Below are 284188 nucleotides of genomic sequence, written 5' to 3'. Positions count from 1 at the left end.
TAACATGACTTTTTGTGTTTGCTCTGCCCCCACACCGAAGAATCCCCTCAAGGAACCATGCAAAATGACAGCCACGAGTTAGCTATGCACACGGTGGTTGGCTAATGGAAGGAAAAAAGGAGCAGGCGAGTGTGTGGGGGGTGGAATTTCTCCTTTTGCATCGGGACCGTGAATACGCATTTTAAAGGTCGCATTTTTAAAAAGAGTGAGCATCAAAACTGACCCTGCATAAATGGCCGAAGGGACTAGAACCGTACTTTTTTAAAAATGAAAATTATCCTGATGCACAGATTGTAACAACTACATTCAATGTATGATTAAAGACACCAGAAACCCTCACAATGATGTGTGTGTGGCTGCTGTTTGGGCAGGACTGGGAAAACCCAAACTTCCCCAACCGCACAACAGTCCCCTAGACTTTGCGGTGAGCTTTTCCCAACCTTCCCAGCAAAGCATGTTTGGAAAACCCGCTCTGAGCCCGGTTTGCTGGGAATGAAGGCAGGCTATAAATGCAATAAATAAATGCAATAAATAAATGCAATAAATAAATAAATAAATGATTTCTAGGAAGACAGGCAAAACCGGGGAGGTGCAGCGAACACTATAATGCTGTGGGAAAGTTGGGGGGGGAGGGGGGAACACTGCTTCCCAAAAGCTTTGCAACTGGTGCCAGTAACCAAAGCTGAAAAGGTCAGTGTCATAAAAATGTGCATTCAATTTGTTTGTTTTTCTCCAGCAAAGGGAATATTCTGGGACACTGGCCAATACAAGTTTGCACATGTTTACTTGGAAACAAGTAAATCTGATCTCAAAGGGTCAGTTCAGACGTAATGCAAAACTAATTGCCGTAAACTGAACTGGCACCACTATGCTAATTATAGTTATTTATTCATTTTTTGCCATCAAGTCACAACAAGAGACATTCAGAGGTGGTATTGCCCTTGCCTGCCTCCACTTCATGCCTCCGGTATTCCTCGGAGGCCTCCCATCCAAATACTTGCCAGGGGTCAGGGCTGAGAGTGTGTGATTGGCTCAAGGTCACCCAGCAAGCTTCCATGGCAGGGAGGGGTTCGAACCCGGGTTTCCCAGATCCTAGTCTTACACCTTAACCACTCCACCACACTGCCTCTTGCAATTATGGTTATTAGGGTGCACCAAACCAGAAACTGGTGATCGGGTCTGAAGTCTTTAGAAATCAGGCCTCGCCAACTGCTTGCACCCGTGTCCTCAGAGCTGGGGAAAGAAGACATCCTGTCCTGTCCCATGGCAGGGAGTTCCACAGCGGGTGGGGGAAGCAGCAGCAACAATCCTGCATCCACCAAAGGCCTCACCAGATGCCCCGAATTATTTCTGCATGTGGGTTGGGGAAGGGGTTTGGGTCTATTCTTGGCCGACCTGGAGAGGAGGGGGGGGTCCTTGGCTCTGCAGTGCGCTTTGCAGGGATGGGGTCGGAGGGGTGGGGGGGGAGGGCTCCCACTTTTATGCACCTAGTTTTGACCAACCCTCTTGTCTGTGGGGAATAACCTCCTGGGGAGGGTGACCCCGGGGGCCTGATGCTCTGCCAGGGTTGTCAGAACGGCTGGACAGAAACCTCACCAGCGACTCGACTTTGTTTTTGTTTCTTGAAGTCTTCTCAGTAACCTCTTCCCAGGATCAATAGTCCTCAGCGGTTTTGATCCTTCTTTGTGATCTCCTGTTTAAAAAATGCCTTTTCATTCGCAGGTATTGCTAGGGAAACACAGCGGCTGTCATATTAAAATGAGTCCATTCGAGTTTTGCCCTTCACCTCCCGAGGGAGGAGATTTAAAAAAAACCTTAGGTTGGGTTTAGATGAGGGGTATCAAACATACGGCCTGCGGGCCGCATCCGGCCCCTTGAGAGCTCTTATCTGGGCCGCAAACCAACGGAGGCAGCTCCCTCCCTCAATCTGGGCTGGTGAGGCACGGCACGGCCTGACCAAGTAGCATTGATGTCATACCCGGTCCTTTGTAACACATGAGTTCGACACCCCTGGTCTAGCCTTTTCCCCACCCACAACGCAAAGGCCATGGCACTGGAAACACCCCCACCCGCGCGCGCTTCTTTCTCCCTCTGGATTCACCATAAAGACTGAATGAGCGAGCAAACAACATGTTTTCTGGACTGGAAGTAACCTGAGAGTAAAGATCATGTAACGTTGTGAGTAGCTCCTCTGGCCAGCTGTGCAAATGAAGCATGGAAGGATTGTCCATACTCCCCCCCCCACACACACACATCATTAAGCACAGAAAATGATTCATAAAGCACACAGAAGCACTTAACAGCCACACTGCAAAACAAGCGTTCAGCGGTGCTCTCTAGGTGAGATGCAATCCCAGTTCCAGAGGAAACAAAAACCGTAAAATCTTAACCTACAAAATAATTTTGAGAGGAGTAAAAAAGCTGTCCTTGCCTAGAGTTAATAATGAGGAATTACATCAGTTTACCGCGCACATATGAAGGAGAAGAAGAGTCGGTTTTTTTACCCCGCTTTTCTCTACCGAGAGGAGTCTCAAAACGGCTTACAATCGCCTTCCCCTCTCCACAACAGACCCCTTGTGAGGTAGGTGGGGCTGAGTGTTCGGAGAGAACTGTGACTGGCCCAAGGTCACCCAGCTGGCTTCATGTGGAAGAGTGGGGAATCAAACCCAGTCTACCACTCCTAACCACTATACCATGCTGGCTCTTGGGTCTAGCAATCAGGTCTAGCATACAAGGCCCTTCTCTCAAAGAGAGGGTCTATTCTGTATACACATTCAATAGCAGGTTCATGGAATGGGAAATCTGGCAATGAGGTTTTCAGGGTCCACCCCGCCTAGTTTTTCAAGGTATCCCCAACATCTCACATTATGGCGCTCCACATTTTCTGCGCCTTCCATTATTAATCCAAAAAGTTCTTTAGAAAGTTGTAGGGTCACCTGTGCTCCATAGCTACATCTGCTGCTCTGGCTGCTTCAGATACATTGACCCATAGATCATTTATTTCATTTGCAGGCTCAGCCTGATCATTTAATTTACACTATAATTTATGTTGTCATTATCTCTGTGTGTAAAATTTAATCAAGTCACAGTTGACTTATGGCGGCCCCCCAGGGTTTTCCAGGCAAGAGACTTTCAGAGGTGGTTTGTCATTGCCTACCTCGGCATAGCAACGCTGTACACTGCATTGGTCAGGCCGCACCTGGAGTCCTGTGTGCAGTTCTGGAGGCCTCCCTTCAAAAAGGATGTGGACAGAATGGAGTGGGTGCAAAGAAAAGGGACGAGGATGATCAGGGGCCTGGAGACCCAGCCCCACGGGGAAAGGCTGAGGGAGATGGGAATGTTCAGTCTGGAGAAGGGGAGGTAGAGGGGGGACAGGATTGCTCTCTTGAAGTATTTGAAGGGCTGTCGCTTAGAGGAGGGCAGGGAGCTGTTCCTCTTGGCAGCAGAGGAGAGGACTCGCAAGAATGGGTTTAAACTGCGGGCTGGATATTAGGAATTTTTTTCTTTTTTTACAGTAAGAGTTATTCAACAGTGGAATGGGCTGCCTAGGGAGGTGGTAAGCCTCCCCCTCTCTGGCAGTCTTCAAGCAGAGGCTGGACAAGCACTTGTCAGGGATGCTCTAGGCTGATCCTGCATTAAACAGGGGGTTGGACTAGATGGCCTTTATGGCCCCTTCCAGCTCTATGATTCTATGGTTCTGTGACTTGCTTGGAGATCTCCCATCCAAGTATTAACCAGGGCCAACCCTGCTTAGCTTCAGAGATCTGACCAGCTCAGACTAGCCTGGACCATCCAGGTCAGGGATGTTGTTTTGTAAATTCCCCTGAAAGGAATCTAAAATCTCTCTTGTAAGGTCTTTTTCCCTTTGCCCTCTGCTGCATTCATCCTAGGGTTGCCAGGTCATCCTTGGCCACCGGCAAGGGGTGGGGGGTGGGTAGGGTTGCCAGCTCCAGATTGGGAAACTCCTGGAGATTTGGGGATGGAACCTGGGGAGGACAGGGACCTCAGTGGGGTACAATGCCACAGCGTCCACCCCCTCCAAAGCAGCCATTTTCTCCAGGGGAGCTGATCTCTGTCAACTGGAGATCAGTTATAATTCTGGGAGATCTCCAGGCCCAAAATAGAAGATGGCAACCTGACTTATCAGGGCCACCAAGGCAGCTAACAGATTAAAAATGTGTGTAATAAAAATGTCTTAAAAACCATTAAAACCAAGCTAAAATACACACATAAAAACAAAATAGCAACATGAAAGAGGGATCTCTCAGGATACGCCAGGTGCAACGAAAGAGTATTCACTGGTTGGCAGAAGATGGTAATAGGAGACAGGCAAGTCTCTCTGGGCAGAGAGTTCCAAAGTTTCTGTGCTGTGACCGAGAAGGCCCTCTCCTGGGTTGCCTCTGGTCTAATTTCCTAAATTTCCTGATCCATTTTTGGGGATCCTGACCTATGCAATATTTATTTGGGTTGCTACTGCTAGAGCTGAAAATATGAAGAAGCCAAACAATATTCTACACCAAGTACAGGCAGAGGTCAGTACTGAAGAACTTGGAGAGTGTAAACCCTTTGGAAGGGGCTTCAAAAGGCGCATGGACCTCATGCGCTTTTCGCCCAAACCCCTGACACATTCCTTTGTGAACAATCCAACTGTGTTGTGCAAATGGGACACAGCTGAAGACCCAGGCAAACTTCAAAATGTGTAAAACAAATACTTTCCTGTGTCTTGCTTTGGGGCTGGGTTCCTCCTGGCTTGGATGGACTGGAGGAAACCTGGCAGGAACCCGAAAGCGAAGGACTCCCGGTGTTGCGAAATGCGGCAACCCTGCCATCAGGCAACTGTGGTATCCATTTGAGCCACCAGAGGTATATGACTTTGGCCGTTTGACTGGCTTGACCATAAGGTTGCCAGCTCAAGGTTGGGAAATGCCTGGAGATTTTGGGAGTGGAACCTGAGGAGGGTGGGGTTTGGGGAGGGGAGGGACCTCAGCAGGGTATAATGCCATAGAGTCCACCTTCCAAAGCGGCCACTTTCTCTAGGTGAACTGATATCTGTCGCCTGGAGATCAGTTGTAATAGCGGGGGATCTCTAGCCTCCACCTGGAGGTTGGCAACCCTACTTGAGCAAGAGAGGAAAGAGAACAAGGATAAGCAAGCAACCTACTCAGAAAGTTATTTCAAGCCCCAATGTGCAAATGGTAAATGCTCCAGTGAGAACTCAGCACAGGCAGCTGGCTTTGCTTTTTCCCTCGGCCATACTGCTGGCTCGTCTGAATCCCAACAGGCGCATAAGGGCGCCAAAAGTCATGAGATACGAAAGCAAGCGAGAGCTGTGAGTTCTTTAACTTGCCTGAAATGTCACCATTGCCACAGGAGCTTGGAGCCAACGTAGGGATGCCAATTCCAGGTTGGGAAATGCCGGAAATTTGGGGCTGCAGCCTGGGGAAAGGCGGGGTTTCGGGAGAAGAGTACAATGGGGTACCATTCCATAGACCCCACCCTGTTTTTCTCCAGAGGAACCGATCTCTGCATTCCGGAGATCAGCTGTAATTCCAGATCTCCAGGCCCCACCTGGTGGTTGGCTACTCTAGACAGGTGTGATCTCCTCCCTCACCTCCCCTGCTGCTGCCACCTGGTCTCCAGCTCAGCTGGCCCCTGGAGTGCTGCCTCAGTGGCCCCATCCACCCCAGTCCAAGAAGAATCCAAACCCATCTTAAGCTCACCTGTCGTCTTCGGTTCAGGGCTTTATCTGCTGCTTCTCTGCCCAAACCCCAAATTGATGTTGTCCCGATCTGGCTGACAGCTCAGGTCGACTGTCCCTGGCTCCCCAATGGGTTGCCGTGGTGAAGCAGACTCCTCGCGAGGAAGCAGAGAGGGAGCAGAAGCCTTGGATGCAGAAGCCTTGGATGCGGCAGGGAAGCTGTAGAGCTCAGGCAGGCGCAGCCAGGGGGAAGCAGGCTTCTCGAGGCAAGGCAGGAACTGGGAACGGGACAGGTTTGCCAGGTCCCTCTTCGCCACCTGTGGGAGGTTTTTGGGGTGCAGCCTGAGAAGGGTGGGGTTTGGGGAGGGATTTTAATGCCATAGAGTCCAATGGCCAAAGTGGCCTTTTTCTCCAGGTGACTGATCTCTATCGGCTGGAGATCTGTTGTAATAGCGGGAGATCTCCAGCTGCTACCTGGAGGTTGGCCACCCTAGAACAGGAATCCCCGCATGAAGCCAGAGGGGAAGGGCCTGGACTTCCCTGGATTAGCACGAGTGGCTAATGGAACCAGGAATGCATCTGCAGGCTTGTTAGGTTGCTTTCGAGGGTGGCCTCTATGGCATTATACCCTGCGGATGTGCCCTCCCCAAGCTCCAACCCCCAAGTCTCCAGGAGGCCGGGATCCCTAACGTTTTTGGTAGCCTGCTTAAGGCCCGGGCTCCCTTTGGACAGGCTGGAAGGAGGTGGGGCTGCCGGCTGCCTCCGTGGGGACCCGTGCCCACCCTTCATCCCTTTGCGGGGTTCGCCACGCCTCTGCCCTGGCCCTCCTCTGCCTCCACGCCCAGAGTACCTGCAGGCTTTATGGGTGGAGGGTAGGGTTGCCACCTCTGGGCTAGGAAATACCTGGAGGTTTTGGGGGTGGAACCTGGGGAGGGTGGGGTTTGGGGAAGGACCTCAGCAGGGTCCAGGGTCATCGAGTCTGCCCTCCAAAGCAGCCATTGTCTCCAGGGGAACTGATCTCTGCTGTCTGGAGATCAGTGGCAACACCGGCAGATCTCCAAGCCCCGCTTGGTGGTTGGGCAACCCTAGAGGGATAAAAAACCCCACCAATTTGTATAATAACCCATTAAAAAAAGACTGATGAATTCCCCTGAGTGGCGATGCAGTTCACGTCAAAACCAATGCAGAAATTTGTCTTCATAATTTTTGCTTAAATTCTGCAATGCTCAGTTTTTCCCCTGAGATGGAGAATTTGGAAATGTTTGCCTGACAGCTTTTTATTACTTTTGCTGAAGCAGCCATAGGAGTGTTTAATCTGAAAGGAAAATACTGTGTGACATCATTCTAATGAAATCCCAGCAGGAAAGAAGGAAGTTGGTAGAGGTAAATATTATGGTTAATATTATGGGAAGGAATATTCTTCATTCTGGTTATGTTGTTGGAAATGTTTAACAACATATCAGAACTTAAAAATTCAAACAACATAAATACATGCAATCCTCTCTTCACATTTTTACAAAGATCCATAATCCCAACAAAAATAATTCCAGCTTGGTTTGACTATCCACGCTGGATTTATTTTGCCCCTCATCAGATATTTCCATTCAAATACTTGTCCCTTTTGGGACATTAAAATTAACATAGGGTCCTTTTAAACATTTGATTTACTACATACAAGTCAAAATAAACATGTTAACCAGACTACAAATCTATTTAGGGCTCTGGAGATTTTTATTATTTTTCAAAACCTGCATCCCAAACGTCCGGAAGGGGTTTGTCTGCCGACTCAAAGACCTGCTTTTGTGTAATCATTGGAATTCAGGACTCACCGAAGGAGAGTTTGCAGCACCCCAAGATGAGCATTGCTAGAGACTTGTGGTTTATGTTCTACGTATGTGTCTAGCTGTTCATTCGTGCACCCTTGTGGACACTGAAGAAAAGGGTGCATTTCTTTATGACACAAAGAAAGGGTTTTGCTATGAAATAACAGGAAGGAGTTTGCAGGTGCTGTTTCTAAGGGGTACCTGTGTGCTTTTGGGTACAAAAAAAAGGTACTGTAAATATGTTAAGTCCCTTGACCACGTTGGCTGTTCTTTTCTTTCTTATTGCTGTCCTTAAGGGTGAGCCCAGTGCAATTCACCCAATTCACCTACCGTGTTTCCCCGAAAATAAGACACTGTCTTATATTTATTTTTCCTAAAGAAGACACACTATGGCTTATTTTCAGGGGATGTCTTATTTTCGGGGAAACACTGTATATGCGTTGATTTTGTTGCTGGGTTTTATTGTTTTGCCACCATGGACTAGAGTTCTACAGTCACAGCAAAGCCCGCCCACCCATTCTTTCTGCAGATATTGGAACATGCACTTTTTCAGTCTTTTTGGTTTGCAGGATTGTGTCCGGGGTCAAAACCTGTCACTCCGGCGGCCTGTCGACACTACATATCTCTGGCTGTTTCAACTGCAGTAACCCCCCACCCCTTCCTAGGAGTCTGTGGTTTGTGGAGTCCTGGCAAGAGACCCATAGCTTTGTCCTCTCCCCTACTGCCAATTGGAGTTCCCAGGGTTTTCTGGACAAAGGGCCGTTGTTTAAAAGCGGCCGGCCTGGATTCTTTCGCACAGATAGAATCGGCTGAATCAATCTGGTCCAAGCTCTCCCCCACCCCAAAGACTGCAGAGCATTTGCTTCAGTTGTCCTGAGGAGGAAGGGACACCCCAAAGTGACCCACGTTGACCAGAGGCTTTTCACATTAATTCTCGGAATGAAAGGTGGTTTATGAAATACTCAGAGAAGTCTTTTTTTTTTCTTTTTTGCCATCTTCTGGGTGTGGAGTCGGGGTAGAAATAGGGAATATCCGGCACCCTGTCCTATAATCTGAAGATTGCCATTTGGCTACATATTGGAAATTGCCACCTGTGAGACCTAATACCTAAAAGACTGTGGCGAGAAGAATAGACTACCTTATTGCCAGAAACCCTTGCCACTGGGACTACCTTCACATCTCCAAGACGCAAGTCAAAGCGAGATATTTGCAATTTGTGTTTGTTAATTGATATATTGTGATTGTACAAATTCATATATGAACTTCAATATAATGTGAATATTTGTAAACATATCTAACTAAAAAGATTGCAGTATATAACTTTGCATATTTTCTGCTATTTCATGGTTTACTAACTACTTATATAGCAGGCTAACTTCATATTTGTTCCTCAACCTGCAGGAACTAGCTGGAGATCTCCTGCTATTACAACTGATCTCCAGTCGAGAGAGGTCTGGACTCTATGGCATTGGAGTCCCGCCCCTCCCCAAATCTCGCCCTCCTCAGGCTCCGCCCCCAAAACCTCCCACCACTGGCAGAGAGGGACCTGGCAACCCTAAATAGGGGTCACTGGGGGTGTGTGATGGGGGGAGGTAGTGGTGATTTTCCTGCATTGTGCCGGGCGTTGGACTAGATGACCCTGGTGGTCCTGGGTGATCCAGTGATCCTATCGGTGGAGAGCTTGCTTGTTTGCAGACGGAAGGCTCCCAGAGGCTTTTCAGGACAAATATCCCCTCCGAACCGGGAGGTTCATGGGACATCCCCCCCTCCACCGCAATAAGGTTGCAACCCATTTCTCCCGCCTGTGGCAATCTGGTGGGGTGCAGCACACCCCGGGAAAGGCCCCGGCAAGATGTGCCGAACACGGTGCGCGTTGGCCGGTGGAATCTGTTATGGGTGTTGCCGGACCTCTGTTGGCGTCACCGCGACGTCCCTTCCTTCTTCTTGCTAAATTTACAAGTTGACTAAGAGCTGGCCCTCCTGTTGCTTAGAACTGCCTTTATCTTAGACAGTGCGTTGGAACAGTTACAGAAAAAAGGGCTAGATTAATTGCTTTTTAAAAGTTGCAATTGGCCTCCTTATCTTGCTGTATCAGATGAACTCGTATGCACTTGCTGGTTGGCTATTTGGACTTATGCGGCTTACCTCTTATTTAGTGGTAACCAGTCAGTCATCTATAACTAACCACATGATTGTGATAAATCATAGTAAGATAAGATTGATATTTGTCTAATAAGCATTCTTGTGACCAGCAAATCAGATTTTCCTGGCTGGAAGACTCAGAGGACTAGGAAGTGAGATTGCTTGGTAAGATTTTGGGTATCTTGGGCTTTTTAAAAATAACCCCTGAAAGCAATGAGACAAAAGCTGAAACCTGATTTGATTTAAAACTATCATCAGTTATGAGGAGGCAATGCTAGGAACCCTGATTATTTTAGCATGCATTTTCACAATTGCAGTGGGGTTAATTCTTTTTTGCCTTTAATTTTTTCCCGTCTTGCTCAATAAAAAGAGTTGTTTTCTTTGTTCAATAAAACATAAAAGTTTGTGCGGGTGCCTTGTCTGGTTTGCTAATAGTTCAAGAGAAAAGAACAGACTCATTCCCCAAAACGTTTGTACTATCAGAATTAGAGGTAGAAAATTCCTCTGGCTGGGATCAGCCCAGCAGAGCCTCTGCGGCTTATCCGTTTCCACACTGGCAAAGCCTTGAAACTGTTTAGCGCAGAGTCTGCATTAGGGTGTGGGGGATAATTAGGGTGTCCAGGTCCCTCTTCGACACCGGCGGGAGATTTTTGGGGCGGAGCCTGAGGAGGGTGGGGTTTGGGACGGGGAGGGACCTCAATGCCATAGAGTCCAATTGCCAAAGCGACCATTTTCTCCAGGTGAACTGATCTCTATTGCCTGGAGATCAGTTGTAATAGCAGGAGATCTCCAGCTAGTACCTGGAGGTTGGCAACCCTAGGAATAATCTCTTGCTCCACCTCAGTTTTAAAAAACAAAAGTGGGAATTTCCCCCCTCTCCTCCAAAGGGGGGGGGGGAATTCTGTAGCTCTTTCCCAAATAACTTGGTCATGAATGTAAGCTCCTCGAAAGGTCGGGAGAAGTTATGAAGTTGGGAAAGGGGCGCAGTCCTGACAACCTGCCCCCCACTGTGACACCTCTGCTAAATGCACCTTTGCACAGTGCAAAGAGCTGATTTCCAGCCTCGCTTACGAGCCCCAAATCCATCAATTTCATGCATGCAGACAAGGATTCAAAGTATTTTTAGAGCCCATTAATACGTAATGACCTGCAGAGCCTAGACAATCGGCTTCAGCAATGCACAGATTTTAATTTCGCTACGATCGGGAAAGAGAGGAAGAGGAGGCTTATTCTCTCGGCCAATTCTGAAAGGCATTTTATTTATATGACTTCTCCCACTACAGTATATGTATATACACTACAGTATATGACTCCCACACTACAGTATTCACCAGACTGGGCTGCCAGAGGACATGAAGAGACCATTTGATTTCCCCCATGGCTCCTGGGGACCTTTTGTGTTCATGTAGACCCACTGAGGCAAGCATCCCATCTCCCCTGCCTCAGGTAAAGTCCACTTTGGGCCAGTCACACACTCCCAGCCCCCACCCTGGCTAGCCTTTGGATGGGAGGCCGAGTCCAAGGCATCTTGACCAAGGAATACCAGGACCCCCGACGCAGAAGCAGGCCATGGCAGACCACCTCCGAAGGTCTCTTGCCTGGAAACCTCTACGGTAAGGGTGTCGAACTCCATTGTTACGAGGGCCGGATATGGCATAAACGTCACTTGGTCGGGCCGTGCCGGGCCTCGCCAGCCCAGATCGAGAGTGGGGGGTGGCTGGCTCTTGGGCCAAATAAGAGCTCTCAAGGGGCCGGATCCGGCCCGCGGGCCTTATGTTTGACACCCCTGCTCTATGGGGTTGCCGTAAGCTAGCTGTGACTTGCATGCGTAAGTCCCAGGTTCAATCCCCGGCAGGCAGCATCTCCAGCGAAAAGGATCAGACATCAGGACATGTCCTGATGGAGACCCCAGACAACCACTGCCAATCAGAGCAGGCAGTACTGACCTGGATGGGCTGATGGGCTGATTCAGTACCAGGCAGCAGCATCTGCTCCTGTGTCCGGTTTTAAATCTCCTGGTGCTCAAACGGGGGCTCCTCCTTGCTTACGGTGAGGATCTTGACAGTTCAGCCTGTTCGTTCTGTTTCTCCTCGTTAGGCGTTTGAGTCACTGGGCTAATTTGAGCAGAAATTAAATGCAAAAGCCCCAAGGGCCCTCCTCATTAATTGCTGGTGGATTTGCAGGAGATAATTGCCCAGTAATGCGCTCCTGTGGATCTGGGGGCCGAGGAGGCCGTCAGTGGCGGAGTGTTGCGGCTGAACGAGTGCTTTGGCCTCCCTCTTGGTCAGCAGCCGCTGCTGGTGAAGACCGAAGATCCTGGTGCAGGCGGCACGGTGTCTATTTGCTGGGGTTTTGCCGGACAACTCTGCGTCCTCCCGTTTATTGAGGCGTTGTACCGAGGACATTTATAACCTATCCTTCCATCTTAAGCACACTTAAGAACAGCAACCATATAAAGGTAAACATCTGAACTCGCAACCAGCCTCCAGTCTCCGCAGTACAATTGCCGGCAATAATAAACCCTCATTATCAACACCAATAAAACGTCTTTATTGAAATAGCTGCATCCTGCTGTTCTTCCCAGCAACACCGTCTTGGTGGGTACAGTTTCTAGGGATCCATCAGGTAGATCCCTTTTGCACTGAGGTCTTAAAGTTGCTTCACGTGGTGTGGTGGTTGAGAGCGGCAGACTCTAATCTGGAGAAACGGGATTGATTCCCCACTCCTCCACATGAGCGGCGGACTCTAATCTGGAGAATTTATTAAATCTCAAAGAATTTTGCTCAAAGAGCACACAACCTACATATTACAAAGAAAGTACAAAAAAAATCTAATCTGGAGAACTGGGTTCGATTCCCCACTCCTCCATGTGAAGCCTGCCGGGTGACCTTGGGCCAGACACAGTTCTCTCTGAACTCTCTCAGCCCTTCCTACCTCACAAGGTGTCTGTTGTGGGAAGAGGAAGGGAAGGCGATTGTATGCTGGTTTGATTCTTCTTTTTAAAAAGGTAGAGAAAATCGGCATATAAAAAACAACTCTTCTTCTGCTATATATTGCAACAAATTTGTCTCCTTCACCTGTTGGGTTTTTCTCTTCCCCTCTTTTCTGGATACTCAGGAATGGCTACGTGTCTAGTTGCCAGACCTGGGAGAGCATCTGCCCCAAGTCAACAAGTGTAGGAAATACAATCAAAGGCCAATGTGGCGGTCCCCCCGCCATGGAGTATCTTGTCCTCTTCTGTAATTTTCCCAGTAAGAATTCCCTGAATGATTTTCTCTTCATAGCATGTGAAGAAGTGAGCTCTGATTCACAAAAGCTCGTACTAAAATACACGTCGTCGGTCTTTCAGCTGCCTCTGGACTTGAGCTTTCTTTTGCTACAACAGATGAACATGGCTACCCCTCTGCAACCCCATCATCCCTCCTCTTGGGGATAAATCTGGTAGCCATGTTTCCAAACCTCTTTCTCTTCTTTGATGCTCTGTTGCAATGGCTTGTGGCTGATGATCCCTGAACAAATTTTTAACACCTAGTTCTGGTTCACAATGCAGAAGAGAAGCTGTGGAGGGAACGCTGGCCAGTTGATGCCCGTAACAGGCCTGTCCTAAGCATGCGTGAGTTTGCATTTGTTGATTTATACCCTGCAATTCTCCTCACAGCTGCAACTTAAAGGGGCTTAAGAGCATGGTTTCCCCTCCTCCATTTTCTCACAACAACCCTGTGAGGTAGGCCAGGTTGAGAGTTTGTGACCGGCTCAGTCACCCAGCGAGCGTCTATGCTAGAAGTGGTGATTCAAACCCGGGTTGCCCAGTCTGCCCCTCTAGCCACTATACCGCACTGTCTCACTCTCAGCCTTCGACCATTGAGGAAAAGAACGTCCCACAGAGCTTTTCACTTTGGAAAATAAAACTGGCCGCTCCAAAGAAGGAAGCTGTTACTCTCCAGCCGAACCTCTCTCCAAAGGGGCTCATGAATGGCACTGCACCTGGCTGGCAGACGTCCAGATGGATGCTGCTGGAGCGCTGGAAAGAGATCGATTTTGCAAGGTTAGAAGCCTGCAGGGACCAGAGGGTGACGCTGAGTTGCTGCACGGCAGGAAGCAACGGGTAGCAGTTGTGGAAGGACGCGGCAGAACGGATGGCGCCATCTGGCCACGGTGCGGGGAGACGTATAAAGTCAAACGTCACGGACAGCAGAAGGCAAAGGTGGTTGAATAGAACTGGCAGCACCCGAGGAAGGAAGCTCTGACTCACGAATGCTGATGCTGGAATCCCTGGGCTTGGTCTTTAAGGGGCCACCAGACGTCTGTTTCATTTTAATAGAACTACTGTCTTGGTAAATAAAATATAAAAATAAAAGGACTCACAATAATGGCTTTAAATTGTGGGTGGAAAGGTATCGGCTGGATATTAGGAACAATTTTTTTTGCAGTAAGAGTTGTTTGACAGTGGAATCAGCTACCTGGGGAGGTGGGTGAGCTCCCCCTCCGTGGCCGTCTTCAAGCAGCAGCTGGACAAACACTTGTCAGGGATGCTCTATATGCTGACCCTGCATTGAGCAGGGGGTTCAACTAGATGCCCTCTATGGCCCCCTCCAATTCTGTGATTCTAGGATTTGGCTGCCCTTATTTACCTATGGATGGCATCCAGGATGGAGTATTGCAATGTGTCCTCTGGAGAGTCGGCCGAAATCCTGCTGAATTGGTGCAAAATGCCAGGTTATGATGGAGGGAGGGGGCAGCTGAATATACCAATCCTGGAAAAACTTCACCAGCTGCCTTGGTGCTTCTGGGGCCCCAATGGCCAGGTGCTGCTCATTATGCTGAAAGCCCTAAATAGTCTGGGATCAGGATACTGTCCCACCCTCTTCTATAGGCTCCAATCCATTAAGAAAGACCACTGTTTGGCTCTTGTGGCCCCTTTCTACATGTCCAGGTAAATGCCGATCGCCACTTTGAAAAAGAAGAAGAGTTGGTTTTTATATACCGACTTTCTCTACCACAGCCCTGTGGCGCAGTGTGGTAAGCTGCAGTACTGCAGTCCCAAGCTCTGCTCATGACCTGAGTTCGATCCCGACAGAAGTCGGTTTCAGGTAGCCGGCTCAAGGTCGACTCAGCCTTCCATCCTTCCGAGGTCGGTCAAATGAGTACCCAGCTTGCTGGGGGTCAAGGGAAGAGGACTGGGGAAGGCACTGGCAAACCACCCCGTAAACAAAGTCTGCCTAGGAAACGTCGGGCTGTGACGTCACCCCATGGGTCAGGAATGACCCGGTGCTTGCACAGGGGACTCCCTTTACCTTACTTCTCTACCACTTAAGGGAGAATCAAACTGGCTTACAATCACCTCCCCCTCCCCAAAACAGACACCCTGTGAGGTAGGTGAGGCTGAGAGAGCTCTAACAAAGCTGTGACTAGCCCAAGGTCACCCAGCTGGCTTAATGTGTAGCAGTGGGGAATCGAACCCAGTTCACCGGATTAGCATCCACCACTCATGCGGAGGAGTGGGGAATCCAACCCAGTTCTCCAGAGCACTGCTCCAAACCACCACTCCAAACCTAACCACTACACCACTCAGGAAGCAACTGTCCTCCAAGCCAGATTGGCCATGGATCCTGGAGGGGTTTCCCCCTATCTTCTGGGCATGGAGCAGGGGTCACTGGGGGTGTATTGTGAGAGTCCCAATCCCCTGTGCTACTTCGCCAAATCACTTGCTCAGACTTGATGCAGAAACAAAGGATTTATTGAAGACTTCAGAAGATATGAGCAGACACGGATTCAAAGTTACAAGTGAACTAGCTTATCGGGGTTACAGTATATATCTACTACAGGGCAAAAGGTTCACACTCCTGTTGTGAGAAACTGCAAGACAGATTGGTGCAATACAAAACATCAAACAGTCCCAAGGAGACAGTGAGGGCTATCAGCACTTCAAGGCCGGGCTCGGCCTGAGGGAGTGGAGGCAGGAAGCGCAGCAGGGGAGGGAGAGCTGGCACCTGGGCAAGATAGATGGGACGTGAGACCCAGGAAGGCACGGGGAGGTGTGAACTGTTCTTTACGAGTTCAAAGGGGTGGGAATGAGGAACCTGGAGAAGTCAGAAACACATGGCCCTCACATTCTGCCCCCCTTAAGGCCCCCCTCCCGCGAGGTCGGGAGGCCGAGGCTTATCAGGATAAGCGCAATGAAACTCCTGAACGAGGCGAGGGGCCGCCATGTGGGGGGCTGCAACCCATTCATCGTGCGCGGGACCCAGATGTTTCCATCGGACAAAGTAGAACAGTTTTCCCTTTTTCCACTTGCTGTCCAAGACCTTGGACACTTCCAAGTGTGTATCCCCTCCCACAACTGTCGGCAGCTCAGGTTTGGGTGGGGGATGGAATTGAGGAGCGGCTACGTAGGGTTTGAGTAGACTAATATGGAAGACGGGGTGGACGCCCCGCAAAGTCTTCGGAAGGTCCAATTCCACCGTGACCTCGTTGATCACCCGGGATATGGGGAAGGGACCCACGTAACGATCATTGAGTTTTTTGCAAGGTCGGAGAGAGCGCAGGTTTTTGGTGGAGAGATAAACCTGTTCTCCCACCTTGAGTTCCCACCCCGGGGAGCGATGCTTGTCTGCTTGCTCTTTGTATTTACGCTTGGCCAGTTCAAGGTTCTTTTGTAACCAGGGCCAAGAGGATCGGACTACTTGCACCCACTCCTGAACTTCGGGTACCGCCTCGAGTTCAGGGGTGACGGGAGTGGAGCCGAAGGGGCCAAAGTCTGTCCCGTACACCACCTGGAAAGGGCTAAACCCCGTTGAGGAATGGGGAGCATTGTTATACGCATACTCAGCAAAAGGTAGCAGGTCAACCCAATTGTCTTGGTGATAATTGACATAACACCTGAGGTAACATTCGACCACTGCATTCACTCGTTCGGTCTGCCCATCGGTCTGCGGGTGGTAGGCCGAAGAGAGTCCTTGCTCTTCCACCCCCATCAATTTTAGGAAAGCCCGCCAGAATTTGGCAACGAATTGAACCCCCCTGTCGGAGAGAACCTTCTTGGGGACCGAGTGAAGTCTGAGGACATGGGTGATAAACAACCTGGCCAGTCCCTGGGCCGAGGGGAGCCCGGCACAGGGCACAAAGTGGACCTGTTTGGAGAACAGGTCCGTGATTACCCAGAGTACCGTCTTGCCCCGGCTGGGAGGCAGATCGGTGATAAAGTCCATGGCTATCACCTCCCAGGGCCGGGAGGGGACTTCCAAGGGTTTCAAAAGCCCGGGAGGCTTTCCCATTCTTTTCTTGGCCGTGGCGCAGGTGGGGCAGCTGCGCACGTACAGTTCCACGTCGGCTCTCATACTAGGCCACCAAAATTGCCGTCTTACAAGGTGTAGGGTTTTTACGAAGCCAAAGTGACCCGCAAGTTTGGCGCCGTGGACTAATTCCAACACCTCCTTGCGGAGAGGTGCCGGGACATAAAGTTTTCCCCCTAGTGTCCACCAGGAACCCTGCTGCTCCATGCCGGAAGGAAGAGCCTGCTGCTCCGCCTCCTGTAAGGAGGCGTCCCGGAGGCGCTGCTGAAACGCCTCCGGGATTCCCTTGAGCAAGGGATCGCCGGGTGAGCGAGCTTGCGATCTGGTGGTGACGGCCCGTCCCTGGACTTCCCCTCGTTGTTCGGGGGTAAACAGGGAGTCCACGGGACGGTCAAAATCATTGCGGTACTGGGGCAGTCGGGACAGAGCATCGGCCAGGGCATTCTCCTTACCGGGAACATGTTTGAGTGTGAACCGGAATTTGGCGAAAAACTGAGCCCAACGAATTTGTTTCGCGTTGAACTTTCGGGCTCCTTTGAGAGCCTCCAAATTCTTGTGATCGGTCCACACCTCAAATGGACTCTCTGCCCCCTCCAGGAAGTGTCTCCAAATGGTGAGAGCATGCTTGACTGCTGCCGCCTCCTTCTCCCAAATGGCCCAGTTAATCTCAGACTGGGAAAACTTCTTGGAGAAGTAGGCGCACGGCCGTAAGGCGCCGCCGCCTTCCCGTTGCAGCAGCGCCCCTCCCATAGCTACATCCGAGGCATCCACCTGGACTACAAAAGGTTTATTGCAGTCCGGGTGGGCCAGGACCGGCTCGGACGAAAAGAGCAGTTTTAAATTATCAAAGGCCTGCTGACAAGGAGGAGACCACTGCAAACGGGCGGAAGGCAGAGCGGCGTTTGCCCTTTTCCCTTGGTGCGCAAAAGGGAAGTGAGGGGAAGGGCCACCTGGGCGAAGTTGGGGATAAAGTTGCGGTAGAAATTGGCAAACCCCAGAAATTGTTGCAACTGTCGGCGTGTGGAGGGGGGTTCCCAATCCTTAACCGCCCGAACCTTGTCGGGGTCCATCTCTAAACCGTGGTGAGAGATGACATATCCCAAGAACGTTATGGAAGGTTGGTGAAATTCACACTTGGACACTTTAGCATACAATTTATGGTCCCTAAGCCGCTGGAGAACCTCACGCACCAAACGGACATGTTCTTCCATAGTTTCCGAATAAATGAGAATGTCGTCTAAAAACACTACCACCCCACGAAATAGCAAATCATGTAATACATCATTAATCAATTGCATGAATACGCTGGGAGCCCCAGAAAGTCCGAACGGCATGACTAAGTATTCAAACATGCCAAAACAGCTGGAGAAGGCTGTCTTGGGTTCATCCCCCTCCTTGATACGGATGCGGTGGTAGGCTTCCACCAAATCCAATTTGGTGAAAATTCGGCCCTCCTTCAATTGTGCTAGCAGGTCTGGAATGAGAGGGAGGGGGTAAGCGTTAGACTGGGTGACAGCGTTCAGCCTGCGAAAGTCAATGCACAGTCTCAAATCCCCTGTCTTCTTCTTGACAAAGAAAGCAGGGGCGGAATACGGGGCTTTAGACGGACGGATAAAACCCCGGGCTAAGTTAGTGTCCAGGTAGTCCCGTAAGACCGCTTTCTCATTAGGGCTCATGGGATAAACCTTTCCCTTGGACAGCTTGCCTTCCCCCACAATCTCAATGGCGCAGTCGGTTTCTCGGTGTGGGGGCAGTTCATCACATTCCCTCACATCGAATACATCCGCGAACTGTGCATATTCGGAGGGTAGCTGGGGTGGAGCGGTAACAGGCGCCGGGGAGCCCACCAACGCGGTGGCTGGGGTGCAGAATACTTGGTCCTTATCATGTAGAAGGCAGGGGTCTTCGGGGAAAGTAAGCGTCCGTTTAACCCAGTCTATGGAGGGATTATGTCCCCGCAACCAATTCATCCCTAACACCACGGGGGCTACAATGGGGGCGATGGTAAAATAAAGTCTTTCCCAATGTTCCCCAACAGCCATGACCACTGCCGTGGTGCGGTGGGTAACCGGCCCTTTTTTAAAGTCACTACCGTCCATTTGTGAAAAACGGAGGGGGGCCGGGAGCCGTTTGCGCCTAATGTGTAACTTCTTGGCTACTTCCTCACTCATTAAAGTCCGGGCGCACCCGGAGTCAACCAAGGCAGGAAACTCTAATCTCGGGCCTCCTTTGGCTAGGGAAAGGTGGACTCTGATATACACATTTTCCTCTTGGGCGCTTACCATTGGGGGAGCTCCTTGCACAACAATCGGAACGGTCTGCTGAGGAGCCCCTCTTACAGCAGACCGACGGCGTTTTTTGCCGGCATCTCCCACTCTTCCTCCTCGCTGGACGAAGGAGATGGGGTAATTGTATTCTGTGACTCGGCGGAGTCAAAGGTGGCATTTGTAATCCGGGATCCCGATGGACCGGAGGAAGTGGAAGCTTCTTCTTGGGTGCGCGCGTGCAGCACCGAGGGTGCGCTCCGGCGTCCGGGAGCACTACTCCGGCGTCGAGGTTGACCCTCCGCCGGGGCTTTCTCCGGTTCGGTCAGACGGGGTGGGGGAGGACGCCCGGTACGGGACGGGCATTGCGAGGCGAAGTGACCCTTGCCTCCGCATACCAAGCACACTCCCGCTTCGAAGCGCTTGCGGCGTTCAGCGGCCAAGGGGCCGCTGCCGCCCGGTGTTTGGGGATCTCTGGGCCCGCCTGGTTTGTCCCCTCGCCGCTGAAGATCGCGACCGGTACGCTGCTTGGACAGATTCAGTAGTTGCTTACGATTTTCAATGTCTGCCGCATGGCGTACCCAACCCTCGACATCAGGGGGATTACCCTGCATGAAAGCCCAGTGTTGCAGGTCCGGATTCAGTCCCTCCCTGAAGCACTGTACCCGGGTGGCTTCACTCCAATCCAAGATTCTACTCGATAGGGACTGGAATTCGCTTGCATACTGCGCCACCGACTTAGTCCCTTGGCGCAGCTGCATCAAGTTGGCCTTAGCCCGCTCCCCCAGGTTCGGGTCCTCGAACCGGTTCCGGAGAGCAACCATAAATTCGTCTAGACTCCTTAGTACAGGGGAGCGGAGTTCGTACTGCAGCACCATCCAGGCTGCCGCCTCGCCTTGCAAGAGGGAGGCCACGTACTGGACCCGGGACTCCTCAGAGGTGAAGGTCCGGCCCTGCTCACGCATAAAAATGTCCACTTGGACCAAAAACAAAGTCAACTGATCCCCCGACCCATCGTACGTGATCTTCAGGTCACGGCGGGTCGGGGCGCTAGGAGGGACGGGAGGGGTTACCGGTGCCCCGTCTGGGGGGTTACCGGGGGGCGGCTGTACCTTCAGCGCGTCCAGAGCGGCTGCCATCTGGCCCATCACAGCCTGCATGGTATCCATGCGTGCCAGCATGGTCTGGCGCTCCTCTTGCCATTGCCTCCGTTCCTCATCCATCAGGGCCTCCCTTCGTGCGAGGTCGCCTTCGAGTCCCGTGCCGGATAAAGCCAAGCGGCGGTGTTTCGCCTCGGTCCGTGAGAGCGACCAGTCCTTGGGGGAGTCCAGCCAGGAGTTGAAAGGGTTCTTGGGCTTCGTGCCCAAGTCCGGTCCCGGTTTAGGGACCACGGGTATCTTCCGTTTGGATTCCTCCTCCTTAGGGTCTGGAAGCACCGGTGCCTCTCGCTTGTCCGGCGAACCGGGGGGGGGTAGTGGGATCCTCCTCGCCTTGCATCGCTGTCCCGTGCGGTACAGGTGCAGAGCGAAAAGGCAGGGACTTGTAACTTAATGTGAGAGTCCCAATCCCCTGTGCTACTTCGCCAAATCACTTGCTCAGACTTGATGCAGAAACAAAGGATTTATTGAAGGCTTCAGAAGATATGAGCAGACACGGATTCAAAGTTACAAGTGAACTAGCTTATCGGGGTTACAGTATATATCTACTACAGGGCAAAAGGTTCACACTCCTGTTGTGAGAAACTGCAAGACAGATTGGTGCAATACAAAACATCAAACAGTCCCAAGGAGACAGTGAGGGCTATCAGCACTTCAAGGCCGGGCTCGGCCTGAGGGAGTGGAGGCAGGAAGCGCAGCAGGGGAGGGAGAGCTGGCACCTGGGCAAGATAGATGGGACGTGAGACCCAGGAAGGCACGGGGAGGTGTGAACTGTTCTTTACGAGTTCAAAGGGGTGGGAATGAGGAACCTGGAGAAGTCAGAAACACATGGCCCTCACATGTATGTGTGGGGGGAGGTAGTTGTGAATTTCCTGCATTGGGCAGGGGGTTGGACTAGATGACCCTGGTGGTCCCTTCTAACTCTAGGATTCTATGAAAGACCTCCTGGACGGGGCCTTTTTCCGATGCCAAGGAAGAAATTCCGCAGTTGCATCCCCTTGATGGAATTCCCTTCAAGTGGAAGATCATGGGGGTCTTGCTAGTTTTAGTCACCAGGCCCAAAGATTCCTTTTTTGCTCTGGCTGTTAACTGAAGAGTTTCATACATGGTGACTGGCTGGGGTTTGTAGGGCTGATTCATTGTTGTTGTATTGCGTTTTTGTTTCGATGCCTTTGAACCCGTCCGGGTTATGACTGTGGGATTTAAAAATGTCCTCAATGGTTGTCCATTTAGCCCCGTGGCACAGAGTGATAAGCTGCTGTACTGCAGTCCAAGCTCTGCTCACGACCTGAGTTCGATCCCGACAGAAGTCGGTTTCAGGTAGCTGGCTCAATGTCGACTCGGCCTTCCATCCTTCTGAGGTTGGTAAAATTACCCAGCTTTCTGGGGTATAAAGTGTAGATGACTGGGGAAGGTGATGGCAAACCACCCCATAAACTGAGTCTGCCTAGTAAACATCGGGAGGTTACGTCACCCCATGGGTCAGGAATGACCTGGTGCTTGCACAAGGAACCGGCATTACCTTTTACAATGGTTCTCCATCTTCTGAAAGGGCTGACAGATGATGCTTTTGGCGGATCTAGCAAAGGGCCAGGCTTGACTGTCCGAGCCAAGCCGCCTCTTGCCGGCTCCATCTGGCGCAAAAACTTGGTAGGAGACGGCCAAGTGTCCCACCGAAGGCTGGGTGCGCTCAAACCCCATTAGAGATTCAGAGGCCGTCCGCCTGCGGTTCTTTTTCTGCTCACTCACCCAGCAACAAACCTGAAGTGACCTCTCTGGATACAAAAAAAACTGCAAAGGAGAAACTGGATTCTCTTCCTTTCAGAAATTATTCTGTGCCACATTTCTCTTCCTTCTTCTCAGCACATTAAACTGAATTTGCGGCTTATAAATAATCACAGTGAAGTGCCGTAGTTTCTAAAGGAGACTTGGGCTTTTTAAAGGGCCCTGGGCATTCTCTCCAGAAAATGTCTTATTGCCCCCGTTTCCTCCAGTAGCATTAGAAGCTGCTGGGCCGACCCTAGTTCTGGATCGACTGTCCACCTACTTCATGGGTCAACTCCCCAACTCTAGCATTGTGGAAGGGAGGGAAGTTCTCTCTCTCCCCTTCCCCAACCCCGTCCCAACGCCGCAGGTCCCCTTCTTTCTTGAAGCAAGGTGTTGTGTGGGTGAAACCCTGTTTGGACAATCTTCTTCCTGGGTAGCAAGGATTATGTTCATTCACAGTGTGAAGAACAGCTCAGGGGATACCGAATCTCACCTGGGCTTTGGAGCAGTGTAGTGGTTAAGAGCGGTGGTTTGGTGTGGTGGACTCTGGTCTGGAGAACCGGGTTCGATTCCCCACTCCTCCACATGAGCGGCGGAGGCTAATCTGGTGACCCGGGCTGGTTTCCCCACTCCTCCACGTGAAGCTAGCTGGGTGACCTTGGGCTAGTCACAGCTCTTTCAACCCCACCTACCTCACATGGTGTCTGTTGTGGGGAGGGGAAAGGAAGGTGATTGTCAGCCGGTTTGATTCTTCCTTAAGCGGTAGAGAAAGTCGGCATATAAAAACCAACTCCTCTTCTTCTAGAAGATGAGAGCTCACATTCATAAGGATTCCCGATGCTGTGTGCACATGCAGGCGGACTGCACCCGTGTGTGTGTGTGTACGTCCAGGCGCCTTTGAAGCAGTGAATCTGCCAAGGCTCTCCGCTTCATCTCCTGGGAGAAGTGAGTAAAGAGCTCAGGTGCTCGCTGGCTCTGGGCATAGATGTCGATGAGTTCCTTGTTTGCTTTCCTCTCCTGACAAGGCCCCTGCTAGGAAACCGTCCCCCTTCTCGGGGAGGCGGGCAGCCGTGGCTGCCGCAGAATTGAGGTGGCAGGGACCACTCTGGTTCCCAGCAGCACTCGGTTCCGCACCCCTGCCCAGGAACGGCCTTGCTGGGACAGACTCAAGGTCGGTCTTGTCCAGTACAACAGCTGGGGGGTGGGAGATGCCAGGCAGCCAGAATCAGAGCTCTGCAGGGAGATGCCGCGAAGGGAGAAAGTGGGTCAGCATGCGGGAGAGAAGTTAGCGCGAAAGAAACACGCGTTAATCAGAGGGGTGGTTTTTTGGGGGAAACGGACTCTCCAAAATGTGCATTTGGCAAGTACAGGCTGTGGGAAATGAACGGGGGAGACAGAAGGAGAACCGAGCAGAACTATCGATGGAATTATTGCAGGCAGAGTCGGGAAACAGTCTGCTGCAAACCCAGCAACTTGGGGCAAGAACCCCCAACCCCAGACTAGACTGAAGCCTCTCCCGCTTGAGAGAAGGCTCACATGTGTGTGGGTATCCCGTCTGGCTGGGCTTTTTGACCCCCCCCCCAAGACAAATGCAAACCCACAAGAATCTCAGCCTGATTTTGGGTGCCCAGAGAGGGGCGTGGGCCCAACATAGGCAGCAAACCATCGTGGCTGGCTGCTGGGCTGCCCCCACCTGGAGAGGTCACAACTGGAGCAGGTGTTGCGTAAGATGACTGGGGTTGCATCCGCATGTGCGAAACACCCCAGGGTCACTTGTGCGGGGATATGCAGGTTTCGAGGGGCAGATTTGCCAAGGACACCCCAAACCTGATTTTCTTCCTTGCCTTTTCCCAGCCAGCCCATGCTGTGAATTGTGCCCGCTGGAAGGAAGAGGAAGAAGAGTTGGTTTTTATATGCCTACTTTCTCTACCACTTAAGGGAGAATCAAACCAGCTTACAATCACCTTCCCGTTCCCTCCCCACAACAGACACCCTGGGAGGTAGGTGGGGCTGAGTGTCAAGATCAGGTGTCCACCTCTAGACCTTTGCAAAGGACTCAGACAGGTGTGGTCTGAAGTAAAAACGCTTTATTCAAAGATTAGCAGGCATAGACTGACGACTGAAGACACTTATAGGCATAGCAAAGCAGGCAATACTTTTCAAGGAAAGTTACTTGACTTAAAACACTTCTTCTGGGATGGCTAGGCAACCTGGCATTGCTAGGCAACCCGAAGATAAGGATTCTCACGGCTGAAGCCTCAACACACCCCAGGTGCTTGGCCCGGCTAAACCGAAAGCACCAACACTGTAGAATCCCCTGGGAAGCGAGAACAGGCCAAGACCCTGACATTCTCTCCCCCTAAGGCCCCTTTCCCCCAAGGTCGAGGCTTGCTGGGGTCGGCCTCATGGAAGGACCGCACGAAACGTGGGGCGGCCACATGACGTTCTGCGACCCACTCATCTTGCCCAGGACCTAAATGTTTCCATCGCACTAGGTAATAAAGGATTCCCTTGCAAACCCGAGAGTCTAAAACCTTGGACATTTCAAAATGTTCTTCCCCCTGGACCAAAACAGGAGACCCTGGAGCGGGTTCTGGGTGCCAATTCAGGAGCAGCAACGTATTTCTTCAGCAGGCTGACCTGGAAAACTGGGTGGATTCCCTTTAAGGACTTTGGGAGATCCAATTCCACAGTGACTTCATTGATCAGACGAGAAATCCTGAAAGGTCCCACATACTTGTCACTGATTTTTTTTACAAGGACGGGGTTAACGAAGGTTCTTGGTGGACAGATAAACCTTGTCCCCCACTTTTAATTCCCACCCCGGGGATCGATGTATGTCAGCATGCTTTTTGTAGTTTTGTTTAGCCTGCTCCAAATTCTTGAGTAACCAGGGCAAGATGTTTTGGACAACGGCCACCCAGTCTGCAACATCGGTACCGGCCTCCCCCCCACCCGAGAAATTAACAGTACCCAATGGCCCAAAGTCCCTGCCATACACCACGTGGAAAGGGCTGAATCCGATAGACTGGTGAGAGGCATTATTGTAGGCATACTCAGCAAAAGGAAGGAGGTCTACCCAATTTTCCTGGTGGTAATTTTTAAAAAAAAAAAATTTATTGGTTTTTTTATAATAAATCAAGAAAAAAACACATAACAGCGTAAATAACATTCTAGGACCGAGTTGACACGTTCTGTTTGTCCATCCGTTTTGGGGGTGATAAGCACTGGACAACCCTTGTTCCACCCCCACCAGTTTCAAGAATGCCTTCCAAAACTTGGCTATAAATTGGCTCCCGAGGTCCGTAACTCTCTTGCGCGGAAAAGAAGGCAGCCTAAAAATATGAGAAACAAACAGACGAGCCAATTTTTGAGCCGTGGGGAGGCCAGTGCATGGGATCAGGTGGACTTGCTTAGAGAAAAGGTCTGTCACCACCCAAAGTACAGTCTTGCCTTGGCTGAGGGGAAGGTCCGTAATAAAGCCCATAGCGATTACCTCCCAAGGAGCTGAAGGGGTTTCCAGCGGCTTCAGCAATCCAGGTGGTTTCCCCCCCACTCATTTGGCTAAGGCACACTTGGGACAACTACAAATGAAAATATCCAAATCTTGTCACATTCCAGGCCACCAAAATTGCCTGCTTAATGTCAAGGTGTCCACCTCTAGACCTTTGCAAAGGACTAACTCAGACAGGTGTGGTCTGAAGTAAAAACGCTTTATTCTGAGACTAGCAGGCATAGACTAAAGACATGACAGCTTATAGGCATAGCAAAGCAGGCAATACTTTTCAAGGAAAGTTACTTGACTTAAAACACTTCTGCCAAGCAACCTGAAGATAAGGATTCTCACGGATGAAGACTCAACACTCAAAAGGTATTGCCCCAGGTGCTTGGCCCGGCTAAACCAAAAGCACAAACACGGTAGAAATCCCTGGGAAGCGAAAAGCCGAGGCCCTGACACGGGGAGAGCGTGACTAGCCCAAGGTCACCCAGCTGGCTTCATGTGGAGGAGTGGGGAAACCAGCCCGGTTGTCCAGATTAGCCTCCACCACTCATGTGGAGTAGTGGGGAACTGAACCCGGTTCTCCAGATCAGAGTCCACCGCTCCAAACCACCGCTCATAACCATTGCACCACACTGGTTGCCAGAGCTCTACTCTTGGATTGGGCACCGACTTCACGAGCCCCCTGGAAAATACTGTAGCCCCTCCCAAGTGTTCCTTGGGGGACAGACTCAGCCTATCTCTTCCCATCCCTCAGGCTTTGAGCCTCTTGTGGGGGGGGGGGGCTGGCAGCTGGGCTCTAGGAGGAATGGTGGTTGCCACCTTCTTTGCCACAGGGTTCAGGCTGTGCTCAGCTCAATGCTTACAAATCGACCCGAGGGGCACACATTTGTCACTTGGGCAGGGGCTGTGGCTCAGTGGTAGAGCCTCTGCTTGGCATGCAGAAGGTCCCAGGTTCAATCCCTGGCATCTCCGGTTAAAGGGACTAGGCAAGTAGGTGGTGTGAAAGATCTCTGCCTGAGACCCTGGAGAGCCACTGCCAGTCTGAGTAGACAATACTGGCTTTGATGGACCAAGGGCGGTCTGATTCTGCATAAGGCAGCTTCACGTGTTAATTGGTGGGTGGAAATCAGCAAGGTGCCCATAGATGGACGCTTCTCCGCCAAGCACCTGAAAGTGGCCAATCGTACTTGCCCCGTGTGATTAAACACAAGTAGGTTCACAAATGTGGGCTTCTGCACCAACACCATTGCCCTTTGCCCAACACCATTAGCGGCCGGTATGTGTGTGTTTGGTTCAGGGTATTCCGACAAGTGGGGGAGTTGGGCAGCGGCAAGAGTCTCTCTCCGGTGGTTGTGTGGCGCCTGGACGTCTACTTGGCCCACATCCGGCTGGCGGCTACAGAGACAATCCTGATCCGCCTGAGCCGACGCTGGCGGAAGCAGAGGCAGAGGGGTCCAGGCGTCTGGCTGGGGCACTCTGGGCAGCTGCCGCTCCGCCCGCCACAGCCCAGGCCAGGAGGCGGGGATACTTCTGCCTGGCTTCCAAGGTGGGGCCTCTAAAATGCACCCCCCCCTTGGCTATTTGTCTCACCATCTGACACACGCACACCCTCCCACACGCCCAGACGCACAAGACAATGAACACAACATTTCCCAGTCACAAAGGGAACCCAATTTCTCCCCTGCTGTTATGCTCCAGTGGGAACATAGCCGCAAATGCAAGGAATGTTCCAGAACAATTGTTCGGAGGGGTGGGTTGGTGCCATACCCGTCTGTTGCCTGGGCACAGCAAAGACCCCCTCCCCCCAGTTGCCGCTGGTGAGCCCGAGATGAATTCTGTGTCCCTCTGGGCCAAATGAAATATTACATTGGAATAAATTAAAAGGAGAGCACACTCCGCTCCCCAAACGAAGGCGCATTCATGCACGCATTTGCACTTATTTATTTATATCCTGCTTTTCTTCCCAAAGCTGGGACTCAAAATGGCTTAGTACGTCATTCTCCTCCTCCGTTTTCTCACAACAGCCCTGTGAAATGGGCCAGGCGGAGAGTTTGTGATGGGCCCAAGGTCACCCAGCAAGCTATTGTGGCAGAAGTGCAGATTCAAACCCGAGTCGCCCTGGGTCCCAGCCTGCTGCTCTATCCCCTACACTATGCTGCCTCTCTCCAGTGGCTGGACCGTGAGTCTTCTCTGAGTGGCACTTGGAAAGAGAGTAAGGGGGCAGCGCCAGACCCCTCTGTCCAAGAGTGGCTGGCAGGCAGCTTTTCTTGCCAGTCAGTCCTTTTGCCTGCACCCCTTTTGGCTCCAGTGGGATAACTGGGGAGGAAACCAGCGTCATGCCCCAAAGGGCCGGCTTTGGCCCGGGGGCTTCCAGTTGCCCTCCCCCAGGACACGATGGTCATAATTTCCTCTCCCCCCAAGCAGAAGACTCCTCAGCCTTGGGGGTTCCTTTTTGGAGGCAGCCGCAGAGAAGCAGGAATTCCTTGGCCCGGTCTACAAAATCGGTTACCATTGAGACCTCCGTGTTCTCCAAGAGTCCATTACGGCCTCATTGTCTTCCACACGCTGAGCCCTTCCATTGACAGAGAGGACAGAGATGGTCTTTCCCTCCTGCCTCTTCATTGTGCCCATCAACAACAGTGGCAGTGTTTTGGCCCGTCCTTTTGCAACACTAGTGGGTGACGGACTGGGGGGGGGGGGGACTTCTTTGGGGCCAGGAATGCACTGACTAGCAGCCGCTCTCCAGGGTCTCAGGCTGAGGACTTTCACATCACCTACTGCCAGATCCTTTAACTAGAGATGCCAGGGATTGAACCTGGGACCTTCTGCATGCCAAGCATAGAATCCTAGAATCACAGAACTGGAAGGGACCACCAGGGTCATCTAGTCCAACCCCCTGCACCATGCAGGAAATTCACAACTGCCTTCCCCTCCACACTCCCAGTGACCCCTACTCCATGCCCAGAAGATGGCAAAAAAAAAAAAAATTGCTTCCTGACCCCCCAAGTGGCAATCGGCCATTTCCCTGGGCATGGAAGAAAGGGCCACGAGAGTCAAACACTGACGCAACCCTTTCTGCCCTCCGTCTCATGATCTGCCTAACGTCACAGGATCAATATTGCTGCTCACCTGATCCTGACAGGCGGTTCCCTTCTGGCGCAGAAGCCCAGCCGATTCTGGCAGGATCTGGCTCCACAGGCCGACACATTTCCTGCCTGCTTACTGGAAACCCCCGTCCTGCCCCCTCCTCTTTCCCCTGGAATTCTCTTGGCAGCCGGCTGCAGTTCTGCACGTCTCACTCACAAGGAGCCCCCCCCCCACTTCCATGCAACGGGCCGCCTCGGATTGCACAACAAGCCCCCTCCCCATTTTCCCACCAAAGGAAAGGGGGCATGGACACAGGAAAATGCCCCCCTCCTCTCTGCCTTCTCTTCTGAGGTAGTTTTAAGCTGAATCTCATAAGAACATAAGAAAAGCCCTGCTGGATCAGACCCAGGCCCATCAAGTCCAGCAGTCTGTTCACACTGTGGCCAACCGGGGCCTCTAGGAAGCCACTAACAAGACAACTGAAGAACCATCCTGCCTGTGTTCCACCGCACCCAAAATAATAGGCATGCTCCTCTGATGCTAGAGAGAATAGGTATGCAGCATGACAAGTATGCATTTTAACTAATAGCCATGAATACCCCTTTCCTCCATGAATATGTCCACTCCCCTCTTAAAAGCCCTCCAAGCTGGCAGCCATCACCACTTCCTGGGGCAGGGAGTTCCACAATTTAACTATGCGTTGTGTGAAAAAAATACTTCCTTTTATCTGTTTTGAATCTCTCACCCTCCAGCATTAGCAGATGACCCCGTCTCTCCTGGGAGTAAACTGCATTGCATTGGAGGGGGCTGACTTCTGCAGACACGGGGAAGGGATCGGGCAGCCAGGCTCCAAAGAAGTAACCTCCCCTTGCTGCTTTCAGAAACACAATGGAGCCCCCCACCCCACGAACCAGCCGGCTCTCACATGAACACAGGAAGCTGCCTTCTACTGAATCAGACCCCCCTTGTGTGAGGTTCTCCAGCCAACCTCGGCAATCCCAAAAAGTCACTCGCTCAGACAGGCAGGTCTAAAGCAGGTAAACGTTTATTCAGGAGCCGCAGGTACAGCATAAGCAATCCACAGGTTCAAAGCTGCTAATGACCATCCGTTCTACAAAGCATAACTTTAAGCACAAAGCAACCCCAGGTGCAAGATCAAGCAGGCCTGGGAATTGGAAGATAACAGTGCCTGGTGGGAAGCAGGGAGTGAGCAAGCCATAATACTGAAGTTGCCTGCTTGCGACTCAAGGTCAGAGCAGGGGGGAGAAGGCAAGGAGCGGGAATAGTTTGAACAGCTCAAAGGAAACAAAGCCAAAAGATGCTCTTGAACAGAAATGGGCCTAACTCATGTCAAGAGCCCACCTGGACCTCATGACTCCTGACATTCTGCCCCCCTTAAAAAAAAACCTCCCGGTTCCGAGACAGGTTGAGGTTTTTGAGGGTAAGCGTCATGAAACTGTCGTACCAGACGGGGCGCTGCTACATGCAGAGCTGCAACCCATTCATCATGTGCTGGCCCCAGATGCTTCCAATGTACCAGATAAAACAACTTCCCTTTTCTTGTTTTGGAATCCAAGATCTTAGAGACTTCTAGATGTACCTCTCCCCCCACTACAATTGGTACCTCGGGTTTAGGTGCTGGATGGAACTGGGGAGCTGCTACATAGGGTTTGAGGAGACTGACATGAAACACTGGGTGAATTCCCGAGGGCTTTGGGAAGCCCTAGCTCTACAGTCACTTCGTTGATCACCCTGGTGATGGGATAGGGACCCACATACTTGTCACTGAGTTTTTTACATGGTCGTAGGGTCCGGAGGTTCTTGGTGGACAAGTAGACTTGATCCCCCACCTTAAAATCCCACCCCGGGGAACGGTGTTTGTCCGCATGTTCCTTGTACTTGCGTTTAGCCCGCTCCAGATTCTTCTGAAGCCACGGCCACGTGTTCTGGACCACCTGTAACCAGTCCCCCACTTTGCCTTTTACCCCCTCCTCCCGGTGCAGGTCTACATTCCCAAAGGGACCAAAGTCTCTGCCGTATACCACCTGGAAGGGGCTGTACCCGGTAGACAAGTGGGGAGCATTGTTATAAGCATATTCAGCAAAAGGCAATAGATCTACCCAATCGTCCTGATGATAGTTCACATAACAGCGTAAATAGCATTCCAACACTGAATTAACTCGTTCCGTCTGTCCATCAGTCTGAGGATGGTGCGCCAAAGACAACCCTTGCTCCATCCCCATTCGTTTCAAAAAGGCTTTCCAGAATTTAGCCACGAATTGAGCCCCCCTGTCGGAGATTATCTTAAGTAGGAACGAGTGATGTTTCATCACGTGTGTGATGAACATACGTGCTAGCTTCTGGGCTGTTGGTAAACCTATACAAGATACAAAATGAACTTGCTTAGAAAACAAGTCTGTCACCACCCACAATATTGTCTTCCCCCTGCTGGGGGGAAGATCCGTAATGAAGTCCATGGCAATGACCTCCCAGGGAACGGATGGGACTTCCAGTGGTTTGAGTAGTCCCGGGGGTTTCCCCATGAGTCTTTTGGTGGTTGCGCAAGTGGAGCAACTGCGCACAAAAAGGTCCACATCTGCTCTCATGCCCGGCCACCAAAATTGACGTCTCAATAAATGTAAAGACTTGATAAATCCGAAATGTCCTGCAGTTTTTGCCCCATGCGCCAACTCCAACGCCTCCCTCCGAACAGTCTCCGGGACATACAGTTTTTCCCCATGAAACCACAACTCCCCCCGGCGAAAGAGAGCTTGCGGGAGCGTTTGGCCCTCCTCTTCCTGGCGCGCGGCTTCAACAACCCTCACACGGAAGGCTTCCGGGAGTCCGCTTGCTGGGTCCAAGTCTGGCGCTCGGCTCTGAGCGCGAGTAACTACAACTAACCCAGGCACCTCCCCCCCGTTGTTCCAGAGTGAATAAGGAATCCACTGGGCGGTCGATTTGACTGCGGTACTGGGGAAGACGGGACAATGCATCTGCCAAACAATTGTCCTTCCCTGGAACATGTTTCAGGATGAACCGGAATTTGGCAAAGAACTCTGCCCAACGAATCTGTTTGGCCGATAATTTTCTAGACCCTTTTAACGCCTCCAAATTTTTGTGATCGGTCCAAACCTCAAATGGGACATCAACCCCTTCTAGAAAATGCCTCCAGAGAGTGAGGGCATGTTTCACAGCCGCGGCCTCCTTTTCCCAAATGGGCCAGTTGAGCTCGGCTTGGGAGAATTTCTTAGAAAAATATGCACAAGGTTGCAATCGTCCATCCTCACCCATTTGCAAAAGCACCCCTCCCATAGCCACGTCTGAAGTGTCCACCTGAACAACAAAAGGTTTCTCACAATCAGGATGTTTCAACACGGGTTCAGATGTGAACAACTGTTTTAGCGTGTCAAACGCTTGTTGGCATTCGGGAGTCCAAAGCATCTGGGCGGAAGGCAACGTGGCTGCAGACCCCTTCCGTTTGGTCCACAGCAGAGAAGTGAGAGGTAAGGCAACCTGCGCAAAGTCCTTTATAAAATTGCGGTAAAAATTGGCGAAACCAAGAAATTGTTGAAGTTGCTTGTGAGTAGTGGGGACTTCCCACTCCACTACTGCCTGAACCTTTTCTGGGTCCATGGCGAGACCCTGCTGCGATACTATATACCCCAGAAATGTTATCGATGACTGGTGAAAGTCACACTTGGAAACCTTGGCATATAACCGGTGGGCTTGCAGCCGACTTAACACCTCCTTCACCAGAGCCACATGCTTGTCCATAGTCCGGGTGTATATTAAAATTCATCTAAATAAACAATCACTCCTTTAAACAACAAGTCATGTAACACCTCATTAATCATTTGCATGAAGACACTCGGGGCCCCAGTCAATCTGAAGGGCATCACTAAATATTCAAACATTCCGAAACAACTAGAGAAGGCAGTCTTGTGTTCATCTCCTTCTCTGATCCTAATGCGATGGTACGCTTCCACTAAATCTAGTTTAGTAAAAATCTGACCTTCCTTCAACTGAACAAGCAGATCTGGAATGAGAGGAAGGGGGTAGGCATTAGTCTGCGTGACCGCATTGAGTCTGCGGAAATCTATGCAGAGTCGCAAATCACCAGTCTGTTTTTTCACAAAGAAAGCTGGTGCCGAGTGAGGCGCCAAGGACGGACGTATGAACCCACTTGCCAAATTAGTGTCCAAATAGTCTCTTCATTAATCAAAGTCCCGTCACAGCCTGAATCAACTAGCCCTGATACTCGTAACACGGGTCCCCCCCGGGGTAACACGAGGGCGACCTTAATGAACACATTGTCTTCATGATTGCTTCCCATCACTGGCGCTCCCCGCTCAAGGTAATTAGCAGCTTAATGTGAGGTTTTCCAGCCAACCTTGGCAATCCCAAAAAGTCACTCGCTCAGACAGGCAGGTCTAAAGCAGGTAAACGTTTATTCAGGAGCCGCAGGTACAACATGAGCAATCCACAGGTTCAAAGCTGCTAATGACCGTCCGTTCTACAAAGCATAACTTTAAGCACAAAGCAACCCCAGGTGCAAGATCAAGCAGGCCTGGGAATTGGGAGATAACAGTGCCTGGTGGGAAGCAGGGAGTGAGCAAGCCATAATACTGACCTTGCCTGCTTGTGACTCAAGGTCAGAGCAGGGGGGGGAAAGGCAGGGAGCGGGGATAGTTTGAACAGCTCAGGGAAATAAAACTGAAGGATGCTCTGGAACAGAAATGGGCCTAACTCATGTCAAGAGCCTGCCTGGACTGCATGAGTCCTGACTCCTTGCTCCATCAAAGCCAGTCTTGCCTACTCAGACTGGCAGCGGCTCCCCAGGGTCTCAGGCAGAGGAAGGTCTTTCCCATCATGTACTTGCGTGGTCCCTTTCACTGGAGACACTGCCGGGGATGGAACTGGGGGCCTTCTGTAGATGCTCTATCACTGAGCCAGGGCCCTTCCCGTAGGCAGGAAGTCTAAGTGCCTAAGGCAGGGGTGGGGAACGTCAGGCCCGGGGGCCGTTTAAGGCCCGCGAAATCATTTAGTCTGGCCCTTTGTGGGTCCTGGCAGATCTCTAGCTCAGAAGGATCTGAGACTGGTGATCCGCCCCCTCCCGCGGACAGGAATAGCCTCTGTTCAAGGCGGATGTGAGTTTGTTTTGCCGAGAAAAGGAACCTTTCCCCCCCCTTGCAGAAGAATCGTTAGCTATGGAGCGTCTAGGACCGCCCATGAAACTGTGTTAACCCTTTCCCACCCGGGCCGTGGAGAAATGTATTCCCTCTCTACTACAAGAGGGCTGGGGGTGGAAGTGGTGACACCAGAGGGGTTAAAGGGGGCAGGGCTAGAATGCACAGGGGGGGGGGTGTTGCAAGTTCTCAGCCAGTGTGTCCTCATTTCATCCCTGCAGGCGGAGGTAGCAGGAGCCGGCTGTAGAATCCGGCCCCAACCATGAAGAGCAGGACCAACTCTGGCATGCAGCTGGACGGCTATGCCCGGCTGGTTCAACAGACCATCCTGTGCCTCCAGGTGGGCGAGTGCACCACTGGTTGGATGCCTGCCTGCTTGTCCACGCGGGGTGGTGGTGCCATCTGGGGCAGTTGCCTGCTGGGGGCTTGGTCGGCTAATTTTTAAGGTGATAATTTTGTGTGGCCTGCAAATGGTGTTAGAAATATCCAAATGGCCCTTGGGGAGGAAAAGGTTCCCCACCCCTGGCCTGAGGCCAACTGCTCCCCCGCCCCAGGACGGGTCCCGACCGGATGCCTCGCCGCCCGGCTGAGGCGCCCCGCGAAGGAAAGGTGCCCTCGCGGGCGGCGTTCACACGTGCCGCTGAGCGCGCGTGCACGGGTAAAGGAAAGCGGCCCGGCGGGGCGAGCCGGGCGCGCGCGTCTTGCGGGAAGGCGAGCCGAGAGCGGTGTGGGCGCACGTTGCCCAAGCGAGCCGCGCGGGGCCCCTTTCCTCCCGGTTCCTGGGGACTCCTGGCGAGTAAGCCCGGAGGAGGAGGAGGAGGAGGAGGAGGAGGAGGAGGAGGAGGAGGCGGCCCGTGCCAGGACCGGTCTCCACCCAGGAAGGGGCGGGCAGCGGCTGCGGGTGGCAGCCAGGCGCAGAGTCGCGCCCCACGCAGCAGCCGCCGCCGGAGCAGCGCCGCGCCCGCCCGACGCCCCGCGCACCCAGGTGGGCAGGTGGGCAGGTAGGTGGGCGGGGGCGGCCCCGGAGGTTGCACGTGCAAGCGGGGCGAGAAACTGGGCGGAGGGGGCGAGCTGGCCGCCCCCGCCCCGCTCCGCTGCGCGCTCCCGCCAGCCCGTTCCAGCCCAGAGGGGGGGGGTCACGCGCCTCCCCGGCCCCGCCTCTGCTCGTGCGCCGTGGGAAGAGCCCCTCGGGGGTCGGGGCGGGGGTCTCCAGGCGGCCCCGAAAGGTTTGCGGGGCTGGCGGAGGAGGCGCCCCCGCCCCAAGGCGCCCGAGCCCAAGGACGCGGCGGGCTGGGGGTCCGGGGAAGCCGGCCGGGGGAAGCGGCGGCAAAAACCTCCCCGTAAGACCAAAAGTGTCGGCCTTGCAAACGTCGGGATGGGCCGTCCCCCCCCCCCCACGCGGCACCGGCACCTTTTCATGCACAAAATCACTTGTACCCGTTTTAGCCCCGGGTTTCATGTTGATCCCTTCACTTTGGGGTACCTTATTCCAGTTCTATAGGGCTACGGTATCCCCCCCCCGACCCTTTTGACGTCACCCCGTGGGTCAGGAATGACCCGCTGCTTTTGCACTGGGGACCTGGACCTTTGCAAAAGGTGTCTTGATGATTCATTACCAGTAAATGTTTGATTTGCACCCCTGTTTTACATACCGAGGTACTCGGGGCCACGTGAAAATCTCCCAGGCGCAAAGGGGAAAGTCTCCAAAGCGCCTGGCCAGAGAAGGGGGGCCCCAAGGCCAAGCGTCCCGGGCCCCAAGGGCCCCTCCGCGGAAGATCCCCAGGGCTGCTGGGGCGGCACAAACCCCAGGAGCAGATGGGGCTCTGTCTCAGCCCCCCTTGCGTGCAGGCAGCTATTGACAACTGCGGTCTGCGTGTTGGTGGAAAGTGGAGGAAGTGGCCCCATGAGGCTGGAAGGGGGGGGCCGCCCTGGTTGTTCAGCATTTCCTGACCCGGCTGCTAAAGCAACCTCACCTAATTCTCCCCCGTATCCTTAGAACAACAACCCTGCGAGGTAGGTTAGAGCCAAGCGCATATGACTGGCCCCAGGTCTCCCAGCAAGCCTCCGTGGCAGAGCGGGGGGATCGAACCTGGGTCTCCCAGACCCTCTCCCATCACGCTAACTACTGCACCCCGCTCCTAGGTCTCCCCCTGCTTTTGAGGGCTCCGAGGGAAATGCTACACAATTGGCCCGCCCCCAAAGGGGAGCTTTCCTGCTTTCTGGGAATGTTGCCCAACACTTCCGGCTGGTACGCCCCACAGAAGAGGAGGTCGTGGGCAAGATGCAGATATGGATCTTGCCATGGGGGAGGGATTTCAAAACAACCATGGGGGCTTTGGAATCAGATCAGGGAGTGGTTCTGGGTATGTGTCCCTCTCCCCCCCCCATGGCATTTTCTTGATCTAAACCTCCCCCCCCCCCAATGTGCTTCTGTGCCTTGGGCAGGGCAGGGGAGCCACTTAGGGGTTTTTTTCTCCAGTGGACAAATAGCAGCTTTTGGGTATATGAGATCCACGTTGGAAAAGTAGCAGGGGTGGCGAGAAGCCTCGCTGGGCTTCTTTCCCGATCCCCCCAGCATTTCTTTTTGAGCTAAAAACAGCCCCACAGACATGCGAGCGGCCCCATCAGGACTGTCCCCTCCGGTGGCCTGGAGAAGGGGGAGGCGGGCTTCTGCTCGGTACCCTTTGTTCAAGGACACTGAACCGTATCTCTTAGGGGGAAGGCTGTGCCCAGAGCAAAGGCTGGGGCAAATAGTCCTGGCGCTTGGGTTGGCCTCCTTGTAAACATTTCTGAACGGGACACCTGGCAGAACCTGGGAGAGCCAGCATGGTGTAGTGGTTAAGAGTGGTGGTTTGGAGCAGTGGAGTCTGATCTGGAGAACCAGGTTTGATTCCCCACTCCTCCACATGAGCGGCGGAGGCTAATCTGGTGACCCGGGCTGGTTTCCCCACTCCTCCACGTGAAGCCAGCTGGGTGACCTTGGGCTAGTCACAGCTCTTTCAACCCCACCTACCTCCCAGGGTGTCTGTTGTGGGGAGGGGAAGGGAAGGTGATTGGAAGCCAGTTTGATTCTCCCTTAAGTGGCAGAGAAAGTCAGCATATAAAAACCAACTCTTGCTCCTCCTTCCTCTTCTACTACTACTACACGGGGAGCACAGAATCAGCATCCTCCTCGTGAGATCCGTCAGGGGTCCTGGTGAGCTGGGAGTGGCCCCCGCTGTTGAGCGAACCCCTCAGTCCCGGAGGAAGTCCGCGAGAGGAAAGGCGGCCCGGGGCTGACTGACCACCCTGCTTGGGGTGCCTCCAGCCGACTTTTCTGCTGGAGAAAAAGGAGGGGGGTTTTTTCCTGTGGACCCCCAAACGAGGCTGTGCTGAGAGTCCTGGGGCTGGCATGCATGGAAGTCATGCAGGCAGGATGAGGGCTGTGGCAGGAAGTGGGATTGGCCAAAGCTGTGTGAAAAGGAGACAGTGCTTGGTGATGCTTAGATTTTAAAAGATTGTTTAAACATAAGCACACTAATGCAATACACATGATCGGTGGCTATGACTCAGTTCTACCGCTGCATTACAACTGCAAATATCTGAATCGCATTCATGAAGAGAACAGGTTCCTATAAACTGGAAATGGAAATGTCTAAAAGTTGGGAAAATGTAAATTTCTCAACTTTTAGACAGTACACCAGATTTGATTGTTGCTGCACTATTAAAAATGTACATGCAGATAGAGCTTATGAATGTTTTCTTGAAAGTAAGTCCCATTGATTTCAGCTAGACTTTCTTCCAAGCCAGTGTACACAGAATTGTAGTATATGTATCATGGTCATATGGTATTCAATAAAAAGTCAATGGTTTTTGCCACATAAAAAACCAAAAAACTGCAAATATTATTAATTTAAAATATTGTGACCCCGCCTTTTCCCTTCAGTACAACAGTGTTTGTATTCAATTTGAATTTTGTTTGATCCCAGCGGTTTGTAAACAGTCATGCTATAATCTGGGAACAGTCTGCATTTTTGTCCCCCCCCCCTTAAAAAAAAAGATAATTGGAGGGCTCCTGCTGCAAGAGTTCAGGGCTGTGGGGAAAGGCACTTTGTACGTGCTCCAGTACCTCAGATCTCTTTCTTTAAAGAAGGAACCGAGAGAGTAGAGGATTCTACCAAGTGGGCCTGGTTGGAGGGATGGGCGGACCGGACAGCCCTGAGGGCACCTGATCTGCCCCGCCAGTGGCAACTCTTTTGGCACCCGGGCGGTCCTGTCCCCCCGCCCCCCGCAGATCCAGAACAAAGTAGTTGCTCAAAAATCCGCTCCCTTTGGCCCCAAATACACCCAGCGTCACCCGAGTTTACACTTCTGCATAGAAACCACAGACCAGCCCCACCTACGTAGATTCTCTGTGGTTCTCTTCTGGGTGTGAGCGCGGGCGGCAGGGGATTTCCAGCGCCAGGGCTTCCTCCTTGCAATTCGGTCAACTCCTCCTCTGTAGCAGAGGCCTGGGAATAAATTCAGTGTGCCTCTTTCTCCCCCTCCCCCAACGATATCCAGCTTTATTAAAGGTACTTTTCATAAAACAATCCATGGCATTCAGACAGGACATGGGCTACAACCTGCAATGTTTCACAACCAGTTCCAACTCCCCTCTTCCTTGGACTTCCAAAACGTACAGTTATTATATAAAACCCAATGAGGAATCTTCCATTTATACTTGTAACAGGGACAGTTTAGAGCAGTGGTTCCCAACCTTTTTTGACCAGGGACCACTAGGACTTTTTTGTTCGGTGCAGGGACCCCAAGGTTCAAAATAAAAATTCCAAGAATTTGAAAATAACCTTTAATCATAACTGTTAGTTAAACATTAAACTTAGAATAATATTTGAATATATATTTTTATAATAGAGAACTTTTAATTGAAAATATTTATTATGGGTTTATAACTTTGTTTCGCGGACCTTAATTTAGTTCTCGTGGACCCCTGGGGGTCGGGAACCAGTGGTTTAGAGTGTGGGCGACACTTTCACATTTAGTATGTTGTTTAACAACTTTTCACAAGCCTACCCTGACTTTCAGGGGAAAACACAACTGCAGAATTCTTAATCTGAAGATTCACGATATAATTGACAGTTCACATCCCAAGTTGGCTGAGATCTTGAGAGAGAGAGAAGGCAGCCTAAAGGGACCTCTTACACTCTTCAAGGGTAGCCCCAAGTAGAGCACACTGCAGTAGTCCAGTCTAGCTATAACTAAGGCATGCATCACCATGACTCAACCTGGAACGGATGTAGCTGAAGCACCAGTATTTGGACTAACTACATAGGAACTGGCGAACAATCTCAGAGGGTTGTGAAAGCTTTTACGAAGAAGAAGGTTGGTTTTTATATGCCGACTTTCTCTACCACTTAAGGCAGAATCAAACCGTCTTACAATCACCTTCTCTTCCCCTCCCCAGGTGGGGGCTGAGAGAGCTCTACGAGAGCTGTGACTAGTCCAAGATCACCCAGCTGGCTTCGTGTGTAGGAGTGGGGAAACAAATCCAGTTCACCAGATTAGCCTCCGCCGCTTATGTGAAGGAGCGGGGAATCAAACCTGGTTCTCCTGATCGGAGTCCACCGCTCCAAACCACTGGCTCTTGACCACCACACCATGCAAGGTTTCATGGAGAGGAATCCATGCTCAGAGCCATTTTGCCTTTGGAGGCACGGCCAAGACACTGTGGCCCGAATGCGTGTGGCACTGTGGCCACGAAAGAGGAGGCCAGCGGGGGCCCGAAGGGTGGCCCCTCCCCGCTTTCCTCTGCCTGCAGCCCCTTGGTGAGTGTTGCGGGTTTGGCCCCTTGGTTGCCAGGCTTGCAGACCAGTCTGAGGGGAAAGTGGGATTGGTGCAAGGGGCCGCTGACTTCACAAAGGTCACTCCCCTGGGAAGGGGCTTTCTCCCTGGCGACAAGGCTGCTCCCTCCCCTTCCTCGGGGGGCTTTCTTGGGGTCTCCCGACCTCTTCTGCCCGAGCTGCGAAGGCCATGAGGCTTTGAAAGGCGGTGAGCTGTGCGCCAAACGGGCCTTGTAGTGTAGTGGTTAAGAGGGGTGGACTCTGATCTGGAGAACTGGGTTTGATTCCCCACTCCTCCACATGAAGCCAGCTGGATGACCTTGAGCTAGTCGCATCTCTTTTGGCCCCTCCTACCTCCCAGGGTGTCTGTTGTGGGGAGGGGAAGGTGATTGTAAACTGGTTTGACTCTTCCTTAAGTGGTAGAGAAAGTTGGCATATAAAAACCAACTCTTCTTCTTCTTCGGCTCGGCTCATCCGGCCACCCACGGAGTGGCTTGTGCAACCAGAAGCCGGGTCACGCACACAAGGTTTGGAAATCACACACAACCTTTCCTTCCAGAGATTTCTGCATCAGGCTGCACAGGCTCCTGAAGGGAGGAAGGGCTGTGGCTTGGGGAGGGGGCTGTAGCTCAGTGGTAGAGTGTCTGCTTGGCATGCAGCAGGTCCCAGGTTCAATCCCTGGCATCTCTTGTAATACTAGATCACGGGGTCATCTCCTGAAACTGGAGGGTGAGAGACAGACAAAAGGAAGTATAGTTAAATTGCGGAACTCCCTGCCCCAGGATGTGGTGATGGCTGCCAACCTGGAAGGCTTTAAGAGGGGAGTGGACATGTTCATGGAGGAGAGGTCTATCTGTGGCTACTAGTCAAAATGGATACTAGTCATGAGGCATCCCTATTCTCTCCAGGATCAGAGGCACATGCCCATTATATTAGATGCTGAGGGACACAGGCAGGATAACGCTGCCGCAGCCGTCTTGTGGGCTTCCTGGAGGCACCTGGTTGGCCACTGTGTGAACGGACTGCTGGACTTGATGGGCCTGGGTCAGATCCAGCAGGGCCTTTCTTACGTTCTTATGGAGGATGGGGCTATCCATGGCTACTAGTCAAAATGGATACTAGTCATGATGCATCCCTATTCTCTCCAGGATCAGAGGAGCATGCCTATGATATCTCCTTTTCTGAGAAAGTTACTGCCTTGCTGGATCAGGGGAATGCTGTAGACATAGTTTATTTAGATTTCAGTAAAGCTTTTGATAAGGTTCCACATAGTATTTTAGTTGACAAATTGGGAAAATGTGGTTTAGATCCTATTATTGTTAGGTGGATCTGTAACTGGTTGACAGATCGTACCCAAAGAGTGCTAGTTAATGGTTCCTCATCCATTTGGAGAGAAGTGACCAGTGGAGTTCCTCAGGGATCTGTGCTGGGCCCTGTGCTGTTCAACATCTTTATAAATGATTTGGCTGAAAGAATAGAGGGGATGCTTATTAAATTTGCAGATGATACTAAATTGGGAGGGGTAGCAGATACAGTAGAAGACAGAGCCAAGATGCAGGATGATCTTGACAGGCTGAAGAAGTGGGTTAGAACTAATAAAAAGCACTTCAACGAAGACAAATGTAAAGTTCTGCATTTAGGTAGGAAAAATCAAATGCATAATTGTAGGATGGGGGAGGCTTGTCTGAGCAGTAGTGTGTGTGAAAAGGATCTTGGTGCCTTAGTAGACCAAACACAACATGAGTCAGCAGTGTGATGCGGTAGCTAAAAAGGCAAATGCAGTCTTGGGCTGCATCAACAGAAGTATAGTGTCCAGATCACGTATCGCTTTACTCCGCTCTGGTTAGACCTCAACTAGAGTATTGTGTTCAGTTTTGGGCACCACAATTTAAGAAAGATGTAGACAAGCTGGAACGTGTCCAGAGGAAGGCAACAAAGATGGTGAGGGGTCTGGAGACCAAGTCCTATGAGGAAAGGTTGAAGGAGCTGGGTATGTTTAGCCTGAAGAGGGGACAGGATAACCATGACTGAGAGGGGACAGGATAACCATGTTCAAGTACTTGAGGGGCTGTCATATTGAGGAGGGTGCCGAGTTGTTTTCTGTTGCCCAAGAAGGTCGGACCAGAACCAGTGGGTTGAAATTAAATCAAAAGAGTTGTTCTCCACTGAGGGAAGGGCATCTTCAATTCTGGGTGGTTCTCATTTGCTTGCCCGGGGAGGCAGGAAGAAAAGGGTTTAAAAGGGTTCCGCCCCCTGCTCCACGGGCGGGAAACCATCCCTTTCAGTTTCTCTTCCTGCCTTTGCTGGGGAGTGCACGCTTTGTAGCAGCTCTGCACTATTTTTCCTAGAGAGTTAGATTCTGTACCTTTTACCCTCTTTGTTCCTATTCCTCCGTGTGTGTGAGTGGCTTACCTCTTGTTTTCCCTTCCCTCCTCACTAATTCCTCCCAGTCCTTGTCTGATCGTCTTAATTTTTTTTTTAAATGGCGGATGCTGCTTTTTCAAGAGGAGACAATTTCCTCTCGGAAGGAGACCACAATGACGGGCAATTAACGGCAGATCAGGACGACGGCCCCAGTCCACCTGGCAGCGGTAAATGTGGTTTTTCCGATGAGGAACCCTCCGGCGAGGCCGGAGCGTCCAAAAAGAAGTGGCAAAGCGGGCCGAGAGAAAAAGCCGCGAAAATGGCGCCGGCCCCTGAAGACTCCGCTGCAGCGCTCCATCGAGCCAAGACCGACTTTAACGGAGCGCAGGACCATCAGGAAGCCGCATGGAGAGCCGCGGTCGGTAACCTGCCCTCTAATTCTTTTTGGGGGAATGAGGAAAATAGGATTCACCTGCATAGGGAAATTAATGCAGTTGTGGGGGACGCCTCCTTAGAGACCACTTGCAGGGCCTGCAGGTTTCTTCCTCCCTATCACGGGTTGCCTCTCAGTCTTCCCTTATCAGTGCCAGCCATCAAGGCTCTCCTGGGCACCCTAGCTTTAGAGGGGAAGGGGAGCAGAGCCAGGAAGATCACAGTGGCCCTTGGCCAACCAAGGCAGCCAGAAAGGTGGGGGGGGGGGACAAGTGAATGTGAATTATGGGCAGCATGATCTTTCTGAGGGATCTGATATGGAAGATAAAGAAGAAAGGGAGTTCTCTTCTGACGAAGAGGCACATCCCATAGATAAGACTAGACAGTTTTCTAGTGATGACTATCAGTCCCTTTTGGCAAAAGCCTTGTCTGCTCTGGATCTTAGTCAACAGACGCAGGCAGAGGACCCTAAAGAGCGACCAGGGCCTGTGGGCCATAAGGACTATTTCCCTGCGGTAGAGGAACAGAGCGTTACTGTCCCCTTCCCAGCTTACTTTAGAAAGCTGCTATCTGCGGAGTGGGAGAAGCCCACTTCAGATCGCCAGTTCCATGCCAACGTCAGGAAGTTCTACACCCCGGACCCAAAGGCCATGGATCTTCTCAAGGTTCCTCTGGTTGACAGTCCCATCACAGCCCTGCAATCAGCAGAACTCGTGTCTGATGATGGCATGGGGACCATTAAGGACCCCTGGGATAGAAAGGCTGATTTTACTTGTAAGAAAACGCATAAAGCAGCAGCTCTAGCTGTTCAGGCTTCAGCTACAGCCTCCGTATTCACCAGGGCATCCTTGATATGGCTGAAGAAGCTCATCCAGTTGATTCCCAGTGAAAATAGAAGGGTGGCAGAGGGCTTCAGCAGAGTTCTGAAGGCCACCAATTTCGTGGCGGATGCCACGCTGGACTCAATGACCTTTGCAGAAAGGGCCCTGGCTTCAGCTACTGCCACCAGAAGAGCTCTTTGGCTAAAAGTCTGGCAAGCAGGGTACAATTCTAAGAGTGCGGTCATGGCATACCCCTTCCAGGGAGGTCGCCTTGTAGGTGACGCCTTGGAAAAGATTTTGGTTGAAACAAGAGACAAAAAGAAGGCTATGCCTAAATTATTTCGGAGGGAGGGGAGGTCTTCTTCCTCATCCTATCCTTCCTTTTGATCGTTCCATACCCTTCCCAGAAACAAACAGGACCAGAGGAGAGGGGCTGGCTTAGTGGGAGGGGTTATTTTCGAGGAGGAAGTCGGTTCAACAGGTACTCCAGCTCTAGTGGACATGGCGGCAACAACAACAAGATTAATAAACAACAAAAGTAATTCAAGCAATGACGCCAAGACGCAAGACATCAGGGGAAGACTTCAGCAATACCAGACTCAATGGGAAGCACTACAGCCGGACCAGTGGGTGAAAAATCTGATACAGGACGGTTATCGTATAGAATTTCGCAGTCTTCCCCAGACAAGTTCATTCAGTCTCCAGCGTCCCACAAACCAGCAAAGCAACTAAGAACTATCAAGGCCATTCAACATCTGCTTCAAATAAAGGCCATAGAAATGGTGCCTCTGGAGGAACATCAGCAAGGAGTTTACTCTGTATTTTTCACAGTCCCCAAGAAGAACGGGGACTGGAGGGCCATTCTAAACTTAAAGTTCGTAAACAGATACATCATCAAAAAATTTTTCGCATGGAAATGTTAAAGTCCATCCTGGAGGCTCTTCGTCCAGGATCGTTTCTGACTTCAATCGACTTGACAGAGGCATTGTGCCGGTGTAGGCCAAAGGCTGGGCGGTGCCCGCAGTCCTCAGACGTGCGGGAGGTATTTAGCCCCTTTCGGAGCAGGCGACAAAGATTATGCTATCTATCAGGGTCAGAAGTCAGAGGCGTCGTCAAAGCAGGCAGGAGTCAACGGCCGGAAAGATTAATCAGAGGCAGTAGCAGGAACACAGAGAAACTGCACGGTTGCTTCCGTAAAGTGAAAGCATGCCTGCACTGCCTTTATCAGTCAGTGCACTTCCAAGCTAGGCTTCATCCTGAAAAGACTCAGCACCAGTTCTCTGTCTGTTTAGCCTCTCCAAGCGAGCACTCCTCCTTTTACCCTGCAAAACCACACGCTGCCGAGTCCTGATATGCCTATTAGGTTCAGGTGAGCTTGGAGGGCTGCCATTCTCAGCTTCTGCTGCAGGGGTTGGGGGAAGAGTAGCTTCTGTCTGCCCTTGTTCCATCTCTCTGCCTAGCTTTGGTTCCTGCTGAGTTGTTTCAGGCTCCTGTGCTACTGACTGCAATGGAGGTACTGAAGGCCCAGAGGCAACCTGTTCCTCCACTTCAGCTTCAGAGTCCTCCGAGTCCTCAGCTCCTAAGGCAGGGCCCATGACAGGCATATCTACACCTGCCAATACATATTTCCCACAGACGGTTCCTGCGCTTCTGTTATCAAGGGATGCGCTATCAGTTTGGGGCCCTACCCTTCGACCTCACATCAGCACCTTGGGCATTTTCCAAGGTCATGGTGACGCTGATTGCTCACCTGCGCAAGGAAGGTCTTCAGTTGTTCCCGTATCTCAACGACATCCTGATCAGTGCTCCTTCGAAAACTCTCGCCTCAGAACATACCTGAAGAGTAATTCAAGCCTTAACATCTCATGGCTATCTCATCAATTGGGAAAAGAGTTGCCTGTCACCTCAACAGAACATCTTACACCTTGGAGTAGTTATCAATATTCAAAACAACACGGTCTCCCTGCCAGCAGAGAAAGCCAGCAAGATTGCATGCGCATCCAAAGAAGTCATCAGGTCCTCGTCGGTGCAACTGATGTCCCTTGCTCGACTACAAGGGTTGATGATTGCCTGCATCGGATGTGTGCCTTGGGCCCGATTTCATGCCAGGCCTCTTCAATGGCCCCTGCGTCCCTACCAGCTACAGATCCTAGCCAAAGAGACAAGGGCAGTCATCGTCACACCGCAAGTCAGACAGAGTCTCAGATGGTGGACCAGACTTTCCAACCTGCAGAAGGGCCTAGAATTCTTTCACGAAGAACCGAAACAGCTGTTCTCCGACGCAAGCCTGGAGGGCTGGGGGGCTACCCTAGAGGGACACATGGCCCAAGGCGTCTGGTCAGTGCAGGAGAAGACCCTACATATAAATGTGCTGGAGGTCAGGGTGATCTGGAAAGCATTACTTTCCTTCCAGTCCATTCTGAAAGGTCACCACGTCCTAGTATGCACAGACAACATCTCTGCCAAAGCCCACTTAAACAAGCAGGGGGGCTCTCGGTCCTCCAGGCTACACTGGGAGACGGAACCCATCTTGTCCTGGGCAGAGAACCATCTGAAGTCCTTAAAGGCAGAGCACATCAGGGGAATCCTGAACAGTCGGGCCGACTGGTTGAGCCGGCAACAGCTCGACGAAGCGGAACGGACACTCAACAAGGAGATTTTCCAGGAACTAGCTCACAGATTCAGCCGTCCAGTAGTGGACTTATTCACATCCAGCTGCAACATCAGCTCCCGAGGTTCTACTCAAGATTCCACGACAGGAAGGCTGAGCAGACGGACGCACTGATGGTTCCATGGCCTCTCCCTCTGCTACCTCGGGTTATTCAAAAGATTCGACGGGAACAGGCGAGTGTGATCCTAGTGGCTCCGGATTGGCCTCGAAGGCCCTGGTATCCATACCTGAAGGAACTATCCGTCCGCGAGCCGTGGACATTACCTGTTAATCCTCAGCTCCTGACACAGGGTTCTCTATACCATCCAAGGCCAGGATGGTACAGGCTGACCGCTTGGTTCTTGGAAGGAAGTGGTTCTTAGATGCGGGATATAGCTCTGATGTAGTAGACACGTCATTCCTCCACTAGAAGGATATACAACTGCTCCTGGAAGGCCTTCGTTCGGTGGTGCAGGAGGAAATCAATAGATCCTATACACCCACAGACCTCTCAGGTCCTATCCTTTCTGCAAGAGGGACTGAAACAGAAACTTAAGGCCACCACCTTGAAACATCAAGTAGCTGCCATCGCAACGGTGATTCCCTCTTTGGATGGCTTTGACTTAGCTCACCATCCTCACATTAGGGCGTTTTTGAACCCAAGTTTCTCTAGCTACAGTACACAGATTTCCAACCTGGCGGTTACTTATTGTACTGTCTGCATTAACCAAGGCGTCCTTCGAGCCCCTCAAGGAGACCTCAATGATCCTACTCAGGATGAAAATGCTATTCCTAGTAGCCGTCACTTCGGTGCAAACAGTATCTGAACTGGGCGCTCTTTCCGATAACAAGGGACTATGTGTCTTCCATAAAGACAAAGTGGTTCTGTGCCCAGACCTAACCTTTATTCCAAAGGTAAATACCCCCTTTTCACAGAGACCAGGAGCTCCACCTTCCGTCCTTTTGCCCAAATCCGTCCTGCCAAACGGAGAAGGACTGGAATACCTTGGACGTGCGCAGGGCCTTAAAGATTTACATCGCCCGCACGGCATCCATTAGAAAGACCGAAGAGGTGTTTATCTCCTTGTCACCGGCCAGCAAGGGTAACAAGTTATCTAAGTCTTCAATCAGCCAGGTCATCAGACAATGCATCGTCCAAGCATACTCCTCCAGTTGGATTCCGGTTCCGGACGGGCATTACAGTACATTCAGTGCGTAGTGCAGCCACCTCTGCAGCCTTCGCAAGACAAGCCTCTGTGGAGGACATCTGTAAAGCGGCCACTTGGTCGTCTATTTCAACCTTTGTACGTCACTATAGAATAAATTCCTTTTCCTTAGCAGATGCAGCCTTCGGAAGGCAAGTCCTTCAACAGGTGACGAGCGAATGACATTCCCACCCATAACAAGGGACAGCTCTTGGAGGTCCCAGAATTGAAGATGCCCTTCCCTCAGTGGAGAATGACCCTTGTTTACTCACCGTGAAGGGTCCTTCTCTCTGAGGTAAGAAGGGCATCTTCCCCACCCGGATGAGAAGACTGAAGAAGAGACTGGAAATGAAATGTAATACAAATAAAATAAAATAGAAAAGGGGAAAAGAGGCAGTATATTTACAAGGGACTACTTAGGTCAACTAGGAAACCTAGTTACTAACTCATGATTGGTTCTTGTAGGTTATCCGGGCTGTGTAACCGTGGTCTTGGAATTTTCTTTCCTGACGTTTCGCCAGCAACTGTGGCAGGCATCTTCAGAGTAGTAACACTGAAGGACAGTGTCTCTCAGTGTCAAGGGTGTAGGAAGAGTAATATATAGTCAGAAAGGGGTTGGGTTTGAGCTGAGTATTGTCCTGCAAAAGTAATGTGCTAATCATTGTCCTGTAAGTATCAAGATAATGTGCTAATGAGGTTTAATGTGCTAACTCATGATGTTTATTCTTGTTGTTTAAATGTTGCAACCTATTGTCGAGTTTCCTAGTCAGTTGTTCCTGTTTCCTTGTTCCTGTTCTTTCAATTTTGACTTTCAGCTTGTTAAGAATAGAAAACTGAAAGGGATGGTTTCCTGCCCACGGAGCAGGGGGCGGAACCCTTTTTAACCCTTTTCTTCCTGCCTCCCCGGGCAAGCAAATGAGAACCACCCAGAATTGAAGATGCCCTTCTTACCTCAGAGAGAAGGACCCTTCACGGTGAGTAAACAAGGGTCATTTTCTGTTGCCCAAGAAGGTCGGACCAGAACCAACGGGTTGAAATTAAATCAAGAGAGTTTCCGTCTAGACATTAGGAAGAATTTTCTAACAGTTAGAGCGGTTCCTCAGTGGAACAGGCTTCCTCGGGAGGTGGTGGGCTCTCCTTCCCTGGAGGTTTTTAAGCAGAGGCTAGATGGTCATCTGTCAGCAATGCTGTGACCTTAGGCGGATGATGAGAGGGAGGGCATCTTGGCCATCTTCTGGTCACTAGGGGTGTGTGTGGGGGAGGAAGTTGTGAATTTCCTGTATTGTGCAGGGGGTTGGACTTGATGGCCCTGGTGGTCCCTGCCAACTCTATGATTCTATGATTCTATTCTATGATTCTATGAGGTGCGGTGGAACACAGGCAGGATAATGCTGCTTCCATCGTCTTGTTTGTGGGCTTCCTGGAGGCCCCTGGTTGGCCGCTGCGTGAACAGGCTGCTGGACTTGATGGGCCTGGGTCTGATCCAGCAGGGCTTTTCTTATGTTCTCCAGTTAAAGGGGCCAGGCAAGTAGGTGATGGGAAAGACCTCAGCCTGAGACCCTGGAGAGCTGCTGCCAGCCAGAGTGGACAATACTGACTTTGATGGACCAGGGGGGGTCTGATTTAGTAGAAGGCAGCTTCATGTGTTCACGTGTTCACTTGGTTCTGCGACAGCTTGGCTGTCTTCATCACTTCTGCTGGGGGTGGGGGACAGAGGGAGCTTTTATGTGGTGGTGCTCTTTGATTTTTCAAAGACCTCCAGGGACAAGGTGAGTTGTCTTCCCAACAGCGCCGTCAGAGGGGCTGGTTATGAGGCCGGCATTGTTGCTCCGCTCTGATGGAGTGGCTTGCCCAAGACCATGGTGTTGGGGCAGAGTCATCCTTGAGCATTGTCTTGCCGACAGCAAGCCAAGCTGATCCCGGGCCCTGAGCCGTCCTCTAGCAGTGACGGCCAAAGGGGCTTCAATGGGGTACGGGTGGCGGAAATCGGAGGCTTCTGCGGGGGGGGGGGCTCCAAGCCCCTGTTGCGGCTTCTGTGCTGGGTCTGATCCATCTCTGGAAAGTAAGGTTCGAAAGTGGGGGCTTCCTGGTTCACCCCTCGGTCTCTTAGCTGCAACTACTTTGTCCGGCAGCCAAGAGTGCAAACGGCTGCCAGGTCTTGAACACAGAGATGTTCTTCTTATTCAAAGCTGCGTTCTTCTGCGGGCAAAGTAGGCTGAGGTGCTTGGAGGGGCTTGGAAACCGCCCCCTCCCCGAGAAAGCACCCCTTCTCTCCCGGCTGGCCTTAAGCTCTCCTCCAGCTCAAAATCTTGCATGCCGCCGTATAAGATATAAGATAGTCTTCCTTTCTGCGCTTGTTTGGTCTCTTCATCTGTCTTGCAAAGGGTTGCCTCTGAAACTTCGTCTGCGGCAGGGCTGCAGATACCAGGGAAGCGGTGGAAAGAGGGGGTTGGCCTTGCTTTGAGAACTTGAAGAACTCGGACTGACCCTGAACAAAATGTCCTCGGGGAAGCCGGCCAGGCAAAATGCCAGTAGCTCTTTGGCCGGGTCTGTCCTGCCGCCTCCCAAGTCTGCACCGTCTTCAGGTTCTTTACAATGCCCAAACCGGAGTGAATTTTCCAAGCCGGCATTTCCCTGAATTTACGCTCTGCTACGTTTAGTGCGGCTGCAGGGAACCGAGTCAGGCACAACGTCTTCCTCTGAGCCATTACGGATGCTAATCAAAGAGGCTCATCTTCCCCTCCGGGAGCTGCATAGTCCATAGTGCATTGCACCTGCCTGGCAGGGGTGGCGTCACAGAGCACCCAATTGGTAGCTCTCCCGCTCAGTGAGATAGTGCCCATGGAGTGGAATTTCCCAATGCCATTTGTAAGCTTCTCCCCTCGCCCCGTTTCCTGCCCCCTCCCTGCTGGCTTAACCCCTGCTGGAGAAAAGTTAACAGGCATCAGTAAAGGCAGCAGGTCTAGAAAGGTATAGTGTAGGTCAGGATTTCCCAAACTTTTCAGGCCCCCACCGCCCCCTCAGTTCCACAGACTCAATCCCAGCGCCCCCTACCCTATCCTATAAAAAGCATTATTCAAAATATGGGCTTGCATGACTCACTAAAGAAGATGATAACAATAGAATTTCAAAACAGTAATCATTAATTGCTCATCGATTCAAAATCAAATTAAAACCTTTTAGTTGAAATTTATTCTACAAAACTGATGAACTTGATCCAGTGGTGCCAGCTCTTCAAAGTGTGGGGGGAAATTTGGATCGTTTCCACCACATTTGTCAGCAGGGTGCCATATTGTAAATAATATCTATTCTGAATTAGTGAACAACACAGCTGAAGGGGCCCACCTCTAGTGACCCCCTTGCCTCTTAGTGCCCCCCTAGGTAATTCCCCCGCCCCCGGGGGTGGTACTACCTACTTTGGGAACCACTGGTGTAGAACTTGGCCATTTTTTGTGGGTTGTGATAAAGAATAAAATACCCTTTTAAAATCCTATCCCTATGGCTGTGGTCCGTAAGGGGGGGGGAGACCACCCAAAAGGGGACCCCATGTTGAGACAGGACCCAAAGGGTCATGCCATAAAAGAGTTTAGCTGAGGGTATGGAATGCCCCAAGTTTGTGAGATCACTGCTGCTACTTATGAGCATTGCACATCTGGAATTTGCTGTGCGTAGCGGAAAGGCCGGGTAGATCCTATTTATATAATAACGATATCACCCAAGGCAGCTTACCTGTACACATGATATTATTCCAAATTCCAGTACTTCCTGCTTACCTCCCGCAGACTTCCAAGATAAGCATGTCTGAAGTATGACGGTATTTTTTTTTTTGGCCATCTTCTGGGCATGGAGCAGGGGTCACGGGGTGTGGGTGGGGGAGGCAGTTGTGAAGTTCCTGCATTGTGCTGGGGGTTGGGCTAGATGACCCTGGAGGTCCCTTTCAGCTCTATAATTCTACAATTCTGTGAATCAGGTGGTCAGGAAGGCTTCTGGGAACAAGAGATTCCACAGGTTGCCCACAATGGGCTGGTGTTTTTTTAATGAGCCCATCTCTTCTGGGATTGAGCCAGTGTGGTGTGGTGGTTAAGAGTGGTGGTTTGGAGCGGTGGACTCTGATCTGGAGAATCGGGTTCGATTCCTCACTCCTCCACATGAGCAGCGGAGGCTAATCTGGAGAACCAGGTTGATTTCCCCACTCCTCCCTATGAAGCCAGCTGGGTGACCTTGGGCTAGTCACTGCTCTGTTCAAGCTCTCTCAGCCCCACCTACCTCCCAGGGTGTCTGTTGGGAGGGGAAGGGAAGGTGATTGTAAGCCGGTTTGAGTCTCCCTTAAGTGGTAGAGAAAGTCGTCATATGAAAACCAACTCTTCCTCTTCTTGGTGCTGAAATAACATCCAAGTTCTGTGCCAGGAAATGGTAAATTCTGCGGCCTGCATACAGAGAGCTGCTGGTGGTGCGTGGTTTCTCTTACATTGCGTCATTTTGATTTTCTCAATCGTGGGAGGGACAAGTTGGCAGAAATGCCACTTCCAGAGAATGAGAGGACCGTGGCGGTTGCCCCCACCCCACGAACCCTTGGTGCTCGACATCTTCCGCCTACATTCTCATACCTATCTTTGCAACCCAAAGGCCTAAACCAGGGGGGTCCCCAACCTTTTTGAGCCGGTAGGCAACTCTTGAATTCTGACCCAGGGTGACGGGTGCGGCTACAAAATGGCCACGGGGGAGACGGGACTGACCAACCAAGTGCAGGGAGGGAGTCAGGTTCAAGGGTACACTGGGGAAGAGGAGCCAGGGAGAGAAGAAAGCTAACGTTGTAGTGCCAGCTGTTTATGACATCTGCACAGCCGATCAGATCTCCAATGGGGAATCCGAATCCCTGCTGGGCAGGACTTCCCCAGGCCCCGCCCACTTTCTAAAAACACTTGGCAGGTGCCAGGAAAACTGTTGGCGGGTGCCATGATCCCCCTGGGCACCATGCTGGGGAACCCTGCGCAAGATACTTGCTTTCTTTTAAAATGAAAACTGACTTAAGAGCCAGTGTGGTGTGGTGGTTAAGAGTGGTGGTTTGGAGCGGTGGACTCTGATCTGGAGAACTGGATTTGATTCCCCCACTCCTCCCCATTAAGCCAGCTGGGTGACCTTGGACTAGTCACAGTTCTCTTAGAGCTCTCTCAACCCCACCTACCTCCCAGGGTGTCTGTTGTGGGGAGGGGAAGGGAAGGTGATTGTGAGTTGGTTTGCTTCTTCCTTAAGTGGTAGAGAAAGTCGGCACATAAAACCCAACTCTTCGTCGTCTTCCTCCGGAAGCTGAATTTTGCACCCGCCACCACATTCTGCATTTCTGTCTGCGTTCCTACAGAATTTCCCTGCTGACTGTCTCGTCTCCTCTGCTTGTCTTATTGGGGGCCGTTGGCACAGGGGCAGTTGGAAGGAAGCGCCTCCTCCACAAAAATAGTTTGGGCTGGTTTTTTTTTTTAAGCAAACAGTGCTTGGAAAGGAGGCCTTTGTGTTGGGGACACGGAGGCTGAAGCACCTGGCTCTGGAACATGTGTGCGGCCATCCTAAGCACACTCTCCTGGGGGTGAGCGCCATCAGATAGTCCTTGAGTAGGATTCCAAGTAGATCTGCTTCAGATGGCACTGGTAATAGTAGCGGAAGCAGCACTTCAGCGCCGGGCTGTGCTGGCTGGGGTGCCAACCCAGAGAGGGCTTCTCTCGGTCAGCAAGGATGATTCTGGGAACTGAGGCAGATGGTGAGAGGGAGGGAGGGAGGGTTGCGCCAGTGTTTGGCTCTCGTGGCCCTTTCTTGCATGCCCAGGGGAATGCCGATCGCCACCTTGGGGTCAGGAAGCAATTTTCCTCCAGGCCAGATTGGCCAGGGGTCCTGGACGGGGCTTTGGCCATTTTCTGGGCATGGAGCAGGGGGTCACTGTGTGTGTGTGTGGCGGGGGGAGGTAGTTGTGAATTTCCTGCATTGTGAAGGGGGTTAGACTAGATGACTCTGGTGGTCCCTTCCAATTCTGTGATTGCAGGATTCTTCTGCCTTATGGGAGCCCGGACAGCTTCTCTTGCCCCGCGAGGGCTTGCTGGGCCCAGGCGTTGGCCCCCAGATCCCTCTGACTTGCAGCTGAATGTGCACATTGGCTTGATTGAGAGTTGGTGTTTTCTGGAAGTGCTTCCTGCCTCGGCTTGGTCTCTTGGGTGTGTGCCTCCTCTCGTGCAAGTTCCCATGCCGGGCCCCAGGTGGGGAAGGTGCATTTGTGAACAGACCCCTCCCCCATTTCTCAAGGGTTCATCCTGGCACTGCCAGCTGTCTTGGTCCTCGGGGCTCTAAACAGCCACTCACAATCAGTAAGGATCTGGAAGGGGCTGACAAATTGGTTAGGAAGTGCCGAAATACCACAGGTGGCAAATACCCACAGTGTAAAGTGTGTGCCTTTTCCCAGATTTTTTTTTTTGGGGGGGTGCTGCCTCCAGGGCCCAGAAGGGACTTGGTTTCATTCTTAGAATCACAGATTCATAGAGTTGGAAGGGGCCACCAGGGTCATCTAGTCCAACCCCCTGCACAATGGAGGACATTCACCACTACCCCCCCCACACCCCCAGTGACCCCTACTCCTTGCCCAGAAGGTGACCAAGATGCCCTCCTTCTCATCATCTGCCTAAGGTCATAGAATCAGCATTGCTGACAAATGGTCATCCAGCCTCTTCTTAAAAGCCTCCAGGGAAGGAGAGCTCACCACCTCCCGAGGAAGCCTGTTCCACTGAGGAACTGCTCTGACTGCCAGGAAGTTCTTCCTGATGTCTAGACAGAAGCTCTTTGGATTTAATTTCAACCCCGTTGGTTCTGGTCTGACCTTCTGGGGCAACAGAAAATTACTCGGCACCATCCTCCATATGACAGCCCTCCGAGTCCTTGAAGATGGTTATCCTGTCCCCTCCCAGTCTTCTCTCCAGGCTAAACATTCCCAGCTCCTTCAACCTTTCCGCATAGGGTCTCCAGACCCCTCACCATCTTTGTTGCCCTCCTCTGGACACGTTCTTGCCCCCATCTGCAGTTTTGTTTGTGTGGCTCACCCACTCCCCCTTCCTTCCCCCCTGGAAAACCGGGTACTGCCCGTGCAGCTCAGTGTCCACCGTCAAGAGAAGCAATATCTGCTCCCCCATTCCCCCCATAAACATATTTTAATTTCTTCTTTAAATTATAATTTATAGTCAAAACGGTAGTATTAGTCCCGTCGGCGAACAGTCTTGGAATACGGCTGTCCGGACGTGAACCCGTCTAGGTAGCGAAGGCCTCTTTTTCCAAAGAGCTGTCCACGTTGGCGCTGGAGTTGGTGCCTTGAACTGAGAGGAAAGGTGGGATATTGTCATGAGTCAGTCTGCAGAGACCTCCTCTGGTGAAGGGGAATTAGAAGCCAGAACGGAGGGACATCCTCAGGCAGAAGTCCCACAGGGACAACCACAGGGCCTACAGCCTGCCAGAATAGAGGATCAGCCAAAGTCAGGAGATGACTCGCCGTGCCTGCAGCCTGCCAGCTCAAGGACTCCAGTTGGACCTGACCCCTTGCAACATGCAGGGTCTCCAGAGGCCTCGCCAAGGCCACTGGAGCAGAGAAGAAAACGGGTCCGTCTGGCAATGCAGCAGAGACGGCAGAGTGCTAGACTGAAGGCTTTACCCAGGAACCTCCCCAGTAGCAGTGATGAGGAAGAGCAGGGCTGAAGCACCACCTGGGAACTCAGCCGCATCAGCATCAGCTGGCTCTGCTACAGCAGCAGGGGAAGGGATTTCAGCCATCAGTTAGGCTTGGCTGTTGTGCATGCAACTTGTCCCCAACCTCCTTGTGTACCGGCCTTGTTTCCCTGCTATCCTTTGGATTCCTGGTATCCTGACTTCTTGGACTGGCTTTGACTAACGCCTTGGACTTCCCTTGCTGGTATTGAGATCTCGGACTTTGCCTTCACTGTGAATGACCTTGGACTGTTCCCCAGACTACGCTTCCAGCCCTTGCTCCTTGCCTGCACCACGACAGTTATAAACATTTTAATAAACAGTTAAAATGTTTTTGCCCGGCCCAGTGCCCTTCCCATGGTTGAATGACTGAGGCGTGACTCATGGGGGTGTGCCTGAGAGTACACGGAAGCGTGCAGAGACACAGGCGGGGCCCTCGCTTCCCCTCCCCTTAATGGCCTTTGGACTTTCGAGTGGTTTTTCAGGCTGCCTGCTTGCCAGCGGAAGCTGCTGTCCAGATGGCCGCTCCTCCCGACAAATGGCGAGGCTACTCGAGAGCTGTACTTGCAAAGACCCCAGCAGTGATTTACCCACCTCTGGGATGAGCGTTTCCCCGGGTGTCGGGTCTTGGCTAAGAGAACCGGCCTTTCCCACTCTGCATCTTGCCACAGTTTGCCCGGCGGCCTTGTGAACAAGCTGCTGCTTCTGTGCTTTCGTGGAACGTGGGGATAATATTGGCCTACCTTACGGGAGTATTGGTAAGGGCTACCGAGATAAAATATGCGAAGTCCGTTGAATGGTATCGCTTTGCTCTGGTTTGACCTCACCTAGAGTACTGTGTTCAGTTTTGGGCACCGCAGTTGAAGAAGGATGTAGACAAGCCGGAACGGGTCCAGAGGAGGGCAACAAAGATGGTGAGGGGTCTGGAGACCAAGTCCTATGAGGAAGGGTTGAAGGAGCTGGGGATGTTTTGCATGGAGAGAAGAAGACTGAGAGGGGACAGGATAACCATCTTCCAGGACTTGAAGGGCTGTCATATAGAGGAGGGTGCCGAGTTGTTTTCTGTTGCCCCAGAGAACGTCGGACCAGAACCAACGGGTTGAAATTAAACCAAAAGAGTTTCCGTCTAGACATTAGGAAGAATTTCCTAACAGTCAGAGCGGTTCCTCGGTGAAACCGAGTGGGACCCCTGGTCTGTGTCTGGCCCCGTAGCGTCTTCTCTGGCCGGCAGCAGTTCAGGTAGAGAAAGGTCTTTCTTGGCACCTTCTGAGGAAACCTGGGAGTGTTTAAGGGAGAGGCTGGGGGTCGAGGCCTGGAGTCTCGTGCCTGCCAAGCAGAGGCTGGGCCACAAGTGGACTTTCGGGGCCAAACGTGGCCGGCTCTCTGCCTTCAAAGTTGATGGGGTGGAAAAACCTGTGAAATGGGAACGACGGAGGATGAAGTAGCAGCGACCGGCTGCGGGTTTGTGTTTGCTAGCCTTTCCGTGGAAATGAAGGCCACGGAAAAGGCCACAGCGAGAAGGTTTGAAAAATCCACGCAGGCAGAAACACTGCAAACGCCAAGCCTCACGCCTGCCGCAGACGTCGCTGTCTGTCAAAAGCCCTTTGGGCAAACAGGAGCCGCGTCAGGCGGGCGCCAAGCTGGAGCAACCCGCTTTTCAGCCTCGTAAAACCGGGGCGCAAGGTGGGGCGAGGGGAGCCGCTGCGTTTTCTTTCTCCGCTTCTTCTGCAAATTGAGAGAGTTGCCAGTCCTTCCCGACCTTTGGATGGAAACACAAGACACTTTCATGCACTGCTTTTACGTTTTGTAATCCTCCTGGGGTCTCGTCAAGAAAGGCGGACTTGTGTGATGGGATAGAAGGGATGCTTATTAAATTTGCAGATGATACTAAATTGGGAGGGGTAGCAAATACGGTAGAAGACAGAGCCAGGATACAGGATAATCTTGACAGGCTAGAGAAGTGGGCTAGAACTAATAAAATGCACTTCAGCAAACACAAATGTAAAGTTCTGCATTTAGGTAGGAAAAATCAAATGCATAATTATAGGATGGGGGAGACTTGTCTGAGCAGTAGTGTGTGTGAAAAGGATCTTGTCGTCTTAGTAGACCAAACACTGATCATGAGTCAGCAGTGTGATGCGGTTGCTAAAAAGGCAAATGCAGTCTTGGGCTGCATCAACAGACGTATAGTGCCCAGATCACGCGAAGTGATGGTATCGCTTTACTCCGCTCTGGGTAGACCTCAACTAGAGTACTGTGTTCAGTTTTGGGCACCACAATTTAAGAAAGATGTAGACAAGCTGGAACGTATTGTCGAAGGCTTTCACGGTCAGAGTTCATTGGTTCTTGTAGGTTATCCAGGCTGTGTGACCGTGGTCTTGGAATTTTCTTTCCAGACGTTTTGCCAGCAGCGGTGGCCGGCATCTTCAGAGGAGTAACACTGAAGGACAGTGTCTCTCAGTGTCAAGGGTGTAGGAAGAGTAATATATAGTCAGAAAGGGGTTGGGTTTGAGCTGAGTACTGTCCTGCAAAAGTAATGTGCTAACCATTGTCCTGTAAGTATCCAGATAATGTGCTAATGAGGGTGTGGTATGTTAATATGGAACCATTGTATCCTGAAGGGATCTGTTAATGTGTGGAATCCAAAGCTAATCTGCATGGCTATTGTTGAATGTTGTCTTTGTTAGTCTGTAGGTTTTTTAGAACAGGAAGCCAAGCCTTATTCATTCTTAAACTCTCCTCTTTTCTGTTAAAGCCGGTTGCTTCCCCGGGTTCCTGCCGGCTCCTGGCTGAGCCGACGCGGGGTCCCTCCTTCTCCCCCGACTGGTGAGGTAGGTGGGGCCTCGCTCTTCGGGCCCGAGCCCTCCCAAGCGGCCAGCGGGGTTCCGTTGGCTCTCGGTTCCTGGGGAGAAAACGCGCCTCTTTGGGAAGGGGCCGCCTGTTCCGCCCGGGATTCTGGCGTCCCTTCCCCCCTTTCCTTTCGAGGAGGCAGGAGCCTCCCATCTGGGAGGGGTGGTTACGTCTGAGCAGGGCCCGGCAGGGTCTGACAGGGTCCGTCTCGTGACATACACGCATGCATGCTGGACAGAAAGAAACGGGGAAGTCAGGGGAAAATAGAAAAGTTTGCTCATGCGCGCCTGTTCGCGTGGCGTTCTGAGCGCCAATGTTGGCGGGGTTGAAATCGGCTCCCTCTCGCTGCGTGACCTTCGCGCGTGCGCCGCAGCACACCGGGCTACCTCAGCCAGCTGGCGCGTGCGCGGGAGGAAGGGGGGGGAAAGGAAGCGCGCCAGGCGAGCGCTCTGGGACCCGCACGAGGTCATTTGTGGCAGAGCCACACTCAAGGGGCCAAAGAGCCGCATGTGGCTCGTGAGCCGCGGTTTGCCGACCACTGCCTTAGGCATTCATGAGAGGGAGGGGCATCTTGGCCATCTTCTGGGCACTGGGTATGTGTGGGGGAGGTGTGAGTTTCCTGCATTGTGCGTGGGGTTGGACTAGATGACCCTGGTGGTTTCTTCCAACTCTATGATTCTATGATTGTGGGGCTGCCTTAACGTGAACCCAGTATGTTAAAGCTCACCTGTGCTGCTTGGGCCAGTTGCAAGACGACAATCACCAAACTGTTTGCGGTGAAGGATTGGTATATATATTTATATATTTACTTCCTTTGTACACTGCCTCTCTCCCCAAAGTAGCTTGCCTCTTTCTCCTCTCCTCCATTTTATCTTCACAACACCCCTGTGAGGTAGGTTAAGGCGAGAGTGTGCGACTGGCCCAGGGTCACTCAGCAAACGTCTGCCTTAGAGCGGGGACTTGAGCCTGGGTCTCCCGGATCCCAGTCTGCCACTCCAATCTTATGCCATGCTGGCGCTCCAGTCTGCCATGAGGATGGGCCAGGGACTCTTCTTGGCTGCTAGCCGGAAGGGGGAGCTCCGTTTTCCAGATGTGGCCAACCACCAGGTGTGGAGACGGATGGCCGATCGCCCTTGGCCTGGACCGTGGCGGGGTGTCAAGGCAGGCCGCCTGCCGGGCTGAATGGGCCTCGTTGGCTCAGCCTCTCTTCCATTTCCTTCCCAGACATGGCTGCACCTCCACCCTCTGCTCCGGGCTTCCCATCGGCCCCACCGCCTTCCTACGAAGAGATCAACAACAGTGCCCCCTACCCGTACCCCTACCCTGCGCCGAGCGGACCACCACCAAAAGCGGGGCAAGCGGCACCCTATCCTTCACAGCCCTACCCAGCACAGCCCTACCCAGCGCAGCCCTACCCAGCCCAGCCTGTGACCACGGCCCCTCCTCCAGGTAAGTGACTTGGGGATCCTCGCGCGCTTTCGACAGAGCTTTGCCAACCAGCCTCTCTGCAGTGAGTGATGGGGCCGGGGCTAGGGGGGGGGGGAGATGCAGCTCCTCTTGGGGTTATAGTCACAAGGGGGCCTTTGGGGAAAGGGTTTGCTCAGTCTGTCAGTTCCACTCTCTCTTGAAATGGACGAAGTGCCTGATGACTCATAAGAACATAAGAACGGCCCTGCTGGATCAGACCCAGGCCCATCAAGTCCAGCAGTCTGTTCACACGGTGGCCAACCAGGAAGCCCCTAGACAAGACGACTGCAGCAGCATTGTCCTGCCTGTGTTCCACCGCACCCAAAATAATAGGCATGCTCCTCTGATACTAGAGAGAATAGGTATGCAGCATGACTAGTATCCCTTCTAACTAACAGCTATGAATACCCCTCTCCTCCATGAATATGTCCACTCCCCGCTTAAAGCCCTCCAAGCTGGCAGAAAAAACTTCCAGGGAAGGGGCCGAGGCCACTTAACCATACACAGTGGAACCACAGTGAAAGTGGTTCCTCAGTGGAACAGGCTTCCTCAGGAGGTGGTGAGCGCTCCTTCCCTGGAGGTTTTTCCGCAGAGGCTAGATGGCCATCTGTCAGCAATGCTGAGTCTATGAACTTCATGAGAAGTGCTTTCGGCAGTTCATGAGAGGGAGGGCATCTTGGCCATCTTCTGGGCATGGAGTAGAGGTCACTGGGTGTGTGTGTGTGTGAGGGGGGAGGTAGTTGTGAATTTCCTGCATTGTGCAGGGGGTTGGACTAGATGACCCTGGTGGACCCTTCCAACTCTATGATTCTATAACAGCCACAAAATGCCAGCAATTTTTTTTTTTAACTGGCTTGGAAATGTAAACATTTTGCAAGCTTGAAAATGTTAAGATGTCCAGGAAAGCTTCCTTGGACAGGCAGTGAACAGATACTTCTTAAGCTAGTAAGGGCTCCAGTGCCCCCATTGAGAAGGGTGGTGTCAGTATGGATGCCACCCGGGGGAGTGAGAGAGCCCAGCTGAACAGATGTCAGGGAAAGCGGGGAGGGGATGAGTCCACACAGATCCAGATCTCCCGGTAAGAACAGTTCCAGCACCCTAGCAACACGGTGCAATTTCTGCAGATGGAACAAAGCCGCGTGGGACCCCCCCAGAGGAGAAGCCGTGGGTTGTAGTGGGTATCCCAGAGGGGTTGTATTTCCCTTCCAGCCGGCCTTTGCCAGCCCTCCTTTTACCTTTAAGTGGCCTTGAGCGATCAGCTTAAAAGCCTTTGATGCATCTATATGCTTCTTGCTCCGCGTACTTCCTGCTGGCCGCAATGAGCGCTGAAGAAGCTCTTCCTGGTCGCCCCAAGCGAAGTGCTCCCGGGGGTCCCCGAAGTGCTTTCGGTAGCTTGAGAAATTTATTAATCTATCAAATTTCTATTATCTATTACATGTGCATGGTAATAAAGGTGAGAAATATGACTGGCAGATATGCCAGAAAGAAGATACCATTGTAGTTGTCATTGGTTTTCCCTGTAATAAATGCAACAACAGGATGGTAGAAGGGAAGACTGATATGAAATTATTAAATTTCTAATTATTAAATGTGATCTGATACTCCAGCTGGAGCCAGTGCAGTTGATGAAGCTCTGCCCGTGTACGTTCTCGGTGCGAGACCCCCCCCTCCCCAAGGAGCCTCGCCGCAGCATTCTGTACCAGCTGGAGCCTTCGGGTCCATCTTAAGGGCAGCCCTATGCGTCTGCTCAAAGCCCTGTGGAAATTAAAGGACGCTGGCTGCACCTTTCCAGGCAGGAAGCTGCCTTCGCTAAGAAGCAAGCCTCCTAGTCCAGAGGCAGCCTATGCACAAAGCTCGAGTTCAGTGGGGTCTCCCGCTACAATTTTGGCTCACCGAATGACACCGAGAGGCCCAAGAAGGGAGCGCGACTCTCATGCCCTTGTTTTCTTGCCAGTGTCCGTCCAGGCGGTTTACGTCCAGAACCCACTGGTCTTCCACGACCGCCCGGTGCAGATGTGCTGCCCGTCTTGCAGCAAAGTGATCGTCACGCGCCTCTCGCACTCGGCTGGCGCCTTGACCTGGCTGTCTTGCGGCAGTCTTTGCCTGCTGGGGTAAGTGACTGTAGCTGCCTCTCCGCCAGCGCCCGAGTGGGGCACGGATGTTCCTCTGGTGTCCGTGCCCTCCCATCAGTCTGCAGCGGGTCAGCTTGCCAAGGCCGAGATGTACCCCTCTCTCCTGAATCATCTGTCTTCTCTGGGAATTCTTAACAGCTTCCATTTAAACCAGTGGTTCCCAACCTTTTTTAACCAGGGACCACTAGGACTTTTTTGTTCGGTGCAGGGACCCCAAGGTTCAAAATAAAAATTCAGAGAATTTGAAAATAAACTTTAATCATAACTGTTAGTTAAACATTAAACTTAGAATAATATTTGAATATATTTTTTTATAATAGAGAACTATTAATTTATTATGGGTTTATAACTTTGTTTTGCGGACCTTAATTTAGTTCTCGTGGACCCCTGGGGGTCCGTGGACCCCCGGTTGGGAACCAGTGATTTAAACAGTGTGAGAGCCAGCATGGTGTCGTGGTTAAAGTGAACACATCAGCACATGAAGCTGCCTTATACTGGGTCCATCAAAGTCAGTATGGTCTACTCAGACAGGCAGCGGCTCTCCAGGATCTCAAGTAGAAGTCTTTCGCATCACCCGCCTGCCTAGTCCCTTTCACTTGAGACGCCGGGGATTGAACCTGGGACCTTCTGCATGCAAAGCAGATGCTCTGCAACTGAGCCACAGCCCCTCCCCCAGGCTAGGATCTGGGAGACCCAGGTTCGAATCCTCACTGCTCCTCAGAAGCTCGCTGGGTGACCTTGGGCCAGTCACACAATCTCAGCCTGACCCACCTCACAGGGTTGTTGTGAGATAAAAAGGAGAGGAGAATGACGCTAAGCTGCTTTGGATCCCCATTGGGATATAAAAAAGTTTTTTTTTAAATTGCAGCCCCTCCTCCAAGAATTCCTGGGTTCAGGGTAGATTTTTCAGGGTGAGTAAGTGATCCTCTGGAGCACAGATCTCCCTTTAGGTACTGTGAGCCAGGCATTGAGCTTAAAAGGGCATGGAAGTTATTTAAGGAAGATATTCCCTAGAAGTTTTTTTTTTTTTAACTCACCTTATAAATAACAAGCCACGGGTGGGGAGGCATTGGGGGCAAGGATGGGGGGTTTGCGATAGACTTGGAAGCCAACGCCTGTTTAGGAGTAGAGCTGTCACACGGCCAGAAGGAAGATTTAGTACGTGGAAGCCAGATTTTTTTTTAAAAAGGCAGGAGAGACTCTGAAAGACAGCCCAGATGTTCAGGGCATGAATCGGCGTTGGGATGGGGTGGAGAGGCAAAGGGACCTTGAGTCGGTCACATGATCTCCCCCCCCCCCAATTTTTAGGTAGATAAAAGAGAATGATGTGTGCCCTCCTAAACTCTGAACACATGAAGCTGCCTTATACTGACTCAGACCCTGGGTCCATCAAAGTCAGTATTGTCTACTCAGACCAGCAGCAGCTCTCCAGGGTCTCAGGCAGGGGTCTGGCACATCACCTACCTGCCTAGTCCCTTTAAGTGGAGATGCTGGGGACTGGACCTGGGACCTTCTGCATGCCAAGCAGAGGCTCTACCACTGAGCCACAGCCCCTTTCCAAAACATGAAGTTGCCTTCTGCAGACTCAAGCTCTTGGTCCATCAAGGTCAGCATTGTCTACTCAGACTGGCAGCGGCTCTCCGGGTTCTCAGGTTGAGGTCTTTCACATCACCTGCTACTTGGTCCTTTCAACGTGAGATGCCGGGGATTGAACCTGGGACCTTCTGCATGCCAAGCAGATGCTCCACTGCTGAGCTACAGCCCCTCCCCAGTAAGAGCTGGAGGGAAGAACAGGATGAAAAAGTATTTGATGGGTGTTTTTTGGGTAATTTTGCCATTCTGCGAAGGCAGACCTGCCCGGACTTTGGCAGCACAATGAATAGAGGAAGGCAGACTTGGTGGCCGGGGGGAGGGGATATCCAACAGGGCAGCAAAGATTTTGCCTCTCTGGATGGCAGAAGCTTTAGAGAAGCTGGGGGAGGGGGGGTTTCAAGGCCAGCGCCCATGGGAGCCAGATCCCAGAAGGGCCGGCACATCTTGGCAGGGGAGAAGTTGCTGAGCGCCTTTTGCTTTGCCTCGCAGGTGTGCCGCTGGCTGCTGCCTCATCCCCTTCTGCGTGGACGCCCTCCTCGACGTGGACCATTATTGCCCCAGCTGCAACGCGCTCGTGGGGACCTACAGGAGACTCTGAGCCCCTGGAGGATTCGTCCCATAGGGCTGGTCTTCCCTGTGAGCACTTCTTGGACGCTTTGATGCTGCGCATTTTTGCCTATTACAAATGTGTGTTCGGGAAGACACCTTTTCCTCTCCTGCTTGTGGACCCTTCTGTCTGCCTGCAAATTTCTGCCTCTGTTCTGTCTTGGAAAGGTAGGGGGGAGCCCTGTCCCTCTGCAGCGGCAGGAGTCAAATGCATCTTCCTGCTTCTCTCCAGTACGAGAGGAGCATGCCTATTATATTGGGTGCGGTGGAACTCAGGCAGGATGGTGCTGCTGCGGTCGTCTTGTTTGTGGGCTTCCTGGAGGCACCTGGTTGGCCACTGTGTGAACAGACAGCTGGACTTGATGGGCCTGGGTCTGATCCAGCAGGGCTTTCCTTATGTTCTTATGGAGGATGGGGCTATCCATGGCTACTAGTCCAAATGGACACTAGTCATGATGCATCCCTATTCTCTCCAGGATCAGAGGAGCAGGCTTATTCTATGGGGTACTGTGGAACACAGGCAGGATAAATGCTGCTGCAGCCGTCTTGCTTGGGGGCTTCCTGGAGGCCCCTGGTTGGCCACTGTGTGAACAGATTGCTGGGCTTGATGGGCCTGGGTCTGATCCAGCAGGGCTTTTCTGATGTTTTTATGCTTTAGTATTGCCTTAACAGAGGTTATTGTGGGGCTAAACCAACCGTGGGTGTCCCATTAGGGCCTTTTTCTCACTGGGAGGCATTTCTTACTCTGCCTTATCGTTTACTAACTTCTCTGAGCACTGAGATGAGTCTGAAAATGCTGATTTACAGACTTCTTTGGACAAGAAGTCCAAAGGCTGTTTTTCTGGCCTCCTTTATAGTCAATCAAAGCTGTAAGTGTGGTATGGAGAATATTCCAAGTTGTTATATTATGCTTCAGAGGAAATCTATGAGTATAATCTCTATCTGCCAAAGTGTGAGCAGGAATACTTCTCACTTCTTGAATACTTCGAGGGGGTTGGGTCCTTCCTGCTCTCTTAACTGATTTGATGGGCTGCCGTGTGGAAGCTGGCTTCCGTGGAGGTAGAAGATCTGGTTGTGGGATGAGAAAATGCTGTCTGTAGCTGGTGTGTGGAGGCCGGATTCGGTGTTTGGAGAGGGCCATGGCCATTCTCTGCAGCGGCCCAGTGTGGCATTGCCATGCCGGCCTCTCCTTTGGAACAGTCGGGAAGAACGTGGGGCGCATGTGTTGGGGTTAAACAGTGAAGTAGCCAAGCTTGCAGATGACACCAAATTATTTAGGGTGGTTAAAACAGAATCAGACTGTGAAGAGCTCCAGAAGGATCTCTGCATACTGGAAGAATGGGCATTAAAATGGCAAACGAGATTCAATGTGAGTAAGTGTAAAGTGATGCATATTGGGGCAAAAAATCCCAACTTCACATATACACTGATGGGATCTGTGCTGGCAGCGACAGACCAAGAAAGGGATCTTGGGGTGGTAGTGGATAGCTCAATGAAGATGTCGACCCAGTGTGCGGCTGCTGTAAAAAAGGCAAATTCCATGCTGGCTATAATTAGACAAGGAATAGAGAATAAAACTGCTGATATCATCCTGCCCTTGTACAAATCTATGGTGAGACCACACTTGGAATACTGTGTACAGTTCTGGTCACCACACCTAAAAAAGGACATTACAGAGCTTGAGAAGGTGCAGAAAAGAGCAACCAAAATGATTAGGGGACTAGAGCAACTGTCCTATGGGGAGCGGTTAAGACGCTTAGGGCTGTTTAGCTTGGAAAGAAGGCGGCTGAGGGGAGACATGATAGAGGTCTATAAAAATTATGCATGGTTTGGAGAGAGTGGACAGGGAGAACTTTTTCTCCCTCTCCCATAATACTAGAACGCGGGGTCATCTGCTAAAGCTGGAGGGTGAGATATTCAAAACAGATAAAAGGAAGTATTTTTTCACACAACGCTTAGTTAAATTGTGGAACTCCCTGCCCCAGGATGATGTGATGGCTGCCAGCTTGGAGGGCTTTAAGAGGGGAGTGGACATATTCATGGAGGAGAGGGATATTCATGGCTGTTAGTTAGAATGGATACTAGTCATGCTGCATACCTATTCTCTCTAGTATCAGAGGAGCATGCCTATTATTTTGGGTGCGGTGGAACACAGGCAGGATGGTTCTTCAGTCGTCTTGTTAGTGGCTTCCTAGAAGCACCTGGTTGGCCACTGTGTGAACAGACTGCGGGACTTGATGGGCCTTGGTCTGATCCAGCAGGGCCTTTCTTATGTGTAAATAAAGAGCTGAATGCCACATTGCCATGTGGAGGCCGGAGCCTGAAACATCTTGAGAAACCTCCTGTGCTCTGTGTGGGTTTGTGTCTTTGAGCAAGTTCTCTGAACCAAAGGCGATTCAGACCAGAACACCTTGCGGGAAGGACTGTTCCCTGCTGGCGCCAAAACTCCGTTATGTGAACTTGATGACTGTTTTGCTGAGCTGTGAATCTTTTAAATAAAATCTGAAGTTCCTCGTGGAGCTGGTTTGTGCTCCTCTCCTTTCTGCGAAGGCGAGGTTTTCTTCTGAGGACAGTGGCGGGAGGCTTAGCACGGTGGTCCCTGCTCCAATCCTCCACCTTGCTGGAACCTAATTTGGGGCCAGAACACAAGCCAGGTTTTTCGTCTAAAGCCCTTGATGTTAACTGGACAAAATCAAAACAGCAAGTATTTTCATAGTAGTCATAAAGTTGGAAAGGGCCATAGAGGCCATAGAGGCCATCTAGTCCAACCCCCTGCTTAATGCAGGATCAGCCTAGAGCATCCCTGACAAGTGCTTGTCCAGCCTCTGCTGGTCTCAAGGCATCCCGGCAGGTAAAAATCAGCACTTTGCTCCAGTGCCTTCCGGCAGGGGACATCTATTCAGATGCTGTGAAGTGCTCTTGTGCTACTCAAGGCCTAGGTGAAGGGGGCAGGCCTTTCTCTCCACATTCACTCCCAGCTCCAGGGTGCCCACTTGTCTAGCCCAGAAGGAAACCGTGCTTTTTTTCACACACACTGAGCAGATGCTCTTCCAAACCCTCTTTTGCAAGTGGCTTTTGCTTTTTCACTCTTGCATAATTCAGCATGCGCATGAAGCACCTGTCGTGTTCCCTGGCTTAGCAACCTGGTCTTGGCAAGAAGATCCAGCTGTGACAGCGGCATCCCAGTGGGGAAAAAAGCCCAATTTAATATAGGATACCTGGAAGCATGGCTTCTTTGAAACAGCTGTTGAAGATGTGACTTGGCCAGGACAGGGAGTATTGGAGAAACGTGCAGTTTAAAGAATTGGGGGGCAGGGTGGAGAGAACAGGATTTTGATTCAGGGAACCATTTTCTAGGGTGCTTTGTGTAGTGGTCCCTGTGTGCCAGAACCCACCTGCAGCCTGGTTGTGTCTTACCTCTGTCTCCTTCCAGGAACAAAAGCTACTACAGAGGACTGCACCTCACCCAGTCAGGTGAAGCAGGTGACAGAGAGAGCACTTTTTAACTGGTGGTGTGACTTATGGTTCTTGGGCTACTAGCCGCTGCTTTCCAGAGCGGTGTAGTGGTTAAGAGCGGTGGTTTGGAACGGTGACTCTGATCTGGAGAACCGGGTTTGAGTCCCCACTCCTCCACATGAGCGGCGAACTCTATATATAATCTTGTGAACTGGGTTGGCTTCCCCACTCCTCCACACAAAGCCAGTGGGGTGACCTTGGGCTAGTCACAGCTCTCTTAGAGCTCTCTGCCTCACCTACCTCACAGGGTGTTTGTTGTTGGGAAGGGGATTGTAAGCTGGTTTGATTCTTCCTTAAGTGGTAGAAGAAGTCGGCATATTAAAATCAACTCTTCTTTATGTGGGCTGGTGGAGGAACAGGTTTAGGATGTACAGTAAATGCCCCAATTAAGCCCCCGCAAAAGGGCCTTTTTGCACTCTCTGGCACACACTGGCAACAGCAGGGCTTCTGATCCTTGATCCGGGTTACTTCACTGGGATCACAAGATTGCCAATGAGGCTGGCGATAGGGGTTGCGTATGCAGTCCGTCTGTGACTTCTGTTTTGTTAAGTCACAGTTTCATGACTGTTGCTCAATTTGATAACATATTCACCAAATTAGGTTAAGGGACAAGGGCACACCGGAAAGGCCTTTTGTATTCTTTTCCAAAGCCTGAAGGTGTTTAAAGAAAACTTAAGTCATTTGTCTACCCCACAGACCACTGGTATTTTTTACAGAAACTTTGACAGCAGAATCAAGTGGATATTTCTAAACATCGATGCAATGGTTTTTATATGCGGACTTTCTCTACCACTTAAAGAAGAATCAAACCGGCTTACAATCACCTTCTCTTCCCCTCCCCACAACAGACACCCTGTGAGGGAGGTGGGGCTGAGAAAGTGTGACTAGCCCAAGGTCACCCAGCTGGCTTCATGTGGAGGAGTGGGGAATCAAACCCGGTTCTCCAGATCAGACTCTTATCACTTCAAACCACTACTTTTAACCACTAAACCACGCTTGGTCCATGAAGTTCCTCAGACTGGCATCTGCTTTCCAGCAGAGGTCTTTTCCATCACCTGGTCCTTTTCACTGGAGATGCCGGGGATTGAACCCAGCAAAAAGATTTACTCAAAAGCTCTTTCCAGGAATCATTACAAAAATACCAAAGTAAATTTGTTTATTCCACTTTAAAGAACTGTATGTACAAAACAGAATAAATAATCTTTCTTTCTGCCTAAGAAAAGATGTTGCTTATTTCTTTAATAATAATCAAAAAGTCAGCAGTTTAATTCAAGATTGACAGGTCTTCACTGTTGGTTGAACCTTTAGATCCACGGAGGTTTTCCTTTTGAAAGCGTTGATAAAATGAGACTCTGAAGAACAAGAGGCAGGCCGAACTTTGGAAGCAGATCCTTCTGAGGGAAGCACTAGAACACGAGAGGAAAAAGCCCAAAAGAAAGGGTGTTGTTTTTTTTTGGCCATTCAGGCACACGCATTAGTAAGCCGGAGTAGCCATGTTGCCCCTGACTGGCGTTAAGTTGTAACAGCTGGTGGGGGTCGGTTATTTCACCCATGTTTAAATCAATGAGAGAAAGAAAAAACACCTTGCTGTTGGGTGGAGTCCGAAATCAATTATCCTAATTGTCGTCTGCCAACACTGCAAACCACGTAACCTTTTCATTCACCAAACTACAGGAATGAACTTAACAAAGGAAAATCTGTCCTCAGAGCGTTCTCTTCCAGATCTATCAAAATTGCCTCGACTGTATCATTCTCCAGTTAAGGAGAAATACCAAAAGTCCAGCCCAAGTCAAATACGGGGGCGCACTCAAAAACCACAATTCCCTTCAAAGGCTGGCTTTCGGGGAGGGGGGAATACTAATTGCCCTTTTGAAAAAGCACAGAGCAAAAAAAAAAATCAAAAACATTCTAAATTTGAGAGGAACTGAAGCATTTTTGGCCCTTCAAAGGCTGCCACATTTTGGAGCCCCAAAGAAAATCTGGAGAGTTCAGAGGCTTGGCCAAAACCCCTGGCTCCACCTGACGCTTGCGTACACTTGCTGAATAGCAAAACGGGAGAAGGGAAAGGGAGGAAATGGGTGGACTGGCTGTGATACTTCTTCCTTCAGGTCCCGAAAATTAGTTCTTCAGAGGAATTATTTGGCCGTAGGATTCCCAGCTGTGGATTTCGGCAGATGCTGCATTTGGGCACTTGACGGCCGGAGAGAGGAACGGCGCTCTTGCATTACACCAGGCCGGACTCTTTGGCCATACTGTAAAAGATGCCTTTCTTCTGGATTAGGGCAGCGGGAGAACCACACTCCACAACTGCACCTTTGTCGAGGACTATTACTCTAAAGCAAAAGAGAGAGAGAGAGATTAGGATACAGATAATTCTGTCCTAGTTTGTGTCAAAGAGAGATCAATAAATGGGAAAGAAGGAAAGAAAGCATGTAGGTTAAGCCGGCATATGCCCCTTCTGAAGGCAGTTTGGAGAACAAAGAATCAGACCATGAATGAGTGAGCCAGGCTGCAATGCTACACCTCAGCAACAAAGCGAAGCAGCCAACTGCCTGTTGGTAGCTTACACAGGATGTCTGTAAGATCACTCTAGAAGCGCCTTAGGTAAACTAGGATACTGTTTTACATGATTTATAGGGCTATTTTAAATGCTGTTTTAATGCTTTTACTGATTTATTGGATATTTATATTCTTGTAAGCCGCTCTGAGCCCGGTTTTTGGCCGGGGAGAGCGGGGTAGTAAGTAGAAATAATAAATAAATAAGATGAATATATGAAGCTGCCTTGCACTCAATCAGACCATCGATCCATCAAGGCCAATATCACCTACCCAGACTGATGGGGGCTCTCCAGGGTCTTAGGCAGGGGTCTTTCACATCACCTACTTGCCTGGTCCCTTTAACTAGAGATGCTGCCGGGGATTGAACCTGAGACCTTCTGCATGCCAAGCAGATGCTCTACCGCTGAGCCACAGCCCCGCATCTATGCACATAAGTGTTCTGTCCATCTATTATGCTTGTTGCATCTACTGGGGGGATTCTGTTTGGGGGATCCCTAAACCTCTCCCAGTAGCCCTGGGCTGCTATTAACCCCAGTTAATATTAACCACAATTGACAACTGCAAAGTTGTTGGGCCCAGAGGGTAGCTTTGCAAACTATACAGAACCGAGTTATTGAAGAGGGCTGCCCAGTACAAAAGGCCTCAAAGGCTTACTTGGACAAATGATTAGGGCCTGTGCTCTATATTACTGTGCGTAGCTTACTGTAAGTAGGGTCCTACTGTGTAGCACTGCCTGATGTGTCTCGTTAATACATGAACACACATGGAGCTGCCTTCTACTGAATCAGACTCTTGGTCCATCAAAGTCAGTATTGTCTACTGAGACCAGCAGTGGCTCTCCAGGGTCTCAGGCAAGGGTCTTTCACGTCACCTACTTGCCTGGTCCCTTTAACTGGAGATGCCGGGGATTGAACCTGGGACCTTCTGCATGCCAATCAAATACTTTACCACTGAGGTCTTTCACATCACCTACTGTCTGGTCCTTTTAACTGGAGATGCCGGGGATTGAACCCAGGGCCTCCCGCATGCAAAGCAGATGCTCTATCGCTGAGCCACAGCCTCTCCCCATGAAGATCAGGGCTTGAGGATTCTGCCTTCCACCCTTCTATTTTTAAGTTTTTTTTGTAATATCCAGCCTGATGAAGGCTTTGGGGAGCTCAAAAGCTCGCAAAGTGTTTTTGTGCTCAGTCAGTCAGTCTCATTAAAAGGTGTTACACAGATGTTGGTCTTGTTTTTGGACTCTGCCTGCCTGCATACCCTGGTCTCGTCCCCTCTGACGTACAGCCCCATCACTTTACCGGGTGTAGTCCATAATGGTGTTCAGTCGATGCGCAATGGTGAGGACTGTGCAGCCTTCAAACTGAGTGCGTATGGTCGACTGGATGAGATCGTCCGTTTCCAGGTCTACGGCGGCGGTGGCTTCATCTAAAACCAGGATTTTGGACTTCCGCAGCAGAGCCCGAGCCAGGCACACCAGCTGACGCTGCCCGACACTTCAGGAAGAAATGGTGAATAGAGGAAACCACAGTTCTTAATTTGATCAATTTCTCCAAAATAACTCCAAAATACTATTAATGTTGCCAGAATCCCAAGGCAGAGCACCTAATAAGGATGCACAGCGTTGCTTTCCGCTGAGTCTATCGAAGCCAGTCTTGCTTTCAGCTCTCCAGGGGCTCAGGCAGAAGACTTTCACATCACCTCCTGCCTGGTCCTTTTCAACTGGAGATGCCGGGGATTGAACCTGGGACCTTCTGCATGCAAGCAGATGACCTGCACCCCCTTGCCCAGAACACATGAAGCTGCCTTCTACTGAATCAGACCCTTGGTCTACCAAAGTTAGTATTGTCTGCTCTGACTGGCTGTGGCTCTCCAGGGTCCAAATTGTCTACTCAGACTGGCAGCGGCTCTCCAGGGTCTCAGGAGGTCTTTCCCATCACCTCCTGTCTGCTCCTTTTAACTGGAGATGCCGGGGATAGAACTTGGGACCTTCTGCATGCCAAGCAGAAGCTCAATGAGCAACATCTCAAGGACTGCAGAGGTTTTGTTTTCCTTTGTGATACAAATTTCCTGCCTCAGGTTGCTGCAAAAACCCAGAAACGGGCTTACAAGGATTCTACACAACAGATGCTCAGTGACAGAGAGCGGTGAGGAATGGTCCCTCAGCAAAAGAATCGGCCCTTCAGTGGGACCCTTCTTGCCACTGCAGGCCTGACCACTCCTCCATCTGTCCTCACACGTTCCCAAAGGGAACACAAAACCACATTTTTCAAAAAGCCCACATACCCAAGCCAACTGCCACGTGGATTTTTGTGAAGTGCGATAGGTGCCTTTATTCATGCCGAAGGGCTCAGTTCAGTTAATTTACAGTCACTTGACCAGCAAATATCAGTACAAAATTACAATTTTAAAACCCCAACTGAGGACCTTACTGGCTACTTAACAGAACTTTGCCACTGAATAAGAGACAATAAGCATCTTTATCTTCTAATAAAAATTTAACAATAAAATCATCCGAATGGCTAACATTCCTAAAATTTCTGGTCGCACGTAAAATCAGCTTATTTCTAACCTCCCGATAAAATTCACAGTGTAATAAAATATGTATAATTGCCTGTCTCAACTGAATTAAAATTAGAGGGGCATGATCTGGCCTCCACCGGTATAGGCTGAAATCTCCCGCTGAGCCTAGCTGACGGAAAGGCATTACATCGAGTTCTTGAAAAGGCCCATCGAAAACTAGAAAATGTGATGGTTGTTAAATAAGGAGCACAAAGCAAACCTTCCCAGCTCTTTAATGATTTATAATGTCTTGGGAGAAGAGTCAACTCATTTTATAATTCGATATCTACGTCGTTACTTAACCAGATTTTTTGCTCTGTTTAAGCCCATTTCTAGTAGGTTATCAGGAGCTAAGCCTATAGAGAGAAGTTTATTAATTATCCCTTTTGCTCTAAGAGTTGTGGGTTGGATGACAGTAAGTAGGGTATCAGTCCAACGGGCTGAATTCACGCCGAAGGTCAAATCCAGGATTTTTGCCAAAATGCACTCCTAGCCAACGACTGGCTACCCCTGCGCATGCCTGCAATCCCCCATTTAAAACTGCTTAAATGGGATGGTTTTGGTGCTTTGGGAAGCGGCAGTGAAGACGAGCCCGCTTCACATGAGGCGGAAGCCAAGGTCAGCAAACCAATGTTCAAGCCTTTCAGAAGGGTCACGATTGTTTGAAACAGATTGAATTCTTTAGACTACTTGAGCTGAAGCAATGCGAAGATTTTGAAAAAGAACCTGGATTATACCTGAGGTTTTCTCCACCTTCTGAACACTCATGATTGAGTTTATCTGGCAGCGTGGACACAAAGTTCTTCAGGTGAGCCAGTTCCAAAGACATCCAAACGTCTTCATCAGAGTACTGGTTGAAAGGGTCCAGATTCATGCGTAGGGAGCCAGAAAACAGGATGGGATCCTATTGGGGCAACAGAAATGTGGATGCATCACAAATTTCCTAAATTCTGATTATGTAACAAAAAATTTTAGGTGTGGCCATGGCACACACACACCTGCTGCAGGTGAGTGTTCCTTCTCCACACAGAAGCACTTCCTGGGTAGGAAATCCAAACAACTTGTAGCAGAGCCCTTTGCCAGATGACAGCCCTTTGCTATGTTTTGGCACCACCATATGAAGCCCTGCAGGCCATGTGGACGAGGCCTTGAAACGGGCTGGACTGGAGTCTGGCAGCACCGTAGAGACCAAGGAGATTTGGGGGCGTCTGAACTTCAGAGAGTCAAAGCTCCCTTTGACAGATACCTCTCCAAAGCTCACACCCCGAAAGTCTTGTTGGTCTCTAAGGGGTGACTGGATTCAAATTGAGCTTTTCTACTGCAGATCAACGTGGGTCCCCTCGGAAACTATCTTGATACAGGCTGTGGATGTGCTTGGGATCAGGGGAGGAGAAGGAGGAGGAGTTTGTTTTTATATGCCAACTTTCTCCACCACTTAAGGAAGAATCAAACCGGCTTACAATCGCCTTCCCTTCTCCTCCCCACAACAGATACCCTGTGAGGGAGGTGAGGCTGAGAGAGCTGTGACTAGTCCAAGGTCACGAAGCTGGCTTCGTGTGGAGGAGTGGGGAAACCAACCCGGTTCTCCAGATCAGAGTCTACTACTCCAAACCACCACTCTTAACCACACCACCAGGCCAACAGCCGTGTACCCACACCAAGGGGGCCGGGGGGGGCACTGAGTGGGCTCCTGCCCCCTTTTAAAATGGATGAGCAGGCAGATGACTGGGGAGGGCACCTACATGTGCGACTCAAGCAGGAGAAACGCAGCAGAAGACTGGGGCAGTCCTGTCACCTGTTCGGTTGGCGGCCCGCCCACCGTAGTTCCTCGCAATCCCCCGAGATGGCTGCCAGCTCTTTTGGAAGTCCTCATATTGAGGTGAGCATCCCTGTGATGGTGCTCACTCAAGAGAGACCCCTTGAGGTCCACAGATGCTGGGCTGGTCCAAGGAGATGAGTGGCCATCGGAACCCGCCAGGGGGGTGGTGCCTGAAGAGAGCTGAGGAGAGGGAGATGCCCACCCACCTGGGGGATAATTGTGACTTTAAAGCGGAGGTCGTGGAGCCCGATTTTAGCAATGTTGATCCCGTCAATGAGAATGTCCCCTTCGGCAGCTTCAGTGATTCGGAAGAGGCCCAGAGCGAGGGAGGACTTCCCAGCGCCCGTCCTGCCAACTATGCCCACCTTTGAAAAAGGACACAGAAAAAGACAATGGGATGCCATTCTGGAAAGGGGGCAAACATGTTATTGTTTGGGTGGGGTGGTTCCTGCTTGCACCCATCAGATGGAAATAGTAGCAATTTCCCAATTTTGGGGAAACTGGGTACTTGCTAACATTGATTTGAGATTTATGTTTGAAGCCTTGGCCTCCAAGTGAAACCCAGACAATAAATACACACACATGCACAACAAGTTGCCTGCAAATGCAGGTGCCCACAGGAATGGGCCCCTCTTGTCTTCCAAAGGTCAGGTAGAATGAGTTATTCGGGTGCTGGTTCTGATCAGCCACTGCTAGAAGGTCCCCTCCCTCCCCTCACAAAGGTTCCCTTCCTGCCTAGACCTCCCACCCAGCTCCTCTTCCCAGCCTCCTCTGCTCCCCGAGCAGCTCTCGCTCGCCCCGCATCAGCTCCTGCAGGCCAAACGGGCCCACAGCCAACCTTTTCTCCCCCGTTGACGGTGACGTCGATGTTCTTCAGCACTAAGTCCATGTCGTCTCGGTAGCGCAGCCCGTAGCCCCGGAATTCCACTTTCCCTTCCTGGGGCCAACCACGCGGTGGAGAGGGCTTCACAGTCCACTCGGCCTGGAAGAGACAGCGCTGGGGGCTCAGGAGCACCCGAGGGTCTGCAACATGCAGCTTCTAGAAATCTTGGCAGCGAGGCCCACAACAATTCACAACAGTTTCGGAGTCGCAAACCACCGAAGGCAGCATTAATTGACAGCTCTGTGCTGCCAGCTTCTGTGGAGCTCACAGCTCAGAACCTCAAGGTCTCTCAGTTTTCCAAAGACCAGTAAATTATGTAGTGTCTTCAAGAGCAGCAGCCTCCAGATAACAGCTTTATACAACTTCAAACAGAGCTCACCAAAAAAACCACATTACTTGAAGAGGTGGAGGAAGAGGAAGGAGAAGAGTTGGTTTTTATATGCTGACTTTCACTTAAGGGAGAATCAAACCGGCTTACAATCGCCTTCCCTTCCCCTCCCCACAACAGACACCCTGTGAGGTGGGTGGGGCTGAGAGAGCTCTAAGAGAACTGTGACTGGCCCAAGGTCACCCAGCTGGCTTTGTGTGGAGGGGTGGGGAAACAAATCCTGTTCACCAGATTAGCCTCCGCCGCTCACGTGGAGGAGTGGGAAACCTAACTTGGTTCTCCAGATCAGAGTCCAGTGCTCCAATTATTGTAGTGCCGTGGGGGGGGGGGGGAGACAGCTGGAAACCCCCAGGGAAGAGCACAACACACACGGAAGAAGTGCACATTTGTAGAAGAGCAGGTGCTTGACTTGATCCACAAAAGAGCAGACTGGGAAAGGCACGGCCGGCGGCCACAGTGAACAACTCTTACACGAATGCTGATTGAGCCTCCATAACCTGCTAGACGAAACCTCCCCTCCTGCTATAAAGCCCCCCCCCCGCCCTGCCATGCACTGCAGCAGGAGTGGATTAAAAAGTGCTCAGATGATGGGTGGAGAAAGACAGGAGCTTTAAAGCAGAATCTGGCCCTCGGATCTTTTCTAGAGGCTCAAGAGAAACTCAGGGTGTGTTTGACAACTAGAAGGCTCAAATCCCACTCTTGCTTGCCTGGACCTTCCTGGGGGGGGGGGTGCAGGCAGCTCCCCCCCCCCTCCACACACTGGTTTTCCAGAATATCTCACTCATAATTCTTCCAGCTGAGTATAAAGAGGAGGCGCCGTGCTCAGTGGCAGAGCATCTGCTTGGCATGCAGAAGGGCCCAGGTTCAATCCCCAACAATTTTAAGGATCAGGCAACAGGGGATGTGAAAGACCTTTCTCTGCCTGAGAGCCTGGAGAGCCCCTGCCAGTCTGAGTAGGCGATACTAATTCTGATGGACCAGGGGTCTGATTCGGTATCAGGAAGCTTCAACTGTGGGAGTGCTTTTGTGAGCAAGTGAATGCTTTTATTCGATTTATTCAATTTTCTGATCCAAATTCACTCTATTTCTTTTTTCCCCTCTCTTTTTTTTCCTACCTGTACATCACACCCAATTTTATTTAAACAAAATGCCTTAAGTGGGGGGGGGGGGGAACAGAAGGAGTAAAAACTGCTGATCGGATTCCAAGCAAGTCAGTCCCTTTTGCCATCCAAAGGCAAGGCGCTTACTAGGTATGGTTTGCCCCATATTTTGTTCTTGTTGTGTTTCCTCACAAAGTGCCTGTTCCTCAGGAACTTGGGATCAGCCCCCTTCAGAGATTCATATCTATATGACCTGGGCTTCTTAATACCATTTCTGTGCCATTTGAGAAACTGATTGTGAGTTATGTGGTTCTTGGACTTGGCCAGCATGGTGTAGTGGTTAAGAGCGGTGGACTTGGAGCAGTGGCAGGATGGTGCTGCTGCAGTCGTCTTGTTTGTGGCTTCCTAAAGGCATCTGGTTGGCCATTGTGTGAACAGACTGCTGGACTTGATGGGCCTTGGTCTGATCCAGCAGGGCCTTTCTTATGGACTCTGATCTGGAGAACCGGGTTCGATTCCCCACACTTCCACATGAGCGGCGGAGGCTAATCTGGTGAACAGGATTGGTTCCCCCACTCCTCCACATGAAGCTAGCTGGGTGACCCTGGGCTAGTCGCAGCTCTCTTAGAGCTCTCAGCCCCACCTACCTCACAGGGTGTCTGTTGTGGGGAGAGGAAGGGAAGGCGATTGTAAGCTGGTTTGATTCTTCCTTAAGTGGCAGAGAAAGCATATAAAAACCAACTCTCCTTCTCCTTCTAAACCTCCACTTCCAACACCGATTGGGCAACAAAGAGAAGTAGAGTGAATGGTCTCTCTTCCAACAGTTCCCACGCCATGGAAAACCAGCATCAGAATGCCGCCCATTTGTGTTAAAGCTCTTGGAAAGGCCAACTCAAGTGTTTTATGGCAAATGGGCACAAAATATTTTACGGGGGATATGGAAAAGGGCGGCAGCGACTGTGTTTTGTCACTGGAGGGAGCTCCAAGGCCTTTAACAAAAGGCCGCTCAATGTTCCTTTGTGAGGACAGCCCCTGAAAGCCTTTGCAGAGTGTCCCAGCTCCATATCCTGGAATCGGTCGGTCCCCCAAATTTGAGCCCCAGAAGCCTTCTTAAGCATACCTCTTTTTCCTTTTCAGAGTATTCTTTCACCCTTTCCACAGCGACGATGTTCGTTTCCATCTCAGACGACATGCGAACCAGCCAGTTTAAGTACGTGGTGATCTATACGAAGAAAAAACCGGAAAATCCAAAGCCAGAACCTATGTTGCATGTGTGCACAGGCAGTGGCAATGTACTGGTCCCACAGAGCATGCTGAGTACATCTACGATTCTTCCTCTCTCTTCTCTATTCCTGGATGAGACCCTCTGACATCAGAGACTTAGAGACAATCATAGAATTGGAAGGGACCACCAGGGTCATCTAGTCCAACCCCCTGCACAATGCAGGAAATTCACAACTATCTCCCAACACTCCCCCAGTGACCCCTACTCCATGCCCAGAAGGTGGCCAAGATGCCCCTCACTCTCATGATCTGCCTGAGGTCACAGAATCAGCCTTGCTGACAGATGGCCGTTTCGCCTCTGCTTAAAAACCTCCAGGCACTTAAAGTATTCTAGATAAAGGCAAGGACCCCATGCAAGGACCGGGTCATTACTGACCCATGGGGTGACATTACTAGACTATGTTTACGGGGTGGTTTGCCATTGCCTTCCCCAGTTGTCTACCCTTTACCCCCAGCAAGATTGGGTACTCATTTTACCGACCTTGGAAGGATGGAAGGCTGAGTCAACCTTGAGCCGGCTACCTGAAACTGGCCTCTGTTGGGATCGAATGAAGGTCGTGAGCAGAGTTTGTCACTGGAGCTTACCTCTCTGCACCACGGGGCTCCACAGTATTCTACAGAACGCCAAAGATTTCTCTTTGTTTCAGCAGCCTGCTGAAGATCATCAGGGAAGGGGCCAGGTGCACCTCCCTGGGGAGGTTGTTCCATAATCGTGGGGCTGCCACCAAAAAGGCCCTCTCTCGTGTGCCTACTCGATAATCATCCCAGATACTTTCTGATTTGCAAAAGGTTTAGTGATTCCCCGAGGTTACCCATTATGTTAGGAAATTCTTCAGCAAGAACACTTAGAGCAAGACAGGCTGGTCTGAGCTACCTGCAGCGCGTACAGGATGGAGAGTCCCACCAGCCCCGGACTGAGGTTGTGGCGAGCCACCACCGCAAACAGAGCGGCAAAGAGGACGATGCCGTTCCCCACGTACTCAAGGCGCACCGCCAGCCACCTGCAGAGCGGGACAAGGAGGCATTTAGGGAGCTCTGGTTCAAAACATACCACAACTGCATGGGGCAGCAGCTCTCCGAAGTTCCTGCCAGAAGAAGTTCTGCTCCGACACCCTCAAGAGGAAGGCGCCAGGGAGTCAGGCAAAACTGTACAAAGCCCCAGCCAAGGGGGCCTTCTGCACTGGTGCCCAGTCTCCAATCCGACCGGCAAGGCAGATCTGCCCCATATGGACGGTCTGTGTGGATCCACATGGCAGAACAAAACCTCAAGATGGGGCGGTGGGGGAGGAAAGGGAACGGGCCCCCGCAGTTTGTTTTAAGATTCTTGCAGTAATGAAAAAACTGTTTCTATAGCTAGATTCGGGTCCAGGAGCACCTTCGAGATCTTTCATACTTGATAACTACTCCAGATTTTAAGACTATTTTATGACTGAGATGTTGACAATTTTATTTACGGCTGAAATATAACATCCCCTCATTTAAGATGGAAACACACATGGGGATTAGTTTCCCATCTGTATGGAAGCCCAAAACAGAGGAAGAAGTTTTGCAATTATATATTATTTGTTATCCAAAGCCACAACGCACACACAGTCATAAAGAATTTTAGAGATTTATGTATATATTTTGTAGTCTGGACTGGTGATTGTTTAGGCCACCGAGGGCTGTATAGCCGAAACGCATACGGTCAGCATCTAATTGTGTGATTTTATGTCTAATTGTGTTACATGAGCATGTTGATTTGGTAGGCTTTTGCAAGGCCTTATATGTTTTATATGTTATTAGATTTTAGCCTCTAATAAATACATAAATATTTTGTACAGACATAACTTTTAGATGGTATAACTCTTAGCCTTGAATGTTTACTTTTTCTTGACCTTTGGGTACTTAATTCTGTTGTTTTTTTAGGGTTCAGTTCCCCCCCCCTTTGTTGTTGGTGTAGCACCTTAAGAGACCAACCAGATTTTTGAGGTATGAGCTTTTGAGAGTCAACGCTCCCTTTGCTGATGAAGGGGACTTTGATTCTCCAACGCTTATACCCCCAAAATCTTGTCAGTCTCTAAGGTGCTGCTGGACCCAAATCTCGCTCTTCTACTGCAGACCAACAAGGCAACCCTTCGATACTCTCTTCGAAAACTAGGTTTCTACAGGCTCAGTGCCGGAGAACTGAGCCCTGGCAACAGCCACAAAGACTCCAACCTACGTGGAGATAGAATAATTCTGGTCAGGAATCATTCTGCTTTGCTCAGGCACCTCTGGCTGGAGACCAACGGGAGACCAAATATTTTCCTCCCAAACCCGCGGGAGGCACGGCTGGGGTGCAGGGGCTGTGCGCCACACCACCTGTCCAGGAGGCAGCCACTTGGGGCAAGGGCCCGGCCCACGCGCCCTCCCACCTGTTGGCCACGATGCTGGGGAAGTACGCCTTCTGGTTCTCGTCCACTTTCAGGTCGCTCTGCCTGATGAAGCGCTGCTGCTCCTCGAAGGCCCGGATGACGCTCACGCCCAGAAGCGTCTCATTGAAGTGGGAGTAGACCGGGGAGCGGCTGACCGACTCGAGGCGTTTCAGCTGGCGGGAGGTGGCCACGTAGAAGCGCTGAAAGGGCCAGAGGCCAGGGTCAGAGACCAGGGAGGCACATGCGCCAGGCTGGAGCCGGATTTAGGGGAAATCAGAGCCCGGCCTGCTCTGAGAATGCCACAGAATCCTGGTAGAAGCCCTACGAACCTTAAAAAACAAGACATCTATAGCCCTCAAGGTTGTGGCAGTAAAGCGGCCGGGGGGGGGGGGGGAGGGAATCACTGTATATCTGAACTAAAGGTGTATCCTCATTTATATTCTTCCCCAAACAGCAACTGTTTACTCCTTTCGGCAGTACAATATTTCACTGCTCTGCAGCTGAGCAGACACAGCCCCCACCTGTGAAGGTTCAGGAACTCCCGTCCCTCTTTGATTCCTCCCCCCCTCCCCCGGGGCAGGGGAGAATAAAAAGTCCTGGGAGGGGTGGCCAGGCGATGCTTGCTGGCATCGTATAAACACGTCAAGCGCCACCTTGGAAGAGGGCCCTCTGGCCAACTATTTCTGCCACCTTCCAGGCATCACAGAACCCCTCTCTGAGTATTTCAGAAGCGGCAGCAAATGAAAACCCAGCTCTGAGCGCCACCAGGGCAGAGAAGAACGTCATTATTAAACAATGTGTAATCTGGGAAGTTTTTGGTTACTCAGTTAATGAGCACAGGGGTGGGGGCAGAGAGAACAGGGAGACCACTCGGGGGGTGTATTCAGAGTAAAAACGTACCCAGGGCTAAAGGTCTTGCCGGGTTGGTTTCTGGCCTAAACACTTGTCCTGGTGCTGGTGTCATTCATTCAGAGTAAAAACGTCTGTCTTATTCCCTGTCTTGGGGGGGGGGGGAGGTTGTACAGAACGAAAGTCACCTCAAAGGAAACGGAATACACGGGCAAGGAGCAGCTTCCGCCGTATCCATAAATCCATAAATACTACACAGTCCCGTTCAAAACCATTTGGGGTGTTCTGACATCCCCGTTAGGAGGATCACATGAAAATTTCCACTCGGGGCAAGAAATTAATCCAGGGACTTGCTGAATGACGGCACCCCGACCCCTGCCAGGAGGCAAGTGAACACATGGCAGCAGGTGGAAACAAAAGACTGCAAGCGGGGGGGAGGGTTTACCCTTTTGCCCTCCCCCTCCACTCAAAAAATAAAAAAGCAGAGCAAAAGAAGGAAATCAACACAGTAGGAAGTGAACTGGGCTGGAACGGCCAGCCGTCTTAAGTGCCAGATTTTTAGCTGCAAGTTTTAATGGGGCAGAACATTAAAAGACACCTCCCGCCCCACCTGCAGTCCAAACCAGCACAGCTCACTTGCTGCCCCTTCAAGACTTTACTGTCTCATCATCTGGCATCCAAAGACGAGAGTTTTGCCCAGGGAGGTCGAAAGGAAGAAGAAAAAGAAGGAGTTGGTTTTTATATGCCGACTTTCTCTACCACTTAAGGAAGAATCAAACGGACTTACAATCTCTTTCCCTTCCCCTCCCCACAACAGACACCCTGTGAGGTAGAGGGGGCTGAGAGAGCTGTGACCTGCCCAAGGTCACCCAGCTGGCTTCGTGTGGAGGAGTTCTCCAGATCAGAGTCCACCGCTCCAAACCACCACTCTTAACCACTACTCCACGCTGGTTCTCAAGCACAAAGAAAGGGTGTCTGGGAGTCCCGAGCCTGGTGCCCCCTACCTGCACGAAGAAATAGACGAACCCCAGCGGAGGAATGACCACGGCGGCAATGGGGGTGGCCAAGAGGATGATGATGCAGGCCCCGATGACGTTGAACAGGGAGCCCATGAACATCTTGATGACCTGGGGGATGGTCGAATCGATGGTGTCGATCTCCTTGGAGAAGCGGTTCACCAGGTTCCCGCTGGGCGTCCGCTCGAAGAAGCTCATGGGGCACCGGAGCACGTTGTGGAGCAAGTTGATGTGGAGGCGGCGGGACGCAAAGATCCCTCCCACCGAGACAGCCATGGAGTAGCCGAACACAGCGATACCTTCGAGACAAACACAAACACCCCCCTAGATGGCCTGCACCCTCGGAAATTGGAAAAAGCGCCAGCAACTCAGGCGGCTGTGCATTGTGCCAGGCTGCGCCAAAGAACCCCTGGAGAACTTGCTCATACCCCAAATGATCCCAGCAGGGCATCCGTACCCACTCAGTGCCCGCTATTTGCTTCCTGCATGTCATCACCTGGAGGATGTGGTTTAATTGGCACAAACGACAGCCAGGTGGGTCATGGGAGATTTCAAGAGACCCCTGCCTCTGGGGCATGGTGGCGGCTGAGCTGAGAAGACTTCGGAGTCCCCCTCTTGCACCTTTCCAACTGGACTCTTCCGGCTCACCCTAGGACCCCCACTTCTAATGTAATTCCCCCCCCACACACACACATCCATTACTGTATTTGTTCATCGCTGACATTAAGAAAAAGGATCTGATATTCAGTACTGCACTTTACCAAAAAGCAATTCAAAACTGAGATGTTAAGACTGAACGGATTGTTCTGTTTCTAGGCGAGATGTCAACAGTACTGTTAAGGACTTGGGCCCCATGATCACCAAAATCGCTGTTCATCTCCCAGCGGGGCGTAGTGGTTAAGAACGGCGGACTCAAATCTGGAGAACCAAGTTCAATTCCCCACTCCTCCACATGAAGCCTGCTGGGTGACCTTGGGCCAGTCACGATTCTCTCAGAACTCTCTCAGCCCCACCTACCTCACAAGGTGCTTCTTGTGGGGAGGGGAAGGGGGGGCGATTGTGAGCCACTTTGAGACTCTTTAAGGTAGAGAAGAGCAGGTTATAAAAACCAACTCTTCACCTGGCGTTTCCTATGCACCCCAAACTCCTTTGCTGACATAGGGACTGGGTATTCACACCTCAAAAACACACAGGAAGCCAAGGTTTTCAGAAGGATGAATTCTAAGGTCTACACGGAACATCAGGTTTGGGGAAATGCTCCGAACCCCTCCCCTCCCTATTTCCAGTTTGCTTGATTCAAAAATGTTTCAGTCCAGAAAGAGATGCTTCGGTTTTTGCAGCTATGATGATGGCAGAGGAAGCAGAAGAAGAAAAAGAGTTGGTTTTTACATGCAGACTTTCTCTACCACTTAAGGAAGAATCAAACTAGCTTACAATCCCCTTCCCTTCCCCTCCCCACAACAGACACCCTGTGAGGTAGGTGGAGCTGAGAGAGCTCTAAGAGAGCTGTGACTAGCCCAAGGTCACCCAGCTGGCTTCGTGTGTAGGAGTGAGGAAACGAACCCGGTTCTCCAGATTAGCCTCTGCCACTCATGTGGAGGAGTGGGGAATCTAACCCGGTTCTCCAGATCAGAGTCCACTGCTCCAAACCACTGCTCTTAACCACTACACCATGCTGGCAGGAAAAAGACTGGCTGTGGAACTCAGCACTAGGTTGCCACCCATGCGAGTTCCAGCTCTTAACCCTAACCCTACCACACCCCACGGAGGCAGCAACCTGGATGAAGAAGAAGAGTTGGTTTTTATACCCACTTTTCTCTACCAAGGGGAGTCTCAAAGCAGCTTACAATCTCCTCCCCTTCCTCTCCCCACAACAGACGCCTTGTGAGGTAGGAGGGGCTGAGAGAGTTTGGAGAGAACTGTGACTGGCCCAAGGACACCCAGCTGGCTTCATGTGGAGGAGCGGGGAATCGAACCCGGCTCTCCAAATTAGAGTCTGCCGCTCTTAACCATGACACCGTGCTGGCTCTCAATATGAAATAACACAACGTGTGGTCAGCAAAGGCTGACAAGTACTGCGGCCTCACCAGCCTCAGGTTTCAATCAAGCCTCCCTCGGAGTTTCACGGGGCTGCCCCCCTCCCAAGAGCAAAAATCAACGCCCATAAGGTTTACTTTTACTCGCTTCGTTATATCCGCATTTTCCCCCAGCGGAGACCCAAAATGACTTGCGTCCCTATTTTATCCTCACAACCACCCTGTGGGGTCGGTTAGGATGCAAGCGTGTGACTGGCCCAAGGTCACTCAAAGAGCTTCCATGCCAGAGTGGAGGATTCGGACCTGGGTACTCTAACCGCTACACTGCGCTGACCCTGAGAGAAGATGCCAAGCAAACCTTGAGACATGCCCAGGGCCCCATAGACTCCCAGCCGGATGTCTGTTTGCTGCTGAGTCCTGTTGATAACGGGGTCGTCTGTCCACAGACTCAGCCAGTAGTTGGAGGCCAGGGAAGCCACGTGGTTGCACACGAAGAGGAAGATGCTCAGGAAGGAGATGAAGAGCCCGATGGCTTTCATGTACTCCCAGTAGATGGTCGCCTGCACCTAAGGAGGGGCACAACGCACATGAGAACAGGTGAAGCTGCCTTACACTGAGTCAGACACCCCTTGGTCCATCGAAGTCAGTATTGTCTACTCTGGCCGGCAGCGGCTCTCCAGGGTCTCAGGCAGAGGTCTTTCACATCACCCACCTGCCTAGTCCCTTTAACTGGAGATGCCGGGGATTGAACCTGGGACCTTCTGCATGCCAAGCAGAGGCTCTAGCACTAAGCCACGGCCCCTCCCTTGAGCACAGACCTTTGGAACAACACCCCACCAGGGTTGCCAACCTCCAGGTGGTGGCTGGAGATCCCCCACTATAACAACTGATCTCCAGAGCTCAGTTCCCCTGGAGGAAATGGCCGCTCTGGAAGGTGGACTCTATGGCATTATACTCCACTGAAGTCCCTCCCCTCACTGAACCCCTCCCTACACAGGCTCCACCCACAAAATGTCCAGGTCTTTCTCAATCCTAACCCCCAAATTTACATACTCTGCCCCCCTTTCTGTTCCACAACTGTGTGAATGCAAAATGCAACCCACAAGAAGCGATATTGACATTGGGTTAACAGCCACTGCGCCTTGGACGCTGGGAGACAAGATAGTTATTGACTTCATTCATATCCTGCCTATCTCCGCCCCAAAGTGGCATACATCATTCTTGTCTCCTCCATTCTGTCCTCACAACAACCCTGTAAGGTAGGCTAGGGCCGAGAAAGAGTGACTGGCCCAAGGCCACTTAGTGAGCTTCCATGCACTTTCAGCCTAGCCTACCTCACAGGCCTGTTGTGAGGACAACACGGAGGAAAGGAGAATGACATACACCCACTGGGGAAGAAAGATGGGGGCCCCAACAAAGCAGAACAAATAGAAAAACAAAAATGTGTCCAGCAGGCGTCAGGAACTCTGTCCAGCTCCCCCCGCTCCAAATTGGTCCAAAGCAGATATGCCCACCCACTCCATACGCTTTCATCAACACCAGGACACCGTCCCAAGTCAAACCCAACCCAAGTATTTTTTCGTTTCAATTCACACATGTAAACTTTAAGTCTATCAAAGTCCTTCAATCTTTTGCTTTCAAGGCCTTGGATTCCCCTGCCAAGCAAAGAGTTTTGGCGCTCAAAGTGGTGGGGACGGCTCTCACCTTCCCGGTCTGGGCCGTGTCTGCTTCCGTCAGCTTCCAAGCAGTCTTTTCCGCAGGGGCCTTCTGAAGCTCGGCTGTGCTGTTCTGCTGCGACATGGCCTTCCCGGTTTCTCCACTGTACGTGGAGGAGTTACTGAGCTGCCTGCTGGAAAAAGATATCGCTGTTCTAACTGCTTAACATGCTGCAGAAATCCCGCCCCGCCTCATCCTACTCTCTACAAAAGCCCACCCTTTCCTTCCACTACCCATTCTGGTCCTGGATTTTCTTCTCAGCAAATACCTGGGGTCATTTCAGGATGAGGTATTTCCCATCTACCTACCACCTGATCTCTCTAACCGGAGGTGCCGGGGATTGAACCTGCATGCCAAGCAGATGCTCTGCCACTGGGCCACGGCCCTTCCCCCTTGCCACGCTTTCCCCCCGTCCCTTGATAAAAGACTTGAAGAAAAAGGAGAGTTGGTTTTTTATACCCCCGCTTTCTCTACCTTTTAAGGAGACTCAAACCACCTTACAATCACTTTCCCTTCCTCTCCCCACAACAGGCACCTTGTGAGGTAGGTGGGGCTGAGAGAGTTCTGAGAGAACTGTGACTAGCCCAAGGTCACCCAGCAGGTTTCATGTGGAGGAGTGGGGAATCGAACTCGGTTCTTCAGATTAGAGTCCGCCGCTCTTAACCACTACGCCACGCTGGCTCTCAGTTCCACTGGTAAGGAACATGGCACAGGTGTCAAGTTGGAAGAAACCCTCCGCCTCTGCTGGTCTCTTCAGCACGCAGCCTCGGCACTTCCAGTCGCTGGCTTAAGTACTGAGTGGCCCCCCCTTAGGCACAGCCTTCCTTGCCTGGGATCACCGCAACCACGTTGCAGGAGCAAGGATTCAGCCCAGAGTTAGCCACTTTCCTCCGCCGCAGAGCCTCTTAAAGATGAAGCCGCCCAACAAAAGCAACCCCCAGCAAAGACCGTGCGCACCTCATCACTTGTGCCTGGGAGCCTTCGCTGACAAGAGCCCCATTTTCCAGAAGTTTCCCTTCCTTCACCGCTGCACTGTTTGGATCTGTAGAACAGAATGGAATATACATCAAACAGACCTGTTAGTGAAGGACTAAAGAAAAGCACATTTCAACGGCAACTACAGAAGCAGGATCCCTGCAGGTTGGAGGCAGCTATCAGAAGCATCATGTGACCCCAATGCTACAGCAATTACACTGGCTACGGATCCGCACCCACCTCAAAAGCCCTACATGGCTGGGGACTGGGTTATCCGAAGGGCCGTCTTCTCCCATATGTTCCTGCCCAGGAATTAAGGTCACAGGGAGAGGCTGTTGGGTGGGTACATGAGAGAGGGCCTTTTCGGTGGCAGCCCCACGATTATGGAACAGCCTCCCCAGGGAGGTGCACCTGGCCCCCTCTCTTTCAATCTCCAGGAGTCAACTGAAGATGGTTTCTTGTAGGACTGCATTTGATTCACACAGTCCTGCAGTGTGATTTTGAATTTTGGTTTTAAGTACGAACTTATGTATTATTTTATCGATTTTATTAAATTTCTACCCTGCCTTCCCCAGTCAAAGGCCAGCCTCATTGTATTTTATGTATTTTATTCCTATTCTAAGCTGCCTTGAGCTCTGTAAGGAAGAAAGGCAGCTAATAGATCCTTGAAATAAATAAATCAAGTAAATAATCTCCTGCTCCTAACTAGGGTTTGCACCCAAGGCAAGCATTTTGTTTTAGCCTTCTAAACACAACCCTTGCTTTTTACTCTACTCTAGTTAGACCTCACTTGGAGTATTTTGTTCAGTTTTGGCCACTTAAGGGGGTAATTGCTGGCCCCGCCCTCTGCTGTTGGCACTGAAGGGTGGGACTGAGAGTTGTTCATTTAGAAGCCTGCACTCGCCACAGGCAGTTGTGTTGTGATTCTGCAGGACTCAGAGCTGCTGAAGATGGGGCGGGGGAACCAGCTTCCTATCAGCTGGGAGTTTTGCCTGGCGGCCCTGCCGAGCTGGAACTGGGGCTGAAATACTTTTGGTATTCTTATGCTCTGCTGCCTCTTTTTGCATTTCCTGCAACCACAGGCACATGGTGCCGAGCGATGCTCAGCCGCAGTGTCTGTGTTCCGTTCGTTGGGGAGGCGGGACTGCCAGGAGGCACCCCCTTCCTTATGGATCCTGACCGTTTAATGGGGTGGGGGAGAGATGTCTCTCGGGCAGCCACCCACATGTCCAGCCCCTCAACCACATTTCAGAGACCAAAACAGCCTCCAAAAGAACACGTCCTGGATTCAGATGGTTAAAAGGCACACAGCGTTTCATAGAATCACAGAATCATACAGTTGGGACCACCAGGGTCATCTAGTCCAACCCCCTGCACAATGCAGGAAATTCACAACTACCTCCCCCCCCACCCCACCCCCCGAGTGATACCCTACTCCATGCCTGGAAGATGGCCAAGATGCCCTCCCTCTCATCATCTGCTTAAGGTCACAGAATCAGCATTGCTGATAGATGGCCATCTGGCCTCTGCTTAAAGGAGAGCTCACCACCTCCCGAGGAAGCCTGTTCCACTGAGGAACTGCTCTGTTAGAAAATTCTTCCTAATGTCTAGACAGAAACTCTTTGGATTTAATTTCAACCCGTTGGTTCTGGTCCGACCTTCTGGGGCAACAGAAAACAACTCGGCACCATCCTCCATATGACAGCCCTTCAAGTACTTGAAGATGGTTATCATATCCCCTCTGTCTTCTCCTCTCCAGGCTAAACATCCCCAGCTCCTTCAACCTTTCCTCATAGGACTTGGTCTCCAGACCCCTCAGCATCTTTATTGCCCTTCTCTGGACATGTTCCAACTTGTCCACATCCTTCTTAAATTGCGGCGCCCAAAACAGAACACAGTACTCTATTAAAACCAAAGGCAGGGATGAGGAGAAGGCCCTTCTCTTGGTTAATGGTTAAACCAGCCCCCTCCGCCCTGTCTGACTTCCACCCCAATGAAACTCAAGTCTCTGACCCACTTGGAATCTCTTTCAGAATGGAGAGGGAGTCCAGCCTAGAAGGCAGAGGCCGGAGGTCCCACACTGCCGCAGCATTTAAGAACAAATGCAGCTGAAGCAAAACCAAGCCGCCTGGCAGGGCTGTTGTGCAGCTCTCTTTGGGGCTTGTGTAGAATAACTCTCTATAGCTCTCCTGCCAGGCGTCGCTTCCAGAGTTTCGCCGTTACCTTGTCAGGCGCATGAACAATTTATCATGTACAAATGACTTTCTGTGCTTACAGGAGTCCAGCTTGCAAATGCAAAACCTTATCACGGGAAAGTAGCCCCGTGAAGGCCGTTGGCTAAGCAGCTGCCAAACCTGTGAGCGTCCCCACTTTTGTCACAGAGGTGGAATTCAAGATGCAGAATGTGTGTCTTGACAGTTCTGCCAAAAAGTCTGCTAGCAAAATCCTGCAAGGAGTTGTCTGAGTGGCCCTGCACATTCCCCCAGACGACAAAGGCCACGACAGAGACAGAAACAAAACCATAATCTGAGCTTCAGGACAAGGTGGAAACCACAATGAAAAATCCAACTCGCACGGGCTGGAAAATATTCCAGCCGCCCAGGCAAGAACAGGGGAAGTTCCTTCTCTACTGACGCTCTCTCTTTCATTTCACCTTTGTTTCTTTCCCCCTGTTCTTAAACCAAGGTCTTGAACAATAAAACCACAAAGCTTAAATAAGACCCATCTCTAAAAACACCTCCCTTCAACTCTCCTCTGTAGCCTCCAAAAAACGAGCAACAAAGTAAGTACGCTGAGGGTCAGAGTCCTCTAAGAGGAACTGAACCTTTTGCTCCAAAGTTGCTCGAGAAAATGCGGACCATTTGTTAAAACATGGTATAATCCATTTTAGCCTAAGGTGGGACACATAAGGACAATAGAGAAGGATCTGTATCAAGGAGTCCACTGACTGAAGAGGGCAGGGACACACAGCCGGTCTGAAAAGGGGGTCCTTAGCAGACAGCCCAGCAAAACCATTGAAAAAGGGCAATTAGATCTTGAATGCATAAAGATTCTACAAGTTTTGGACTAACCAGAGACTCCAGATAGGAAGGAAGATTGCCCTTAGATAACAGGCCCAGGGCACGCGGAGAACCTGACACTCTCTCTAATGCCGTAACACAGAACTAGAACCCCCAGGTAACCTCGGAGGCCCCCAGAACTGTGGAGGCTGCCTCCGTCAACACCTCTGTTCATCCTCCTCACTGGATGGATCTGACTTCTGTTAAGTGTTTAGAAGGCCAATTGATAGAGTCCGTTCCAGCTCAGAAGACCCAGCAGTAGAAGGGGCTCACTTGCCTACCTCTACGAAAGCACACAAGGCTGGCAGCACAGTTCTTCCAGGGGGGAGAAACTACCAAACACGCCGGAAGCCTTTCGGAGCAACACAGCCGAGCGATTGTGGCTGGGATCCAAAGAACCCTGCAACTACTTCCTCTGGCAGCCTGCGGGCTGGAATTTACACCATGCGAGAAAACCTTTTTTGGAACTCAAAGGGACTTTCAAAGCAGTTTGTGGAAAGACTGGGAAAGGAGAGGAGAATATTTCTCTCTTCAAAGGAGCCATAATCCCCACTGGATCTGCCCAAGTCCTTCTTTGGATCCCAGCCAGGGAATTGCCGGCACAGATCGGTAACACGAGGCCAGCAAAGAACAACAAGCACTTCTAAAAAAAGAATTGTAATTGGTTGCAGTCACGAGGGCTTGCCAAACCATGCTTGGTTTCGTTGCAGACTAAACTATTTTATTCCCCAACCACATGCAGAGGAGACACTTTCCAAGACCACAAACCTTCCTCCTCTTCTGAATTTGCATCTGTGGGTTTGTGACAGAAGGGAACATTAGAAAAAGGAAACAGAAGCAAAAAACTGGAATTTAAGGCTAAGGTGTTATCACACAGCACAGACAAACCTTCTCCTCTACCAGCCGCTGTAGGGGTTACATCAGGTGAGCAGAGACAGACAAAGAGAAAGAGACAGAGAGAGAGAGAGAGAGACTGATTTATTTATTGGGAACTCGAGCTGATCTTTGCTAGCCAATTACCTGTTAGGGAAAAAAATTATCAATTCCAGGAGGAATTTTCCTGCACAAACTCCCTTGAAAAAGAAAGCCAGCATGATATAATGGTTAGCATGTCAGTCTAGGATCTGGGAGAGCCAGGTTCGAATTCCTGCTCTACCATGGAAGTTTGCAGAGTGACTGGGCCAATCACATGCTTTCAACCTAACCTACCTGACAGGGTTGTTGTGAGGATAAAATGGAGGGGAGGGGAATGAGATATGCCACTTTGGGTTCCCAAACAAATAATAAAATAAAGAGAGTGGTGTCCTGCTGCAGAAGCCTAGCATAGGAGAGAGATCCTGGTTGTTTCAAGAAACAAAGCCCTGAACTCAATGCTCTGAGCAATGGATGGGGAAAGTCCCATGCCAGGCAGGGGCTGATACGCCTTGGCACAAGCACAGGCTTTGAGTGAGGAATGCCATGTGGGTGGCATCAACAGACAATCCAGCCATCGCTCCTGCCAGAGACAAAATGCCCAGCACAGCAATAAATAAGAAGCACAGCCAGCGTGGCTCAGTGGTTAGAGCCCTGGGCGACAACTTGGAGGATCTATGCCACAGGAGTTTGACGAGACAGACAAGAGAAATGGTTTCCCCAGCCCCTAAAGAGAGTGAGCCGTTCTTTCCTCTGGGGAAACAGGTCGTGCCTGGAGCTTCCTTCCCACATAATAATGCTTTTAACCCCTGCCAGCCCTCAGAAGCTGCCCGCCTTGAAGGAGTCACGGAGGATTCGGCATCATCCAACTTACTTCCGTCGTCCACGTTTTGCTCCGCACTGGCGTAGGTCCGCAGGAACTCCGCAAAGGCCATGTCCTGCTCCAGCAGTTCCTGGTACGACCCCATCTCCGAGATCTTGCCCTCCGTCATCACTATAATCATATCCATCAGGGGCAGATAACTCACCCCGTGGGTGACCAAAACCCGCGTCTGGATGCAGAAAGAAAAAGCTACTAAGCCCCTCCGTGTGTTGGGCGGGGCAGGGAGGGGTCTAGATATGTCAATCCTCAGCAGGCTGAACTATGGAGAACGCAGACTTCTCATGCCCACTCCAGGACAATCCGTGTGCAGAACGTGGGCCTTTTAAACATACGGTGAAAGAAATTAAAAACGGGTGTCTGGTCACCAGCATTGGGCAGACATTCTTTTTGGTGGTTGCAAATCGTTTTCCCTGCAGCTCAGTAAGAGTGTTTGAGTAGACCTGGAGGGTCTACTCCTCTCCCAGGCATGCCTGCACATGCCTACAGCCACCATTAGCAGAGTGGAAGAAAGACGACCAGCCAGGTGTGGGCAGAATTCACCCTCCTAGAAGAAGCCAAGGGAAGTAATACTACCACTGTATTCTGCATTGCTCAGACCTCACTTAGAATACTGTGTCCAGTTTTGGGCTCCACAATTTAAGAAGTATGTTGACAAGTTGGAGCGTGTCCAGAGGAGGGCGACCAGAATGGTCAGAGGTCTGGAATCCATGTCCTATGAGGAGAGACTTAGGGAGTTGGGTTTGTTTAGTTTGGAGAAGAGAAGGTTAAGGGGTGACATGATACCCATGTTTAAATATTTGAAGGGATGTCATGTTGATGAGGGAACTAGCTTGTTCTTTGTTGCTCCAGAGACTAGGACACGGAGTAATTGATTTAAACTAATAGAAAAACGATTCCACCTAAACATTAGGAAGAACTTCCTGACTGTGAGGGCTGTTCGATGGTGGAATGCGCTGCCTCGGAGGGTGGTGGAGTCCCCGTCTTTGGAGGTCTTTAAGCAGAGGCTGGATGGCCATCTGTCGGGAGTGCTTTGATTGTGGGATCCTGCATGGTGGGGGGAGGGTTGGGGGTCACTGGGGATGTGGGGGGGAGGTAATTGTTAATTTCCTGCATTGTGCAGGGGGTTGGACTAGATGCCCCTGGTGGTCCCTTCCAACTCTATGATTCTATGATTCAAAGGAGCAGCTCTCCTTCCCCCTACAGGAGCCTCCCCAATTTTTGAGGCCCACCCCCAAGTGGCTCCAGGAATTGGGCCGGTGGAAACCACAGAGCCTTCTTTGTGATGGCTCCCTCCAGTTGGAATTATTACCACTGCATCAGTTGGGCAGCCATCGAGGAGGTATCTGGGCACAGCAGCTCTGCCTGCCCAGGCTCACCCCAGACTGCTCGGCTTTGCCTGCCTTCCATTGTTTCTTTCATTGTGGTGGCTGTTATGTTTCAGGGTATTAACATGACATATATTGAATTTTATCTTGTAAAAGTGTAAGCGCTGCCCAAGGATGTAGTGATGGCCACAGGCACAGACAGCTTTAAGAGGGAATTAGACAGTTTCATGGAGGAGAAGGTCCTTCAAGGGATTCTAGCCATGGTGACTAAAGGGAACCTGCCAGCCATGCTGATTCTATGACCTTAGGCAGATCATGGAAGGGAGGGCATCTTGGCCATCTTCTGGACATGGAGTAGGGGGCCACTGGGTGTGTCTGGGGGAAGTAGCTGTGAATTTCCTGCATTGTGCAGGGGGCTGGACTAGATGACCCTGGTGGTCCCTTCCAACTCTATGATTCTATGAACCTCCACATTCAGAGGCAGCCAACCCCTGAATTTCAGTGCCAGGAGGCAACATCAGGGGAAGGCTTTGGCCTCCATGCCCTGTTGTTGGCCCTCCAGAGGAACTGGTTGGCTGCTCTGTGAGACAGGATGCTACACTAGATGGACCCTCACTGGTCTGATCCAGCAGGGCTCTTCTGAGATTTTTCTCAGGGGAAAGCCTCGGCCTCTACACCCTGTTTGTTGGCCCTCCAGAGAAACTGGTTGGCCACTGTATGAGACAGGATGCTACACTAGATCGACTTTCACTGGTCTGATCCAACAAAGCTCTTCTGATGTTCTTATGTTGTTAAGCAGCTTTGGATAATAGAAAGGCAGCAGAAAAATGATTTGAATAAGATCCACATGACCTCTTTCTTAACACAAGAGTTTGTGCAGTAGAGCTACAGAAAGGTCCAGCTCACACTCTTCCGTTTGTAGCCCGAGCGGTGTGGGAGGTGGAGGTTTAAGCTATGGCCAAGTCCAAGAACCACACCACTCACAACCAGTCTAGCAAACGGCACAGAAATGGCATTAAGAAGCCCAGGTCACATAGATATGAATCTCTGAAGGGGGCTGATCCCAAGTTCCTGAGGAACAGGTGCTTTGCGAGGAAACACAACAAAAAAGGGCTGGAAAAAATGCGGGCAAACAATGCCCAGCTCACTATAGAGAGGGGAAAAGAAGACCCCTTGTCCTTTAGAATGGATGTCATTAAAAAACTGCAATCTACCACCCGCAATCCACACGTACTTTGTTTTTCAGGATTCCCTTGGGCCCAATGACTTGCTCAAAAATGTGTTTCCCGACATGAGCATCGACAGCTGACAAGGGATCATCCAACAGGTAGACGTCGGCGTCGCAGTAGACGGCTCGGGCCAGGCTGACCCTTTGCTTCTGGCCCCCGGACAGATTCACACCCTGAGGAAGAGAAAATGAAAGCCGATGCAAGATGACAATTGACCCACACTGTTATAGCAGAGACCCAGACTTTGCTGGCCAGAGGATGGCTAGAAAAAGGAGCTGGTTTAGGAAGGAGGTAAAGAAAAGGAACATGGGTGCACCCCAAAAGGAATTGCCACTTTCACATGCCAAGTAGCATGGTTCACACACAGTGCCATGCGTGGAAGAGGCCGAGATTCGAGACAAGACAGGCCCAGCAGAGGCCAGAGGCGGGGGACCTCACTTCAGTCAGGCTTGCTTTCGTGTGTACGAGACCACGTGTGTTCGGAGCCTGGGCAGCGGATCTTGACCCCCCCCCCCACAGCAAGGAATGGGAAATTACACAGCCACAACGGCTGCGGTATTTAAATACCTTTTCCCCAATTTCTGTCTGGTCTCCGGAAGGGAGGATCTCCAGGTCGGGGAGAAGGGCGCAGCCCTCCACCGCTCTCTTGTACCAGCTCTCCTTCACTTCCCTTCCGAAGATGATGTTCTCCTTCAGAGTTGCATTCTGGATCCAAGCTTGCTGAGATACGTAGGCCACAGACCCCTGTGGAGGGAGGGGGTCAGAAAGCCCCCTGAGAACACAGCGCTGGCAGAAGAAGAACTTAAGAACTTGTGAACTTAGGTAAAACATGTGAGGGAGGGCAGGAAAGGTTGCGCTAGTGCTTGGCTCTCGTGGCCCATCCTGGCATGCCCAGGGTAGTGCCAATCGCCTCTTTGGGGTCAGGAAGGAATTTTCCTCCAGGCCAGATTGGCCCAGGAATTCTGGAGGTTTTTTTTGTTTTTTTGCCATCTCTGGGCATGGAGTGAGGGGGGAGGTAGTTGTGAATTTCCTGCATTGTGCAGGGGGTTGGACTAGATGACCCTGGTGGTCCCTTCCAACTCTTTGATTCTAAGAATGTGTCACCTGCCCCAATGGGATGAATATCTTCTCTGCCCCCCACGTCAACACTTCCTAACGCAATCTGCTTGCCCACAAGACTTAAGCCAAAACCACCCAATATTAGGCCACATGAGAGAGAGACAGAGAGATACAAAGAGAGAGAGAGAATGAGGCCTTCAGCCCGATGACAGCCAGCATAGAGTAGTGGTTAAAGTGTTGGCCTAGGATCTGGGAAACCCAGGTGCGAATCCCCCACTCTGCCTTGGGAGCTCGCTGGGTGACCCTGAGCCGCTTATGCACTCTCAGCCTCACCCACTTCACAGGGTGGTTGTGAGGATAAAATGGAGGAGAGGAGAATGACGTCAGCCGCTTTGGGTCCCCATTGGGGAGAAAGACGGGATATAAAGAAAGTAAAATAAAATAATGTGCCAGAACTGAGTATGGAACAGACTGGCAATATTACCCAGACAGCTCAAGCTAATGAGCCAAGCCTTGTACTGAAGAGGAATCTGCAGCCCTTCTGAGGCCAGGAGAAAACTCTGAGACCAACGGCAACCCTAGCAGCCAGGGACCTCACAAGGTGCACATTAGTGGACTTCAGTCCATTTTCTGGCCTGGAAGTGCCATTGAGTCACCAGGACAAACCCCTGACGAAGTTGGATTCGGGCTGGCCGACATCTCTTTTCACATCCCGTGCCTTTGAGCGCTCGGAAGCCGTTTCCTCAGCCGTACCTTAATGAACACAGAGCCGTCTCTCTTCTCCATTTCTCCCAGCAGTGCAGACAACAGTGAGGATTTGCCGCAGCCGACTTGGCCCACGACAGCCACCAGGCGGCATTCTGGGATGGCAAAACTGATGCTGGAACAAAAGAGCGCACAATTCAGCTCTTGGGGATGAGGGCAGAAGGGCCACAAGAGACCAACGAACATGCCGGCAGGGTCAAGGTAAAGATGGAGGGAAATCCCTCTCCCTCACCACCAGCCCCGTACGAGGCCTGTTCCCACACACATTTGTTCAAGAGCATCTCCACGTGAAATCCACAGGAGGGTATCCCTAGGGCCTCTTCGCCCAAAATGAATCTTCTACACAGATACCCCTTCTGTGAGAGGAATCCCGTGAACACCGCAGGGAGGGTGGCCCGGCCCGAACCGGACTAATGTTTGTATTTGCATCCTAACACACCAAATTCTTCTTCCTTTCTTCAGGTTTGACAGGAAAGTAAATATTCCATATGTTTCAATCCCACCCACCCCCACCCCCGAAATTTTAAATGTCTGTATCTAGGGGAAAAGGGTAGAACTCTTTCCTCCATGGCTTCAGAATTTCTGGACATTTTACATCTCTCCCCATCACAATCCGCAGGAAGGCTATCAAATAACTGTAGCAGGCGATGATAAAAATTTACTTTGGATCACCATCAAGAGAGAATGGAGAACACCGGGCTCTTACTTGTTCAAACAGGGAGGATCGCTTCTTGACCAGCTGAAGGTTGCGTTTTTCACAACAATGCTGTTCCCGTCAGCTAGCAGCATGTCATGAAAGGGAATTAAACACAACATTAAAGTCAGCGTCCGTATACTTTCGGGAGGGGGGGGCGCGTGTCGGTCTGCAGTAGAAGAACTAGACTGGAGTTCAGTAGCGCCTTTAGAGACCAACAAGATTTTGGGGGGTCCGAGCTTCCAAGAGACAAAAGCTCCCTTTATGTCTGACAAAGGGAGCTCTGATGCTCGAAAGCGTATATCAATGTGGTGTAGAGCCAGTGTGGTGTGGTGGTTAAGAGCAGTCGTTTGGAGTGGTGGACGCTTATCTGGAGAACCAGGTTTGATTCCCCACTCCTCCACATGAGCGGCGGAGGCTAATCTGGAGAACCGGGTTGGTTTCCCCACTCCTCCACATGAAACCAGCTGAGTGACCTTGGGCTAGTCACACTCTCTCAGCCCCACCTACCTCAGGGTGTCTGTTGTGGGGAGGAGAAGGGAAGGCGATTGTAAGCCGGTTCGATTCTTCCTTAAGTGGTGGAGAAAGTTGGCATATAAAAACCAACTGTTTTGATTCTTTTTAAAGAGTTTGACTAAGAGAATTGAGGATGCAGCTCCTGTAAAAGGTAAAGGTCCCCTATGCAAGCACCGGGTCATTCCGGACCCATGGGGTGACGTCACATCCCGACGTTTACAAGGCAGACTTTGTTTGCGGGGTGGTTTGCCAGTGCCTTCCCCAGTCATCTTCCCTTTACCCCCAGTAAGCTGGGTACTCATTTGACTGACCTCGGAAGGATGGAAGGCTGAGTCAACCTTGAGCCGGCTACCTGAAACCGACTTCCGTTGGGATCGAACTCAGGTTGTGAGCAGAGCTTTTGACTGCAGTACTGCAGCTTAACACTCTGCGCCACGGGGCTTCTTCTGCGCCACAAGGCTCCTTGCAGCTCCTGACCCCTCACCAAAATACGGGTTTCCAGCCTTGTTTTTTTTCCCTTGTAAGGCAAGTGAGGCCACAGAGAGGGGGGAATTACACAGAGGAAAAGGGGTGGGTGCTGGAGTGGTTGGTCCCCCGTAACTGCCTCCCTTCCCACATTTGCCTTGTGAGGAACACACAACAGGGAATCGCAGGTTTGGGACCCAGCCAGCCATAACCCTGCCAGGCTTACGGAAACACAAGTGCGCACAGAGACACATGGGGCTCCCCTCCCTGACTGTAAGTGGCCTAATCCAGGAAAGCCCTGCAGCCAGTGGACCTGTGGCCTATAACAAGCTCTTGTGTGAAAGGCACAAGGACTACAGGGAAAGAGTGAGGCATGGCGACCTCAGCCTCACCTGCATCTCTGCGCAAACTAGATGCTGTTGTCACTGACAGGTGGCTAAAATCTCTCTCTCATTAAGCAGCACACCACTGGCTGGTGACCATTCGGTTAGAGGGGGGCAACGAAGATGGGGAGTAGGGGCCTGGAGGCCAAGTCCTATGAGGAAAGGGTGAAGGAGCTGGGGGATGTTTAGCCTAGAGAGGAGACGACTGAGAGGGGATAGGATAACCATCTTCAAGTAATTGAAGATGGTTATCAAAGAGAGGATGGGGTGGAGTTGTTTTCTGTTGCCCCAAAAGGTCGAACCAGAACCAACAGACTGAAATTAAATCAAAAGAGTTTTTAGCTAAACATTAGGAAGAACTTCCTGACAGTTAGAGGGGTTCCTCAGTGGAACAGGCTTCCTCGGGAGGTGATGGGCTCTCTTTCTTTGGAGGTTTTTAAGCAGAGGCTGGATGGCCACCTGTCAGCAATGCTGATTCTGTAAACTTAGGCAGATCATGAAAGGGAGGGCAGGAAGGGTTGCATCAGTGCCTGGCTTTCATGGCCCTTTCTTACATGCCCAGGGTTATTTTGCTCACCACTTTGGGGTCAGGAAGCAATTTCCCCCCAGGCCAGATTGGCCAGGGATCCTGGAGAGGTTTTTTGCCATCTTCTGGGCATGGGGTAGGGGTCACGGGGGATGTGGGGAGGAGGTACTTGTGAGTTTCCTGCATTGTGCAGGGGGTTGGACTAGATAACCCTGGAGGTCCCTTCCAACTCTATGATTCTATGAGAAACATGCACCCACTGGAAGATGCTGAGAAGCCATCTTGAGGTCTGAACAACTCTGACATGGGAGTCTTGGCTGGGGAGCAGGGAGAGCTTTGAAACTTCCTCTCTGGAGAGATTTGTCTGTCTCCCTCTTATCAGCATTCTGCACCAGAGGGGGAAGACTTCTGTTTCCTTCTGCATTCCCCCACAACGGTTATTGGCCTTCCTCCCTAGTTCTGGTGGTGTTTATGTGTTTTTATTTAATTATTTTATCATTCAATGTTTTCAACTGTTCAAATATTGTCTGCGCCACCTTGGGGACCCTGCTTGGGCAGAAAGGTGGCATTAAAATGCTTGAAATACATAAAATAAAATAAATAAGCGTACCGTCTTTGAGTGAGCCTCTGATGATACTGTCTGGATCTAACTCTTCATGGGACAGGAACACCCGGAGACGTTTGAGAGACACACTGGCCTGGATGGGAAAAGAACAACACTGTAACATACCATTGACATTTTAAAAAAAGATGTCCAATAGTGTTCCCTCACAAAACCCTCAGCGGCCACCACCAAATGTTAGGCGAAGCTCTGGTGCCTTGTCAAATACTTCGAGGGGAAGCAGAGTGTCAATAAGGACTCCAAGCCAGAGATTGGAAATAAAAATTTGTAGGAATGCTGCCTGAACTCATGCTCCCCACGATAAATACAAGGTTGGACAGCCATTGAAACTCCCCTTATGGTACCAGAACAACATAAGAACATAAGAAAAGCCCTGATGGATCAGAGCCAGGCCCATCAAGTCCAGCAGTCTGTTCCCACAGTGGCCAACCAGGTGCCCCCAGGAAGCCCACAAACAAGACGACTGCAGCAGCATTATCCTGCCTGTGTTCCACAGCACCTCATATAATAGGCATGCTCCTCTGATCCTGGAGGGACCAGTATCCATTTACCTAATAGCCATGGATACCCTTCTCCTTCATGAACCCTGTCCACTTTCCTCTTAAAGCCTTCCAAGTTGGCAGCCATCCCCACATCCTGGGGCAGGGAGTTCCACCATTTAACTATGCATTGTGTGAAGAGGCATCAAGCAGGCAGGGAGGGGTGCACGTGTGGATTTTGCATGGCTGGTCACTGCCAACCATAGCTGCAGCCGCCACCATGGTAAGCGCAGGGCATGTGGGAAGGGTACAGACCGCCAATTAAGAGAGTGCCAACAGCAGTTCACCACTCTCAAGGGACGTGCACAAGACACACAAAGCGGTTCTTAGGAGGAGATTGTTTCAACCTGTGGCATGCTGGAGAGCACCTGGGGACCCAGGACAAGCGCCCAGGATTCCTAGCACCAGAATTCTTACTTGCACAATGCTGCTGATGACCATTGGTAGGATGTTCAGGGGGAACCGGAGGATGTTAAACAGGGCCAGAGACACAAACGCCTTCTGAGCATCCAAGACATTCTTCTCCGAGGTCGTCACAAAAACAGCAAATGTTGATAAAGCAACCTAGAAATGAAGGCCAGAGATGTGGTCAGGGATGTGTCCTTCCTCACATCTTGAAAAACAACAAGATGGATACAACTTTATTTTTTACTGTCAGCTGACACAAGAGCCGAAAATAAGACTAGCCCCAAAATGCACAGTGATAGTCCAGGTCCTCTGTATCAATCTAAATTTCTCTTCTTTAACAATCCAAATTTGTTTAGCAGGTCAATCTTCCAGTTCAATCAGAAGTAAAGTCATTTACCAGTGGTCCTATATTAACTGGATTCCTGTTCTTGATTGTTGCTTTGGCAAATTGTATATGTGCCTATTTTTGAGCTAGTTCAGCTGTATTTTTGTTGGTATTAATTTGATGTTATTTAACACATTTGTGTAAACAAGATTATTATATAGAAATCATGCTGTATTAGTTTGTTTGGATGAAAACAGGGAATGGCTCTCTGATGAAATCAGGACATCTTATCTTATGGCCACACAAAACCCAAAAGTAATGGAATCAGCTGTGAGGTTCTTACAGTTAGCAATCAGGTATCATAAAGGGGGGTGGCTTTCCTTAATGGCTGATTTGGGATGGTTTAATCCAATTTTATTTAGGTGTATTAGGATTTATCCTAATGTATGTTCTTCTTTATTATATGCCAGTAAAGGCCCGTGTTGTGTTGTGAGTAGAGATGCTTCCCTGTGGAAGTTGCCTTCAGTCCCCTCTTTGCCAAGAGACCTTCAGCAACAAAGCGCTCCAGACAAAAGGTTCATTTTCAAAAGCCTTTGATTATTTTCTTGTTCTTAAGAACAACGGGCGGGCGATCCCCTGCTGGCTTCCTGTGCACACGGATGGTCCCGTTCACTCACCGTCCTCGAGACTATACAAATATTTAATCTTCCACACCAAATGTGCAAAGGAATGTTCCCAACGGCAAACCTGGCCAGCAGAGGGGAACTGCAGCTACCCGGGCAGAGCTGCGCAACCGGTTTGTGAGGGCAAAGCCATGTAGCCAGAGAACACAACCATCAGGCTCGTGTAAAACAGACCGGACTGGACACCCACGGTCAGAACTGTGCACCTGTCTCAGCATCTGGCGGTCAGCAGGACTAGAGGCGCTCCGACATCCAGCGCCGTAACAGATTAACCCATGTTCTGTCCTGAAGAAACCCAAATCTGGTACTTGGATCACCCAAGCCAAGGAAATCAGAATACATTTTCCTAAGAGACAGGACACCGTAGTGGTTAGAGTGTCAGACTAGGATCTGGGAGGCACAGGTTCAAATCCCCACTCTCCTCCTCCTCCTCCTCATGGAGTAGGGGTCACTGGGGGTGTGGGGGGGAGGTAGTTGTGAATTTCCCCTGCATTTTGCAGGGGATTGAACTAGATCAGGACTTCTTAAAACTTCTTCCACTCGCAACCCCTTTTCACCCAAGAAATTTTTACATGACCCCGGGTATATCGGTATATAAAATAGGTATACAAATCTAACATTTACTGATAATAAATCATAAAGAAATTTATGAAGCTCACTGGGTGGCCTTGGGCCAGCCACACAATCTCAGCCTACCTCACAGGGCTGTTGTAAGGAGAAAGGGGCAGAGAAGAGAACGATGTCAGCCACTTTGGGTCCTCATTGGGGAGAAAGGTGGGGGGATAAATGAAGTAAAATAAATAAAAAAAAGTTTCTAACAAAGACCTGAACGTCGTCAGGAGCAGCAGAGGAGAAGAAAGTAATAGAATCATAGACTCATAGAATTGGAAGGGATCACCAAGGTCATCTAGTCCAAAGCTTCTTAAACTGTGGCTAGCAACCCATATGGGGTCACGTAACTGAATGTGGGGATCGTGAAAAATTTGGCAACAGTAAAAGATTGCTAAATTTCTTTATGATTTATTATCAGTAAATGTTCGATTTGTATACCTATTTTATATACCTATATACCCAGGGTCACATAAAAATTTCTTGGGCAAAAAGGGGTTGTGAGTGGGAAAAGTTTACAAAGCCCTGATCTAGTCCAATCCCCTGCACAATGCAAGAAATTCAGAAGAAGAAGAGGAGGAAAAGGAAGAGTTGGTTTTTAGATGCCAACTTTCTCTACCACTTAAGGAAGAATCAAACCGGCTTACAATCACCTTCCCTCCCCTCCCCACAACAGACACCCTGTGAGGGAGGTGGGGCTGAGAGAGTGTGACTAGGCCAAGGTCACCCAGCTGGCTTCATGTGCAGGAGTGGGGAAACAAATCCAGTTCCCCAGATTAGCCTCTGCCACTCATGTGGAGGAGTGGGGAATCAAACCCCGTTCTCCAGATCAGAGTCCACCGCTCCAAACCACCACTCTTAACCACGCTGGCTCTGGCCAAGGTGCCCTCCCTCTCATCATCTGCCGAAGTTCACTGAATCAGCATTGCTGACAGATGGCCATCTCGCCTCTGCTTCAAAACCTCCAGGGAAGGAGAGCTCACCACCTCCCGAGGAAGCCTGTCCCACTGGGGAACCGCTCTGTTAGAAAACTGGGGCAGTCAGCAGAAGAAGCCCTGCCAATCAGCCCACCTCCTCCGCCTTCCCTGGTCATCCCTCACCCACCCTCCACAAAACTGTTGCGAGGCCTGGAAAGCGTCTTATTTCCCAAACGAGACGAGGAGAGACGCTCGGGAAGTCAGCCTCTGCGCTCCGATACCACGTGGCCTCGAGAGCCACCAGGCCCCTTCCACGCGCTCCGACAGCCCCACTCCTGGGTGTCCATTATCTCCTCAGGGGAACCGAACTCAGTCGGCCCCAAACACATTCCAAGCGGTCTGCCTTCTTAGATCTGGATGCTCGAGGCCCAAATAAACCGAATATGGACATCACCACACCCAAAGACAGCAGCCACATGAACACGTGAAGCTGCCTTGTCCTGAATCCGACCCCTGGTGCATCAAAGTCAGTCTTGCCTACTCAGACCAGCAGCAGCTCTCCAGGGTCTCAGGCAGGGGTCTTGCACATCACCTACCTGCCTAGTACCTTTAAGTGGAGATGCTGGGGATTGAACCTGGAACCTTCTGAATGCCAAGCAGAGGCTCTACCACTGAGCCACAAACCCCTCTCCATGGCTCTCCAGGGTCTCAGGCAGGGGCCTTTCCCATCACCTACTTGCCTGGTCCTTTTAACTGGAGATGCTGCCAGGGGTTGAGCCTGGGACCTTCTGCATGGCAAGCAGGTGCTCTACCACTGAGCCACAGCCCTTCCCCATTTATGTTTATGTCAGGGGTGTCAAACTCATTTGTTACAAGGGCCAGATGTGACATAAATGTCACTTGATCGATCCGGGCAATGGTTCACTAGCCCAGATCGGGAGTGGGGGGTGGTGGCTCCCTCAGTTGGCTCATGGGCCGGATAAGATCTCTCAAGGGGCCCGATCTGGTTTGACACCCTTGGTTTAATGTCGTGTGTGAACGGGGAAGTGTTTTCATGCCACTTATTGATCGTGCCTTCCTCACAACAACCCTGTGGTACACATAACGAGTACCCCATTTTATATCGGTTTACTTTTCTCCCCAATGGGGGTGCAACGTGGCCGACATCGCTCTCCTCCCCCCTATTTTATCCTGACTACAACCCTGTGAAGTGGCTCAGGCCGAGAGAGGGTCCCTCAGCAAGCTTCCGTGGCACGGTGAGGATTTGAACACAGGCCTCCCACATTCTAGTCGGACGCTCCAAACCACTACAGCATGCTGACTGTGTGGATCGAGGCCCCCCCTCCAGGGCCATGGCACAAAAGCTGGAGCGGAGGCGGGACTTCTGCTGAGGTTCCCCCAGGTCCCTCTCACAAGATCCATCTGAGCCCGACTTTAATTGCTTCTTTTGTTTGTTTAAGCTGCTGCCTGCACACGCTAGAGAAGGCATGAAAGGCGGCCTTGGATCTCTCCTGCTTGGGCTGCCGCCTCCGCATTGCAGCAAAGCAAACAAGAGCAGCAGCCAAACCTGACTGGAAGGAGCACTGAACACTGACGGACGGAACGGCGCATTTTTTATCCTAATATGTCGCCAGGGATCGGCAGCCTCTGCCAGAGGAGGGAAGCAAACAGCGCCCTTTGCCTGCCTGAGCAGGGCCAGTGCCATTTCCATACAAGCCCTGCGCAGTGCTGATGACTAATTAGAAGACCCAGCCAGCTGGCAAACGAGGGCGGGAGGGAAGAGCGAGGTAGGGCGCTCCCTGGGCTTCCCCTCACATATCTGAAGAAGTGAGCGGTGACTCAGGAAAGCTGAAAACAAGTGGGGAAACCATCACCAACGGCCCAAACCTGGGGGACGGATGGGGGATGCTGGCCCTGAAGCCCCCCTGGGGCAGGCAGACTCGAAGGGGCTGTGAGAAATAAGATGCCCGAGGCCTAAGAAGCCCAAGGCCAAACAGGAGTCGGACACCGTGGCCTAGGAACAAGCGAATAGAGTCCCAAGTTAGCCCTCTCCACGGCCAGCTCTGGAAGAAGAGGCGTGGGCAGGGGAAGTGGGGGCTGCCCCTGCATGCCGGCTCGGGGCGGGAGATCATAATTTAAAACATGGAATAACATTCAATAGTGCATAAAATCATCAATAAAATCGAGCAGTAAAACTCTAAAAACCCCAAAATGATGGCACACTAATTCCCAAGTATACTGTAAGTGTTGGCTTACCTCGCAGCCGTGGCCCCCCTTCAAACTATATTATTCCCATATTCAGAGGGGAAGGAGTTGGGGGGGGAAGCCAGTAAAGATAATTTCAGCAGCTGTCCTCAGCTGTAGGCCTGGGGGAAAAGCTCTGTCTTACAGGCCCTGCAGAACTCTTTTCGGTCCCGCACGGCCCTGATGTCACCAGGCAGATCATTCCACCAGGCCTGATAAAGGGCCTTTTTTCCGAAAAGGCCCTGGCTCCAGCCTGGTGGAATACTCCACCACGTGGAAACGCACGCTGTAATGAGTTATTTAGAAACACGGGGGAAGGACAAGACAGCAATTTAGGGTTCTGGTTTCTGCCACAGCAGAACTTTTCGGACATCAGACCGTACTCACCAGAAACGGGGCACACACCCACGTGAAGGTGCCCACGGCTGAGAGGTAAGCCGACTTCTTCAGCACCTTCAGCTCCTCCTGCCTGATCCCCAAGACCTTCTCCTTGAAGGCCAGTTCCCAGGCGTAGAGTTTCAGCACTTTGATCCCGTTGAGAATTTCATTCATCAGCTTAATCCGGTTGTCTTTGCTCTTCATGTGAGCGACCTGAAATGACCCACAACGGGTGTTAGTCTGTCACCAGCAACAGAAAACAGCAAGAGTCCAGTAGCACCTTAAAGACTAACAGCTCACTTCTTCAGATACAGCTAGAATGTGAGTCCATCTACCCTTAAGGACATACGTCTGACGTCAGAAACCACAACATTCAAAAACCAGTGGGGGAACATTTTAACCTCCTGGGACATTCAGCTGCTGATTTAAGAGTAGCAGTTCTCTTACAAAGGGATTTTAAAGGAAGATTAGAAAGAGAGACTGCTGAATTACAACTAATAATGAAGCTCAAGACTATACATTCTCCTGGACTTAACAGAGATCTGGAATTCCTGTCTCATTACCAATGCTAATTTATCCACGCCTACAACCCGTCTGCATATCACACCTAATCCAGTCATGTCTATGAATGTCATTGCTTTTGACATTTACATTGCCACTGTGTGCCTATTCACTCGTCTCTACTTAAGGATAGATGGACTCACATTCTAGCTGTATCTGAAGATGGGAGCTATGGCTGAAATTTTGTTAGTCTTTAAGGTGCTACTGGATTCTTGCTCTTTTCTATTGCTGAAATGACCCAGTTTGCAAGGGAAAACAAGTCACTGCGACTCTCGAAGGTGGCCCGCCAGATCCTCCGGAACGAACTCCTAACCGGCATCCAAGTGTGTGTGTGTGTGGGGGGGGGGTTGTTGTTGTTATTTACCTGCAGGCTATAAAACTGGGAAACTCTAGCGGAGTGTCACAAAGCACGGATCACATTTATAACAGAGTATATAAACAGAGTCGGAACGCAAGAGAGATGGCTGCAGACCCTGGTCTGAAACACACTTTAACTGGCTTTCTACAGCTTAAATTCCCCTTTAGGAGCAGCCAGGAAAAGTCAATGCCACCCCTGCCGCCCCACTCCCCTGGAGACCAGCAAATCAACACAATGGGGTAGGCCCCAGCTAGGAACCCAGGAGAACACCCCTCTCAGCCTGTGGCCTTCGCTGGGCCAGCCCAGTGGAACGAGATCTGCTGGAAATGTTTGACCACGTGATATTTTCACGTTTCTCAGTAACAGACTTTTTGAATCCCCACCATGGGGAACAGAAGGGCAGAAACACCTAAGTTAATAAATGCACACCTGCGCACAGCATGAAAACAAGAAGCCATGCCAAATCTCTCTTAACTTGTTGACAAACGTACCTACCTGGTAAGTTTTGGTTTTCATGGCTATCACAGCATTCACTGGAACCAGCAGGAGCATGACGGCCACACCAGCCAACACGGAGGGGCCCAAATTCTAAAGAGGAGACGGAGAGAATGCGTCAGGGCCAAGGCGAAGCCAGCAAGCCGTCACTCATCGGGCTGTCCGGGAGGACAGCAGAAGCCCCCTGGACTGTAGGAATTAGCTGCTATTGCAGCCGTCGCCCCCGGCTCCACACCCCGGCAGATTCCAAAGCAGAAGGGAGAATTCTTGGAAGATGGCTGCCCCCTTGTCAGACTCAGGCTGAGTGTTTCTCTCTCCCACTGCAGGTCTTCAACGCCTGGGCAAGGGGAGAGTCAAAGGCCAATACCCTAAGGGCTTCTGGCCCTTTGCTCTTAGCCCGCGGCCCTGACAGACTTTGCACCAGCCCAGGATGTGCTGTATATTTTATTTATCTCAAACATAATTTATGCTGCCTTTCCACCCAGTCAGGGTCCCCAAGGAGGCCACACAGAAACATTAATGCATATGAGCAATTAAAAACAACATTCAAAATTGTATGTTTTTATTCCGCTTTAATTTAAATTGGTTTAAATCTTATTGTGGGGTTATTTTTTTGGGTAACCTTCTTTGGCTCCCCATTGGGGGAAGAAAAGTGGGATAAAAATAGACTAATTGGGTAAATAAATTATAGCGCAGGAGTAATCAACACGCCCACCCACCCCCGGATTTTAGGGCCAAAATCCTTGCATTATAGTAGTTGCCACAGTCTGGACTTCCAGAATAGGAAAATGATAGTCAAACAGTGAACAAATGGCACCCGCACTCCACGTTTACCTCCCACAGCAAACCCAAGGCCAAGATGACTTGAAGAGGCGCAGACCAGACCATGTTGATGTAGGTAGCCAAGTCCATGAACCTCTGAGCATCCACTGACATCAGATTGACAATTTCCCCAACGGTAGACGTCTTTCTTGCTGAATTGGTGATGACCAAGGCCTGGGCGGGAGGGCGAGGGACAAACACACAGCATGAGGGGAGCATTTGGGGGTCAGGCGAGGGCTTCAGGATGGCCTAAGAAGCCTCAATAGGCTTTTGCCTAACACATGAAGCAGACCGGATACAAATTTATACACACGTGCAGCCTCAAGTTACACCATGAAAAGTGGGAGACCGTGAACACCACAGCAAATGGGTCTTTCCCGGTTTTACTAGCGTATCAGGTTTGTGGCCCGGGGGCATTCTGGCGGTAGCAGTGGCTCAGAGTGCTTCCTTGGCCAGAAGACAATGACCACCGGTTCCCTTGTAACCTCTGAACTAGACTGCTAGCACACTCTAGGTGGGGCTGGCCTTGAAGAGGGTGTTGGGTGCACCCTGGCATACTATACTGGTACTGAAACAGCTGCACTGGCCGCCAGTCCACCCGAGGGACTAATTTCAAGGCACTGGTTTTTAACGCTCTGAACTGTTTGGGCATCGAAGAGAGAGCCTAGTCGAACTTTTTCAGTGGCTCCACCACTGCTCTGCAGAGAACTAAAATCCCTTCCTCTCCAGTTGCACTTGTGGTTCATTCCATCATTAGATCTTTTATTTCCTGACCTCTGATTGGCTGAAGGTTGGGAAAGATGCCAGACACAAACGGCAGAAGAATATATATCAAATGAATCAGGGTGCTAAACTCTTTCAGAAGCTTCTCTGCTGCAAAGTAGACAGTTGAAAGCATAGATCCAGCCCAACGCAAGCGGAAAGGAAGAGCTTCACTTCTCTGGGGAAACCCACCCAGGCAGTAACTGGAGGAGCACCGGTTGCATTCGTAAGCTTGCCTGTGCCTCTGCCAAAGGAGACGTTGGAGAGTTGCCAAGACACCCTTTGAAGCTGCAAGTCCCTTTGAAGCAGCTGTATCCAGGGAGAACTTCTAAACAAATACCGCAACGCCAGCCAAACCAACCTGGCTCGCTGCTTTCGCCTTGAGCTTACAAGGGCTTCATGCTGACGTAGCGACGAGCTCCCATTCAGCCAAGGTTTGTGCATGAGAGGTGGACCCCTCCCATTCTTGTGGGCAGCGCAATTAACGTCTCAGGGAGGGAAAACAAATCTTGGTTCTCCGCGGAATACAAATGCAAATGTTGGACCAAATAATCATTTGCTTATCTCCCACAAGCCAGGATTTCAAACCCTGGCTTAATCCAGGAGCAGAATCCCAGCTTGTGGGGGAGTACGCAAACCACAACTCAGCTCAGGCTGCTCGATTCAAATCAGGAATCCTTTTTCGATGAGGAAAACAGAAAGATGGGAGGTACACGTGCAAGCCCAGCAAAGAAGAAGAAGAGTTGGTTTTTAACAGGCTGACTTTCTCTACCAGTTAAGGAAGAATCAAACCGGCGTACAATCACCTTACCTTCCCCTCCCCAGACACCTTGTGAGATAGGTGGGGCTGAGAGAGCTGTGACTAGCCCAAGGTCACCCAGCTGGCTTCATGTGTAGGAGTGGGGAAAACAAATCGAGTTCACCAGATTAGCCTCCACTGCTCATGTGGAGGAGTGGGGCATCAAACCAGTTCTGCAGATCAGACTCTACAGTTCCAAACCACTGCTCTTAACCACCACACCATGCTGGTCGTGTTGACACGCAAATCTCTCCCCCCACACACACTTTTGGGCTTGTTGCAATATCTAGAGTGCTTTGAGCAAGTCACACTCTCAGTTCTCTACTTGCAATACAGGAATGACAATATTGGCCTACCTCACAGGGCTGTTTTTTTTAAAAAAAATATTAGAAACATTTATTCTTACAATAAAAAAAGGAAAAAAAACCCTAGATATATCATTACTTTGAAAAAATAAAATACTAGTGATACAAATTATTTAAAAAACAAAACTAAAACAGCGCTAATATAAGTAAAATACCCATAGTACTTAATCAAATAATACTATATTTGTCTATTTAGCTAAAATCCGCATTACTATTACATCCCTCCCTCTCTACAATTTACACATTAGAATGCTTTCTCCGTCCTTAAAATTGTTGAATTCCAGCGAGCATCAAGTTCTTTGGTATTTTTATCGTTATTATAGTACGTCAGCTTAATTAAAGCATAGGTTTCTTTAACCTTGTTGAGCCAATTATTTAAGTCAAGGTATGTATTGCTTTTCCAGTTTCTCGCAAAATTTGTTCTAGCAGCTGTTAACGTATGGAGAAACATAACTCAAATATCCTTTGGTTTGTCTGGAAAATAATTTAATAAAACTGTTTCTGGTCTTACTGGAATAACAATTTTAAGACCGTTGAATATGATTTCAATCACTTTCCTCCAATATGTTTGGGCTCTACTGCAGCTCCACCACATGCGTTGAAAATCTGCATCAGCTGAATCACAATACCAACATTTACTAGCATTTTTATCCAAGTTACACATTTTTTTAACTCTGCTTGGGGAGAGATGCTACATATGTGTCATCTTAAATAAATTTTCTCTAAATGCAAGGTTTATTGTAAAATTTAAACCATTTCTGAGTATAAAGTTCCATTTCGTTTCATCCAACTCATAACCTAATTTTTTATTCCATTTCTCTTGAAAAGGGGGGTTAATTAACCTATTTTTTGTACTAATATTTCATATAACTTACTTACAGAGATTTTAAATGATTTTAATAATTGTTCAAATTTGTTAAGGATTCTGGGTATCAGCTTGCCCTTCTTAAATCATTTCATATTTGAAGATACTTAAAGGGGGTCAATACTTTTTTTACTTCCTCTGGGATCTCTGTGTACGAGATTATTTGTAGATTTTTAAACCAATGTATATACTTATCCTGACAGGGCTGTTGTAAGGACTACAAGATAATGCACATGAAGGCATTTGAGCTCTGAGAGTTCTAAGTGAATGCTAAGAAGCAGAATTACCAAAGCTTCGCAAATGGAAAGCAGATCCTAAGAGCATTCCCCCCCAGGGGGGTCTCAGTCATCCATTCCTGCTTGTTACCTTTCTGTAGACGGCACCAATCACAGCTGTTTTCAGCCGCATTCCAGTCACTAAGCAGATGTGGAAGTACTGATGGAGAACCAGCGTCTGCAGGCAGGCACAGACAAAAAGGAGACCCGTGTAGAAATAGCCCTGCCAGCTGGGAGCTTCTTTGTCGGTCACAAAACGAATCAGCAACCTGGAAAGGAAAAGGTGCGGGATGTTCACGGGAGCTGAGGGACAGCAGATGAAGAACTGGAACTCAGAGCCTGGGGCTCACTCAGCCACTGATGCGTTGGGCCAGACACATGCTTTTGGCCTCAGAGTCCAGATGGGATCCGCAGCGACCTTCCTCACAGGGCTACTGTTAGCCAATTGGAAAGTAGAGCCCGCTGTAACGGGTCGTAAGCACAAGGGATTCACCTTGGACTGTTTCAAAGCACCATAGAAGGTCGAGCTTCCCTACAGCTATCGTTCATCAGGTGATCCTCTGCACAGTGACACACCGGGAACAGTTCAAACAGACCGGCTACAGAGAGAGGTCTGGAGCTTCTCCAAGTGTGCAAAAGTGGTCCACCCACCATGTGGCATAGTGGTTAAGAGTGTCGGACTAGTCTCTGGGAGACCCAGATTCAAATCCCCACTCGCACCCACTCGCTGGGTGACCTTGGGCAAATCATACTCTCTCAGCCTAACCTACCTCACAAGGAGGTAGGATGGAGGCGAATGGTGTAAGCTGCTTTGAGCCCCCATTAGGGAGAAAGGCAGGGTGCAAATGAATTAAAGAAATAAACTATGTGATTGTGAAAGGGAAGGCGCTCCTCTCCTCCACGGCTACGTTTCTGTGGGGACTCCAGCAGCGGCCAAGGGGCAGGGGGGCGTGACTGCAGAGATGGAAAAGCCCTTTCAGCCACACCAACAGAGCCAGGAAAAGGTGCCAGCAAGTGATCCCCGAGGTATGTCGTGACGCGGGGAGAAGAGCCAACTCACTTGAGGATTTCGGGCCCCGTAAACATCATGAGGTCGTGGAAGGCTTTGAAGAGGAAGCTCATGAGGAAGTAGGGCCCGAAGGTCTTGTACAGCACCTTGAAGAGGGAGGGGTCCCTCTCCTGCCGGCACGGCTTGAGGATCAGGGCTTCCACCTCCTCCGTCGCATCCCCATTCGACCCACTCGGCTTGGGGGGCTTCTTGGGTGAGTACATCATGGGTGCCGGTTGCCTGCCAGAGAGAAGCAGCCAGAGAAAGGTCCCCTGTAATTATTAGAACTTTTAATGCCAGCCTTTACCTGCACATCATCAAGAACCAAAAAATCCTATAGCCCAGGGTTCAATAAGGAATGAAAGAACATGAAAAAAATTACACAAATCACACATTGAAGATTTAGCAATTGCATAACACTCTCTCTCTTTGGGATCTTCTCTAATCCAAAGGGAAATATAAATCTAAGATCCGTAGGAAGAAATGTGAGGCAATTCATAATGGATGGAGAGCCAGTGTAGTGTAGTGGTTAAGAGCAGTGATTTGGAGCTGTGGAGTCTGATCTGGAGAACCGGGTTTGATTCCCCACTCCTCCACATGCGTGGCAGAGGCTAATCTAGAGAACCGGGTTGGATTCCCCACTCCTCCACATGAAGCCAGCTGGGTGACCTTGGTCTAGACACACTCTCTCAGCCTCACCTGCCTCACAGGGTGTCTGTTGTGGGGAGGGGGAGGGAAGGTGATTGTAAGCCAGTTTGATTCTCCCTTAAGTGGCAGAGAAAGTCGGCATATAAAAACTAACTCTTCTTCTTCTTTAATAAATGCCTCAAGGTATAGTAACTCTAAACAATTTTGGGCATTGATCTCTTCCTCCTATGGTACTGGCAAATTAATCACCTTCTATATTCCGCCAACAACGTGGGAACGATATTTCTCAACGTTATATGCCTCCAGCGGTCCAGCGGACCTTATGAACAACTTGAGTTTATACCAGCCGAAGGCTATTTAAAAATCCCAGCCACAAACAGCAGCGGTGAAGACAATTAAGACCCTGCACATTAGAAGCCAGTGCGGTGTAATGGTCAGAGTGCTGCACTAGGACCTGGGAGATCCAAATTCGAATCCCCCACTCCGTCACAGAAGCTTGGGTCCGTCATACTCTCCCAGCCTAACCTGCCTCACAGGGTTGTAGTGAGTATAAAATGCAGGAAAGGAGAATGATGGAAGCCATTTTGGGTCCCCTTTGGGCTGGGGAAAGGGCAAGGCATATATAAACAAACAGACATAAATAGCAGCGGGTCATAATTTGACATACAACCATAAATCTTTTTTACCTGCTAAGCAGTCGATTGTGCAAGTAGACAACTTTACCAAATATTTTTGAGGGCATCCAATTAACTTTCTCTCCCAGGGGAGTTTTACCCAACATATCGCTAATACAAGCGTTAAGGCTAAAGTCCCTGTATCCCCGAAGTTCCAAATAAAATTTTACTGATGAGAAGGTTCTTCAAAAATACTCCCATGATAGCTCAGTAGTTCATCCTCATGAGCCAAATACCACCACCAGGCTATGCTTGGCGCACACAACACACACAAAGTCACACAAAAAACACATTATATTGCAAAAATCTCTTTTTCTACTAAAGCAATCTTCACCAGCAAGTACAGGTATCCAAAGACAGGAACACTCAAAAGGTAGTTGGAAAGGGAAATAAAATGGGTAAAACAGGTGATGAAACTGGAGATTATAAAAGGAGAAAGAAACAAAGATGGTTTGTAAACCAGCAAACAAACAAAAAGGCGTAACAAATCCAGGGGCTCATGTTTGGGGCTTAGAACGGCAAAGCGCAGGCAGAACAAGTAAAAGAGCAGAAAGGAGATCGGCAGCTCTCCCTTTCCGCTGCCCTTAAGCAAAGAGCCAGAGAAGCTCGCCCACACGGGCACAATCTGGTAGCACCTCCGTAGGAACAGCGGAATGGATTGGCAACGCCACGAGGGCCTTTCCCCCTCCAAGCGCTCTGGAGACAAAGGCAGAGCAGAGAGGCAGCAGAGAGGAGGAGGAGAAGGAAAAGGAGGAGGAGGAGAGTTGGTTTTTATATGCTACCTTTCTCTACCACTTAAGGAAGAATCAAACCGGCTTACAATCTCCTTCCCTTCCCCACAACAGACACCCTGTGAGGTAGGTGGGGCTGAGAGAGTGTGACTAGCCCAAGGTCACCCAGCTGGCTTCATGTGGAGGAGTGGGGAATCATATCCAGTTCACCAGATTAGCCTCCGCCGCTCATGTGGAGATCCAAGACTAACAGAAGGCAGCAGAATCTTTTGTGAGCTACAGAACGTCTTGGCCAGATGCTGGATCTCTGCAGAAACGGGGAAGAAATGTGGATATTTTTATCCGAGGATGAGGGAGGCTTATGAGCGCGGCATGCGAACTTTGCTAAATTAGATGCTTTTTGGGGAGAAATTAATGGAAAGTTCACCTGAGCAGGTAGAACAGCTAATGGGGATATAAATAGGAGCGTCTTCCAAATGTCAAGGAAGACATTGCTGAGGGACGACGACGAATAGTTGGTTTTTATACCCCACTTTTTCTCTACCTTCAAGGAGTCTCAAAGCGGCTTACATTCGCCTTCTCTTCCTCTCCTCACTTGTGAGGTAGGTGGGGCTGAGAGAGTTGGGAGAGAACTGTGACTAGCCCAATGTCCCCCAGCAGGCTTCAAGTGAAGGAGTGGGGAAATCGAGCCTGGTTCATCATATTAGAGTCCACCGCCTTTTTATTTTACTTATTGATTTAGAATATGTATTATTCACCTTTCTTCCTTGCAGAACTCAAGGCAGCTTACAATCTAAATAAAACAGCTTCTCTTGTTAGCTAAAGAAAGAAAGAGCGGGTCTTAAGCTCCTTAGGCCCTGGCTAATGCATCCTGTCGAGCGCCAGGGTCAGAGGGCCACCAGCGTCATGGAGCCTCACCCTTTTGCCTTCGCACACTCCTTTGCCCAGTTCTTCACCAGGCCTGGCACCACTTCTTCCGACGTATCCTCCTTGTTTAACGACCACAGATCTTTCGCTTCCAGAGGACGACGATACCCTTGAACCATCAGCCTGAATTAAAAAGAGATTATTTCAGTTACGTCAGAGGGAGAGAAGGCAAAGCCAGCGCCTTCAAAAGTGAGATCCACCTGGAACTATTTATCCATCAGTCATGTAATGTGAATGCCCACCATTCCAATCCACCTGGCAACCCTATGGTGGCTGGAGATCGCCTGCTATTACAACTGATCTCTGGGCGACAGAGACCAGTTCACCTGGAGAAAATGGCTGTTTTGGTGGTGGTGGTGGAAGAGGAAGAAGAGTTGGTTTTTATATGCCGACTTTCTCTACCACTTAAGGGAGACTCAAACTGGCTTACAATCACCATCTCTCCCCCTCCCCACAATAGACACTCTCTGTGAGATGGGTGGGGCTGAGAGAGCTCTAAGAGAGCTGTGACTAGCCCAAGGTTACCTAGCTGGCTTCATGTGGAAGGATGGGGAATCAAACCCAGTTGACCAGATTAGCCTCCGCCGCTCATGTGGAGGAGCGGGGAATCAAACCTGGTTCTCCAGATCAGAATCCACCGCTCCAAACCACCGCTCTTAACCACTACACCACGCTGGCAAAACCAGCGCCTCAGACAAAAATGAGACCCACCTGGAACTATTTATCCATCAGTCATTTAATGTGAATAAAATATTTTGACTAGGGTTGCCAACCTCCAGGTGGGGCCTGGAGTTCTCCCAGGATTACAACTGATCCCCAGAAGACAGAGGTCAGTTCCCCTGGAGGACATGGCTGCTTCAGAGCGGGTGGGCTCTGTGGGATAATATCCCTGCTGAAGTATCTCCCCAGCCTCCCCCTAAATCTCCAAGGATTTCCCCACCCAGAGCTGGCAACCCTAATTTCGACACAGAAATTATTACAATTAACTGAAAGCTGTAAAAACATTGACCTATTCAACCCCTGTTTAACAAAAAGCTTTCTAGAATACCATTTCTTTGGTTCAATACGGCCACTTTCTCTGCATGAGCTTCCACGATTCTCTTGGGTCATCTTAGGAGCTTCTTCGCCAAGTCTCTATGCAAAGCAAGATCATCCGGGCCACAGAGCGGAGGCTTTTTAAGTTATGGCCTCTGCCATACGGAACCGGCTTCCTGGCTGCCAAACTCCTTTGGGGGTCTGCTTTTGACTGCATGGTTAAGGCCAGCAGTGGCTGCTATTTTACTTAACCGCACTTACTCTGGCCCGTTTCTATATATTCTTAAGTTTGATCTAAATGCTTTTTCAAAACACAGCCGTTGATGGTTCTTATTTTTGTGTCTAGTCTGGGGACATTTCTGCTGAAAAGGCCGTTTATAGATATTGTTAATTAAAACAGAGAATTTCAATCATCTTTATTACAGTCATTGACCGGCATTACAAACAATAATAAAAATCAGTCCAATTGCACAAAACTTAGCTTGCGGGAATAGATTTAAAACGTGACCTTTTAAAACCCATTCAAGACCATGTAAAATCTGCCGCAACTATAGTTTTCTGGGTCCTACTTATCAAAATACAAAATCTGGCAGCTTGGCGCGATGTCTGAGAGTTCGTATCTGATAGCAGATAGTCCCATTTAATTTTATCAGTTTCACCAGAAATCCTAACTAATGGTGGATCAATAATTTTTAGTCTAGCCGCCTTATAGTAAGGAGAGCTCAATAGCATATGTTCTGTTGTTTCTACCTCACATAACGGGCGTGAACACAACCTTTCTAAGTACGGAAACAGAGTATTTAAAACTGACATGCTGTGGACTTGATAACACTTCTAAATCTGGCCACCGTCAAAGCAGACGTCACGGTTGGTCATGGAAGCCAAAAAGGAGAGAGCAGCAGTTTCGTTTATGCAAGTCCCCGCGCCAAGGCCAAGAGAACCTCAAGTGAACTTTCCATAACAGCAGACATGTCAGAATCTCCTGGCCGGAGCGTTCTGCATTTAAGACACTTACCCTGTGATCCACCAGAAGGTGATTTTGGACAGGAAAGAAGCGCCGGACTCGGGGCACGGGTTCTAATGAGAGGGGAAAGAGTGAGCCTGTTAGAGGGGAACGCAAACAGAAAAGGACTTTTCATCCCACAAAACTCTGCAGACCCAGCAGCTTCCCAACCAGCCCCAATTGCTATTCTCCCTTTCCAACTTTCGCTATACAGATACCCTCCCACCCCTCGCTGTGAACCCTTTTGCAATGGTACTTCTTGTTTGTATCAAGTTGCCACAAAGCATCTTGGCAGCCAACTGTTGGCTGAAAAGCAAGGTTAAAAAAAAAAAGAATTGAATAAATATCTGCAAAAGACTTCATTTATTTCCCAAATCAACAATCAATGCCTTCCAGTTACATGTGAGCAATCCCTTTCCGGGCTGGCTCTCACAACTATAATGCAATGACACAGAGGGATGAGACAAATTGAGGCAAAAATCCTGGAGTTCCCCCTCCAAATTCTTAACAGAAAAGCATTCCAACTGCTAGGTGGGAAACACAGGAATGCACGTTTGAAATGGAATCTTCTTCCCACCATACGCTGACAGAATTGTCAAGTAAACCTAAAGAAGAGATGCTGGATGCCCCAAAACCTTTGGGCACCCTCAACTCAACAAAATTAGCAGAAGAGTTTATTACGGGGAGAAAGGGGCCCTTCCTGACTCTGAAAGGCCAGAGACCCGTGTTTCCCACACACCCCTTCTGGCCCAAATGGGGAGACTGAAAAGCCAAAGACAACTCCAACAAAGAGCTGTGTGTCAAGTGGAGGAGGAGGAGAGTTGGTTTTTATATGCCGACTTTCTCTACCACTTAAGGAAGAATCAAACCTGCTTACAATCGCCTTCCCTTCCTCACAACAGACACCCTGTGAGGTACGTGGGGCTGAGAGAGTGTGACTAGCCCAAGGTCACCCAGCTGGCTTCATGTGGAGGGGTGGGGAATCAAACATAGAAGAATCATAGAATCATGGAGTTGGAAGGGACCACCAGGGTCATCTAGTCCAACCCCCTGCACAATGCAGGAAACTCACAACTACCTCCCACCCCACACCCCTAGTGACCCATACTCCATGCCCAGAAGATGGCCAAGATGCCCTCCCTCCCATGAACTGCCCAAGGTCATAGACTCAGCCTTGCTGACAGATGGCCATCTAGCCTCTGCTTAAAAACCTCCAGGGAAGGAGAGCTCACCACCTCCCGAGGAAGCCTGTTCCACTGATGAACCGCTCTGTTTCTTCCTAATGTCAAGACGGAAACTCTTTTGGTTTAATTTCAACCCATCGGTTCTGGTCCGACTTTCTGGGGCAACAGAAAACAACTCAGCACCATCTCATCAACATGGTTCACCAGATTAGCCTCCGCCGCTCATGCAGGGGAGTGGGGAATCAAACCCGGTTCTCCAGATCAGACTCCATCACTCCAAACCACCGCTCTTAACCACTACACCACGCTGTCTCTCACAGTTTGTGCCTCCTCCTTCCTGGAGCAGCGGCAGTTCACAGCAGCATCTTATTGGCCTTGTTGGTCTGCAGCTCTTTCCCCGAAGACAGGAGAGCGCAGTCCCCAGGACACAGAGCTGGAGAGCAAAGGCCTTCTGCCCCACCAAGACCCAGCCCACAGAATGGCCGTGGTCGTCCCTTACACGGAGCACAGGGGCCAGGGAAAGGGCCGCAGCGAAGGGGAGTTGGGTTGGCCCCCCAAGGAGAACCGGCAATGGCCACAAATGCTTCCTGCGGCATTCCCTGCCTGAGGAACAGGCAACTCAACAGGAAAGGGGAAACACCCACCTCTTTCTGGGGGCTCCATGTTGCCCAAAGCCCCTTCCCATGCTTGCCTCATGGCTACCATGAGCGTGGTGTAGTGGCTAAGAGCGGTGGTTTGGAGCAGCGGATTCTGATCTGGTGAACCGTGTTCGATTCCCCACTCCTCCACACGAGCAGCGGAGGCTAATCGGGTGAACTGGATTTGTTTCCCCACTCCTCCACAGGAAGCCAGCATGGTGACCTTGGGCTAGTCACAGCTCTCTCAGCCCCACCTCCTTCACAGGGTGTTTGTTGTGGGGAGGGGAAGGGAAGGTGATTGTAAGCCGGTTTGATTCTTCCTTGAATGGTAGAGAAAGTTGGCATATAAAAACCAGCTCTTCTTCTACCATTCCTCTCTGGCTGATCCATGGAAAACTGACCTGCATGTGCCAAGCTCCGGGACCCGCCGGGGAGAGCAAAGACCTCCTCCAAAGGCAACTATTCATTTCACCCCTACCCTCGCTAACTGTGGGTTTCTTGAGTGAGACCCCCTGCCTCTCCCCCAATGCTCTCTCACCCTCCACCCTTCGTATAATCCTCTTGTTCGGCCAGCTGTTTATCACTTGGTATTTATCTAGCTTTTTCAAGCATGTCATATGCTATGTTTGATTGGGGGGGGGTAGTTCTTACAAAGAGGCATGTAAAGTCAACTTTTAAGGCTGACATTGAAGAAAGTGAAGTTGTTAAAAGGTTTTCTGTTCCTTGGCTCCATCATCAACCAAAAGGGAGACGGCAGCCAAGAAATCAGCAGAAGACTGAGATTGTGGAGGGCAGCCATGAAGGAGCAGGAAAAGATTCTGAAGTGTAAAAGACATGTCGCTAGAGGCCAAGATCAAGTTAATTCATGCCATCGTATTCCTCATTATTAGGTATGGCTATGAAAGTTGGACAAGCTGATTCCTTTGAAACGTGGTGTTGGAGGAGAGTGTTACGAATACCATGGACCACCAAAAAGACAAATCAGTGGGTTCTAGATCAAATCAAGCCTGATTTTTCCTTAGAAGCCAAAATTACTCAACTGAGGCTATCATACTTTGGTTGCATTATGAGAAGACAAAAGACAATAATGCTAGGAAAACTGGAAGGCAGCAGGAAAAGAGGACAACCCAACATGAGATAGATGGACTCTATAAAGCAGGGGTGTCTGTCAAGGAATTGGTGTGCCCACCATTCCTTGAGTAAATAATATTCTGGTTCAGGCCTGAACTTTGGCCTGTTGGATTCATATTTCAGATTCCCCGCTATGCTAAGGGTGTTTGAAGTTCCGGAGAAGCTTCACACTCCTTTGATAGCCCACAGCTGGGGAGGCATCTTTACAAATCCTCCTTTTGCTCCTTGAAGGCTGGGGCCTAATTCGAAAAACAACCCAGCTCACTGGAACAACTTTCACCTGGCACTTTGCAGATGAGGGGGTAACAAGTGGACGGCCGCTAGTTGTTACAACCACATTGCAAAGGAGAAATTAATTAAGAAAGCTTGCTCAGCACAATCTGACACACCTCGCGGTAATTCCTAGCAACCCCTGACTGGGCAAGAGATCCCCCACCCTGGGGATAAAGAACTAGTTCTAGCCAGCAAGTGTGGGGTACTCGGCGTGCTGGAGGGCGCAGAGACCATCCCCATTGCCTTTTGTTCTCTAGGAAGGGATGCTGAATTTTGCCACCTTAGATGATATCCTGAGTGCTGATTCGGTAAATTGTCTTGCATACCAAAAAGCCTTGCTAAACCCTACCTTACTGTGGAGTTAGATGTTTGATAAGTTTTGTTATTTTCCTTTTGCTCTGCTTATGTAGAACTTTTACTGAAACTAGGTGCAGATCCTAATAAACCTATAAACTTTAATCCTCTGTTTGGCTTCTTGACCTTCTGCTGGCTTCAAGCTAATCTAGTTGGTCTACGTTTGGCTACTCGCTTGTGTGTGTTAAGTGCCGTCAAGTCACTTCCGACTCATGGTGACCCCATGAATGAAAGTCCTCCAAAATGTCCTATCTTTGACAGCCTTGCTCAGATCTCGCTTACCAGGTTATATTATTGCAAGTGTCACCCTATGTTGCAGAGGTGCTACCCTGCAGGGTCGGTGTGTTGGTTGCTGCGGCAACAAAGGGGCAGACTGGGGTGCTCTTGGCCCCAGCCTGGTGTAGACCCTACTCAAGAGTGGTGGCAGTCTGTCAAAAGAGCTAGGCAGTCTATCAAAAGAACGCCTGCCTCCTACACCTACCAAGGAGTTCCAAGGGCTGCGGCTCGAGGAGTACCTTGACAGTGTCAAACATGCGGCCTCTGGGCCAGATCCAGCCCCTCAAGAGCTCTTATCCTGCCAGTCACCCACCCCGGTCCTGATCTGGGCAGGCAAGCCCACTGGGTGCCCACCAGCCACCGCCACCCCTCCAACTCTCGATCTGGGCAGGTGAGGCATGGCTCAGCCCGACCAAGTGACATTTATGTCGTATCCGTAACAAATTAGTTCGACACCTCAGTTTACGAGACATGAGCAAGGCTGTTAAAGAAAGGACATTCTGGGGGGCATTAATTCATAGGGTCACCACAAGTTAGAAGCAACTTGGTGGCACATAACACTCATGGTGGGGGTGAGGCTGAGAGAAAGCAGCTTCACTAAGACCACCTACTAAGGTCATGACAGAGGCAAGATTCGAACCGAGGACTTCCGGGCTCACAGCAGAGACTCTGGGCCCCTGGGCTACAGGAGCTCTTCGCCTGCAGGAGTCAACCCAGCCCTGGAATGGGGGCAGATTCTGCTGCTAGATGACAATGCTATTTGGAAAGTGGAGTCAGTGGAAACCCACCCGCCCCAGCTCCCAGAGGGCCAGCTGGCCTAACCCAAAATGATTTCCTGGACCTCTGAGCTTGCTTTCCGCCTGGCCAAAGCGTGCCCACGAGGTCAAGCAAAAAACAGCCAACAAGGCCAACAATAAAATTAAGGGCTAAACCATTAAAAAGTTGTCTAAGTACGTATAAATTGAATACAAGTTAAAGCAAGTTAAAACCAAATGATGCTAATGACTCCTATGTGGCCCTGCAAGGATCCTTCCAAACACAAATGGAAAAGCCTATTACAGTCATGGTTACCCCCACCAACCCTTGCTTGTATATTCAGAAAAAGTCCAACATACCATAAATTTTACACTTGATAATCACTCCCGACCTTCATATCACGTTGTGACTGTGGGATTTGGATGTTTTGTTAAAGATAGGCTGTAAGTTTCATTTGTAAGGATGCCTTTAACAGACAAGTTCTACAGTTCTGTATTTATTGAGACCTTGCTAGTTCCACCCCCAAAAGTCACAAAGATTTGTAGAAATTTGTTATATAATTCACAGTCTGGTGTGCTTGTTTCTTTTAGACCACTGAAGAAGGCAAATACGCCGAAACGCGTATGGTCTACATGTGATTGTAAGTTTATGGTTTGTGTATATTATGCCAATGGTGTTATTTTAAAACATGTGTTTGGAAGGTTCCTTGCAAGTCCATATAGGAGTCATTAGCATCATTTGGTTTTAACTTGTATTAAATGTATATGTACTTAGACAACTTTTTAATGGTTTAGCCCTTAATTGTATTGTTGGCCTTGTTAGCTGTTTTTTGCTTGACCTTCTTGGTACTTGTGTTTATAGGGTCATGTTTTGCCCCCCCTTTTTTTTTTGGACATAAAAGCGTGCCCATGATGGCCTCTGCCCCATGACTCAGAACCAAAGCAGCCGACAAGAAATTCCCCAAGTGAAAGAGGACGGTGCACCGAGCCAAGCCACCCACTTGAGGTTTGGAGCCACCACACCCAGTCCTGATTATTTTCCCCCAAGAAGTGCCCCCGCATCAACAATCCAGAGATTTCCTCCCTTCCTGCTCTCAAGTTTCTTCTGCCGCCGTTCCTGCGGCTCAGCTCAACCCCCATCAAGTCACAGAAGGGGCCAGGCCCCTTTTATCTGCTTGGCCACAGGCCGGTTGCAGAGGCAGCGAATCGGACAAGCTGCCAAGTGTTTCCAGCATTATCGCATTCCTTAAGTTATTCAGGTTTTCTGAGAACACTTCCCACTGTGATGCAACACAGAGCTGTGGAGCTCTTTGAAGAAAACACACAAAACCGATGGAAAGAGAACACCGCTGTTTGAAAGTCCCAGATTCACAAACCGGCTCTGTGGTGCAAACTATCCTCATGCTGCGAACTATCCAAACAAAGCTACTTGCAAACCTCTCCCCCTGCCTCCACGATCCCAGGAGGCAAAGCAAAGTCACACTGCTGCCAAAACATTTGTCCTGGCAGAAGCACATGGCCACATGGGGAGGCGCTGCACTGAAAAGGCATTTCCACCTCGAGAAGAGGGCCACCCACACCAAGAGGCCCACCAAGCGCCTACCGTGCATCAAAAGACAATTTCCCTGTCAACGTCTCACCTCTCTGCCCCTGGCTTCCCCCCCCCCCCGCTCCCCAAGCTCGTCATTGAATAGCCCACCTTAATCTTGAACATGCCACTCTCCCATCCATTTCCACAAACATTCCTGCGAGGTAGGTCACTACTCCCCAACGGAGAACTGGTAAGTCAGAATTCGAACTCAGGCCCCTCTAGACCAGTGGTCGGCAAACACATTAGTCAACAGAGCCAAATATCAACAGTACAACAAGTGAGATTTCTTTTGAGAGCCAAATTTCTTAAACTTAAACTATATAGGGGCTAGGGAGAGAAAAGTGCCATTTCCACAGCAAACGTCAGCAGGCAGCTGCCGGAGCGGTAGCCGGGGAGAGGAGACGCTGCCCAGGCGGAGGGGAAGAAGGGACATCCTCGGGGGGGGGGGTGCTGTTGCTGCCGCTGCTTCCTCTTCCTCCTCCTCCTCTTCATTCCAGTCGGGAAAGTCTTGGAGGCCGGTGGCGGCGCCCTGTCCTCCTCGCGCGCCCCAGAGCGAGGGCGGGTGAGAGGCACGGGCGAGGCGGCCGCGGACATTGGCTCGTGCCTCCCCCCGGGCGGCCGCAGGAGCCGCAGCTCCGCCGACTTTTTCCCCCCCTCTCCACAGCCCCAAAACCAAAACAAGCGGAGGTGCCTGTGTTTATGAGTCCAGCTGCCGCCACCGCCGCCACTCCGTCTCACTCCAAGGAGAAAAACACGTGACCGCGCCTCTGCGTGGACCATCCCCATCTCCAGCCCCTTCAGCAGCAGGAGCAGCAATAGGAGGCGCTGGCAGCCTAACTTGCTGGCATGGCCATCTAGCCCGCGGCGGCTTTCATTCAGCATCGCAACGAGCGGCTTACCTTTGGGCGCTCGGGCACTCGGAGCCCGACTGGAGCGCCTGCCTGCCTTTCAAACCGTCGCAGGCTCGGGAAAGCCAGACGGCGAGGCACCCAGGCTTGGTTGAGAAGCACGGCGTAGTATTTTTTTTCTCTTCTACTGAAGAGAGGGGAGAGAGCGGGGAGACGCCATTCACCCTTTCCCCACTAACTCTCATAGGCGGGAGAAGAAAGCTCTGCCCCTGAAGAGCTAAGAACCAATCCCCGATCACGGGGCAGGGCGGCTTCCATAGAGCTCGTGACCCGCTTGCCCGGGCTTTCGGTTTGAACTGGGACTTGCCTTTGGCTTAAAGCGTGCTTTTTTAAATTTTTATTTTCCCGTCACCCGACCGACGTGCCCGCACATGGTCATTTGTGGCAGAGCCGCACTCTAGAGGCCAAAGAACCGCATGCGGCTCACAAGCCGCGGTTTGCTCACCACTGCTCTAGACTGAAGACAAATATCCAGTCCAGCTATGAAGCCATACTCTTTTTAAAATCTTCTACGAATTCTGACACCCACACCAAGAGGAGGAGGAGGAGGAGGAAGAAGAAGAGTTGGTTTTTATACGCCAACTTTCTCTACCATTTAAGGGAGAATCAAACCAGCTTACAATCGCCTCCCCTTCCCTCCCCACAACAGACACCCTGTGAGGGAGGTGGAGCTGAGAGAGTGTGACTAGGCCAAGGTCCCCCAGCTGGCTTCGTGTGCAGGAGTGGGGAAACCAACCCAGTTCACCAAATTAGCGTCCACTGCTCATGTGGAGGAATGGGGAATTGAACCCGGTTCTCCAGATCAGAGTCTACCGCTCCAAACCACTGCTGTTAACCAGGAGCTCATGAGTGCCTTTGAATTTTTCCAAGGTGCTGAAAAGGGAACCAGTAGCCTGGTTTGGTTCCCGCCTCTGGGGCTGCCAGTCCCGTCTCCTTACAAAGGGACATCCCTTCTTCAAAAAGGGCTTAGCTTACTCTGTCTCGATCACCTCTTTCAAAGGTATATGTAATTAATTTCTATTTCCCCAGGTGTCTCAATTCATCTGGGCCCTTAACTGCAACATTAGCACAGGGAGGTAGGGATGGCTTCATACTTCTCGTACCTGCTGTTTTGACCTGAAAAGACCTATTTCAATCTCCTTTCACCCTGAAGCAAATCTAGCACATGATTAATATTTTTTGTTCTACTTTGTCATCTCCCCAAATAAAATGCATGCACTTTAAGGTAATTTTTATGCCAATATATCAGTGCTTGACATTACAAGTCTTTCCAGCCACCAATAGCCAGGAATTCTACCCCCACCCCCCATCCAATCTCCCACTCCCGGATTTGATCAGCTCCCGGCATCTGTGTAAACCAATTTCTGCTTTCCCCCTTTTAACTGACACTCCACTGCTCTCAACATTCCACACCTGTCCATGCTTGGCTCCCATCATGATGTTTGTATCCCCCCTTTCCTTTTGTTTAATTTATATTTTTCTGTGCAATAGGAGAATCTCCTAAATACAAGAGCCCCCTCCCTATCTTGTCTGCTCATGGCCCTATTGTGTGGTTTTGCTCATCTGCAGTACATTTACAAATGCTAAACATCCCTGTATTTAATACTGTAGTCTGTTCACTGTTCAGTATAACTTCTGCCTTATAACAGGCCTATAAAGGTAGGCTAGAATTAGCCTACCTGGGACACAGGTCCCAGCGGTAGCACCGGCTGGTAAACAAGGTTGCTATACAGATGCCATCAAGCCAGGTGTAACTGGGAGAAGGCTATCATAAAAGTGTTCATCTGCACTTATAATTTATTTTTACCACCTTTCCCCTATTTTCTGTACCAGCTAAAACCCTGCATTAAACACTGCGGTCAAACACAGCAAAGGGCCCCCGCCACCCCCAGCTGTGCACATGTATGCATGGAACTTCACCACCTAAAAATAAACTATGCACACCAAATGTGGACATAATTAGGAGCTGAACTGCAGCTGTCAAAACACAGCAATGGCGTTAATCCCATGCACAAACCCAGGCCTTCCCGTCCCTTTTATCCACGAGAGCCCGTTTGCAGTTTGCAACTGTGCCGTAAAACAAGAACATGAATAAGTCAACCAACAGACAAAAGAACATGAAGTCTCCAGAAGTGACTCCCCAATTTCCGGGTTGGATCCATTCAGCTTTTTGGGGGAGGGGGTCTGCATGAACAAAAATAACGTGGGATAGGATAATAAACCAATCCTTAGGTGCGGGTGAGTGCAAAAGATGGCTGGATCTGACCCTAAGAGGGTTCTTACAGTTCCTCTCAATGGTTGTTCATCACACGCCTTGATGCAAAAAGAAAAAAAAAGTCCACATTGCAAATATTTATAGAAACAGAAAAATTGCAACAAGACGGTCTTTCAGTAAAACCATTACCAAATCAACCCACAACACTGAGGGCTTTTGGGATACAAATCATCCCAGAATAATTAGTTTAAGCACTTGTTTACACTCAGTCAGGTAAAAATCACCTGATTTGGTTGGCCCAGGCTAGCCCAATTTCATAAGATCTCAGAAGCTAAGCAGGGTCAGGCCTGGTTAGTACTTGGATGGGAGATCACCAAGGAAGCCCGGGGTTGCTACGCAGAGGCAGGCAATGGCCGACCACCTCTGTTAGTCTCTTGCCTTGAAAGCCTTCTGGGGGTCTCCACGAGTCGGCTGCAACTTGACAGCACTTTCCACCACCAGCCAGGTAAAAATATGACATGTGATTAGGGACCAGCACTTCAGATTCTCAAGCGAAACTCGCAGAGCTCCCACCCCCCTCCTGAGGCAAAATCACAACTTGTTACTTACGGGGACGTGAACCACTTTAGAAAACAAAGGCGGGCGCTCAGCAAAACAGGACAGGATCAGCTGCAGGAGCACCAAGATGAAGTAGATGTAGAAGGTAGCGAAACGGAACGCATCAATATCAGCGCCCTGGAAGAATCAATCGGACGCGGCAGTTAACAACAACCTTGGGCATGGCAGTTGCCGCACGCCACACATTGCTCTTGATTGACCAAAGAGCCATAAAGCCCATCCCAGCACTAAGCAGAAGGCAGCTTCTTCCTCCATCGCCGCCCATTGCTGGCAATCACACAAGCCTGCCCCATCTTCCATCGGCACATCTAGACACCGGGTTTAAGCATTCCTATCAACAAGTAACTTTCTGATGAGCAGCTCCAGAAAGGGAAAACCAAACTGGGCCAGCCAAGAAAAACCATTTGGCTACATGGCAGATGGTTGCAGTTTTATTCTTGAACTGTGCCTGCTCAGTTGGCTCACCATGCCAAATAGGTTCGTAACCCTGTTGGGAGGGGCTGTGGCTCAGTGGTAGAGCATCTGCTTGGCATGCAGAAGGTCCCAGTTCAATCCCTAGCACCTCCAGTTAAAGGGACTAGGCAAGTGAGTGATGGGAAAGACCCCTGCCTGACACCCTGGAGAGTCACTGCTGGTCTGAGTAGACAATACTGACTTTGATGGACCAAGGGGGGGTCTGATTCAGTAGAAGGCAGCTTCATGTGTTCAACCCCTGCATTACCCCTCCATGAGAAACAGAACAAGAAAAAAAGGGGGAAAGAACCCAACCTTAAAAAACCAAAAGCTGGGTACCCATGGCTGGGTGAAAAAGATAAAAGGATAATAGAGAAATATATTTTATTTTAAGGCGCTATATAAGTATTAAAAACATTAAAAATGGTAAAACGTGACACAATGGCATCTTAAAAGGTTGATAAACCTATACCACATGCCAGACGTTTTCGGCCAGCAGGCCTTCATCAGTGGTCAAATTAAACCCATATAATGCATACCCAAGTATTGACAAATATCTCAATATATACAGACAACCATATACCAGCCCAGGCTTGCAAAATTGTAAAGCCCTCTAGTTGGAAGGCCTGCAAGTTGTTCTCATACTGGGCTGTATTGGTCTCCCATACAGAATGTGTATGCAAGTATCAACCTGGTAAAGCAGTGATCCATCGGCACGTAGATCTATGCACAACTAGTTCTTCTGATCTGCTATGCAAGGATAACAGAAACCATGCATACAGAGGAACATTGTCCAGTTAAAACTGTCAAAAGGGAACCACTTTATACAGCAGGCAGAAAAGACAAATATATGGAACGAAGGCGCATTTTTTAATTAATAGAGCATCCACATTGTGTGTGTGCATGCGCTCACTGCATGCCAACGAAGCATTACGTATTAAAAAGGGAATAGAAAAGTCTACATCAGGAATACGGACAAAACATTCCACAAGCTCTTTTATCTGCAGACACCCACATCTCCGGACCCGTTTCCAAGAGGGTGTTTTGAGAGTCCCCTGGCCAGATCAACAAGGGCTTTGACGAGAATTTTAAATGTGAAAGAGGAAGACAATAACCAAATCAAGCACAACCTAAACGGCTCTTAGGGAGCATTTAATGGGCCATTAACTCGCTCAGTGTCTTCCGCTCTGGCAGAATCACCCAATCAATCTTTAAACAAGCAAACTCCAGGAGTTCTCTGGGCCCAGCTGCAGGGGCTTACCGTGCCGGAGGCCTGCAATATTTTGGACCTGAAAGTGACGACCGCGCATAACAGCGCAATAAGCCAAAAAGTCAGCATCACACCTGAAGACTGGACTCCTTTCATCCTCTCGTACTGTATCAAAAACGTGGCGAGCAGCTGAGGACAGAAATGTAAAAAAGAGACCTGGTTATTTCTCATGGCTGCAGCAAGACCAGATAATCCAGCAAACCCCTGTGCCCAACAACCCTCGAGCCCAGATGCAGGCAAAATCCGTGTTCTGAGGGCACATTCAAGACATTTATTGGTGCAAGGCGCTTTAATTTATTTAAAATATTTATTAACCACCCTTGCAGAACTCAATAAAGCCTACAATATAAATCAAATGGTTATAATAACACAATAAAACAACAGGAGTAAAGCAACAATGATAAAAGGTCACTGTTCAAAATTTCAGTCCCTTCTGCTGTTCCGAATCCAGAACCAAAACAAGCTTCTTTGCCAACAAGTGATTAATTCACAGAATCATAAAATTGTAAGGGACCACCAGGGTCATCTAGTCCAACCCCCTGCACAATGCAGGAAATTCACAACTACCTCCCCCCACACCCCCAGTGACCCCTACTCCATGCCCAGAAGATGGCCAAGATGCCCTCCCTCTCATGAGCTGCCCAAGGTCATAGAATCAGCATTGCTGACAGATGGCCATCCAACCTCTGCTTAAAAACCTCCAGGGAAGGAGAGCTCACCACCTCCCGAGGAAGCCTGTTCCACTGAGGAACCGCTCTAACTGTTAGGAAGTTCATCCTAATGTCTAGACGGAAACTCTTTTGATTTAATTTCAATCCTTTGGTTCTGGTCCGACCTTCTGGGGCAACAGGAAACAACTCGGCACCCTCCTGTATATGACAGCCCTTCGAGTACTTGAAGATGGATATCATATCCCCTCTCAGTGTTCTTCTCTCCAGGCTAAACATCCCCAGCTCCTTCAACCTTTCCTCATAGGACTTGGTCTCCAGACCCCTCACCATCTTTGTTGCCCTCCTCTGGACCCGTCCCAGCTTGTCTACATCTTCCTGAAATTGCAGTGCCCAAAATGTTAGAGAAGAACGCAACGCTGTTGTTCACTTACCATGGTGATGCCCAAAACTGTAGGGCTAATTAAAAAAACCGGAGCTCTGAAAATATTGTGATTTCTTTCCCAGAAAGAGTAGAAAAGTTCTGCCCAGCAGACTATCCACAGTAAGAGGCCCAAGGCCTGAAACAGAAAAGAAACATTTTTTTACCAGTCTGTCCTCATGAAAACAAGAGAGATTAAAGAAGAATATGCCTGCTGGTTGGCCAAACCACTTGCCAGATGGACGATCCCTCTTTTCCAGGCAAGGCACCAATTGCGCTGCGCATGCTCCGCCCCAGGACACACCAGCAGCAGCATCAGAGCCCCCCTCTCACACTCGACCAAGCCAAAGCCCCGTGGTGCTTCCACTTCAAGCATGCACATTTCCTGCACAACAGCCGGCGCACCAGAGGTCCCGTAAACTCCAAGTGCTCTGCCTTTCAGAAAGACCCTCCTCCAAGAATGAAGGGTTACCTGTCCGCCTCTACCTCCCCAACTGCTAAAAGGAAGACAGCCTCGGCCTCGGCGGCAGCATCACTCACTGTTTTGGCTTTGTTGAGATGCGACATCTGGATGTAGCCCCTGTCATGACGGTGGAGGTACGGCAAGTAGATTGGGACGCAAGCCCAGAGGTACAGGCAAGGGATCCACACGAGGACGGTACTCTGAAAGCACTGGGTGAAATCGGGATTCTCTGTGCGCCATGTTACATTCAAGTCCTGCGGGGGGACAACACACGCCCCAAGGAGAAAAGCGTTAACACAAGAACACCCCTAGGTAGAAAGTAAGCCCTTCCACCTGGTTCATTCACACCGTTAAAATTGCTCAAGCCGAGGCTTGAACATTAAGAAGAATTGTTTTTTATACCCCGCATTCTCTACCTTTTAAGGAGTCTCAAACCAGCTTACAATTGTAATTACAATTACAATCGGGCATTGTCCAGAGCCAGGGCCTTTTCTGTCGTGGCTCCGGCTCTGTGGAAGGGGCTCCCAGAAGAAGGGAGAGAAGCCCCCCTCCTCAGAGACCTTCAGGAGGCCCTGCCTGTTTGCCAGGGTCTTTTGAGATTTGAACAACAGACAAGTATTGTGGGGTTTGTCATTTTAATCTGGTTTTAACTGGGAATGTTTCTAACTATTATTGTAAGCCACTTTGAAGCAGGAGGAAAGGTGGGCTATAAATGTTTTAATAAATAAATATTCTGAGTAGCCTACATCCCCAGACATTTGAGGTTGTTGTTTTTTAAAAGACAAGACACTGAATTCACCAACTTTTGATAACATTTCTTACAAGCAGACGAGTGGCTTTTATTTCCAGGCCTGGCTTAATCTCCATGACCCACATGGGTGCGGCAAAGGTTGTGTGGCACAACTAGATACCCCATGAACATCTGAAGCCATCATGCGCCAAATTAGACCACGGGTCCATCTAGCTCAGTATAGTCTACGTGGAGTGGCAAAGATTCCCCAAACCATTCCCCAAACGCTTCCCTATTACCCACCACATTTGAAACGCCCAGGACGGAACGTGGGACTTCCAGCATGTATAGCATATACTCAGCCACCCGGCCACGGCTGCACATCTGGAAGAAGGAGTGCCCGATCGCTAGGCCAGAACTGAGTCAGAATAGCCATCAGCTGGCTCCAGCCGATGCGATCAAGATTTCCGCTGACTCACCCGAGATAAACAGATTTTTCTAGGCGACAGGCAAATTACAGCTCACGGAGATGTACGTGCTTATGGACCACTGGAATTTTATTCTTTTCAGTGACCAAATTGGGCACCCTTTAATTTACTTCAACGGAGCATGCAAGAAATCGCACTCCAAATCTTAGGTCAGCAGAGCAAAGTGGGGCCTTCCAAATGGCGCCCGCTGGGTTTTGGCAAGTTGTATTGACACCGCATCAGGTTACTTGAGAGCAATACCAGAAATGCCTAACAAGATTAGCTCCGCTCTCCCTGCAGCCTCTGAAGCCCCACAGAAGAGGTTAATTGCTATTTTTAATTAAAAGCTGGCTGGAGCAAATAGGGTTACTTTAATGGCAAAACAAAGATTAAGCAGCTCCCATGGACTGAGGAGCAAGCCAACTTCAACAGATAGGGAAAACAAGGGAAAGAGAGCATGCCAAAATCTCCCCCCACACACACACACACCTCAAGTGCACAGGATAAAAATCAAATTTTAAAATTCAACTGAGGTCTCTTCCTCCCTGTTTATCTTATTACCCTGACCTGGACTGCCTGGGCTGGGTGGATCTCATCAGATCTCAGAAGCTAAGCAAGGTGAGCCCTGGTTAGTACTTGGATGCGAGACCACCAAGGAAGTCCAGGGTTGCTACGCAGAGGCAGGCAATGGCCAACCGCCTCTGTTTGTCTCTTGCCCTGACCTAGATGGTCCAGGCTAGCCTGAACTCATCAGATCTCAGAAGCTAAGCAGGATCAGCCCTGGTTAGTTCTTGGATGGGAGACCACCAAGGAAGCCCAGAGTTGCTACACAGAGGGAGGCAACTGCAAACCACCTCTGTTTGTCTCTTGCCTTTAAAACCCTGCAACTTGATGGCAAAAAAGAAAAATCCCGTTAAGCTGCCAAGACAAAAGGGTTCCGGATGCCTTCCCAAATCAGAACCAGGAACGCCACGGCGTTGTGCATCTCTGCACTGGCAGATGGTCTCATACCCAGCCAGACCAAAGTGGGCAGGGCATTGGGCAGAACTTCTAAAGCCCAGGTGTGGGACTTCACTGCCAACTGCGAGTCCCATCCCAGCCCCCTGGAACCCTTGGTCTCTCTTCTCCCACCCTATAGCAAGAATGCCACACTATTGGGGAGCCCCAGACAGAGGCAGAGAAATGGCACAAAAGCAGCACGTATTTGCATACACTTGCAAAAAAGAAAAATCTGGATCAATTGCATACCCTAATGCAGGGCTCCCCAATGTGGTGCCCATGGGCACAATGGCACCCATCAAGACCTTTTCTAGTGCCCACCAAGTGCTTTTTAAAAGTAGGAGGGGCTAGGTTAGAAATGCTCTGTTAGAAAGTTCTTCCTGATGTCTAGACAGAAACTCTTTTGCTTTAATTTCAACCCGTTGGTTCTGGTCCGATCTTCTGGGGCAACAGAAAACAACTCAGCACCCTCCTCTTTGTGACAGTCCTTCAAGTATTTGAAGAAGGTTATCATATCCCCTCTCAGTCTTCTCCTCTCCAGTACCATTTGACATCTTTCTGCAGAACTCAAAAGTATGCAAGGGACCAACACACAGTAAATAGAACTAGTGATAACTACAGATTAATACCTGCAGCTCCTTAGGAAGTATTAAAAACTGCAAAAAATATTCTAAAAGGTTCCACATGTCTGAAGTCTGCACCTAATTTAGCAACCGACGTAGGACAGCCAGCTTCGGTACTTTTGTTTCACAGAACACAACCAGTCCTGCTTATGTGATTATAGCCATTACAAGGAGTTTAAACAAAAAAATCTAACTTTTCAGTAAATGAGGGAAGGTTTTAAACACCAGGCTGCCAAACCACAAGCCCAAAACACAGGGTGTTTTTGCAAAAAGGTGAGACCAGGAAATGTAACCTCACTCTGCCCCGTCTCCTGGCAGATGGGGTCAGATATTTTCTGAGCCACAGATATTCTGCAGCTATGCACCTCAGCCACAGCAAAGTGAGCGAGGGGTCATACGGCTCAGTCCTCCGCGGGTGACTCTGTGTGACCCCAGCCTCAGTTAACCTTCGCAGGGACTGAATATAGCAAGGCATTCACTTCTAGCCCAGCCCAGCGGGGAGCAGCTGCCTTCTCAGCCTGGCAGGCAGGCACCGGCGTACCGGAAAAACCACACGACTACTTCAGCTCTTCCTTGACAGAAATGTAAAGCAGCCGGCTGCTTCCTGCCCACCTCTGCCCGCCAGGACTGCAGTCTGCACACCGTGCCACCTCCGGGGCCTTTTAGGGCATGCTTGAGACAAGCAACCTCCAAACGGATCAGGTGGGGAATCCGAGGCTCAGATCTGCTGAGGAAGTCAACACCTCTTTCGTTTCAGAGGGTGCACATGAACACATGAAGCTGCCTTCTATTGAACCAGACCCTTGGTCCATCAAAGTCAGTACTGTCTAAGACTGGCAGAGGCTCTGTGGGGGTCTTTCCCATCACCTGCCTAGTTCCTTTAACTGGAGATTCTGGGGATTGAACCTGGGACCTTCTGCATGCCAAGCAGATGCTCTACCACTGAGCCACATCCCCATCTCATTATGAACACACGAAGCTGCCTTCTACTGAATCAGACCCTTGGTCCATCAAAGTCAGTACTGTCTACTCAGACCAGCAGCTCAGGCATATAAAAACCAACTCTTCTTCTTCTTCATCACCTACTTGCCTGGACCCTTTAAGTGGAGATGCCAGGGTGTTGAACCAGAGCCAAGATGCAGGCTGGAGAAATGGGCTAGAACTAATAAAATGCACTTCAACAAAGACAAATGTAAAGTTCTGCATTTAGGTAGGAAAAATCAAAGGCATAATTATAGGATGGGGGAGACTTGTTTGAGCAGTAGTGTGTGTGAAAAGGATCTTGGGGTCTTAGTAGACCAAACACTGATCATGAGTCAGCAGTGTGATGCTGTAACTAAAAAGGCCAATGCAGTCTTGGGCTGCATCAACAGATCACGCGAAGTGATGGTATCGCTTTACTCTGCTGTGGTTAGACCTCAACTAGAGTACTGTGTTCAGTTTAGGGCACCTGTCAGGCTGCTATCTCGGTTTCGTTATTGCCGCTGTCTCTGTGCTGTATTGTCTGCCCCCCAAGGTCGCATGCCTAAGCCTAAGCCTGGGAACTCAGCTCCTGGGAAACTGTATTCCTGCGTGTAATCTCCCGCCTTTCCTGCCTTATAATATCTCCCAGCTAGTGAGCCTTTCATAGCTGTCATTTTATTCGTTTGCACTGTATGCCTATTTGATCAGTAAAATCCACCTGTTTGGACTCTATACGACTTTGTGGTGATTTCTGGTTCTGTGGGCCAAGGGCTGACATTATGACAGCTATCTCACATCTTCACCGTTCTCCTAGCCAGGCTGGAGCCCAGGGGGGTTCGCCTGCCACTTGGATGGGAGCTATGCAGCTCTCCAGGTGATCTACTACCCTGGAGCCCTTCTCAGAGGACCCTACTCTGTTACAAGACTTAATTGCTGAACTTTTCCGGACGAACCGAGAGGTTTGCCGCTTGAGGGGACTGGTACACGCGCAGTGGCAATCTCTTACAGGACGTCTCTGGATGTTAACATCGGAGGATACTGATGCTCGTTTAGATCTTCAGGACTTGGATCAATTACTGGACGATGCCCGATTGGCGACTGAGGATTTACAAATATTAACTGGACTTCTGGATAATCTTATTTCTCGACAAACTCTTTCTACCATGGCGGGAGCCCCACCGGAGGGTTTTTCCCTGATCCCGGATGCGGCCAGCTGCCAGGCTGAGGCCAAGCGAGTCGCTATTAGCACCGCTCTTCTCCTTGTGGAATGTACAAAGGACACCCCGGTAGCCACCTTGGCTCAAGTTTTGACCCCGACGTTTGGAGCCGAGGCATCCGCACTGGCGGTTCGAGTACAACCTCTGCTGGGCGGGGAACCTGACCCCATACTCTTGCTCCTCGAGACAGAACTTTTGCCGCGCATTACGGCAGAGGCTGCCCTAAGACTTGAGAACGCCAAAGTTCTTGCGGATCAGCAAGCCGCCGAAGCGGCTAGGGTCGCAAGAGAGAGAGAGGCGGCGGAAGCAGCCAGGGCGGCTGCAGCAAGGAATCAGGCGAACGTGGACACGCGCCCCAAGGACTATGTACTGGGACTATCAGGTCTCACCTTTTCCCCGGCGTTTGTCCCGTCGCGTACGACCCAACGCGCACGCCGTTTGGCTGACCGACGTCGAGACTCAGATGAGTCTGAAGACGAGGATTTATATGGGGATAGCTCTCAATGGGCCACGAGCTTCCGAACCAGTAAGCCTCATCTTACTGGGGGCCCAAGTGAGGAGGTTCATCTTTTACGAGCCCAGAATCGGGAGCTCTCCGACCGTGTGGATCAACTCCAAGAAGTAATGGAACTTATGCTTCACGAGAACAGGCAATTACAACAAACCCTGATAGCTCAGAGACAGCCCGTTCCGATACCGGGTCAGGCGGTACCCGTACAACCACCCGCTAATGTGCCTGCTCCACCCTTACCTCCTGGAGCACCTGTTGCTCCTCCGCTCCAACCACCCGTGCAACCACCTGCTAATGTGCCTGCTCCACCCTTGCCTCCTGGAGCTCCTGTTGCTCCTCTGCCCGGACCACCCGTGCAACCGGGTCAGCCCGCGCCCGGCCCTTGGAAGCAACTCAAATTGAGGACTACGTATGACGGATCTCTTGAGACTTTGCCTTGTTTCTTGCATCAAGTGGACAGTTATATGCGAGAACAAGGTCAACTTTTCCCCACGGAAGATAGCCGGGTGCGGTACGTAGCTTCCCTCCTGACAGGCAAAGCGGCTGACTGGATGGTCCTCCAGTTTGACACCCGCTCTCGTGCGATTCGTTCCCTCAACAACTTCATGACTGCCCTGAGAAGGAGGTTTGAGGACCCCTTCCTGGGAGAAAGAGCCAAAACGGAACTTTTACAATTAAAACAAGGCTCTGCTACAGTTCGGGAATTTGCCGATGAATTTCAGCGACTGGCAAGTAAAATTGTAGGTTGGCCCGAGACCACCCTAATCCATCATTTCAGGGAAGCCTTGCATCCTGACATTCTGAACTGGTCTTACATGCGGGGCGATCCCGATACCCTCGAAGGCTGGATCCTATTAGCCGAGGAAGTGGAAAGCCGCCGCCGCTTTATTTCTCTCGTCCGTCAAAAGCACAAGGAGAAGGGCACCCAAAAGCCTCAACCCAAGGCACCACTGCTCGTCCCACGAAATCCCCCACGTCCGCTCCAGGAACGTGAAGTCCGATTTCAGAGGGGTGCCTGTCTTACATGCGGAGAAATGGGCCACTTTGCAGCCGTTTGCCCACGCCGCCAGGAATTATTTCGTCCCAGCACGACAACCCGCGCCCGAGGTCGTCCACCACGCAGAGGCACCGCGGCCACCCGCAGCGCAGCTCCGGGAAGGCCCACACCCTCTGCACTCCATGCCGGGGACCCAGCCTCCCTGCCTGCTTCCAACGACCCCGCCGGGTCTCGGATTACAAGTGCCCCATTGGGGGACAGCTTTCCCTCTTCGGATGAGGAAAACCCTTGGATTTCTCCAGCCTTAAACCTGGAATCTCCCCTCGACTTGTCAAAAAACGGCTCCGGTCTGTGGTGAATGGAGCATCTCCACAGACCTCTCAGGATCTTCCTATCAAACCGAATGCTCCTACCAAAATCAAAGAAGTGGACTCCACCGTCTACGTAGATGCAGTTTTACAACAACTTAACGGAGGTCCACAAATCCCCGTCAAAGCACTAATTGACTCCGGTTGCTGTCGCACTCTCATAAGCGAAGCCACGTTTGCTGCCCTCAGAGCCGACTCAGAGGCTTTACCCGCCCCCGTCCAATTTGCTCAAATGGACGGGAGCCAATTCCAGGGGGGTCCGGTTGATCATCGCACCATAGGGGTGGCAATGGGAATTGGTTCCCACTGGGAACAAATAGACTTCACTATAGCCCCTATCCGATTTGAAGTGGTCTTGGGAATTAACTGGATTAAAGGACATAGTCCCAGTATTGATTGGGAAACAGACACTATTTCTTTCGCTAGTCCCACCTGCGACCAGCATCGGCAAAACTTTGCTCTGCCATTTCCGCCCGTTCCAGCGTTAACCTCTACTGCCCCAGTACCACCGGCTCTACCCGCTGTATACCGGGACTTTGAAGATGTCTTCGACCTTAAGGAATGTGATGCCTTACCCCCCCACCGGGCCTCAGACTGTGCGATTGAAGTAGTAAAGGACTGCACATTAACCAAAAGTAAGATTTACCCTATGAGCGCTTCCGAGCGCACTGTCCTCCGGGACTTTTTGGACAAAAACCTCGCCAGAGGGTTCATTCGCCCTTCGAATGCCCCAAACTCGGCCCCCGCGTTTTTCGTCCGGAAAAAAGAGGGCGACCTTCGCCTGTGCATTGACTTCAGAAAGCTCAATGCGGTTACCCAGACCAACGCCTATCCTATCCCATTAATATCGGATATTTTGGGACAATTACAGGAAGGCCGTGTGTTCTCTAAATTAGACTTGGTGGAAGCCTACTACCGAGTCCGTATCCGCGAAGGAGATGAACACCTCACTGCCTTCTCTAGCTGTTTCGGAATGTATGAATTCCTTGTAATGCCGTTCGGATTAAAAGGGGCCCCGGGGGTCTTCATGCAACTCATCAATGAAATCCTACATGACCTTCTATATCGTGGGGTGGTGGTCTACTTAGATGACATTCTCATTTATTCGAAAACTATGGACGAGCATGTGACTCTGGTCAGAGAAGTTCTACAACGCCTGCGTAACCATCAACTGTTCGCTAAACTAGCTAAGTGTGAATTTCACCAAAGCAAACTCACGTTTTTGGGATACATCATCTCCCACCAAGGTCTTCGCATGGACCCCGCCAAAGTCCAAGCCGTCCTCGATTGGACTCCCCCCACCAACCGTAAGCAAGTACAGCAATTTCTGGGATTTGCAAACTTCTATCGGGGATTCATCCCTAACTTCGCCCAAGTGGCTCTACCCATTACGGACCTGCTGAAAACTAAAGGAAAAGTAAGCTCGGCTGCCTTGCCCTCCGCAAAGATCCTATGGACTGAGCAATGCCAAGCCGCCTTTCTGGCCCTCAAACGCCTCTTCACTTCGGAGCCGGTGCTACGGCACCCAGACCCAAATCAAATGTTCATTGTGCAAGTCGATGCTTCCGATGTAGCCATGGGAGGGGCTCTCCTCCAGCAAGGACCGGACGGTCTTCTTCACCCTTGCGCTTACTTTTCAAAAAAATTTGCGCACGCTCAATTAAACTGGCCCATCTGGGAGAAAGAGGCCTCTGCAGTTCATCATGCACTGACTTTATGGCGGCAATTCTTGGAAGGGTCTAAAATACCCTTTGAAGTTTGGACCGATCACAAAAATCTAGCTGCCCTCACGGGGTCCCATAAGCTATCGGCGAAACAACAACGGTGGGCGGAGTTCTTTGCTCAGTTCCGTTTCACCCTGAAGCACGTCCCTGGGAAGCAGAACGTTCTCGCGGATGCCCTCTCCCGTTTACCACAATATCCGGTAAAACTCGAAAGACCCACCAACTCTCTGTTCACCCCTATGCAACGTGGGGCCCTACCTATGCTGGCTGTGCAGACCCGATCCCAGCATCAACACACCTCGCAAGCTCCGCCAGCCCAACCGGCTGCCCAGCCGCCACCGCAACAGACCGGAGTTCCCGCCCCTCCTACCCCTCCGACCGCTCAGCCGCCTGCAGTCTGCGCGCCGCCACACGTAAGCACTAGCCCTATAACTATTTCTCAGATCTCCAGAACCGACGGGGGGGCTCCCTCCAAACTCCCCATCTCCGAATCCTTTTTAACTGTCCTTCGGGACCAGTGCCTTTTAGAACGTTCCGCTCATACCCTACCTCCTGGTGTTTTGGAACAAGGGGGGTCCTGGTACAAAGACTCAAAATTGTATGTACCCAAAGCTCTCCGGAAGGACGTTTTACATTTAGCTCATGGAGCCAAAACAGCTGGGCACTTTGGGTTTCTGAAGACCCTTCACTTATTGCGCAGACAGTTCTGGTGGGGGGGCATGCGTTCCGACATTGACTCCTTCATCCGCAGCTGTCCCGTTTGTGCCGCTGCGAAACGATCGCAGGGCAAACCCCCGGGACTGCTACAACCTCTTGAAACGCCCAGCAAACCTTGGGAAGTGATCGCTATGGACTTCATGACTGATCTCCCTCTCAGTGGGGGTAAAACTGTGTTGTGGGTTGTTACTGATTTGTTTTCTAAGCAAATACATTTGATTCCATGTGCAGGGATCCCCTCTGCTCAGAAACTGGCCCGCCTCTTCGTGACGCATATATTTCGTTTACATTCGTTTCCGCGTAAAATAATTTGTGACCGCGGAAGTGGTTTCGTTTCTAAGTTTTGGAAAGCTTTCCTCAAGTTGGTGGGGGTGGAACAGGGATTGTCTAGTGCATACCATCCTCAAACCGATGGTCAAACTGAACGTGTCAATGCTGTACTCGAATGTTATTTGCGTTGTTATGTTAACTACCACCAGGATAACTGGGTGGAACTGCTACCTTTAGCAGAATATGCCTACAATAATGCCATGCATCAATCCACAGGTTTTAGCCCGTTTTTTGCTGTGTATGGACAAGATTTCAGTCCCATCGTTCCTACAGATGATGTAGAGGGGGAGGGGAACCCCGACATTGCCTCCTGGGCATACGCCCTCCGTACCACTTGGCCCTGGCTCGTTAGCAACCTCGACCGGGCCAAACGTAAATACAAAGCGCAAGCTGACAAACATCGCTCCCCCGGGGGTGATCTGCAAGTGGGTGCTCTGGTTTACCTTTCCACCAAAAACCTCCGTTCCACCCAACCGTGCCATAAGCTCAGCGCCAAATTCATTGGCCCTTTCCCCATTACTCGGGTCATAAACCCTGTCACAGTGGAACTGGCTCTCCCCAAATCTTTGAGGCGTGTGCATCCTGTTTTCCACATAAGCCTCCTCAAACCCCATGTTGCTTCTCCACGGTGGCATCCGGACCCACCGCCTGCGCAACCCATCATGGTGGGGGGGGAAGAACACTTCGAAGTCTCCAAGATCCTTGACTCCCGTATTCACCATGGTACTCTCCAGTATCTAGTTCGTTGGAAACATTTCCCCCCTGCCTATGACGAATGGGTGCGCGCACGGGATGTCTCCGCCCCCGACCTCATTGACGCCTTTCACATTGCTTACCCAAACAGGCCAGCCCCCTTGCGAACTGGGAGGGGGCCTTGAGGGGAGCAGAATGTCAGGCTGCTATCTCGGTTTCGTTATTGCCGCTGTCTCTGTGCTGTATTGTCTGCCCCCCAAGGTCGCATGCCTAAGCCTAAGCCTGGGAACTCAGCTCCTGGGAAACTGTATTCCTGCGTGTAATCTCCCGCCTTTCCTGCCTTATAATATCTCCCAGCTAGTGAGCCTTTCATAGCTGTCATTTTATTCGTTTGCACTGTATGCCTATTTGATCAGTAAAATCCACCTGTTTGGACTCTATACGACTTTGTGGTGATTTCTGGTTCTGTGGGCCAAGGGCTGACAGCACCACAATTTAAGAAAGATGTAGACAAGCCGGAAAGTGTCCAGAGGAGGGCAATAAAGATGGTGAGGGGTCTGGAGACCAAGTCCTATGAGGAAAGGTTGAAGGAGCTGGGGATGTTTAGCCTGAAGAGAAGACTGAGAGGGAATAAGATCTTCTACTACTTGAAGGGCTGTCATACAGAGGAGGGTGCCGAGTTGTTTTATGTTGCTCAAGAAGGTCGGACCAGAACCAATGGGTTGAAATTAAATCAAAAGAGTTTCTGTCTTGACATTAGGAAGAATTTTCTAACAGTTAGAGCGGTTCCTCAGTGGAACAACAGGCTTCCTCGGGAGGTGGTGAGCTCTCCTTCCCTGGAGGTTTTTAAGAAGAGGTTAGATGGCCATCTGTCAGCAATGCTGATTCTGTGACCTTAGGCAGACGATGAGAGGGAGGGCATCTTGGGCATCTTCTGGTCACTAGGGGTGTGGAGGGAGGAGGTAGTTGTGAATGTCCTGCATTGTGCAGGGGGCTGCACTTGATGGCCCTAGTGGTCACTTCCAACTCTATGATTCTATGAACCTGGGACCTTCTGCATGCCAAGCAGAGGCTCTACCACTGAGCCATGGCCTCTCCCCTATAAACCTTTGGTGGCCTCTGGGTATAAGCTTTAGAGAGTCAGATACTTTAGTTTCTGATAAGACATCAGGTGGCCTCTCTGTTGTTTCATCCCCACCACACAACTTCTTTGATGACAGTTCTGCCCAGATTGATAATGGCATGCACAGTCTTGGAGAACCGGGTTCTCTTGGAGAACTGGCTTATGATCACCTTCCCTTCCCCTCCCCACAACAGAAACCCTGGGAGGTAGGTGGGGCTGAGAGAGCTCTAAGAAAGCTGCGACTAGAGGATAAAGGGGGGAATGCTGCAAGCCACTTTTGGAACAGTGGGGAGAAAAGCAAGGTATAAATACAGTAAATAAAATAAATAAGACATAGCAAGGACACCCGGCTTCTTATCATCTACAAAAAAACAGATATATACTAGCGCTGCTCTCATATCATATGGAGCTAAGTGTAATCAAACTACACAGAATCGTTACACTAGCTAGATGCGATGTACTACCATCTGCTGTAATGGAAGGTAGATATAATAAGATTCTGCTAGAGAGGAGGATCTGTCCATGCAGAGAAGTCAAGACTAGGAAGCACATTTTCTTTAAATGCCCTATATATAATCAGCTTCGACTCGCCATATTATCCCCACTATTGGAAAACCTATCTGGTTATTCTAACAAATATAAACTTGGAAGACTACTGGCAGAAGAAAACCCTTCGACTACAAGACAGGTTGCCAAATTTTGCCTTGTGGAGATTAAAGTACGTAGTAAATTAAAAAGCAGAAGACGCAGATAAAGTTGAGCTTAAACTACTGGATTTCAAAAGGAGAGAAACCTGATGGCTGTTTTGTTTATAGGAAAGAGATAATTGTCAAATTACTATGCAGTAATCTGAGTACCCAGCTTGCTGGGGGTAAAGGGAAGATGACTGGGGAAGGCACTGGCAAACCACCCCCTAAAAAAGAGTCTGCCTAGTAAACATCGGGATGTGACGTCATCCCATGGGTCAGGAATGACCCGGTGCTCGCACCTTTACCTTTCAATCTGATTTTAATTTTGATAAAAGTTTTTATATCCTATTTTATTTGAAATGCTGTAAGATTGTTATATATAGTGTGAATTTATTGGTCTTTGATGCTACTTCCCAGACCCCAAGAATCATTCTAAAAAAACAGGTTATGTCTACACACATGAAGCTGCCTCATACTGAATCAGACCTTTGGTCCGTCAAGGTCAGGTTTGTCTACTCAGACCGGCAGCTGTTCTCCAAGGCCCCAGGCAGAGGTCTTTCACATCACCTACTTGCCTAGTTCCTTTAACTGGAGATGCCACTGGGGTTTGAACCCGGGACCTCCTGCATGCCAAGCAGGTGCTCTACCACTGAGCCACAGCCCCTCCCCAGAAGACCCCCTTTGGGTTCACCATCCACCGTATAGGATTCTGATCACTTTCAAAACAAATACTAGCTCAACAGGGGACATTTTCTGCCTGCCCGTCATCCGACATTGATAAGTTATCAGCACAGAGGATGTACTTGTGTACTTTGCTGCCCCAACAACTGCTTAAACAAATACTATTATCTGGGTTGACCAAGGCCGGATGGACTCCTGTTAGGTTCCAACTACTTACTCTCAGCAGTTCGCTTATCTCCGAAACAAACCATCTGCAGTTATCCACTTCCAAGATCATAATATTCCTGCAGTCATATTGACCTCATGGATCCCATCTTAAGAGGGGTGCAGCGTGGAACTTTCCAAGAACATTTCCGGAAAAGAATTTCACTCAAGAGCAATTCTTCTTATCAGGAGGGGCTGTAAATAAGCTGCCTAGTGCCAAATCCAGGAAATCAGCTTGTGAGAAGAGTTGGCTTTTATACCCTGCTTTTCTCTACCTTTAAGGAGTCTCAAAGCTGCTTACAATCGCCTTCCCTTCCCCCTCCCCAAAACAGACACCATGTGAGGTAGGTGGGGCTGAGAGAGTTCGGAGAGAATGGTGACGAGCCCAAGGTCACCCAGCAGGCTTCAAGTAGAGGAGCAGGGAAACCAACCTGGTTCACCAGATTAGAGTCCACTGCTCACGTGGAAGAGTGGGGAATCGAACCCAGTTCCCTAAATTACGAGTCTGCTGCACATGTGGAGGAGTGGGGAATCGAATCCGGTTCACCAGATTAGAGTTCACTGTTAGAGAGCCAGCGTGGTGTAGTGGTTAAGAACAGTGGTTTGGAGTGGTGGAGTCTGATCTGGAGAACCGGGTTTGATTCCCCACTCCTCCACATGAGCGACAGAGGCTAATCTGGTGAACTGGATTTGTTTCCCCACTCCTCCACGTGAAGCCAGCTGGTTGACCTTGGGCTAGTCACAGCTCTCTCAGCCCCACCCACAGTGAGGGGAAAAAGTATTAGATCCCCTGCTGAATTTGCCCGTTTGCCCTCTGACGAAGAAATGACCAGTCCATAATTTTAATGGTAGGTTTATGGTAGCTGTGAGAGACAGAATAACAACAGGAAAAACCCCAGAAACCCAGAAGACAAAAGTCAGAGATTGATGTGCATGAGTGAAATAAGTATTTGATTCCCTATCAACCAGCCAGATTAGGGTTAGGGTTAGGGTTCTGCTGTCGGCAGAAGCAGTCAATCCATCGGATTCCAAACTAGCCACCATGACCAAGACCAAAGAGCTGTCCAAGGATGTCAGGGACAAGATTGTAGACCTGCACAAGGCTGGACTGGGCTACAAGACTATTGCCAAGCAGCTTGGTGAGAAGGTGACAACCCTAACCCTAACCGTCAACCTCCCTCGGTCTGGGGCTCCATGCAAGATCTCATCTCGTGGAGTTGCAATGACCATGAGAACGGTGATGAAGCAGCCCAGAACTACTCGGGGGGAACTTGTCAATGATCTCAGGGCAGCTGGGACCATAGTCACCATGAAAACAGTTGGTAACACACTACGCCGTGAAGGACTGAGATCTTGCAGAGCCCGCAAGGTCCCCTTGCTCAAGACAGCACATGTACAGGCCTGTCTGCAGTTTGCCAATGCACATCTGAATGACCCAGAGGAGAACTGGATGAAAGTGTTGTGGTCAGATGAGACCAAAATCGAGCTCTTTGGCATCAACTCAACTCGCCGTGTTTGGAGGAGGAGGAATGCTGCCTACGACCCCAAGAACACCATTCCCACCGTCCAACATGGAGGGGGACATATTATGCTTTGGGGGTGTTTTTCTGCTAAGGGGACAGGACACCTTCACCGCATCGAAGGGACGATGGACGGGACCATGTATCGTCAAATCTTGGGTGAGCACCTCCTTCCCTCAGCCAGGGCATTGAAAATCGGTATTCCAGCATGATAATGACCCAAAACACACGGCCAAGGCAACAAAGGAGTGGCTCAAGAAGAAGCACATTAAGGTCCTGGAGTGGCCTAGCCAGTCTCCAGACCTTAATCCCGTTGAAAATCTGTGGAGGGAGCTGAAGGTTCGAGTAGCTACACATCAGCCTCGAAATCTTTCTGACTTGGAGAGGATCTGCAAAGAGGAGTGGGACAAAATACCTCCTGAGATGTTTGCAAACCTGGTGGCCACCTACAAGAAACGTCTGACCTTGCCACCAAGTACTAAGTCATCTTTTGCAAAGGGATCAAATACTTATTTCACTCATTATAATCCACATCAGTCTCTGACTTTTGTCTTCTGGGTATCTGGGGGTTTTCCTGTTGTTATTCTGTCTCTCACAGCTACAATAGACCTACCATTAAAATTATGGACTGGTCATTTCTTCGTCAGAGGGCAAACGGGCAAATTCAGCAGGGGATCAAATACTTTCCCCCCTCACTGTACCTCCCCGGGTGTCTGTTGTGGGGAGGGGAAGGGAAGGTGATTGTAAGCGGGTTTGATTCTGCCTTAAGTGGCAGAGAAAAACTGCATATAAAAACCAACTCTTCTTCTTCACCACGACACCACGCTTGCTCTCACCATCAATTATGAAAACTAATTTCTATATGGGCCTTTTCAAAATGCTAGTAATATTTCATATTTACAGAGCAAAAAATTAAGGCAGAAAGGCAGGATATCAATTAGAAACGCCAGTCGGCCAAAAGTCAGAGTCGGCAGAGTCAGCACGGGAACAAAAACCCCACCTGAAATAAACACACACACTGGACTTCTCCCTCCGGCGTCCAGTGCCATGTACTAAAACGGCTGGGCCTTTTCAGCAACGGAATGGCTCCCCAGAGCATTTTGTCCAATGTAAATGGCATACAGAGAGAGAGCGCGAGCACGCACGCGAGCATGCTTGGTCAGCAACCCAAAAAACATTCAGGAAATGTCTAGATCGGCTTTGACAACTACGCGATTGATCCGCCAGAGGCAGAAGCAGCGGTGCCGGCCGGCTAGCAAAAGCCGACTTCCTCAGCATTTCGCACCCGCAGCGGCCTGCAAAGGGGTTCCTCCGGTGTCCGTGGTGCGGCTGTGGAGTAAGCAGCGTGGGGACTACAGCTTCGCTTCGCCAGTGTGGCGGAGTGGTTAGAGCATCAGGCTAGGGCCTGGGAGACCCAGGTTTGAATCTCCACTCTGCCCGGGAAGCTCACTGGGTGACCTTGGGCCGATCACACAGACTACCTCACAGGGCTTATTTATTTCCTTAATTTATACCCTACCTTTCTCTCCAATGGGCACCCAAAGTGGCTTACGTCATTCTCTCCTTTCCTACATTTTATCCTCACAGCAACCCTGTAAGGTAAGTTTAGGCTGAGAGCGTGTGACTGGCCCAGGGTCACCCAGCAAGCTTCCATGACAGAGCAGGGGTTTGAACCTGGGTCTTTTAGATCCTAGTCTTCCCTCTAACCACCACATCACACTCTTGGTTGAACCTACCGTGCAGGGTTGTTGTGACAATAAAATGGAGGAGAAAACGATGCAAGCCACTTTTGGGTCCCCACTGGAGAGAAAAAGGCAGGGTATAAAATCATTTTTTAAATCCAGGGTATAACACTGCATTCTGAAATTGCAACCTTTTCTACGTTGCTTCTTAGATTGTGGTCTCTCTCTCAAGCTTTTTGAGGAACACCAGACGTGAAGCACGTCAGGGTTTCCTTTACCTTCAACGGCGGCTTAGAAATGAGCATTTTGGCATATGCAGCTTCCTGTTGCAGGAAACAACTGGAAAAAATTCTCATGTACATTCGAAGTAGAACAGCCCCAATGCATACCCAGTTAAGCCAAAGAGCTTTTCATTATTTCAAAGTCCAGTACATAAGAATATAGGAAAGGCCCTGCTGGATCAGATCCAGGCCCATCAAGTCCAGCGATCCATAGTGGCCAACCAGGTGCCTCCAGGAAGCCCCCAAACAAGGCAACTGCAGCAGTATTTATCCTGCCTGTGTTCCACAGCACCTAATATAATGGGCATGCTCCTCTGACCAGGGAGAGAATAGGTATGCAGCATGACTAGTAACCATTTTGACCAGTAGCCATGGATAGTCCTCCATGAACATGTCCACTCCCCTCTGAAAGCCTTCCAAGTTGGCAGCCATCCCCACATCCTGGGGCAGGGAGTTCCACAATACATAAATCCAGGAGTTCCAAGGTGGAATGCTACACTGCATCCATCACATAGCCCATGGAAGGGGAACAGATATTGGAGGGGAGGCATCACGCCCCTGGCTGGCCCCCTTATCTGAGGAGGAAACACTCTGCCAAGCTGAAAACAAAAAAAAAGGGGGGGATTCTGGTAGAAAAAGTCGCTCAACGTGTCAGCCGAGAACCGCACTCTCACGGCGGGTGGGGCACAAATTCGTCCAGCCGCTTCCAGGAAAAGGGGGTTCAGGACCGATCGCCAGCTTACAAGGGTCACAGCAATCGTTCAAAAGTGTAAATGATCCTTAGCGGAGACAAATGGGAAGTGGTCTTATTCACGAAGGCAACTGATTAGTTTCAGTTCGTCTGCTTACTGGTCATTTTAAATTGATTTTTAGTCGTGGTTTTTTAATGTATTTTATTGAGTTTGTATTGAAAGCCACCTCAAGCTCCTGTACAGCAGAAAGGCAGCTAACAAACATTTTCAATAAATTGTTTATTTTATTTTACTTCGTTTGTACCCCGCTTTTCTCCCCAAAGCAGCTTCTGTCATTCACCTTTCCTCCATTTTATCCTCACAACAACCCTGGAAGGTAGGCTAGGCTGAGAGTGTCTGCCTGGCCCAAAGTCACCCAGCAAAGCCTCCAGGGCAGAGGGGGAATTCAAACTTGGGTCTCCCAGATCATAGCTCGACACTCTAACTCAGGGGGTGTCAAACATATGGCCCGTGGGCCGGATCCGGCCCCTGGAGAGCTCTTGTCCGGCCCACGAGCCGGCCAAGGCAGCCACCTCCATTCTCGATCTGGGCCAGCGAGGCATGGCCAGGCCTTACCAAGTGGCATTTGTGTCAAATCCAGCCCTAGTAATGATTGAGTTCGACACCCCTGCTCTTACTACACCACACTGGCTCTGTACCGTTTGTAATATGTAATCTCTTGAAGCTGTACTGATGAGTGCTTTTTTCAATGCTTTTATATTATCAAGTGCAAGCCAGTTTCCTCCATTGCTGTCTTGGGTTCTCTATGCTCTGCTTACCTATGCTACCATTAAACCAACTTCTTTGGACAACTTCGTCTCCTGCTGTGGTTAGGGGTTCTCGATAGGGCAAGTGCTGACACTCTACATAAACAAACAAAAACTCCTACCCATCATTTGGAAATCTGAGCTACTTTCAACCAGACTTCTCAAAGATGACTAATACCACCCTCCAAGAGAGTCATTCATTCTTTGAAGATTCTTGTAGGCCAGGTATACAGACATAAGGGATACCAGTTTTAATTTTTCTTTTACAAAGATTTTTAGGAAGTTTATCCGCCCCCCCTACTCTAGGAGTTCTGCTAAGTATCCAGCCCACTCGTTTTCAGGGATAAATCTGAGAATGAAAGGCAATTAAAAAAACACCCAGGGTTCACGCGAGGCCTCTGTCTGCTCCCGTCCATCTCAGCAGGGCTCAGCCGAGCTCCGGACTGTGCCGGCTGCCCACACGTCACCAAAATTTCTCTCCGGCTCTGTTTCAGTGAGCGACGAGTCTCCGTTCCTAAAAGGACACCGAAGGAATTCTAATAATGGCTTACGGGCAAAGCCAGTGCCAAACCGAAAGTAACCTTTTAATGAGGGCCACCGACATGGGACTCAATTCGAGCCGCCGTTTCTGGCCTCGAACGCTGGAATAAGTCCAAGAGACTGTGGGTGGCATCCCATTAAATCAGGAGGAAGGAATAGGAAAGGTGGGACTACTCATCTGGAAAGCCAAGAACAGAGACGTCCCACTCCCAATAAACAATGGAAAAGGACATTTCAAAGGTAACCACACCTCCAGTCGTGGTGGAAAGCGCAGTCAAGTCACCGCCAACGTATAGAAGCCCTATAGGGTATTCAAGACAAAAGCCTGTTGGACATTGCAGCAAAGTTATACAGCAAAAATATGCTGCATAAACTGGAAGAATGGGTGACTGAGAATCAGATCCTGCACCCGCATGAAGCAGGATTTAGAAAGGGACTTTGTACAGCCGATCACTGCCAAACGCTCCATCAACTTGCATTTTCAGGCATTAACGGTCCAACTAAAGCGTTATTCGTAGCGTTTGTAGACTTGGCTGCTGCATTTGTCTCTAGAGAAAGAGAGCGTCATTGATCAAAGCTATCAAGGAAAAACATTGACAAGCAACTACTTATCCTATTGCGTGAGTTACACACGGACATCTATGCTCAAATTAGGGTAGGAAGATCTGGCTCCCTAACCAACAGAACTCCAATCTGTAAGGGGGGGAAGCAGGGGCATGTACTTTTCAATCTGTTCATAATTTGATTTTGTTGAGAGGCTTTCAGGCCCGCATTTTGTTCCACCCTCACTTGGACACCAAAAAATTTCGGTCCTATTGTATGCGGACGACATGGCTATAATCTCCTTTACCAAAGTTGGTTTGAGAAGGGTGCTGCAACAACTGGGATGATATTGCAAGGAAGAGGCTTTAAACATTAACTATGAGAAGACAAAAGTAATGGTCTTCAGGAAAAGGCCTAAAATAGCTCCCTGGAGTATCTTAGGTACTCCTCTTAAGCCGTGCTGCTCTTTTAAGTACCTTGGAGTTACATTCAAGGAGACCCTAAACTGGAATGTGCATACAGTTACAGTTAGGTCCTCTGAGCTAAGGATAGTGGGATCAATTTTGCGTTTTTTCTATACAAAGGGAAGCTTGCCTTTAGACCCTGTCTTAAAATTATACAAAAGTAAGGTCATTCCACACCTGGTGGAAGTGTGGGGATGGGAACAGGACAATTTATCTAGTTTAGAAACTATTCAAAACTATTTTCTAAGGCATATTCTGGTTCTTCCAAAGGGGACCCCAGCAGCCCCAATGAGAGCAGAAACTGATCTCCCCTCGCTCAGGGCATGCGTACATATAGCTGTATTAAAATTAAGGGGGGGGGAACAGAACAGCTAGAACAAATTCATTTAGCAGTTAATCATTTAATTTTATGCTAATGAAAGATCCATCACGCCTTGTCTTCCTCAGTAAGATCCTATCCCAATACTCAATCCCAGACGATCTATTAGGGTCATCAGAAGACATTTCCCAGCTCAAAGACCAGGTCTATAAATCGGATGCCCTGATGGATAGATCACTAATACTGAAATCGGTGACCCCCCACCCCCCCGGTTTAATTTTTTTAGAACTGACCACCCTTAGAGCTCCCTACTTAGTAAATATTTCAAATCCAAAACTTGGAGCAGCTTTTACGTCCCTTATGCTTTCAATCAATGCCAACGGCTGTATTTGCTGGGCGCTATTGTAGGATACCTAAAGATCAACGCTTTTGTATCTGTGGATCACCTGCTCTGGAGGATTTACATCATTATATACTCGACTGTCCTCTGTATGCGGAACCTAGGGCAAAATTTCTTGCCGGGTTGATTTCTGGTTTTAACACTTGCTCTAGTGTTGAGAAACTAATATTTTTGTTAACTGAATCTGATGGGTTTGTTTCCTATAAGACCTCCCAACATAGCTGCTAAAAGAGTCAATTCTGTGCACTGATTTTAAATGATTGATAGGTCTTATTGCTTTGCCGGGATTTTGCTGCAATTTTTAGCTAACAATGTTTGCATTTTATTAATTTATTTAATATGGTTTTGCGTTTTTACTAATTTTGAATATTTTCCTTTTATATTATGTATAAAGAGGTAATTGTACCTCTAAGAGGTCATTGTTGACATGTTTGTAATGGCCTATGGCTGCATGCCATGAATAAAACTCATTCATTCATTCTTGTCTCGCACACAAGGTGTGGAAGACCCTGAACGGAGCCTCATGCAGGGACACCACAGGCAGCCTCCTCTGTGAATGGCTTCTCTGGTCTCACAGCACTCTCACCATTTCTCACAACCACTAGAAGCTTTCTTGGGGGTACCTGAGTGGGCAGACTCCCCTTTAAGGGTGGAGGAAGGCGGGATAAAAATGTACAAAAAAGGGAAAGGGTACCTTGAGCTTTGGCACATGCCGTTCCTCAGTCAGGTTCTCCTTACTTCTGTATTGTTTACCATGACCATGATAGACATGGCCGGGGACTGAGGGTGGGATAAAAATCAAAATAAATAAATAAATAAATAAAAAGAGCACCGCAGTGGGATTTTGATCATGTACGCCCCCATATAATTACATCAGGTACCAGAATGCCACTGGTAAATCATAGAATCCTAGAGTTGGAAGGGACCACCAGGGCCATCAAGTCCAACCCCCTGCACAATGCAGGACATTCACAACTACCTCCCCCCTCCAGACCCCTGGTGACCAGAAGATGCCCAAGATGCCCTCACTGTCATTATCTGCCTAAGGTCACAGAATCAGCATTGCTAACAGATGGCCATCTAGCCTCTTCTTAAAAACCTCCAGGGAAGGAGAGCTTACCACCTCCCGAGGAAGCCTGTTCCACTGAGGAACCGCTCTAAGTGTTAGAAAATTCTTCCTAATGTCTAGACGGAAACTCTTTTCATTTAATTTCAACCCGTTGGTTCTGGTCTGACCTTCTGGGGCAACAGAAAACAACTCGGCACCCTCCTCTATATGACAGGCCTTCAAGTCCTTGAAGATGGTTATCCTGTCCCCTCTCAATCTTCTCCTCTCTGGGCTAAACATACCCAGCTCCTTCAACCTGTCCTCATAGGACTTTGTCTCCAGACCCCTCACCATTTTTGTTGCCCTCCTCTGGACATTTTCCAGCTTGTCGACAACTTTCTTAAATTGTGGTGCCCAAAACTGAACACAGTACTCTAGGTGAGGTCTAACCACAGCAGAGTAAAGCGATACCAGCACTTCGCATGGCCGACCGAATCTAGTCCCCAGTACTCTGGTCTGTCCTACCTCCTGACTGAGATGAGAGGCTCTTGGCAATGAAAAGACCCTGCTGTCCCAGCCGTGGAAGTACACAGAAAGAGCCGGATATTTCACACACCCCTCTTTTTGCCAATGACACAGATGCAGGATTAGGGCTGTTTAGCTTGGAAAGAAGGCGGTTAAGGGGAGACATGACAGAGGTCTATAAAATTATGCATCACATGCAGGGAGTGGACAGGGAGCAGCTTTTCTCCCTCTCTCATAATACCAGTACACGGGGTCATCTGCTGAAGCTGGAGGGTGAGAGATTCAAAACCGACAAAAGGAAACATTTCTTCACACAATGCCTGGTTAAATTGTGGAACTCCCTGCCCCAAGATGTGGTGATGGCTGCCAACTTGGAAGGCTTTAAGAGGGGAGTGGACATGTTCATGGAGGAGAGGGCTATCCATGGCTACTAGTCATGATGCATACCTATTCTCTCCAGTCCCAAGAGGAGAATGCCTATTATATGAGGTGCTGAGGAACCCAGGCAGGCCAACGCTGCTGCAGTTGTCTTGCTTGGGGGCTTCCTAGAGGCCCCTGGTTGGCCACAGTGTGAACAGACTGGACTTGATGGGCCTGGGTCTGATCCACCAGGGCCTTTCTTATGTTCTTATGAACTGGACTCAATACACATTTTTCACTGGAAGTGCCAATACAACCATCATCCGGAAAACCACAGAGGGAGCAGCTTCCAAGGAAAAAACTGTAATTGCAGTAATTTACAAGCCTCAGGTCAAGCTACCAAAGCACCAAGGATAAGTTGCCACCTCTGAAAACCCTTATCAAACTTTCCAGGGGGTGGGGGAGCTTATCTTGACTTCAAAGGCAGTTCACAGCTGGTGTGTCTTTGGCCGGCTGCCCACCTGAGGGCATCGTGACCCAGGGAAGTAAGTCACGCTTTGTGGCAAATGGCATAATACTAACTCGATGGCATTATAAGGCAGCGTGTGAGATATGAAGCCCGGATGACAGACGGTTTTGAAAGACGAGCTGGTCCAGTAGGTGGAGGGAGACACAGACGGCCCGGTTGCCCTCCACGAAGAACAAGTGCAACTGTCTGCATATGCAAAATCTCTTGTAAGGATATTCCCAGTGGAACTGCAATGAGGGCACATCTCGATGACCAAGAAATTCACAGCTGCCTCTCCCCGCCCGCATCCCCAGTGTCCCCTGCTCCATGCCCAGAAGATGGCCAAAAAAACCCTCCAGGATCTCTGGGCATGTAAGAAAGGGCCACGAGAGCCACGCCCTGACTCATCCCTTTCTGCCCTCCCTCTCATGATCTGCCAAAGTTCACAGAATCAGCCTTGTCAAGATGACCATCTAACCCAGGGGTGGGGAACCTTTTTTTCCGCCAAGGGCCATTTGGATATTTACAACATCATTCGCGGGCCATACAAAATTATCAACTTAAAAATTAGCCGATCAAGCCCCAAGCAGGCAGCTGTCCCTGATGACAGATCCCCCCCAGTTCGGACCCGGGTGGGAAAGGGTTAATAGTTTCTTGGGCGGTCCTAGTAGCTCCATAGCTAACGACTCTTCTGCAAGGGGGGAAAAGGGTTCAATTTCTCAGCAAAATAAACTCCCGACCGCCTTGAATAGAGGCTATTCCTGTCCGCGGGAGGGGGCGGATCGCCAGTCTCAGATACTTCTGAGCTAGAGATCTGCCAGGACCCATGAAGGGCCAGACCAAATGATTTCGAGGGCCTTAAATGGCCCCCTGGCCTGACGTTCCCCACCCCTGATCTAACCTTTGCTTAAAAACCTCCACTTCCTGAGGCAGCCTGAGGAACCGCTTTGTCACGAAGTTCTTCCAAATGTTTAGCCAAAAAACATAACTTTTCACACCTTTTTCACTATCATTTTGCTGAAAATAACAGAACCTTCCTTTTAGCATTTAGGTGGAATACTCGCAGAAGAATACTATAGAGCAGCAGCAGCAGCAAGCCCACCGAGAGCAGACCGGCACCCAGAATTGTCAAAATATGTACAATTGCGGATATCACAATGCCAGTGAGATGGCAAAATTGTAGCTGGCTTCCCTGTCAAGCTGGAAGGCCAAATGGACTCGTTCCCTACCCTGAAGACCTTCCAATCTCCACTGGGACCGTGGGAGAAGAGAGAGATACAAATAAAAAGGGGCACATTACACAGCGCTTTACTGTACACCCCCACATTGAACGGTCATATTTTTAAGAGCCATAAAATCCAATAGAAGAGAAAAACATGCAGTTTAAACAACAGGAAGCTACAGAAAACTTAGCCAGACTCAGGTTTTCAAGTAGTAATAAATGATTTTTACTACTCCTTATGTAAGCACCAGGGCGGGTCCCTGTCGAGGAAGTCACTATCCAAAATCTGACGCAGAGGAGAGAGAGAAGGGGAAGATTTCAATGCAACACCCTGAAGGCCACAGCACAGTTTATTATTCCACCGGAAGATTCTGTAAATCTTACAGACGGCTTCAAAAGGGGATTAGACAGATTCCTGGAGGATGGGTCTACTACTAGCCATAGTGACTAAAGGGAACCTCCATGTTCAGAGGCAGTCAACCTGTGTCATTCATTCATTTATTGCGGTCAATAGACCAAAACCAATTTAAAATTCAGGGCTCTACAGAAATCGTACATCTCCACATCAAGAGTCAACCTGTGAATCCCTAGTGCCAGGAGGCAACATCAGGGGGAAGGGGCCTCAGCCTCGGTGCCCTGTTGCTGGCCCTCCATAGGAGCTGGTTGGCCACTGTGTGAGACGGGATGCTGGACTAGATGGACCCTGGCTGGTCTGATCCAGCAGGGCATTTCTTAAGTCAACATTCACTTCAGTAGATGAATGAAGTGTTCAACAGAAGCATCTGCAGACGTGAGGGAGGCTGGGCCCAGAGCCAGCGGCACCCAGCAAGCTTCCATGGCAGAGCCTGGCTCAACCAGATCCTTTCCTCCATTTTATCCTCACAACAACAACAGTAAGGTGTGTTTATGGGGGGGGGGGGGACAGGGACGTTACAAAGGGAGGCTGGTTTACAACACTACGCAGCCAAAGAGTAATTGATCCACTCAAAAGTAGGCGAGAGAACCACTTTCAAACGGTGACAGGCAGGCAAAGCGGGATTTGCGTAAACACATGGTAGGATTACTGAACAGGGGAAACGTGATAAGCAGATCCCACGAGAAAAGCCCGGAGCCATCTACCTGTACCGGCTGCACCTGCACAGACTTAGCTGGATTACCTAAACCCAGTCATCAAACACTAAACAGAACGCCGTCGGCAACCCTCATCCCACGGTGCAGCTTTCATTCAACCACAGTCCTTCTCTCACGCTGGACTTGTGCGGTTGAGGCCCTCATCCGTAGCAGAACAGGCAAAGAAACCGGTTCTTTCAAGATCACCTCTGGGGGCAGCTGTGAGGACATCAAACCCAGGAGCCCAGAGAGAATTAAAAGAGGGGCGCTTTTTGTCCCTGCAAAGAGGGAGAAGCAATGATGGGGGGAGGGCTTGCGTTGGGGGGGGCTGACAGCTCGGCAGAGAGACAGCAAGCAAGTGTATGACCACTAGGCAGCAAACCGATATTCTGGCACCGCTTGGAAGAAGGCGCTCAATCCAGAGGCAGGCACAAGTTGGGTAGATCTGGCCAAAGGAAAGGTTTTATTTGTCCCCTGGGGCTCTGGAGCGCCCGCAGGAAGGCAGGGAAGCGCCCACCACCAACGGGAACCCGGAATGGGCTGTGGCCAGGTCCCAGAGCGCAACCTGTGCCGCCAGTCACAACCCCTTCCCACCAGCAACATGGTTTGGGTAACCGCTGTTATCTTCTTCAGTGGGGTTGTTGTATGGCAGGCGCCTTGGTTCATGCTCCGATAGAGAGGCAGGTGGTCATCAGAGGGGGCTCCTGATTCACGACAAAGAGGTGCAAATTGGATGTTGGGTGCTAAAATGCACAAGGCAGAGGAGTGCAGCAGGCGGGACTGAGAATTCAGAGGTCCTGTTGTGGTTCCGATGGCCTCTGGCCTAAGGGCTGAGCTAGAGAACTAGGAAGCCCTGCACCAACAACAAAGGAGCCGGGGATCCAGCTGCCCAAACGTAGGCTGTGAATTGATTCTGGTGAGCTCAGTGGGGCCATTCAGCTGGGGGTGTGGGCGCTGCCAGCCCCCAAGAATTTTTAAATCTGACCAATGAGAGGGACATTTTGAGGCCATACGAAAGGGCTATTAGAGCATGGTCTAAGGTCAGCATTAAGTACTTCAACCCATTGGCTTGCGATTCTATCACTAAAACAGCCTTAGTCGAAAAGGGCAAAGAGTGCAGTAGCACCTTAAAGGCTAACAACAATATTTTCCGGTAGGGTATGAGCTTTGGTACATCTGACGAAGTGAGCCGTGGCTCCCGAAAGCTCACACCCTACCAGAAAATATTGATGTTAGTCTCTCAGGCACTGGTGCCCAACCAGGGGCCCGTGGACCCCCAGAGGTCCGCGAGAGCTAAATTAAGGTCCGCGGAACAAAGTTATAAACCCATAATAAATTAATAGTTTCAATTAAAAGTTCTCTATTGTAAAATATATATATTCAAATATTACTCTAAGTTCAATGTTACTCTAAGTTCAATATTCAAATATTACTCTAAGTTCAAATATTACTCTAAGTTCAATCAGTCTCTTAGACAAAGATTAAATGGACATGTCTGACATCAGAAACCACAATATTCAAAAACCAGTGGGAGAACATTTCAACCTTCCAGGACATTCTGTTGCAGATTTAAGAGTAGCAGTTCTCTTACAAAGGAATTTTAAAGGGAGACTGGAAAGAGAAACTGCTGAAATACAGTGGATATTCAAACTAAAGTCAATGCATTTACCTGGGCTGAATAAAGACCTTGCATTCATGGCTCATTACCAATGCTGATTTCTCCACACCCATCTCTCCCCTGGACATCACAGACTCTTCTGCATATCACACCTAATCCCATCACGCCTGCCATTCACATTGACATACTGTTAACATTTACCTACTAATGCTTGTCTGAATTCACTCTCCTCTACTTAAAGACCGATGGATTCACATTCTAGCTGTATCTGAAGAAGTGAGCTGTGGCTCACGAAAGCTCATACCCTACCAGAAAATATTTTTGTTAGTCTTTAAGGGGCTCCTGGACTCTGGCCCTTTTTGACTACTTCAATCATAACCGTTATGATTGCAGTTTATTTGCAAAGTCTCGGGATTTTTCTTTTGAACCTCGGGGAACAAAAAAGCCCTCGTGGTCCCTGGTCCAAAAAAAAAAAATCGTGGGAACCCCCGCGTCGAAGGCGCTCCTGCCCTCTCGCCGGTTTCGAGTCCCGCAGACGAACCCGGCGACCCAATTATTTTATGAACATTAAAAAGAAAAGAAAAAGGGAAAAAAAACTCCATCGGTTTTGTTGGAAAACTCCACCCGTTTTTTTGTTTGTTAAAGTGGCTCCGGGGATTGGGATGGATGGGGGGGGGGGGGCCCGCAGCCGAAGCGCCGCTCGTTTCACCGCCGATGCGCCACGAGGATCCACGGAGGAGGAGAGGCGGCGGCTGCGCGCCTGGCTTGGCCCCGTTGGGGAGGAAGGGGAGGGGGCTCCCTGGGCTGGCACACCCCCCCCCCCAGCCCCACCGCCCTGCAGCCTCGGCGGAGCTTGGCACGGGCAGGTCCCCCCCGCCCGCGCGCGCGCGCCTGCCTGCCTGTCTTTGCGCGCAACGCGCGCAAAGACAGGCAGGCAGGCGCGCGCGCGCGGGCGGGGGGGACCTGCCCGTGCCAAGCTCGGCGGCGCGCGCCTGCCCCCCCTGCCGCCCCCCCCGGGGGTCTGCACCCGCCCCCCCCCCCCCGGCCGCTCACCCAGAGAGCCCCGAGGCCGGCGGGACCCCCGCACAGGGGCCGCAGCTCCATGGAGAGCGAGGGACGCAGCGGGGACAGCCAGCCTCTCCAACGCGCCCGGCCAAAGCGCCGCCAGCAGCAGCAGCAGCATCAGCAGGAGGAGGAGGAGGAAGAGGAGGAGGAGGAGGAGGAGGAGACCCGCCGCGGATTGGCCGGGGAGGCCCAACCGGCCGGGGCGGCCGCGCCTTTCCCTGCCCCCGCCCCGGCTGGGGAGAAAGGGACGGGGCTTTCCCCGCGCGCCCAGCTGGCCCGGCTGCAGCTGGCCCGTGCCGCGCGGAGCCCGCTGGCAAGCGACGGAGCGCTTTCCTGCGCGCACGCCCGAGAGGGCGCTTTCACGGTCGGAGCCCAGGGGCCAAAACGCCTGGCCGCTTTATCCTCCTCTAATCCCGGCCTTCGCCAGGATCGAACGCGCATTAGGGGAAACGCCTGGGTTCGATCCTGGCTGAAGCAGGGATGGAAGGAGGATAACGTGGCCGTGCGTTTTGGCCCATACCCGCCGAATAGGGCGCTTTCACGATCAGGGTCCAGTAGGGAAGTGCTGCTGTGTTGGTTCTCGTGAGTTATCCGGGCTGTGCGGCCGGGGCCTTGGTATTTTCTTCCCTGACGTTGCGCCAGCGGCGGTGGCCGGCGTCTGCAGAGGCTCTGTCCTTCAGTGCTCCTCCTCTGAAGAGCACTGGTTCCCAACCAGGGGTCCATGGACCCCCAGGGGTCCGCGAGAACTAAATTAAGGTCCGCGAAACAAAGTTATAAACCCATAATAAATTAATATTTTCAATTAAAAGTTCTCTATTGTAAAAATATATATTCAAATATTACTGTAAGTTTAATGTTTAACTAACAGTTATGATTACAGTTTATTTTCAAATTCTCTGAATTTTTATTTTGAACCTTGGGGTCCCTGCACCGAACAAAAAAGTCCTAGTGGTCCCTGGTCAAAAAAAGGTTGGGAACCACTGGTCTAGAGGTTTTCAAGACAGGAAGCCAAGCCTTATTCATTCTTAAACTCTCTTCTTTTCTGCTAAAGTTGTGCTGATGTTTATGAATTTCAATGGCTCTGACCGTGAAAGCCTTCGACAATATATTGTCCTGTAAGTATCAAGAGAATGTGCTAAGGAGGGTGTGGTATGTTAATATGGAACCATTGTATCCTGAAGTGATCTGTTAATGTGTGGAATCCAAAGCTAATCTGCATGGCTATTGTTGACTGTAGTCTTTGTTAGTCTGGAGGTTTTTCAGGGCAGGAAGCCAAGCTTTATTCATTCTTAAACTCTCTTCTTTTCTGTTAAAGTTGTGCTGATGTTTATGAATTTCAATGGCTTCTCTGTGCAATCTGACAACATAGTTGGTAGAATTGTCCAGTCTGCTGTATTATTCGGTAGCCAATGATAAATAACACAGTTGGAGGTTGGGAGATTAACGATCTGGTTATTATGGCCAAAATAATGCAGTCGGGTGCAATTGCCCTAAAGCGCAGGACAAATTCGCACACTAGAACAAAGGATTGCCACTACATTTATAACTTCTGGTCAGGGGTGTTACAATATACGTAATACAGAGCCTAGACCCACAAAGACTCAATGATGGACACCTTTGGATTAGCGTAGGCCTATCAGTGGGAGTTGAGGCGGGGATCTAGGTGGCTACATGATCTGGGACGGGGAACCGAAACTTAACATTCCTTAAGCAGTAGGTAATTCTGGGCCGTGTATTGGTGGAAGGCTGTACCATACACAGAGAGCCTGATTTACTGACTCATGACTCCCGGGTGCCACCTTCCCAAAGCCCTCATGTGTGTGCACATGAATACATAGTGTTTCAAACCAGCTCTTGTACTTTAAGCCTAGCATTTCCATAAGAGCAATTATGCAGACTGAACACAAAAGCATACATTCAAATAATAATAATAATTACAGGCATGACAGTAGCACCTTAAAGACTAACAAAAATATTTTCTGGTAGGGTATGAGCTTTCGTGAGCCAAAGCTCACTTTAAGGTGCTACTGGACTCTTGCCCTTTTCTACTACTGCAGACAGACTAACACGGCTAGCCACTGTGAATTAACTTTAACGATCGTTTGCGAGTGGATTGTGCCAGTTCATCCAGTAAAATCCATCTGCAAAGTGCACTGGAAGTGGGTTATTCAGTATGTGTGAAAAGGCCCGAAGAGTTGGTTTTTATACCCCGCATTTCTCTCCCTTTTAAGGAGTCTCAAACCGGCTTATGATCACCTCCCCCTCCCCACAACAGATACCCTGGGAGGTAGGTGGGGCTGAGAATGTGTGACTTGCCCAAGGTCACCCAGCTGGCTCCATGTGGAGGAGTCAGGAAAACCAACCCAGTTCACCGGATTAGCCTCCGTCGTTCACATGGAAGAGTGGGGGATCAAACCCAGTTCTCCAGATCAGAGTCCACTGCTCCAAACCATCACCCTTAACCACTACACCACACTAGCGGCGCCCCCTCCATTTTTCCCTCTCAACAACCCTGTGAGGGAGGCTAGGCTGAGAACCAGTGGCACCCTGCAAGCTTCAGTAGCAGAGTGTAGATTGGAACCTGGCTCAACCAGATCCTTTCCTCCATTTTATCCTCACAACAACAACCTTGTGAGGGAGGCTAGGCCGAGAACCAGTGGCACCCTGCAAGCTTCCATGGCAGAGCAGGGACTAGAACCTGGCTCTCCCAGATCCTTTCCTCCATTTTATCCTTACAGCAAACCTGTGAGGTAGGTAGGGCTGAGAGGGTGAGACTGGCCCATACAAGCATCAAGCGTGTATGGGAGAGTGCAGGATTCGAACTGATAAGCCTGTCTCATTGTATCAATATTCAATCACAATAAAACAGTAGGAAGTTGGATGATTCAAAGCAGTTTGTTTTATTGGCCAATACACAAAAAGCCTGGTGAAAATTGCCTAAAGCACAGGCAATTCACACCCACATCAAAGGGTTGCACACATGAATATAGACTTCGGTAATGGGTGGCTACAGAGGCGTAATACACACGTAAGACTCAACTTCCCAATAAAGCCTTATAGACGTATAAGCAACTATTTGCATGTCCAATAGAAAATGCTCTTCAAGGCGTTCCCTAATGGTTAATGAGGAAACGCAAGTTTACATTCCAGGACGACATTTCTTGTCTTAAATCAAAGCTCCAGGCTTAATTAGGGAACCTGCCTGTACCAAGTGAGAATGATCTCACTTGCAGCTGACTTGCAAACTGCTTGCTGGGTCAACCTGACCCAGGCCTCACAATAGTGAATCTCTTTGACCAAAGATTTCTACTTTACCCATCATGCATAGTGATTCTAGATCTGTATATAAGAATATATATGTGTGTGAGAATATATGTTTTCCCCATAAACTAAGTTAATAAGGCATTACAGAACCAGAGTCTCCGAGATCCTGAGCCGACATTTTGGCCACCACACTGTGCCAGCCATGGTACACACCCCTGGGAGTTCTGTGTTCAGATCTTGAGAGACGCACCAACTGCATGATTGGGACCATGGGTCGGGGTTGCTTAAGTGGAGGTTTGGCCACTGCCCTACCCACTGCATGTCTGAATCGAAGGGCGCCAACCCCCAGGTGACCTCCTGGAATTGCTCCTGGGTTCAAGGTGGCCTTATTGTACATCTTTTTTGCACATTGTACAAAGATGTATTTCCTTTGGTTGTGGCAATACCACAAATTAATTTTAATGGATGAGCTTGAATTCTAGTATTATACTAGAAGAGGGAGGAGGGAACCTCTCTCCATCCCCATGGATAATTTTATTTAGTTATGGTCATTTTTTTGAGACAGGCAGCCCAGTGCTGAAGGGTGGGGTTGACAGTTGATGGCGGGGGACAGCGCAACCGCGCCGCCTCCTGAAAGGCTTCCCAGCCGGAATTTTTTTTAAAAAATGCCTTTGCACAAAACCACCGTGAAACTCTCCCACTGAGCTTCACGGGGCTACGCCAGCTATCTTGCTTGAGATGAAATGCTCCCCCAATGCCAGTGCGGGCACTTGCTTCAGGGATTTGGCTGCCCACGCAGCAGCGTCTGTGGCCAAGGCCCGCGCTGCTCTGTCGCTCCCCCCCCTTGCTGGCGTAAGTGCCACTTATCACAGAGCAGAGTTGCACAGATGCCAGTATGGGTATACGCCAGCTCCTTTAGCGCTTTGACCCTCCCTTCAGGAGTGCATGGTCAAAGTGTATTACAGGATACAAAGCAATTACATGGCACAAGTATATAATTTATCATGCCCCCTCCCAGGAAAAGACCCCACAGTGCTTTAATTTTCCCTTCTAGGGATGGGACTTCAACCTCTAGATGAGTTTTTATTGCCATTTTCTGCACCTTGGATGTCTTGTGGAGACGGAGGGAACCCGTTACTGAGGACAGCCCTCCTGGCTGGAACACAAAGATGACGCACCAATGACTTTGGAGGAGGAAAACGATCCGAGGTTCCCACTTCAATCTTCCCATGAGGCACGGGGAAGGAAAGGGCAGCTCTGAGCCACATGACACAGCAACAACAAAAAAGGGGGGTCCTTAACCCTATAAAACTAGAATAAGGTACCCAAAAGTTAAGGAATCAACATGAAATCCTGGGCTAATATTGATACAAGTGATTTTGTGAATAATATATAATACAAATACCAAGTTAACGTAAACATAAACTTGTATGTAGCCCTGTTCTAGCCTCTTATGTATCTGTGCTGAACATGCCGAATAAACATAAAAACACAAAATTACAATAGTGTGACAATATACCCAAACAATATCACAGCTCAGACCAAACGCGTTTCGGCTGTGAAGTCTTGTCTTCAGTGGTCCGAATAATACAGTTCTATGCCATTTTTGAAAGTGAGCGAATGTATAAGAAAATTGCAATCCTTAGACTGGGTAAGCTGACATTTGTAAATTGTAAAGTCTACAATTTGTTTATATATATTTCATCCAGAGTTGCCTTTATAATCTTAGGCTCCTACAGAAGGATTCCTTTCACAGTACTCAGTCATCAGGATATGTTTGACACAGCCCCATTCATTTCTGTGGGGCATGCCCAGGAGGGGTGGATGCCCCAAGGTCATGGGCACTTGTGATAGGGAGGGGCTGTGCAGGGCCCTTTTGTTTTTCCATCTCAAGCCCCGAAAATGGCTCAACCTTGACTCTTGACCTAGCTAGATATGTCTATTTCAGAAGCGACAAACAGGTTGGGTGATGTTCTGAACAGCGTTGGACTTCTGCAGGAGGTTTCTTGAGTTCATGAAGCTGCCTTCTACTGAATCTGACCATTGCTCCATCAAGGACAGTATTGCCTCCTCAGACTGGCAGCGGCTCTCCAGGGTCTCAGGAAGAGACATCAGGGATTGAACCTGAGACCTTGTGCATGCCAAGCAGGTGCTCTACTGCTGAGCTACAGTTCAGAAGCACAGTTTGTATGTTGAAGTAGAGCCCTTCATTTCAGCGAGGGAGATCTGGTGTTTTGGGGCCCCGTGCCTCAGATCTCTCTCCCACTGTAGACAGTACCCCTGAATCTGCCACCCCAGACACCCAAAATTCAGAAAATGAAATTGACTCTCAAAGCTTTTTGACTGTGGGAAAGCCGCAGTTACAGAAACTTAACTTTAGTTGTTACCTGAATTAGATGGTCTCCTCTTTTATTGGGGGAATTAGCGTTGGAGACTGAGCTTTTTAGCAAGAGGGGGTAACTCAGGGATCTGTTAACCTTTGTGTACCTGTATAAGTCCTGTGGAAAGACTCGCAATAAAGAGGCGGTTGCTCAAATAAAATATGGTTTTTATTGCAGAAGAATAATCTCAAGCACTGCTATAAACACACATGCACAATTCACTCAAAAGCTGAGGAAAAGTAAGCGTGTAGGGGTGGGAGAGCTTGATTCAGGGAATGGGTGATATTTACCAGTCTAGGAGAGTGACGTCCAGTGAAAGCAGCTCTGGAGAGGGAGAAACAGCCCACATTTCTGGAGGTAAAGAAGGCAGTGACCCTACACGCAAATAGGGGGTGTATAGTTGGATCCAAGGCGTGCGCGCACACACGCACACTATAAATAGCCAAAGGACCGATATTTATACCTGAAAACGGGTCCTGAGGCGATAGGTAACTAGCAGGTAAGCCAGAGATAAAGAAATGATTGCTTTTCCGGGGTCCAACAAAAGAAGAGTTGAGTTTCATATGCTGACTTTCTCTACCACTTAAGGAAGAGTCAAACCAGCTACCAATCACCTTCCCTTCTCCTCCCCACAACAGGCACCCTGTGAGGTAGGTGGGGCTGAGAGAACTCTAAGAGAGCTGTGATTAGCCCAAGGTCACCCAGCTGTCTTCATGTGGAGGAGTGGGGAAACCAACCTGGTTCACCAGATTAGCCTCTGCCGCTCATGTGGTGGAGTGGGGAATTGAACCCAGGTCTCCTGATCAGAGACCACCGCTCTTAACCACTACACCATGAGAGAGGAGGTTTGATGGGTCATCAGGAAGCACAAGAATACCTAAATGACTGTCCTGGATATTGATTGATTGCTGTGATAGTTGCAGGTAGGAATCCTTTATGAGCTAACTAGGATGCAACAAAATGCTGGGAGCACTCTCCTGAATACGGAGTAATTGCCAGGATAGAGCAATTAGCGGCCTGCTTGGTGCACTGATTGAACCAGGGTGAGACGGTGGAGATGAGCCAGCCCCGTTTTCCAGCCAGGGGCCATGGGAAAAGGCCCAGCTGCCAACCGCCTTCCTGCCTATGACAGGCACATAAGATGGCTTCTGAGAGGCATCCGGTTTTATGTGGAGCAGTATCTTTCTCCTGTGCCAGTTTTGGTACCCATGTGCCTGTAATGGCCCCCTGTTTATGGAGGAGGGGCCCGGCTGCTCACAGAGTAACAACTAAACTCCAGCAGCACCTTGAAGATCAGCAACATTTATTCCCGTCTACGCTTTCGAGAGTCAGACTTCATGTGTCATTTTGCTGCGATGGACTAACGCCACCCCTCCCCTGGAACTGCGCAATGGCTGTGGCTTTTCCAAGAGGAAGTGCAAAGACGACAGGAGGGCTACAGGGGACGGATCAAGTGTGATTAATAGGCGGCACTGCAAAATAATCTCTCCTCTGGCAATTTCTCCGCAATACGGCTCACACACCTTCCATTCACAGGATGCTTCAAGCTTGTTTGGTGAGTCTCTGACCTGAAGGCCCTTTCGTAAGAAGCTTCCTTTGACCCCCATGCCTCACGCACACATACAGAGCCTGGTATCAAGTGGTGGATAATGCTATTCAAGGCAACGAAGTGGGACCAGTTAAAGCAAAAGTTCGAACACGGGGTGGGGTGGGGGGTTAGTGCCAGTCCCCTTCCCCCCCCCCCGCATGCTAGCTTATTTTATTTTTATTTACTAAAAACGTTTTATAGCCACCTTTCTACTTTGTGGAGCTCATTTGTTTTCGTGGTGGCCCATTGGGCTTCAGACGGGTACACCCCCACTCAGCATCCTTTTAGTTTTGACTGACCTTGACAGACAGTGAATGGGGAAGAAAAATGGAAGAGATGTGGCTTAAAGAGCCCAATTGCAGGCACATTTACTCAGAATTCAGTCCCAGCATGCTCAGTGGGGCTTCCTCCCAGGTAAGCATGCATTGGATTGCAACCTTAAGCCACTTGCGGCTTCCTTTCACTTCTCAGACTGACCAAAGACATGAGCAGTGACTCACGAAAGATGAACACATGAAGCTGCCTTCTACTGAATCAGACCCTTGGACCATCAAAGTCAGTATTGCCTACTCAGACCGGCAGCGGCTCCCCAGGGTCTCAGGCTGAGGTCTTTCACATCACCTACTCACCTAGTCCCTTTAACTGAAGATGCTGGGAATTGAACCTGGGACCTTCTGCATGCCAAGCAGATGCTCTACCGCTGAGCCACAGCCCCTTGCCATAGGGCTTTCACGTCACCTACTTTGGGGTCCTGTTAGGTAGAGCTGCCGGGGATTGAACTTGGAACCTTCTGTACAGAAAGCAAGTGCTCTACCACTGAGCCATGCCCCCCCCCATCTTGAAATAAACGTTCATTTCTAAGGTGCTGCTAGACTTTTATGTTCAAATTAACATCCATATGTAGTGTTGTTTTTTCGTGGACACTTCCTGTGTCTTAAGCAGCAGCAAGATGGGAAGAAATTAAGTAGGTGAAGCTTTTCTCGGCATAGGGCTAAATAACGGGAAAGGCTTCACCCACTGAGAAGGCAGCAAAGCCCACGAAGTGGAACGGAACCGGACTTCCTTTATGCCACTTCGGTCTACCAGACGTCCTCTGCAGGGCATGCCAGAGACGTGGCTGCCAGTGGCTCCCACGCCTTTCAATACGGCCTACGCTTGCTGGGGTTAGCAGGTGCTGGCTTTTGCCCCAAGATGGGAAGTGGAGGAGGGAAGGCTGGTGGAGCCGCAGGGCTCATTTCAGAGGACAAAGACACCATTTCTGGGCAGAGGCTTCGCAACTCGGCCATAAATACAGGCAAAGTACCCTCTAGCGGACAAAATGGGAACCTGCTGCCTTTGGCAGATGATGAGAGGGAGGGCACCTTGGCCATCTTCTGGGCATGGAGTAGGGGTCACTGGGGGTGTGAGGGGGGGAGGTAGTTGGGAATCTCCTGCATTGTGCAGGGGGTTGGACTAGATGACCCTGGTGGTCCCTTCCAACTCTAGGATTCTATAGTCCAACATCCTGTTTCACACAGAGGCCAACCTGTTGCCCTGGAGGGACAAACCAACAGGGCCCAGGGCCTTGCGCTAAGGCTGCCTCCTAGCACTGGGATTAGTGTTGCCCCCTCTGGGTTGTGAAATACCTGGAAATTTTGGGGGTGGAGCCTGGGGAGGGCAGGGGAGGGGCTTCAACGGGTTATAATCCCATAGAGTCCACCTTCCAAAGTGGCCGTGTTCTCTAGGGGAATTGCTCTCTCTCTCGCCTGGAGATCAGTTGACATTCCAGGAGATCTCCAGCCACCACCTGGAGGCTGGCAACCCTGAGATCCAGATGTTTACCTCTGCCCCTGAATATGGAGGTTCCCTTCAATCACTATGGCTGGTAGCCGTTGATGGACCTCTCCTCCAAGAATCTGCCTGACCCCCCTTTCAAGGCAAAAATGGGAACCCTGCCCAGAAGTGGCCTTTCAACTCCAGCGACTGATCCCAAATTGCAGTATTTTGGGAGACTGAAAAACCTTCCCCATCCCAGCAGAACATTTACTTGGGGCATCGTTGTTCATTCTCAAAACTAAAATAAAAATAAAATAAAAAAATAGGCCCCCATGCAGTTTTGAGAAATCGGATGGGGAAAATGTGCATCTGGAGCACTGGTTCCCAACCAGGGGTCCGTGGACCCCCAGGGGTCCGCGAGAACTAAATTAAGGTCTGCGAAACAAAGTTATAAACCCATAATAAATTAATATTTTCAATTAAAAGTTCTCTATTATAAAATATATATATTCAAATATTATTCTAAGCTTAATGTTTAACTAACAGTTATGATTAAAGTTTATTTTCAAATTCTTGGAATTTTTATTTTGAACCTTGGGGTCCCTGCACTGAACAAAAAAGTCCTAGTGGTCCCTGGTCAAAAAAAGGTTGGGAACCACTGGTCTAGAGAGTGGCAAATCCAAGGCAAAATCTCCAGTGCATAAATGGCCCTAATGAACGGGCCGCCAACACCTTTTAACTTATACTCAGGGACTGAACCTCCATGGTCAGAGACAGTGCACCTGTGCGGAAAGGAACAACCGAGGGAGGCCCTCTTCGCAAAGTTTCTCCCACCAAGGGAGGCAGAGGGTTAACAACCTCTCCCTGTTGATTGGCCGAGCTCGCAGCCAATAGGGAGCGCATAGCGGGCGCGGCTTGTCTTGGCTGCGCGCCCGAGCGCTTCTGGGTAGTCGTTGCCAAGGGGAAGCGAAGAGGCCGCTCCTGGCAGCCGGCTTGTTTACATCCGGGGACTCTCCCTCCTCCCTCCCTCCCTCCCGGCTTCCGGCTTCCTGTTTCAGTTGCCCTTTTCTAAAATGGCGACCATAAGCGAATTGAAAGCAGGTAGGGCCGGGAAGGGACGAGCCCGGAGGGCCGGGGCAGGGCCTGGGAGACCCGGGTTCGAATCCCCCCTTGCGAGCCACGGAAGCTAGCGGGGTGGCCTTGGGCTGGCCTCACGCTCTCGGCCCAAGCCCTGCCTCGTCTTTGGATGGGGCACCTCCAAGCAACAGCAGGGTGGTTGGCAGTCAGTGGCCAACCCCACCTGAACAGACGCTTGCCTTGCAAACCCCTCTCTGGGGTTGCTGTAAGTCAGCTGAGACCTGACTCAAAGCGGCTTGCAACCCCCCCCCCGCCCCCACAACAGACACCCTGTGAGGGAGGTGGGGCTGAGAGAGCTGTGACTAGCCCAAGGTCACCCAGCTGGCTTCATGGGGAGGAGTGGGGAAACCAACCCGGTTTCACATACCATGCCCTGTGCCTTTGGGTGTTTACACACACACACACACACCCATCCTCCAGCTTGCCAGGTTGATGCTTCCAGCCACTGCTGGGCTTCTGAAAGCTGGAGCTGCTGCCAGTTCACACCATTCCCAGGTGCCTCCTTCCTCCTCAACCTGCCTTGAGCGGAGGATGGCACCCACCGGAGAAAGGGGAAGGTCCTGCCAGGCCTGGAGGCTGTCGCTGGGGTGTTTCCCATGGGGCGGAGATTAGCTGCTGAGGACTCCTCTGGGTGTAGGACAGGACAGGACAGAGTAATACACTTAAGGATGTGACTCATTCGATTCCTCACCAGAGCCAGATAAGAAAAGCTTTTACTGTATGTCCTAACATTTCATAGACAAAAATAGAGACACGGGTATGCATCAATCTAGGTCCAGAGAGTTTAAGCAAATTGCCAAACCTTCATAAGAGGGGCAGACTAAAACAAGAACATCCGGCTAGTGGTTAATGATTCCCTTGCCCAATCAGGCCGATGTCTGCAACGTCTCGCTTTTCTCCTGAAACCGCTAAAGTTCAATCAATACTTTAGGATGTTTGCCAATTACTTATTTCAAAAAAACAATGATTTCCCCCTAAACTGTCTTTGTTGATCAGCTGCCTGCCCTCATAAGTTGCTATTCCCACTTTTGCCTTTTTGGGAATGCCTTGGTAAAAGGTTTAGATAGGTGCTAAAAGAGAGGAAAGTTTGGGTAGCATATTTTTTGCCAAAACAACCTTTAAATCAATGGGAAGCAGGCGGTTGCAGAGTAAATATGTAGCAGTCAGACAATGTGTAAGAGTGGAAGAGAAGTGGCCTAAGCGGAAATTTTTGCTGTGAGAATTGGGATGTATAAACATCTAGCTTTGAGTCCAGGGGCCTCTTAGAGACCAACAAAATTTTCAATGTATAAGTTTTCAAGAGTCAAAGCTCCTTTCGTCAGATACTTTGACACTTGAAAGCTCCATACCCCAGAAATCTTGTTGGTCTCTAAGGTGCCTCTGGACTCAAACCTGGCTGTTCTACTTTAGACCATCATGGCTACCCTCTGGAACTAGCTTGAAGTATACACGTGTCCCTATTTTTGTCTATGAAATGTTAGAACATACAGTAAAAGCTTTTCTTATCTGGCTCTGGTGCGGAATCGAATGAGCCAAATCCTTAAGCGTGTTGCTGTGTCCTGTCCCACACTCAGAGGAATCCACAGCAACTAAGCTCTTGCCCCATGGGGAATGCCATGGCGACAGCCTCCATTCCTGGCAGGACCTTCCCCTTTCTCCGGTGCCATCCACCGCTCGACAGGGCAAGGCTCAACAGAGGAAGGAGGCACCTGGGAATGGTGTGAACTGGCAGCTCCAGCTTTCAGAAGCCCAGCAGTGGCTGGAAGCATCAACCTAGCAAGCTGGAGGAGGGTGTGTGTGCAAACGCCCAAAGACACAGGGTATGGTATGTGAGGGGGAGGAGCTTGCCTGTGATGCCGGTTAACTGAGTGTTCTGGATAATCACGTGCTGGATAACCAAGCTTCTGCTGTATATCCCCCCCCCCCCCAAGCCTGGTAAGCTTCAGGAGTGCCTCTCCTGGTACACCCCCCAAAGAGTGCTGCACTCTGCTGATCAAAATCTGTTGGTGGTCCCCAGTCCTAAGAGTGTGTGGCTGTCCTCGATGAGAGCGAGGGCTTTTTTGGCCCTGGTGGAATGCTCTGCCTAGTAGTATCAGGGTCCTGCGGGACCTGAAAGAGTCCCACAGGGCCTGTAAGACAGCTATTATGCCAGGCCTATGATTGAGGACAGCCTCAGGCAATATCAGTGCTGGCCTCCCTACTCCCCCTCCCCTTATTTACATCTATTATTGACAACTGAATTATAGGGTGGGTGGGCTGCTGACCGGGTTTGAAGATCTTACCATGGTGTTGGCACCCTTGCTACAGTGGGCACCATATTATATGCCAGTGTGGTGTAGTGGTTAAGAGCGGTGGTTTGGAGCGGCGGACTCTGATCTGGAGAACCGGGTTCGATTCCCCACTCCTCCACATGAGCAGCGGAGGCTAATCTGGAGAACTGGATTTGTTTCCCCACTCCTACACACGAAGCCAGCTGGGTGACCTTGGGCAAGTCACAGTTCTCTCCGAACTCTCTCAGCCCCACCTACCTCACACGGTGTTTGTTGTGGGGAGGGGAAGGGAAGGTGATTGTAAGCCGATTTGATTCTTCCTTAAATGGTAGAGAAAGTGGGCATATAAAAAACAACTCTCCTCCTTCTTATATTAATAATTTTAGAAATGATAATTATTGGTTTTAATGTATTTTATTTTTTATAGTGTGGTTTTAATGTTGTAACCCGCCCTGAGCCTGCCTTGGCTGGGGAGGATGGGTTATACATTTGAAAAATAAATAAAGCTACTTTCTTGGAAGTTTCTCGCTTTGGTCAAATGGCTCTGGGGAAGGCTTTATTGTGCTTGGATGTGGGAGCCCAGTTGGACTCTGGGTCAGCAGGTTAATCTTTGCTTGCCGTGGGTATGTGTACAGTTAGATTTCTTATAACCAAAGAGCGCCTGGTTTGTGCTCCTAGTTTTAAAAGATACACTGGAGAAGAGAGGGACTTTGGGGCAAATAAAAGCGAGGATCCGAGGAGAGGTGTTCAACGCGCTGGATGATCAAAGCGAACCACGGCCACCGCTGTCCCGTGAAAACCTTCTTATCAACGAACTGATCCGTGAATACTTGGAATTCAACAAATACAAGTACGCGGCGTCTGTTCTAACAGCAGGTCAGCATTTCCCTTACATCGTTCCTCAGTATTTTAGCTATTGGATAACAGAACCAGTATTTAAGAGTCAGATGTGTACAAGTCTGTCTGCAGAAATTGTTCCTTCAGATAGTAACATTTGAAAGGTCCAGGTGAGGGGCTGTGGCTCAGTGGTAAGGCATCTGCTTGGCACGTGGAAGGCCCCGCCAGGTTCAGTCCCCAGCAGAGCATCTCCAGTTTGAAGGACCAGGTAGGAGGCTAAGTGAAAGACTCTGAAGAGCTGCTGCCAGCCTGAGAATGCTGACCTCGACGGACCCTGGGTGGGTCTGATTCAGTGCCAGGGAGCCGCTGCATGTGTCCCTGGGAACAGTGGTTCATAAGCCTGTTCTGAAAGAGAAGGGCATTGCGTTTGTGCTTCTGTGGTTATGAGTAACATTGAATAAATCATAGAATCACAGAGTTGGATGAGACCACCTGGGCCATCCAGTCCAACCCTCTGCAGGAAGTTCACAACTACCCCCCCAAACTCCCAGTGACCCCTGCTCCATGCCCAGAAGATGGAACCTCCATGTTCAAAGGCAGTAACCCCCTGAATACCCATGCTTGGGGGGTGGGGGCAAACAACAGAAGGAAGCGCTCCCTCCCTGCCCTCCTTGTAGACCTTTCTGGGGCATCTGGTTGGTTGCTGTTTAAAACATGGCGCTGGACTAGCTGGGCCCACTGATCTGATTCAGGTTGGGCTGCTCGTCTCCTAACGTCCTGAAACTAACATTGATGTGTGTTTAATTTTCAGAATCTGGCCAGCCAGAAGTTCCCTTGGACAGAGACTTTCTGGTGAAAGAGCTAAATGTCGTTGAAGATCCAAACAGCAGATCGGTGTAAGATGATGTATATCTATAGACTGTTTACTTCATTTAATTGATTTATACCCCCGCCTTTTCCCCCAATGGGGACCCAGTGTAGCCTACATCATTCTCCCCTCCTCCTTATCTACGTGACAACCCTGTGAAGTTGGTGAGGCAGAGAGTGTGTGATGCTCCTGAGGTCACCCAGCAGGCTTCCATGGTGGAGTGGGGACTTGAACCTGGGCCTCCCAGATCCCAGCACTCTAATCACTCCACCCCCACCCCGGCTTCCTTGGGAGCACCCTCTTGATTTTGAATGCTCTCTTCAGCATTCGGCTTCCCATCAGGAAAGCCGGCACAGCGTTGGTGTGCGGGGTTTGCGAACATGACCCCGTGAGTGCCTGTGAAGGCGTTTGAAGCAAAGATATTCCTGCCAAAAGGCAATATAAACTGCTCAAGCTGTTCTAGTCACAGTTTGTGTTATTAGCCTTCAGAGGTTTAAATTCCAGGAGTTTCTTTGATTTAGTGTTTGGTTTGAAGCTCTTTGGTACAAAGCTAATGGCATTCTCTAAGTGCGCTTTCTTGGGGGTCTCAGTAAATCTGCTCAAAATCACTCTAGTTTTCCCTGCTGAAAGGTTATAGGCATGACCAAAGACTTAGGTTTCCTTACTCACCACGGTCTCTAAATGGTCCACTTTTTAGAAACTTCAGTTGGCTCTTCTTAACGTGTTTTTCTCAGAACATAACCTTGTTACTGATATCAGTTCATTTTCACTTCAGCTTCAGACATCTTTTCCCTGAGCAGACTTCATCACCCTGTTTATCTGTTTTTCACTGCAAATCCTGTTCTAGTCACCTACACATAGAATTTACTGGAAAGACTTTTAATGGAATGCTCCCCCAACCTCTCCGTCTCAGCTGCTCTCCCACCCTGTAATCTTCCCCTAAGTAGAATTCCTAGTTTGATTTCCCCCCAAGTTTTGGAAGAAGTGAGCTGTGACTCTCAAGAACTCCTATTGAAATCAATGTTGCCTCTCTCTAATGTGCCCCACTGGACCTCTGTTACGTTTTGCTACCGCAGACTCATAACCCCTTCCCCCTTGCAGGCTGTAGGCAAACCAGCCAGGGATTCCTCTAATGGGAGCCCTGTGGAGGTGAATGGAAGCTGTGCCCACTGTTTCTTCAGTGCTTAAGAAGAAGAAGAGCTGGTTGTCTATACCCCGCTTTTCTCTACTTTTAAGGAGCCTCAAAGCGGCTTACAATCACCTTCCCTTCCTCTCCCCACAACAGGCACCTTGTGAGGTAGGAGGGCTGAGAGAGTTCTGAGAGAACTGTGACTGGCCCAAGGTAACCCAGCAGGCTTCATGTGGAGGAGTGGGGAATCAAACCCGGTTCTCCAGATTAGAGCCCGCTATCCTTAACCACCACACCATGCTGGCTCTTAAGTTCTTAAGAGTTCTTTTTCTTCTTAACAGGCCGCTTTTGTATGGGATTGTGGCCCAACTGTTGCTCTCTGATAGAGAAGAAAAGGCCCGCCAGACGTTCCCTGGATCATCGTCCTTGCAGTTGTCAAGGTGGAACTTTGGCAAGGCAGCTAACCAGAGGAGGCCAATGGGTACGGCACGGTGTCTGTCTGTGTGTTGTATATATAAATAAAGTGACTGCCAAATCAATCTGGAACACAGACATCAGCCTTGGTGGAGAAATCTCCTTGAGCTGTAAGCAGGTTGCTGAGGAGAACCGGGCGGCTTTCCGGCCTTCCTCCCTCTTCTGGGGGTTCTTTGTGGCTCAGGGGAGCTGTCACAGGGTGCCACAAGGACAGCAGGAAGGATGGGGGGAGGTACAGGGCAAATGAATCGCCTCTGGCAAGCCTGCCCCTGTGCAGCCCACCTTCTCTTTGGTGATGTGGTGGTTAGAGTGTCAGGCTGGAACCTGGGTGGCTCTGGTTCGAATCCCCACTCTGCCACAGAAGCTCACTGGGCCAGTCACACTTTTTCAGCCTTGCCTGCCTCACAGGGATGTTGTGAGGATAATGTGGAGAAGGGGAAAGGGCTGTGAGCTGCCAAGGGTCTCTGTTCGGGAGAAAGGCATGGTCTAAAAGAAGGTAAAGGGAGTCCCCTGTGCAAGCACCAGGTCATTCCTGACCCATAGGGTGACGTCACATCCCGACGTTTACTAGGCAGACTATGTTTGCGGGGCGGTTTGCCATTGCCTTCCCCAGTCTACACCAGCAGTTCCCAAACATTTTGAGTCAAGGAACACTTTTCAGGAGAGAAATTAATCACGGAGCACTAATTTTCACCTAGCACCTATATATTAAACCGAATGACAGTAGTAATTTTTTTTCCAATATCTTCACAGAGCACTAGGATATGTTTCGCAGAGCACCAAGTGCTCCGTGGAGCACAGTTTGGAAACCGCTGGTCTACCCTTTACCCCCAGCAAGCTGGGTACTTTTTTTACCAACCTCGGAAGGATGGAAGGCTGAGTCAACCTTGAGCCGGCTACCTGAAACCGACTTCCGTCGGGATTGAACTCTCAGGTCGTGAGCAGAGCTGTTGACTGCGGTACAGCAGCTGACTGCTCTGCACCACGGGGCTCTTGGTCTAAAAGAAGCAAATAAATACATAGTGCAAGAGGACGCCCTGGGGGGATTACACCCAAGAAACAGGTCGCTGCCCTGTGACATTGTGGGCCAGCACATCCTTACGAGATTTCTGTCAAAAGACTGCTTTGGATGGGTCGCTCAAGAACCATCTTTTTGCCTTCTGCTGTGCTTTGCAGTCCGCGTTCCAACGAGCAGTGTGCAGCATCTCCCAACAGAGACCTGCACACCCCATCCTTATTTATTTCCAGCTGCGGTTTCAGAGCTGGCCAGGCTTGAAGACCCCTCAATTTTCCAGGGCATACCGAGATGAAATAACAAGCTATCAACTCCTCGTCTGTGCCAGCTACCTGACCCAACTTTCTTAACGTGTGAAGGATCTGTTTGTGACTGTAACCTGGCTCCATATGGGTAAGGTCTGTTTACAGAAACAGCTTATTTCTCTTAAACGTTGGCTGAGGCTGGCTGGGCAGGGCCAGTCCAAGAGTCACCTTTGCAAGTGCCGAGGATCTCCGGAGGTAAAATGATGCACATGTTAACATACGAACACCAGAACTTGAGAGATTCATCATCTCAGCGTTACTGCTGTTCAGCTTGGCATTGGTTTCTGTTTTGGCATTTGTGAAAATACAGTTTTTGATTCCACTTGAATAAAAGCTCATTAATTTTAATTCTGACTTGTAAGGGTGTCCGATGATTTAACCGTTATCGGGTGGAAGTAGATGTGAAAGACCTTTATCTGCCTGAGACCCTGGAGAGCCGCTGCCAGTCTGAGTAGACAATTCTGACCTTGATGGACCAGGGGTCTGATTCGGTATAAGACAGCTTCATGTGTTCAAGTCGTGAGTCTGACCAGAGTGGAGCAGGTGGAAAATTAATTATCAAAACAGAATTCCATTTAAGGCTGTTAGGTCTACTTGCGGGGGAAGCCTGAGGTGTGTGTATCCCAGCGGTGGACAGACCACAGTGGCAAGCTACAACTAGGGTTAATTTGGGAATATTTAGTCCTGAGTAAAGGCAGGCAGGTTGCCTCTTTCCCCCAGAGATGAAAAATCCAATGTAGAGGAAGCCATCAGAAAAGAGGATTACATTTATGATCTGTATATAAACTAGAAATACAAATTGCCTGTCTTGAGTGGCTTGCAGTGCCCGGGCTGAGCAGCTGTAGTGATGTGATGTCACTGAATGTTCACAAATGCTTAGACTGCTCTGGGGGAGAGAGCCTCAAATGGGGCCTACATCTGCAGCAGCCAGTGTTTTGGTCGTAGCTCAAGTCCGGCCCAGCGCTCTGGAGCTGCCGGTGTCGTAGTTGGGAACCCTCATGCTGGGAAAACAGAGGGCACTCGTGAAAGGTCCATGCCCAGCAGCAACTTAAAAACCAACAAGATTTCCAGGGTGCAAGCTTTTGAGGGTCAAAGCTGAACCTCCTTGCCTGAACTGAGATGCTGGTTTTAAGGGGGAAATCGGTTGGCCCGTTGCCCCCCGCATTCAGCAAAAATAAAACTTTTAAAGGGCCTCTGCAACTGCGCATGCTTCTCCCCCGCTTTTGCTGCAGCTGCCCGAGGCTGTGTTATGCTCACGAGGTGAGATGGCTTCTTCTGGTCACTGGGTGTGTGTGTGGGGGAGTTTCCTGCATTGTGCAGGGGGTTGGACTAGATGACCCTGGTGGTCCCTTCCAACTCTATGACTCTATGACTGTAAGGTAACCTGCCCAAGGTCACCCCCTGGGCTTCCTGGATGGGGCTTCAAACTTGGCTCTCCAGGGCCCTAGTCTGACACTCTACACTGCTCTGCTTCTCCAGGGTCCAGTGCTTGTTTCTGAAAGTTTGTAGGCCTGGACAGCCACAAGATCCGATCAAGCAATAATTCCATGGCTGGTATCTTTCGGCTGGCCTCCTGAAGGGAGCTGCGAGGGGCTCTCAAGGGGTCCGTGTCTGGCAACTTCATGGAGCGCAAAGTTCTGCCAACTCACCAAGCCACCTCAACTTCATCTGACCCGCTCCCATTCTGGGTCTTGCTGAGTTCAGAGGCAGGAATCCAGCTGAGCGGTGCCTGGATCGTGGCCTGCTGCATTCTTTGCCCCGGTGTTCTGGCTGGCCCCGGATACGGCTTGGAGGCCCCCCCTTCTGTGGGAGGCTTCGCTCTTGCCAGCAGCCTCTGTGTACGTATATGAATGCAAGGAGGAAGAATTTCCACTCCTTTTTAAGCTGTTGCCTCTGCAAGGTAGAGGTATTTACGAAATGGTTTTATAGCTCTGCAAAGGAAGGAAGGCAGGAAGACCGGGGGAGGAGGGGTGGCTGCCTCCGAGGGAGGTTTTCTTAGGTCAGGGATTCTCGGGGGCTCTGGCTGCCCGTCTCTCCAACTTTGCACCTAGTTTTGGCTCTTTCTCAGGGTCCCGGGGGTTGCTTATGGCAGGCAGGTGTGGCCACACCTCTTTGCTGGGTCACCTCAGCGCGTGACCCAAAAAGAGGGATTTACGCCCCCCACACAACCCTCTCCTTTCCCCTCTGTAGTCCAAATGGCTGTGCAACCGCTGCATTCGGAGTGTACTGGGCATTTCTAGGGCACAATTGAAGAGTTCCAAGGGCTTTGAGAGCCAGCGTGGCGTAGTGGTTAAGAGTGGCGGACTCTAATCTGGAGAACCAGGTTTGATTCCCCACTCCTCTATGTGAACGGCGGACTCTAATTTCGTGAACCGGGTTCAATTCCCCACTCCTCCACATGAGCGGCGGACTCTAATCTGGAGAACCGGGTTCGATTCCCCACTCCTCCGCATGAGTGGTGGACTCTAATCTGGAGAACCGGGTTCGATTCCCTGCTCCTTCACATGAGTGGCAGACTCTAATCTGGAGAACAGGGTTGGTTTCCCCACTCCTCCACATGCAGCCTGCTGCGTGACCTCGGGCCAGTCGGAATTCTCTCCAAACTCTCTTAGCCCCACCTACCTCACAAGGTGTCTGTTGTGGGGAGAGGAAGGGAAAGTGATTGTAATTCGCTGTGAGACTCCTTAAAGGTAGAAAAAAGTGGGGTATGAAAACCAACTCTTCCTCTTCATTGCTATTGTCATAGGAAGCCTTACAACACCCCTATGAGGTAGGCCACCACAATAATCTGTGTGTGGCAGCTGTGCAGGCCAGCACAGTTGTTCTGGCATTGTAGTGGTAGGGCTGAGGCTGCAGGGCCAGTGGTTTTTCTGAAGGCCGCCTTCAGAAAGGCGGAGGTCAGATCTGACCCACAAGCTTCCTGCCTCCTTGTTAGTCCACGTGTTGGCTGCTGTCCGTGTGGAAGCTCAAGCAGCAGCTGTGTGGATGAGGGGGGGCTCCGTGGCCACTTTTTCATGCGTGCAGAAGAATGGGGATGAATGGGGAAGGGCCATAGCTCAGTGGCAGAGCCTCTGCTTGGCATGCAAAAGGTCCCAGGTTCAATCCCCGACAGCAGTTAATGGGACTAGGCAAGCAGGTGATGGGAAAGACCTCTGCCTGAGACCCTGGAGAGCTGCTGCCAATCTGAGCAGACAATACTGACTTTGATGGACCGAGGCTCTGATTCACTATAAGGCAGCTTCATGTGTTCATGTGACTGGTGTAAAAATTTTTTAAAAAATGGCAGCTGCAATCAAGGAAGGCTAGCGGTACTCACCCAGCCCATGTCTTCTGGAAGAAGGGGCAACGTGGCCGAGACCAGGGAGCGGGCAGCTCCTCTGAGTAGCAGTTGCACTGTGCAAGCTAGAGCCACGAGATCAGGGAAGCTGTGGTGTTAATCGAGCCCACGCCGCTTTGTGCCCTAGGCAAGAACAGGCCCGGCTGGTTGGGCTGCCCATGCTGCCGTTCTGCGCCTGCCTTTGTGCTTGGGCGGCCAGGCTGCCCCGTGGTGACAACCCCCCCTGCTGCGGCTGCCAGCGAGCAGGCCTGGGAGCCGCTCCTTCCCTCTGCTTCGGCCTGTGCTCCATATTTAGGCTGCCTCCACGTGGGGTTCCTCGGGGGTTCGCATCCGGCATGCTGATGGGAATTCCTGGAGGATCCGTGCTTTCCCTTTTTGGGATGTCTGAGCAGCGCCAGCCCAGGAGAGGGACAGGCAGAGAGTGGACCAGTCCGGGGGGGGGGGGAGTTTGAACCATTTGGGGGAGTTGATGAGGACCAGATTCTTCCCTCCCCAGGCTAGCTGCAAGCCCTCCTCTCTTTCCACAACAACAGAGTGTGGACCGTTCCTTCCTCCCCCTGCTCCCCCCCCTCTTGCTATGCCACTCAACAGTTATCTTTTCCCATTTATGGACAGAGGGAGGCATTTATATATATATATAAATATTATTTACAGCACTTTCTCAGGAGCTGGGCTGAAACGGAAGCAAAGTCCTCCTTGCCGAGAGCTGGGAAAAAGCCGTCCCTGGACTCCCGGGGGATGGAGGCCATTTAAAATAGCCGCAAAAGGTGCATAAACCCCACTGGTGCGTGTGGGGGGAATAGGGTGTGGCCTCTCCATCCAGGTTGCCTGGGGAATATGTGCCCCCTGACCCCCCCAGCTGGACTCCCTGTCCAGGTTGCCAGCATGGTGTAGTGGTTAAGAGCGGTGGTTTGGAACAGTGGACTCTAATCTCAAGAACCGGGTTTGTTTCCCCACTCCTCCACGTGAGTGGTGGATGCTAATCTGGTGAACTGAATTTGTTTCCCCACTCCTCCACATGAAGCCTGCTTGGTGACCTTGGGCTAGTCACAGCTTTCTTAGAGCTCTCTCAGCCCCACCTACCTCCCAGGGTGTCTGTTGTGGGGAAGGGAAGGTGATTATAAGCCGGTTTGATTCAGCCTTCAGTGGTAGGGAAAGTCGGCATATAAAAACCAACTCTTCTTCTCATAGCACTGAATGTATCTAATTTTATTTTTGAGCCCCACATCCCAAAGCTGGTGATAGATAAGCCAGTTTTATTGCAGAGGGGAAATGGGGTGGTGGTCTTTCTCTGTTCATCATCCTCTTCTTGATCTGACCTCCTCCTTTTTCTGGAAATCCAGCTGCCTGAGAAAGCAGGAAGGGGTTAAGGATGGCTTTATCTCTTGTTTGGACCAGAAAAGCTCAGTTTCTGGAAAGTTATTTAAAAAAGAGAGAGAGAGAGAGACTTATAATTGTTGAGCCGGCCCACTGGTCATCTGGTTCATGAGAAATAAGAAGTGCATCCTTTCTTGAGTGTGGCTTTGAAGGTTGGTGGTAGTGGGGGACTAATTCCCAGCTCCAAACGGGACTCAGTAGTGCGTGGGGGGCACTCCCCCTGTACTCTCCGGGTGTTCCAGGAGGGGGCGGTGTCTTGGGCCCCTCCCCATTGAGCCTCTTCTCCTCTATATAGGGGGTCGCGGAGGCAGCGTGCGCCTGGACTGCCCCAGCTCTTAGCTGTTCGGGTTCCGGACTCTCCTGCACCTCCTCTGCCTTCTTCCCCGGACCTCTGTAAGTACTCTTTGACAGGCAAAGGAGTTTGCCGGCTGCTGTGTGTTAAGGGCTGCTTCCTTCGCTGTCCCCCTGTCAATCTGAATTAATTGCTCTTCTTCATAAAAGCAGTTGAGTTGTTATTTTCCCCTGGGATGAATGCACGTACTGCCTTCTTCCTTTTAAAGCAATTCCAGGATGTGAGTTACTATCAGAAAAAGTTTGAGCCTGCTTTTGGGAAATTCACTGGTATTTTTTTAATGTGCAATTTAATCAGCAAATAAATTAGTATTTATTGTTACCCTCAACTGCATAGAGAACCAGAGGCAAGCTGCGTAGGGTGTGTGGCTTGTTCACTTGCAAGGTACAAATGTGAGACTTTATAGATGTTACAGGAGGCTCTAAGAAGCAAGGAGTTGCCATTGGAGATGCTACAATAGCAATAAGTCCCTGTCAAGTAGTGGGTATCGTTTAACTCAGCAAATTGCTTCCGTGGGTAACTTAAGTAGAAACAAATTGGTAGATAGCTCCTGATGACAGCCGCTGAACATGAAGCTGGATCTCCTGTTGACAGGTGGAAGGGCCTGGCGAAAACATACACCCTTGTCTACTTGTTTGCTCCTGTCGTGCCGTGTTGGGAATAAGCTTTGCCGGAAAGCGTCAGCGTCCCTTTGTCAAAACGGCCTCTTGCTTCGGGAAGACGGTCAGCGCAGAGCCGAGCGGAAGGGGCTTTTTTGTGCCGTATTCTGGCGGTTGGTTCTTTTCCCCCTCTGAGAGGTGGCATGACGGAGGGTATTCCACCACAGCTGGAAGGCTGTGAATAGAGGTAGTCAAAAGTCGGCAGATGGCAGTAAAGAGGGCTTGCGCCGATATCCCAACCAGCCTTTTGCCCTCGTTCCTGGGAAGTAAAGGCAGGCGAGCCTCTGCACATCCCAGGCATTGCGGCCAACCTGGCATGCACCCTTGCCACATACATGCTAATCTCCTTCTCATATATAACATGTTATGTGTATGCCTGGAAAGGTATTGTGTGAAGCGGTTGCAAATATTCCTCGATCTCGGGGGGAGAGGGGGAATTGACAGATAAGCATGTTGTTTTGGAGAAATGTCTTCGGCTCCTACTACCAGCCTTCCAGAAAGCCCATCTTTTTAATAGATGCATTTCTTCCCCCTTCTTGCAATTTCTCACTGGCAATGATCCGCCACAGAATGCAAACCGAGCGAGTCTCATGAGCATCAGCGCCTCTTGGCTTTGGTGCTCCTGCCGTAACTGCAATGGCTCAAATGTCAACAACTGCTTTTTTTGTGTGTGTCGCCTTCGCAAAAGACTTTGTTATTCCCTAAAAGGTATTTGTTTTGAACTTGTTATCATTACGGGAGTTATTTTTTTCCTCTGCCTTTTGGCGGATCTGCTAGTTACAAGAAGAACATGGCCTTATATGGTAGCCTACGTGGATAGATGCAGCCAGGGCCAGAGCGCTCTTGCAGATGGTTTCGACTCCGCAGTGAGGGCTTTGAAGCTGGCTTGGCTTAGAAGCAGCCAGGTCCAGAGATCTCCCCCCCCCCGGGGCCCAATTCCAGGGCAAGATGCTTGTAAGGAAAGAAGCAGGGAGGGCATGTCGGGTGAACCCAACAGCAGGCCTCTCCAAATACTGAGTGCCGCTCAACACCCACAAAGTGACCCTCGGCAGAGAATCTCAGCACCTTTTTCTTTTTGAAGTTGTATCCTATCCAGCACCAAGAGCTGGTGTGGTGCATGTGAGTTAAGAGCTGGAGCTGAGAGCCAGAAAGACCCTGGTTCAGATCTCTCCTCTTGTCCCTCTTTGGGAGGGGCCTTGGCTCAGTGGCAGAGCCTCGGCTTGGCATCCAGAAGGTCCCAGGTTCAATCCCTGACATCTCCAATTAAAAGGCCCAGGCGGGAGGTGATGTGAAAGACCCTTTTCTGCTTGAGACCCAGCGGTGACCGATCGGCATTGCCCTGGGTATGTAAGAAAGGGCCACGAGAGCCACCCGATGATGCAACCCTTCTCACAATCTGCCTAAATTCATAGGGAGTCATAGAATCAGCATCGCTATCAGATGGCCATCTAGCCTCTGGTTAAAATCCTCCATGGCTGGAGAGCCCACCACCTCCCGAGGAGGCTAGAGGAGACCGGAGTTAATGGAGGTGGAGATTCTAGAAGCTTCCCCTCGAGCAAGTAGCGGAACCTCCCCCCCACCCCGGCCACCTTTTTAGTTCCCTTCAAAAGCCTTTGCCCTAAGCGATCACCTAGGTGAGCCTAGTAGGGCAGTGATGGCGAACCTTTTAGAGACCGAGTGCCCAAACTGCAACCCAAAACCCACTTATTTATTGCAAAGTGCCAACACGGCAATTTAACCTGAATACTGAGGTTTTAGTTAAAAAACAACAACACATACATTAACATCTTTTGCCTTAAAAGAAAAACACAATAACAGAGCTTTCAATGATACAAACAACTTTTTATTGAAAGCTAAAAGTTTGCATTTGGCATGCTTTTGAACAATTAATGTTTGTTCAAAGCCCCTAAGCTGGGCGGCGGAGAGTCCAGGGAAGGCAGACGTGACGGCTGCTCAACTTACCCGCGCGTGCCCACAGAGAGGGCTCGGCGTGCCAAGTCCGGCACGCGTGCCATAGGTTCGCCAACACGGTAGTGGGATGGGGTGGGGGGTAAGGAGGGAAGGGTCTTTCTTCAAGAAGATGGGGGAACGGGGGAGAAGGTTGATGGGGCACTTGTAGGGTTGCCAACCTCCAGGTACTAGCTGGAGGTCTCCCATTATTACAACTGATCTCCACCTGATAGAAATCAGTTCCTCTGGAGAAAATGGCCGCTTTGGCAATTGGACCCTATGGCATTGAAGTCCCTCCCTTCCCCAAACCCGGCTCCCAAACCCTCCAGCTGGTGGTGAAGAGGGACCTGGCAACCCAGTGCTTCAAGCAGTTGCTTCAGTGGCTTGGCTTTGGCTTTGGCTCACACTCCCCTGCCCCCCTAAGGAAGCGTGCTCTGGATTCCAGTGAGGAGGAAAGCAGAGCAAAGCCCCTATGGTCAAGGAGAGCTTCCTCAGGTAGGGCTGCCAGCCTCCAGGTACTAGCTGAAGATCGCCTGCTACTGCAACTGATCTCCAGCCAATAGAGATCAGTTCCCCTGGAGAAAAACGGCCGCTTTGGCCATTGGACTCAATGACCCAAAAACCTCCCGCCGGTGGTGAAGAGGGACCTGGCAACCCTAGGCACTTGGAAGTTGGCATCTCTTCTCCAGTTGGCTGTGGAGATGTGGGTGCAGGGGAGGCCTCTTCCTAAAGCCGGGCAGCTCTCCCTCTGGAGCACCAAAGCCAACTTCTCACCTCTCTGTGGGTCTTCGTGGAGCTTGCGTGGAAGGAGAGCAAGAGCTTCGTGGCAAGGGGGGGGGCAAGAAGGCCCCAAGAAGGAGCCGTGCTTTGGCTCACGTTCCCCCGCCCCCCTAAGGAAGCGTGCTCTGGATTCCAGTGAGGAGGAAAGCAGAGCAAAGCCCGCCTGGATCCAAGCTGGGAGAGCTGTGCAGAGAGCCGGGTGTGGCTGCTGCACTCCCGGCGTCCAGATTCTGCGCCCCGTGCAAGGAGGGCCTTTGGGTGGAGCGGCCGCGTCACCAGAGTCCCTTTTCCTTTGCTGTAGGAACTTAAGCACAAGGCAAAAACAAACAACCCCCTTTTCTGTCTTGTTGGCTTTTGCTTAAGTTTCCCCTGTTGCTTGTTAAATTGGTTCTGCTCCCCGTGGTGGTTCCCGTACAAACACACACACGAAGCCAGTGTGGTGTAGTGGTTAAGAGCGGTGGACTCTGATCTGGAGAACCAGGTTTGATTCCCCAATCCTCCACATGAGCGGCGGAGGCTAATCGGGTGAACTGGATTTGTTTCCCCACTCCTATACAAGGAGCCAGCTGGGTAACCTTGGGCTAGTCACACTCTCTCAGCCCCACCTACCTCCCAGGGTGTCTGTTGTGGGGAAGGGAAGGGGATTGTAAGCCCATTTGATTCTTCCTTAAGTGGTAGAGAAAGTCGGCATACAAAAAACCAACTCTTCTTCTTCTTCCTTCTGCTGCGTGGGACCCTTGCTCCGTCAAGGTCAGTCTTGTCCCCTCAGACCGGACGCAGCTCTTTAGAGTCTTTCTCAACAGCTCCTACTTGATTGCCCTGAGCTGGACGGCCCAGGCTGGCCTGATCTTGTTAGATCTTGAAAGTGAAGTCGGGTCGGCCCTGGCCACTATGTGGATGGGAGGCCACCAAGGAAGCCCAGGGTCGCTGTGCAGAGGAAGGCACTGGCAAAACCACCTCTGCATGGCTCTTGCCTTGAAACCCCATGGCGTCGCTGTAAGTTGACTGCGACTTGATAGCAACCCCCCCAAAAAAACCCAACCCAAAACTACTTGATTTTTTTAAAGCTGGCGATGCTGGGGATTGAACCTTCTGCCTGCAAAGCAGAGGCTCTCCCACTGAGCCACAGCCCCTCCCCAATTTGTAGTCAGAGGCACCATGATTATGTGGACAGCTGGGCCATTTGTTGCTGTTTGTTTGCAGAATTACACATTTGAATGGGCGTGAGCTGCTTTGAGCAATTGGTTGGGAGATGTAAATTGTGAAATGAAGCAACTGTCTTTTTAGGTCTCTATGCGCTTTTAAAAAATGTTTCTATCCCGATAGTTTTCTTTGTTTCTTTGAATAAGGCATAGGGTTGCCAGGTCTTTCTTTGCCACCAGCGGGAGGCTTTTGGGGCAGAGACTGAGGAGGGTGGGGTTTGGGGAGGGGAGGGACTTCAATGCCATAGGGTCCAATGGCCAAAGCAGCCCTTTTCTCCAAGGGAACTGATCTCTATCAGCTGGAGATCAGGTGTAATAATAGGAGAACTCCAGCTACCACCTGGAGGCTGGCAACCCTAGTGAGACACCTTGACTATATTAAAAAGGTGGGGGTGCAGATTTACTGAAGGCTTGAAAGAAAGAACAAATGTCTGAGTTGCCTCTCTACCAAGAGTCCATTGTTGCTCTATTCTAAATGGGTAATGTAGCACCTTAGAGACCAATAAGTTTTTTTGGGGGGGGGTGTTGTGAGCTTTCGAGAGTCAGAGCTCCCTTTGTCAGATACTTCGAGCTCTGACTCTCGAAAGCGTATATCCTGAAAATCTCTCAGGTGCTCCCGGACTTGAATCTAGCTGTCCTGTTGCAGACCAACACTTCAGCCCTCCAAAACTATTGAAATGAGTAATGTCTGTTTGCTCTCCCCCCCCTCCCAGGTGCCCATTGAGCCAGGATGGCACAGAAAGGCCAGCTCAGTGATGATGAGAAGTTCCTTTTTGTGGACAAGAACTTCATCAACAGCCCCGTCGCGCAGGCAGACTGGTCAGCCAAGAAACTGGTGTGGGTCCCCTCAGAGAAACATGGGTTCGAAGCCGCCAGCATCAAGGAGGAGAAAGGGGAGGAGGTTCTGGTGGAGCTGGCCGAGAATGGGAAGAAGGCCTCGTTCAGCAAGGATGACATCCAGAAGATGAACCCGCCCAAGTTCTCCAAGGTGGAAGACATGGCCGAGCTGACCTGCCTCAACGAAGCCTCCGTCCTGCACAATCTACGAGAGAGATATTTCTCAGGCCTCATTTACGTAAGTCTGAGGTTGGCCACTGGTTCTACTGGGGGGGGGGGGCTGTTTTTAAGTCCCCTTCCCCTCCTCAAGGAGACTGCTGGTTAGAACATAAGGACACAAGCAGAGCCCTGCTGGAGCACAGGATCAGAGTTGAAAGGGACCACCAGGGTCATCTAGTCCAACCCCCTGCACAATGCAGGAAATTCACAACTACCTCCCCACCCCACACATCCCCAGTGACCCCTACTCCATGCCCAGGAGATGGCAACAAAAACCCTCCAGGATCCCTAGCCAATCTGGCCTGGAGGAAAATTGCTTCATGACCCCAAAGTGGCAATTGGCACTACCCTGAGCATGCAAGAAAGGGCCACGAGAGCCAAATATTGACGCTACCCTTCCTGCCCTTCCTTTCATGATCTGACTAAGTTCACAGAATCAGATTGCTGAGAGATGGCCAGTGAGGGTCCATCTAGTCATAGAATCATAGAGTTGGAAGGGGCCATAGAGGCCATCTAGTCCAACCTCCTGCTCAATGCAGGATCAGCCTAGAGCAGGGGTCTCAAAACTGCGGCTCCAGAGCCGCATGCGGCTCTTTGGCCCGTTGAGTGCGGCTCTCCAAACTTGGTTCGGAGCCCCTGCTCTTGTGCCCTCTCGCGCCGGCAGCTGGGCTGCGGAGCCGGCGCGCCAGAGAGAGAGCGAGAGCGGGCGAGCGGGCGTGCTGTCTCTCCCCCCCCCCCCGCCGTGGAGAATGGCCGGGTCCCCCTTTCCCTTGCCCTCAATGGTTGGGAGGCTAAAGCCTCCCCTCCCCTCCAGCCGCGCGATTGCTGGGTGGGCGGCTCAGCAGTTCCTGGGCCCTCCCGCCTATCAGCTGTTGGGTGGGGCGGGCTTCCTTTGGTAGACCTGGCCTCTGGCTGAGTCCCATTGGGAGGCCATGTCTACCCACTGGCTTTCTTGGCGGTAGACCTGGACTCCGAGGAGGGGAAAAAGTCCCCCTTCAGAGGCCAGGTCTACCAATTGGCTTCTATGGGCCTCCGGAGGCCAGGTCTACTGCCAAGAAAACCAATGGGTAGACCTGGCGGAGGCCAGGTCTGCCAATAGGCTTTGATGGCAGTAGACCAGGCCTCCAGACGAGGACTCCGGACGGGGAGGGGGAAAAGGCAGGGACTTACAATTTAATTTTTATCAATAAATAAGATCACTATTAAGTATGATATCAAGTTTTATTCAGTGTAACTATAGTTTAATTAAGACTTAAAACTTTAAAGTTTAATAAGTTAATAAACAGTGTACCTACCTATATAGTTTGAGTTTAAGAAATTTGGCTCTCAAAAGAAATCTCAATCGTTGTACTGTTGATATTTGGCTCTTTTGACTAATGACTTTGCCGACCCCTGGCCTAGAGCATCCCTGACAAGTGATTGTCCAGCCTCTGCTTAAACACTGCCAGTGAGGGGAGGTTCACCACCTCCCTAGGTAGTGGATTCTGCTGTTTAACAACTCATACTGTAAAAAATTTCCCCCCTAATATCCACCTTTCTGCCTGCAATTTAAACCTAATATTGTGAGTCCTGTCCTCTGCTGCCAACAGGAACAACTCCCTGCCCTCCTCTAAGTGACAGCCCTTCAAGTACTTCAAGAGAGCAATTATGTCCCTCCTCAACCTCCTCCAGACTGAACTTGCCCAAGTCCCTCAGCCTTTCCTCGCAGGGCTTAGACCCCTGATCATCCTCGTTGCTCTCCTCTGCACCCGCTCCATTCTGTCTGCATCCTTTTTGAAGTGGGGCCTCCAGAACTGCACACAATACGCCAGGTGTGGCTGACCAATGCGGTGTACAGTGGGACTATGACATCTTGCAATTTGGATGCGATGCCCCTGTCGATACACCCCAGTATCACATTAGCCTTTTTTGCTGCTGCATCACACTGACTGCTCATGTTTAGCTTTCAGTGCACCGTACCCCTAGTTCAGCATCCTATCTCACACAACAGCCAACCAGTTCCTCTGGAGGGCAAACAACAGGGCATAGAGGCCAAGGCCTTCCCCTGATGAGAATGTAGAAAGAGACCTGCTGAATCAGACCAGTGAGGGACCCTCTAGTCCAGCATCCTGTTTCGCACAGTGACCAACCAGTTCCTCTGGAAGGCCAGTAGCAGAGTGTAGAGGCTGAGGTCTTCCCCTGAGAAGAGCCCTGCTGGATCAGACCAGTGGCCCATCTAGTCCACCATCCTGTCTCCCACAGTGGCCAACCAGTTCCTCTGGAGGTCCGACAACAGGGAATAGAGGCTGAGGCCTTCCTCTGATGTTGCCTCCTGGCACTGGGATTCAGAGGCTGACTGCTCCAGGAAAGGTGTTGGTGGGCTCCCTGGTGCCCATGGGCACCACGTTGGGGAGCCCTGCTCTAGAGCCCAGGTTTTTTTTCTCTTGTTTTTACATCAATGGAGGCAGAATTGAGTGTGTGGCTGTCCTCCCCAGCCCCACCAGAGTTGGCCTTCTAATTTATTGTAGCCTTCCCCCCCCCCCCCCGCCCCAGCAAGGAATTTTATCCAGTTATGCAGTTTGCCTGTCATCTGGGTTTGGAGCGTGAGCGTTAAATTGGCCCTAGTTGTGATCCTAAGGAGAAGCAGGAGGCCCTCCTTTCTGCCAGGCACTCTTGCAAAGGGGGGGGGGTCATTTGTCCTCCACGTTGGGCTTGGAGCCCCCTCCCCGGTGCTGGTGTTAGGGACCCAGCTGCATAGCCTGGGGTGGGATCTGCAGTTGCAGCATGCACAGGCCTCCTCGAGTGAAAGGCTTGTCGAGGAAAGGGGCGGCCCTTGCAGACCCCTGGATGAGCGGCTGCTGCCTCCCAGCTGCGGATGGACTCAGTGTGGCTCTGCTCCGGTCCTCCGAGCTGCCAACAGACATTTCTGCATTTGCAGAATGCCTTATAAAGTGTTTACTTTGTGTGAAAACTTGGGCCGTGTCCTAATATGGTCAAGAAAAGGGAAATCCCAGACTGCAGATGGGTGCTTCGGGACATCGTTGATTTAAAAGATCAAGCACGGAGGCTTGCGAGTAATCGCATTCTTGCGAGCTTCAATAAGAGATTAGGAAACCAAGGGGAAGAAAATGAGCAGATAACGCCCATGATGTGCTAACCAGGTGCTCTGACCCCAGTTCTCCCAAGCCGGGCATGGGGAAGGGAGTGGGAAGAGGAGGCAGAGAGAACGCACAAGCCCTTTGAGCAAAATTGTGGCATTGTGTGTCCAAACCAGGAGTCAATTGGCCCTTGCAGTTATTGGCAAAATCTTAGAATCATAGAGCTGGAAGGGACCACCAGGGCCATCTAGTCCAACCCCCGTACAATGCAGGAAATTCACAGGTACTTCCGAACCTCCATGCTTCCCCAGTGACGCCTGGTCTATGCGGAGAAGATGGCAAAAAGCCCTCCAAGATCGCTGGCCAATGTGGCCTGGAGAAACGTTGCTCCAAGGAAGGAAGAGCCAGCCTGGTGTAGTGGTTAAGAGTGGTGGTTTGGAGCGGTGGACTCTAATCTGGATAACTGGGTTTGATTCCCGACTCCTCCAGTTGAGCGGCGGAGGCTAATCTGGTGAACTGGATTTGTTTTCCCCCTCCTACACATGAAGCCAGCTGGGTGACCTTGGGCTAGTCACACACTCTCAGCCCCACTTGCCTCACAGGGTGTCTGTTGTGGAGAGGGGAAGAGTAGGTGATTGTAAGCCAGTTTGATTCTTCCTTAAGCAGTAGAGAAAGTTGGCATTCAAAAACCAACTCTTTCTTCTTCCTCTTCCTCCCCCTCCTCCTCCTGACCCCAAAGTGGCAATCGGCATTACCCTGGGCATCCTGCTGCAGTGCTTCCTTGGAGGGTTGTTGGTTTAGCCCCAATGGCGTGGTTGGCACTGCAAGGTTGCCATGAACCATCCAGCGGTCACAGGGACATCTGCCGGCTCGCCCGCTGCCTTCTTCTGAGCCCCACCAGCTTGGGAAATCCCTGAGGGTTTGGGGGCGGTGCCTGAGGAGGGCTGAATCTGGGGAGGGGAAAGAGCTCAGGGGAGATGCGATTCCACGGAGTCCACCCTCCTCCGAAGCTGCCTTTTCCTCCAGGGAAACCTAGATCTGTAGTCTGGAGATCAACTGCAATTCCGGGAGGACTCCAGGCCCCATCTGGAGGATGGCAACCTGAGACTTGAGCCCGGACTGGCACAGCGGGGGACAGGTTGCTTGGCTGGCTCCTGAGCCATTTGAACATCACCCTCTGCCCCTGGTTGGCACACTTTTTCAAAAAGCGTTCTTGCCTTCATGCCAGAGCAGGCGATTCTCTGATCTGATTTGGGGTCTGTCCTGAATGCATGAGCGGCAAAGAAGGCCATTTGTTGACCTGTGGGCATGTCCAGGGAATCTTCCAGGGGGCACAGCCTCCCCCCCCCCCGCCTCCCACCCCCCACATCCCTCCGCAGGGCAATGCCAAGAGGGTGGTTGCTGGCCCGCATTATTGACACACCAGGATGAGTTTTTCCCCTTTGGAGGAAATGCTTGTTGCCTGATCTCAAACAACAAGCTGACTTTCGACACTACAAACATACCTCATTTGAATCCTAACATTCCTTTCGCTTCTTCCACACGGGGCCCAAAAAAGTCTCCCCCACTACAGAAGCAGGAGAAAGAAAGTGCGGTGGGGCACAGAGGGACGGCTTCCGCATGCTCTGTCTGACTATAATCTGGGAGACCCAGGTTCGAATCCTGCTCTGCCCCTAGAAGCTTGCTGGGTGACCTTGGGCCAATCACACTCTCTCAGCCTAAGCTACCTCACAGGGTTGTTATGAGGATATAATGGAGCGGGGGGAGAACGATATCAGCTGCTTTGGGCCCCCATTGGGGAGAAAGATGGAGGATACGTATTTGTTTTTTGTTTATTCAGTTTATACCCTGCCTTACTCCCCAATTGGGACCCAAAGTGGCTTAGATTATTCTCTCCTCCTCCATGTTATCCTCACAACAACCCTGTGAGGTAGCTTAGGCTGAGAGCATGTGACTGGCCCGATGGAAGTTAAAAAAAAAAATCTGAAGAAGTGGGCTTTGACTCATGAAAGCTTATAGTGAAATAAATGGTGCCCTCGGGCTGTTGTTTTTCTTTGCTATAAGAGACCAGCCCTTCTGCATCTGACCAGTTCAGTCCTGCGGCACAGAGCGATGTGCCTTTGGTGATGGTCGGACGCTAAACGCTCCGTGTTCTGCGGCCTTCCTTTCAGACTTACTCGGGGCTCTTCTGCGTGGTGGTCAACCCGTACAAGCAGCTGCCCATCTACTCGGAGAAAATTATCGACATGTACAAAGGGAAGAAGCGCCACGAGATGCCCCCACACATCTATGCCATCGCCGACACAGCATATCGGAGCATGATGCAAGGTAGGGTGGCGGAACCAAGCCTTGCCCTTCTGGAGTGCCAGCGTGGTGTGGTGGTTCAGAGCCGTGGTTTGGAGGGGTGGACTCTGATCTGGAGAGCCGGGTTTGATTCCCCACTCCTCCACGTGAGCGACGGAGGCTAAGCTGGTGAACTGGATTCCTACATATGAAGCCAGCTGGGTGACCTTGGGCTAGTCATACTCTCTCAGCCCCACTTACCTCACAGGGTGTCTGTTGTGGGGAGGGGGAGGGAAGGTGTTTGTAAGCCTGTTTGATTCACCCTTAAGTGGTGGAGAAAGTCAGCATATAAACACCAACTCTTCTTCTCCTTCTCTGCCCAAGAGGCCTTAGCATAAGGCAAAGCTCATCTGCTGGTTGCAAAATGTGGGTGCCATGTAGGATTGCCAGATACCCCCTCTTCTCCGGCAGGAGGTTTTTGGGGTGGGGCTGTGGCAACAATCCCGCGTCATTTCTGGGCTTACCCTGGAAGTGCTGCATTGCCATGGGATGCTTTAGCACTGAAATAGCGTTTGGGGAGGGTTTGAGTGCTAAAGCATCCTGTTGCAATACGGCGCTTCCAGAGGTAAACCTGGAAGGGACGTGACCGTGTCACATGTGGCTGTTCCCTGCTCCGAGCAGGCTGATGGATTGGCGGGCAGTTGCCAATCCAAGCAACCTGGCAACCCTATGAAAGGCAATAAGGAGAAAATGGAAATTTCAGAGCCCCGGGGGTCAACCCAATCTTGTTTGGCTATTTTTCATTTCAGTGGGGCTTGGGCAGGACAACTTGCCCATGGACTGTGCCCCACACGGTTGCCTTTGGATACCGAGCACCGAAATATCTTGCCCCCAACTCGTTGAGGCTGCCTGCATCTGCTAGAAACATTTTGGCACCGGCCCCCATTTAGGACCGTGATGTGACTCAAAAAGGGAATGCTGTTTTTGATCTGTGCATACGCCAAGGGTTGTGTGCCAAGCTAATAGTTTTGGCAGATAGGGGCATGGAGAAATGCTCCCTGTGGGCCAGGGGCGGCTGGGGACTTGAGGTCCCTTGGCAGGGTTGGCATCTCCCCTCTGCATTAGTGTGGGTTTTGTCTGGTGTTGGGGAGTGGGCACAGCTGAGTGGTGGAGCAGGGCTGGAAAGGATTTTCTTCTGTTGGAGACTTGCAGAGTCAAAGGAGACTGTGCTGGACTATGGGGGTGCAACAATCCAGATGTCAAATAACCACAGCACCTAAACCTGACATCTGGCACTTGGGCTGCTGCAGAGAGTAGGGAGCAGATTTCATATCTGGCTTGTAGAAATGCTCCTCTTGCTGGGATCGATGAACCAGTGGTTGGCTCCCTATAAGGCAGCTTCTCATGTTCATACCTGACTGGCCAGTTGGCTTCTTTTTGAGGTGCCTTCTTTTGGCTGCTGGCCGGGAGGACGGCTGCTAGGCTTCTGGATTTAAACTCTGCTCCTTTTGCACTTTCATGCAGCTGTACTGGGCGATCCAAAAGAAAGGGAAGAAATGTGTGAGGCAAAGGGGACTGGGAGCATGGCAGGAATAAAGAATTAATCTGTACTTGTGCTGGTTTTGGATGACTGGCACGGTCCTTTCAAGGCATGCTATGGCTGTATTCGCTTTTACAATCCTGGGAGAGAGGGGAGAGATTTATCTCTCTGCAGCTATGGTGTTGAAGACAGCTTGTGAAGAAAACACTCACAATTTGAGAGAGCTGTGTTTTGGGGGGTGGAGAGGGGGTGGCTTTTTCACATTTCCACCACAAAGAGTCTGGTCGAAGAGTCAAGCCTTTTTTTTCTGAAACTGATTGGGATAGGCTGCATCGCCTCTGCACCAAACAGCACCTTGCTCTGGGACAAAGGATGCTCTGGCATCAGCAGACCTGGGTTTTAGGCTGAAAGATACTCCTGGAATCGTTCTCTGCATCCCTTTAAGAATTAAGCGTCGTCTCTGGCAGGTAGCAACTCTGCCATCTGTTTTCAGCCAGTTCATAAAATCTGTTTATTGGTTGGGGGGAAACCCCTGAGCGGAAAATGTTCATTTGAATAGGACCTTTTAAATTCTGAGTTTTAAAGCAGGGTTCGGTATTTTCCTGGACGTGTGGGTGGGCACACTTTGGAAAACAATGAGGGGCACTTTCCGGGTAACCCTCATATCTCAGGCTTGCAAACTGTGTAAACCAGTTTGTTCCACCAAACCCGGAGGCTACGTGGGCGATGCCTTCTTTTCCCACTTCAACCCTACTTTGGGGTTTGTCTGGCTGCAGTGGGATTCTGAGATAAGAGGGGCATTGTGGAGCTTGAGGGTTTCATGTTCCTTTCCACTGTGTGGAGAAGATATCCAAGGGAAGTTGGTTCTGCGTTGCCTAATTTTAGCTGTGTGGGTTTCCTCTTCCGGCATACGCGGGCCCTGCTTCTCCTTGGTTGGAATTAATTCGCAAAGCTCTTTACAGTTGAAAAGGAAGGGGTTAGAGGGGGTTCCTCAGTGGAACAGGCTTCCTCGGGAGGTGGTGGGCTCTCTTTCTCTGGAGGTTTTGAAGCAGAGGCTAGATGGCCATCTGTCAGCAATGCTGATTCTGTGGCCTTAGGAAGATGATGAGAAGGAGGGCATCTTGGCCATTTTCCAGGCATGGAGTAGGGGTCACTGGGTATGTGTGGGGGAGGTAGCTGTGAATTTCCTGCATTGTGCAGGGGTTTGGACTAGATGACCCTGGTGGTCCCTGCCAACTCTATGATTCTATGAAGTGTCCCTCCCCTTTTAATTCTGAAAACAAAGAGGTTTTGAGGTATTTGGGAAATATGGGCCCCGTGTACTGAACTGGAGTGTGGCAGAATGGGCTCTTGAGCTCGCACAGACAAGGCGAAGATGGCTTTTAAAATGCTAATAACAAAAGAGGAAGTCTGTCTTCTAATACTGAAATGATGGAGGAGTTCAGATGGGTCTTAATGTGGAAACAGCCGAGAGGTCTGGACCATGTCGAAGCTTCTGTTCAGTTCTTATTTGTTTTGCCCATCAGCAAGATTTGCGAGCTGGAGACCAAACAGGGCCGTGGAAATGTAAACGCTGTGAATAGTTTGAAAGAGAATCCAAATACAGAAGGCGAAGCCAACAGCTAAATGTCTTCGGCTCTTGAGCCGCCAGCTCGATCCCTGGCATCGCTTACAACAGCATTACATCCGAGCCGTGCGGGTGCATAAGCAGAGCGAACTCTGTGCTTGGTATATGGGACGGGTTCCTTCTAGCCACAGTTGCGCTCAGATTGGTGTGGCTGTTTCACCCGCCGTCACCCCTCCAACGCCTTCGGATCTTTGTTTGGATTATGCCTACCATTTCCGATCGTCTCTGACGATCGGAAATGGTAGGCATAATCCAAACAAAGACCTTAAGACGTCGGAGGGGTGGCAGCAAGTGAAACAGCCATACATGAAAGACCACAGTAAAATCCAGCTGCGAAGTGGATTGAAAGTGCATTATTTGGCATGTGTGAAAGCGCCCTTTAACTTCCCAGGAAAGTTCCTGGCTTTCTGCTGTCCTGGAGAGTTGTTGGTGGCCAGGGGCGAACTGAGGCGATGGGCAAGGCTCTGCCCATTGTCTCTGCTGGCCGGATCAGAACCGGCGACGGTGGGGGTTGCTTCACTCGCTGGCTCCTTTTTAAAGTCCCGGGTTGTTCCAGCCCCCGCAGACTGAAAGTCTCAAAACTCAGAGCAAATGGAACTTTGCGTTTCCGGACTGCTGTTTGGAGTTGCCATTTCTTCCAGATTGTTCTTCCTTGGGAGATTTTGGTCTTTGGCCCCAGAGGGCCAAGAGATCTTGCCCGCATCCTTGCCTGGAAGCCTGAAATAGCATCAAGGATTCTTTCTTTTCTTTTTTGGAAAAACTAAATATTAATAGCTCATCTCTTGGGAGCCTGCAAGGCAGAGGCAACGACCATTGTTCGAGCAGCCATGAGAGGGGCCATGGCTCAGTTGGTAGCGCATCTGCTTGGCATGCAGAAGGTCCCAGGTTCAATCCCCGGCATCTCCAGTTAAAGGGACTAGGCAAGTAGGTGATGGGAAAGACCTTTATCTGCCCGAGACCCTGGGGAGCTGCTCCCGGTCTGAGTAGGCAATACTGACTTTGATGGACCAAGGGTCTGATTCAGTATAAGGCAGTTTCATGTGTTCACGTGGGCATGTTTGTGCCCCAAATGCCTTTCCCCATGTGTAAGAAAAGTCCTTGAATGGAAAATAATACGAATCTGCGCGCATCGAAAAGGAGAGGGGGCACGGACCTTTCCCTGAGCTTCGGGCAGCTGATGCCCTCTTGGCCTCAGTTTCCTATCTGTGAAATGGGTCTCTTGATACACCTCGCCATGTTGTTTTGAGGGTGAGCAAAAGGAACTAGTTCTGTTTAGAACTGCTAAGCGAAATGAAGAGTACTGAACAGCACTTTCCAAACCGAGTCGGCTGGTTCACACGTGCCAGGCCGTCGCTTGGCTGTTTCCGCACTGACGTTTTGCTCCACCTTCCTGTCCTTGTTCATAATTGCTGTTTTGAGAAAGCCTCTAATTGACACCCTGTGTTTTCCCCTGCTTTTCACTGCAATCTTTTCCAAACCTGTTTTCTTTTTCTATTCTTTTTTATAAAAAAGAGTGCAGTCAATGTACCTTTGGACATCATGTGCAGGTCCCACCAAAATTTGTGCCATGTTCTCAGCCTCAGCCCCAGCTGCCCTTTCCTTCTCATACAACAGTCGTGTGTCTCCCCCCACCCCCGACTTAAGAAACAATAATAATGGAAATAATCATGGTTAGATCAGTACAATGTTATAACAATCTATTGCCACAATGAACAAGCTCCCAACTTTGCATTTCCCCCCAGAAATAAGTCTTTAGCCCTTGTAGTTGTGGAGTTATAAAGGGAATTGTGCAGGCCCTGTCTTTTCCCTTTTAACTCTGCAACGAAAAGGGCCAGAAACTTAGTTAACATGGGGGGAAGAAAGCTGGGATCTTGTACATTGTGACCATAAATGGTTATAATGCTATAGCAATCTAGCTAAAAGCCTTCTGGTGGAGGGGAAGGCAATGGAGACCACTGGGGGGGAGAGATGATGATGCAAGGGAGGTGCAGGAGAAATTGCTGTGTGGGTGTTATGCTGCCGCTGCAAATGTTTCTGCATTCACAGCACCAACAAGATGTACGCAGAGATCCCTGTCTGCATGGAAACAGCCTCAATTCAACCAACCAATACACAATGTAAATGGAACCCGCCTCTGTGGGGAAATGTTGTATTTGTGCTCACTGAAAAGAAAGCTCGGTGCAAGGTGATGTCTCAGTGGTGGTTCATTCACACACGCAGGTCTCCGTTGGATGCCGGTGAACCGATGCTTTGACTCGATACGAAAGGTGAACATTTCCTTTCCTTGCAAAGTATTTGCTGCATTGCATTCTGCAAAATACCTTGGAGCCGGACTAGTGTAATGGTTAGAGTGTCGGCCTAGGACTGGGAAGACTTGGGTTCAAATCCCCACTGGGGGTGACACTGGGGCAGTCGTATTCACTCTATCCTACCTCACAGGGTTGTTGCAAGGATGACAATGGGGAAGGGAGAAGCAGGTATGTCACCCTGAGCTAGTCGGAGGGCAGGGCATGGGTTTCTCCCGCCTGTCTTGTGGGCCTGCTGCCTCCCTGTCCCCTCGTAGTGTCTTCTGGACCAGGAAATGGCCCTCTGCAGCCACAGGGGACTCTGCCCACTCCTTCCTTCCCCTTTGTGGGTTTGGTGAGCCAAGCGTTGGGTAGTGCTTAAGAGCGGTGGTTTGGAGCAGTGGACTCTCACCACTCTAATCTGGAGAGCCGGGTTTGATTCCCCACTCCTCCACATGAGCAGCGGAGGCTAATCTGGTGACCTGGATTTGTTTTCCCACTCCTCCCCAAGAGAGGTAGACTCTAATCTGGAGAACCAGATTTGATTCCCTACTCCTCCACGTGAGCGGTGGAGGCTAATCTGGAGAACCAGTTTTCATTCCCCACTCCTCCGTATGAGTGGCAGACTCTGATCTGGTGAACCGGGTTGGTTTCCCCAGTCCTCCACATGAAGCCAGCTGGGTGACCTTGGGCTAGTCACACTCTCTCAGCCCCACCTACCTCACAGGGTGTTGTGGGGAGGGAGAGGGAAGGAGACTGTAAGCCGGTTTGATTTTTCCTTAAGTGGTAGAGAAAGTCGGCATGTAAAAACCAACTCTTCTTCTCCTTCTTGGTGGAGTCCTTCGTGGTGGGGAGCTGTCAAGAAGTCCGATCCCTGCTATGTTCCCTCTCCGACTGTGCTGGCAGCATGCAAATCCTTTCGGGAGCCTGACCCGTAATAAACCGTGCAGATGTTGCAAGCCAAGGCTGCCCCGTCCCTGCTTTGGCCCACTGTCTCCTTTTATGGTCCGGCTGCCTGCTCCTCAGGATCAGCCGTTCGATCCAAGCTTGTGATGAAGCGGAGCTCGCTGGCCTTTGGGGAGGAAGCTGGGGGCACCGGGCGGTGGGTGGGAGGGGGCCGCGAGCTGCTGGGATGAAGCCTGTGCTGCCCTTCAAAGGCACGGAATGTGTCTGGGATTCACCCCCCCGTGGGGTGCGGGTGGGAGAACATTTTATTTATTTATTTTCCAGATTTATAGCCTGCCCTCATTCCCAGCCATGCCAGACTCAGGGAGGGTAATAACCTCTAAAATACATAAAATACATAAAACCATAAAACATCAGTTAAAACATTATTATCAACGAGGTAGCCTTAAAATAACCTAGATGCCACTGTGAACTGGATTTAGGTAGGTCTGCCCCTCACAGATACCAAGAGTGGGGTGGAGGAAGGATGGGTAAACTTGCAGCTGCCCTCAGTTATAGGCCTGGCGGAATTGCTCTGTTTTACAGGCCCTGCGGAACTCCTTAAGAAGAAGAAGAAGGAGAGTTGGTTTTTATGTGCCGACTTTCTCTACCACTTAAGGAAGAATCAAACTGATATTACAATCCCCTTCCCCTCCCCTCCCCACAACAGACACCCTGTGAGGTAGGTGGGGCTGAGAGAGCTCTAAGAGAGCTGTGACTAGCCCATGGTCACCCCTCTGGCTTCATGGGGAGGAGTGGGGAAACCAACCCAGCTCACCAGATTAGCCTTTGCCGCTTGTGTGGAGGAGTGGGGAATCAAACCCGGCTCTCCAGATCAGAGTCCACTGCTCCAAACCACCGCTCTTAACCACTACATCACGCTGGCTCTCCCACTGGGCCCTGATGTCACTAGGGAGACTATTCCACCAGGCCGGGACCAGGGCCGAAAAAGCCCTGGCCCTTGTTGAGGACAGCTGCACACTCTTCGGGCCGGGGACCACCAGCAGATTACTACAAGTAGAGCATAGCGCTCTTTGGGGGGGTGTACCGAGAGAGACGGTCCCGCAGGTATGATGGTCCCAGGCTGTGTAAGGCTTTAAAGGTCAAAACCAGCACCTTGAACCTGATCCAATACTCCAGCTGGAGCCAGCGCAGTTGTTTCAGCACTGGAGTTATAAGGTCTTGTGGCGAAGACCCGTAAGGAGTCTCGCAGGGGCATTTTGCACCAGCTGGGGCCTTCGGATCAGTCTCAGGGGCAGCCCTATGTAGAGTGGGTTACAGTAATCCAGTCTAGAGGCGACTATCGCACGCATCACTGTGGCTAGGTTGGGGTAGGGGTGGTAAGGCACCAGCTGCCAGGCCCGGCGGAGATGGAAAAAGGCCTCCCTGGCAGGGGTGCACAGGAGGGGCAGAGCTGGATCCGTACCGTGTCCCCCCTTCCCTCTGCTGCAAGCCTGTGGCCTAAGTCAGGTGAAGGGAAATTCTGTCTTGGTAAATTCACTCAGTTGGAATCATCAGCAGGGTGAACAGTAGTTTATTTTATTTTGTTCAATTTATGCCCCGCCCTCCGTTGTCACAGGTTAGGGTTGCCAACTCCTGGCTGGGAAATTCCTGGAGATTTGGGACCTTGATGGGATATAATGCCATAGAATCCACCCTCCAAAGCAGCCATTTTCTCCAGGGAAACGGATCTCTGTCGTCTGGAGATCAATTGTAATGCCAGGAGATCTCCAGGCCTTACCTGGTAGCATCCCTAGTTGGTGTCAGGTCTTTGCTACCTTTGGAGTAGGAGTTTGGCAATTGCAGGCCAGAGGCTGGCTTCCTGTCAAGGCCAGATTCTGGCTGCTTGTCAAGGTTTTGTTCTCATGCTGCAAATCCTGTGTACTGTTTAACACAGATGTTATGTCAGCGATTCTCTGGGAGCCGTTGTCTCGTAGTTCCTGCACTGTGGTTTCACTTGGTTATACTTTCTTGCCTAGAATGCTTTTATACTGTAACCTACCTGCATAGACCCCACTAGCAACCTCTCCTGAGAGGCAGTCAACTTCTGTAAATCTGTCTTTTTGCTCCTAATAAATTAGCATTGCTTAGGATCACCTGCCTGAGCGTGTCTGTTTATGGGATGCTAGGGATGGACGCCTGAGTCTGACATTAGAGATGAAGATGCACCTGCATCTCTTTGACCCAGTCCTGAGGAGGGAAATGGATCTTGATTTAGCCCCTGGGGATGAATCCAAGCACAGGCCCAACCCGGAAAGATTTCATGGAAAGAGGTTTCCAGAAGCACCCAAAGTTGTTCAGCCTGATTCTTTCCCCCTCCCCATGTCCTTCAGGGTCTCTGAGGAGGCTGGAGACACCCTCGGTTGCAAGAGGTGGCTAAATCTCGAGCTGTGACTGTCGAGAATCCTGGCCCCCGGCTTCTGGGGCGCCTGCCCCTGAAGCACCTTCCACGCCCACCCTGGGCTGTTTTTTTTAGCTCTGGCCAGTTGGCAATCTGGTGCCTGCTGTTCTGGGTGGTTTGCTCTGTGCAGACCACTGTCTGTCCCCCTGCCCACCCCCCATGATGAAGGGGCCACGCAGAAGGCCAAAAAACCCAGCAGGCAGGTTTGTGCATCTCCCGGCAGTAGGGTTGCCAACTTCCAGGTACTAGCTGGAGATCTCCTGCTATTACAACAGATTTCCAGCCGATAGAGATCAGTTCCCTTGGTGGAAATGGCGGCTTTAGCAATTGGATTCCATGGCACTGAGGACCCTCCCCTCCCCAAACCCTGCCCTCCTCAGGCTCCGCCCCAAAAACCTTCCACCGGTGGCGAAGAGGGACCTGGCAACCCTACCTCGGGAGCTCCCCAGACCCATTTCAGGTCATGAAAACTGCACCAGGCAGGGGGGGCGTTAAGCCCCCTCTCCCGGCACACCCTATTCCTGATCCATATCAGACTGACAGCACGGTGGAAACAGGCACATCTGGTCAGAGCAGACCTTCGGAAGAACGCCTTCCAAAGAGTGTGTTCCTTCTGCACTCCAAGGCAGCTGTCCTGACGTTTCCCAGGCCGGCTGCTACAGCATGAAGAGCGTGGATGGTTCAGAGCTCTGCCGTTGCTGTTCTTCCCTGAGCGGCGCTTCCCCTTTCCCTCTCTGCTTCCACCCACTCTGTGTAGCTGTGTCAGAGTGCAGAAGGAGAGGAATTGAGATCTGGCACATCCGTCGCGATATTCTCTGGAAAAACCCTTTGGGCGGCAGCGTCCTCTTGTTCTTTTCGTCCGTGGCCACCTGACAGCGTAACACAGACCACGACTAAGAATCACCATGGCGTTGAATTCCTTTCTGGCTTTATTTCGAAGATATTACTTGCTTTGGTCTTGGACCTTTTACCCTTCATCCCTGTTCCTCTATTGAAACCCCATTACTGTCTCAGAAACAAAGATGAAAATGAAGAGAGGGGTGGGGTGTTGTTGTTGTTTTTTTTGACCAGACTATGTCACAAGACTCCAGATTTTGCTGCACCCGACTTCATAGCCCAAGTGCTGAGAAGGGGAGCAATGCTGTTGTCAGCGCAAACGTAGGGGAGCCCGTACATTAGGGTTGCCAACCTCCAGGTGGTTGAAATCCAAAGAAAAACTTCTCAGTGCACTGCCACTGAACACAAGATTAGGAGTCATTCTTATGAGCTGCAAGATGGCAGCCAGAAGTAACTACACAGTCTGATGAAGCAACCTCAACGTGAAACAAGATATTACCGGAATCTTGTAACATCTACTAACATCAACAATTTCTGTGTTTTGATACCATCGGCAACACACAGCATGCGGCACGCTAGCTTTTCCAGCAGTAACCAGATTCTAATAGCCTGATTGGTCAGCAGTGATCAGCTGACCTGGAACTGTATGCACTCAACTACATACCAGCAGACCGCAGCGTTGAGAGCATCTTCTATTGCAATCCTAAATTTCTACTATTGCAAAGATATTTACTGCCGGATGTATAGACACTTCCCTGGGGGATTCTAGTAATAAATGGATGTGAACTATTGTTTAAGCATACAATTGTATGGAAATATTGCTAAACAAGTTCCATATTTATACAGAATTGTAACTATCAAGTTTTTCTGTATATGTTGATGGTTATATAGTATTGCTAGAGCAAACAAATATATTGTTAAAACTGTACATATTCAGTGTTCAGTGGCTGTGTACTGAGAAGTTTTTCTTTGGATTTCAACTACCTCCAGGTGGTGGCTGGAGATCTCCCGCTATTACAACTGATCTCCAGTTGATAGAGATCCGTTCCCCTGGAGAAAATGGCTTCTTTGTCAATCAGACTCTATGGCATTGAAGTCCCTCCCCAAGCCCCCCAAAACCTTGCGCCGGTAGCGAAGAGGGACCTGGCAACCCAACTGTACATAACCAAACCCTGAATATTCTGCCCAAGGGGAAGCCTTTGAAAGGCACGCGGACACTTGGACGGGTCCAGAATGGAGCAGCTGGGCTGAAAATGAGTGTTTATTTCCTGACTTGTTTTCTTCCTTTCAAGTCCACGTTTCTTGTTGAGATTTGAGGCGGGTCATGGAATTAACAAGCGGTGCAATAAAAAATAGTGTAATGCGTACCATAAACAGTGAGATAAAGCTGGCTAAAAAATTTCACATAAGAGAAGAAAAAATGAAACGGAAATGGAATTTTATTTCACTCCAAGTTTCTCTTTGTCAGAGGAGTTGGAAGGCCGCCATCTCTTAGGCTATTGGCACCTTGATGAGGCTGTATAGGACATTGAAACAGCAACCATTTTTACAGGTGTTAAAACTGCAACTGCGTTCCGTTCACAAAAATGCCCTCCTGAACGATTCCACCATATGCATTTTGTGTAGGGTGGCCAGCTCTGGGTTGGGAAGTACCTGGACTTGGGCAGAGCCTGAGGAGGGCGGGGTTTGGGGAGGGGCGGGACTTCAGTGCCATAGAGTCCAATTGCCAAAGCTGCCGCTTTCTCCAGATGAACTCATCTGTATCGGCTGGAGATCAGTTGTAGTAGCAGGAGATCTCCAGCTGGTACCTGGAGGTTGGCAGCCCTAATTTTGTGAAATGATAAAAGTGTATTTCAGAGGGTAGCCGTGTTGATCTTTTGCTTTTCCTTTATTTTAGACATATTCCCTGCCCCTCCCCTGGATCGTGGGGCTTGGGGCGGCTCATGACAGTGCAATAAACAATGATAATCTATACAAAATCTTAAAAATACAAGATAGTGAAATATTCTGACAGCTACTGGCCTGCGGTATAACAACTAGATTTGAGACCAGGAGCGCTTTAGAGACCAGTGAGATTTTTGCAGTTTAAGCTTTCGAGAGTCAGAGCTCCTGAGGAAGGGACCTTTGACTCTCAGAAGCTCATTCCCGCACAATCTCAGGTGCTGCCGGTCTTGAGTCTAGTTGATGAAAGGGTGGGAGTCTTCCTGACCTTGGGTGTGGGCAGCTGCCAATCTTACCCCTTAGCAGGGTGGCAGGCACCTTTAGCAGGCTTGGCTCAGGGGATCTGTTGATATAGTGGTGTGGGACCAAGGGGTCTCTTGAGGACTGCCTGCCACACCACCCACCGCTCACCCAAGGAGATTGTCGGTGGAGCCCTGCCACGCACCCCCTCCCAGGTCTCAGAGGTTTGCTGGAGGGGTGCAGACGATTCCAGTTTTAAGGAAGCTTTCCACGCAGGCCCAGTCGTTGAACCTGGTGGCTGCAGCTCTGCTCTGGCTTTATCTTGCTGGCATTTGGTATCTTGCAGGTGGTTGTGCTTTTGGTTTTGTGATCTTGTGCTCTCTTTAAATGCAGCATGTTGCAAGGTATGCCTTGTGGGGCTTTTTAGACTGAGAGCAGGGTATTTGTAAAGGCGTTTGAATAAATCAGATTGCGGGCTCAAACAGTTCAGCGTCTAATGGCTTTCTTCTTTGCTTGCAGACCGAGAAGATCAGTCCATCCTGTGCACGTGAGTAGAACCACTTTGACTATCCCTTCTGCTCCCCACCCCTTTTTTGCCTGCCTTGAAGTAGTGAAAGATATGCCAGGCGCTCATTTCCCGACCTTCACGAGAGCTTGGTACAAAGCACCGCACCGGTTTCCATGCGTATTGCAAAAGCAACTTGTGATGTGAAATAATCTTTGGGCTCTAGTTTTTAAAACAATTGGATGTTTTTGGATCTGGTACAGAGGCTGGACCAGGCTTGGACCAGGCAGACCTGAGTGCAAATCCTCCCATGGCCTGGCCATCTCACCAGATGGTTGTGAAGCTAAAAAACAGTGTGGGACTATGATCTGGGTTCAAATCAGATCCTCACTCTGCCATGGAAGCTTTGCTCGGGGACTTTGGGCCAGTCATACACACTCAGGCTTAACCAACCTCACAGGGTTGTAGTGAGGATAAAATGGAGGCGAGGAAAACAACGTAGGCTGCTTTGGGTCCTCACCGGGGAGAAAGGCACGATATCAATGAAGTAAATAATAAATAAAATTCTACTCTCCTCATCTCCCGGAAGGTGGTCTTCTCTCTCTCTCTCTCAACCCCACCCATTCTCCCTCACTGCCCTCTCTGTGCACCACGCTCTCCCTCGACCTGTGCCTATGGTTTCCAACCCCCAGGTACTAGCTGGAGCTCTCCCGGTATTACAACTGATCTCCAGCTGCTAGAGATCAGTTCCCCTGGAGAAAATGGCCGCTTTGGCCCTTGGACTCTATGGCCTTGAAGTCCCTCCCCTCCCCAAACCCTGCCCTTCTCAGGCTCTGCCCCAAAAACCTCCCACCGGTGGCAACCCTACCTGTGTCTGGCACCACCTCCCTTCCTGCCCTTCAAAATCCATCTGTGGCTTCCTCTCCCAATCCTCATCCTGTCCACCTGCGTCTCCATTCCTGCTCCTGCCCCTTGCACCCCTCGGCTGCCAGTTCCCTGTCCAGTTGCCAGCTCCGAAAAGGCAGGCGGGGGCTTGGAGGGTCTTTCCAAGCCTTTGGGAAAGCATCATCACCCCGGCTGCCGCTTGGGGGACAACACGAGGAAGCATAGCGCAGGTTAATTGCAAACTAGTCTGATAATTAATGGACGTGTTCCAGCTGGTAGCCATGGGCTCTGCCCCCTCCATACCCAGAGAGACTGATTCTGGGCCTAGAAAAGGTTTTCTTCTTAAAGTCCAAGGCTCCGTTTCTCTCCCCTCTGCCTGCCACCGCTGCTAACATCCCTGTCGCTGTCCCTGTGGAGTCTTGGCAAACGCCTGATCCAATGTGCGTATTGGAAAGGATAAAGGCTGCACCCATGAGGCCATATATATATTCACGTGTGTCACCTTACTATCTTGCTTGCCTGGGGTCCTTCAGCTGGAGCCCAGTTGTATTCCTTGCATCCCTTTGGCTGGTTAGTTTTCTCATTCATGTCCACCGAGCTCTCCGAGAGCAGTGGCTGGCCCTCTCCCTGACAGGGGAGGGGGGGGCTCCATGGAGCCCACCGTTGCAGTGTGTGTGGACCGCTTGTGTGGGGCTCCCTGTCACTGTGGGTGTTGGAGTCCCTGCATTAGTACAGCACTCTAAGGCTGGAGAAGGATGCCCACTCTTGCAGAGCAGACAGCCTCTGCCAAGAAGGGGTGCGTCTCTTGAATATGCGCTCCGCCAACTTTTGGTGCAGATTTTTATATGATGATGATTTCCCATAGCGCAGTTTAGAGCAGCCGTTTTTTTTTCCTGGGACGCTTCAGAAGGAAAACATCTGTAGGGAGCATCGCTTTCCAGAGGCACTCTACCTCTGAAAACTGGTTGCAACCATCAGGGAAAGGTTTGGGAGCTTCTCCAGGGCATTTAGAATCATAGAGTTAGAAGGGACCTCAAGAGTCATCTAGTCCAACCCCCTACACGATGCAGGAAATTCACATCTACCCCCCCACATCCCCAGTGACCCCTGCTCCATGCCCAGAAGGGCTAAAAAAAACCCCTCCAGGATCCCTGGCCAATCTGGCCTGGAGGAAAATTGCTTCCTGACCCCAAAGTGGAGATTGGCATTCCCCTGGGCTTGTAAGAAAGGGCCACGAGAGCCAAACACTGACGCATCCCTTCTTGCCCTCCCTCTCATCATCTGCCTAAGTTCACAGAATCAGCCTTGCGGACAGATGGCCATCTAGCCTCTGATAAAAACCTCCAGGTAAGGAGAGCCCACCACCTCCCAAGAAGAACCGCTCCCACTGCCAGGAAGTTCTTCCTGATGTTTAGCCTAAAACTCTTTTGATTTAATTTCAACCCCATTGGTTCTGATCTGACCTTCTGGGGTAACAGAAAACAGTTGGGCACCCTCCTCTATGTGACAACCCTTCAAGTCCTTGAAGATGGTTATCGTATCCCCTCTCAGTCTTCTCCTCTCCAGGCTAAACATCCCCAGCTCCTTCAACCTTTCCTCATAGGACTTGGTCTCCAGACCCCTCATTTGGTTGTTGGAAATCCAAAACTGGCCTAGGAGGACCCTCCGGACCAACTTAGCAGGGCTCATCAGACTGGTCTTGTCTTGCTCAGTCCGTTCTGTTTCCAAAGTTGGGGCGGGGTAAAGGGAGGGGTTGTCCTGCGTGGCCCACACGGGCCGTTCCATCTTTTGATACAGCCACAGGAAGAGGGCCAGAGAAAAAGAGTTCAAAGGCTCCAGGGTCCTGTTTTGTTTTTAAAGGCCTTGCTTTTTGAAATAGGGAAGAGGCAAAGTAGATTTATTGCAAAGCTTTCTACACAAGTCTTCAAATGGGCATGTTTAGTCTGGAGCCGTTCCCAGAACACTTAATTTTTATCAATAAAACATGGAAACGTTTCGGCTCAAGGGGCCCGTGCGGAGCTGGCTGCAGCCGTCTGGTTGTGCAAACTCACTTTGGATTGAGTTCACTCAGCCCATGGAGTCCCCCTCTATGGTTGCTGCTCAGAGGTATACTGCTTCTGAATACGGAGGTTCCGTTTAGCTAATGTAGGCCCGTAAGCCATCCATTTGCTTAACCCCTCCTAAAACCCCAGAACAGTTTCCTGAACAGCACTAGGAAAGTAATCCTCACAACACCTCTACAAGGTGGTATTATCCTCATAATACCAGTGTAGGGGGTTGAGGCTGAGGGAGGGTGGCTTCCCTGAGACTCAGCGGAAGGAGATTTGAAGCTGGGAGCTCCTGGAACCAGCTGCCACCATTCATCACTTCCAGTGGTGATGAGTTCCACAAGCTAACGAAATACTTTATGTAGAAATGCCATCAGCCCAACCCGTTTTCTTTGGGTGATCCACAGATCTAGACTCATGAGAAAACTCTGTCTAGTGTTCTCTGCACTCTGTGCGCATAATTTTATAGGCCTCTGTCGTGCCCCTTCACCCCTGAATTTATTTCTAAGCCCCTGGAAAGGAACGAGGACGTCATCACGTCCCTGCTGGGTGAATTGCTTTCATTAGCTCCAATAGGGAGAAATTGAGCCTGGCCTTTTAAGGTTTCTCCCCGTCCCAAGGCTTACGGCCACCTTTTAAGAAAAAGTTTGTTACATGCCCATTTATCAATGGCAGAGAAAAACGCACCTCCTAATTAGGAAAAGAAATTACGCTCCGTGGAAGAGTTCCAGCCTCAGAGGAACCTGATCCGTGCGAGCAGGGGCCGTGTGTGAGCTTTTCCGTCCCGTTCTTCTCTTCTCAAGCAGACGTATTGAACCCCTGCAGTGACATCCCAGGTTCCATCCCGGATAAGGGGGGCAGAGGGTAAACCATGGGTCAAAGGATGGCAAAGAAGGGTGATGATCTAACTCTGGGCATGCCCAAATCCCCAGGGTCGATCTTTGCCGTGGGCAGAGAAGGCGTTTCCGCTCGAGGAGCCGTCTCTCTTCCTGCTGCTGTAGGAGGGCCATGCTGGGCAGGATGGATTAGTGGTCTGACTCGGCAGAAGATGGAGCCGCCTGATCTGAATCCAGAGCAAACGAACAGTGGGGCTGAGATTGTTCTGAGTTAAGGGGATCGGGGCCAAAAACGAGCGGGGAATATTTCTTGTAAACAGGAGGATGTCAGTGGCAGACACCATCTAAGGGCAAATAATGCATTTCAAAAGCAAACCAAGTTTCAGGGTTGCCAACTGTGGGTTGGGGGATTCCTGGAGATTTGGGGGTGGAGTCTTGGGAGGGCGGGATTTGGGGAGGAGAGGGGCCTCAGCGGGGTATAATGCCATAGAGTCCACCCTCCACAGCAGCCGTTTTCTCCAGGGGGACTGCTCTCTGTCGTCTGGAGACCTGTGGTGATTCTGGGAGGTCTCCAGGCCTCACCGGAAGGTTGGCAACCCTTGGTTTGTCCCCGGGCCAAATGTGTTTGTGGCACAGGAGTTCAAAGCCAGAGGGAAAAGCAGGGGGGGCCGCATGACGTTGGGCCCGTTTATTCTGAAACTTGGCTGCAGGACGTTACTTCTGGTTCTTCTCTCGGGGACTGCTGAGGTCAGGAAGGTTTTCTCTCTCCTTTGGTTGCCAAGGTCTTGGCTTTGTGTAGGGAACATGGGAAGCTCCTGTACTCAGCCACGAGTCCTAACTTTTCTTTTCCCCCTTTTCTTCCCAGAGGAGAATCGGGGGCCGGCAAAACAGAAAATACCAAGAAGGTCATCCAGTATTTGGCTGTCGTGGCCTCCTCCCATAAGGGCAAGAAGGATGTTAGCATCACGGTGAGCGAGTCTTGGCCCCCCCATGGCCAGAACGCCTTTTTTCCTCCCCCATTTCTGTCCAGCGTTTCCCATGTTTCCTGGGGAGACATCAGGACGGCCTCTGGCAACTCAGCAAAACGCCCCTGCTGTTTGCTTTTCTTGCCAAATAGCTGGCATAGTATGGAGAAGGCACAGATCTGTCACGGCTCGGTGTTTATGGAAAAAGGGTGCTTTGTTTGACATGCCCTGCTCTCTCCTTCAGGGCAAGCGCGGTAGGATTTCTGCGGAGCGCATAGCTTTCCATATGTGGCTCCTTTGCAAGGGCACCACCGGCACAGTCTCTGCGGGGAACGGGGTAGGGGGGCCTCATCTTACCTTTAAACCTTTCAAAGCCTTTGACAGCCCCAGGAAAATGTCTTTTTCCCCACACAGACCCTTCAGGGAACGTCAGAACCTCAGAAGGGCCCAGCTGGATCAGACCAGGAGCCCACCTAGGCTAGGATCGTGCTTCACCCAGCGGCCAAAACAGCTGCTCTGGAGGGCCAAACAAACAGGGCGCTGAATCCCGGCACTGGGATCCAGAGATTGGCTGCCTCTGATATGGAAGTTCCCTTTACTCACTATGACTAATACCCACTGGTGGAACCCTCCTCCATTACTCCCTCTTTTGAAGCCTCAAGGCCATAGCTCATGGCAGAACACATGACACTCCTGGTGTAGTGGTTAAGAGCGGTGGACTCTGATCTGGAGAACCGGGTTTGATTCCCCACTCCTCCACATGAGCGGTGGAGGCTAATCTGGTGAACCGGGCTGGTTTCCCCACTCCTCCACACGACGCCAGCTGGGTGACCTTGGGCAAGTCACTCTCTCTCAGCCCCACCTACCTCACAGGATGTTTGTTGTGGGGAGGGGAAGGGAAGGTGATTGTAAGCCAGTTTGAGTCTCCCTTAAGTGGTAGAGAAAGTCAGCATATAAAAAACAATTCTTCTTCTAAATCAGACCACTGGTCCATCAAAGTCAGTACTGCCTACTCAGACTGGTGGTGTGCTCCAGGGCCTCAGATTTTCCACTTGACCTTCTACCTGATCTTTTAACCAGGGGAGACCATGATTCAGGTGCAGAACACCTGCTTGGCACATAGAAGGTCCCAGGTTCAGTCCCTGCCACCTGTCGTTCTAAGGACCAGGCAGTGGGTGATGTGAAAGGCCTCTCTCTGCCCGAGACCCTGGAGAGCCGCTGCCAGTCTGAGTAGACAGTGGGCGGATGGTCTGATTCATTAGAAGGCGGCTTCATGTGTGATCATGTGAGATGTTGGGGGTTGAACCTGGGACCTTCTGCATGCCAAGGAGAGGCTCTGCCACTGAGCCATGACCCACTGTAGTTTGTTGTCGAAGGATCCAGGTTGAGAAGATCTCAGGGAACAGATGCAGGGTGATACTTACCTCCAGTCGCACGGTGAAGACCCTCGTGTTGTGGTGGCAGCTCTTGCCAATGCAATGTTTTTTAAAATCTGCACGGCCAATTGAGTCTCCCGTGGCCAATCAGAAGACTTGCTGGGCAAAAGCCCCAGCTGGCCCCGCCCACTTTTAAAAACACTTGGTGGGCACCAGAAAAGGCATTGGCGGGCGCCGAAGCACCCAAGGGAGCCAGGTTGGGGACCCCTGGCTTAGAGCGTGGCTTACCTCTGTATTGTGAATGTAAGTGGAAGCAACTTTTTAAAAAAGTATTTCAGGATGTGCCACTGACAGTTGTTTTATTGCCATGTTGTTTGACTGCAGCAAGGTCCATCTTTTGCTTACGTGAGTAATCTGGATGCGTGTGTCAAAGGCACGGAGTGTAGATCTGCATGGTGTGGTTGCACTCTACCCCCCTCCCTGGGGAAATCAGCCAAGTGGCATTTGGTGGGATCTGGACTCTCAGGGGCCCCTTCTTGGAAGGGAAGGAGGGTTTGTGCTCAGGGATCGCAGTCTCTGCCGCCCAAAGGGGAAATTGGGCACCGTGGAGTTTGTCCGAGGCCACTCGTTTTTGTACGCTTCTGGATTTCTATGTGCTGGTGATCCTCGGAAGATCAAAGCCCACCTGTGACCAGGAGGAAAGAAAGCTACTCCAGTGGGAACACACTTTTGGGACGGAACTCTTTTTAAAGCTCTCCCCGGTGATCACTGTGTGGTGGCGGATCGGGGTCATCGCAACTGCCTGCTTGCATGCGACTCCTCGCTTGCTGTTCTGAGCTCCGCTGTAACGGAGGCGTCTCCATGCACCTAAAGCCTCTCTGCATGGCTCCAAACCGGCTAAATAACTGAGTACTTGTGTCAAGGAATTAATCTTGTCGCCTCCAGCTGTTTTATCATCACAAATCAGGTCGTCAGGGAGGGCAGCCCTGAAATTCCAGGGTGGGTGGCGAAGAAGGAGCAAAGGGATGCCAAATGTAGACCGGGGGGCTTCTTCTGCTAGCTCTTCACAGTGAAATCTCTTTTGGGTGGAGATGCCAGCATCTCCCTGGTGGAGCTCCCAAAGACAGCAGGAACTCTGGACGGGGCTCTTCACCCACTCAGAATTTTCAGCCCTCTGCGGAGGTTTCAAAACAGGGTTCAGTCTAGGCCCAGTTATGGGGATACGCTCACAGCAGGTGAGGGGCAGAGGTGGGGACTGTTGTCTGCCTCTTGGAGTCCCTCTTCCTTGGGACATCTCGTTGAATGCAGTGTTGGAAATGTTGTTGTTGTGCTCTCTGGTGTGGTGTAGTGGTTAAGAGGGGTGGTTTGGAGCGGTGGACTCTGATCTGGAGAACCGGGTTTGATTTCCCACTCCTCCACACGAAGCCAGCTGGTTAACCTTGGGCTAGTCACACTCTCTCAGCCCCACCTACCTCCCAGGGTGTCTGTTGTGGGGAGGGGAAGGGAAGGCAATTGTAAGCCGGTTTGAGTCTCCCTTAAGTGGTAGAGAAAGTCGGCATATAAAAACCAACTCCTCTTCTTCTTCTTCACGTGAAGCTGTGGCAAGCCGAGAGCATGCCATGTGTGCTGCCCAACTAGACGTTAGCAAGGCGAGTCTTCCTCCTAGTGTCAGGTAGCCAGCGCCACCCAGCCTGGCAGCTCTGCACACAGTGTGCCCCACCACTGATCTCTTGCATAGAAGGTGATTGAGAAAGGCCCCAATGAAATTCCAGGTAACAAGCTCCACAGTATGCACAGTAGCCTTGCAAATAGGTCCATTACCTATGTCAGTGTATGTGATTTCTGACACGACAACAGTCTGAATGCCATAAAGGGATCATCAGCTCTTTTCAGAGTTGACCGACTGCTCCCTATCTGGTTGTCTGGGTTGGATTCTCATGCGCTGTAGGTGATGAAATGGCTCTTGACAAACCCACAGTGTAGGGAAAGCTCAGAACTGATCCTCCACCACTGCCCCAGCATCAGTTTTTGCTTGAAGAAAAGCCTTCATAGAATCATAGAGTTGGAAGGGACCACCAGGGTCATCTAGTCCAACCCCCTGCACAATGCAGGACATTCACAACTACCTCCCCCCCCCACCCCCAGTGACCCCTACTCCATGCCCAGAAGATGGCCAAGGTGCCCTCCCTCTCATGAACTGCCTAAGGTCACAGAATCAGCATCGCTGACAGATAACCATCTAGACCCTGCTTAAAAACCTCCTGAGAAGGAGCGCTCACCACCTCCCGAGGAAGCCTGTTCCACTGAGGAACCGCTCTAACTGTCAGAAAATTCTTCCTAATGTCTAGACGGAAACTCTTTTGGTTTAATTTCAACCCGTTGGTTCTGGTCTGATGTTCTGGGGCAACAGAAAACAACTCTGCACCCTCCTCTCTATGAGAGCCCTTCAAGTACTTGAAGATGGTTATCGTATCACCTTCATTAGAAGCCGCTCTGCTTGTGTTAATTAGCCATCTGCTGCATAATCGCATGTCTGTATTTGCATGAGAAAATCCACCGTCTTCCCAAAACTGTGCGTTACTGTGTCCGACTTGAAAGAGCCCTGCGTTCGGCATGATTAATAAACTTGGTCATCATCTGCTTTGCGCTGCGTTACCTAAATATCAATTTCAGCATCCCCTACCCTAATTGACATCATTATTGGCTTGGCAAATGAAGCCTTCATTCCACCAAATCTAGAAAGGGGTCCGCATGGGTGAATCTGAGCAGATAGTTTTAAAATATGTCCTTGGGAGCCGTTGAGGGTGCCAAAAAGGAACCAGAAACTTTTGATTCCTGCAGCAACAGAAATTATCTTACTTCCTTTACCCAGACTTCAGGAGTCGGCTGCCCTGGCCGAGAACACAAATGGGTAGATTTGTGGACAGAATTTGATCAACCAGATTTTGGGGGGGGGGGGCTGAGAGGAAAACTCCAATTACTTTGAGCCTTTCTCTGCACCTGATTTTCCTCCTCTGCAGGCAGAGTTTCCAGGAGGGCAAAAGTACAGAGATTGCAGCGTGCGCTGGGTTTTGTCAGCGTCTCCTAAGTGTCTTCGAAGTGGCCTGGCTCCTCCACGTGGGAGAAAAACCTTGCCTGTTTTACCAGACTGCATTTTCCTAAAGAGAGATTATTTCTCCATAGGAGAAGACACCGTTTGAATTGATCTCTGCGTGTATTTGAGTGGGTGGCTGCTTCTGACTTTTGACAGCTTTTGATTTTCTGAGGCTAAAGGTGTCCCCACACATTTTAGGGTGAACTGGAGAAGCAGCTGCTGCAGGCAAACCCCATCCTGGAGGCTTTTGGAAATGCCAAAACGGTGAAGAACGATAATTCATCCCGCTTTGTAAGTAGTCAGGTTCTGTGCCAGGGGTGTGCGTGTGCGGATGTGCCCTTGGCATGAGTGGGAACCGTCTCCTTTTAAGGGGTATTGGTACGCACAGACTGGCTGTTGTGTAATGCGTGATGGGTATCTAAGCTACAAACATTTGTGTGTGTGTGTTCTGTACCAAGCTAACTGTTGTAGTGTTCCCTAAAGAAACCCGGAGATTGTGTCGTTTGCTGAGGGGGCTGGGATTTCCCTCTTAGAGATCCGTTGGGCCTGAAGCCTCCACCTGTGGTTCTCTAGGAAGAAGGAATGGTGATGAATGATCAGTCAGATAGCCACATTCCCTTCCTCATGTTCTCTGTTCTGAAAGGAAAACATTCCCCGCCCTGTAAAGGTAGTTTCTCCTGCCAACCACCAGCAGCCAGCAGAGGTTCAGACTGCCAGATGCTGCAAGTCTTAGACCTGTTCGCCTCATCCCATTTCTTTCCTTAAAGCAGGACAGCTGGGGTACGAAATAACCCACAGGGCCGTTTTTCAGCAAGCAGTCAAGCCCTTTAACATGCTCTGAGTTGAACCTACTTGGCACTCAGACGAGCTGTCTCCTTTTCCCGTTGCCAGGGCAAGTTCATCCGCATCAATTTTGACGTTACCGGCTACATCGTCGGAGCCAACATAGAAACCTGTATCCTTCTGAGCCATCGAGAATGAGAAGAGGCGGCTGAGGGGGGCTGTGCTTATGCAGATGCCAGCGGCTTAACTTGCATGTGCTCTCTGGTTTCCATTTCCTGGCATGCCAGGGCAGTCTAGGGTTGCCATCCTCCGGGGGGGGGGTAGAGATCTGGAATTCCAACTGATCTCCAGGCAACAGAGAACAGTTCCCCTGGAGAAAATGGCTGCTTTGGAGGGTGGACTCTCTGGCTTTATACCCCACTGAGGTCTTTCCCCTCCCCAAACTCTGCCCTCCCTGGGCTCCACCCCCAAATCTCCAGGAATTTCCCAAACCAGAGTCAGCAACCGTAATGAAACTCAGCAGGGCTGGTCTGGCCAAGGCCTGGGTGGGAGACCTCTCAAGGGCCACCCTCTTGGAGTCCCACGGTGGGACAGAGATGCAATAAAATTTGGACAAATCCCTGTAATCAGCAGCCATTACTCCCATACGGGTTGGGTAAACCCTAGTTCCTGAGTCACTGGGCTTTCATGAAGGAAGTTCAGAGCTTCCTTACTTCCCGTTCGGCTTTGCAAAAGTCCATCCTTTGAGCGTGAAACCTTCCCTGCCTTGCACAGCTGCCTGTTGAGAATGAAAAGGTTAGTGGTGCTAGCAGGGGGGACGGCTCTAGAGGCAGAAGGTCAAGCAGATGAGTGGGGATGGGGTGGGGGAGGGGGTCTGTTGGAGAGAAGCTCCGTCTGCGCCAGACCATTCAGGGTACTCGAACTAAGGCGCCAGGTGAGAGTCAGCAGTCTTATAGGATTGGGCAAGGATGGGGTCATCTTGGCCCCTGATCCCTGCAGAACTGGCAGCTGCAATACCTCCCTCTGGCCATCTGCTGCGGTGGAGCTGCAGAGCAGCAGAAAGCAAGGCAGAGGCTCCCTCTTCTGGCACGTTGGTGGTAAGGCACCAGGGTCAGGCAGTCAATCAGGCGATCAATCGATCATTTTTATGGTCATAGACCTGCAGAATAAAACATACATTCTTGCTTTGCATACCTGACTTGCTTTGCTTTGGCCGAGTGCTGAGCTCAGCGGGTGTCTGGGGGCTTTATCCAACCACCCTGGATCTCGCCAGCTCTCCCTCCCTCTTTCAAAAATGACACAGCCTGAGTTTGGCTTTCTGTAAACTCAACATGTTTACTCCCAGGAAAGAATATAAGTATTTGCGGTGAAATGTGATTTAGTGCAAGAACGGTGGCCAGTTGCCACGGCTTCCCCCCTTTCGGTTGTGTTTGTGCAAATGTGCTTTGTTTAAACAGAGAAACAAAACGAACACATTCCTCGAGATGAATAGCATGCTTGACTGGAGTCTTAAACAGGGCTCTGTGCCCGCGTAGAACAGTGTACCTTTGCTTAGGATTGCACTGTGAACCATCGACATAAATCCGATGGGCTAATTCTCCCCTCCCCACCAGCCTGCTACAAAAATAATACTGTAGAACTGCACAAGACACTGAATTAGGGGAGTTAAATGACGGTGGGGACAACGACGGAGCATCTCTCTTACCGAGAAAGAGAGCGAAGGAGGCCAGCAGCAGAAGAGAACTGTTCCTTTCCCTCACTAATGGGGAAAAGGGTTTTGTTTTTTGGAAGTGGGAAGCATGAGAATAGAAAGCGGGAAGGCAAAAGAAGTTCCGCTTCCCACAGTGGCGCTCACGGACCTACGGAACTCACCGCTACTGGTTTCGTGTTCACCGTTTGACCTCCAAAATCTCCCATCGTTGACAGCCTTGCTCAGGTCTTAATTAGTCCTAGCAAAAAGGTATTATGCAACTTTTGCTTCTGAATTTTTTTGTTCTGTGGACCACTGTGCCGCCCTAGATCTGAGTCTCCAGCCAGCTCACTAACTCAGGAACGATATTTATTTGTTTATTAAAACATTTATACCCCACTTTTCCTTGTGGTTCAGTGGTTCAAGCTTATAATAATAGTTAAAAAATCATTCCCAAATAAAGCCAGAATAAAATGGGAAACTCCAAATCTCTCCCCCACTCCAAATGAGGTTGCCAACCTCAAGGTACTAGCAGGAGGTCTCCTCCTATTACAACTGATTTCCAGCCAATAGAGATCAGTTCACCTGGAGAAAATGGCCATTTTGGCAATTGGACTCTAGGGCATTGAAGTCCTTCCCTCTCCTTAAACCCCGCCCTCCTCAGGCTCCACCCCAAAAATCACCCGGCGGTGGTGAAGAGGGACCTGGCAACCCTGGCTCCAAAGATGCCTGGCAAACAGGCAGGCCTCGCAGTGCCTCCTGAAGATCTCCAAGGACAGGGGGACCCCCTCTCACCTCTTTAGGGAGCCCATTCCACAGAGCCGGGGCCACAACGGAAAAGGCCCCGGCTCCGGCCACCCTGAGTGGTGGGACAGCCCACAAACGGCTGCCTAAAACCGTAGCTGGCCCACAGGGACCCAGGGAAGGAGGTGGCCTTTCAAATATAAGTCTTCCAAACTCTTACCCGTACTTGGCAAAGACCTCCCATGGCCGTAAGGTCCAGACCCCTGAATCTTGCTCAGCGTTGGCGTGCTTAACAGACATCGACAGATTTACTGGAGAAGTCCCGTGCCATTCGCCAGGCCCGAGAAGAGAGGACCTTTCATATCTTTTACTATATGATAGCCGGAGCGAGCGACAAAATGAAGGGTAAGAAAGACAGCGACAAGCCAACAGATTTGGTTTTTTTTTTTTCCAAAGGTGAGCCTTTTGGGGTCAGGGCCCGTCAGCTGTCCAGGACCAGCCCTGGGGAAGAGGGTCATAAAGAATGGTGGGGCCTAGGGTTGCTAGGTCTCCCCTCTCCTCCGGTGGGAGGTTTTTGGGGCGGAGGTGAGCAAAGATTGTGCGCATGTGCGCGGCCGCGCCAACACTGTTGCATCACTTCCGGTTTACACCCAGTAATGCTGCATCTCAAGGGGCCTTTTACCACTCAAACTGGGAGTTGCCAAGTGCCAGATGGTGGCGGGCAAACCCCCGCCAATCCACCTGGCTGCCCACCGACCAGCTGAGGGTCGGGAGGCAACGTGTGCACGTACGCTTGCCCACCACTTCACTTCCGGTTTACATCCGGAAGCACTGCATCGCAATGGGCCTCTTACTAGTGGTACGCCTGAGTTCTTTGGAGAAAGGGTGGGACAGAAACGTACGTCGTGAATGAATAAAGGCGGGTCACCACCCTGCAGAATTCATTGTTAGTTATTTCCATGGTACCATCTGTGTGCCCAGAGCTTTACAAACCCGATTTGGCTCGAGGAGGGCACTGGAGGGAGGGGTCAAGACAGGGCCGGGAGAGGACGAAGCAGCGTTCGGTCGAGAGGTTTCCAGGCTCAGTCGCCAGCATCTCTGGTAAAAAGGAACAGGTAGTGTCGGTGACATGGAAGACCTCAACCTGAGACCCTGGAGAGCTGCTGCCAGTCAGAGTCGTGACCTTGACTCAAGGCTTTCTTTCAGGAGGGGCTGTGGCACAGTGGCCAAGCATTAGCTTGGCATGCAGAAGGTCCCAGGTTCAATCCCAGACATCTCCAGTTAAAAGGACCAGGCAGGAGGTGATAGGAAAGACCTCCTCCTGAGACCCTGGAGAGCCATAGGGAGGGGCCGTGGCTCAGTGTTAGAGCATCTCAGCATGCAGAAGGTCCCAAGTTCAATCCCCAGCATCTCCAGTTCAATCCCCAATCTCCGGCATGACCACATCGGAGGGGATGTGGAAGACCCGAGACCCTGGAGAACTGCTACAAGCCTGAATAGACAGTATTGACTTTGGTCTGATTCCCTATCAGGCAGCTTCATGCGTTCATGGGTAACACATGTTTAGGCCGAAACCACGCGTGCCTTGGAAAGTGCCAAAAAGTTGTGTATATCTCAAGCAGAAGTTAATTTTGAACCCTGACGAAGGTCCGTTTGAAACTGCCTCTCTTATTCATGCCTCACACCATCCGCACTGGAAAAGGATGTGTGAATTCCATCGGAGATGCGGTTTCAGTGGGGAAAGGGAATGCTGCCGGCAGGGCCGAGTGGAACGCAGGCATGGTCAGGGTGGATCCCCCACCCACACCCGGTGCTCCCCCACACGCAGCCGTGGCCGAGCAAGAAAAGCAGAGGGTGGTCCACAGATGGGAAACAGAGGGGTGTGACTCTGCCCCAGAGAGCCAAGCAGGGTTGCCAAATCCAGCCTGAGAAATTCCTAGAGATTTGGGGGCAGTGCCCGGGGAGGGAGGATGTGAGGGAGGCATTTCATGTAGGGGGCATGGCTCAGTGGTAGAGCATCTGCTTGGCATGCAGAAGGTCCCAGGTTCAATCCCCGGCAGCATCTCCAGTTAAAAGGTTGGGTTGCAGGTGATGGGGAAATAACTCCACCTGAGACCCTGGAGAGTGGCTGCCAGTCTGAGTAGACAAGACTGACCTTGATGTACTAACGATCTGATTCAGTATAAGGCAATTTCATGTGTGGGGAAGGGCCCTGGCTCAGTGGTAGAGCATCTGCTTGGCATGCAGAAGGTCCCAGGTTCCATCCCTGGAAGCATCTCCAGTTAAAGGGACTGGGCAAGCAGGTGATGTGAAAGACCTCTACCTGAGGCCCTGGAGAGCCGCTGCTGGTCTGAGTAGACAATACTGACTTTGATGGACCAAGGGGGGGGGGTCTGATTCAGTATAAGGCAGCTTCATGTGTTCATGTAACTCTATGGTATACCATAGAGTTTGCCCTTCGAAGCTGCCATTTCCTCCAGGGAAACTGATCTCTGTAGTCTGGAGATCAGTTGTCATCCCAGGAGTGCTCCAGCCCCACCACGCGGAGGTGGGCAACCTTATAACGGGAGGGGAGGGGTTGGTGTTGACGTGGGGCTGAGGAGTTTTCCTCTGGCCCTCACCCTGATGCTTGCTGTCTTTGCCCTCCAGATGAGCTGTTGCTGGAAGGTTTCAACGGCTACACGTTCTTATCCAACGGCTACGTGCCCATTCCCTCTCAGCAAGACGACGAGATGTTCCAGGAGACCCTGGAGGCCATGGGCATCATGGGCTTCAACGAAGAGGAGCAAGTTGGTGAGTAGCACTGGCGGCCGGGGTGTGTGTCTGTCTGCTCCGCCCCGTTCAAAAACTAGATCTTGACTCATTCTCAGTCCTTCTCTTGTTCCTGTAGATCTCTCAGGCCTCTTTCTGTAAGGATTGTCAATTAGTGGTTAGGAAGTTCCTGAATGCATGAAAAATCCAGAGGATAGCGTGCGGGGGGTGGGGGTCGGGGGTCTTTTTAGGGCTTTGCATTGCCCTGACCTGGATGGCCCAGGCTAGCCTGATCTTGTCAGATCTCAGAAGCTAAGCAGGGTCATCCCTGGTTCGGACTTAGACGGGAGGCCACCAAGGAAGCCCAGGGTCACCCTGCAGAGGCAGGCAATGGCAAACCCCCTCCCAACGTCTCTGGCCTTGAAAACCCCACCAAGCGTCGCCATAGGTCAGATGTGACTCAACTGCAAATATATATATATATATATATATATATATATATATATATATATATATATATATATGTATATATATATGTATATATATATGTGTGTGTGTGTGTGTGTGTGTGTGTGTGTGTGTGTGTGTGTGTGTATATATATATATATATATATAGAATGGATTGGGTGGCAGGTGTATTTTCTGTCTTTCTCTGCTTTGGGGCTAATACAGAGAGGAGGGCGACAGAGATTACCTTGAGCTTCAAAAGTATGCTTTAGTCCCAAGGGAGTGGCTGTGGCATTTATTTTTTTATTCCTGGTGTTTCCATAGTGTCAGCTCTCCAAGTTCTTCTTTTTTTTAGTGGCTGTCTTGGTGTTTTTATGCACCAGAATTTTATCTTGCCTGTTGCAGTCTACTGTTCTGTCTGCTGCAAAGTAAAGGCTGTTTTCAAGAACAGCAAAGGGACAGCTGAGAGCCAATTTTTTGGCACTGGACCAAGACTCCTCTGGCAGTCTGCAACCTGATTGTGTGGGGCAAGATATTCCATAATTTGTCTTGGATACAGGAAGGGCTGGGGAACAAGAGAGGGGGGGTACTTCTTGACACAAGGAACAATTAAAATGTTAAAATTCGCTGCCAGGGGGTGTCGTGATGGCCACAGGCGTAGATGGCGTTAAAAGGGGATTGGACAGATTCGTGGAGGAGAGGTCTATCAGTGGCTACTAGCCCTGGTGACTAAAAAGGAACCTCCATATTCAGAGGCAGTCGACCTCTGAATATCAGCGCAAAGAGGCAACATCAGGGGGGAGGCCTCAGCCTCTGTACCCCGTTGTTGGACCGCCAGAGGAACTGGTTGGCTTTTGGGTGAGACAGGATGCTGGAATAGATGGAACCCTGGCTAGACTGAGCAGGCAGGGCTCTTATGTTCTTAGGGAGGAAGGAGCATCTTCAAATGCTCTAACCACTAGACCCACCCTATCTCTCAGAAGAGAACGTTTGCCTCGATCGTTCTATGACTCAGGAAAGATCATATTGAAATAAAAATTGTTACTCTTTAAGGTGTTGCTGATCGTCTTTTTCTTTTGCTACAATAGTCTTCCCTCTGGATGGGAAAGACCCGGGCTTAGATTGTCCAGTGTGCCGACACTCATTTTGCTCCTTGTGCCTGGGGGTGGCTCCCTGGCTTCGGCAGCCACACAGGGCCTGCTCTTCTCAAACTGAGGTTGTGACTCTTTAATAATATTTGGGGGTGGCCACCAGGAAAAGGCTAGGGCATGCCCCAAGGATGATGTGTGACTCATAGAACCACAGAGTTGGAAGGGGCCATAGAGGCCATCTAGTCCAACCCCCTGCTCAATGCAGGATCAGCCTAGAGCATCCCCGACAAGTGTTTGTTCAGCCTCTGCTTAAAGACTGCCAGTGAGGGGGAGCTCACCACCTCCCTAGGCAGCCCATTCCACTGTCAAACAACTCTTACTGTACACATTTCCCCCCTAATATCCAGCCGGTACCTTTCCGCCCGCAATTTACATCCATTATTGCGAGTCAAGGAAAGAAGTGGCCCAGAGCGTCTGGGATTCTTTACTATGTGGAAAGCAGCATTTTGAGGCTGTGCCAGAATTCCGCTGTACCCACAGGCTCAAAAAGGTTGGCGACCCCTGAACGAATTTCAACCATTATTAAAATCATTTAAAATCTCTGTAAGTTAGTTATATGGAATATTAATACAAAAAAATAGGTTAATTAACCCCCCTTTTCAGGAGAAAAGGAATAAAAAATTAGGTTATGAGTTGGATGAAAAGAAATGGAACTTTATACTCACAAAGGGTTTAAATTTTACAATAAGTCTTGCATTTAGATAAAATTTATTTAAGATGACACATATGTGGCATCTCTCCCCAAGCAGAGTTAAAAAATGTGTAACTTGGATAAAAATGCTAGTAAATGTTGGTATTGTGATTCAGCTGGCGCAGATTTTCTACACATGTGGTGGAGCTGCAGTAGAGCACAAACATATTGGAGGAAAGTGATTGAAATCACATCCAACGGTCTTGAAATTGTTATTCCAGTAAGAACAGAAACAATTTTATTAAATTATTTTCCAGACAATATTCGAGTTATGTTTCTCCATACGTTAAGAGCTGCTAGAACAAATTTTGCGATAAACTGGAAAAGCAATAAATTCCCTGACTTAAATAATTGGCTCAACAAGGATAAAGAAACCTATGCTTTAATTAAGCTGACGTATTATAATAACAATAAAAATACCGAAGAACTTGATGCTCGCTGGAATTCAACCATTTTAAGGATGGAGAAAGCATTCTAATGTGTAAATTGTAGAGAGGGAGGGATGTAATAATAATGCGGATTTTAGTTAAATAGACAAATAGAGTATTATTTGATTGTCCTAAGGGTATTTTAGTTATATTAGCGCTGTTTTAGTTTAGTTTAGTTTTTAAATCATTTGTATCACCAGTATTTGATTTTTAAAGTAATCTTATATCTAGGTTTCCCCCCCTTTTTCTTTTATTGTAAACATAATTCTTCTAATAAATTATTTTTTTTAAAAAACCAACCTCTTATTGTAAAAAAATGTTTCCTAATATCCAGCTGGTAGGCGGCTCAAGGTTGACTCAGCCTTCCATCCTTCCGAGGTTGGTGAAATGAGTACCCAGCTTGCTGGGGGTAAAGGGAAGATGACTGGGGAAGGCACTGGCAAACCACCCCATAAATCAAGGTCTGCCTAGTAAAGGTCTTCGTGATGTGACGTCACCCCATGGGTCAGGAATGACCTGGTGCTTGCACAAGGGATTTTTACCTTTAATATCCAGCCGGTACCTTTCCGCCCTCAATTTAAACCCATTATTGCGCTCATCTGTCAGATGGGCTCTGCCTTCTGGAGTGACGGTGCTCATCCAGCCCCACTTGGAGTTCCACCAATGCACGAGGGGTGTGTGTGCATGTGCTGAACTCCCCTTCTCTTTCGTGCCCCCACAGCCATGCTGAAAGTCGTGTCGTCTGTTCTCCAGCTTGGTAACATTGTCTTTAAGAAAGAGAGGAACACTGACCAGGCGTCTATGCCGGACAACACAGGTAGGCAGGGCTGCTGCTGACAAGGATGGCCACTCACAGGGATCGCTCACTAAGTGGTGAGTTTCCCCCACCCCCATAAAAACCGGAGGCTTGGCCAGAGCCGGGTACGCACAGTCCATCGACAGCACTTGCTTATCGGCTTGTGCCTTTGGTGGATAGTCTTCAAAGCAAAGGGATCTATGTGCTTTTGGTTATTCACCTGGCCCTTCTTACCTGTGGCTGGAACAGGGGAAGATGCGGGGTGATGTGACGGGTTGGTTCTCTTTTTCCAGCCGCACAGAAAGTGTGCCACCTCATGGGTATCAATGTGACAGACTTCACCCGGGCGATCCTAACTCCGAGGATCAAGGTGGGGCGAGATGTTGTCCAGAAAGCTCAGACCAAAGAACAGGTAACAACCATGCCTTCTTGGATTTCTTTGCTCCTGTTCACGAACACTTTTGGTGCTCTGATCCCAGTCTTGAGCCCCAAAGATTGTCCGGAGAGAGAAGCCAACAGCAGTTTTGTTTGGGTTTGTTTTTTAATTCGCTGCCTTTCTGCACAGGCTGACTTTGCAATAGAGGCTTTGGCCAAAGCGACGTATGAACGCCTCTTCCTCTGGATTCTTAGCCGGGTCAACAAGGCTCTGGACAAAACCAAAAGGCAGGGCGCTTCCTTCTTGGGAATTTTGGATATCGCTGGCTTTGAGATTTTCGAGGTATGTCCTGTTTACGTAGCTCTAGATTTGCTGGAGCGATTGAACTCCAGGCTCTGTCGCTTGTTTGTGTTCAGCAGGGAAACACGTTCTTTCCACCCTGTTCACAATTTTATAAACTTTTTTGGTGTGGTTCTACATCACCTCTCGCAATGCCACAGCCTCGGTATGAATCGGGTCCCTCCACGGCTGCTCTCAAAAGCCACGCTCGGCCTCCTAGCAGAATTGTCTGGCTAGACAATTTATAAATGATTTGGATGAAGGAATAGAGGGGATGCTTATTAAATTTGCAGACAATACTAAATTGGGAGGGGTAGCAAATACAGTAGAAGACAGAGCCAGGATACAGGATGATCTTGACAGGCTGGAGAATTGGGCTAAAACCAATAAAATGCATTTCAACAGAGATAAATGTAAAGTTCTGCATTTAGGTAGGAAAAATCAAATGCATAATTATAGGATGGGGGAGACTTGTCTTTGCGGTAGTGTGTGCGAAAAGGATTTTGGGGTCTTAGTAGACCAAACACTGAACATGAGACATAAAAAGGCAGATGTGGTGTTGGGCTGCATCAACAGAAGTATAGTGTCCAGATCACTCGAAGTGATGGTATCGCTTTACTCTGCTCTGGCTAGACCCCTCACCTAGAGTACTGTGTTCAGTTTTGGGCACCGCAATTTAAGAAGGATGTAGACAAGTTGGAATGGGTCCAGAGGAGGACAACAAAGACGGTGAGCGGTCTGGAGACCAAGTCCTATGAGGGAAGGTTGAAGGAGCTGGGGATGTTTAGCCTGAAGAGGAGAAGACCGAGAGGGGATATGATAACCATGTTCAAGGACTTAAAGGGCTGTCATATAGAGGATGGTGCCGCGTTGTTTTCTGTAGCCCCAGAAGGCCAGACCAGAACCAGTTGGTTGAAATTAAATCAAAAGAGTTTCCGTCTAAATATTAAGAAGAACTTTCTAACAGAGCCGTTCCTTGGTGGAACAGGCTTCCTCGGGAGGTGGTAAGCTCTCCTTCCCTGGAGGTTTTTAAGCAGAGGTTAGATGGCCATCTGTCAGCAAGCCTGATTCTATGACCTTAGGCAGATCAGGAGAGGGAGGGCACCTTGGCCATCTTCTGGGCATGGAGTAGGGGTCACTGGGTGTGTCTGGGGGAGGTAGTTGTGAATTTCCTGCAATGTGTAGGGGGTTGAACTAGATGACCCTGGTGATCCCTTCCAACTCTATGATTCTAGACCCCTTTTCCTAAACTTAAAAAAATTCCCCCAAGTTTCTGGTTTGCTTTGATGTAAAAAAATATATTAACTGTATATATACGTTGTGTCCTTCTCTCCCCCCCCCCCCCCCATGATTCTTTGCAGGTCAACTCGTTTGAGCAGCTGTGCATCAATTACACTAACGAGAAGATGCAGCAGCTTTTCAACCACACCATGTTCATCTTGGAGCAGGAAGAGTATCAGCGGGAAGGCATCGAGTGGAACTTCATCGACTTTGGACTCGACCTGCAGCCCTGCATCGAGCTCATTGAAAGACCCGTAAGGCGGCCTGGTGCCACGGGTGGGGGGGACCTAAGGGGACACCGGCAGTTAGGGGCCCACCAGCTCAATCTCCACGCTCTTCTCGGGGCAGCCACACCACACCTCCCCCTTTTAACTGAAAACTGTTCACGGGGATGTGATTTTCCAGATTCCCCTGGCAGAATGTGCTGTTCTTTCTTCCCCCCCCCCCCCCATTCGTTTACTTAAAATGTTTATCAGCCGCCTTTCTTCTTTGCAGGGCTCAAGGCAGCTTACCGCGTAGGTAAAACACATAAAATAAAATCCATTAAAAACATAAAAACCACATCTCAGGACTGCGAGTAATAGGGTTGCCAGGTGGTGGCTGGAGATCTCCTGCTATGGCAACTGATCTCCAGGCGATAGAGATCAGTTCCCCTGGACAAAATGGCCGCTTTGAAGGGTGGACTCTATGGCATTGAAGTCCCTCCCCTCCCAAAACCCTCTCCTACTCAGTCTCCACCCCCAAAATCTCCAGGTATTTCCCAACCCGGAGCTGCCAACCCTACCATTAAATGATGGCCAACCTGGGGGTCCTTTATTATTACAGTCCATGACCAGTATATATGCCCAACCTGAGATGCTTGCTTAGGGTTGCCGTCCTCCAGGTGGTGTCTGGAGATCTCCTGGGATTACTACTGATCTCCAAGCGACAGAGATCAATTCACCTGGAGAAAATGGCTGCTTTGGAAGGTAGACTCTGTGACATTATACCCCATAGAAGTCCCTCCCCAAACCCTGCCCTTCTCAGGCTCCATTGCCTAAATCTCCAGGTATTTCCTAACCTGAAGCTGGCAACCCTAGCTAGTAACCAAATGTATTCCTAAATAAAACCATATTCAACTCTTTGTTGTAAGACAAAGGAACGTGGCCAGGAAAATCCACTTTCCTGCCCCAGGCAGGCAGCAGCCATTTCTGCTTCACTGCCGTCTTTCCCAGAACACTGCAGCAGAATGGGTTTGGGAAAGATCGGAGCTGTCAGGGAATGGGGGGTGGGTAGGAGAAACACTTCCTGAAAGCGTTGATAACGGGGCTGATCCAAAAATCTTAGTCATAACAGTCGTTAAAATATCTAATAGTCTGACTGATAAACAAGACAGGGAAAAGCAGCCTGGAGGGACGCGTGAAGCTGCCTGATACTGAATCAGACCCCTCGGTCCATCCAGGTCCATCTTGTCTACTCAGGCTGGCAGTGGCTCTCCAGGGTCTCAGGCAAAGAAAGGTCTTTCACATCACCTCCTGCCTGGGCCTACTTTTTAACTGGAGATGCTGCCAGGGATTGAACCTGGGACCTTCTGCATGCCGAGCAGAGGCTCTCCCGCCGAGCCATGGCCCCTCCCCAAAGTACAGACTAGGATCTATATTTTTTTAGGCGGAGCAAGGACTGTCCATCAGCGGCTGCTTGACATCTTTCTGTTGTCGTGGCTTCCCCTTAGCAGAGGGCAAAGTCTCTCCCACCAGCCCACAACAATGAACACGTTCCTGGAGGTTTTGAAGCATAGGCTAGATGGCCACCTGTCAGCAACGCTGATTCTGTGACCTTAGGCAGATGATGAGAGGGAGAGCATCTTGGCCATCTTCTGGGCATGGAGTAGGGGGTCACTGGTGTGTGTGGGGGGGAGGTAGTTGTGAATTTCCTGCATTGTGTAGGAGGTTGGACTGGATGACCCTGGTGGTCCCTTCCAACTCTATGATTCTATGATTCTACATCCCTCGTGATCGTACTGTCCGGGGAGGGAACCCGGGGCCTTCTGCGCAGGCAGCCGGCTGGTTGTGCCTCTGAGCCACAGTTGCCGCCGTGCTGTTGGAAGCCAATGTGGAGTGAGTCCCCACAGCGGAGGGCCCAGCCTCTCCCACCTGCTCAACGTCCACCGGTGCATTCCTCGTGAACGGCTCTTGTCCGGCATTCCAGAACAACCCCCCGGGCGTCTTGGCCCTCCTGGACGAGGAGTGCTGGTTCCCCAAGGCGACGGACACCTCCTTCGTGGAGAAGCTGGCCCAGGAGCAAGGCCAACACCCCAAGTTCCAGAAGCAGAAGCAGCTGAAGGACAAGACGGAGTTTGCCATCATCCATTATGCGGGGAAGGTACGCTGCTGGGCTCGGCGCTCCCCTCATAGGCTGAGTCGTGGCCTCCTGGGTGCCGCACTCCACCTGCAGCGGCCCCGCTCAGGGTTTGCTGTGCCGTGGGAATCCTCTCAGCATGTCAGTGGTTTGAATCCTGCCTTGTGCAGTCTGAGTTGTTAGGGACGAATGTGTGGCAGCCAACCTCCCATGCTCTCTTTCATGAAAGGTCAACTACAACGCGACTTCCTGGCTGACCAAGAACATGGATCCCCTGAACGATAACGTCACGGCCTTGCTAAACCTGTCCTCCGAGAAGTTTGTGGCAGACCTTTGGAAAGATGGTATGGACCTGAAGTGTGTCTTGGTTGGTTTCCCATCTTAAATTCTTGATCAGGAGAGCTTCCTCTCCAGTACCCCCCTCCCTAAGTACAAGAAGACCCCTGATATGGGGTTTCTCACAGCTTATCTAAATGAGGCAGCTGGCTCAAGTCCTGTTGGGAGCCCTCAGCACCAATCGAAGCCACCCATGCATAGAGGGACTCACCTGTTCAAGGCGCCCTGCCACGTGGTGCGGCTCCAGGCACTGTGAGGGTGGAGGAGGGCCTTCAGACTTCCCTCCTGCACCACTTGTGCCAGTGGAAACAGCCACCTGGTGGGGGGGTCCTCTCTGCGCCTTCCTCTGGTTCCTTGTGTCCTCGATCTCAGGACAGGTGGAGCTCAAGCAGGGTCGCCAGGTCCCTCTTTGTAACCAGCAGGAGGTTTTTTGGGCCGGAGAAGGGTGGGGTTTGGGGAGGGGAGGGACTGCTGCTATAGAGTCCAGTGGCCAAAGTGGCCGTTTTCTCCAGGTGAACTGATCTCTGTCAGCTGGAGATTACTTGTAATAGCTGCATACTGGCAGCTAGGGTTGCCAGCTCCCGGTTGGGAAATACCTGGAGATTTTTGGGGTGGAACCCGAGGAGGATGGGGTTTGGGGAGGGGAGGGACTTCAATGCCATAGAGTCCAATAGCCAAAGCGGCCATTTTCTCCCAGTGAACGTATCTCTGTCGCCTGGAGATCAGGTGTAATAGCAGGAGATCTCCATCTAGTACCTGGTGGTTGGCTCAAGGGAAGGGGTCAGGAGAAGGTGGGGAGGATTTGGGGGTGTCCCTGAAACCTGCTTGGTTTGTGTTTTTAGTGGACCGGATTGTGGGGCTGGACCAGATGGCGAAGATGACGGAGAGCTCCCTCCCGAGCGCGTCCAAGACCAAGAAGGGCATGTTCCGGACAGTCGGGCAGCTGTACAAGGAGCAGCTGACCAAGCTGATGACCACCCTGCGGAACACGAGCCCAAACTTTGTCCGCTGCATTATCCCAAATCACGAGAAAAGGGTAAGGCGCTCGGAGCAGCCAGGGAGTCCTTGCCCCTCGCCTGGCTGAACGTAGCTCGTTCTGTCACGTGCCTGCACGACAGGCAGAAGCTCCTTTTCCCAGTCTTCTGTTTTTTGGGGGGGATTTGTTGTGCCGGGAGGGTGAGCTGGGGATCTCTGACAGAATTCTCTGCCCCTCCTCATCAAAGTACAACTCCCAGGAGTCTTTGGGAGAAGCTGTAACCCTTAAAAGCGGTCTAAAACTGTGGTGGGGTGCATAGAGCAGAAAGGGTCCTAATGAAGACTGCAAACCATACATCCTTCTGTGGAGCTTTTGAAGGACGGGGCGGGCGGGAATGTCTCTTCTTTTCCTTCCTTTCCTGTTCACTTTCGCTTTTTTATAGTCGGGGAAACTGGATGCCCACTTGGTCCTGGAACAACTCCGGTGTAACGGCGTCTTGGAGGGGATCCGAATCTGCCGCCAGGGCTTCCCTAACAGAATTGTCTTCCAGGAATTCCGCCAGCGGTAAGACCCTCGGAGGATGGGTGTCATGCCGGAGCTCCCCAACTGCGACTTGGGTTCAGGAGGTCCCCACTTTTGATTGGTCAGGAGGCATCTTGTTGGAGGAGGCCTCAGCCATCTGACTCTCCTGCGACGCTTATTTCCTTATTCAGGAGACTTATAGCCCTGCCTCTCCCAGAAAACTGGGACCAGTAAAACTGATACACCGTAAAAACGGCACAGAATGATCATGGGCTGGGTCGTCACACTCGCTTTGGCCAAGTCTTCCTTCAACAAAGGAAGACTTTTCTCCATCAGAGAAAGTCATTTCCTGTTGGAAGAAGTCTTTCTCCCTTAAAGGAAGCCGTAGTAGAAGACAGTTGTAGGATCCAACTCCTTGAGAGTAGCCAACGATAACAAATTTAGAAGTTAGTCCAGCCGGCAGACCTTCAAAGCCAGGGAGTTAAAAACACTCGCCAGATGAGCCAAACTGCTTAAAGATTTTGGCCTCCCATCCCCTCCGAAAGTACAGAGGAGATGCACACCTCCCGATGTCCTCTACAAGACTGCAAATGGCCAGTCTTTGTTTGTACCCTCACAGGGCTGGGAGCTATTTGAAGGCAGGGCAAACCAAGCGTGGGAAAATGTGGGTGGCCAGGCAGTGAAAGCGTAGATCCCGAATCCCCTGGAAGATGATCCTTTGGCATAACGGCATTCCCTTGCTTTTGAGTCACGCCTTGAATGCGTCATATGATGAGAGTTTGGGGTTGCAGAGAATGGAGTGGGGTGGGGTGGGATGGGGGGGAGAGCCTCTGGCTGATTGACTGATTGGCAGGCAGCTCAACATCTGAAGAGGGACTGGTGGTGCTAAAAGGCTTCAGGCCGCATCCACAGGAGGGTGCCTTTGCATCGCTGGGGTGCAGAGTCAGAGGCTTTGGCTCCACATGATGCTTACACCTGCAGTCCTAAGCAGACGAACACCCACCTGATCCCATTGACTTAAATGAACTTGGAAGGGAGTAACACTGCTTACAATGGCACTGGCAAAGTACTTCATTCTCCTGAACCTCACCATGCCTGATCCCTGAGAAGCAATATTTTCCAAGTGGAAATGAGCTCCGGAAAGCATGAATTGGTAACGTGTTTGTTAAATGCAATGGAAGTGGTAGGGGGGCGGCGGCTTAGAATGGGGGGGTACTCAGTTGCTGATGCGGTCTACAGGGCAGAGCGCAGGGGCTGTGCTTCTTGCCCCGGGTTCAAGGCTGTTGCTGCAATTCCATCTAAAGCCACAAAGATCACCACAAGCCAGCTCTCAAAAGAGAGAGGACAACAACACAGAAAACATGGAAATGCAATGGATGACTGTCATGTCGTCCTTTTATTAAAGGAACAAGCGAGCGATTAATGGCATTTCCAGAGTAAATGACCTCGTTCCCTCTGAAAATGATGGTTGACCACAAGTGGAGTAATGTAGTGTGTTTTTTCAACTCCTCCCTAGCTATGAAATCCTTGCCGCGAATGCAATCCCGAAGGGCTTTATGGACGGGAAGCAAGCTTGTGTCCTTATGGTGAGTGGCGACGATTCAGAGTCCGTTCTTCTGCTTGTGCGACTCGGCTGCCACAGAGGATGGGAAGACTGGATATGAATGAAGTGAATAAACAAACCAATACTTTTAACTGAGTATAGCCAGGATAGAGATCCACGTTACAGCAGCCTTCTGGAATAGACCGGTCTTTTGCTGCTGCTGGATGACCTGTAGGGAGGGGACCATGTGGTGCAGAGAGAGCAAGCATGGTGTAGTGGTTAAGAGTGGTGGGCTCTAATCTGGAGAAATCTGGGAGAGGCTGTGGCTCCGCGGTAGAGCCTCTGCTTGGCATGCAGAAGGTCCCAGGTTCAATCCCCGGCATCTCCCAGCATTTTGGGACTTCCCTTTCTTCCTTCCCCTCCCTCTAGATCAAAGGCCTGGAACTGGATCCCAACCTGTACAGGATCGGGCAGAGCAAGATCTTCTTCCGAACTGGCGTTCTGGCCCACCTGGAAGAGGAGCGAGACCTGAAGATCACGGATGTCATCATAACCTTCCAGGCCCAGAGTCGGGGTTACCTGGCCAGGAAGTAAGGCGGCTCCCCAGGAAGCAGAGTGGGACTTTGGGAAGGGCCTTTTGGCTACATCTGGGGTGGTGTGCGGAGTCAGACTTACCACCCAAGACCCAGAACTGTGGGTTTACCGGGCCTGCCTCATGCAACCCAAATGTCAGGGGTCGCCAACCTTTTTGAGCCTGTGGGCACAGCGGAATTCTGGCACAGCGGGGTGGGCACAGCCTCAGAATGGCTGCCAAAAATGGCTGCTTTCCACACAGTAGAGAATCACAGATGCTCTGGGCCGCTTTTTTCCATGACTCGCAATAATGGATTTAAATTGCCGGCTGGATATTAGGAGGAAAATGTTTACAGTAAGAGTTGTTCGACAGTGGAATGGGCTGCCTAGGGAGGTGGTGAGCTCCCCCTCACTGGCAGTCTTTAAGGAGAGTCTGGACAAACACTTGTCGGGGATGCTCTAGGCTGATCCTGCATTGAGCAGGGGGTTGGACTAGATGGCCTCTATGGACCCTCCCAACTCTACGGTTCTGTTCTACGATTTCCATGCATTTGCGCATGAGGGGTCCTCGCCTCCTGGCATTTGGACTGCGTATTTTCAGTTGGGTTGCCCCCCTCCCGGCCCCATGATCGATACGACCAAAACAGCCACCGCACGTCTTCCTTTGCAGAGCCTTTGCCAAGCGGCAACAGCAGCTGACAGCCATGAAGGTCATCCAGAGAAACTGTGCTGCTTACCTGAAGCTGAGGAACTGGCAATGGTGGCGACTCTTCACCAAAGTGAGTGTTCCTTTGGCTGGCCCTTTGTGGGGCTGCCCTTGAAGATTGTCCAGGGGCTTCAGCTGGTTCCGAAGCACCTCCGTGCAGACCTGAGAGAGCAGCACCCTCCTGCAACAGTTTTTGGCTTTCGGGGCTGGCTCCGTCGGCCTGCAAACCACTGGGTTGGGTCTCCGAGGCCCTCAGATCTTCTCCTTACCCCACCCTTCCAAGATCTTCTCCTTACCCCACCCTTCCAAGAATGCCCTCTTGACAGGCCCATCTGATAAAAGGAAGTATTTCTTCACTCAACGCATAGTTAAATGGTGGAACTCCCTACCCCAGGATGTAGTGATGGCTGCCAACTTGGAAGGCTTTAAGAGGGGAGTGGACATGTTCATGGAAGAGAGGGGTATTCATGGCTACTAGTCAAAATGAATGCTAGTCATGATGCATACCTGTTCTCTCCAGGATCAGAGGTGCATGCCTATTATATGAAGTGCTGTGGAACACAGGCAGGACAATGCTGCTGCAGTCGTCTTGCTTGTGGGCTCCCTAGAGGCACCTGGTTGGCCACTCTGTGAACAGACTGCTGGACTTGATGGACCTGGGTCTGATCCAGCTGGGCTTTTCTTATGCTCTTATCTGCACTGGAAAGGGACGCAAAGATGCAGTCAGTGTTCCTCCTCCTTGGCGACTCCCCAAAGTCCCGGCCTGAGCATTCTGCAACCTTAGCGTTCAAGTTGGGTTTAAGCGGGCAGAGGGTTTGAGGAGGGGTTCTCTGTCTTTTGCTGTATTTCAACGGTGCAAATTGCAATGCTGCCTGCGGGGAATGACTCGGTCAAGCCATTCACCAGCATCTGGAAGCCACAGACATGATGATGCAAGAGAAGGAACAGGCCGCACTACAGGAAGCCCCTCAGTTTCTGTACCCTTGGAGGGCAACCAGTTGATGCCCTCTGGAAATCCAGGTCTCAGGGGGGCAGGGGGGTTTGAGCTGGCCATTTGGCCAGATGGGAAAAAACTCGAGGAAACGGCTCCCAAATCCTTCTGTTTCAGGTGAAGCCGCTGCTGCAGGTCACCCGTCAAGAAGAAGAAATGCAGGCCAAAGATGAAGAGCTCAAGACGGTGAAGGAGAGGCAAATAAAGGCAGAAAATGAACTGAAGGAGCTGGAACAAAAGCACAACCAGGTGAGGGCATTGGCTTAAGTGTTCTTCTGCCCCTGGGGCAAAAGGACTGATATTTTCCATTACTTAGAAGTAGTTATCATTAAAGCTTGTTGATCCGTCTACTTCAGACCTTTTCATCGCAGAGTTATAAGGGGAAAGATGCAGCATGCACCTTTCCCCTTATATCTCTGCAATAAAAAGGGCTAAAGTTTAAATTAAAAAAACAGCTGGGCAAATAGTGGCAACAGAGTACCATAACATTATAATGCTATAAAAATCTAGCTACTGTCAGTTTTTTAAATAAAAAGCCCTGTGCTAGAGGGGAGAAATAGTGGTCATGGGGGGCTGAAGCACGGGAAGTGTGAGCAAAACTGCTGTGTGGATTCTCTGCTGACAGTGCTACATTCACGGCAGCAATGAGATCTATGTGGAGAATTTCCTCCGTGTTGAACCAGCCTTATTCTGGGTACTTTAAATGGAAGTTGATATGTAAATGGAAGTTGATATAACGTAGCAGCAGGATGCAAATATTTTGTGATTGTGCAGGACTCCAGATGACGTAGTCTTGGCTGCAGCCCCTTCAAGTGCAGCGTAACCAGAACGGCCCAAACTTCTGTTTATCCGGCTGTTCTGGTTGGCGTGAAAAGGGGTGGCCCCGAACCGGAGCTCTGCTGACCGTGCCGTTCTGCTGGCTGTGTGTGTGTGTGTGTTTCCGCGTAGCTGTCCGAAGAGAAGAACCTTCTGCAGGAGCAGCTCCAGGCTGAGACGGAGCTGTACGCGGAGGCCGAGGAGATGCGGATCCGCCTGGCCGCCAAGAAGCAGGAGCTGGAGGAGATCTTGCACGAGATGGAGGCCAGGATAGAGGAGGAGGAGGAGCACGGCCAGCAGCTGCAGGCCGAAAAGAAGAAGATGCAGCAACAGATGCTGGTAAGCCCACCGCCCACCAGCAGGGGGTGCCCGGGGCCCATTCTCCGCCCGGCCCCCCCCCCAAGCAGACCCGGTGGGGGGGGGGGGAAATGAGGCACTGGAAGGGCCTGCCTTATTCCCAGGCATCAGTGGCAAGGGGCTGGGGGGGCCTGCAGGACCACCTGGGCTGGGGTTGCCAGGTCCCTCTTCACCATCTGTGGGAGGTTTTTGGGGCAGAGCCTGAGGAGGGCGGGGTTTGGGGAGGGGAAGGACTTCAATGCCATAGAGTCCAATGGCCAAAGCGGACATTTTCTCCAGGTGAACTGACCTCTGTCAGCTGGAGATCAGTTGTAATAGCAGGAGATCTCAAGCTAGTACCTGGCGGATGGCAACCCTACTGCCTGGGTCCCCGACACCTCTTGGGCACTCGCTTGGAGCTGGCTGGTTCTGCTGGCCCTGGAGGGGGTGGCTGAATCTTGCTGGGGGGGCAAAATACCCTGAAGCTGCCCTGCTGATGCCCCCCCAGGAGGCCTAGGAGGCAAAAGTTCGGTACGGGCCAGATAACGCTCAGAGCCTTGCCTGTCTCTGTAGTGGTCGCCTCCTTTTCTGTATTGGGGAAATGGATGTGAGGGTTCTTCTGCACCACTCTCACGCAGGGAATCCACCCGGGGGCATCATGGACCCAGCTGGGACAGGAAGGCAGCTCCTTGCAAGGGAGAAGGAGGGTGGTCTCAGGAGAAGGGCTTTGGCAGCAGTTGCGGGCTGGACACTTGCAAAATGGTGGTCACAGCCCTGAGGACTGGAGGCTCGCTTTCCCCCACTGTGTGGCTCCAAAACATTTTGCTGCCTCCTGTAGCATGGCATTCCTATGAGCTCTGAGCTGTGCTTATGGTTGCCAACTCCAGGTTTGGAACTTCCTGGAGATTTGGGGGTGGAGCCTAGGGAGGATGGTGTTTGGGGAGGGGAGGGTCTTCAGCAGGGCATAGTGCCATAGATTGCCTCCTCCAAAACAGCCATTTTCTTCAGGGGAGCTAGTCTGTTGTCTGAGGATCGGTCGTAATTCCGGGAGATCTGCAGGCCCCACCTGGAGGTTGGCAACCCTAGTTGTGCCCCTGGTCTTCTACAGCCTCGCCAGTGATCCTCTCAGACAGCAGAGGCTTCCTTGGAGTCTGCTTTCTATGGGGTCTTTGTTTCCCTGGGGCTCTTCCATCTTTTCTTTTGCTCCCTCCCTCAGGAACTGGAGGATCAACTAGAAGAAGAAGAAGCCGCCCGGCAGAAGCTGCAGCTGGAGAAAGTCACGGCCGAGGCCAAGATCAAGAAACTAGAAGATGACCTCTTGGTCATGGACGATCAGAACAACAAGCTGTCCAAGGTCTGTGCTGCAGCGCCTCGTTCCCTGCTTTCCAAACCAGGGCAAGCTGGGAGGGGGGAGGGGGTATTGGTGGCCTGAGGGACCCCGTGAAAGGATCCCACGTGACAACTCAGACTCCAGGAGGTCTGCTGTCGTATTCCCAGAAGGGCTGGCAAAATCCTGCACAGTGGGAGACATGAGATCAGGACGGGGCACGCAGGTATTGTGAGCAAGGGAGGATGGCAGATGGCTCAGCTGGACCAAGCCTGGCAAACTTCATGGCTCTCCCCAGGATTCGAATTGGGATCACACGGAAGCCAGCCTTCCATGTGCCAGACCGCATCTCCTCTTTCTGTCTTCTCCTTCAGGGCCCTTGCCCAGAATTTTTTTGTTGTGTATAATTAAAATGACTTCATTTGGGTAGCCCTTTCCAGCAGGAGAAATGCTGCACAACAACCCGGTGAGGTGTGTTAGGTTGAAAGAGATGTGCCCAGAGCTGGCAGGGATTTGAATCTGGGTCTCTGGCATCTGAATGCAAGCGAATGGCTGCTGCAGGTGGATCGCTGTGCAAGAGCAGAGAAAGAGCAATGCTGGTTTGCAAACTCTTGCAGCTGTTCCTGTTTGTTCCCCAGGAGTTTTTCAATTTGTGTACGTTATGGGCATGTGGTCCAGGTTTCTGGCTCTACAAAGGTCGTTTATGCATGGGTACTTCCACGCACGTTCACTCCCCAGTCTGACTCGGTTGTTCCTTGGAGTTATGCATGAGTTTCCCCTCCATTAGAGTTGACCTCGTGCTTAGCCCTCGCAATGTCTGGGTCTTCCCTTTCCTCTGTTAACCCAATTCTTCCCTCTCCCATGAGCTCAGCCCAGCTGAAACCCCCGTGCATAAGGCAAAGCGCAGCACACCCAAGCTTGGCTTCTCTCACAACCAATTACAAAGCAGTGTGTAAAGAGGTTGGGATTCCGATGCTTCCTGCTTCCTCAGAGCTCTTTCTGAGCAGGAGAAAAGCTTTTAAAAACTGGGGCTTGGATCTCTCCCCCCCTTGCAGATTGCTCTGTTTTTTATGTTGTTGTTCTTAAAATGCTTTTTTATGTGGCAGTTGGGTTTGGAGGGGATTTTCTCTCACAGTAAGCTCTACAAAGTAAGCCAATTACAAAGCAGCATTTCAAGGGGCGGGGACTTGACTTGAGATTGGAGACTTCTGGTGCAGAGATTCCCAACAGGAAAGTGTGGGTTCAGCCAGCAATGAACCTCAGGTCAAACTCCCAGGCATAAATGACCAAAGTGTTGCTTCTCTTTGGACGCAGGAAAGAAAACTCCTCGAGGAACGAATAAGCGACCTGACGAGCAACCTGGCGGAAGAGGAGGAGAAGGCCAAGAACCTGACCAAGCTGAAGAACAAGCACGAATCCATGATCTCTGAGCTGGAAGTCCGGCTGAAGAAGGAAGAGAAAGGCCGGCAGGAGCTGGAGAAGATGAAGAGGAAACTCGAGGGGGATGCCAGCGACCTCCACGAACAAATCGCCGACCTCCAGGCCCAGATTGCCGAGCTGAAGATGCAGCTAGCCAAGAAGGAGGAGGAACTCCAGGCGGCCTTGGCCAGGTGGGCGGCACAGGCAGGTGGCAACCAGGCTCCAGTTGGGAAAAAAGGCTGCGCCCAACAGTCTCCACGGGCCCCGTAGGACGAATCTGTGCCCGCTGTTAAAGTTTTAATGTTTTAAAATATGTATATATATATATATATTTAAATCAGACTAGAAGATGAAATTGGTCAGAAAAACAACGCTCTCAAGAAAATCCGGGAGTTGGAAGCCCACATCTCCGATCTCCAGGAGGACCTCGATTCAGAGCGGGCAGCAAGGAACAAAGCGGAGAAGCAGAAGCGGGACCTGGGCGAGGAGCTGGAGGCCCTCAAGACGGAGCTGGAGGACACCCTGGACAGCACGGCCACCCAGCAGGAGCTCCGGTAGGCGAAGGCTGACCCTCGACAGGCCCCCCCCACCCCGGGAGTGCCGTTTTTCTGCCTGCGGAGCTTCCTCTCTGCAGGGAGTGGCCAGTGGCCACCGCACAAGGCATTGTGGGGGAAAAGCACAGAACAGGATGCTGGGACAGTTGTGGGGGAATTAGGGGAAGACGGTCGTGTACAGAAGAAGGCCCGTGGGGTTGTGGCCCAGAGGTAGGGTTGCCAACCTCCAGGTACTGACAACACAAAATGGTCAGCCTGTTGTAATGTATGCTAGAAAAAGGTAACAGCAGAAAATTGCCAGTTCTTTGCGAAAACTTAGCGTAATTATAAACTACAACCACGTGTATATCACCAAACAACTTATAATATTACATATACTAAATTATAATAATTTTTCAATTTGATTGAGTCCACAATGGTATATTCCTATTGCAACTTTGACTTCCCGTATTACAGTTTTGATGTTTTCAAAGCTCCAGCAAGTCGACAGAAGTATCTCCTCATATGTTGCTTTTATCAATTGGTATCCTTTGTGAGCACCATCCGTTGTGGAGAGACATCAGGTCCCGCAAACTAAATTAGTTGCGTGATGCAGAACGCATAGTAAGTACCCCTACAGGGGTCCGGATATCGCTCTGTTTCGACCTATGTCTTCTTCAGGGAATTAGCATGGCAGTCATTAAATCTGTTCCTGCATTGATCAATCTAACCTCCAGGTACTAGCTGGAGATCTCCCAATATTACAATTGATCTCCAGCTGATAGAGATCAGTTCCCCTGGAGAAAATGGCCGCTTGGGCAATTGGACTCTATGGCTGCTTGGGCAATTGGCATCGGAGCCCCTCCTCTCCCCAAACCCCACCCTCCTCAGGCTCCACCCCAAAAATCTCCAGGTATTTCCCCACCCGCAGCAGGCAGTCTGTTTTCCCGGCGGGAGCAGGCCCGTTCTGGGGTGCATGGCACAGGAGCTGCTGCTCTGCCTGTAGACGGGCCCCAGAATCCTCTGCCTCGTGTTGAGGCTCGGTAGCAGGCGCTGGAGAGGGGGGGTTTCTTCAGCCTGCAAAGCATCCTGAGCTGCAGTGGCAACCCTGTTTGTGGGGGGGGGAGGGTGGTGAGGCCCCCACCCTGGTTTCAGTCCTGGTGATATCGCCCCCGCAGAGCCAAGAGGGAGCAGGAGGTGACTGTCCTGAAGAGAGCTCTGGAGGAGGAGACCCGCAGCCACGAGGCCCAGGTGCAGGAGATGAGGCAGAAGCACACGCAGGCGGTGGAGGAGCTGGCCGAGCAGCTGGAACAGTTCAAGCGGGTGAGTGGGTGGGCGGAGGCGGGGGGCCAGGGGGGCTGGTGTCCGGCCGCTCGACTGCTGAGCCGCGTGCTTCCCGCAGGCCAAGGGCAACCTGGACAAGAGCAAGCAGGTGCTGGAGAAGGACAACGCTGACCTGGGGGCCGAAGTCCGGTCGCTCAGCCAGGCCAAGCAGGAGGTGGAGCACAAGAAGAAGAAGCTGGAGGTCCAGCTGCAGGAACTGCAGTCCAAGTTTGCTGACGGGGAGCGCATCCGGGTGGAGCTCAATGAGAAAGTCCACAAGCTGCAGGTGAGTAGGGTGGGGCTGGGGAATCCTCCACCTGCCGGGCCGAGGGCAGGGACAAGGATCGGTGAACCCAGACCTGCCGCACCTGGTGGCCCTCGGATGCCCTTCTGAGCAGGCACCCCCCCTCCCAGAAAAGAACCTTGCGACTGGATCGGAGCAGTGCTTTTGAATAGCCCCGAGTGCATGGCAGGAGTTTTTTTTTAAACCTGCACAGCCCATTAGAAGCATGGTGTGCAAAAACTTCAGCCTGGCCCCGCCCACTTTCTAAAAGCACTTGGCGGGCACCATGGCACCCACAGGGCACCACATTGGGAACCCCCCCCCCCCGATCGAGAGCAAATCACAACAATAAAACTGACCCTGGCCTCAGCCTCTTCAGACTGCAACGTGGTGAACCACCAGATTAAATGCCCCCCCTCCCCATGGAGGTTGTGTGGGGTGTCTAACATTGTCAGGGAGTCTTAGTGATAGGCTGGATTTCAACATGTTGCATATTTAAACATGGGATGTCCCCACTGCAGACTGAAGTGGTTCAGTCTGGAAACAATCTGTTTTTTGAGGAGACCCATCCTTTGCTGTGAGGGACCATAGCTTGCTTTGGGCACTGGCGGTCCCAAATTGGATGTAGGTGAGGATCACAACTAGGGGGCGGGGGAAGACCCTTTTGGGCCCAAGACCCTCGAGGGAGTAGCCAGGACAGAACCAGATGGATTTACTCTGTCGCTTTCTATTTTATCATGGAGCACTTTTCAGGAAAGAAATTCTTAATGGAGCACTAATTTTCACCTAGCACCTATATAATAAACCGAATGACAGTAGTATTTTTCTTTCCAGTCTCTTCATGGAGCACTAGGAGATGCTTCGCGGAGCACCAAGTGCTCCCTGGAGCACAGTTTGGGAACCCCTGCTCTAGCGGAATGCACCTTTGTGCAAAACCAGCCAAAAGAAGTGTAGCCGATTGTCAGTTGAATGGCCTGCGTAAGATTTCGCTTGCATGAGTTACTTTTGGCCTCCTACCAGAAGGCGGCACATTCCGTCAGTGGATCTAAGCCAACCTGTCTCCTTCCCCATTGCAGGCTGAGGTCGAAAATGTTACCGGGCTGCTCAACGAAGCCGAGGTCAAGACCATTAAGCTCACAAAAGACATGGGGACGCTGGGCTCCCAGCTCCAGGACACTCAGGTAGGTGCCCCCGGGGCACTCGGCGGGCACTTCGGGTGGGTCGGTCGTCGGGAAAGAGACTGACGCGAGCTTCTTGCTGCCTTCCCAACCCTTCCACAGGAGCTGCTCCAGGAAGAAACTCGGCAGAAGCTCAACTTGTCTACGAAACTCCGCCAGATAGAGGACGAGAAGAACAGCCTGCAGGAGCAGCTGGATGAAGAGGTTGAGGCCAAGCAGAACCTGGAGAGGCACGTTTCCACCCTGACCGTGCAGGTAGGCCTGGCTCCAAGTGTCCGGCCTTTATGGCCACCGGTGACCATGGAGCACTTTCAGTCTTATTCAGCCTCCCCGCAACACAGGAATTCCCTGCTGTTTGAGCAACCTTTGGATTCACTAACGGTTTACTTTTTTGTTTCTAAACCCAAATCACAGCTGTCTGACTCCAAGAGGAAGATGCAAGAGTACGTCAGCACCATCGAAAGTGTGGAAGAAAGCAAGAAGAAGCTCCAGAAGGAAATTGAAGGCCTCTCGCAAGAGTTTGAGGAGAAATCGGCCTCGTACGACAAACTGGAAAAAACCAAGAACCGGCTGCAGCAGGAGCTGGACGACTTGCTGGTCGACTTGGACAACCAACGGCAGCTGGTTTCCAACTTGGAGAAGAAGCAGAAGAAGTTTGACCAGGCAAGTATCTGACACACACCTGTGTGTTTTCAGTTAAGATGTGCAGCCAGAAACCCCCCCCCCCCCCGAAAGCTTCATGCTTAGGCTGAGAGAATGTGAGTGGCTCAAGGTCACCCAGTGAGCTTCAGTGACAAACCTGGGTCAGAACTCTTAAGCGTTACACCACACTGGCTCTCAACTAAGTTTTCTGTAACTAAGATTCAAACACCAACCCAGATTCCCCTTTTTGACTATTTGTGACAATCAAGTCCTGAGTATGCAGTTTTCCTGATGTCCTGCCATCCAAGAGTTTCTCAGAGAGGCGCTGGGAGAGGAACGATTTACATTGATAGACTGGAGAGCTGGGCAATAAGTAATAAAATGGATTTCAATAGGGAGAAGTGTGAGGTATTTCACCTAGGCAGAAACAACATAAGGCACAGGTACAGGATGGGAGAGTTGGCTTGACAACAGTACATGTGAAAGAGATCTGGAAGTCTTAGTGGACCACAAACAACATGAGTCAACAGTGTGACATGGCGGCTAAGAAGGCCAAGGCAATTCTGGGCTGCATCAATAGGAGTATTGTGTCTCGATCCAGGGAAGTAATACTACCACTGTATTCTGCATTGGTCAGACCTCACTTGGAATACTGTGTCCAGTTTTGGGCTCCACAATTTAAGAAGGATGTTGACAAGTTGGAGCGTGTCCAGAGGAGGGGGCCAGAATGGTCAAAGGTCTCGAATCCATGCCCTTTGAAGAGAGACTTGGGGAATTAGGTTTGTTTAGTTTGGAGAAGAGAAGGTTGAGGGGAGACATGATAGCCATGTTTAAATATTTGAAGGGATGTCATGTTGATGAGGGAACTAGCTTGTTCTCGGTTGCTCCAGAGACTAGGACACAGAGTAATGGATTTAAACTAAGAGAAAAGCGATTCCACCTAAACATTAGAAAGAACTTTCTGACGGTGAGGGCTTTTTGACGGTGGAATGTGTGTAGGGGAGGTAGTTGTTAATTTCATGTATTGTGCAGGGGGTTGGAGTAGATGACCCTGGTGGTCCCTTCCAACTCTATGATTCTATGATTCTGTACACGTGTCAAATCCCTCCTGTACTAAACCCAGTAGCAGCCAACGGCCCTTTCCGATTCAAAGACAAGGACCGCCATGAACGGTGCAAATCTTGATCCCTCTCTGCAGATGCTGGCCGAGGAGAAGAACATCTCTTCCAAATACGCTGAGGAAAGAGACCGCGCAGAAGCCGAAGCGCGAGAGAAGGAAACCAAAGCCCTTTCGCTGGCCCGGGCCCTGGAGGAGGCCTTGGAAACCCGGGAGGAGCTGGAGAGAACCAACAAGTTGCTGAAAGCGGAGATGGAGGACCTCGTGAGCTCCAAGGATGATGTCGGCAAGAACGTAAGGCCCTCTGCCTGGGCCCTGTGGCCCTTCCAAAAACAACAGTGTTTGCTTATGCCTGGGAGTTTGACCTGAGGTTCGTTGCTTGATGGATCCACACCTTCCTGTTGGGAGTCTGTGCACCAGCAGTCTCCAAGCTCAGATCAGGAAGTATTTGAATCTTCGCCCCTTGAAATGCTGCTTCGTAATTGGCTGTAGTGAGAGAAAAGTTCCCTCCCCCCACAAACCCAATTGCCTCATAAAAAAGCATTTTAAGAACATAAAACAAACCTGGAGCAATCTGAAAAGAAGGGGGGGGAGAAATCCAATACTCAGTTTTAAAAAGCCTTTCTTCTGCTCAGAAACAGCTCAGAGGAAGCAGGAAGCATTTGAATCCCCGCCCCTTGAAATGCTGCTTCGTAATTGGCTCTTGTAGCTCTTTCTTACATGCCCAGAGAAATGCCGATCATCACTTTGGGGTCAGGAAGCAATTTCCCTCCAGGCCAGACTGGCCAGGGATCCTGGAGGGTTTTTTTAGCCGTCTTCTGGGCATGGATCAGGGGTCACTGGGGGTGGTGGTGGGGAGGCAGTTGTGAATTTCCTGCATTGTGCAGGGGGTTGGACTAGATGACCCTGGTGGCCCCTGCCAACTCTAGGATTCTAAGACAATCTCTGTGTCCCCTTTTCTCATGGCCTCAGAGGCCATTTCTGACACAACCAAGATGCTGCGTCTTTGTGCACCCCATAGCCAAGGCATTTGGGGGAAAGGGGGGTGATTCTCTGACCCAGAGGACTGTCTGAGTGGGTGTGGGTATCTGTGCATGTGGAGGGGAGAAAGGAATAAAGTTCCTCTTGAAATCCACGGAAATAAGAACAAATGTAATTGTGAAAACCAGTGCAGGCTCTAACAAAACCGGTAACAAAAAATGGATGCCGCAGCCAAGCCCTCTCATGAAGGTGCCTGATACTGAATCAGACCCTTGGTCCATCAAAGTCAGTATTGTCTACTCTGACCAGCAGCGGCTCTCCAGGGTCTCAGGCAGAAAAGGGTCTTTCCCGTCACCTGCTTGCCTAGTCCCTTTAACTGGAGATGCTGCATGGGACTGAACCTGTGACCTTCTGCATGCCAAGCAGAGGCTCTACCACTGAGCCACAGCTCATCCCTCAACCTGCCTTTTGTCTGCCATTCCTCAAAGGTCCACGATTTAGAGAAATCCAAGCGGGCCTTGGAGCAGCAGGTGGAGGAGATGAGGACGCAGCTGGAGGAGCTGGAGGATGAACTGCAGGCCACCGAAGACGCCAAGCTGCGGCTGGAGGTCAACATGCAGGCCCTGAAGGGCCAGTTCGAGAGAGACCTGCAGGCCCGGGATGAGCAGAACGAGGAGAAGAGGCGCCAGCTCCAGAAGCAGGTAGCGGGACCCCCTGGGCCTCCCCAGGAACGGACGGACAGGCCCAGAGGAAGAGAGGGCCGCCGCCTTTTCCCTCTTTCCGTCTTTTGGCTTCCTCCGTGTTTATTGATGGTTAGAAGTTTGCTTTTACTTCAAGGGGACAGGGGAAGCGGCCATCATGATGAGCAACAGGCTTCCTCGGGAGGTGGCGAGCACTCCTTCCCTGGAGGTTTTGAAGCAGAGGCTAGATGGCCATCTGTCAGCAAGGCTGATTCTATGACCTCAGGCAGATCATGGGAGGGAGGGCATCTTGGCCATCTTCTGGGCATGGAGTGGGGGCCACTGGGGGTGTGGGGGGGAGGTAGTTGTGAATTTACTGCATTGTGCAGGGGGTTGGACTAGATGCCCCTGGTGGTCCCTTCCAACTCTATGATTCTATGGTTGGGTGGGGGTTGAAGGAGACGGATATCTGAGCTTTGCAGGTAGGGTTGCCAGGTCCCTCTTCCCCACCAGTGGGAGGTTTTTTGGGGGGCGGGGCCTGAGGAGGGCAGGGTTTGGGGAGGGGAGGGACTTCAATGCCATAGAGTCCAATTGCCAGAGCAGCCTTTTTCTCCAGGGGAGCTGATCTCTGTCAGCTGGAGATCAGTTGTAATAGCAGATCTTCAGCTAGTACCTGGAGGTTGGCAACCCTATTTGCGGGCGGCCTGCAAGGAGACGACATTAGGGGATTCCAAGTGCTTTGGAGGGAAGTTAGTGCTGTTCTGGGCTGCCTGCTCCTCACACCAGGGCTCCCTCCTCTCAAGGAGACCAGGCCAAGGGCGCTTCCTTTGGAATGCCCACCCTCCTGGAGAGTGGGGAACACGGCAGCTCCCTCTTCCATGGGGCCGTTTTGTCTGTTCGGCTGTGCGGTTGTCGAATGTGCGTGTGTGGGGGGTGGCGGCGCGCACCCCGCTCCAGTCAGCCCCTGAAGGCCGCTTTCCCCACTGTTCAGCTCCACGAGCTGGAGACGGAGCTGGAAGACGAGCGCAAGCAGCGGGCCCTGGCGGCGGCGGCCAAGAAGAAGTTGGAGGTCGACATCAAGGACTTGGAAGGCCAGGCGGACTCGGCCAACAAGGGCCGGGAGGAAGCCATCAAGCAGCTCCGGAAACTCCAGGTGGGCGGGCTTTTGCCTGGGGACCCTGGGAGGTCGCCCCGTTGGTCCTCTGGCACTGTCGTTGCTATGCGGGGAGTTGGCAAATTACGGCCCGTAGGCCACCATCTGAAGGAGCTTTTCACCTGGCTGTCAAGGGGTCTAAGAGCAGGTGCATCAGCCGGCTGAGAGGTGGGCTGGAAAATTTCCAGAGCAGCACAGCAGAGAGAGGCGCCGCAAGGTCTCTGCCTGCTTCTGGGGACACCAAGTTGGCCTCTGGCTCTTTCTCTTTCTCCGGCAACAAACAGCCCCAGTGTCCAACTGGGAGCCCTTGGAAGGGGCCAGAGTCCCAGATGTGGTGCTGAGGCCGAAAACGGTTGCCAGCTTCCTAGGGAGGTGGTGAGCCTCCCCCTCACTGGCTGTCTTTAGCAGAGGCTGGACAGACACTTGTCAGTGATGCTCGAGGCCGATCCGGCATTAAGCAGGGGGTTAGACCAGATGACCAGGGGCCTGGAGACCCAGCCCTTTGAGGAAAGGCTGAGGGCCTTGGGAATGTTCAGCCTGGAGAAGAGGAGGTTGAGGGGGGACAGGATTTCTTTCTTGCAATATTTGGAGGGCTGTTGCTTACAGGAGGGCAGGGAGCTCTTTCTGTTGGCAGCAGAGGACTCACAATAATGGGTTTAAATTGCGGGCAGAGAGGTGCCAGTTGGATATTAGGAAAAACATTTTTACAGTAAGAGTTGTTCGACAGTGGAATGGGCTGCCTAGGGAGGTGGTGCACTCCCCCTCACTGGCAGTCTTCAAGCAGAGGCTGGACAAACACTTGTCAGGGATGCTGTAGGCCGATCCTGCATTGAGCAGGGGGTTGGACTAGATGGCCTCTATGGCCCCCTTCCAACTCTATGGTTCTGTGAAATCTGCCCACCCAGCACTTGCCCAAGGGTTACTTCAGGGGCCTGTGCGATTCAGACCCTGCCCTGTGGTTTCTCTTTTACTGCCGCTGCTTCTTCTGTTTTTTGGGAGAAGGTCTTTCCGAAGGTGATGCTTTAGGCCAGGGGTCCCCAGCCATTTTGAGCCTACAGGCAACTTTGGAATTCTGACCCAGTGTGGTGGTGGTGGGGGGCAGCCACAAAATAGCTGCCGCAGGAGGTGGAGCCAGACATGAAACGGCTGCCTCAGCTTACCTTCAGTCACACAGTGAAGATCTTTGTGCTATGGCGGCAGCAACATTTAAAAAAAAATCTGCACAGCCAATCAAATCTCCAGTTGCCAATCCGAAGCTGGCCTGGACCTGCCCACTTTCTAAAAACACTTGGCAGGCACCAGGAAAGGTGCCAGCGGGCATCCTAATCCCCACGGGCACCATGTTGGGGACCCCTGCTTTAGGGGAAGAGGCGCGCCTCTGAAGCCCCTGCTAGGAATGCCGGGGTGCTCACCACGTGGCCCTTCAGATGGCAGCCCTTTCTTCTTCCGAATGTGCCTTGAGGTGGCTGCAGCAGATATTAATACAACCGGAAATGGAATCAAGCTGCTGATGGGATTGGCCCCATTAAGGTCTTCTTTAACTCTGGACCTCCTAGGCCCAGATGAAGGACTTCCAGAGGGAACTGGACGATGCCCGTGCCGCCCGAGAAGAGATCTTCACCACTGCCCGGGAGAACGAGAAGAAGGCCAAGAGTCTGGAGGCTGAGCTGATGCAGCTGCAAGAGGTAAGTGAGGCCAGCGGATTTGGGGGGAGCCCAAATGGGAATTTGCTCCCGTGGGAACCTAGGATTCGCCACACCCCCGACCTTTCCACATCAGGAGAGGAGAAGATCCGAAAGGGTTGCCCTGTTACGGGACACACACGGGCCTTCTTGTTCTAATTCTTACCTTCGGAGACCGTATGCGACAAGGTCCATCCAGTGAGCTTCCCCCACAACTATCTTTCCTGGGAAGGGCAGCTGCTTTCTTTTCTTTTCTTTTAAACATGTTTTATTAACAGATACAGATACAATCACAGTCACACATAAACACATAAAGCAAAAAAGAAAAGAAAGAAAAACAGCAAAACTACAGCACTGTTGGTCGAGTGCTTGTTGCAAGTTCTTGTCTGTAAATAAATAAACAAACACACACATGTATATTTTTTATTACAGGTATAAAAGGAGTACAATAACAGAATAGGTGGTTAATACATTTTCAAATGAAAAGAGAAAGGGGTCATTATAACTTTAATTTTTTCCCATAATCTTTGAAATGGTTTAGATGCATGTTGAATTTCTTTCTGGTTTGTGTATGAGATGAAATCATGCCACATTTCATAAAAATCCAATATATTAGCTTTGCCTTTAATAACTCTTAAGTCGATGTGTCAATTTTTCTGCCATGGCTATTTGCCACACTTCAGAATACCCAGACCGTAACGTTAGGAATTCTGCCGTTTTCCAATATCTTGCTATAACCCTCCGGCCAGAGCCATTAACACAAACACGGTTAATCCTTTAGATGTTAGGTTTTGGTTCTGCTCCCCCCATATTGATAGCAGCGCCAATGTGGGTGTGGCATGAAGGGCAGCTGCTTTGTGGGAGGGACCATGGCTGAGGGGTGGGGACCCTTATGCGCCTGCAGAAGGTCTTGGGTCCAGTTAAGGGCGGATAAGGACGGGTGGGTGGGTGTTGGAGTGGGCCCCCTACTTTCATCCCTGGCAGGAGGCCTGCAACTTACCTGTCTTCCAGTCGCTCTGGGAACCCCCTGCCGCCCACAGGCAACATCAGCCAAGGGGCCTTACTCACTTTCCCGAAACCTGGGGCAAAGGCTACATTGGGCGACAGGGCCCGCAAGTGCCTAAGGGGCCTCTCAAGCCACTGAGGGTCACTGATATAAAGGCTTCCCCTGTTCTCTTGGTTAAAATGGTGTAATGTCACTGTGTAGCAGGATTTTGATTCTGTCACAACTTTTCTTGCTGACGAAGCATGTTTTTGTGTAGAAGTCAGCTCTTATCAGGTCCATCTGTTGGTCAACTCTGATTGCATAAGGGGTTCCTTTTATCTTGGACAGTTAATTAAAAGTTAGAAAAATAGCCGCTTACCAAAAAAATAATGATATTAATAGTGTAGACCCGCTATGGACAAGAACCATTCAAAGAATGGAAACGTCCATTTTATAGTAAGATACAGTTTCGGTTAAGCAAGAAAGGGCTACGGATGCTGGGTTGTGAAGGCTTTTGACTTTGTGTGACTGTGTCTATTTGTTTTTAGTTTATGTATACATTTACTGTTGACTGTCCATTTTATTAATAATTTTTTAAAAAATGCATAGAAAAAAGTTATATAAAAAGTTAGAAGAATATTACACTTTATTACCTTTTAATAGAAATTAAAAGTTTCTAGTTTGGCCTTCTAGTCTTGCTTAACACAATAAGCACATAGCAGATGTATTCTTAGGCCTTTTATGCAGGGATATTTCCAACTGCTTAGGGACTTCCTTTTGATTATGCATGCCTTTCTTGACCATCACAGGTCACCTCGCTCTCCCCGTGTGTTTTGCCCCGGTTTTCCCGATGCTGTTTTAGCCAGAATCTGGAAAACACGGGCAAAACGTGTGGGGAGAGCGACTGTTGGGAAAGTTATGCATAATCAAAAGGAAGCCCCAAAGCAGTCAGCAGGCGGGACCCCGGGGAAACGTCCCTGCATAAAAGGTCTTAGATAACCTTAGATCTCATCAACAGGTATGCTAAAAGGTTAAAAAAAATCTTCAAAAAGTAGTCCAGACTCTATTTAAATGCAAAACTATAAAGTCTTATTACAATTGTAAGTATCCATTATTTCCACACATTTCTTTTCTTGTATACTTGTGAATATTGTTTTGTGATGACCGATTTAAGCTGATAAATTGAACTGCAGATGAGCCCTCAACATCTAACAGGCGGACATCCCCTGGAATGCGATGCGGGCTTTTCAAGAGCCCCAGTTCACACATTCGACTGTCTGGTCAGGAGATAGGCATGCGCACAGGAGCTGGCTGGGACCCCAAAGCAAAGCGAGCCCTCTGCTTGAAGGTGGGAGAGGGTCTTCCAGAGCCTCCCTTCTTGCTGTGCTGAATGGGAGCGTCTCTCTCTCTCTCCCTCTCTTTCTCTCTGGTGGCTTCTCTAGGATCTGGCGGCAGCTGAAAGAGCCCGGAAGCAAGCAGAGCAGGAGAAGGAGGATTTGGCCGAAGAGTTGGCAAGCTCGGCCTCTGGAAGGTGAGCTGGCTGGGATGTGGAGCCTGCCAGAAACTGATGCACAGCTCTCAGGTTTCCACTGTTGAGCATTTATTTGGCGCAGTGTCCTCCCTTTGGAGCATCTGGGAAAGTGACATTTGTTTTAGTCCCCTCTTTAGTGTGTGCGAGCATGGCCCAGGCATCATCTCAGGAATCCTTACAACAGCCCCACAAGTTAGGCCCTTTGCACAGCAAAGTGGTTCAAAAAGAAGCTTGGGGTTAAAAGACCACTAGATTCGAGTCCAGCAGCACCTTAGGGAACAATAAGATTTTCAGGGCATGAGTCAGAGCTCCCCTTGTCAGGGACTGTACACTATACTGCTTTGTATCATTCATCCTATCTGTCCCTGTAAGTAGGTTCTATTGGGGGATCGGGGCCCCAGTTCCTGTAAAGGGAACCCCGATCTTTAATTTATCTGCTACCAAATCAGAGGGAATGGATCGTTCCTCTTGAACTATGAGAATTGAGATCACACACACGCACAAAAGAGGCAAGACGCATTTGTCTTGAAGTAAAACAATCTTTACTCTATCTCAGGGTAGGGAAAAAGTCACTGGGATACAAAACAAATAATATCTGTCTACATTCTGTTTCCTATACTTGCCAAAAGCCTTTGGCAAGGCACTAAGCTTACTTACGAGTAGGCACCCTTAGCAAAAGGAGAGCCTCTCTCCATCCTGCCTGTTCAGCAGTCAAGCAAGAAGAAAAGTGATCAACTACTTTCTCTTCTAACAAAGAAATCGAAAGCAGTTGAACATGCAAAGTAGTTGTATACATGACCCTCGGGGCACGACTGCAATGGCCACTACACTGACCAAATGGTCAGTTACAATATTAACCCTTTAACTGTCTGACATGTAACAAAGCTCGCTCTCTAATACCCAACAATCCCCTTTTCGAGGTTTAGTTACATTCAGACATATAAACACAATGCATCACGTAAGTATTCAAACTGTTGTCTAGGCAGTGGCTTCGTCAGGATGTCGGCCACCATCTCTTTACTTTCACAGTACTTCACTACTACGAGACCTCTTTCTTGTTTGTCCTTTACTGAGTCCATTTTGAGTCGAAGAAGTCTCTTCCCTTTCTTAGAGTTCTCGCCATTCAGTAGTGCTATACACGATTGATTGTCCTCAAACATTGTAGCAGGTGTCAGTTCATCTAATCCAAAGTCGCGTAGCAGTTCAATTATCTCTTCCAGCTCCGTACATGCACACTTGGCTGCTATGCATTCTGCTTCAGTTGAAGATGTTGACACAACTTGCTGTTTCTGGCTGGTCCAGGAGATCAGGTTTTCTCCAAAGTAGAACAGATATCCACTTGTAGATTTGCTGTCTGTTCTAGTACCACCCAGACTAGCGTCCATGTATCCTATCAGTTTCAGCTCAGTATTTGGAGTTATCTTCAACTTCAAATCAATAGTTTTCTTTAAGTATTGTGTGAGGTGTTTGATTGCATTCCAATCATGTTCTGCAGGTGTGCTGGTCCTTCTACTTAGGATTCCAACTGCTGCACTTATATCCGGTCTACTAACGTTGCTCAAGTATAGAAGTTTTCCAATAGCTTCTCTGTACTTGTGATTGTTAGGCAATAGTTCACCTCCGTCTAGATCCATATATGAAGGGTCAAGTGGAGTGTTCTTGGTCTTGCACTCCTTCATATTCATGAATTGTAGAAATTCCAGTATCTTGTTCCTTTGATTGATTGAAAATCCATTGTCTTGGTTTCTTTCAATCTCCATTCCAAGATAGTTCTTTACTTCTCCAAGTAGTTTCACTTCTACTGATTCATTCAGTTTGTTTGCAATTTCTTTTGCAGCTTCTTCAGTGTCAGAACAAATCAGAAGATCGTCTACAAAGGCCAAAACAAAGTCCCATCCATCATCTTTCTTCCTTCTGAATAAGCATTTCTCTATATTTCCTTGTTCAAAGCCTTGAGCTTTCAATAATGAGGTTAGTTTGTGGTTCCATGCTCTTGCTGACTGTTTGAGCCCATACAAAGTCTTTTCAAGTTTACAAACTTGATTTTTAGTATCACAGTCCTTTAATCCTGGTGGAAGTTCCATGTATATTTCTTCTGATAAGTCTCCATTCAGGAAAGCTGTTTTGACGTCGAGTTGCAGTACCACTTTATTCCTGGAGGCGGCTATACTCAGCAAAGTCCTTATAGCCGTGTGACTAATCACAGGTGCGTAGGTTTCTGTGTAGTCAGTTCCATACTTCTGGGTAAATCCTTTTGCAACTAGTCTTGCTTTGTATTTGTCAACAGTTCCATCCGAATTTTTCTTGACCTTGAACACCCATCTACATCCCACAGTCCTTTTGTTTGGTGGGAGTTTGGTTAGTTTCCAGGTATTATTCTTCTGCAGTGAGTCTAATTCTTCTTGAATTGCCTTCAGCCATCTCGACCGCTCCCCATCGGGCAACTTTTGCAGTTCGTCCCAACTTGAGGGTTCCACGTGGCTGTCAATTCTAGTGAAAAGACTCAGTTTCTCTGCTGGTATTCCTTTTGTAGTCCTTGTAGATCTCCTTAAGGTCTGAGAGGGTTCCGCTGTTCCATCAGCACCGGGATCAACCCCTTTTGAATCTGCAGTCTCTTGCTGTTCCGCAGGAGCAGGTGGATTGCAATCCCATGCTGTAAATGGAATCTCTATGGTTTCCTCTTCACAAACCTCTGGATCATCAAAGTTATTAATTTGTTGATTATTAATAACATTTCTTTCATCTATATATACTGCATTCAATATTTGTAAATTGTAAGTCTTAATGTCCATTATCCTGTATCCTTTTGAGAAAGGATGGTATCCCACAAGAATTCCAAGTTTTGTAGTAGGATCCATTTTTCCCCTTTTCTCCTTTGGGATGTATGCAAACACACGAGATCCAAATGCTTTCAAGTGTTTCAGACTAGGCTTCCTGCCATTCCATCTTTCATATGGAGTCATGTTGATAGCACTTGAAATTGTCCTGTTGTAAAGGTAAGCTGCTGTATTTACACATTCTCCCCAGCAGGGGTAAGGCAAGCCTGCCTGTAGCATTAAACATCTTGCACTTTCCATCAGAGTTCTGTTAAACCTTTCTGACAACCCATTGTTCCTAGGGGTATATGCAACTGAGGTTGCATGCTCTATTCCTTCAGATTCAAGAATTTCTTTCATTTCTTTATTAATGTACTCACTTCCATTGTCAGTGAACAATAACTGTATACCTCTGTCATGTTTATTCTTCATCAGGGCAACATAAGCTTTAAACTTTTCAGCTACTTCAGTCTTTGATTTCAACAAATACACATATGCAAATCTTGAGGCGCTGTCTATGAAATGCAGAACATATTTTGCCCCTCCTGCTGAAGCCTTGAGTGGGCCAATCAAGTCTGAGTGCACTTCTTCCAAAATTTCTGCCTTAACACTGCTTGGCCTCTGCACGTGCTTAGGCGCTGTTCCCTTTCCTCTGAGACACACTTCACAACGTTCTTTGTCCTTAAAGCATTCCTTAACTGGCATTCCACAATCAATCAGCAGTTGCTTCACTGACTTAAAGTTTTTATGAGCTAGTTTCACGTGCCATTGGTACAAACAGTCCTTGTGGTTACAATCTGCAGCCTTCTGCTCTGTCAATCCTTTATTAAAAGCAACTAGGCACTTTGATTCTTCCTCAACATTATCCTCATTTCCATCAAAATCACTTTCATCAGAATCAACATTGCTCTCAAAATCACTACAAGCATATTCCTCCAATTGACTTGCAACATTCTCCAGGCAATAGTGCGAGCCTACTGATAGCACTGGGTATTCTCTTCCTTTAGAATCAAATAAGCGACATTTGTCTCTTTTTATAGACACTTCAAAGTCTGCATCCACTAATTTATTCACGGACAGTAAATTTTCATCTGAATTAGGCATTAGGAATACGTCTTGTAAGTTCAAATGCATTACATTTCCACAATAGCTTTGAATTGCAATAGAAACTTCTCCTTTCTGAGTGCATAGAAATCTTTCTCCACAAGCCATAACTAATGTTTCATCACAAGGCTCTAGAAAGTCAAAAGCTGATCTCAAGCCAGACACATGTACATCTGCACCACTGTCCAGAACAAATGTATTTACACGCCTTAAATAATCTTTGGTTGAGACTTTATTCGAGACTAGATAAGCCTTTGGGTGACTGTGCCATCTGGGCTTCCCTTGGCTTGTACTTGGGCTCCCTCTTGTGGACGATTGGGGCTGTTGCCTCCCATTTCCATCCCTCTCCCTTTGTGAGGATTTGGCGGGCTTTTCTTCCCGGCGAGAGGGGGGGGGAATTTCTCCCTTTGTTTCACGTCTCTCACATTGAAACGACCTGTGACCATGCCTTCCACACAAGAAGCATCTGATTGTGGATTTGTCATTTACACGCAGTACAGACACTCCACGAGACAATTCCCTCTCTTGGCTCCTGTCTGCTTCAAACTGTTTAAGTGCAGTCACCAGCTTAGTAAGGGTTAAGTCCTCCCTACCCAAAAGATTCCTTTTTTCAGCGTTATATTTAAAATGCAAACTTCCCAGAAATAGTACAAGAAACTCTTCTTCACCGATTTCCCCTCCTACAGCCTTCAACTCTGATTCCAAATCTTGCATTTTCTTAAGGTGTTGCAAGAGGGTCATATCTCCAGACATTTTATTTGCATACAGTCTAGTTTTTAAAATCATTTTCTGGGTTTTTGACACAGTTCCAAATTTCTCATTGAGTGCATTTAGCATTTTCCTGGCGCTATCATTATTCAAAATTATTGCAGTTTCTTCCGGATTAATCGCATTGGAAATCAAATTCATTGCCTGGGCATCTGAAATCTTAAATTTCTTAAGGGCTTCTCTATCTGTGTCAGCTGGCGGGTCTTCATTCAAAACGTGATTCACCCCAATTGCTGTTAAAGCATTTTCCACCATTCTCTTCCATACTGGAAAGGAGGCTTGGGTGATATGGGGGACAGAAACGGATTGGGGTTGTTTTGAATTCATACTTTCCTTATCGTTGCTCATTCCAGCGGCTCAGGGCTGCTTTCTTCCTCACAGGATCCAAGCGTGGCGCGCAGGGTTAAGTTTCCTGCCGTCCTTTGCAGACCAGGCTGCTGGCTCCGTCACAGGAAAAATTCCCTCTGGGCGTTTGTAAATCCTTTCGTCTCCAGTGAAGATCCCAAAAGCAAAAAAAAGGAGTGCGGTGTGATCCTATCTCAATAGCCAAAATAAAAACCAAGCGTACTCAGCTACCACTTATTGGGGGATCGGGGCCCCAGTTCCTGTAAAGGGAACCCCGATCTTTAATTTATCTGCTACCAAATCAGAGGGAATGGATCGTTCCTCTTGAACTATGAGAATTGAGATCACACACACGCACAAAAGAGGCAAGACGCATTTGTCTTGAAGTAAAACAATCTTTACTCTATCTCAGGGTAGGGAAAAAGTCACTGGGATACAAAACAAATAATATCTGTCTACATTCTGTTTCCTATACTTGCCAAAAGCCTTTGGCAAGGCACTAAGCTTACTTACGAGTAGGCACCCTTAGCAAAAGGAGAGCCTCTCTCCATCCTGCCTGTTCAGCAGTCAAGCAAGAAGAAAAGTGATCAACTACTTTCTCTTCTAACAAAGAAATCGAAAGCAGTTGAACATGCAAAGTAGTTGTATACATGACCCTCGGGGCACGACTGCAATGGCCACTACACTGACCAAATGGTCAGTTACAATATTAACCCTTTAACTGTCTGACATGTAACAAAGCTCGCTCTCTAATACCCAACAGGTTCCTACTTGGTTCCAGCGTGGTGTAGTGGTTAAGAGCGGTGGTTTGGAGTGGGGTGCACTCTGATCTGGAGAACCGGGTTTGATTCCCCACTCCTCCACATGAGTGGCGGAGGCTAATTTGGTGAACCAGGTTGGTTTCCCCACTCCTACACATGAAGCCAGCTGGGTGACCTTGGGATAGTCACAGGTCTCTTTGAGCTCTCTCACCTACCTCACAGGGGAGGGGAAGGGAAGGTGATTGTAAGCTGGTTTGATTCTCCCTTAAGTGGTAGAGAAAGTCGGCATATAAAAACCAACTCTTCTTCTTCTGAGTAATTTTTGCATTTGGCAGGTTAATTCTTATGCTTTGCTTCTTCACCTCTGGTTGCACCCGGATTTCTACCAGTCAAATCCTGTTGCCTTGTCTATTGTATGTTCCACCCTGTTGGCTGTGCTGCCTCATTCTGTGTAATCCACCTTGCGCCCCGGCAAGAAAGGCGGGACCACCATAGCGTAAATGAATAGAATGAAGATGAGACGAACTTGTCTGAGGAAGGCCACCGAGAGAGCTCGTGGCAGAGGCAGGATTTGAAGCGGGGGTGGGGGTGGGGGTGGGCCCTCTGAGATACCAGGTGCTGATTCCACACCCATCAGATGCAAAATTAACATCGCACACGTTTTTAGTCACGAACGAGTGTACGATGAGCAACCAGTCCCGGAATGATATAGCCAGGCAGCGATGTAGGGAACTGTCTCTCGCTCGAGGTGCAATGAAGGAAACTGCTTGGCGTTCCTGAGTTAGAAGGGCCGCGGGTTTCAAGTCCCTGACAATGAGGCAACCCACCCCCACCCCCTTATGACCTTCCCCGGTGTTTCTAGGACGAGCCTCCTGGATGAGAAACGGCGCTTGGAGGCCCGGATCTCCCAAATGGAGGAGGAGCTCGAAGAGGAGCAGAGCAACATGGAAGCCATGAGCGACCGCTTCCGGAAGGCCGTGCAGCAGGCAAGCGGAGTAGGGCTGCCAGGTCCCTGTTCACCACCGGCGGGAAGTTTTGGGGGCAGAGCCTGAGGAGGGCGGGGTTTGGGGAGGGGCTCCAATGCCATAGAGTCCAATGGCCAAAGCGGCCATTTTCTCCAGGTGAACTGATCTCTATCAGCTGGAGATCAGTTGTAATAGCAGGAGATCTCCAGCTAGTACCTGGAGGTTGGCTACGCAGGGAGGCTACGGGACACGGGGGTAGGGGAGGTGGACGGCCCGGCCCGTGGGCTGCAGCTCCTGGGGACCGCCCCCGCCTGCGTTCGGCTCACGAGGTGCCCCCTGCCCATGGCGTTGCAGGCAGAGCAGCTGAACAACGAGCTGGCCTCAGAGCGGGCCACGGCCCAGAAGAACGAGAGCGCCCGGCAGCAGCTGGAGAGGCAGAACAAGGAGCTGAGGGGCAAACTGCAGGAGATGGAGGGGGCCGTGAAGTCCAAGTTCAAGGCCACCGTCACGGCCCTGGAAGCCAAAATCGCACAGCTGGAAGAGCAGCTGGAGCAGGAGTCCCGGTACGTGGCCGGGGGCGGGGGCAGAGAGGGGGTGGGGTTCTCAGTGGGCGTCCCCCTCCCCACGAGGCTGACTCTGGATGAAATCCGTGTGTGTGGAATCCGGTGATCAAAATGATCAAAATGCATTTCGCTTGGCAGCAGCTCCTTGCAGGGTGTCCCCTTTCAGGAGGGCCCAGTGGATCTCCCTCCCGCGTCTTGGTCTGCCTTTCCCGCCGCATTGCTTTTGCTCTGGCCAGCCCCCCCACCTTTAAACCTCTCTCTTTCCCCCCTCCTGGCTCCTGACAGGGAAAAACAGGCTGCTGCGAAGACTTTGCGCCAAAAGGACAAGAAGCTCAAGGAGGTTTTGCTCCAGGTGGAGGACGAGAGGAAACAGGCGGAGCAGTACAAAGACCAGGTGACCACTGCAGGCTCCATCCAGCCAATGGCATGGGAGGGGGAGGGGCTAACCTGGTGGGAAGGGGTGGGGCTTAAAGGGTGCCCATGAAGCAATGGTCAGAGTTTTATCCCATGGGAACGAGCGAACAAGCTGTGATCTGGGAAAGACCCAGGTTCAGGTGTCGTATCCACTGCAAACTGGCCAGGTGACCTCAGCCAGTAGTTCAGTCTGAAAATTCTGGGCAGGTGTACATCTGATAATGCTGGCCTACCTTGCAGGGCTGTAGTAAGAATTACAAGATAACAAAAGCACTTTTTGTTTGATAAAACTACATACTACAAAGGGGGCGGGGAGAGGAACCGGATGTGAACAGGATGCAATTCAACAAGGATTCGTGCTGAGTTCAACATCTGGGTAAGAAGAATGAGGGACATGCATACTGGATGGGGGATACACTTCTGGGTAGCAGTGTGTGTGAACAAGAACTTGGGGTATGGGTGGACCATAAGTTAAATATGAGCAGCCAGTGTGATGCAGCGACAAAAAAAGCTAATGCGATCTTGGGGTGCATCTACAGGCATAACATCCAAATCACAGGATGTCATAGCCCCGCTGTACACCACATTGGTGAGGCTGCACCTGGAGTATTATGTGCAGATCTGGAGGCCTCACTTCAAAAAGGATGTGGACAGAATTGAGCGTGTGCAGAGGAGAGCGACAAGGAGGATCGGAGCCTGGAGACCAAGCCCTACAAGGAAAGGCTGAGGGAGTTGGGAATGTTTAGTCTGGAGAAGAGGAGCTTGAAGGGGGGACATGATGGCTCTCTTGAGGTATTGGAAGGGCTGTCACTTAGAGGAGAGCAGGGAGCTGTTCCTGTTGGCAGCAGAGGAGAGGACTCGCAAGAATGGGTTTAAATTGCAGGCAGAAAGGTACCGGCTGGATATTAGGAAAAGGTTTTTTACAGTAAGAGTTACAGTAAGTTTTTTACAGTAAGAGTTGTTCGACAGTGGAATCAGCTACCTGGAGAGGTGGTGAGGCTCCCCCTCGCTGGCAGTCTTCAAGCAGAGGCTTGTCAAGCACTTGTCAGGGTTGCTAGGTTGATCCTGCATTGTGCAGGGGATTGGGCTGGATGGCCCCTTGCAGCTCTATGATTCTATAACCGACCAGTTCTGGGGCCTATGGCAGATTCAGCCCAAGTTGCAGCTTCCCTCCAGTCCCTCTTCTTCGGATTCCTTCCTGAACAGCCTCCCTTGACAATCACATGAACACATAAACACACATAAATGTGAGGCTGCCTTGAATTGAATCAATTCATTGGTCCATCAAGGTCAGTATTGTCTACACAGACTGGCAGCAGCTCTCCAGGGTCTCAGGCAGATAAAGGTCTCTCCTATCACCTCCTGCCTGCTCCTTTTCACTGGAGATGTCGGGGAATGAACCTGGGACTTCTGGATGCCAAGCAGATGCTCTGCCACTGAGCCGCAGCTCCTCCCCTATTCCCCTAGACTGGCATGCTGCATTTCTGTCAGCAGGGCCCCAGGGAGAGGATGGGATCTCCGGTGGGCCTTTGGCTGCTGCCCTAAGAAGAAGATTTGGCTTTTATATGCCGACTTCCTTTACCACTTAAGGCAGAATCCAAGTGGCTTACAATCACCTTCCCTTCCCCACAACAGACACCCTTGTGAGGTAGATGGGGCTGAGAGAGCTCTAAGAGAGCTGTGACTAGCCCAAGGTCGCCCAGTTGGCTTCATGTGGAGGAGCGGGGAAACCAACCCGGCTCACCAGATTAGCGTCTGCCACTCATGTGAAGGAGTTGGGAATCAATCCCGGTTCTCCAGATCAGAGTCCACTGCTCCAAACCCCTGCTCTTAACCACTACACCGCGCAGGCTCTCAGGTCTAAGGTGACTTTCTCCCCCCCCCCCCCGCCCCGCTTCCTGTTTCAGGCCGACAAGGGTAGCGCCCGGGTGAAGCAGCTGAAGCGCCAGCTGGAGGAGGCAGAGGAGGAATCTCAGCGCATCAATGCCAGCCGCCGGAAGCTGCAGAGGGAGCTGGACGAGGCCGCGGAGAGCAACGAGGCCCTGGGCCGGGAGGTGACGGCCCTCAAGAACAAGCTCAGGTGGGCCTGGGGGAGAAGGCCGGGGTGGTGCCGGGGTGGGGGGCCGGGCTGAGCCACAGCAGCTCTCCTCCGCTTAGGATGTGCTTTCTGTGCCGAGGTATCGTGTGGCCCCACCCATTGCCAATGCCTGAGAACCTCTCCTCTGGGGGTTGACCCCCACACTAGCTGAGTCTAAAGAGGTGGTAAAAAAAAAAAGCATAAACGTTAGTCTTTCAAAAGGAAAATCGATGGCCCTCCCAACCTGTGAAGACCTTATTAGGAGAGGAGCAGGGAGGGATGTCAGCATTATCCCCACCCCACCCCCAGGTGCCCCTTTGGGGCATGGGGTTGCTCACCTGGGGGGGGTGAGCTACAGCCTCAACACACGGCAGAGCATTCACAGGACCCAAAGAAATGGGACGGGGGGGGGGGGTCAGGTTCCCTGTGCAGTCAGAACGTACCTGCAGCATTCCGAATTCCCAAGGGAACTCGTCCCGGGGTCAGGCAAGAGATGGTGCTGCTCTCTCCATCTCAGACAAGGGCAGGCCCCTTCGGGGTGAGCCTCTTGCTGTGGCAACCCTGCATGCCAGGCCCGGCCCACTCTCTGGGCAGGATCCCCTTCTCCCCCCCTCCCCACACCCCTCTGATCTGCATCTGCCAGGGGAGAGAGACTGAGCTCCGTCCTGCTTCTCCTCCCCCAGGCCTGACCTCTGCAGGCAGAGACAGGGCAGGTTGGGCTACCATCCCACGGGGGGTTTGGGGGGGAGAGAGACAAGCAGAATGCAGTGGCTGTGGACCCCCCCCATTCTGTTATTTAGATAATCTCCCAGGAAACCGTGGCTAACTGTGCTGGGCCCGCTCATTTCTCTTCCAGGGGAAACCCGGAACCCCCGCAGTGACTGAACAGGTATCCGGCCTTCAATGGCGCCATTGGCTTTTGCTTCTTTCATTTTTTTTCTCCCCCCAATAAATCCTTGTCAGATTTCTGCAAACTGTGAAGGCTTGGATATCTACGTGTCAGTGTCTTGAACCAAAAGAGACAAATATTACAGAGGTTTTTTCCCCCCATTAGGCGCTCATTTACCCTCTCCTTCCTTCCTTTCCTCCTCTCTGTTCCAGAACATACACTTCCAAATTTTGTATTCTCACTTTTTATAACCACTCCTAGCAACGCCAGTGATTTTTGCTTAGGGAATCTGATAACATATTCTTACAACCCATGTGAGTCAGGAGAAAAATACCCCACGTGGTCAGCCTTGTACAGTATTTATTTTATTTCACTTTATTTATACCCCAATTTTCTTTCCAATTGGGACCCAAAGCAGCTGGCAACATTCTCCACTTCTCCATTTTATCCTCACAACAACCCTGTGAGGTTGATTAGGCTAAGGGTGTGTGATTGGCCCCAAGATCGCCCAGCAAGCTTCCAGGGTAGAGCAGGAATTTGATCTTGGGTCTCCCTGATCCTAGTCCAACACCATAGAATCATAGTTGGAAGGGACCACCAGGGTCATCTAGTCCAACCCTCTGCACAATGGAGGAAATTTACAACTACCCTCTCCCCACACCCTGCCAGTGACCCCTATTCCATGCCCAGAAGATGGCCAAGATGCCCTCCCTCTCATCATCTGCTTAAGGTCATAGAATCAGCATTGCTGTCAGATGGCCATCTAGCCTCTGCTTTAAAACTTCTAGGGGAGGTTTAGGCTCGAGGGCCATCTGACAACAATACTGATTCTATGACCTTAAGCAGATGATGAGAGGGAAGGCATCTTGGTTCAGTACTTGGTTCACACTGGCTCAGTACTGTAGCGATGCAACTAATTGTGTATTATATTCCATCCTGAAGCAATACAGCACATTCTGCCGGCTGGCATCTGCCTCTGCAGGAATGAGCTTGATAGATAAGCAGGATTTGGTGCAAAAAAAATAAATCAATCAATCAAATTTTGCACTGCCACATAAGAACTAGAAAGTTTATTTTAAAAGAGCTGGGCTGTTAAATTCTGTTCAGCTGCAGAAGTTTGGAAAATGGATCTGCACGGGCACGCACACAGCCCACTCTGAAATGTAAAGGTAAAGGTGCAAGCGTCGGGTCATTACTGACCCATGGGGTGATGTCACATCCCGATGTTTTCTAGGTCAGTAAAATGGGTACCCAGCTTGCTTATGGGGTGGTTTGCCAGTGTCTTCCCCTGTCGTCTACACTTTACCCCCAGCAAGCTGGGTACCCATTTTACTGACCTCAGAAGGATGGAAGGCCGAGTCCACCTTGAGCTGGCTACCTGAAACCGACTTCCGTCGGGATCGAACTCAGGTCGTGAGCAGAGCTTTGGACTGCAGTACTGCAGCTTACCCCTCTGCACCACGGGGCTCATCTACTCTGAAACGGGGGCCTGCCTTAGTTCAGCCTGGGCCTTGCTTTGGCATTTCAAGGCACCCCTGTCAGCCATGCAACCCGCCTGGCGAAACAGCGGAGCCGGCCTCATTCTGTAATATTTGTGGCGCCTCTTTTGAGAAACCGCTTGGCTTGACTGTTGCTGCGCCCGTCTCTTTCAAGGGGGGCAGCGAGGCCCGGCCTCTGCCTGCATGGCCTTTTCTCTTCCGGGCGGGGGGCACAAGCGTTCCCACGGACCTCTGTCTTGTTTTCAGTTTAATGTGACCTCCCCCCCCCCCCACGTTGTCCTCTTCTCACCGGCAATTCAGCCTGTCTCACCTGCCTAAGGATGTGAAGGGCAGGGGGCAGGTTAGCCATTCTGGCCCCGGGATGTCTGCAAGTCCTCTGGAAAGGGCACCTCTTCTAACCTGAGGGCAGGCTTTGAATTGCAGCCTGGCCTACCCCCCCCTTCTATTTATTTATTGTAAAACATTACCAGGCTTGTCTTTGCCCCAGGCATCTGGTACCCTATGTAGTTAACATCAATAAAAATGGTACAGAATGTAATTCTTAACACAATGGTGTTAAGAGCTGTCAGAGAAACACCACAAACCCAAAGTCACCCCCAGGGCCAAAGCATCTCCACCTCTTTCCTTCAAGGACAGCCAGTGAGAAGCACCTGACTTTCACACCTTCTGTTTATTTTATTTTTTGTCTTTCCAGGCGTGGGAATGAGCCTGTCTCCTTTGCCCCCTCTCGGCGCTCCGGAGGGGGCCGGAGGGTGGTCGAAAATGCTGCCGAGGGCTCTGAGGAGGAAGCCGAGGGCCGAGACGGGGACTTCAACGGAACAAAAGCCAGTGAATAAAAACGCCACGCTTGCAAAGAAATAAACGCCTGCAGCAGACAGCCCAGAAACTCCAAGCCAGACTAGAGGGGTGCGCGCATGTGTGTGGGGTGCATACTTCAGCACTGTCCACAGCCTCCCTTAGGCCAAAGCCCCCTGACCCCCCCATGGCAATGGAAAGAGCACAGCTGACCTTTTCTCCTAGTGCGCACACCAAACACTTGTGTGACCGCTGCTGCGTGAGGCCTCTCCCCCAGGAGTCGATACAGCGCCATTGTGCTTCGTGGAGGGAGATGTGCCCACCAGGGAGGGCACCTGCCCCCTCCTTTCTCTTGCTGCCCCCTCTACGCCATTCCTAGGTGTTGTGTTTGGATGCTGCACCCCCCCCAACGCCGCTCAGATCACTAGATCAAGTGCCTTCCTTAGCCACTTTAATTCTATGGGGGGGGGGGGAGAGAGGAGGTAAAATATAAGCCAACGGTTTTGGAATTTTTGAATGTGCTTTAAAAACACACTAATAAAAGGTTTATAAAATCACAAGGAATTTGGAATCTGTTTTGGAATCTGTTGGGATTTTTAGCTTTCCAAATGCAGCCTCTTTTCCCAGACAAACAAGCGTAGTTCAAAACAGAGCAAGTAAATGGTTGCAGCCCTATCCTCGACAGCCCCAGGCTAACCTGATTTCACCCTATCTTGGAAGCTAAGTAGGATTCGTCCTGGTTAGTATCTGGATGGGAGACCTCCAAGGAAACCCAGGGTTGCTATTGCAGAGGCAGGCAATAGCAAACCACCTGTGTTTGCCAGCCCTGACCAGGACGGCCCAGGCTAGCCCAACCTTGTCAGATTTCAGAAACTGAGCCAAGTCGACTCTGGTTACTACTTGGGTGGGAGACCACCAAGAAAATCCAGGGTTGCTACGCGGAGGCAAACCCCCTCTGAACGTCTCTTGCCTTGAAAACCCTCCAGGTTGCCATGAGTTGGCTGCGACTTGACAGCACTTTACACCCACGCAAATGGTTGCAACATGCTCTGACTAGATTGGCTACTCCCGAGACTTTTCATGGTGCTCCTTTGGCATTAAACTATAGTTCTGATGTGGCTGATGGAGGGGAGGGGAAAGAAGGGATATCTGAAATGCTAAAATAGTTTGGGATGGCCTTGAGTGTGTGTGGGCACAGTTTAGGACGGGGTGGGGAACCTTTTTTTTGCCAAGGGACATCTTGGACATCATTCGGGGGCCATACAAAATTTATATATATATAATTTATATATATATAAAACAAAAAGTGATCAGCAGTGCAATCTTATGCAGGTCTACTCTAAAGCCTACTCAAGTCCAGTCAGCAGGGCTTACTCATTGGAAAGTGTCAGTAGGTTTGTCCTGCAGATGTCTAGGATCTTAACCTATTGGCAGCCTACCCATTTTGGCCCAGAGAAACTATGAAGTACACTTTTTTTATTGAGAAATTTTACATGCTGCCTGGAACTTGACTTGGATGGCCCAGCCCAGCCTGGTCTCATCAGATCTCAAAAGCTAAGCAAGGTCGTCCCTGGTTAGTACTTGGATAGGAGACCACCAAGGAATACCAGAGTCGTTATGCAGAGAAAGGCAATGGCAACTCACCTCTGTTCATTTCTTGCCCGAGCCAGCAATGCCGTGGATTGAACTTGGAAGGGTCCAGATTGGGGAGGGGCACAGAGTACACAGAGAGAGATGCTGCACATTTGGTAGTCCATCCTGTACCTCGGACTTTCGGCATGCCAAGCAGATGCTCTACCCCAGAGCCACAGCCCCTCTCAAGCAGATGCTCTACCCCAGAGCCACAGCCCCTCTCAAGCAGATGCTCTAACTCTGATCCTCAGCCCCTCTCAAGCAGATGCTTAAACTCTGATCCTCAGCCCCTCTCAAGCAGAGGCTCTACCCCTGAACCACGGCCCCTGCCAAGCAGATGCTCTGCCACTGAGCCACAGCCCCTCTCAAGCAGATGCTCTAACTCTGATCCACATCCCCTCTCAAGTAGATGCTCTGCCACTGAGCCACAAACTCTAAAAAGCACTGACCCCCAGTTCAGGCGCACCAGCCGGGGGATCAAGCGGGGAGGGGCCATGCAGGGGGCTCTTGGCTGCCTTGCGGGAAGCGCGCTGGTCGGGGGTTCAAGCGGGGAGGGTTCGTGCATTGGGCTTTAGGACCACGCTCAGCAGGGAAGTACTGAATGCTTCATATTCACCGAAACACTTTTTAAGCATACCAAAGAAAAGATAAAAAAGAGGCAGACCCAAAGGCTGATAACGGGGCAGCCTGTTAGTATCCTATTACGAACAGAAAATTTTTTAAAAGCCCAAGTCTCCGTGCGTGGCAGGCGTCACCAACCGGGTTTTAAAAACAAAACCGTTTTTAATCAAGCGGTTGCAGTAAGGACAGCGGAAGCAGGAGCGGCAAGGCCTTGCCCAGTCACAAGGAAGGCTGAGGTTGCGGGGAGAAGCGCTGGGTCTCTCCAAGCAGGCTTCTAGCCCTCTTTGTTGTGAGGGGCCGTGGCTCAGTGGCAGAGCATCTGCTTTGCATGCAGGAGGTCCCAGATTCAATCCCCAGCAGCATCTCCAGTTAAAGGAACTAGGCAAGGAGGTGATGGGAAAGACCCTTTTCTGCCGGAGACCCTGGAGAGCGGCTGCCAGTCTGAGTAGGCAATCCTGACTTCGATGGACCAAGGGTTGGATTCAGTATAAGGCAGCTTCATGTGTTCATGTGTGTCCCATTCCCCCTCTCCTCCAGCTGGCCTATCTTCAGGTGCCTGAAGGGACCTGCCTCGCTGCCCCTACAGGGTATCACGGTGCCCCTTCCCACCGCACCTCCCAGCCATCTCCCCCAAGCCCTGGTTCTCTTCCTCCACCATCCTCCGGCCAAACGGACACTGCAAAGTTCCTCTTGTACGTCTGTTACTCTGCTGGATAGGTGGGTGTTTTCCATACCATCCCCCAAAATAAGAATCCAACCCCCACCCCTCACAGTTCCACCAACAACCACAAGTTCTTCTCCTGAACTTCATGCTGTGCTTCCCAAGTTCAATATTTTTGGGATTGCCAAGTAAGAATCTGAGGGAGTTTTACTCACCCGCGCATACACGAAGTGGTGGCACGAAGCCAGTTTTGATTCCAGGGCCTAGAGCCATGTTGGTGAACCCATGGCACGCGTGCCACTTCCGGCACGCCGAGCCCTCTCTGCCGGCACGCGCGGGTAAGTTGAGCAGCTGGGTGGCGGGGGCTTTGAACCGCTCCGTGCTGCCTGCAGGCCTGGCCCCTGGGAAAGGCCATCTGCTGGAGGCCAGGTCATCCGAGCTGGTAGACCGCCAGGTCATCCGGGCTGGTAGACCTGGCCCCCAGGAGAGGGGGGGAGAGAGAGGGAGAGAGGGAGGGGGGGAGAGAGAGAGGGAGGGGGGGGGAGAGAGAGAGAGAGAAGCAAGTGATCCCTGCTCCGGGAGACCAGGTGTTATGAGTTTTTTCTAAACTAAAACCTCAGTATTCAGGTTAAATTGCCGTGTTGGCACTTGGCGATAAATAAGTAGGTTTTGGGTTGCAGTTTGGGCACTCGGTCTCTAAAAGGTTCGCCCTCACTGGCCTAGAGCAAATTTAGCTTGGTCCTGATTCTGAGCCAAGCGAACTCTACAATGGTGATCTACATTCCTGAAGAGCCACCGCTCCCAAGAAGGATTTGGGGTTTTGCATGCACTGAAAGTTGGAGAGGTTGTTATGTAAATGCACTAAATAAGCTGCATCCCTATCTAGGGAAGGGCAGAAACTGATTTTTGTTCTGCTGACGCCAAAAGCAGATTCACGGGCACAGCACCTGATAAACACACTATGTTGGAAGTGTTGTGAACCCCGATTACCTGAGCATTCAGTTAAGACAATGAGGGAGGAGGTTGAATGAGCGTCAGCTCATTTATTTGATCCAAGAACTGCAGCTGGGTGGAGCAGAACCAGGACCAACCGAGTCGAGACGCTGCCCACCCAGGGCGGGGGAAAAGCAGGCAGCTTTGTAGACTTTTAGCATATTCCATTTCAATAAAGATACATTTCTAAACCTGCGATTCTCTGCCATCGTTACCTAATTAGCTTCTATTTCGCACCCACGTCCCGCCGCACTATTTGGTATTTTTATGAATGGAAGTCTTCTTCATTGATAGTTCACAATGTTCTGGGAGCGAAGGGAGAGGGAAGAGCTGGAGCGATTCCCTTTGGGGCGAGTCAGCAGTTTTGGAGCCAAGGTGTGTGCGTGCTTGAAGCGGGGGGGGGGGGGAGAGAGTGTGTGTGTGTGTGTGAGGCTCTTCGGTGCAAGAGAGGAAAGGGGGGGCCAGAGGGAAGTGGTCCGCTCTTGCGTGCGTGTGCACGGTGCAGGTGTGATTGCCTGGGCACAACAAAAGAGCCCATGGGCGCAATCCCATAGGGAAGGGTCTCCTCGACAGGCCCCTCTGAAACAAACAGCAGCTGCCCCACAGTCCATTTAAATTGGGTCTGTGGGGGAGAATTTCCCTGACTCCCTCAGTGAATTACATAAGAAAGGCCCTGCTGGATCAGACCCAGGCCCATCAAGCCCGGCGGTCTGTTCCCACAGTGGCCAACCAGGGGCCTCCAGGAAACCCACAAGCAAGACGACAGCAGCAGCATTTATACTGCCTGTGCTCCACAGCACCAGATATATTCTGCATGCTCCTCTGGTACTGGAGACATGCATCATGACTAGTATCCTTTTTGACTAGTAGCCATGGATAGCCCATGAACATGTCCACTCCCCTCTTAAAGCCTTCCAAGTTGGCAGCCATCACCACAACTTGGGGCAGGGAGTTCCACAATTTAACTATGCGTGGTGTGAAAAAATGCTCTCCACACTTTTGGAAAGCTTGCTCCAGAGGTACCAGAGCTTAAATCTCAGCACTGGGGTTGTCGGGCAACAGGCTGAGCACAGAGACGGATCAGGGCCGCTGGAGAATAAGGTTTAGAGAATGTCGCCCCACCTGGCCCTTGAGAAGTCAGTCTATGGTGCTGGTGGGTCCTGAGCCCAATCGGACCCCCCAGGAGGAGGCTGCTCACCCTCCCCCACCTTCCAGCACATCTGGCTGTTCTGGGGATTGGTATGTGGGGGGAGTTCCCACCTCTTCCCGCCCCTTGCTCCAGTTCCAAGTGCTTTGGAGCGCTGCAACACGTCCCTTGATCTGAACACCCCTGCAAAGCTGCAGAAGCCCCCCGCTTTCCTGAGCAGGTCTCCCACGATGTTGAGCGCCAAAATCCAGGTTGCTTGCGTGAGGGGGGTGGCGCTGTAGCTGTCCTCCACACCTGGGGGTGGGGTGGAATGTGGGAAAGGAAACTGCAATTCACACAGCACAGACCAAAACCACACAAGCCCGATCCCAGTGTATGAGCACAGAAAATGACCCCTGGAAGGAGAATCCCCCCCCCCCCGAAATCTTTGCTTCCAGTTTTGGGGTGTTGGGTAGCCCCCCAGGATCTAGTGCAAGCCAGCTGGCAATGTTTGCTCAGGAGTCAGAAGCCTCCCTGCCCCTTCTATCTGGAACTCCCTTTGAAAAGAGGGATAAAGGGAGAGAAAACTCCCAGGGCAGTGAATGGTTGGAAGTCTGCTTGCAACTTATGAACCCAACATCCGGCAGCCTCCTGGCCCCAATCCTGATAAAGTGTCGACAGGGGCCCATGGGGCCCTGCTCTACCCACCACACCACACCCCCTGAGTGCCTTAAATGAACATCAGGGAGAAGTTTGCGTTTAATCAGGCGGAGACTGGGACGTTACTCCCAAGTGTGTGGTGTGGTTGATAAGCCCCTTTCGAGAAAGAACTGAAACACAGCATTAAGTATTAGAGCAGTTCCTCGGTGGAACAGGCTTCCTCGGGAGGTGCTGGGCTCTCCTTCCCTGGAGGTTTTTAAGCAGAGGCTAGATGGCCATCTGTCAGCAATGCTCATTCTATGACCTCAGGCAGATCACGAGAGGGAGGGCACCTTGGCCATCTTCTGGGCATGGAGTAGGGGGTCACTGGGGGTGTGGAGGGGGAAGGGAGTTGTGAATTTCCTGCATTGTGCAGGGGGTTGGACTAGATGACCCTGGTGGTTCTTTCCAACTCTATGATTCCATGATTCTGTTCCTTGGTGCAGGATGCTGCTGGCAATAAGCTACACACGGCATTATAGACCACAGCCCCTAAGCAAGTTTGTAAAACCATTGTGTAGGGATCAGTCTGACCACCTTGCTGGGTGCGCACTGCAGCCTTGGCCCAGGGGTCTCTGTCCAAAATCAGCAATTGCCGATAGGGTAGTGCCGGCTCTTCAGACGAACCCATAAACTTGGAATTGCCAGTAGAAAAGAGACAGAGTCCAGCAGCACCTTCAAGACCCACAAAATTTCTGGCAGGGGATGAGCTTCTGTGAACCACAGCTCACTTCTTCAGATACAGCTAGAAGGTGAGCCCACCTATCCTTAAATAGAGAAGAGTGAATTAGACACCCAGTGGCAATGTAAATGTCAAAAGCAAGTAAATGAACAGCAGGTGTGATTGGATTAAGTCCTGGGTCAGACACCCCCCCCCCCGACCACCCTCACAGGGCTATTGGGAGCATAACAGAGGCAAGGGAAACCCAGCCGCTTGCCCCCCCTTGACTACCTGTGAGGGAGGCCAGGCGGGGGGGGGGGGGGCAAGCAGCTGTCTTTCCCTTGCCTCTGCTTTGCTCACAATAGCCCTGCGAGGGAGATCATTGGGGGGTGGACCAGCTTGGTTTCCCTTGCCTCTGTTATGCTCACAATAGCCCTGTGAGGTCAGTGGTTGGGGGGAGCAGCTGTCTTTCCCTTGCCTCTCTTATGCTCACAATAGTCCTGTGAGGGAGGTCAGGAGGGGGGGGCAAGCGGCTGGCTTTCCTTTTCCAGTGTTATGCTCACAATAGCTAGGGAGATTTTGGGGGCGGAGCCTGAAGAGGGCAGGGTTTGGGGAGGGGAGGGACTTCAATGCCATAGAGTCCAATGGCCAAAGCGGCCATTTTTCTCCAGGTGATCTGATCTCTATCGGCTGGAGATCAGTTGAATTAGCAGGAGATCTCTTGCTACTACCTGGCAGTTGCTACAAAAAAATAGTATACAGCCAATGATCAATATATCAAAAATGCTATTAAATAAGTTACAACATAAACGAGTCAAAGTGTCACCCTACATACACCTGGTGAATATAAGTGAGCAAGCAACATACAAACAAACAATGAACACTTATATATACGTGAGCAAATCAGTCCAAAAGCTGAAACAAGATATTTCAGAATAGACTCGCAAGTCTCCATGAAATTGACCAGAGTAAGCAATTACAGTGCTGGTGATCTTTCTTACCATTACCTGGCATTTGGCAACCCTAACAATAGCCCTGTGAGGGAGGTCAGGTGGGTGGGTGGGGGGAGCGGCTGGATTTCCCTTGCCTCTGATATACTCACAATGGCCCTGTGAGGGTGGTCAGGCGGTTGGGCAAGCAGCTGGCTTTCCCTTGCCTCTGTTATGCTCACAATAGCCCTGTGAGGGAGGCCAAGCTCCGTTTCTGGACAGGGGCTGGTGCCTGTGAACCTCTGTGATGAGGCAGACCTGGGGTGGGCTCCCGCACACCCGGCCCAGTCCTTTCTCTGTGGGTTTAGCAAGAAGTGCCCTTGAGTCCCGGGGGCCTTGCGGCCAAGGAAGAGGGCTGCCCCCCAAAGTCTGCCTCAGTTGTCCCGTGCAGCCAGCAGAGCCAAGCTCCGGAGCGTCCTTTCCTTGCTCATTTCAAGGGCCGTGGGGTGTCGCTGCTTTCCCAGCCGACTCGAACGCTGGACCTTCTAGAGGAATCCATGGATCACGGAGGTAAAGGCTTCTCTTTCTGGGTTTGTTGGGTGGAATTCCTCTTGGTGGTTGTTGATCCTTTGCACCAGCCATAGGGCTGCCACCTCAGGTGCTTGTGAAGATAACCCCACCTGCACTGCATCAACAGAGGTATAGTGTCCAGATCACGCAAAGGGCTGGTATCGCTTTACTCCGCTCTGGTTAGACCTCACCTGGAGTACTGTGTCCAGTTTTGGGCACCACAATTTCAGAAAGATGTAGACAAGCTGGAACGGGTCCAGAGGAGGGCAACAAAGATGGGGAGGGGTCTGGAGACCAAGTCCTATGAGGAAAGGTTGAAGGAGCTGGGGATGTTTAGCCTTGAGAGGAGAAGACTGAGAGGGGATATGAGAACCATGTTCAAGTACTTGAAGGGCTGTCATATAGAGGAGGGTGTCGAGTTGTTTTCTGATGCCCCAGAAGGTCGGACCAGAACCAACGGGTTGAAATTAAATCAAAAGAGTTTCCCTCTAGACATTAGGAAGAATTTTCTAACCCTTAGAGCGGTTCCTCAGTGGAACAGGCTTCCTCGGGAGGTGGTGGGCTCTCCTTCCCTGGAGGTTTTTAAGCAGAGGCTAGATGGCCATCTGTCAGCAATGCTGATTCTGCAGTGCCTAGAAACGTTACTCAGATAGAGCTGATCAAGAATAACGCACTGGAGATCAGGAAATTACAGCTACGCAGTTTAATGGTATACCAGTTTAACAGTACAAAGCTGGGATCAAAATCTCTCCAGCCAGAAGCAAGAGAGAGAATCACACTTGCCGTTCTCGAAGCATCAAGCTTTATCCATTTTTAACAATGGATTTCAAGACGATACAATCCTGCTGTTCCCACGGATGTCATTCTTGGCAAGCAATTCTGCAATAAGTAAGGTCTTTTTGTTGGGACGTGAAGGTCCCGTTTGCCTGGATAACAAACTAGCAGAGCAGAGGAAGCCGGCAGTGTTTTCAGAATGTGGCACATTGAGGAACGTTAGTGTCTGTGCTTTATGCGAACTAAGTGAAGAAGGAAAGCAAGAGAAGAGAGGAAGGGGGGGAGTTTCTTGACACACATTTATCTACATGGGTGTCACGTCTAAAAGGGGGATTCCTGCACCTGTTTATGTACACAGGGGCAGTTAATAGTGCCACCGGTAAAATACCTTTATTTGGGGCACTTCAGTTCTATGACCTTAGGCAGATCACGAGAGGGAGGGCATCTTGGGCATCTTCTGGGCATGTAGTGGGGGTCACTGGGGGTGTGTGGGGGAGGGTAGTGTAAATTTCCTGCATTGTGCAGGGGGTTGGACTAGATGACCCTGGTGGTCCCTTCCAACTCTATGATTCTATGGTTTGCTTTTAAAAGAGAAAAAGAAAAATGTCTGTTCAAAAAGAGCCACCAGCCAGGAGTTGTGGGCGGTGAAGATTTAGTCAGGACACGGGCGTGAGGGGATACGGCCAGGCAGGTCCAGGGGCGGGGGGATTGATGGAGGAAGGGGTCCCTTGGCCCTCCTTCCAGAGAACCTGCTGGAGGCGGCAGTTGGAGGGAGGGTTCTAGGTGCCTAGGTGCCGGTTGCCATGGTTCCCTGCCGGGGCTCCGAGACCCTCCAACTGCCCAGGAGCTGAGAGGAGGAAGACGCTGGTGGCTTCATCTCCTGCATTTGGAGTATCACCCCCCATCTTCGAGGTAGGGGCACAGGCTTGGTGTTGGCTTTGGGGGCCCCTTCCTCTCCCCGGGGACAACGTTTGTGTCCTGGGGACCCTCCTCTTTGTGGGGCTCACGGTCTGGCCACGGGGCCCCCAACCTCCCCTCCTTCTGGCCCTTTGACGGCCCTTTTCGACCTGAGGTTGGGTGGGGGGGACGCCTCAAGGCTGGGCCCCGTATGTAGAGCTTGAATGTCCCTTGTTTGCCTTGTTTTAAGCTTCTTTTTAGGGCTTTGCTGCAGCCCTTTTCAGTTTATTCGAGTTATCTTCCTTTTTAGTTTTATGGTCTCTGTTCCCAGGTGTGAGATTGTAGTCGGGCTGAGTTTCAGCCTTCTCCTATTTGACTGCATAACACTTTTCCTTTCTACTTCTCTCCCTTGCTCCCTTTCCTCTGATCCTTGTCCTATTTCCACTTCTGTTTAATGCATTTTAAATTGTGTAAATCCTTTTACACCTCTCTTACCTCCTTGGTCTCAGCTAGCCTGTTGGCTCGTCGGGCGATAGCGGAGGGGGCGTTGGACGGCGGAGCTCTGCTTTGGGGGCCTGGGTCTCTCTTTTCCCTGGACTGTTTCAGACGAGCCTTTGGCATGTTATTGGAGTGATTTCAGAGCTTCTGTGCTGGCTGTTTTTACCTTGTCTGGGGGGGGGCTCTGGGTTTGGGACCCTCGAGAGCCATGGGGTGGTGGAGCAGCTGGCACAGCAATGTTGGGCGTCAGTCCGCGAATCTACCACTCTCTACTGCTGCTGCTCCAGCTTGTTGACTCCAACGGGGTCTTCTACTGGCTGTGTGAAGCGTGTTTTCAGAGATCCGCATGTCATCTGTAGCTTTTACGTAATTGTAGATAATATAGTGAGTTGGCCATGGTTGGAGGCTCATCTGTATCTTATCTGGATGAACGTTACTACTCTGAAACCTTATTTCATTGTGAAGCCAGCTGAGCATTCATTAACTAGAACCGCTGTGTTGGACATTGAGTGGAGGGACGTTTCTTTCCAATCGTAACGGCCTTGGAGTGGTAAAATAAATGTTCTGCTCCTCCGAGCGAGCAAATGAAGCCAGAGGACTGTTTTGCTCCCTTTAGGCATCCAAACAGATTTGATTGTCTATCTCAGGAGGAGACCTCTGGTGCCCCTAAGGAATTAATGGCTGTCAACAATAGGGTTGCCAACTCTGGGTTGGGAAATACCTGGTGATTTTGGGGGTGGAGCCTGAGGAGGGCAGGGTTTGGGGAGGGGAGGGACTTCAATGCCATAGAGTCCAATTGCCAAAGCGGCCGTTTTCTCCAGATGAACTGATCTCTATCAGCTGGAGATCAATTGTAATAGCAGGAGATCTCCAGCTAGTACCTGGAGGTTGGCAACCCTAGTCAACAATAACACAGTGGTGCATGATTTGGGTTCGCCGTCTCCCCTGCGACAGTGTGGTAGAACAGAAGAGCCTTGGCAGTTATTGTAATTCTTGGGCAGGGTTTGCTATTGCTGAGCTCCGTGACGAGAACATGAATAAATCGACTGGCCTTGACTATTGTGGGCGCAGTGGGTGCCTCTCTCTCTCCTTTTCCGAAGGGCCGATCATCAGCTCTGAATTGTCCTGGTGCAGCCTTCATTGCTTCTTCATATTTGGCGTTAGCAGTGTGGTTGCAGTTTCAATCATTTCCCCTGTAGCGGTTACTGTTCCTCTTCCCGCATTGACACACCACAGTGAACAGTGGCAATTTGGAACAAACTTGAGCAGGTGATGCTAATTCTCGTATTGGACACAGTGATGAAGTACAATGGATTTGTTAATTGAGTCATCATATCCATATTTATACAAAATGACATCTAAAGACCCAGGGGTTAACCGTTGCTTAACCTTGTATCGAACCAGGGTCTCATTATTCCAAATGGGCATAGAGAAGCAGAGTGGTAAGCTGCAGTAATGCAGTCCATAGCTCTGCTCACGACCTGAGTTCGATCCCGACGGAAGTCGGTTTCAGGTAGCTGGCTCAAGGTCGACTCAGCCTTCCATCCTTCTGAGGTCGGTAAAATGAGTACCCAGCTTGCTGGGGGTAAAGGGAAGATGTCTGGGGAAAGCAATGGCAAACCACCCCGTAAACAAAAGTCTGCCTAGAAAATGTCGGGATGTGACATCACCCCATGGGTCAAGATTGACCCGATGCTTGCACAGGGGACCTTTACCTTTAGGTGATTTTACCTGTGTGACATCCGAAGATGCTGGCGTAATAGACTATGTTTTGGTTTCACCAGGTTGGTTCTCTCAACTGCGACATTAGGGTGGGTGATTATTTGGGGGGTGAACATCTTCCTTTGCAATTGGCTGTTTTGCTGCCATCAGATTGCCTCCGGCCACCTGGCCCAATGATTGAGCTGCTGCAGGGAGAAAAAGCCCTGAGGCCACTGAGATGGTCACCTGAGCTAATGCCTGAGCAACGAATACCATGGACTTGAGGGAGAGCCAGCGTGGTGTACTGGTTAAGAGCGGTGGTTTGGAGCGGTGGACTGTGATCTGGAGAACCGGGTTGGATTCCCCACTCCTCCACATGAGTGGCGGAGGCTAATCTGGTGAACTGGGTTGGTTTCCCCATTCTTACACATGAAGCCAGCTGGGTGACCTTGGGCTAGTCACACTCTCTCAGCCCCACCTACCTCACAGGGTGTCTGTGGGGAGGGGAAGGGAAGGCGATTGTAAGCCGGTTTGATTCTGCCTTAAGTGAGAGAAAGTCGGCATATAAAAACCAACTCTTCTTCTTCCGGCTTATGAAGTTTATGAGGCAGAGGGATGCTGTAGGAATGATAGGACTATTGCTTAGTGTTTTGGACCTTTTTAAGCCTGTTTGTACAAAATTGACAGTAACATCTAGGGCTGTGCGGAGGAATACTTGGTACGATCTTGAGTCCAGAGGATATGTTAGAAGAATTAGAGCTAAACTCCGCCTTCTTAAACGCACTAATTGACACACACATTTATTGGATTCTATAGCATTGAAGCATGTCTTGAGAATTTTGATAACTCACAAAAATGGCTTGCTCTGTGTAAAAATTGGAATATTCTTATCTCTGCTGTTAATAATAATGAGTCACCAACCTGTCTGTAGTGACTACTATTCCATCATGCATCGGTCCCGTGTCATGGGAACATCATTTCACCTCAATTTATTCGATGCTGCTTGTGTTTTTGGCCCCCACAGACTGCCCTATGGCAGCCGGTTCTCCCCGAGGTAGTGGGCCCTTTAATTAAGCAAATGTGTATTTTAAATGCTTGGGAATCATGTTTTGGTATAATCTTAATGTACTCTCAATAACTAATGCTGCTAGGATTAGTGTAAATGCCTTTTGTTCAAAAGGTGACCATATATACCTGCAGCCATAGAGGCTTTGAATGCAAAAATAATCCCTCAGGTTCTGTTTGGGGCCGGAATTTGGATAGGTGGGGTTTCTGAGTATTTGCACCCTCCTCTAGTTCCTACGGAAGTTGGCGGGAGTGCCTGGTTGTGTTGCCGGAAGTGCATGTAGGGTGGAGTTTGCGCAGCCCTGCTTTGAGTCTAGGGCCTGGGTTGCTGCTTTTGAGTTGAGAACGAAGGTCCTTTTTGCGACACCCAATAACTAGGGGGGGGGGGGGCTTTTGCACCTCTTAAAGGAAAACCAGTGGAGCATGTCACACCCTTGTTGTGCCTAAAAAAACCATTATCCCAGGTACCGTATGTCAGATCAAAGGATAACGCACTGGAGATCAGGAGTTAGTTTTACAGCTATGCCGTTTAATGGTACCAAGTTTTAAACAGTACAAAGCTGGGATCAAATCTCTCCAGCTTAAAAGCAAAAGAAAGAATCACATTGCTGTTCAGAATTGCTCAAGCTTTATAGACTTTAACAATAAGGATTTCAATACGATACAATCCTAATTTTCTCATACTGTCATCCTTAACAGACAATTCTGCATTAAGCCAGTTCTTCAGCTGAACGTGAAGTTCTCGTTACCAAAATAATGTTGCACATTGAGGAATGTTTGTGCTTTATGCCAACTGAGTGAATTTGAAAGCAAGAGAAGACACAGAGGGGGGGAATTCTTGACACACATTTATCTACATAGGTGTCACGTCTAAAACGGGATTCCTGCACCTGTTCATGTACACAGGGGCAGTTAATAGTGCCACAGGTAAAATACCTTTATTGTGGGCACTTCACCCTTCCCCTACAAGTAGTGGCTGCTGCCTAGGCTTTGAGGGAGGGGGTGGAGATGGATCCCACCCCCCTGAAAAGAGCGGGGAGGTCACGCCCTTCAGCCTGGACCAGCCTGGACCCTGAGAGTTTCTGCCTGCCCCACCCCTAGCCAGGGAAAGAGCGCCTCTCCCATGGAAGAGGTTCCAGGCATGGAAAGGGGCACTTGGGGCTTCCTCGGGGGCTTGGAGCTCAAGAAGGTCCCCTGGCATTTGCTTGGTGCTGGTTCTGGATTGTTCCTCCTTGGGACAGGCCAGGGAACCAGGAACCTCCTGACTCAAGCAGGGGCCAAACAGTGCCGGTGCCGTGAAGACCCCCCATGCACACTGCCTGCCCCTCCCAGAGTCCAGAAGACATCCCGCCATGCCGCCCTTCGGGACAAAGGGCGTGCTCCGCGGGAGAACTCCCTGCATCTCTTGAACCTTTCAAAGGCGGCCGATTTTCACCGGGGCAAGAGCAGGGGAAGAGGGAGTGTTATCTCTTTTCCTCTGCACCAGAGAAAAAGAGGGCCGATAGAGGAGCCGGCCTTTCTCCAACGGGGCTTATAACTACTCAGTCATTTGTGTGTGTGTGTGTGATTTCTGTCTGGAGAACAACCTGGGGGTGGGTTAAAAGACCCCTCCGTAGCACAATGGTCTTCCCCAGCTGCTTTTCAAGGTTTGCTCTCTCTTCCGTTGAGCCTTGTGGACCTCCCACATCATGTGCCATTCAGCCATTAAATCGGCCACATGGCCCTTTCCTCTGCCCAGGAAACCCTGAGAAGTTCGGTTTCGGGAGCTGGGTTCTCGAGGCCCCATCCCCAGGCGACAATCCCCAGACTTCTTGGGTGGAAGCCTTGACTGTTCAAGCGGTGGAAGGCCAGGAGAAGTCAAACGGCGGTGGCGGGGGGTGGGGAGTGAGAGAGAGACCCTGGCTGTTTGCATCTGGAGAGCCCTTTGGAGTTTCCGGCAGGGACGGGAGCATTTTTTTCTTTTTCCCTTCTTCCCTTGCTGCTAAGATTCATAGCTGTTTGGGGTCTGTATGAGAAACCCTTTTGTCATCACCTGAACAAGGTATTTTCTTTGCAGGAGTTGGACATCGGTTGAGGAAGACAGAGGCCCTGAGCTTTGTCCGCGCCTTTCTTCAAAACACCCAACAGGTATGCACATTCTTTTTTTTTAACTTTAAAAAAAATCACTAAACTTGGGGATACAGAAAAGAAGACGAGGGATAGGGGAAAAGGCAAGATAAAACAAATTGTGTTTTCTGAGCCTTAGCAAAACTATATTAATAAAAAAATAAAAAATAACAGATTTATCCAAGTTTCAATTCATATACTGTAGCCTAAGACAACTTTAAAATCTTTCTAGTTACTTAAACATTTCAACTTCTAAATATTTCAATGGATTAATTGATTGACTACCTTCTAGAATGCTAACATGGTTATAAAACATTTAAATAGCAAACTTTTCCAAGAAATTTAAGCATTACATACTCTTAAGACATCTACATCTGCTCTCACTACAAATACTCTCTACCTTCTAGAAATGTTTATGAATTGTTAGAATAGTAAATGTAAAAAGGTTGCTGTGTGAACTCGAACTCTTCAATTGACTTCTGATTCACCAGTTGTGTTAGCTTAGCCATAGACACAAAGTCGAAAAGTTTGTCAATCTTCTCAGGAGTTAGGTTGGATTTCCAATATTTCGCAAATACAAATCTGGCAGCGGAAATTGCATATTGAAAAAGTTCGTTCTAATTCGAATTTAGTTGTGAGGGAAACATTCCCAGCAACATATGTTTAGGATCTCATTCATACTTCTCCCAGAACATTTTCTGCAGTTCCAAATGAACCGCACCCCAAAAGTTTTGGCTTTTGTGACAAGTCCACCATTGGTGATAGAAAGTTCCTTCCGCATCTGAACATTTCCAACATTTGGCTTGAGTTCCCTGGGCGAAAAATACCATCTCAAGAAAATCTTGTACCAATTCTCTTTTCTCCTCTGTGAAGAAGTCAACTTGATTTCCATTGTTCCCATTGTTTGCACATTCTTGGCCTTTCTCCAGGTATCTTGGAGCCTTCTGGACTGTGGGTCTCACAGACTCCTCTCCCCAAGCAGGGCTGGTCGCCTGCTGAAAGAAAGAGCCAGGAATCGGGGAGAGAAACGTTTCTGAGTTCCCCTCAGAAACGTACCTCAGGACCCCAAGATGTGGGGGAGTTTTCTGGCAGACATCCAGGGCTTCCTCTCCAGGCTTGTGCTGGGATGGGTGGTCTTCCCTCAAGTTAATCTACCTCCTGGACCTCATCTTCAGCTCCTACTCGAGAGCTTCCCAAAAGCCGGATTTGAGATGTGGTGATCCAATCCTGCCAGACAGTTCGGAAGGGTGTCAGGTTGATCCCCTGGCTCTTTGGCTAGGCAGAGAAGCTCCAAATCAAGCGCTGGTCCAGCCGCATAGCACTGCTCCCTGGTTCATTCTCAGGAGCCCCCTCTGAAACACTAAGTCTCTGAAGGAGGTCTTTCTCTGGCCAAGACTGAGAGAGCCCGGAGTGGACTCATAGAATCATAGAGTTGGAAGGGACCACCAGGGTCATCAAGTCCAACCCCCTGCAGAATGCAGGAATTGCACAACTACCTCCCCCCCACACACCCCTAGTGACCAGAAGATGGCCAAGATGCCCTTCCTCTCATCATCTGCCTACGGTCACAGAATCAGCATTGCTGACAGATGGCCATCTAACCTCTTCTTAAAAACCTCCAGGGAAGGGGCGCTTACCACCTCCCGAGGAAGCCTGTTCCACTGAGGAACCGCTCTAACTGTTAGAAAATTCTCCCTAATGTCTAGACGGAAACTCTTTTGATTTAATTTCAACTCGTTGGTTCTGGTCCGACCTTCTTGGGCAACAGAAAACAACTCGGCACCATCCTCAATATGACAGCCCCTCAAGTACTTGAACATGGTTCTCATATCCCCTCTCAGTCTTCTTCTCTTCAGGCTAAACATACCCAGCTCCTTCAACCTTTCCTCATAGGACTTGGTCTCCAGACCCCTCACCATCTTTGTTGCCCTCCTCTGGACACATTCCAGCTTGTCTACATCTTTCTTAAATTGTGGTGCCCAAAACTGGACACAGTACTCTAGTTGAGGTCTAACCAGAGCGGAGTAAAGCGATACCATCACTTTGCGTGATCTGGACACTATACTCCTGTTGATGCAGCCCAAGATCTCGACACACAGTGCTACTCCTCCCCCCTTCCTTATCTGTCTATCCCTTTAAAACAAGTTGTACCCCTCAATCTTAATATTCCAATCAGGAGTGGCATGCATCCCACCAAGTTTCAGAAATGACTATTAGGTCAAAATCCCCTTCTTGTATTAGGGCTTCGAGTTCTTCCTGCTTGTTTCCCATACTCTGCGCATTAGTGTACAGACATCGGAATCCGTGGTTTCTGTGCCCAGTGGTTTTCGTTTCTTTACTTACCTCTGAGTTTATGCTTTTTTGCATACATGCCACTCCCTGCAAATCTTTATTGTTCTCGTCTCCACATATTGTCAGCATACAAGGCTTTAAGTTGTGGTTTCGCTCCCCCATAGGATTTAGTTTAAAGCCCTCCTGATCAGGTTTGCAATGCTACTCTGATAGTTCCCCTGACAAACCTCCTTTCAAGGCTCCCTCCTTGAAGAAGCCAAACACTCAGCACATACAAAATATAAAAACTTGTCAGAGGCTTACAGGGTCCCCAGGCCACACCCCCAGGTTAAGAGACCCGATTGCCCCCTGGTCACATTTGATAGGAGGAGGCAGCTTCATCGGTTCTCGCATTTCCCTCCCTTCTCCTCTTTGGCCCCTTTTCTCCTGGTGATTTCCTGCTTTCCTTGGTTGGCCTTCAGGACATGGCTCAGAAGATGCTCTTCATGGAGCAGGTGGAGGTCCTCTGCAAGCCCGCCACCGAGGACAGGTTCCGATTTTTCCCCTCGGATCTGCTCGTCCAGGTCGTCCAGGTGAGTCGGGGCGCACTTGGAGCAGGGTCAGCTGGAGAAGGCGTGCCCGAGGAGAGACGCTGCGCCAACCTCAGGCGTCAGCCAGGGGGAAAGCGCAGGATGAAAACGAGGGCTTTCTGGCGCCTCAGCAGGCAAGCCGAGGGCAAGCGAGGAAGGCTGAACTGAAATGAGCCCGATCCGTTGATCTGACCTTGTGAGAAAAAGTCAAGGTGACCACTCAGTGAAAGAGGGGAAGGAAGTGGAGACATGGTGAAGAGAGGAAGGGAAGACCTTGCAAACAGTCCAGCCCTGCCTCAACCCGAGCGCTGCAGGTTCCTCGGGGCAAGATGACCATGTAGCCAGGGCTGTAGGAACACCCTCTTTCCCCCCAACCCACCGGTCTCCCTAGCCCTGCGTGGCCTTGTCTGGCCAGCAGCAAAGCTCCAGGAAGGGTCCCAGCAGAGAAAGAACTTTCCTCATCACTCAGAGCCTTTGCATGCAGGTCAGGAGAAGCGCTCTTTGTGTTTGCATCACGGAGCCCTGTTTTCCCCTTCTCAGGTCCTGATCCTGTGGACAACTCCTCGGAACACCCTTCAGAGGAAGAGGGCAACTGAAGTGCTCGCCAGGATCTGCAGCGCCCTGCGATTTCGGTGTGGCTACCAAGTGAGTTGCACGCTGCATGCCCCTGCGTGCCTTTCAGCCCGTGACTCTGGCTTCTGGGCCAGCAGTCCGCTGCTGGCCGAACGCGGGATGGGATCCCCACCCCACGCGCCTTCTCTGTCCGTACTCTGGTCTCAGGGTGGCATCTTCACCCGCACAGTCACGCCGTTGGAATGAAGGGCAGGGATGTGAGGTCTAGGGTTGCCAGGTCCCTCCTCGCCACCGGCGGGAGGTTTTTGGGGCAGAGCCTGAGGAGGGCGGGGTTTGGGAAGGGGAGGGACTTCAATTCCATAGAGTCCAATTGCCAAAGCGGCCCTTTCCTCCAGGTGAACGGATCTCTATTGGCTGGAGATCTGTTGTAATAGAAGGAGATCTCCAGCTAGTACCTGGAGGTTGGCAAACCTAGTGAGGTAGGAGAAGGGGATCAGATCTACCAGCTGCCCTCCAGGCCCTTGATAAGGAGTGGGCCCATGATACGGGGGTCGGGGATCTGTTCCTAGCAATGCCCTGTCCCTAAAGTGAGTGTCAGCCCTGACCTGGGTGCTGGAGCAAGGACAGTCTTTCCTCATGCTGGGGCCAATAACCTATCTTCTGGGGAGGGGCTTTTGCTTAAGGAAGTCAAATCCCTTCCCCACCCCCACCCCCACCCCCAGGGCAGCCCCAGCCACAAAAACCCACCCTGGGGTAGAAGCAACTCTGCTGTAGTTGTCGGGAAGGGTAGAGGGCAGAGGTGAGGGTGGAGCTGCCTTCCCTTCCTGGCCCTGCCAGGTCTCTCTGACAGGGATTGGGGGTTTGTGGGTCTCCCGGCCTCTGCAGGATCCAGCCCCCCCCTCCACTCACAGACAGCCTGTAAGAAGCCAGGGGGGTTGTCCAAGGGTGGGGTGAGGGGGGTTGTACACATCAGCACGGTGGAAGCTGCACCAGCTGTTTAGACTGGTGCCCCCCTCGCCGCGGGGGTGTCATTCCTGTGTCCCTCCTCCTCCCGTTGGTAATCTGGTTTCCTCCCCTCCCTTTCAGGCCACGTCCGACTTCCCAGTGATGGGACAGCTCGTTGGGTGCTTGACACTGTGCATCTTTGACAGCAGCAAGATGGTGGCACATTGGGCAGCCAAAGGCCTCGGCCACCTGTACAACTTGGCTGCCCGGTGTCAGGGTGAGAGAATCCTCCTCCCCAGCTGCTCCCCCTCTTCTGAGTCTCGGGGCCTGAATAAAAATCCTTCCTCTTTCACCAACGCTGCGGTTTCACCCACTGCCGCATGAGGCCATCCTGATTCCTGTGCATCCTTGTAGCAGGGCCGGCGTCAGCATCCCCTGAGGGGGGGCAGTGGCCAGGGCCCATGGATTCTGGCGGAAGGGGGCTCACTGCTACTGACTCCCTCCTCACTCCTCTCCTCCGAGGCTGGGGCTCAGCCCCTTCCCCTGCCCGCTGGTCCCCTGTGCTCCCAGCTGCATCCGCTGCCCGGCACTGCTGGGGAAGGGCACACGAAAGGCATCAGCCTTCCTGGTGGACGTGGCACTTCGAGCTGCACCCAGTGGTGTCGGCTGGAGGTTGTGGGAGAGTTCGCGGGTGGGCAGAGGCCTGTGGGGAATTTGGGGGGGGGCAAAGAGGGAGGCGCAGGGGGGCCAGGGGTCTCCGAAACCTGGAAGTCGCCCTGACTGGTAGTTCTAGGTCATTTATGCAGAGGGGTTTTGACTGAGGATCGTTGTTGGCTGGACCCACACTGTCCTGTTGGGAATCTCTGCACCGGCATCCTCCAGGCTCAAATCGAGTCCAGTCTCTTTAAATGCTGCTTTGCAATTGGCTTACTTGTAATGCTGACTATGAGAGAAAAGTCCCCCCCCCAAAAAAAACCCAATTGCTGCCTAAAAAAACATTTTAAGAAGAAGAAAAAACAAAGAAACAGCAATCTGGGGGTGGGGAGAGTCCAAGCCTCGGTTTTAAAAATTCTTTCTTCTGCTCAGAAAGAGCTCCGAGGAGGAAGCGGGAAGCATTTGAATCCCCGCCTCTGGACATGCTGCTTTGTAATTGGCTGTGAGAGAAACCAAGCTTGCTTGACCTATGCATGGGGATTTCACCCGGGCTGAGCTCAGGGGAGAGGGAAGAATCGGGTTAACAGAGGGACGGGAAGTCCCGGGATTTGTGAGGGCTGGCAGCGAGGTCATCTCTAATGGAGGGAAAACTCCTGCATAACTCCAAGGAACAACTGAGACAGACTGGGGGCGAACATGAGCGAACGTACCCGTGCATAAATGACCAGAGACCGTTCTGTTTCAAGGCTCTTGGACGAGGCTCTTCCCTGTGCCTTTGTGGAGAGAAGGGAGCTCTGGGAGCTTGGCTTACTGCGGAGTGCCCTTCTGTGGACGGAGGGGTGCGCCGGGGAAGCCCGCAAGCCCTCCTTGGCGCTGCCAGGAGCAGAGCTTCCGGTGGCTTCTAGCCAGGCTCAGGATGGTCTGTGCATCTCCCAGGTCACAGCAAGACGGAGCAAGACATCATGGCTCAATTTCTGAAGAGAGAGCGAGAGCGAGAGGAGGAAGTTGGCAACAGCGAGGACTCCTTGGAGAACGCTGGCATCATCGCCACGGTAACTACCCCCTCCCAAGAAGTGTGGCAGACCCCAGGAAGCGCTCTTGGTCGTCCGGAGAGAGCGTGGTTTGCAAACCAGGACCAGTGCCTGGCGCGATCCGGCAGGGGCTGTGATTCCGGGCCTTGTTGGCCAAAATCCAGGAGAGGTCCCCGGCATCCCTGCCATCTTCCACTTGGTCCCCTGTTTGCAAAGCGGGTTCTGTGCCTGGCGAGATCTCCAGGCGAGGAGAGGGGATCCTGATCCCACTGGCCTGGGAGATCCTGCTATGCCGGCCCTCTGCAGGCCTCCGGGGATCTTCCTGCTCCAGCCACCCTTTTCTCTCCCCTTCCGTTGCAGTTCTTCAAGAAAGTCCTCAGCTCGGAAGAACTGGCTGACGTCTACCTCTCCGCCCTCCATGGGCTTCCAGAGAACACCGCCTGCAACACCGAAGCTGCAGTCTGCGTAGAGAGGGCCCTCCACGGGGTCCCCTCCGTGGCCTTGGGCAAGGTGAGCTGCTCGCAGCCCTCGCTGGGGGGCTTTTCCCCTTCGGGTGACCCCGGGCGGCTCTCCCGGGTCCCTCCCTGGGAGCCTCTTCATTGCAGGTGGCGTTCTGGAGACACAGGTCGAGCTGCCCTCCAGGCGCATGGCACGGAGGCCCTGACGTTGCCCGTTCTACCCATGGCACTGCCCCCCAGCAGCCCCCCCTTGGCCTCTGGCTAATCTTCATGGGGAGCCCTTCGCAGATAGGGTTGCCAGGTCCCTCTTTGCCATTGGTGGGAGGTTTTTGGGGGTGAAGCCTGAGGAGGGCCTTTCCATTCCATAGAGTCCAATTGCCAAAGCGGCCACTTTCTCCAGGTGATCTCTATCGCCTGGGGATCATTTGTAATAGCAGGACATCTCCAGCTAGTACCTGGAGGTTTGGCTTTCCCTTAGCTGGGGGCTCCTGCTGGGGAGGGAGGGGGCATGCCAGCCCTTGAGGACCAGTCCCAGTTTTGAGCGGAAGCTGGTTCTGTGCAGTGCTGATTGGCTGCATCCCCTTTGGCGTCGCGTGACCCCCAAACTCCCCAGAGACTCTCCCCGTAGCGTCAAAGGTAGTCAGCAAAGGGCACAGCAGGACCAGACCGTCCCCTGAGCCAGAAGGCAGACATCCGTCTCACACCGGTCCCTGTGCTTTCCCTCCAGGCGCCAGAGATCATCAGGTTCATGCATGGGAACCTGGACGACATCACCAACCGTCATGCCAGGACCCATGCCACTGGCGTCCTTCAGGAGCTCCAGGACCACCGATTGAGCGAGGTGGCATACACCCTGCTGAGCTGGTCACCCCAGTGTGACAGGTACCGCCCAGCGATCCTCCTGTGCCCCCCCAAAATGCCCCCCGTCTTCTCCAGAGGGTCCTGCTGCCGTGTCCCCTCAGCTGCCCAAGGTCCTCCTTGTCTCTCTTCACAGCTCAGCGGCCACCTTGTGGAGGATGCTGGTGGACCGGGACAGAAGCGCAGCCGAAGTCCTTGAACATCTGATGGCCTGCTTGCAGGGGCAGCCGCTCAAGCCCCATCTCACCGCAGAGGAGGCTGCCCCTCTGCGCGTGGCGGTGAGTATGGCAGGAAGGACCCCTCCCCACCTCCGATGCCCGATTCAAGAGGAGAGCCCCCCACCCACCCTTTTTTCTAACATGTTGTGGTTCTCTGAATCCCCAGCTTTTGTTTTTTTTAAAAAGGGAAGCCCCTACCGCCTTCCGTCACAAAGACGTAAGGAAAACAACATGTCTGCACAAGGGGAGGGGGCTAGAGACTTACTTTACTGGAAATTCAGAGAAACTTCTAAACCTATCATTACTATTTTATATCGATATTTTTTCACTTTTTAAAAATACACAGCAATTTTATGACATACCAATATGGGGGGGGGAGTGCTGTGAAGCCCCCCCTCCAATTGAGATCCAGAGCGGATCCAACAGGGATGGCCGCTTGTTTCTTTGCCACCCCCTCTCTGTCTGCCACCTCTGTCTGGGGGGATGAGGCCCCCGCAGCTGGTTTGAGCTGCTCAGCCCGCCCCCTCCTCCCGGGGGTGTGTGAAGGGGTCTTGCCTGCACCTGAGTGCCCAAGACAGCACCTGGATGCCCAGCAAAGGGGAGGAGAGGAGGAGGAGAGGAGGAGGCAGCAGCCACCAGGCCCTTCACCAATGAGTCGGGTCCAGTCCTAGGCGGCAACGTTACCCCCTTACCAGAGGAAGCTCCGAGTCTTTATGTAGCGCTGTGAGCTTCCTTTGGGGTCTGCCTCTGAGCCTCCTGGTGGTGGCTTTGCACAACCGGCCTTCGTTCTCCCATCAGCATGCACAGCACCGCACAGGGTCCCCCAGAGATCTGCTGGCGCCAAAAGGTGCTTCCCTCGCCCAGGGTGCTTTCCCTCCCGGTCTCCTCCTCCTCCTGCCCCCTCCCTTGAGCACATGAAGCTGCCTTATAGTGAATCAGACCCTCGGGCCATCAGTGTCAGTATTGTCTACTCAGACCGGCAGCGGCCCTCCAGGGTCTCAGGCAGAGGTCTTTCCCATCACCTCGCTTGCCTAGTCCCTTGA

General features: G+C 50.6%; 4 protein-coding genes across 4 annotated transcripts; 3 read left to right on the top strand and 1 right to left on the bottom strand.

Annotated features, from left to right (window-relative positions):
• Positions 1-59016: 59016 nt before the first annotated feature.
• Positions 59017-63580, top strand: LITAF (lipopolysaccharide induced TNF factor). Its single transcript, XM_056866225.1, has 3 exons — positions 59017-59239; positions 61212-61368; positions 63472-63580. The coding sequence occupies exons 1-3, from the start codon at positions 59017-59019 to the stop codon at positions 63578-63580; spliced, it is 489 nt and encodes a 162-aa protein (XP_056722203.1).
• A 5707-nt stretch (positions 63581-69287) lies between these two features.
• Positions 69288-157589, bottom strand: LOC130492475 (multidrug resistance-associated protein 1-like). Its single transcript, XM_056866224.1, has 31 exons — positions 157539-157589; positions 129889-130065; positions 129362-129487; positions 128251-128388; positions 126528-126653; positions 116606-116667; positions 114547-114678; positions 111588-111815; positions 110619-110796; positions 107474-107635; positions 106640-106732; positions 105235-105438; positions 100079-100225; positions 99111-99198; positions 96623-96695; positions 95905-96031; positions 94660-94836; positions 94098-94265; positions 91530-91707; positions 86667-86751; positions 85698-85842; positions 84352-84559; positions 81946-82256; positions 80093-80292; positions 78571-78697; positions 77533-77634; positions 74880-75023; positions 74248-74406; positions 72960-73126; positions 70962-71156; positions 69288-69437 (listed from the first exon to the last, which is right to left on the bottom strand). The coding sequence occupies exons 1-31, from the start codon at positions 157587-157589 to the stop codon at positions 69329-69331; spliced, it is 4587 nt and encodes a 1528-aa protein (XP_056722202.1). The 3' UTR covers positions 69288-69328.
• A 9997-nt stretch (positions 157590-167586) lies between these two features.
• CEP20 (centrosomal protein 20) lies at positions 167587-174563 on the top strand. Its single transcript, XM_056866408.1, has 5 exons — positions 167587-167639; positions 170624-170821; positions 171594-171678; positions 173121-173260; positions 174502-174563. The coding sequence occupies exons 1-5, from the start codon at positions 167612-167614 to the stop codon at positions 174561-174563; spliced, it is 513 nt and encodes a 170-aa protein (XP_056722386.1). The 5' UTR covers positions 167587-167611.
• Positions 174564-180987: 6424 nt separating this feature from the next.
• Positions 180988-260655, top strand: LOC130492718 (myosin-11). The gene is made up of 41 exons (XM_056866481.1): positions 180988-181006; positions 184944-185305; positions 190535-190691; positions 202982-203009; positions 207602-207704; positions 209462-209482; positions 212370-212462; positions 213063-213126; positions 215695-215793; positions 218038-218181; positions 221578-221673; positions 221946-222064; positions 222218-222370; positions 223729-223902; positions 225836-226009; positions 226215-226329; positions 227164-227357; positions 227740-227861; positions 229336-229405; positions 229792-229952; positions 230606-230714; positions 231750-231881; positions 232581-232787; positions 234001-234138; positions 235426-235721; positions 235872-236084; positions 237242-237386; positions 237466-237672; positions 238746-238850; positions 238950-239102; positions 239262-239510; positions 240688-240900; positions 242076-242288; positions 243259-243420; positions 244977-245105; positions 247530-247618; positions 254275-254398; positions 254732-254940; positions 255226-255334; positions 257262-257434; positions 260514-260655. Exons 2-41 carry the CDS (start codon positions 184961-184963, stop codon positions 260653-260655), a joined length of 5949 nt encoding a protein of 1982 aa, XP_056722459.1. The 5' UTR covers positions 180988-181006; positions 184944-184960.
• The last annotated feature ends 23533 nt before the right edge of the window (positions 260656-284188 follow it).

Source organism: Euleptes europaea, chromosome 21, assembly GCF_029931775.1.
Source record: "Euleptes europaea isolate rEulEur1 chromosome 21, rEulEur1.hap1, whole genome shotgun sequence".
Lineage (NCBI taxonomy): Eukaryota > Metazoa > Chordata > Lepidosauria > Squamata > Sphaerodactylidae > Euleptes > Euleptes europaea.
This window is presented reverse-complemented; position numbering and strand designations above follow the sequence as displayed.

Bases quoted from the DNA above. Each gene is read 5' to 3' on its own strand.
- LITAF (XM_056866225.1), top strand. From the start codon at position 59,017: ATGGCTGCACCTCCACCCTCTGCTCCGGGCTTCCCATCGGCCCCACCG. The intron at 59,240-61,211 runs GTAAGTGACTTG...TTTTCTTGCCAG, and splicing joins GACCACGGCCCCTCCTCCAG to TGTCCGTCCAGGCGGTTTAC. The intron at 61,369-63,471 runs GTAAGTGACTGT...TTTGCCTCGCAG, and splicing joins GGCAGTCTTTGCCTGCTGGG to GTGTGCCGCTGGCTGCTGCC.
- LOC130492475 (XM_056866224.1), bottom strand. From the start codon at position 157,589: ATGGAGCTGCGGCCCCTGTGCGGGGGTCCCGCCGGCCTCGGGGCTCTC. The intron at 126,654-128,250 runs GTAAGCCCCTGC...TGATTCTTCCAG, and splicing joins TATTGCAGGCCTCCGGCACG to GGCGCTGATATTGATGCGTT. The intron at 71,157-72,959 runs GTATAATCCAGG...TTCTTCCTGAAG, and splicing joins GAAGGTGGAGAAAACCTCAG to TGTCGGGCAGCGTCAGCTGG.
- CEP20 (XM_056866408.1), top strand. From the start codon at position 167,612: ATGGCGACCATAAGCGAATTGAAAGCAG. The intron at 167,640-170,623 runs GTAGGGCCGGGA...TTGTGCTCCTAG, and splicing joins CATAAGCGAATTGAAAGCAG to TTTTAAAAGATACACTGGAG. The intron at 171,679-173,120 runs GTAAGATGATGT...TCTTCTTAACAG, and splicing joins GATCCAAACAGCAGATCGGT to GCCGCTTTTGTATGGGATTG.
- LOC130492718 (XM_056866481.1), top strand. From the start codon at position 184,961: ATGGCACAGAAAGGCCAGCTCAGTGATGATGAGAAGTTCCTTTTTGTG. The intron at 212,463-213,062 runs GTAAGTAGTCAG...TCCCGTTGCCAG, and splicing joins ACGATAATTCATCCCGCTTT to GGCAAGTTCATCCGCATCAA. The intron at 243,421-244,976 runs GTGGGCGGGCTT...TGGACCTCCTAG, and splicing joins AGCAGCTCCGGAAACTCCAG to GCCCAGATGAAGGACTTCCA.